Below are 251,464 nucleotides of genomic sequence, written 5' to 3'. Positions count from 1 at the left end.
CGATAGCACTTTCAGTTTCTCTCTTCTAGTTCATTTCATTAAAGATTAGAACTGTGGTGAACATGCACTCACTTCTCCACTGTTGTTAACAATCATTTAGTGCCCCCTTCATAAGTACATAAGTCACTTTTAAAAATAAAAAGTATTGATATCAACAATAATGCACCATTTTGTAGTACAGCCCTACCCTGCCTTTAACCACAAGTTAAAGTGCTTTTTTTTCTTCTTCTTTTTTTTTTTTTTTTCCTGTATGACCTTGAGAAATGAAAGAAACTGCCACCTGTTGTGATGATCAGGCATCTTGGTGTTGGTGTTTCCAGCACAAAGATAAAAGGAAATAGACAAAGAGAAATGTTCTCTGTTGTTTGTTTTTAGAGTCAGGCAGGTTCTTTGTCCCAGGAGGACATTTATTTCCTCAGCCTGCACGTGCTTGAGTACGCAAACTACGTGCAGATGCACCCCATATATACATATTTACACCTATACATGTGTGCCCCGACATATATCTACATGTGAACTTCCATGTCCATGAAAATACATATTGTTGAATTTTATATAGGTCTGCTACTGCATAAAGGACAAAGCACCCATCAAAGCTGTTTGAAAGTCCTGTGTAAGAAATAATCTGAAGAGTGGATTGAGGGGTTGATCAGCATCAATGTATTGTGTTATCATAACTTATATTTGTTAAATCCTGTTCAGGTATATCTGAAAGTTGTGGTACATTCATTTGGCAGGACAAGTTTAATGTTTAACGTCTAACTTGAGACAGGGCCCTATTTTCTGTCTGCTGTTTTGGGATCCTTCCTCAGCTAATCACCTGGTTCTGTACACCTGCCTGCCCAGCTGCAGCTGATCCCTCATTAGCACGTTATATATAGAGGAAGGCTTTCAGTGGCTTGTTTGTTGTCTGTCACTTGTGTTGTCATATCAGACCACTTATCATGTGCATAAAGGAGCTCTGGTTGTTGAAAGTGATGCTCCTCTTAAATCAGATCACTCCATAAAATGCGATTTAGCACTGGATGGAGTGCCAAGTAACCTTTTGTCGTTTTGACTAGTCCTTCAGTGCAAAAAAAACAAAAAAAACAGCCAACGCTGCTGGTGTCACTTTCAGCATATTTATCCTCTCCTGTAAAGCCAAAGAGAAAACAAACATGCAGGCAGACGCCGGCAAAAGCAGGCAGCGACTAGCTCTAGTAAAGCGACAGGCGTCAGAGCGGCGGTCCTCTCAAACTTGTTCTCATTAATGGTAGTAATTAAACCAAGGGATCCTAATTAATCTCATTGTCATGTATTGACTTGCTTTTAAATGCTACTCTGTTCATTGTTCAATATTTGGTCACCTCTCCTCTGACTCACACTCCTCCTGGTCAACAGAAATAAGAAATAATAAGAAATAAAAGCCTTAAATCTTGAAACTTCAGGGACTTAACTGACGTCACCCGGTATATGGTTGAGTGTGAGAGGCTGGGAGGGCTTGAAATAGTATAAATACAAATGAGACGGCACTTGTCGTGTTAATTTGATGACACAACAATATATCAGTGTGGGGTTTTATTTAAAAATGTTTCTAGCCAGATTTGAACGTCTTCCGTCTTCTTATCATCCCAGATGAGATGCAATTGTCGAAACATTTATTTATTTATTTACTTGTTGTAATTAAAACAGCTTCAATCAGCAAAATTATAATGAATGGTTGATGCATACGCCTAAAGCTCCCATTAACATTATTTCAAGTGTCTTATGATCCAGATTAAATCTTTTTGTGTAAATGTAATATGCCACACAATATGCCTCTTTGTTTACCTTTCTTTCTTCTTTTTTCCCCTGGTAACCCCGTGTTGCCCGTCGCAAGCTATGAACTGTGGGTAATTCCCCTCAGGCAAAGTCTGCATCGATGCTGTCTTACAGAAAGTGGGCATGAAGGGCTCAAAAAGTCGTGAGTGAGTCCGTGAGTGTGGACATTGAGATTAGGCCTAACATTCCTGATGTCGTAAGTGCCACTTGTCTCACACGTGTTCTGTATTCCAGTATTACATTCACACTCTCCACAGAGTACTGGACGTTCACCAGGATAACCAATCCGCTTGGTCTGCGTGTGGTTTTAATAAGCAAGCACCTCTATAAGCGTTGGAGAGCAAGAAGAAGAACCAGCTGGTGGTTGAAAATCAAATAGAAAGTCCCTCCGGAGACACAGTGGTCACATCTGAAGCTCTTTTCGCCTCGTCAAATTGCCTTTGTGTGTGAGTGTGTTGAATAATGGCCTTCGGATAGTCTGGGGACACAATGTTCTCTATCTTGCTAAACACATTGTTACCCTCCATGCTTGTTTTAGCATCCCATTTGAAAATGTAACTCCGACTTCTGATCAAGCCTTCTTCATCTTTTCCACAATGCAGCAGCGTAGCGTCGTCAGCAATCCAGAATGGGTGCAGGCAGCTCAGAGGCAATATGTGACGGACGTAGGGATCATTTGAAATTCTTGTTACGCAGTTCAGTTTAGCAAATGATACATTTCGGGAATATCTTTTGGCTCCATAGCTGTGACCAAATCCAGCGGCGGCATCCTTCGGAGGCTGCGTTTGAAGACCAAATGTGTAACAGTGGTCGAGACGAGGATGTCCCATTTCAAAGTTTGGGATCCAACTGATGGCTCCTTCATGGCCAAACCCATCCCAAGATCCATTGCGTGACGATTGAATTTAATTTTTAATCAACGTGGCAACTGCAAGCGGTTTCCCGAAGGGGGCGGCCGCTGAATTAGGGGGCGGCCGCTGAATTGGGAGCCAGCTTATGAATGCTCCTCCACAGGGCTTGCACCTCATTAAGGAGAGTTTGTGTGTGGCGGGACATGGGGCCTACCTTTTTATTACACTCATTCCAGTTGCCGTTTGATGTTTTATTAATGTGGGGTTTATGTTAGGGAAAGATCATAATTACCTACTTCATGAAAACGTGAATGTTGATTGAAGTCTGTCGGCACAGAACCCGGAAGTGGCCATAGAGAGAGAAAATACTAACCAATATCGTGATTTACGATGATATGCATACAATTTCATTTGTGACCTCAATTAGTTCCCATGTTTTTATTTAATGGTGGACAAAAATGTAATGATTAAATCATTTTGGCAGTGCAAAGGGCCAAGACACGTGCCGCTGTGGATAGACTGTTCAGTTAGGCTTTACTTGAGTTTGGTGATGTGTTGACAACACTTAGTAAAAGACAATTACCAAGAAAGTGTTTCCCTTTAATTACCCCTCTGGCGGCCCACCAAATTCTATGTGGGGTCGCCAACGTTTCAGTGGAAATATTTGCACTCTCAACAGGTGGGGTCTGCGCAGCGTGCCTTGAGGGACCTCTTCCTGGTGTCAGCTGGCCCTCCACAGACGCATTTCCTTGCTTGCCTCTTAATTTTGACTTTATAGTTGATCAAGTGGAAGGTTCTGGAAACCCTCATGTTTAGCAGATGTATGTAGCCTGAACTCGCATACATTGAGCAAAACTTGGGAATTATTATTTTATTAAATTGAATACTGTAGCTAAAAATGTAGTTCAGAATATTCCAATAGGGACGTAGTTCCTATGGTTATTGGGTTATGCACTAAAACAACAACAACAACAACAAAGGACAGGTGAACCGGCCCTTTTTACTGAATCTGCTACGTCAGTAAAACACATTAAACCAGTCACACATCCGCAACTGACCCAACTGCGTAACCTGTTTCCATTAGCAACTGAAGGAAAAATACTTCCAAGAAACATCCTGTGAGCCTCCGTTCTGCAGGCCTGCGGGGAGTGTCAAGCTGTGAGTCGACCCCTAAATCCTCCGGAACATTGTTCAATCTTCCTTCATCATTTCCACAGAAATGGTTGATAGAAAATAACCTGGCAAGTGCAAGGAAATGGCAGTATGGTAGTTGATGGGAACATATGTATAGCTCCATTATTTGATGCCATTCCTATGACCCACGCAAGGCGCCTTTTTTTTAGGGGTACAGAATACATATTGCTCAATTATTGACTCAAACTGATATTGGGCAATGAAATTAAAATCTCATACATAAACATTTTCATATTGTCTCCGCATTTTACAGCCAGCAGGCTCTGTCGAAGATGTGACATCATATCGGCAGGCAGGGAATACTGGAAATTGGGGGCTGGATATTTTCAATTTAGGTCTGATTACCTGGGTGAGGAGGAACGGCAGGGCAATTCACTTCTCCCAGTGATTTAAATGGCCACTCACCGCACAGTACAGATTAATATTTTATCATGGTGCGACAGTATTAAATCTGCAGAGCTTGGTGACACGGGAGAATGTACTGCCTTCAGACCACACAAACGCCGTTCTATTCGGTTCATGGGTGTTTTTCGTTTGCTATAAATTGAGAGGGGTTTGAATAGAGCCACTTGCTCTTTACATGAGAGGGAGGATGGTTTCCCTCTGGGTACTGGAATTCTAATATTTTCTGAAAGTTCATGCTGGCTTTGCTACTGCAGTGTATCGGAAGAGAAAAAGAGTGGACTATATCTGATGCATACTGCAAAGCGGAGACTGTGTAAATGTGCTCCAAAAGCACAACATTTTAATCATCCCTGCATTTTTAACAAACAGGATTTTCACAGCTGTAATATAGTGACATGTGCAAGGAAGATCAAATATAAATGACAAAAAAGATCAACATCGACAGAACAGTACAAAAAGAAATACTTCTGATTTGAGCTCACAGGTCCATTATGGTACACACACTGTATTCCCAAAGGTCAGCTCAGTTTCAATTTGAAAGTCTGTTTATTAGTTTGGGCAAGTCACTTGTATTCTCATATCTGGCGAATACCAAATTGGCCTCAGAGGGTTTTACAATTTACACAGAAAACAACAACCCTGAGTTTGGATAAGGAAAAACAAACAAACTCTTTAATGAGGGGACATATATCCAGAGTAGACAGATATAACAAGTACATTTACAATTTGGGGGTGCAGTGGTGTAGTGGGCAGCGCAGTCATCTCACAGCGAGAGGGTCCCGGGTTCGATTCCCTGTTTGTTTCTGGGTGGAATTTGCATGTTCTCCATGGTTTCCTGTCTGTCTCTACATTTCAGCCCTGTGATAGACTGGTTACCTGTCTGTCTCTACATGTCGGCCCTGTGATAGACTGGTTACCTGTCTGTCTCTACATGTCGGCCCTGCGATAGACTGGTTACCTGTCTGTCTCTACATGTCAGCCCTGTGATAGACTGGTTACCTGTCTGTCTCTATGTCAGCCCTGTGATAGACTGGTTACCTGTCTGTCTCTATGTCGGCCCTGTGATATACTGGCGACCTGTTGAAGGTGTACCCTGCCTTTGCCCAATGATAGCTAGGATCGGCTCCAGCCCTACTCAATCCTGAATAAAGGATAAGCGGTAGACGGTGGATGGATTTACAATTTGGATTAACAGAAGGAATATTCCAAACATGTATGATGAATATGGATAAGGGACATGTTCAAGTGAAGAACAGTGGGGTGGAACAGAAATGTTTTTGGCATGTTTGCTATGGTTGGCTGAAGTGAGACATCTTATTCCAGTCTGGCTACAGATATCCTCTAATCTTCTCAGCAGGTCTCTTGCCAGCTAAGACAGTCCGTCCGTCCGTCCACCCATCCATCCAACTATCCATCAATCTAGAAGTTGTAAAGTGTTAAAGATTCAATTTAACTACACCATACAAGCCATCCATCCACCTGTCAAATCCGTTGTCTTGGGTGAATTCTACAAGGAGCTATTAGCAGTTAATGAGTGGGAGTGGGGAAACGAGACCTATCTGAAACACTGCCAAATCAGGAGTATAGTCAAGGCCACTGAATAGATATATAGAGATATAATAGATATAATAGATCATCTGATAGACGCTTTGGCTGCGATGGATATTCAGCCTGTGACCCTGCAGTTAAAGACATTTAAAATGATGTTGGCACCAAAGTGAGATAAGTTGTGAAGAGGGAATTCTGTGAAGTGTGAACAAGAAAAGCATCTCATGTCCCATGTTAGATGAAACGCAGTGACTGACTAGGTGAAACCCAGGTATTGCTCACTGATAGCACAACTGATGAATGACACGCAAAATGGTGCCTGAATACCTGCAAGCAAAGGAACCCAGGCATTTGTCCCTTTTGGTTTCATTAGACATGGAATGGTGCCAGACTAGCCAGGTGGATAACGCGAACATGATGTGGTGGACACAATAGATTTATGGCAATATTTTTCACATCCTCTGTTTATCTATGATATGGGCAACCTGATTATTTATTTATTTTTTCATCTCATTGTGAAGCTTTAGTTCTCAAACCTCATATTCTGTATGAAGTTAGAAGTCTAAATCTCCCCTCTCTGGGTTTTAAATGATCCTTTCTTTGTTCCCAAAAGACATCTTGATGAAATGACTATGGATATGAATATTGAGGCTCATTTGGGCCCTTCAATTAAACCGAGTTCTACTTCAAAGCAGGGATGAAGCGGTCACAGGCCCGCCAACTATTTGATTCAAGCTAGACTCTGATATCTGTTTGAGGTGTGTTCTGACCAAAAAAGTATTAAAGCATTTTTGGTCTTTTATTTTCCAGGAGGATAACAGCAGTCGCTCTAATTTTATCTGTGTGCGACGATGCAAAACATTTATATGCATTTTGGAATAATAAAAGGAGAAATAATCCAGATAAGACCTACTCTCATATGAACTGAAACTTTCTGCATCTTCTGGCGTGTTTGTGTTTTTGTCGAGGAGCAGGAACAGCAGAAACAAAAGCCACTGAGCTTCTGAGAATTCTCCACAGGCGCTTCTGGGAAAACCTGTTTTAGCTGTGATACTTAGTCAGATGATCGACTTGCCTCCAAGCTGACAAACAGTGATGAGTGATGCCGGGCTTCTCAAGCAAAAAATAAAGCTAATAACTATTTCCCAGCCTGGTAATTATCTGCACCAGGGGGGTCATGTGTGCGTGTATCCATGAATGAGGAACGTGAATGTGAATTACATTATAATGTGGGTGCTTTTTTTATGTAAAGGACATCATGTTGTGGTGACGCGCGTTTTCTCAAACCACCTTTTTACCATTTGCTTTATACGGCTAACTCCTCATTCACTAGTCTTGACCGACTCCTGGCCAGTAGGAGTAATGCAAACGGACCTAGCAGAAAACCTCCTCGTACCTCTGGCTCACGTTATGGCTTATGGATGATGTGTTTGACTAAAGGCTAACGGTGTTAATTGCATCACACCTGAACGGGAAGTGCCATGTGTCATTTCCTGTGACTTTGTGTTGGTTATTACTATTATCAAGGATAAAACTAATTTCTAAATTGTAAAATCACATTTTGAGTCTTTCTCAATTTACACATGTGGTGATGTTCACGAGATCAACTCATTGTGAGGTTGTTTTTTAATTTATCGCGATCCGCAATATTTGTCTCATCCCTAATGTCAACCGCCCTTTACCAAAAAAGTGGTTATGATGCCTGTGAAAATCAAAGTTTATGTTGAAAAGCCACTATGCATGTAACACATGTATATTGACAGGTGCAAAAGTGATGCTAGGGATATGTAGAGCATCGTGGTTTGACCCTTGTGAGCTCTGATCAAGCAGCATTATTTGACAGACTGGAGTGAGAACATGTTGTGTATGATGACTTTGATGATTGTACATTGGTGTTTGTTTTTTTAATTTAAATGCAGTGTGTTTTACAATGCCTTTATAGCCCACTGGTGTCATTTGGGGTTCAGTATATTAAATCAATAGTACAATATATCTGTGGTTGAGACACACATGAAGCCCAGCACAGCAAATGTATAAACAGCACAAAGTATTTGACTATCAAGATAAAGAGATTAATATTTATGATCAGAAGGGGACACAACTTCCATGTTATGCATTTATCTCTACTTTTTTCATCAAATATTCATTCAAGCTATGTAGTCCCTAAATATGAATCTGTTGTTTTTATTCCCTTACTCAGTCTGAACAACCACTTTTATTTATTGTCTAAGAAAAAACAAAACAAATGTATTCACTGGCTATTAACCTCTTTAAAGCCTCCAGTTAATGCACTCTAACCGTCTCATGAATATTCTTAATGCTCCGCTTAGTTTTTTCTACCCACGGGCCACTGGTAGACTCCTGGGGAAAGAGCATCCTCAATTCAATTAAAACTGGAAGTTCGGTGACTCCTGATCAAATCAAGCTCCTGGCTGGGCTCCATGACCATGACATGAATGATAATGCCACAGAAGACAACTGCAGAGACAAACGGCTAAATGACACGCTGGAATCTGGCAGGCAGAGATGGAAATGTACGGAAGCGAGGAAGAATTAAAAGAGACACCAGTCGTATGTCTACAAGTCATTGCGCCGTGATTGCCAGATGCCTGGAGACTGCAATGATGAGGTATCAGTTTGAATAGAAGTCAATGTTGGGGAGGAAAAAAGCTTCCGCCAGTGCTTCACTGTATGTGATACTGTTGGTAAGGAGGGTGACGAAAAGAAACGCAACATTAAATGAATATAAATCAGATTACATGGTTGTATGTAATGTGTTTATAGTGATGTAGAAACGAAACAGAAAAGGGAAAAAGTAAAGGCCGAACAATGACACGGTAAAAAGCGGCTATATTTCTGGAGTTTCAGTGTAGTCCGCTTCCATGCCAAGACTTTCTGTTGATTGTTGATTCATCATGAACTAATATCTCTTATCATCACAGTGACAGATTGTTTACATTATGAACTGTCATTTCAAGAAATCAGAATGTTACAAAATAAACGATTTTCATACAGAAGAAAAAATGTGTTACAGTCAGTTATAGAAATATAGTTAGTCTACTAATAAGGCTATGAGGGTTGTATTCTTTTATTCACACAAAAACTACCCAAACCCACTATAAAGAAATTTCAAATAATTAAAAACAACAGAATGTTGCCCTCCTGAGAATCAGGTCAATTAAAAACACTATTCAGTAACATTTGCTAATACTGTTAAAAATGGTTTGACACTTTAGTCAAGGTAAACAAGCTCATCAGCATTGGAACCGTTTACGCATCAGAGGAAACAGAAATGTCTGTTCTGTTCCAAATACAACAAGCCTTAGCCTTCAACTTAAGAGAGGAGAGAGGTGTTAATTGGACTTCCTCTTACCTCCTGACCAGACGGGGGAGTAAACAACACTCTCAACTCTTCACTGAAGCTCCGTTAGAAAACAAAAAGACCAAAGCTGTTCCTCCTGTCTAAAAAGAACACACATTAAAATAAAATAAAAATAACCCTGAACAAATGAGTCAAAGTTAAATATGAAACTCTTGGCTTCACCTCAGCAGCGAGTGATCAATCTGCTCCCATCAAGTCCTCAGATCCTCACCCACGTAAGATAACTGGCCTTGACCTTGGGGTTCGACTTGAATGACATCGGTCACGTCTGTGTTTGATTTCCTGGAAGTCTGTTGATTACTCTGCATCCTCCATCTCCCGGGCTTTGAATGTGCTAGAAGGGTTGGGAGAGGAGGGAGTGGCAGCCTGGACTGGACAGAAATGTTCCTCCAGTGATTGATGGAGTTGAGCTGCTGTCGAGGCCTTGGTTGTCACATGCAAGTCTGCTGTTTGGGGTCATTCTGTTGGCTAAGGCTTTGACCAAGTCAATGTTTAAGATCATAGACTGCATTTCGGAAGTGGACATCATCACTGTGATGTCACTCATTGGTTTGTAAATTATGGTCTTGAAGCCTTGAGTTCGACATGTGAATATCGTCATTTTGTTTTTTTGCTGAATGAACATCATGCTGTGTTGAAGAAGACTTGAAGCTAGCAATAAACTCATGTCCAAAATGTTTACTGAGGTAATACATAAAGTGAGAAGCAGGGTAATTTTGTCATAGACTTCTAATACATTCAGAATTATTTTTGCAAATGGATGATTCGCCCCCTGCTGGCCATTAGAAAGAATACAAGTTGCAGGCACTTCTGTGTTCCCTTTACATTTCAGAAGCGAATGTTGCAGTCCGGTTAGGTTTGCATGCATTTTTGAGATTTTATGATAACATTGACTTTGTTATTAAGCATATAATTAACATTAGGGTCAATTGTATGTACATAAGAAGAAGCTGACTCAATCCTTTATTCCAGTCCAGTGATTCATCTATGCTTAAACAAGGTGAATTTCTGCCTTACCTCATCTTTGCAAATTTGTGCAGTCACATGTTTATGTGCCCCGAGCACCCAATGTTGAACTTGAACTAAATCATGTCTTTCATTGATTTGTATGAAGCCACACCATCTGACACCAACCTGCGGTGTTGTTGATGTGTGTGAACACAGTTATGCTGCATTTCCCCTCAACTAAACTTGCTACTCACTTAAAAGTATTTATTTTTTTAGTACCACCTAGGTCGACGTTTCAGATAAACTGAGGCGTTGCTAGAAGGTGGAGTTAAAACACTGCAGACCACTGATTGGTCAGAGAGAATCATCTCTTGCACGACATGGGGCATGCTGCACACACCTGACGTTTTTTTGTCAAGTGCCTGCAATTTTCAATTTTAGGAATATTTACTCAACCCAAATTCTTAATAATGGCGGTCAGAGGGGGTACTATATGTAGGGGGAAATGAATTGGAGAAAAAGACCTGGTATGAAAAGTGAGGTGAGTGGAGCCTAACCATGTAGTGAAAATGAGGCATGAGACTGTTGTGTGCAGACATATTAAATATCTCTGTTTTTATAGATCATACTGACAATTTCGACCAAACATTTACATAAAAAAAATAAAACCTTTCTCTCTTTGCAGGGTCAGTTAGCCAATCAACAAAGCTTGTTCATTCTTTTTCTTTTCCGGCACTGTGCTGAACCACTGCTGCATTCTCTGCCCAATCTCACAGAGGAAGTGTTTTTCTCATTACTTCTTTCGTCTTCCTCTCAGTCCAATTTTTGAGTTACATAAGGAATGCAAATTTGTATCCAAGAGACACAGTTTGGTGAAACCAAAACACTGAAAAGATTTGATGGTGGTTGAGCAATAGCCACTGTGCATTGCCGATTTGTGGAGCCTGCACACAAAGCATTGTGTCTATAGAGAGAGTAAAGTGAATCTATCTCACAGAAGTTACTGTGCATGTGTGGCCCACAATTGGGTCAATGCTATTGATCACTCTGATCTTTCCTGAATGATTTTAGTTTTCTGCTCCTCTTTTTTTGTTTGTGATTCATTACTGTGGGCATCGTTAAAAAGCCCATATAAACAAATCTAACTCTGCCCTCATTGAAATCTGAGATTGAAAGAATAAATCATTAATAAGCTCAGATCCCTGGTTTCAGCTAAAGAGGCTGAACAGACTCATCAGTAATGGATGAAAAAATGCTTCTATTTTTTTTCTGCTGCCGCTGTGAGAATCAGACCTTTTAATCACTCGACCTCCGTGTGGGATATCACGGTGTGGCCTGATGCGACTGCTAATGTCTCCGTTGAAAGCGATGTGATCTGGAATATGCACTGATACGCGGAACGGTGCTGCTGGCTCGGGAGAGCTCTCTGCACCGCGTCAATCGCAAAGCCGTAATCTTCATGCAGCCTGGGCAGTCCAAATTGACGGTCATCGGCAAACAATACATATTTGATGATCAACTTAGTGGGAGAACGAAATGCATTTAGCAGCATACTGGGACATGCTAATGATCTGTTGTTAATGATCTGTTGTGCTCGGACGCCCGGGAGAGCGAGGGGGGGTAAAAGAACCGGCTGAAGTGAGAATGTCAAAATGGTTCAAAGTGAACACAGACTCCGAACAACTTTTTCTGCACATTCACTATCTGCACACAAATGCACATTTTGACTGTGGAACAATCACACAATGAGCCATTCAACATCTGCTTACTCGTTTTAAACCTAGTTTGTGGGACTCTTATAGATTGTTGTGCTTTAAATTTTTGCCCTTACCGAAATGAGTTTCTTCAATGCTCATGACGCCTAGCGTCACCAGGAAAAGCTTGTTGAATTTCTCTGTCTACGGGAGTCTCTGATGTTGCATACAGTGTTGGGCAAGTTACTTCAAAAGCGTAATGCATTATTTATTACTTGTTACTGTCATTTCAAAGTAATTAGTTACATTACAATATTACTGTCTTTGATTTGTAAGGCATTACACTACTTTTACATTACTTTTGCATTACTTTTCGCCAAAAGAAAAGGAAATATGGATTTGATGTTCTCAATAGATCTTCTTGTGTTCAATGCAGCTCATTACCGAGCAGGAGGTGATGTGGTATGGCATAATGACTGAGCTAGGCTTAAGGCTAACACAAGTACAATATAATGTTGCAGTTATGGCTCATGGTGCAATACATTTTATAATAGAAATGCTGTAACTTTAGGTATTCATAATGAAATCAATAGAGCCAGAGCCTACTACTGTAGATTGTAAAAAATAAAGTCATGACAAGATACACAACCCTTTTTACATTTCTATCCTTTATTTACTTAACTGTAATGTTCTTCGTATCCTTGTCTCTGACGTATTGAAAATAATGAGCGTATGCCCATCTCGCGATCGCGAATGTAGAGTCCGACTGCTGCTGCCGTCATCTTCTCCTCAATGGCTAGCAGTAAGAGGAAGTAAACATTTGCGAGGATTTTTTTCTCCTCTGCAGATCTCGCGGTGATGGCGAATTTGTATCAAAACAACACACTAATTGATTTCGGGTTTAAAATGCATTGTAACGCGCGTTACTGAGATTTGTACTGAGTAAAATATTACCTTTTTTTTTTGTAATGCCTTACATTACCACGTTACAGCAAAAAGTAATGCATTACTTTTGTAACGCGTTACTCCCAACACTGGTTGCACAGTATGTCAGTCTACCTGTATCAATACTTTGACAGGTAGGAAGAGGAGAGAGACCACAACCAAGAAGCACACAAAAAAAGCAGGTGGCAACCTGCAGTTCAGAAAAGGGAAGAATACCCTGAAGTGCCTTAAACTTGCCTTCTTTCTGCTGGCCATCAGGGGGCGACTACTATGCAAAAGTCAACAAGCCTCACTTGTTTTATTATCTCAGTAAACATGAGATAATGGTCTCCTGTGTTCGTTAGACCCACATGTCGCTCCTCCGCAGTCCAAACATGATCACTTCATTGTAGCAAAAGTTCCAAGATGGCGACGGCCCAAATACAAAACTCGAGGCTTCAAAACCGTAGTCCACAAACCAATGAGTGATGTCACGGTAACTATATCCACTTCATAAATACAGTCTATCATTCTGAATGAGGAATAGTGTCCAAAAAAGAAAGCGGTCAACGAGGAAAGAGCACTCCTGGGGGTCGGGAGACAAATCATTATTATTTATGCTCACTGCCAGCAGGGGGAGACTCTAGCTTTAATTATTTACATGTTTTGAACATGCTCAAATGCAAACTTTGATTTTGCCATTGCGACCAGATTAACAAACTTCCTCAACAAGGTTACATAGCTCCGAGGTATAAACTTTTAATATTTAATGCTTTTGTGAAACCTATTCTCATGTCGTCTCTGCCACTCATTGGGCTCATGCCATATCTGGGTTTCATGACATATTAACAACCGTGTACAACCTCAGCTTGTTCTTTTGAAGCAGCATCAAGATATTTTTATGCCGTGGCCAGAGGCGTTATGCTTCCAGGTCGTCTATTCGTCTGGCGGCCGCCCGCCCAGCTGGTCCCCTCTCATGAACGTGATGTCCCAGGAATGCCTTAAGGGATTTTTCTTCAAATTTGGCACGAATGTCCACCTGAACTCAAGGATGAACTGATTAGAATGCGGTGGACCTCACCAAACACGTTTGGCCGTTACTCATTAACATAATTTGTATGATAATTTAACACAAATTGCGTGTATAGGACAAATAAAATCAAAATAATGAAGTGATGACATTTTGAACGGACTGTAAACTGCAGCCTGACAAGTTTGGCATTCAACCGCGGGGCGGTAATTCTAGTTCTAAATGAAAAGCCTAAGCCTTTGCTGTGGAGGGAGCTGGTCCCAGGGTGCACAGAGGTACTGGTGATATGCAGAACTTCAGTGAGTCCTTTATGGACTGATGCAATAGAGCTCTCTCTGAACCCTGCAGTTGAGTAATAAAGTAACCGCCAGTCACTGATCCCACAGTGGAATCTGGGATAAATCCAGACCCCGACTTGGACTCCGTGGAAACTGACAAGTGCCTCTTCTCCTTCCATTATGATTGATGTGGAACTTCATTCTCTGACCTCCACTGAACATCCCGTCACTGTGGTGGTCCGCAGGTCAGTGGCAGCAGCTTTTCTGTGTATTTTTTCTTCTATTTTTGTGTCTCCTAGCACACAAAAAAAGATGAATGTCATGCCAGTTATTTCATTTTGATTACCAGTGTTCACCTTGAGGCATTCAGCAATTGATTCATGTTAAGACAAAAGAAATGAAATACTCTTCCTATTTCCTCTCCCTCTGGGAATGAGAAAACTGTTAGTCATTCTGTCAAGGGCTTCTTGTGATTTGGAACCTTGTGGCGCATGTCGGACTGGAAGAAAAACTGTGACGCAAATAATCATTTTCATCAGTTATCAAGGTTCCCATAGTGACCTTTCTTACGATGGAATAATGCATGGAAGTGCTCTCCAGATACACAAATGTCCCTCCAGGTGTTTTGGTTTTATTTGCAACTGGAAATGTTTGATTTACTAAATGATTTATTCCATAAGATTTTGTCTTGAATATATCTAATTGATGTATAACTTCCCTGGAGGAACAGAGATGATGTATTTTTTATCTTTTCTGGCTATTTCTATTTTAGGACCAATACCATGCAACATCAATCATCATGCTGTTGGCGGATTCTACAGGAATGTAAGAATGTTAATTTAAGATGCAGAACTGACACTTGAGAGATTTGAGTGGTGTCTGTGGCAAAGATGGAAAAAATGAATGCTAATATGCAGAAGTTCTGCAATAGAGCAAATAGGAACAGAAAGCAATTCAGAAATTACTTTAGATGACAATTTACCATTTTCCATTCGGAAGAGCCTATTTTGTGTTGTGACACATTGTTATAATCCTATTGAACCTCACTAAATCTGACTGAACCGTGTCTAACAATCAATGTGTGCTAGGCCATAACAAGTCAAGGTGAATGTGTCACTTCAGAAACCACATCTTTTCGAAGGCTTCTTTCCACGACGTCAGTGGCAGAAAAATCTCTTGGCGCGTGACATGCATGGCAGTTTTTCCAAGTTTATTGTAGTTAATTTCTGAAATGTACAGAATGAAATAATGTAAATGTATAATGCTTATGCCAAACACTGTCTGGCAACTATAATAATATCTTTTTAATTATCAAATGTCAATAAGATAACCCCTGTAGTATTCTATTGCTAAATTATGATTTGTCGGACATTTCTAGAGGTTTTCAATAGAAATACAGTAAATTTTACATTCTGATTTATTTTTCAGATCTTATTTTTATTTGTATTTTTATTTATTTATTTTTTTGCTGTTTGACTACACTTTTTAAATATGGCCAATATCAGATTCTAGTGTGATTTTGAACATGGACCTGAACTTACCGTTCCTTGTGCAAAAGACAATAACAGGATGTTAAGCTGTCGTACAGACGTAATGGGGGCTTTGATTAAGATGATGCAGCCTGTAAGGAAGAATGGAATTGTATAGTAATGGCTTTTCGTGGAGCAGTGTCTGCTACCTCTTCACGGAGGTGTGTGTGGATGTGGAGTCAGAGCCAGGAGTGATGGGGTTGTGACGTGAGTTGTGACGTGAGTAGTGACGAATGTTGATCCAGAATGACATTAAAGTCTCTTGAATTCTGCCATGCCATCAAGGAAATCTGACCTGTATCTGATTATGGACCACAAAATTAAAGTAATAAGATCAGATGTGAGATGTGAGCTGTTGTTGCCACGCTGTTCATTTGTGCCTGCAGTTTATGGGACCTTTTTCATAACTAAACGGATGTGTCGATGCTTTGGAGGAAGCTCCTGGTTTTTACCAGTGTGATAATTAAAGATTTAACTGTTAGACTGTTTAAACTTGAGGGAAGAAGATACATGAAGGGTATAAATGATTCCACAATTACATCAAAGGGAACATAGCTTCCCATTCAGTTCTTATTGGCTGGTTTTAAACTCTGTTTGGGGACATGAGCTCCCTGCCTCCTGGCAAGACTCTCCTAATCTCCTCTCACCCACCTACGAGCATTTGCAGCAGCTCAAAGGAAGAACATGGGGCTGTGAGCAAGAGACAGGCGTCACAACACTTACTGGCAAAAAGGCTAAGATGTTTCCTTGTTGAGTGGAAAAAAAAACCCAAATGTGCATGTATTATATTTTTCAGTGTTTCTATATTGATAGATTTCTGCCTCACAAGATGTTTCTCTTGGATTGTATGTTGTACTGGCCATTACAGGCCACCGTAGCTCAATGGGATGGCACTGGGTGGTACGTAATGCACATTTTGCAATTATATTGACAACAACAGTCATTATTAATAACTCAGGTAGATAAATATGTGGCAAAAAAAAGATAGCATATTTTTTGAGTGAATTATAGTCTTCTACAATAGAACAGTGGACATAACAGAGACCATTTTGTTGGGATCCATGTGACAGATGGGGCCCCAAACCGCTCAGGCTCAGCCAAACGGTATCTCAAAATGGAATAAAGCAATCCAAGGATTCAGCTAACCTTGAAAATCCATCATGTCTGTGGATTTTCAATCTGAAATGTCAGGATGTCAATCAATACGGCCAAACTGACCCTCTGTGTTTCATAGAGTCATCTCAAGCTCCCCGATGTTGAGGATTTGACAAACGCTCACTGACAAATAACATGGATGTCATTTTATTCATGTGAAATACCATTCCACAGACATAGAAGAAGAACATCAGGTGGAGTCGATGAACAGATATCACGTGGTCAATAAACATTTTTGCAAGATCCAAAGACGAGTATCAAAGTACAGCACAATGGAACTAGAACATTCAGGAGACTATCAACATGTTCATACAGTTGTTGTTTTTTTCATTGGTAAAAAGAAAAATAAATATCGGTTTTGTACATTTTGCTCTGGTGATAAATAATAAACCCACAATTGGTGTACTTTGATGGATGCATAATGCCAAAGTGTTCCAAAGAATAAGGCAACAAATCAAATTATTGTCATAACTTTATTCCCCGTGAAAATGTTCCCTCTGTCATGAGATAAATAGAAAAGGAGTGAGACAGTATAACTTGTCAGTCGGTTAATATTCTATTCCATCATATTCTTATCACAAAAATAGATACATCTATGGTAAAGTAATTTCTTAAAACTATATCAGGAATTGGATGAACAATCATGGCGGTGAGTTGATGTCGTGCGCTGCAGCACATCTTAAAGTGCAAAAATGGAAACAAAGATACCTGTTAATAATGGGCTTTTTTTCTATACTTTTCTCTTTTTTCAGTTTTGTCCCCACTGGTGACACTTTTGATAAATTGCCCGGGTGCATCAGATAATCGTTACCCGCCGTGGCTCTGAGCGATGGAATCTAATTGTGTTGCCTCAGAGAGGTTCTGGCGTTTGTGTGAGATCCAATGGGGATCCTAAAAAGGGAAAGGTGAATTATGTTTTGGCCCTTAGAAAAAAAAATGTGTTGGCTTCAGGTAAGACGAAACCTCTACTGATCAGAACGAGTACGAGGGACTGTGGGACTTGTGCGGGTTTCCCGTTCTGTGGCCCGCTCCTGTCGTCACACATCCCACATGAAGCTTTGGTTGAACTTGGTTTATATGTACAATACACATTGATAATGACAGACCTAACCCCGATGCATGCAACCTACAACTACGCCCAACCGAATGAACGTGGTGCTTCACAGATACTTATGTTTTATTGCAACAGTTTACACCACTTGGCCGCCGTCAAACGTCTATAGGTACTGGGCAGCTTCTGACACACTCATCCGTCTCCGCAGCTCACTGAAGAAGAGGGTCGTCTCCTCTGAGCCAATGTCTCTGTTGTATTGCCAAAACCTCAAGTCGAAAAGTGCTATAGAAACTTTTCTGACCACAACAGTTAATAGGTCCATTGGTGCAAACGTTTTTTTTTTTTTTTTCAAGATTCATGTCTATCCAAAGCATTGTGAAATGTCTATTTTACATACATTTATTGCTCAATAGCAACGCATCCAGACGGACAAGAAGAAAAAAAAGAAGAAAAAAAAAAAGGACAAAATACATTCCTGCACATTTGCATCCACACTATCATCCAGATCAGGTTTGATGCATATTCTTTAAATGATGGAGTGACACACATCTTGACGTTGTTTGCTCTTCGGTGGCAGTGGATGGTCATCAGGTGGCCGGCAAGGCAAAAGGTCCACAGTTTAGCAATCCCCCAACCTTTTTTTTTTCTATGAGCATGTACCAAAGCAGCCCTTCTGTTTCATGCAGTCGTATGCTTTTACGTTTGTTGTGATTGCCGATTTACCCCCGCGCCACACGCAAATTGCTCACAGTTGTCATTAAGTAATTGAAAACAGCTGTTACACAGTCATAATGATTAATACATTGAGAAGAAATTTTACAAATGTGTCAAGACGACTAAATCCATGCATTTCATGCATAGATGATGGTCATCATCCCTCTGAGGCCTGCGAAGCCCCGCGGTGGATCCAGAGTGTTTTACTGCATGTCCAGCCACTTTCCCAGCCGGTTACCCACCTATCCATTCAGACCCCGGCACCTTCCTCCTGCGAGCTGCTAACCTGCTTCACCCGGCTCCATCCTGCTCACATCGAAGCCCTGTGAACTATCCACACAATGCACCTCCCTGCAAACCCCATTATTTTCCACTTACCAAGCTGTTGGTGTGCCCAAGTGGTTTTCGAACGTCGCACCGCATATAATATCTACGCTCTCCGGACCTCGCGTACACCTCCTCTCCTCAGGAATATCTTTTTGTCTCCAACGTCCCCCACACTATTTCACAGATTTCTTTCTACTCGTTTATAATCAACTGCATGGTACACTGAACGAATACAGAACTGGACAGTCACTACACTTCTCTTTTTATAGCTGCCACCATACTGAATGCAACACCGCTCAAATGCACATAGCTAATGAATACTTAATGTTGTCTTACGAAGAGTGATATGTATAGTCAGCTGTTTGTGTCTCTTTGTGTGTGTGTGAGGTCCTGTCATCGTCAGCGTCTCTGACACAAAGACAAGATTCCTGCACACTCCAGTTACTCCACAGTCAAAGGTCGGCCTTTTTTTTTCAGCTGCATGATAGTCTGTTGTTAGTTTTTGTTTTGTTTCCCCTTTTTATGTCTTCAGTCATGTATCTGTAAAGTAGCCTTTAGGTGGGGGTCAAGGCCGAAGATGCAGCTGCTCCTATTTCATGCCGCTCCGCAGCACCTGATTGGCCGCGATGAGCATGACGCTGATGATGAAAGCGATGGCGAAGGCGCATATCAGGCTCTTGCGCACACACGTTTGCTTGACTTGCTGCGTCGGGCTGGAACCTGGAGGGGCAAGGAGATTAAAAAAAAGGAGGAGTGGGAGGGAGAGAGGAAATACATCATGTGCCGGTCTACTCAATCAGGTGTTATTAAATGCTTGAAAGATAGCTCGATAGTAATTTCCGAATGAAAGAGCTCATTGCGAAACCCGAACAAATACATGAACGCAATTATAGGGGATGAACACTGCCAAGAAGATTTGTTTTCACACCTGTACGCTGCGAACTGCAACTAGATTGAAATGTTGATTGCGGTTTTGGAACAACAATCAAATGGATTGGCACCTGACTGGCATATTAAAGGATGCCCAAAGCAAAGGTGTATAACTGCGGAGTCCTCCGATGTACTGAAGGAACCAAGGCACACAAAGCTAAACTAAATGTTCAAAAATGCCCTGTGTTTGTGTTTACCTTGTATTGTCTTTGTCCAAATAGAGTAGATTTCAAACTGCTTTAAATGTGTCTTTATTTCCTCCAAATGCCAATGCCTCTCCAAGAAAAAAATGGCTTGTGATGGTCATCACACCACTAGACGCTACATCATTAGATAGAGTTTCTGAGGAGCAATGTTGCTTGCATCTTAAAGAGTTTTCATCGAACCCTTCACTTCCCCCTCCGGGTCTCTGGCCATGTAGTTTGGTTTTGTTTACTTGAGAAAGCTCTCACATTTTATAACTAGAGCAGCGCCCGTTCAGGAGTGCTTAGCTTGCAGCGTTCAGCCAGAAATCTCTTAGGGTTAGGCAACAAACCCTAATGGGTTCAGTTTAGGAACAGATTTTAGTTTGAGTTCAGATAAGCCCTGAAAGCAAACTTATCCCATGTGCGAATGCCCCCCAGAGGTTCTGCTCGCAACAGCTCATTGCTCTTTGACTCCAGGGAAGTGAAAAGGAGTTTGGTTGTAACGTTTAATACTACATTCAGAGTCCAGCAGCAGAAGTGAGTTGCGGCCATGGATGTATATACAGAGAACTGGACATAGCGCTGTGAAAGTTGCTCAGTGGCGCATGAAGCCAGGAAAGTTTGACTGCCCATAGAGCAAGCACACCAGTGTTTTCTTTTAACCTCGCTTCCCAATTACTTGATCTTGGCTTGCTCACACATGCCAGCTCAGAAATAACTCTGGATCTGGTTATTAGTGAATTTTACAACCTGTAGGACGTGAAATGGGTTATTTAAGTTTTTGTACAAACCTACAAATAAATATCTGCTGATTTACAGACATCTCTTTTCCAATGTAAGTCTATGGGGGGGGATTATTTTTGGGCCCAATTGCATAATGTGACAGACCTGGAAGTTGTAATTGCACGGTTTGGCCACAAGATAATAGGCTTCAAAGCTGAAGCCCTACTGGTTAAAATGCATCGAACATAGACGCAATGTCCCCGTTTTAATTCTAGCTAGGTTTACGCCCAACATTACACCATCAGACGCACATGAACAGCAGAAGTCTGTGAAAGAAGACGAGGTTGTTTCTTACTGTCTATATCCACCTGGCACTCCCCAGGGTTTTCTATGTGGTTCTCCTCGGTCATGATGATGTTCTCGATGTCCTTCATGGAAAGGTGATCGCAGAAGGTGTCGTAGAGGAGCCTCTTCAGCTCTTCTACCGTTAACTTCTGCATGTCACACTGGAGAGACACACAGGACTGAACATTAACTTAGACACAGGCCGGTGGACATGGCATTTACACAAATGCATTTACTACGCAGCACACACACATCACATGTGAAAAGGAAGGGGACAACAGCAGAAATGGCAGTGTATGGAAAACGTTGTATATGGTGTTAATGTAATCAGATTATGAGACAAGGTCTCCCTCCCCCAAGTTCCTATTGGAAGCTATTTGGTTTGCCTACTGGGCAATCGAGTTCAAACTCCAAATGTTGAGTCAAACCTGCAGCTTCGTCATTACATTACATTACATTTAGGGCATTTAGTAGACGCTTTTGTCCAAAGTGACTTACAATAAGTACATTTGTCAAAAGAAAGAAACTACAACATATCATTGCCGATAAAGTAAGAGCTAAAAAACAAGTGTTAGATCCTCATCTGAGTAAAGTAGTAGCTGTTCAGCAAACATACCTTTGTGGGGGGTGTTAGTAATGGATTTAGGAATAAAGCTGTGTTTCATTTGGACAAATAATAATGTATAATGCAATGTGGAAGAAGTATTTATAATTTGTTCAGTAAAAGTAGCAATACCTTACTATAACGATACTCTATTTTTAGTAACAATCCTGCAATCCTAACAGTTATTGCATGCATTGAAGGCTATTTTATAAGCCGGTCATGTTTTTTGGATGCAACTATAGCTATTAGATAAAGTCAGTGGAGGAACAAATGAAATGTGCTTTAAAGTACAAAGCAGCTGAATTAAACTATTTAAGTAGATAACCTCAAAGTTCAGTTCCAGAGTAAATGTACTTGGTTCTACTCCACCCCTGACATTATCTCAAATTAGAGTTAAACAAAATAAAGAATCAGTGAATGACTGAGACCAAAACTAATAATAAAATCCCTGCAAAAAAAAAAAAAGAAGCCATTCCAGGATCTTTGCCTGAAAAGCTCATCTACTTTCCTCATTTTGTGCTCAGCTTGAGCTGCTCACCAGTGTGACCGGAGGCTCAGCGCGATCAATCCAGCAGCTCTGATACTACTATTCTGTTATATAACGTCACGTGAGGCTGTGCAGCCTTTGCAACAGTCCATCAGGTTCCTTGACTCTCCTAGTGGGTGTCTTTGGTTTTGGTTCTTTTTTTTACCTACACCGACTGCACCAAGAATTCCCACAAATCCTCTCATTCTCAGTCAGTTCGGAGGCTCGTTTTCTGACAGCCACCCTGGCGCCGTTATCACGTAGCTACAACAAAGACAGCTTAGACACAAGCTCCATCCCATTAATTTCATCCCGCTGTCAAAGTGAGCGATTATCTTATGAGGGAGTCTGTAAATAAATTAATATCTATTTTACATAAAACTAGACTTTAATGTTCTAAGTAATAAGACTGTCGCCGCATACAAAGAGGCGGAGAAACCAACTCAAAGTCTTGATGAGGGATACGGTTCTTAAGGGAATCCGGACCTCCAAGTTTAAAATCACCCCATTAACAATTCAGTGGGTGCAATTAAATGTTGTTTTCCTTTAAAATCGCACTGTGGCAGAGGCTAAATGTTTCTGTGCTCAGATGTTTAATAAAGCTGCATGCTTATAGTCAGAAAATGTGTGACTGAATAATGAGCACCTTCCAAAAAACGGAGTCAAAGTCAGTGCCGTGGAACTTATCTGGCAACCCAGCTGCCGTCAGCTTTGGGCCCAGAAGAGTGACAAACTCCTCAAAGTCCACCTGGCCGTCACCTGCAAAAAAAAGAGGAACAGTTGGCAGTTTATATCCTCTGGTTTTTACTGCAGATAGTCCAGTTTTGTGGGCAAATAAGAGGGCAAAGCTAAATAAAAAATCCAAGCTGTGCGTTTGCCTCACCATCCATGTCCAGTCTCTGAATGATGACTTCCAGCTCCACCTCGTTTGGCATGTAGCCCAGGGAGCGCATGGCCATTCCCAGCTCCTGCTTCGAGATGAACCCGTTCCCATCGCGGTCGAACACTTTGAAGGCCTCGCGGATCTCTGCATTGAAGAGACACAAAACACAACCCGTGAGGTGAAGTCTTACGGCAGAGCAGGAAATGAAAGTGGGAAATGTTCCACGCACCAAATAAAAAACACATTTGTAATGCGGCATCGACGCTTGAGTCATAGTTATATCAGGGTTGGCAGCTCATGAGAACAAATTCCACCAGTGAAATGAGAAAAAAAAAGAGCAATGAATAAAATAAATACCCTTTGACAATGAGAGATCCGGACCAATTGTCAATATTTTAAAGGAAACTATGCTCTGCTGTCATTTAACTTTTTGCAATGATAAGAGAATTAATAAACGTATGAACTATTTTTCTCTCGGCTGCCAAGATCTACGCCGACAAGAACATGTTCTGCTGTCAAGGTGGGGAAAGTGTAACATTCTGGTGGTTCGAAGGACAAATGGATTTCAAAAAGGTTAGAAGATGATATCCAATATATTTGAAACAATTAGTGTCAACTCAAAACGACTGCTGCGTAAGAGTTGACATTAACATCAAATGTGAAAGGATTACTCATACTACCATCCACTGCTTTTTAAGATTGGTCCACTGCTCCAAATATATAATTAAATCTGTTTTGGTGGATTTGCAACTCGTTTGTTGCTAAATGCTCCATATGGTAGCGTACAATGATTTATTATTTTTTTAAGCTTTTTTGCCCTATGATTACTGATGATTATGGTACTATGATTTATTAGGGCCACTGTAGCAAAAAAAAAAAACGGAGCCAAGAGGTGGGCAATATTCTGAGAAAAAAGTGCCATAAAGTAGCAAATGTGCTACTTTTTAAAATTGCATATTTGCTACTTAATTACGGTGCTAACAACTGACATTTATGCTAGCTAACTTCCCATGAATGTACGCATTAATTTTTCTAATAAATACATCACAACATGTGACAACGCCTTGTTAAGGACCTTAGGGTGATGGCCGTTCATGGTTATAGTTGGTTGGGCTAAGATGCTAGCGGTAGCTTTCACTTGTTATCATAGCGGCAAACATCCCGTCAAGCAACTTGTTTACTTCCTCTATGACAAGTGGCCCTAATAGCGTCATACATGTCAGCTGCTGCAGCTGGAAACTGTTTTGATGAGAGCTGTAAGAATCAACCAAAGCAGGAATAGCTCCGGGGAATAGCACTGCACACTGAGCCACTAGCGGCGCCAGGATTTTGATTGTGGGTGGGCCACAAGAAAAGTGGATGGGCCAATTAAAATAAGCCCAAAAAAAAAAAAAAAAAACGGGGTATAACGTTAACGTTAAACTATAACGTTAACGTTAGCCTAACCGTTACTTGCCTTGCTGGTTTGAGGGAGTGGCTAGGGGAGGACTTGACGTGGAGAGGCCGGCTGAGCTGGATGGTAATTGATCACTAACGTTACTTAAAATGGTAGTTTTCTTCTCCTGCTCCTCGGAGCGTTTCTTGGAAAATTGAAATGAAAACAAGCTGCTTTGCTTCGCCATGCTAAGTTTCATATAAGCTAATAGCTACCGTCTGTGTCTATCTCATGGATCATGGTCTGTCTGTTCTGTCTGATTTCTCATCTCAAAGCTTGCGCGCCAAAGTCATTCATTTTATTGGATCACTTGCTGGTGACGATGCAGCCTGTGGGCGGGCTTAGTAGTCCACACGGGGTAGAAGCCGCTGATTGGCTGAGAAGCTTTCACTCAAAACTTTCCTCAGGCTGCTTATTGGATGAACAGCTAGAAGAAAATCACTCACTAATCAGTAGGCATGAGTCAAAATGGGCGGGCCCAGGCCTAAAATGGGTGGGCCCAGGCCCACCAGGCCCAATAGTAGCGCCGCGCCTGCACTGAGCATCTCTTAACAGCAACAACAGTCAGTTTGACGGCAAATAATAAGGCCAGTATACCTGAATAAACTAAGAAAACAGCATCACAAGCAGAATCTAAAACCTCAGCATAATAAAATCTAATGACGACGTACTGAGAAGCCCATCAACACAGTAATAGATGCCCAGCCCGCTAGCAGAGAGCCACAATCTCTACAAGAAATCTTTGAGCTGTTAATTCCCCCAGCCACACTGCATATTTCCGATCATCCTCTGCTTGTTTGCTCTTCTTAAGGGAATGAATCCCTTCATTTATATGCCACCACGTCCACCACAGAGTCAAATACAATTTTAGACTCGTCACATCTTCGTGTCACACGCACGATTAGCACAAACAAGAGCCGAGCACGAGAAGAATCTTAAAATGGAGATAATGCAGGAGGTAAATCTGCCGTTGATCACGTGTCAAATCTGTCAGAATCAGGAGCCTCATATTGGTTTGTGTAATAAGGTTCCAGGGAATATGGTATTTTTTCAATAGCAATAGATAAGTTTGTAAATGGAAATTAGAGCGACTTTCGAAAGAATAATGAAAACACAATGAGCCGAATGCTGTTGATTAATAATGCGCTCCGTCTCTGTTATACGACTGACTGACAACAACAAACCTTCGAGGTAGGCGAAAAATAGAAATTTGAATTTAAATAGCTTTCCCTTCCTAGTTAACATGCATTTAGCTGTTGTTAAGTCACTGAAGTGTGACGCTAAACAAACTTCAGTCTTGTGAATGGGAATCACTGCTCCGGTGATTTACCGAAGTGTCAGAATGGCAATGAATGGCCTCGGGGGCCAAAATCAGCATCGTGACAGTCTGAGACAAATCTGAGCTGTTCAGCGATGGCTGGAAACGACCCGGTGCCAGTCAATGTGTAATGTCGCCGCGGGTCCTCAGGAACTAGTTTGTTGTAATCAAGCTCACGTCCACAGAATGGAAAGCCGTGCCACGGGGACGGGGCTACTTGGCAATCATGTTTTACAATGGATTACATCTGGGCATGCCATTTATAAAACCCACCAGAGTGACATTCGCTGCTGCTATTTTTCACGTTGTTTTCCCTCCCAAAATGTCTTCGCATGAATCATTGGGAGCCTCCAGCTGTGTGTTATTTTTCCCCCTCTTCCCTGGATGTGGTCTTATTGTTTATGGAACAACAATACCTCAGCATCCACCTGAGGTCCCCGCTCCATCTGTGTACTTTAGAAAGAGGGGCTTCCCAGCACATGAAAAAGCATGCTGCTGCCACACAGGAGGCAAACACACTCTCAAATAAGGTGCCAAAACGGTTTTAGGAAATACTCCGTCTCCCTTGAAAGCTTTATATATTGATCAAGGGCCAAGGTGTGCAAAAACCCGACCGGTGAATGGTTTATATACTGTAGTACATTTGATACATACAAAGAAAACGTTTGCATTGTGTTGTAATGAGGGGGGGGGGGGGGGATTGTTTACTCTGTCACAAACCATTTAGAGAACACAAATATGCACAAAACATTATGAATGACTTAACAAGTCCAGTGAGATCTACAACCAGAAAGCTGGAATGTGTGTTTCCATTACAAATAAAGTATATGATCAAAACCACTTGAAATCAGAGTACTACTAGAACGTCCTGACAAATCTTTAAAGTAAAGACCAGACATAATCCCCCACTTCAAATCATCAAACGTGGTGGACTAATCATCCTTTCCCTTTTTGACCACATGCCATGCAGATCGCAGATAGAGCACTATCTCTCCAACAGTTTATACCTTAATTATCCTCAGAGAGACGAGTTTATTCGTCCATTTTCCATTTTCATTTTCGGGCCCATGTGTTTGACCCCACAGTGTCTCTATTGTAATTGAGAAACTGTCAGAATTTAAAACGTTTTCTGTCTCCCTGACTGTGAATAAATGCTCTGGTGAAAAAAAACAAAACCTGAATAGCTGTGATATTGGTGTAGGCCTAAATGATTCTGCCCAATCAAAGAAAGGCAGTTGGCAAAATGTCCCACCGCTTAGTCATGAACTAAACGGATCTGAATACGAGGCACACATAATCAAAACGACAGTTGGCACAATACAAATTCCTGTTCCAAAACCAAATAACAGAGAAAAAAAGAATAATAGTGCAGCCGATAGAGATCTTTGTTCTGGCCGCAACGATTAGCTGTTGGCTAATTCCCCATATTGTGTCACAGTATTACTGTTTCACATTACACCTGCTAAACAATTCTTCTCGGATATACCACGATTTAAAATGATACGGTCTAGGACGTTATTATATTCATTAATCAGATTATTATTTTCCATTGTGTATTATATAAAATAAGAGACAATAATCCAAAATGTTCCCACAGGCCATGCTGACATCATTTAATAAAAATTACATTAAAAACCAGAGGATAATCATCTATAATCACATCATACAAAATATACACAAATAGTTATATTTGAGAGACTGAAACCAAAGAAAATTTGTAATTAATGAGCATGAATGAACATTGCTGCTGTATTTATGCCTAATCAAGATGACATTATTTGAGGTGTTGATGGAGCGGCTACAATGTTAGCATATCATAGACTGAATTGATACCAAGTTTTTTCCTGGTCATGTTTTGTATACACTTGACAAAGCATAAATCCAAACTTTTTTACAAATCTGCATCGTTAAGTAACAACTTAAACGTCCTTTTGATCCATTTATAACAGCAGAATCTGTTTATTTTGGGGTTCTACCTCCGTGGTTAACAAGATTAAATCAGCTACGTGAAGGACTATGAACCCAAACACGACAGCATTTGGTTTTCCGACGTGTCTGGGACTTCCACAACAACAACAAAGTAGCCATAGTGGTGAATGTGAAGGTGACAACGATCCACACGTCTGTTGAAATCAAATGTGAACTTTCTTTGAACCAGTTTGCAGTGGCATAAACGCATACGATGTCATGAACCTGCCATTTCATTTAAATTAGACCATCACCATTGTATTTATTTTCTCCCTCATTGTTGCAGATTTTATTATTGCTTCTGTCTTTTTTTCATACAAGCTAATCTCACTCTCAGCTTCAATTCCATTTTAACTTCATTACCCCATTGGTATAGCCTTACGATTCTTTTTAAAAACAGCTGTTGTTGCATCTCCTGCTGGGTCTCTGAGACCACGGCGTCACAAGGGAAATGTGAATATTCTCGTTGAAAGCCTGTGGTATTTGCTTTGATGTAAGAGAGGTGCTTGTTGGCCTTCAAAGATGCGATGCCCCCTGTGGTGTGAACTGACAGGATGAAAAGCGCAAGTTAAGATCGTAGCGAGCCGAGCATCTGAAGCTGAACTACCGGTGTGTACTCTGATCGCACTGCATCCCCCCCCCCCCCCCCCCCCTCCCCCAATACACTGTTGTATCAACGAGGTGTACTAGATCCTCGCTGCAGCACGGAGCAGAACTGTACGCTGCACCAGAAGACGGCAGGATTGGAAACGGAGGTGATCCACGCAGACAAATAGGAAAATACTTGGATTCATGACGAGGGGGAAAGCATCAGTGGCAAAAGAGGCATGACACCCTCTTTATATGCCTCGTTTTCAATTTGTTTCTAGAAACGGTGATACATTGACATCTTGCTCATCTTGGATTTTGTATAATAAATAACAAAATCCTTAATAAATAGGTAATGAACTGTTCTCAACACTTCACATGGGAAATATCCACTTGGATTTTTCGAGGTATGCCTGGAGTAAAGAGATCCTCCCCCCTCCCCCGTCTGGTTTAATTTAGCATCAGTGAAAACTTTTGCTAATTACAGACGGTGAACTTTGAGGGGAACGGGGTATTACCGGGGCTTTTAGCCGTGAAGTGTCCGCGAATGTAATCCCAGGGCCTGCTTCTTCTTTTTTTTTTTTGGTGCGAGAAATCCTCCTCGCCTCAGTCAGACCTGCATCTGCTTAAGGCTGCTTTGGATGGGTAATTGCAGCACACCCACTCTTTATGTAAGACCTTATCAGTGTGAGAGAAACACTGCTCCGCTGCGTGTGTGTGTGAACCTTAGGCAACTATTTTTAAACACGCATAGCAACCTTAATCCATCTTTAGCTGGATATGGGCCGACTTGGGCACACAGAAGATTTGAATATTACCATAACTGGCTTCTAATAAGGCTCTGGAGTATTTGTATGGGGTATATGGCAGAGTGTAATTCGTCTGTGTCTTAAGGAAATAAAACCACCATCACTGGGTTTGGCTCCCATTGTGAAATTTGAAGCACATTAACCTCGCCAATGCAACGCTCCCACAACCACAGGGAGAAACTGGAAGAGAAAGAGGGGGGGGTAAAGTTGGAAAAGGTTGAGGTGCTTTATCCTCCAATAAGAAAAAAAATCCTGGCCAACTTTTTAAACCTCACTTGACCTTGAATGATTGAAGTCGTTGAAAGGCTGTGAAATTTGAGCCTGTCTCTGTTGCTCATTTTGGGTTTTCTTTTCCAGCAGGGGGGGAGGGGGGATTCATTGATCCGTCTCCAATTTCCCCCCTCCCTCGCTCTTATGTTTTCAAAGCTGCAAGTTCTCATCATCCCAGCCGATACCACGCTGAGACGGTGCCAATATCCACGAGGAGAAAACCCACGAGAAGCGCCTCTAACAAAGGTCAGAAGTGACCAATCAAACGCCTCGGCTCTAGCTTATCCAACGCTCCCTCATCAGTTCCACCGCGTTAATGCAACCCGCCCGCTTATGGATCTCGTCTTTCTGCCGCCGACTTTGTTATTGTCTGTTGTAGACTTTGCAGTATTGTTCATCAAAAGGGAGGAAATATTACCCAGGGGGGAAAAAAGCACGTCCACCTTCCAAACTCATCACAGTTAATTTCACAGGTAATAAAGTCTGCTGGATCCACTCCTTCCTGGCAATCGATCAATAAATGACTTCACTTTAAAGTAACTGACAGCTGTAATCACTGCACTTTAAGATATTCGCCGCTCATCTAAACCACATGTTTTCCATCAAAACCCAATTTGGTTAGGTAGGATGTCCTGCCAGATTATAGTTAGTGATCGACTGAGGATTTCTATGAGACTGTGGTTGCCGACTCCAATCTGGAGGCCAAAGAATCTAAATGAAGCGGTCACTATTGAAAAGGCACAGGAAAATACAAAATGGTGACGTTTTAGCTGATTTTCTGTTTGATAGTGTGCACCGCTTGATGAAAATTGATCCTTCCTTTGCATTTATTTTCAGTTTTTATATAAAAGGAACAGATTGACATTTGACATTTTGGGATAAGTTTTTTCTCTTTCTGAGAGGAGTTGGATGAGATGCTAACATGAGCTGCCAATTAGCTGAACCAAGCGCAACGACTCGAACAGCTAGCCTGGCTCAAACAGCGGCAGAATCTGTCAACCAGCACTTTTTAAAGCTCATTGATTAACACGCTATATCTCATTTGTTATCTCTACAAAACCCAAAGTATATTGACAAATCACCAATTTACAGGGGGGTTATTTGTTCTTAGCCAGACACTGTGACTCTCCGTAGTCTAAGCTGCTCAGACGCTTCTGTCTGGTAAAACAGTGAATTGTCAGTTTGTACATTTGCTTTTGTGCAGACTGAAACAAGATACAACATGTTAATTTGTGAGCTTCAGGGGTAGCCTACCTATAGATGGAGCCAGGTGCTACCCTGTTAATGGGCTAATATAAAGCCAAGTTTGAAAAAAAATTACACAAGAACTGGACCAAGCTTCTGAGATTCTGAGGTGGTCAAAATCACACTACGACCTTACAATCATCACATGTGGCATCAGGCTATAGATAACATTTACACTGCCAATAACTGGGTCTGTATACATCCCCGTCACTAGCATTTCCATTTCTCCCTCCATGATGACGGGGACTACTTTGCCTGGGCATGCTCCAGAGGATGGAGCGCCAGGCGGCCATGGCGATATGGTTTCGGCCGGCAAAAGGCACAGCGCCAGGAGTCGCAGCGGGCCGGTGGAGCGCTGGGTCTAACCTGTATATCAGCAGCAACAGAAAGTTGACTGATCTGGTGGGCAGTTAGGATTAGAGCCCTGGAATTGAGGTTTACGAAGGTCGGATTCAAGCTTACTGATGGTCCGTCTCCTGCGTGCTCTCCTCCCAGCGAGGTACAATCCTGCTGGGAAGACGAGCCCAGGGAAGTTTTTCTCTCGTTTCTGCAACTTTGGAAGTAATCCAACAAACAAACTATTAAAACGTACACGGACACTGTGCTTAATTGACGAGCCCTCTGTATTTGGGTATATATCTCTGCAACACAATACAACACATTTTCAGTGGTCATTTCCAGAAAACCATGCCATTAACATTACATTAATGTCATCACTCCACAATATTACCACAGAACCTTCAGAAGCGGTTTTACTGGACAGATACAACTTGCGGCTCACCAACTGTGACAACGACTCATTTCTGCTTGCACCTTTATCACCATCTATGTCTCATCCGGGGCTGGTGATATAACCAAGAGAGCCATTTTGAAATCCATTCCTGCCTGCCTTCCTGTGTGGCAGATTGCATAAAACCACCCTCCATCCCGCAGGTAGAGCGGGAACAGTTGAGGGTTGAGCAGAGTGACGGGAGACGTACAAAGTGAGATTTATTTCCCTCGGCCTGATTATATATGAGCAGGGTGCTTTAATGGGTGTCCCCAGTGCAGCATGCCTGTAATGTCACAAACCACTTCCTTTTTCAAAAATGGATGAAGTCAATTTTCCTGTCTTACGAGTGTTTCCTTCCTTCGCCAAGGTCTGTACCTTTTTTTTTTCCTTTGATGTTTTTTTATGATTATCCAGAAAGCTTCTGAAGGACTTAACAAACATTTCACGACAAATCCATCACCTTCCCTCCATGCACACGCAACATCATGTCACCATCCTGCTTCAGCGGTTCATAGAATAAAAAAGTCAAATCCTAACAATGAACTCTGAATATGTTGCAGGCGTTTAACTTGGACGTAAAATAACAATTACGGCAGTGAACGCTGTTGAAGCCGCGTGTCTTTCTTCTTTGTTCATCGTAAACAAAAGCCGTCTGAGTTATGAACTGATGTTTCTAAGACTTGTAACATTGTCAAAAGGATTTGAAATGTAATGGTGTTGGCAATGGGTAAACACTTCATTTATTAGCTTGATTCACTTTTGTGTTTCCATAGTATTTCAGAGAGAGAGAATACTTTGATGGGAAACAGTTTTTCTGTAGAAAGGTATGAAAAGCTCTTGTCACTGGAAAAGGAAACAACCAGTTTGTTTTGAGGATCCAATTAAAGGGTAAAACAAGGTGTATTTTTCACTAATAGAACACTAATTGAACTAATTCTGTCTTCTGGGGAGAGAGCCTTGCCAATAGCTGAAGCGAACAGGAGAGGGAAAATAAGTGTTTGGTTTTAGTAAACAAACACATCTGGATAGTTTGCACACTTCACATCCGCTCTCGTGAAAAATGAGCCAGCATCTACCAATCGTCTTAGCAGCATATGTTTTAAAATGGTTGCGGTTGACCTCTGGAAGCTCACCCCCACAACGCCCACTGATTCCACACCGGCGATACGCTACGTGCATAATTTTCTGTCTTGCCAAGCAGATGCTGGAGTCTTAAAATATCTTCATTTGTATTCATGTATCAAGTACTTCCAAAGGAATGGAAGTCAACCCTCCACCTCGGGGCGAAGGGATGAGTCAATGTTTTCTGCTGCAGCTACAGTAGGAGTCGAGCAGAAACATCAAGATTGCCTCACAGGGAGTTTTTGCCATTAGAAACACAGTGGTGTCAGTATTTTTTTGAGCAGCTGTCAGTCATAGCGAATTTCAGTGTCTCCGAATCTCTGCCAAGGGAATGACTAAAAAATGTTGAAAAAGAAACCCCATAGCACGTGTAAGATTATTCTATTACTGAACGTACTTAAAAAAAACAGCACAGTGCAAGTCAGAATATCTTAAAATAATATTATTAAATGCATATTTATGACTCAAGGATACACGAGGGGGGGTTCAGAGTTTCATCATCCAAACTTTTACCCAAAGTATTTGTGTGTGACTGGTTTAACATTCAATCTACTTTTATTGAGCAGGTTGCTGCATTAAACGATCTAATCAAAGATGGCCAACGCCCCCTTTGGTGGACTTTTCATTAATTTAGGCCAAATTATCCGATGTTGGTGTAAAGGGAATTTTAAAATTATTCATCAAGACTGCATTCCCCATTTATTTGAAATATAAAAAACACTGAGTCACACTCATGAGGGACACTGTTAGTACTTGACGTTCATGGTCACAGTTGCTCATAGAGTCGCTAGTTAGCTGTGGTGTTCGGTATGGATATCCGTATTTTTTACCCAAAAATACGCGGACAAGAAGTGACGACGCGAACGGGAGCGAGCAGGAAGCAGCGATATTCACTTGTACTGGAAACGTCACCACTGAAGTCAACAGTAACACTGGAGTAAACATTCATGCTAGGAGAGGTAGCTCCCTAGCTGCTGTAGCTAGTGATGTCCAAATGAAGCTTCGTGAAGCATTTTCTTTATTTTCTGAGCCCAATAGATGGCGCTCTCTGTTCAACAAAGGGTTGAAAGCAATGGAAATATATCGACCTTCAACCCTTTGTTGAACAGAGAGCGCCATCGATTGGGCTCAGAAAATAAAGAAAATGCTTCACGAAGCTTCATTTGGACATCACTAGCTGTAGCTACATCTCCCAGTATGAATGTTAACTTGAGTGTTCAGGTTGACATCAGTGCTTCTGTTTCCAGTAGAAGTGAAGCTGTATGTGCTATCTGCATAACACAACCCTTGTTGCTGGTCTTCTTGAATAAATGCTTTAGTTGAATAAATGGACACAGCACTACACTATTTTGTTTGTTTTTTAGATTTTGGGATGAACTGCCCCTTTTTAGTAAGAGGAAAATGATTTCTCCGCACTGTAGGAGTGGTCACAGAGCCATTGTTCAGCCTGAAGCAAATAAAATGTAGGTTGAAAAAGTTTGCCCCCCTGACAAAATGTAATGCCCCCCCTTAATTTTTTTTCTGCAGCCGGGTCTGGTGTACCCCCAAGTTGCGTTCACACAAAATGCGAACCAAATTTTTTTCGCAAAGCGCAATTGCATATAAAGTCAATTCAAAGACATGAATACAAGCACATATTTATGTCTATACTACGTTATTTGAAGTGTTTATGGAGCAGCTACAGCGTTAGCATAGCCTAGCTTCAATTTTTCCGCACTCCATTCAGAAAACAAGCATTTAAAAAGTAATTTGCTTATCAAACCATAACTACAGCACCGTTAGCTGCAAGCCGCCAACTCAACTGTCTGCAAAGAAATAGCTCCCAATTTCGTACAGGGCATTCACATTTTCCAATCCAAAAGCTGTTGATTGAGATATTTCAGTCTGGACCAAGCTGGTGGATGACTGGCCAACTCACTTCCTCAATTCCATTCCGAGATCAATACAGCGAACATTACAAAAACATTGAGAGGTTTAAAGGAGGTCTCAGTAATCTTCTACTTTTCAGCAACACTGTTGACACAGTGGCGATGGCCTCTCCAAACACAATTGATTGTGTGATGATAGTCTCCTATTCAGTCCCCACCATTGTTTATATCAAATAGAAAATGAACAGAAGTCCTATAAATCCAGCTGGATCCTCTATTCCAATCACTTCCTGTTTGCAACATCTGAACTTCCTGCCTCTGGGGGGGAAGTGACAACCCAATCTGTGTCTGATCTGGAGACGAGGAAAGCCCCCTCTCTTGCCGCAAGCGTGGAACAAATCGGGAGATAACTTTGCAGGCTGCGTTGATTTCGATTACCGCAGACAGTTACACCGTAGGTTTCAAGTGCTGCTTGAGAGATTTGTCCCTGCTGGGGCTCTGTGACAGCTTTGGCCTGGGAAGCACTTTCATGTTGCCCGTGACAGTGATTAAGAGATGGCTTTCATGCTCATCCAAACACACGAGAACTATGTCATTTAACATGTTTATGCATTTGCAACCGCCCTTTTTGCATACATTGGAATTTTAATTTGAGTTTTGATGGTTCCATCAGCAGTTTCTGGGTCAAATATGGTGTCCATCAAATGTGGATGTAAATGAAATCAATTTCCCTGTCGGATTTCTCTCTTTCATTTTTCATTTGCTGCAAATGTGCAATATCTATACTTCCAAAATCAACATTTAGATTGAGACAGTTACAATATTTAGCTTTTTGTTATGAATGAAAATACATTTTGGCTTCTCCTGCTTCCCTAATATATTGCAATGTTTTGAAGCATACAATTCAATTATTAGAAAACGGGCAAATTACCTTTTTGTTCAGCACAGAAAAGCGTGAAAGGATGAAAGGAAAGCCGGGACAGGTTAGCACTAAAATGATAAATAAACTGTGCTGATCACAGCCGTTATGGAAACACACAAAAGTTCTGCTGCTATCTTATCCCTCTGCTTTGTGTCTACAGGAAACGTCTGGTGTCTGTTTACATGAGCCTCAGTCTGGGACCTGTTACAAATGCTTTAAGCTCAGCCTTGGGACTATTTTGAAGCGGCTTCCAATAGGGCTTTTGTTAGGCAGTGTGGAAATAGGCTACCCACTTAATTCCACCTGCAGTGATATTGACACTGAGCTGTGTGTGTGTGTGTGTGTGTGTGTGTGTGTCTGTGTGTGTGTGTGTGTGTGTGTGTGTATGTGTGTGTGTGTGTGTGTGTGTGTGTGTGTGTGTGTGTGTGTGTGTGTGTGTGTGCGTGCATGCACGTGTACATGTGTGTTAGTGGTGGAGGAGGAGGTCTAAACTATATCAAGCTCCTGTAATATGACCAACAGGTTTTTTTCCGTCCCTCTTGTGTAGGAGGGGAAATGGAGAATATGGAGCCCAATATGGAGTGTTCAATTTATGCTTGTATTGTCGTATATTGAGCCACACACACACACACACAGGCTTAAAGAGCATCAGAAAAAAGCCTTTTGTTCCAATTATAGCTTTGACAGCCTTCTCGGCCAGAGAGCATGGTGCCATTCCACCAATCCCCGCGGTATCCAAGCCAGTAATTGAAAATCAAGTCCTTGGCTATGCGTGCCAATAGGCTTCAAGTCTCCCGGCCCTATACATGCATTCGCACACACATATTCACTAATGTGCAATTTCATTTTGTGACAAAGGGCTGTCTCCCTCGATGACTGAGCTGATGTATGTGACACTTCAGACTTCCAGGCAATTGTCATCTGTCTCTCAAGAGGGCCGAGTGGTGACGAAGATGCACATGAATACTCGGGATTCATCCTTGCATTTTATAATTTACAACCTATCGAATTTTTTAAAGTGCAATCCAGAAACCACAATAGCATGAACCCTGAGTGTTTCTTTAAAATTGGCTTTACCTCCTCTTTGTTTGGGGTTTGGGGTCTCACTGCTGTATGATTAACCGAAAGCTACAGTATGTAGTTAATAATAACCAGAATAAAGGAGAAAGTCCACAAAAGGTAGCTGGGATTGGAGACAGGTCACACAAACACAGGACTTTCACCTCAAAGACCACCATTTGTGTCCCATAAGAAACTAAGGTTAAACATTGACTTTCAATTGATACGTAACGTTGTTACACTTGTTACGTAATTCTGCATAAGAAAGTCTAAAAGGGTGGTTATCTATTTTCACATTTAAGTCACGTTATTACGTTATTATTTTAACACAAACCATGTTCTTGCATCTAACCTTAAACAAGTAGTTCTGTTGCCAAAACATTAAGCATGCGGCGAGCGTGATCCACGGCTGTTGTTTTATGTATTTATGATTTGTAGAAACGTCCAATGCCAACGGAAATATTTCACATTATATATGTTTCAACGATAATAAAGTAATTCAAAGACAAAGAAGTGTAAAGTATGTTATCCTACAAAGTGATGTGGTCTTACTCCCTGTTACAGCGCTCTCCTCTAAAACTCCATTAAAGGAAATCCTAATAGATTTATTTGGGATTTCAGAGGGTAGTGTGTCTTGAGCTCTTAAAGGAGGCCTGGCCCCTTTAGGAATCAACTGAAATGTTCAATAAGGAGGAGAATGTATCAGGCAACATGAAATTGCTTGGGAGGGAAAATGCATTATAATCCCAGCTGTTCACTTGTAGAACTGTCTCCTGTCTGTGAGCAGCTGAAAATATGATGAAGGTAAATGCAGGGTTGTTCCTAAGAGCTTTAAAAGAATATCTTTCTGAAACATTAACTCACTTTATGAAGATTCATGTAGTCTTTATCTATTCTTCAACAAATCAATCAGCCGCGTCTAATTTGTATTACTCCAATGTTGTGCTATCCAGCAGGAAATGCTGTGAAATCTCGGTTTCACTCTTGACAACAACAGCAATCCGTCTCCTGGGTGACACTGCCTTTAAAGTCGGCCTCTTTCACAGGCTGTAGGACATCCCTCACGCCAGCTCGCTGATGCTCGACAACAGCTAAAAAAAAGCCTCTGTCACTGTTGTTAACTGTGCATTACCTCGGGCTTTCCTACTCTCCCCACAAAGCCTCCCATCGCTCCTCCAGTCAAATTGCCACCATAGGTTGAGCTGTAAAGCACAAACTGCAGCGAGGTGAATTTGACTAACTCGAGTCAAATTGAAGTGCTGTCTGTTTATTGCAGCCTAAGCTGAGTGTAAATGAAAGTGGGAGGGTGAAGAGGAAACCGCGATTCCTCAATCTCAACAACCAAAAACATCCTTTGGAATGAATAAAGCAATGATTGAAATATGAGATACCCATCAGTGCTGCTGCTGTGCACAAAATACATTTCTGTCACCTAAGGTCTCAGCACACTGGAAATCTTGTTTGACAATAAAGCAATGAGTGATGAAATGCTAGAATAAGGGGCATGACATTGTGGAAGATAACTCCAGGCATTGACATTTTGACGTTTCTTTTTTTTATTTTTTTTATTTTAGTCACAGATTCAGTTTCTTGGCTGTCAAAGCAAAATAGCAGAATACGGAAGGTACAAAGGCACCCTAAACCAGACGGAGCTATCTTTGAACCCTTTCTTGTCTTTTCTGGATGTTTCTGGTGCTTTGTGAAGCAGGTGTCGTGTAAAAGCCACTGACACCATTGAAATATATTTTAAGAAAATCCATACTTGACCTCTTCCACTCAGCTTTATTAATGACAACATCAGCACTGACAATCATGTTGCAGATGTAAACCTCTTCTGTGTGGCAAAGGAGCGTGGCTGTGGAACTGTGTGCAACAATACAGGCTCGATGTCCGGATCATTTCAGATTTCTCCCTGGGAAATCCTGCATCAGCATCCACTGACACAGTTTGTCACAAGGCCCAGCTGGTCTGGAATTCTCCCACATGCATTTCAGTCAGAGCCTGATCAGAAATGCAGCACATTTTTTTAAAACAATGGATCCACACAGATTTCTCTGAATCTGTCCAGCAGCGCAGTCAAATCCCTGAGCATGCATGTGTTTCCCCCAACGATGTTTGCATTGTAAAGGGAACGAGGGTGAGTGGTGCGGTAAACAAATCGCACAGCGGGGGTACGCCAGCTTCCGTAGGGCGTCATCTGCCCCGAAAACACGGCACCAGTGCAAGAACTTACTTGCTCTGGGACTTGAGCAATGTCCCAGGGGCCCGCTGCATGATAATGTGCAGGTTCACATAACAAGTGCTCCAGGCATGAATATTGTCAGGATACCGGGGGAAAAAAAACAATGACTCAGAATTACTGTCATGTGTCAGCATGGTTGTTGAAGGATAGTGGATTTTGCTGACACGTGCCACTGCAGTGCTGTTGAATTTGTTTGTTGATCTGGAGCGATGATTTTCAGATAACTTTTCTTTTTGACCGAGAAGATGGCTGAATCATTTAGCAGTCGAGATGAATAATGGCAAACATTTCTGGACCATCTGATCAGGAGAGATTCTGCGTGGAAAGAAATCAGGCTTCCGTGAAGCAAATTTCCACCCAAGAGCTTCGGCTTCTAGTTAGAGCCAATGCATCACTGCTGTCCTCAAGAAGCAACCCTTTGTGGCAGAAAGGGTGCAGGGATGCCTTGTTAACCAAATCAGCTCCAACCGAGGACAAATGTGACCCAACCTTCTGAATGAGCTGCAAGTCAATATCTCCAATCAGTCATAGAAAAGTGAAAACGATAGCTGATCTTTGAGTAACACTGATAACAAAGTGGAAATGAATAGGCTACAGGGGTTTTTGAGAATGAACCTAAAATCACAAATCAGGCTTGTATTTGAGCTGAAACGCTGTCGTTTCACATCTCTGCTTTCCGGATCTGAGCGCTGTCCAAGGTGCTGATCGCGCGTCTGTTTGAACGAGCTCCGCCGCCGGAGCTGACCACACACACACACACACACACACACACACACACACACACACACACACACACACGCACACACACGCACACACACACACACACACACACACACACACACACACACACACACACACACACACACGAGCCCCGTTCCGAATACACACCTTTTGAACATCCTCATCCTCAGGTAACATCTCACCTTCAACTTCGTCTTCGGGCAGGTTCACCGGGGCGCTGTAGGAGAGGATGTCGGGGATGGTGCAGATCCCCCGGTACATCAGCGTGGAGGTGACCGGATGCATCGGCATGGCTGCGACCTGCGGTTGCCACCTGCGCCCTCGTCATACAGAAATGTCTACAGAACGGAGCCCAACTTCTTCCCCCCACGGTCGCCGAGGGAACGGAGAAGTGAGTCCATGGAAGGGGGGAGAGGGGTGAGGTGGGAGACGGCGAATACCGCAGCGTGTCCTCCGAAATCTTGTTTGTGGTCCGAAATTGAAGAGCAGGAATGGGGGAAAAAAGTGGGGTGTCTTACCTCATTGTTGTTTTTGTTATTTGCTTGTAACAAAATGTCGTGTTTGATACACAAAGTCACTAGATTAAAAAAAAACTACCTCAGGCCGAGACAATGCGCACATAATACATCACCATCAGCCGAAACAAGCTCCACATCTGAGCTAATTACTGCAGCTTATAAACCGATCAATCGATGCAGAGATGTGTATCAATCCACTCGTGTGTGTGTGTGTGTGTGTGTGTGTGTGGTTGTTTTTAGTCCCGGTGTTTGTCTTGCTGCAAGCGAATTCGTGCATCCACTTGTTGGATCCGCGCGCTCACTTGACGCACTCCGTCCTCGAGATCCAGCAGCCCGCCTTCATAATCCACAGAAACGACGCGCTGCACTTGAAAGCACTAATGAGGAAACAACCTTTCAAAAAAACAAAAAACGGCTCTCTCCGCGAGTCCGGATCCTCAAAGACAAATAATGTCTCGTCCCTCTTAATTGGTCATAGGGACGGGGGCGCGTCGCGATCCAGTTGTTCCATCTTCAGTTGCGGAGTGTTTTTTTTTGTGTGTGTGTGAAAGGAAGCGCTGATGTGTCTCCTCTTCTCTCGCCTGTCTCACCCCCCACGTCACTCTGTCTGTCTCTCTCATACATACGTCTGCACATATGGGTGTAGGCGATCCCTCCCTGCATAACACACACACACACACACACACACACACACACACACACACACACACACACCCTCCCCTCTGTCTTTCTTTTTGTTCAATTACTCTCCTCGTGCGCGTTCCGGGTTACTCGCCGATGCGAGACTAAAAACATACAGTTTGATTGATGATCACGGGTGGAAGGCGGATGGTCGATTTCCTCCCACTGCGCTTCATTTAGCACCCACGGGGTCGATGACCAGGCTTAAGTTTTTGCCGTGACGCAAAACTGCATCCATTTGAGTTTGACCAGGATGAGGTGACATACTGTACGTGTACGTAATGTGTGTTTTTATGTAGATTGTGAGAGAAATAAGTGTTAAAATTCTCTGCGGCTTTCTGTCTCATCATTTCCCATTGTATACGCTTTGCTGCACCACTATCTGTGCAGAGCGACTCTTTGAAATGAGCTGCTGTATTTCCACTGACATGGTTGGCTAAGCAGTTGGGGATAAGATGTAATAGGGCCACTTTGAATGGAGCCACTTGAAGTTTTTTTTTTGTTTGAGTCATGAGCCGTCTTCTTTGTAATCCCCGGATACGAACTGTATCTCTTCTTTTGGAAGGAGGCTGCATTTCTAAAATGTCTTTCACTCTCATCTCTTTCGTTCGGATTTAGGTCCAGCCTTGGCCCGTTGGGGGCCGTCAGGTGGGGGCCCACAGGTGGGGCTTTGCTTTTGGTACCACTGTTAATCTTGTTTATGGTTCTTTCTTGAATTCCACTGTTGTTATGGACAAAACAACAGTTGACCAATTAATGTCAGAACATGTCATTGGACGGGAACGTAGCAATGGAATAATTACACGTTTGTCTACGTGTATTCCATTTTTTATTCTTTCGTTTGTTTGTTGTCATTTGTAATAAATGGACCTGTTTTTATAGATCATGCTTTTCTTTCAATCAAAGAGCCTTCAGTGTATGAATGTGTGTGAATTAGTGAATGTCGACATCGTGTGCCATGCAAGGTGTCCTGCCCTCCAGCTAATTGAGATTAATAACTAACATGCACATTTGCATACCAATGGCACAGTCTTCAGGGGCAGTGTGTGGTTCATCATCTTGCCCAAGGTCACTTTGACATGTGGACTGGAGGAGCCGGGGACAGAGATGTTTTCCACCAAATTTTCCCCCATTCAAATAAATGGAAGAAAGTTCAAATTTGACACAAATGTATCCATTTTCAACTACTTTCTACTGTATGTTGGATTAAATGTTCAGAGCTAGAGCGGGGGAGCCAACGGGTACAGGAGAGCTCTATCATCTTCATCAGAACTATATTAAACTTGCTCTCTTCCTCACATATAAACTCTATACAATAATCGGTCTGACTGATGAGTCACTAAGCGGTTAGCATCACCATGGCAACTTTTGATTGATGAGTCAACAGCAGCATGGACTTCTTAAAGAAAAACTTCTTATTCAAAGATTGGCCATCAGAGCCTGAAAGTAAGAGGATAACTGTTTCCTAACCTGCTCCCATTCTCTCTCTCTCTCTGTCTCTCTCACACACACACACACACACACACACACACACACACACACACACACACACACACACAGGACTTCGTCATTCTCAGACAAAAGGGCATTTTCTTATCATATCCTATCAACCTTCTGACATAACCTCACTGTTCAGACAGTCTGATTCTCTCTCTCTCGCCTCCATATAGTATGGTGATCCTTCTTTTTCAAAATAAGAGGCCCCAACTCCCACTGTATGCTAAAGGGACCTAGTTTTTCAAAATTAAAGCCAGGGAGTATAACTCAGGACGAGGCTGTTTTTGAAACATAACATAGATTCACATTCATCACAGCCTGAAACACTAGTGGGGGCGGCTGTGGCTCAGAGGTAGAGCGAGTCGTCCTCCAATCGGATCGATGCTGAAGTATCCTTGGGCAAGATACTGGACCCCAAATTGCCCCCGATGCTGTGCCATTGGTGTGTGAATGTGTATGAATGAGTTAGATCATATTAGATCACTAGATCCTGATGTGCAGGTGGCTCCTCTGCCATCAGTGCATGAATGTGTGACTGTAAATAAGCAACAGTGTGACTGTCAATGTGGAAAGCATAACCACCAAGCACGTGCCAATAAGCCCACCACATCAAACTACTAAATTTACGTCACAAGCCAAGGTCTGATTAGCTATAATCTGAATTGCATCTGAACGGTTCATAAAACCCTTGAGGTAAATTAAAAACCGAATTTCACCTTTCCTGGGTCACTGAGTTGCAACATTCTCCACACATAAAAACATCCACTGTGCCGGCTGGCATTTTCTAATGCTCGGCGATGACAGTGTGACGGTGTCGGCAGCATCAAACAACTGCTGACACAAAAGGGCACCACCAACTTGATATCCTTAGGTGGCACCTTCTATTTCCACAAAAACAACCACCTGCAGCCCTCTCAACAGGATGTATCTTTGAAGGTCAGACCACTTTGAGAATCCAGTAGCTGTGTTCAGACTCTGACACGTCACACGGCTCTTTTGTCACTGAAAATGTGTAATGATTGCACCCTGCCAGATTAAGGGCTCTCATAGTTTGGTTGTATATACAAAAAAAAAAAAATCCAGAAATGAAGATTTTATCATGTTCTACTCGCCCCCAAGTAAATCTAAATGTCCACATTAACTCAGCAGGTGCAAGTCTTAATGAGCTGAAGTGGACGTGAAAATGTACTTTTTGTTTCCTAAAATTGCTGTAAAAAAAAAGAAAGAAATAAGACATGAAAATTACCCCAAGCAGTTCAGCAGCATAATCCAAGTGTTCCGAAGCCAAATGATTGCACTGTGGATTCAGGAGTACAATCTTTCTCTCATTAAGTCCAAGATTTCCCTCATTCACTCTGCGTCCCCCTAGCAAAGGAGTCTCACTGCCTTCATCTGCTCATACGTTTCTCTATCCAAGACAGCAATACCAGCCTAAAACTCACTGTGTATTCAAGTCTTTATAGTCGAGTAATAATCACTAATAAGGCTGCTTCTCTCTCATTTATTCTTGACTGAGAAGTGAACTGCTTGTGCTGCAGAATAAGAGGGATTTCAATGAAAGTGTGCCCTTTGTTGTACGAGCAAGACAGTAAGATCAAGATCGTCTTCGCCAACGAGAAGACCTGTCTATCCGGTCTTTTCCATTTTCTGTTATTATCTTTGGCCATTTTAACTGCATGTAGGACTGTATGATTTCATTCTTTCTTTTCCTTAAACCTCCTGGTGCCTCTTACAAACCACTGTCTTATAGACTTCAAGCTGATGCAAAGCATCATTAGCATTTACTCATGTGTCTGGCCAATATTCCCTTTCCATTTTTACTTTGTTTTGGTCTCCTCCAACTCCAGAGTGTATTGTTTGACTCTTTCGGTTGCTAAAACGCTACATGTTCATCAGCTAGTTCGGAACGATGAGGCCCGAAGGTGGTGTGTTCATGGCAACCTTCGGCATATTTTTTTTCTGGTCCACTTGAGATCAAATTGGGCTTTGACGCCTGAACTAAAATGTGACACATCTGAGCTAGTTACTTTGTCTGCTGTTTGGTGCTGGACAGGTAGTGCACAGTGGAAAGACCTGCAGTCTTTGTCTAAAAACAGCTGCAAGTGGTAACAAAGTGGATGAGAGCTGTGAGAGTGAATCAAAGCAGTAACATTGTGGGCTGTAAAACCAAAACAAAGAGCTGAAAGAGGACACAATGCCAAAGAGCTGAGGGGAACAAAATGCAGTCTTGTTGCTTTGACAATAGATAGATAAAGTCAACATTTTTAATTATTTTGCCCACCAGTCAATAAAAATCAAGACGAAATGTGTTAAAAATGATGTGTTTTGATTATTTTTAATGATGTTGTATTGTTACTCTGAATTAAGGGTATGATAAGGTTCTACCTTCATGTCCCTGTGGTCTCTGATGACGACATGGCTTGATGTTTTTTTTAAATTGTCGTTCTCAGCCAAATTGACAGTAATCTGAAGAAAAACATGAAATCCTCACCTCACAGATAAACTAAGAGAAAGGGCTTGACGAGATTGTAACAAGGACAAAGCACAGAGAAGGGACCAGGTTTGCACTCAAGCTGCCTGATTGAATTGCTACAGATTAAAGGGAGAGGGAGAAAAGACTGCAATTTCATGTCAGGCTACCTGCCAGAAGTTATTACTTCTGAGGATTTACCATATTTCAGAAACAAATAGCAACTGCCAAAAACGCCTGGATGACAAAATATAAATAAATTAACAAAGCTATATATATGGAAAATATGTGGGCATCCTTTATTTATCCTGCGTTATTTATCTGAAAAGGTGTTATAGGGTCCATAACATGAGGGCTTTTTATGTTTTGCCCTCATGAGCCGCTTGCCCCCGTGGAACAAATAAACCTTTTCAATTCGGACTACATCCTTGGCTATTGACCAGCACAGAGAAAAAAGTATTGGAGTGAATAATGGCCATACTGCGAGCCCATTGAGCTGCTCCAGGATTAGGCGCATGGAGCCAGAGAGAGCTGGAGACTGAAGTGGATGGATGGAGGGAATAGCTTTCCCTTTCTGTTTGGGAGAAACAGGGAAGAGAAATGTGGTCATTTCAGAACGCCCGAACAGGCTTATGTCATTAATGTTGGGCATTACAACTGGTTAATGTTGTTAGGTGATGCATTTATAAAACGTCTGCATGACAAGAGGATGTTTTAGAAGTCTGAAATGCTGACGAAGGTCTGCCATTACAACTGTAATTAACATCACTCAGGCTGGAATGTAATTTGCATATAACCCATGTAATCATGAACCGCGTGCAGGGCTGCCTATGAGGTCAGGTGACGTTATATAAAGAGCGACAAAGTGAGATGAGTAGGAATGAGAACGCGTTGGCTATCAAGCCGGATGCTCATGTTGTTTAGTAAGAATATAGATTACATTTAAAGAAATAGTCAACGTGCCTTTGAGAATTGTTACTAAATATGTAACCTGTAACTAAAGGATTTCGTTTCTCATGCAAATGTATTCCTGTTTTTCTGCCAGCGTTCTAGGTTGGATTGTAGCTGTGTAGAAAACATCAGTTAACGTTTTATGAATGCAGATGCAGTCACTGTCTCTGTAGCTGCAAATGCATTTCTTATTGGGATTAAACAAACCTTAGCACTTTGATGAGAGGTGAAGCTGAATATTCTTAATTGATTTGTCTATATATGGGGTCTATATAAGAGTCACTGCGATATACCTTTGAGGACTACTTAAAGGAATTATTAATTAATGTCAGCGCTAAATATGAATGGATGTATTGTTCCACACAATCAAAGAAGAAGGATGGTAGATAGGATAATACTTTCGCACAATTTGAGAAAGAGGTCCTATGTGTTACATGTAATAAATATAAATAAGTAGTGGGTAAATAATCTATCTTGGTATTGAGAATGTGTCAGTAAAAGGTGTCATAATAAACCAGACATGCGAGTCATCTTTCACGGCCATAACTTGTTTCTGTTTTTGTGAGACTCCCAGTTAGAAACCATCACAGAGAGGCAAACAGTATTAACTTGTGTAATTAAAAGGCCCAGCCAAAATTAATTTGGCCTCCTGCAGTCCCTTCACACATCCATGCAGTCCTGTTGGGAGAACTGGCCCATCCCTCTTTTCAGATTTTGCCTCTCCACCAAACATGGCTGGCTTGGTGCTGCCATTCTTAAATGGCTTTTCCGCTGGCTGCGGGAAGAGGAGTTAAAGTCCGCGAGGGAATAAGGGCTATGCCAGTGGACGCCTGCGCCGAATCCGCCTCTGAATGAAGCTGTAGGATCAACATAAGCTGCACTGCAGGTCCAAACATGTACTCCCTAGGTGTTTTGGCTTGTGTTTATAACCACGATACGCCTTCTCTTTCCTTCCTCCTTTCCTTGCTGGGCAGCCCCAAGCTGGACCCCGTTGATGATTTTCAGAGGATGTCAGTGCCTGTTTGAAGTGCTGCTTTGCTATTTGGGGAGCTTCTGCCGGGAGGAAGTGTAGGAGGAAAAAAAAGATTGGATTTGGAAGCAAAATCATTTATTTTGGGAAGAAACTAAATAGCAACCCCTGGTGGCAAACAGATGCAGACTGGGTCCTCCCTGGAGTAGCGGGCTCTTGATCTTCCAAATAAAAATCACACAAGCCTTTGTAGGAACCTGCGACTTTGAGAGTATTTGAGGTTCTGTTGACAGAGTGGGAAAAGGAGAGATTGTGATCTTTTCCGTTTGAACAGGCAGGATGGCATCATTCCAAATATTTAATGTCTGCTATTTTACCTTGATATGTATGGCAAAGAATGTATTCTCTTATTGGGCATGCAGCCTATGTGACACCTGAATTATGCCCATTGAAAAGATGAAAGTGTGAAAAACCTAAAATGCTGCATTAACAAAATGATTTAAGATCACAAACTGTTCCCTGGCACAATTATGAACCCTTTTTATCTGAGAGGAGTGACTTGTGAGTGAGGATGATAAAAGATTCAACAAAGTACGAGTACAACACAGACAGACTTGACAGTTGTTGACAGGCAGGAAGATAGGCGGATGAAATCATTAAATGTGCATCACAAAGCTCGAATAAATCCAACAAACAATGAATGAAAAGATCAAAGCAGAATGAAAGAAATAGAAAGCACATTATTTCTGTCTATAACCAACATTCAGTCCCCGTTCCAGACGTGCTGTGCCCTGTATGTAGAGAGGCAGGCGGTCAGATCAACATGTAGCATGTCAGGTCGCAAAAATGCAATTTACATTCATCTTTTCAATAACAGTCAATCTCTCCCTAACCGATGGTTTGTTCCAACGCAGGAACTTCGCCATGGACCCAGGAACCATTTCAGGGCCTCAGGAATGTTGCATTTTGGAAATATTGCGCTCTAAATACAGTTCCTAAATCGAATATATACGTTACCCATTGCTTTTTGAGTTCGGCACTTTGCATCATTTTCTTACTGCATCTGGCTCCATCTGGTCATCTTAGAAGCTAATTGCATTGGTTGCATTGTAGTGTAGTGTTAGCATACTCTGCTTTATGTTCTATTTGACTCTAAATGGACCATAATTTACGAAATGAACATCATGCTGTATTGAACAAGACTTGACACTAGATATTGTGAAAATAAACCCATGTTTACAATGTTGAGATAATAAATCAAGAGAGAAGTACTAAGTAGGGTCATTTTCTCATAGACTTCCATCCAATCGGACTTCCTTTTGCAACGAGAGAAGTCGCCCTCTCATGGCAAGTGAGAGAATGCAAGTTTAAGGCACTTCAGTTTTGGCTGCACTTTTCAGAACCGGAGGTTGCTGCCTGGGGAACACAAACTGACAAACGAAATGCATACAAATGACTCTCTCTTGATTGTTTAGCTCCTAGTTTTTGACTAGATTCTTTCCCTAACCTCAGCGTATTTGCCATGGAAACAATCTTTCCACAACCTTAACAATAACATAATTGCCATGCACAGATATTATAGAAAACTTTGGAATTTAACATGAGAAAAGTGTTCTGATTTAACATCATCCAGTTTTGCAAAATGAATCAATATTGGAATTCTTGTTCTTGGCAGTAGTGTATGGGAAATAAGACAGTATAATGTGAGCTCCACTGAATTGAGGAAGTTTTTGCAGTTTAACTAAAGTCTCCATTACTGTGAAAATGAAAAAAAAAATGCTGAAGTCTCCAGTATTTGATCAACCTTTTACTAATTATCGGTTATTGGACAACCTCAGTGGTGCAGCAGACTCTGGGGCAATGAGCCCACGCTAACGGCAGAAGTGCTATGTAAGCATTTTTGAATGCGAAGGTAATACAGTGCATATACTGTATCATGCAGGCCACTACTCATTAAAGCAAAGAGCCCCTTGTTGCTGGCCAGTGCAAGGTTATCCTATAGCCATTTTATGGAACTTAATGTTCCATTAAGAGTGCATCAATCAGATTTTCAATAGTGTGGGTTCCCATTCCACTTCACAGAGCCCACAGTGCTGAGACCACTTATATTGAACCGAGGCAGGACGACATCATCCTTTTTAAAAAAAAAGCTGACACATTCGTTCCCAGCTTCTCCCACAAATCCCCGTGATGTCAGACTGACTGTGTTACCAACAGCCAGAGGTGTCAGAAAGGCAACAGTATAATACGAGCAACACTCAGGTTTTAGAGCAGCATTTCCCATGGACGTTTCAGCCTTGAGTCCCAAGTTTGAGGGACATCTGACGAACGCAAGCAACCACGCTCACTCTCCCTCCAGAATGCTAATACAATCTCCCAAACATCAAAGTTGTGGGGAAACTAGAGTAAGGATGCCCCGTCATGTTTACCTCCTGAGCGAGCTGCCGAGTGTTTAAACACCTTTTTTTTTTTTCGAGACAGGAACCGTTTGGAAACAGTTAAAAAAAATGCCAGAGTCTTGTTTTCCCTCTCATGACCCAGAAATGAAAGACAACACTGAAGGCAGTGGAAAAAAGAGAACCCACCAGGGAATTTAGCCTTTTTGAAGAAAGTTAAGCAAACTCCTGAGTTCAGTACGAGTGAGGTGAAATGTGATTAGATAACTGTGACACTGGTGGAAATATTCTTTACACCGGTTTAAAGCTTCTGAAAGGGTTCTGCGGTATGTCATCTAATTAGCATATTCCATGGGAAGTTGTAACTTTAAATATTTACGACAAACTCAACCCGTACAGAGGAAAAATATGTGATGCTGGGATTTCTCATTTCTTTACATCCTTAGGGACACATTGTAGACTTAACCAAAGTGTTGCATGTATTAGTAAACTATTGAATCACCTTCTTGAAACTCTCCTCTGTAAGGATTTTTTTATTTTATTTTTGGGGTGGATTGTGGAAGGCAAACGTATCCCTGGTTAAAATCAATTATTCACAGTCATCTCTAGGGATGTGCAGGCCCTGGCAGTTCCCTAAGATGATTCTTAGTGTGTGTGTGCGTTTGAGAATGTGGTTGAAGCTAAACCCTTTAGCATAATGTGAGTAACATTCAGGGTGAAGAGTGTAACCGGGAAAACCCTCCCTGCCGCCACTGCCTCCTCCGTGTCTCAACCCCGCTGAGAAAAATAGGCCCCTCAGACGGGTCTGCAAGAGCAGATAGGAAAAGGTTACAGTGTCTTCTTAGTGTAGTCTACAGACTATCCCACTGCTGAGAAGTTGTGAATGTTTTATAAAGAGAACACATGCACTGTTTCTCTGCAACCTTTTGTGACTTGTGTGCCAATTGATGAATGTTCTATAAGGGAGAACATTTAAGATATATGGTCTATGTAGTATATCAGTATATGTGAGATGAAATCGCAGGTTAATATTGTATCCACTAAATAAATAGCATTTTGAGCCTTTTTAGCAACACATTTATTTCTAGTGCTGTGCTGATACTGCTGCTTTTGCTGGCAGTGATGATGCAAATCCTGAAAACATCTGTAACGTTAATCTTTTTTTTTAAATGTTAACACTTGTAAATGACCTCATTAAAAAAAATAAAGTTTACGTCAGCAGATGTATTCACACATTATACGGGGGAAATTGTCTTGTTTGTCTTGCATGTCCTCGAGGTAAATGTCAGGTTAATTAGCTTATGTGCAAATTAATTGATAGTGATATGATGAATAAATCAACATGAAAACATATCCTTTAAAAGTGGATTTTGACAGAGAACCCAATGAGCCCCCCTCCAGCTGATCATTATAAGCGAAGCAGCTTTTTTAGTTGCCACTCTTCCAGACACATAAACATTTAGCCATCATTCAAAGCTACAATATTATACAGCATGAGTCACCCAAGTGTTTGTTAGTCATGCCCTTCTCCCTATAAGTAAAATAGGCCATTTGTCACCCAATTTGTTAAGCTTTCTATCCCAGAAACAGGATCTCACTAAAGCCGGAGGAAACTACATCCTTCAAGACCCAAATGGTGAAGATTATGAATGAAGTCAATATGTAACAAAAACAAATGAATGGTGTCTGTTCCCTGCATTGCGTCTCAGTTTTATCCTGGTCAACCTGTAATAGAATCTAAAACTGAAGCAAGAGGTTGATCACAGAAGTCAATAAGGCACACACACCTTCAGGTAAGTGTTTGTTTGTTAGCTATGTTTGCTGTCTCTGCCCTCTCCACTTCACCGCACTGTACTGTGACTTTCCTCCAGAATACCAAACAAGTGATGCTCTACCTTCAGCTTCCCATGTCGGTCCGTAATGGTAGCCTAGGTTACTACGTTGCCATTTGCCCCCTTTGCCATTCCGAGGAGAAGTGGATCTAAATGCTGACCTGCCACGCATCCATCTTTAACAGGCTTTCGTAGCATGTTCGCTCTATGAGGTAGCTCCACCAGACCGTGACAAAAGGGATGGAAGTGCAGTGTAGGCATGATGGTTTTGATTTGCATGTGGATCGAACCGTCAGTTTTCACTACGCTCGTCTTGTTAAGGAACAGCAGGAAACTCTTGCCATGACTTTATGGTATCATTCATTTTTAAATGTGTGGGGTTTTTTTTCCGATTGTGACTTTCCACTCATGTCTATTTAATATGGTAGTGATATGTTAATTTAGCCATCTGAGTAATTAAAAATGTCTTCTCTGCGTATGTGTGTATTTTTTCTTGAGTATACAAATACATTTTTGTAGCCTTAGGGGATGTAAACAATGGAATAAATGTCCCTGAACATGGATAAAATCCATACATACAACCAATACATAGACATCTCTTAGATTACTCCTGAGTAATCTGCATGCATACATCATGCAAATGAGATGCATACCTCATTTAATGTCTTTTGAATCCAAAAGGGCATAAGTAATGTCCCATCCCACTTATGAGTACACTGTTTCTGCAGGATTCTTTTTTTAGCCTCCTGAATTAGCTTTGTTGAACCGAACCTGCAGTGATTGAATGGTACAAAGGTGAAATCAATCTGCTGGCAACATTTTCAATGCAGTCATCATGGTCATGTAAGAGGTGCAGTCAGAAAAAAAACTGCTTTTCCCAATCTCCTGAAAGGCCATCCTGGTGTCCTTGTTGTGAGTGGATGTGTTGCCGGTGGGCAAACTGGAGGCAGGTCCATCCAAATAAGAGATAAGATAAGTTCATCTTTAGTCCCACAGCAGGCAAAATTTGCATGTTTCCCATAGTGGACATTTTAAGCAGATTTTCAGACAAGTGGCAAAAGAAAATGCAGTTACTTTAGCGAGGTTCATCCATTGCCGAGTATGCAACAGGAGATCGTGATTTTAATCACATGCTTAATCAAATGTTCTGATTCTACTCGTGCGTTTTCTGCCCTACTTATATAGAATGTAAAATACACATCAAACAGCTGGATGCAAATACACTTAATGCCCACAGACGTGAGAGATATGATTCCTGCTCCATTTCAGGGAGCGGTGCAGACGTCCTATATGCAGATACACTGCTGACGGATGAGCTATGTGTTCCTCCCACCTCCCCAAACAACAGCATTTCTCCCAGGTAACAGCCCGAGGTCGATACTCCCCCACTGTGAAAGACTCCCTGAGACACTTTGACTATATGTTCTTAGCCAAGTAGTGACACAGATGGACCCCGTGTTATTTCCTCTTCCTCTCAATCTGTGCTGGATACTAACATGTTGTATAACCATGACACATTTGGCACCATGGAAAGCTCTGCAATCATTCTCTACATCAATGTCTTAACTTGAAAGGAGAAAAAACATTTCTGCTTAAACGTGTTCAGGAATGTTTTGCCAAATGTGTTCATGGAATTAGAACAGTTAAGGGGTGTAGGGAACAACAAAATGGTTTGAGTCATGACTTAACGCATTAAATGTAAAGAAAACGCAAAACAAAATACAAGCTGCAATTGGGTGCCTCAATACATTGGCATTTTATATTATTATTATTTAAAAACACAAATTAAGACAGAAAGCAATGGCATGAAGCAAAGCAAACCTTATTTATAAATAAAAAACTCTTAAAAAAAACACAACTCATAGGGCCCTAGTTTCGTAGACCAGGCGCAGTCAGCTCTCAGCGCACCTGCGCCACGCCGACGGGGTGTGTCCGCCTGGACTTTGCAAGTTTCGTACACCGCGCAGGCTCGCGCAGGCACACCTCCCGTCACTCCGACCCGCGCAAGTGGGAAAGAGGGAGGAGAAGAAGGCGTGAGTGGGAGACGAGGAGGAGACGAGGCGTGAACTGGGATTAAAGGTAAGTGTCCACAGGGGCGATTTTAAACGCGAGTGGACGCGCCGCTTCCCAGTATTGCACGCTTGGTGGGCTGCCACTAGAGGATGATTGACAGGCGCTCTCCTTTAAACAACAAATTTTTGCGAGCGTTCGCGAGCGTTCCCGAGGCGGCGAGTCGAGCCCGGCGCCTCTGATTAGCATAAAGTAGATTCGACTTCAACTTTAGGCAAATGAGGAGCGGCCAACTCACGCGCCGTCTCTCGACATTCGCCGCGACGCTACCAGAATGCATTGCACAGCTTTTCACATAAACAATGAATGGGACGCGGGGAAACAGCTCCTCATTTGCCTAAAGTTGAAGTTGAATCTACTTTATGCTAATCAGAGGAGCCGGGCTCGACTCGCCGCCTCGGGAACGCTCGCGAACGCTCGCAAAAATTTGTTGTTTAAAGGAGAGCGCCTGTCAATCATCCTCTAGTGGCCGCCCACCAAGCGTGCAATACTGGGAAGCGGCGCGTCCACACGCGTTTAAAATCGCCCCTGTGGACACGTACCTTTAAAGGTGCGTGTCCACAGGCAGCGTTGTTTCCCCGCGTCCCATTCATTGTTTATGTGAAAAGCCGTGCAATGCATTCTGGTCGCGGCGAATGTCGAGAGACGGCGCGCGAGTTGGCCGCTCCTCATTTGCCTGAAGTTGAAGTCGAATCTACTTTATGCTAATCAGAGGCGCCGGGCTCGACTCGCCGCCTCGGGAACGCTCGCAAAAATTTGTTGTTTAAAGGAGAGCGCCTGTCAATCATCCTCTAGTGGCAGCCCACCAAGCGTGCAATACTGGGAAGCGTCGCGTCCACTCACGTTTAAAATCGCCCCTGTGGACACGTACCTTCATGCCTTCTTCTCCTCCCACTTTCCCACTTGCGCCGGTCGGAGTGACGGGAGGTGTGCCTGCGCGAGCCTGCGCGGTGCACGAAACTTGCAAAGTCCAGGCGGACACACCCCGTTGGCGTGGCGCAGGTGCGCTGAGAGCTGACTGCGCCTGGTCTACGAAACTAGGGCCCATAGTGTTAAGATAAAACTCTGGACATGAGAAATTGATAATTCATCAGATCATCAACCAATCAGTAACAATATAGTATCAAAATAGTAAAAACCAAGATGTCACACGCCAGGAAAAAACAATAAAAAAGGGAAAACAAAATATAAAGTAATAATTAAGACCCTCAACCAGTCTACTGAAAGGTGCAGCTAAAAAAGTTTCTGTTTAATTTTAAAGGACACTCTTAGAGAATAAATTGATTGACAATGTCACGTGACAAAAATATAATCTGGAGTCTGTAGGGAACTCAGTTGACGTTTGAGCGGTTTATAATGGACACAAAAAGAGACTTCTGGAACAATTTAGATTGACATTAATAATGACTCTAACTGAAGATTTGGAAGATATGACTCATTTTGGATTAGTCAGAATTCCAAGTTAGGTTTACCATTAATGGATGTATTCAATCACAAAGGTTTAAGAAAAGGGCAGCCTTTGTCCTGCAGACTGCAGAAATATTTCATATCTAATATTTCCCCCCTGTTATTATTATGATTATCTTAAATCAGATGCATTTTTTTGTAATTTATCATCTATTCTATATTTGTTTCTTAATTTTTGTACTTTTTATTTTCTCTTAATTGATGTTATGCACTAACACACCAAAAGCAAATTCCTACGTGAAAACCTACTTGGCAATAAACTGGATTCTGATTCTACATTTAGATATATTGCATACACACACACACACACACACACACACACACACACACACACACACACACAATATATATATATGCGTGTCTTTTTGAGGGATGGATTAAGAGACTGTGGGGGGAGTTGTGGGGTCCACATGATCGCGGGTCCTTATCTGGAGCAGCTTTACTGCAGCCTTGATGGGCGCGATAACAGAGCAGGAGCAGTGCCAGCTTGAGCAAGGTCAGCAAAACACTTACTGACGGTCACATCACACAGAGACAAAAAGTCGTCTGCCAAATGCAAATTTGTTTCTACTTCCGTTTGCAGAATCTGCTATTTATTATTATAAATATTATAATTACAAATTAATTTTAATTGATCATATCGGAATCGATATGGTCACAATATATCCAAATCGTCTAACCATGTTTTCACGAAACAATCCCCCATGAAGGTGCTCTTGGTAGCTTTTCCCTGAACTTTAAAACCTTTGTTTACCGTCTCGCAGTATTTGGCATTCAATATAACTGCACATGACAGCGGGGACAACATTTGTAATTTAGTGCTGTTGTTCTCTGTGGACATCAGGGAGTCATGAACTGTGCAAGAGAACAGGTCACACAAACGATCCAGCGGGGAAAGGAGGGAGCTGCTCTTGCAGATGCATTAGCACCAGATAAGCTGGAGCCCGCGCGGAGTAAAAAAAAATACACACCGGACACATACACACTCCTGCACACACTCTCCCTTCCTCTGTCGTCTGGTTTAGCCAGATGCTATAATAACCCAGCTTTGACTGTAGCCAGCGAACCAAAAACATGACTCGGTCCGCATACCAATATGTACCGCTGTCTGTTGGACGGTGGCTATAAAATGTATAATAAATCATCCTTTATCTGCTGCTGATGAACATTAATCACTGGCTGTTTTACACCCACAACAGGTCACTTCTATTCTGATATTTAGATATTTATGTGTTCCTATAATTTCATATTTGTCAGATTGTGGTTTGTTATTTGCATTTCTGACAGCGGTGACTTTAGTTGTCAGTCAGCACTTGACAGGAAAAGGAAAGACGGGGGCTTCTGAGGCGGTCCCGAGCCCCTTGCTCTGCCCCATTCCTCTGCTTGACTGTGTAATGCTGTCAAATGGGAAAATGGACAGTCAGAGGCTAATGTATTTCTGCCTGCCGGGGAATATCAAACCGAGTGCCTTGCAGGAGGGTTGGGAGCCTTCATTAGAGTTTACAGAAGTGCTCCCTCCTTCCTCTTTCCTACACCACCATCTAAAATAGACTGGCCTCTCCATCCCCGAGAAGAGATTAGGGATTCTATTGCTGGGGGATTCAGGTACCTGATAAACCTGACTCTTTAAGATAGGCACCTCTGAAGTTTAAGAGGCGAAAAACTTCCCATTAAAGATGAGAGAGGAAGGGATTTACCTATAGACAAAGGAGGATCTGCCCCATGCATGGTATCTCTGGTGATACTTTCACCTTAATAACATTTCAATAAGGAGAGATCTGCTCGAAGTGTAACAATATTTATTGAGGTCAGCAACAGTAAAAGTCTAGCGATTAGACCCATTAGGCCCATAAAGATAGGGGAAGAGGATGTCTCAGTCTAGACACTGGTGGAGGGTTATGTGAAAGACTAACAGGGTTACGATAGATATTTAAAGACAGCATTCAAGAAGTGACAGAGTTTTGGAAAAGCTGTAACTGGTAAAGCCTTCAACTTCACATCAATCTACTTGTCTTTCATTCAGTGCTTTTCCCAAACAACAACAACAACAAAACACATATTGTGACTGAACAAAAGTTCAAGTAATGTGAATGAAGTCATGTCTGCATAGGAAAATACACACTGGGCCCCATCAATGTTGACGCAGGGCCTCCATCCTGCAGTCAAGTCAATTCTCCATCTGACAAGTCACCTGACAGCTGTGGTAATGGAAAGACGGACTGAACGGGTCATGCCTAAGTGATCTTGATTGATTTCGGTTCTAGCCTACAGTCAATGTTTCAGTTCCGGCGTCGGCCCCCGAATGAGGCAACACTGTCAATCACAGCCTGAGACAAGGCCTTCGTTAAGTCTGGCGCCGCGAATCAATATAACATCACTGACTGCTATTACGGGGTAAATGAAGCCCTTATAAGGACGTGAATGAGACAGAGCTGAACATCTTTGATGTGATGCCTTTAGTCTAGGGTGGACAGTGATGTTTGCTGGAAGAGGCAAATTCACTTTTTGATATTTGGAGGAAGCTTGAAACGCGAGAGAATGAGCCAAACTTTGGGGACCAAGCGGAAATTATTCAAGAATGAGAAGAAGAGGATATCAAACACAAAGCCAGAGCATGCATCATGTAGATAAAAGAAGCTTATGAGAGTGCCACAATCATTTTCAAAATCACAATACTGACTTGAAATCCACAACATCCACAGTGCTAGTAAAAAGAAACACACACTTATACATAAAATATGAGAAGTACAGCACATACACTATTTATATGGTTAATCATAACATATTACAACAAAGAATGGAAAATTGGGTTCTATTCAGAAATGGTTATCAAATGGTTCAGATCTTATTTGCAAGACAGGAGATTTTGTGATTCCATTGGAAGCTCAACACATCCTTGATCTGTGGTGTACCCCAGGGGTCTATTTTAGGGACTTTTTACTATTCAATCTTTACTGGTCCCTTTAGAATCACTCTGTTGCCTTGAATTTTCAGATTGTAAAAAATTTAGCTTTTTTACAAAAAGAAGAAGAAGGAAAAAACAACCACTTTACTCCGATATTTAAGTCGATACACTGGCTTCCTGCAGAAATCACAGAATCTACAGTGGGAGGAGCCTGAACGCTGTGGGGACTCGCCCTAATTGACACACTCGGGTGATGCTGTTGTCAATGAAATGTTTGAGGTGTATCCACAGATGAACTAGACTGTAGTGTAACTGTTGGCAAAGTTACAGCATTTTGACTATGAATCTGTGACACGTAACCACTTCTTAATATTATCCTCAAAATCAAGTAAACGTGTCTTCTCACATGAATCACACAGGCTTCTAAAAACCATCCCATGATCACATACGAGTAAGCAGGAAGATAAATATATTGAGGAAATGAACTGAAAGAAATTCTGCACATCTATACTTGGTTGGGTTAAAGGTAGTGTTCCTGTGAATGCAGCAGATTGGAAGCTGTTTCACTCCATAACAGATCTTCTAACACATGGACTAACGCCGGACAATCACTATTTTGGGATGCTGTTTTTAATCACATGGATTTGCTTAAAAATGACACGTCAAAACGATGTTTTACAGTATGTGAACATGCCGGTAATTTACTCTATATCGCCTTTAGTCATAATGACACTTGCTGACGTATCCCAGACTGTCCCACTGTGCTTCTCTGGAAGGTAAAGGTCACTCCTGTGTCCAGTGGTGAGTCATAGATGGGTTTTTATTTACTTACTGTTTCCTATCATGTAATGTAGAGATCTTTCCAGAGCTGTTCCGACTGTTCCGGAATGCAATTTACATATCATCAAGTATTCCTCTCTATCTTTCAGTATAACTGACAGAAAGCAGGTCCTAATGTAACTATGATGAATATTAGATACCTTTTATTTAGAGGACACAAATTCAGAAAAGAAACAAAAAGACAGGAGATGTGAGAAATTATAATGTGTATATAAATATATATGGTTGGCATTCAGCTTAAAGAGATGTGAGAATGGCACACGAGAGCAGTGCCAGGTGAGTTTTTGAGTGATGTGTTGCCTAATTGCATTCTCCTATTAAATGCAGTATAGGATCTCTCACTAGTACACCACATACTCGCTGAATGCCTTGGAATCTGTGAGTGGCTGAACCAGTAAGTGGGCCAGGCAGAGGTGGAAGAGTTGTGTGTTCATGTTAGAAGTGTGCGACCAGTCGAGTGAACCTGTGAACGGACTGTGTTCTGGCTTGGGGATGTCGCGGCGGCAGAGAGACTTATTCCAACCAATGCTCTCTGAAGCAGGAGGGAGTACGCCCTGGGAGATTACAATTTCTTATCATAACACACAAGCAAAAACTGAAGGAATAAATCAGTAAAACTATGAACAAAAGGTCAAATGTAAATAAGCCTCTTTCAACGTGATCTCTAAAGTAACTCCATTGGCACGTCTTTGTTTTATTGAGATTGTTGCTGCTTCTGAAGGAGCCGGAGCCATGAGACGGATTTTTATATACAGTAAAACTAGCACTAAAACAAAAAAAACGTCATAGTCGGGGTCCCGAGCTTGTGAAGGCCACTAGCTGCATGGCTCTGACAATACAGGTCTTTATACTGCATGTGTTGCTGGAGATTTGACCTTCCGACTTTTGAGTAACGAAGCCATCAAGCTAACATTTATCAATGATGCTGAAAGTCATTCAAGTGATACGCATTGTTATTATAAAAATCAAAGGAGACCAGCTTTCGAAATGCTCTGTCTTTACTCATAATAGTGTCTGATCAGGTTGCAACATTCTCACCGAACACTTCCAGCAGCAATCTCGGATGCAACCCTTCATTACTTTAACACAACCCTACTCCCTTCCCAGGAGCACTCACCAGCTGGATCACGTCCACTTCCAGTCAGGCTATAACGAGAACGACGCCGCTTCCAAACTCATTATGATTGGACAGCTGTTCCGTTGGGGACTTTCCAAAATCAACAATCACTTCCGGGACGGCCGCTGACAGCCGCTGCCACAGCGTCAAAGACACACGTCTCCACACATCTCAATTTGGCGGGCCGCTGCGGTATCCGACCACGGGAACTGGACGGAGAGAATTGGCACTTAATGTTCGGCAGGTGTCGCGGTGGGGGAAAAGTCTGTGTAGAAATTTGAAACGGATGCGCTTCTCAATTTGTGGCGCTGGAAAACTTGAGCACAGTTGGTTCCGTTGGCCCCCGAGGGCCCACCTGCACTGATGTGAACGCACATGACCGCCTACCTGCCACACGCCGCATGTTGTGTTCTGTTAGCAGCCTCATGTTTATTCTATCCCGCTGCTATGGCATGTCATGAATCAACTACAATTCCTTGACAAGCAAATCTCATTAGGTGTATATTTGTGTGTGTGTGTGTGTGTGTGTGTGTGTGTGTGTGTGTGTGTGTAGTCTGGTGCACTGGAGAGGGATGAGAAATAGAGCACAGGAAGTTTCTTTCTGGCAGATGTTCTCCGTCTCAGTTGTCCGAGCCAACCACGATGCAGCCTGATGGGCAACGACCAGGTGGCGTGACCAATCCCCGGTGGATGCACATGTGTGTGTCCACAGATGTCCGGCTCTAGTTTGTGTTGATTTACAGGCCAGTCAACACGGAGGGAGAGGATGGGATGTCATGGCAGACACTCCGGGTTTGGGGTTGTGATGTCTGTGTGCGTTAACGAGCTTGTTGCTCGATACATTCTATATATTTCCACACAGAGCACGATGCAGCCAAATTAGAGACTGTTTAACCCATAAGAAGCCACACCCATTTTTCTTTCATTAATTTGACGTTATTATTAAGTGTACATTTGTTTAAATGAGCTTTAAATTCAACAACAGACAATATATCAAATCAAAATAACTGAATCGGCTAAATTAATTTTAATTATAATCACACTTTACCTGGCAAGTGGATTTAATTATATTAACAGCAGCCCTGTCCCAAAATCCCAACGCACAACAGAGAGAGAGAGAGAGAGAGAGAGAGAGAGAGAGAGAGAGAGAGAGAGGAGAGAAGAGGGGAAAAAAACTTTCTTTATTATATATTCAGAAAGTAATATGTAGAAAAGTAATTGTGTAGACTTCATCAACCCTGAAATAAGCTTTTTTCCTCAAGACTCTAAATAAAACATTTTTAAAACTTAATGAATGCAAACTTCTCTTGCATTGCAATTAGAAATGAGCTAAAGGCACATTGTGAGCAAGAGAGGCAGTCACACACCAAAAACACAAAGGAGTTTGGTGTTTTTATATTTGTTTTTTAAATTAAGCATTTTTGGATGCCGGAGTTCTTCTGAATGGATAAATAACATTTTGAGACAAATCTCTCCAATTGGAACTTGAATGTGAGTCTGAGAAATCTGTCTTTTCGTCTCAAATACCTCAACAGGTGTCCCTCTCTTTCCTCCACTCGACAGCCCGTCACTAATTGTGGCTTCCCTTTTCGATGTCAACAACATAATGTGTCATTATGCAAATGTCGTCTTGCCCTGCAAGGAGTCAGGCTTGTGGCTTCCAGCAGGAAGAAATGCCAGCAAATTCATCAACATGCAGCAGTCGCGTTCAACTTCAGAGGGAGGGAAGTGATGCTCTCCTCACCACTGTCACTATTCTGCCTTATTTACAGGAATTGAAATCCCTCTCCGGCTCTAGTTTTAATGAGGGCATGGTAGGGCAGTTTTGCATTGGCATAACATTTTTTTTTTAAACAACTTATTTGTCAGTGTGTTAATTGATTGCTCAGGGCTCCACACCAAACTGCAGTTTGTTAAGTTCCCTGGAGGATCCAGATGTTGTGAATGATTAGGGCTCAGCTTAAACTTATGAGGTCCAGGGACATGTTTTTTTCCCCCCAATTTATGACAGCTATATGCTTGATTTTTCCATTTGCGAATAGAAATTGCTTTAAAACTTGTAAATCATTTGAGGAAAACATGATGGTTTTCCACGTAGAGCCTCCATCTTATTTCATATCCAATTATCCTCCAACATTCTCAAACTACAAACACAGCAAATGTTTACTTTTCATGCCATCTAAACAGTAAAATAAATATGAATGATATAAATTTGGCGCAAAACCGCATTACTAATCTTGAAACCTGTTTCTGTTACACTATGCTGGAGCGGAGTTAACAGAATGAACGTTTAGCTGAAAAATCTGCTCCATTTGAATGCATGCCATGGTAATCTGGGCCGCTCTAATTGCAAATCAATGATCCTCAATGATGCCAATAAATGTGGTCTTCAATACGTTGAATTAAATAGAAGGCCAACAGAAGAACATTGATTAATTTATATAAGATCTCTTTAAGGAATAGCATAGTGATAGTATAGATGTAGTAGTTGTTGCTGTACAACACCCCATGATGACGTTAGTGTGGACTGAGACGGCAGTATTTCTCCATAATAGAACTTTTGCTCCATTAATTTACTGGTCCAGTGACTTTTGAGAAAACATTGGGGACTGGAGATCAATTAAAGTGATATAATTAGAGTAAATCAATCACGTTTAAGTGCAGGAGCCTGTTTTTTGCAAGACAATAGCTGGAGAAGGACAACTACAATGGCTCTCTGTTGTATACATGTGTATCCAGGCTGAAGGTAACTCTTCAGAACATCCTTCTTCACACTCGCACAGCTGGAAGTGACCCAGAACAGCTGGAAGTGACCCAGAACAGCTTTAGTCTTATGAACAGTTTGGGGGGTTAAACATAAAAAAAACCCCGCTCAACCCTTTTTCTCTGACTTTTGCTCGTCGCAACCTAACGGCCCTGAAGTCTGTCCTTCTACATCATATCATTATATCATTATTTGATGCTTCTTTTATGAATTACCTGCTTCAAATTGGCAGGCTGACAAGTGATCCCGGCCACGCAGGAACCCTGAGTGACAACACCGAACAGGATCCTCATAATTAATGTGATGGAAATCTCCCTTTGTCAACAGATACGTCTCTGAAGTGCTTCTTGGCAACAACGCAACACTAAACCAAACATGTTCATGCAGCAAAATAATAATAAAAAATTTACATTTAGTACCACCCTTTGGGCTCCTGCGAGGATTCAGCCTCAGAAGCCATTTGAGTTGAATCTCATGTTGTGGATGCTTGAGACAAACTACCGCAAACGTGCACGCTTGTGTGTGGCCACATCGCCCCACCGGAGGGAACGGACTATCCTAGTGTGTGTGTGTGTGTGTGTGTGTGTGCTTTATGTCTGTAGATTTGAATGGAAAATCCCCATATCTGACAGGAGAGTCCATTATGATTCTGCACAACACTGCGGTTAAGGTTTCACTCGAGGGTGGAGGGGGTACTCTCTTGCTTTATACACACTCTCTCACACACGCGCACAAACACACACACACACACACACACACACACACACACACACACACTCACTCACACAACTCACCAAGGTGCTGCACTGCTGCACCTCTACCTTCTCTCTCTCTCTTTCCTTGCATTATACTCGTTTCCAGGCTGTTGTCAGTTGAGCTGCAATGATACTGCGGCACAGTCCACTAAGAAAATGTCTTCACCTGGGGCATATTACCCCCCCCCCCCCCCCCCCCCCTTAACAAAAAAAAAAAAACATCTGGCAGAACAGCATTGAGGATAAGAAAGCAGATGGGCTGACAATACAGTGTAACAGACTGCTAAAAAGGAAAGAATAGATTAAAACGTGGGACATTTATCTTTTTGTCCCATTCTGTTGCAGATTCAAGAGGACTATAGTATAAAAGTGTCTGCCAGTGCATTTCTGAAGCTTTCGGTATCTCCATTTCGGCCATTACCAGTTTTATGAACAGCATCTCGTGTTTATAAGGCCCTCTACAAACGATAAGATATGTGTCTGAATCCCTTTGTGTGACTCACTGCTTTATAATGGAGAGAGTAAAGATGATCCTCCAGGACATTTGACTTCTCCTCTTCTCTCTGTCTCCGTCCATCTGTGTGTTTGTTTCATTCTGCTATATAAGTGGATGATGAGCTTCCTGCCTGTTTGTGTAGCCGACATGGCGGAGCGGACATCCAGCAGTTTGGCGATTGGATTGTCTTTACTGTCATTTCATTGTGTTGGTCTACTCTGTACACAGAGCTTCTACTGCATGTTTATCCATGCTGGAACCTGGAACCCTCCTCACTTGTTTGTTTTTTTGTTTTGTTTTTTTCCTTATCCGAGGAACTGGGGGTCAAAAAGGACGGAGTGTCTCGTGTGCTGTACCGATTGTGAATTTGTGATTTATGATATTGGCCTATATAAAGAAAATAACTTGACATCTGACCGTGGGTGTTGCAAGCTGTATGCATTTAGCAGCATTTAGTCGATCAGTTTCAGTTTGCCGGTGACCTTTAAATGTGAACAAGGTAACCACTACCATTGGAGGCCCATAGTAGATAGAACATGATAAAGTGCCCTCTGGAGTACCCTTCATGGAGAGAAAACATGATAAAGTGCCTGCTAGGATGCCCTTCCAGTGAAGGAAACACGATGAAGTACCCTCTTGTATCTCCTACAGTAGATAAAACATGAGAAATGTCCTCTTGGGTACTTTTCCAGTGAGAAACCAGATGCAGTGCACTAATGGGTGCCCTAAAATGGTGAAATTGTCATGCAGTGTCTTATAGGCTGGCCTACATGCTAGAAAACGTGCTGCATGCTGGGGCCCCACTGTATGCAGCCGGTGCCCCTCAGACAACACGAGTTGGCCACTGGCTGGCAATGTAACCATGGCAACATTCTGCAAACCACCGGACGCGTCGACTGTAAACGTTTCTGAACTGAATTCTGTTTTTTTAAATAAATGTACTAAATTTCAAATCACCCTGGTGTCATGCTTACAGGACCATTATTATACCTTTATTGTAGAAAATTGTGCTTGAATATTAATTTAACAATGTAATAAGAATAAACTCCTGTGAGTGGGTTACATTTGGAAGGAGTAAAGATTGGCTTCTTGGATGAGATGCATTTACACTTTAAAAAAAAACAAAATCAGAGAGCTATCTGATCCACTGGAGACACATGAAGTGTAAAGTGTAGATGGGTTCATAGAGGACAGTGGAGTGCTGGTGGACTGGTACACTCCAGTAGGTGATAGGGGTATGAGGGACCGGTTTGAAGGCTCCCTGGTGAGATAAACCCAAGCTACACCTCTGTGTTCAGTGCTACATCACACTACTAATGATGTGTGAAGAGACTATTGAGTTCCAGACGAGCACAAATGAGCAGAGCTGATTAAAGAATCCCATTAAAACCATCACAGCGGAATTAACTGCATATTTAACATTATTTTTTTATTTAATTTATATAGTCAACAAGAAATATTTTATGTGGATTTAAGTGTTTGACCCAGCATGGGGGTGTCTTAATATATGAGTACTGTCACTGAGCATTCAAGACTCTTATTACTGCGTATTATTCTGTTTTTATCAATAACCGTCAATCATGCACACGACGCTCCAAATGAACAAAATCTGCATTTCACAGAGAAAAACACACACAGCACTGGGCCAATGCAGCATTCAACACTCATTTATTTCTATCTGATGCAGGTTTGATCAAATCCAAATACCATAGAAGGCAATCAATGCAATACTATCAATCATTTTGATGCTTTGGCGAGTTGAGAGTTATTTCAAATGTATCACCTGATCATAAGTGTAATCCCCTCTTCTCTTCCCTCTGCTTGTAAATCTCGCCTCCCTCACACATCTCGCATCAGGCTTGTGTGAGGAGCAAATTCACTATCAGAGGATATTACGTCCCAGGGTAACAGCGCCTCATCATTCTGAGGGACACAGTCCTTTGATATGCATTTTCCAAGTGAGGCCTTATCCCCTTGTTGCTTGAAGTTTCATGCAGGGAAATATTTATGGCATTTAAAAAGCAGATAGAGCACACCAGGGTGCCCATAATTGGCACTAGTGGGTAATCGTTTAAGATAATTTTGTCACTGTATGCCGAGGCGCTGTTGTTGGGCCAAGGAGTCCACAGGGGTATAAATAAATGGAGTTTGGATTAATAAACAGGAAGGAACCGTCAGCAAAATAGTAATTATTGGTTTCTGTGGCCAACTAGATGACAAAACAGGTTGATTATCATTGCCAAGCCTTGTTTATTTCCTCACCTCATAGCTGAAAGGACAGCAACTATTGGACCCACATTTGTCAGGGGGCCAGAAACATGACCTCAACTGAATGCTAATGCCTCAAGAGGATCATGTTTCAACGCTCCGCTGACCTCAAATGACCAAAACATTCATGAGTGTTGCTTCGAGTGTTGTCCACTTCAGCTTCCCTTTGCTACATGTAAAACAATGAGATACCCAGTACTGATCAATCTGTCACTAGTGCACTGAGCAGGTAATCAGAAGGCTTTCAGATAGATTCCTTTCAAGGAAACCTGTTGTATACTGGGTGACCTTCATTATAAAACCAATTACTCATACAATTAATCATCCGTGTGTGTGTGTGTGTGTGTGTGTGTGTGTGTGTGTGTGTGTGTGTGTGCGTGTGCACCTTTAGAGAATTATTGACACTTTCAATACGGGAGTCCTTCACCAAATAGCAGCAGTTGTGAGTTATTTAGATGGATGCATTACATTATTGAAGTAAAAGTGCCGTGGTTTCACACGCGACACAAAAGCGGTTTCCTGGGTGAAAGTCCTGTGTTTGTCCACCCGACCTCTTTCCTTTGTGGACTTCCATGAGCTTTGATGAGAAACCACAGACTGTTTAAAATATGAATGCTGATGATGTCGCCATTAGGCCTTTGAAGGAGAAGCAGCAGAACAGAAGGTTAGCAGCTAGCAACCTGGTACGACATGCACCTGTCACTCAAAGCGCCCAGGCCATTAATTATGGAGTATAAGTCTTAATATAATTAAAATGTGTGGATTTGTATCATAATTCACCCCCGTACGTTTTTCATGAACTGCATTTTTAGCTATGGAGACGAGAAATTTTTTTTTTAGGATGTAAACATGTTAATTCTTGCATTTTTACATGGGTGTCTATGGAGATTCCCTCGCTTTGGAGCCTGCCCCAAGTGGGCATTTAAGGAACTGCAGTTTTTAGCACTTTTACGTCAGCTTCTTTCTCAGCACCGGAGGTTTCAGAATATTTGTTATACAAAAACAATCAAACAAATGTAATCAAGGAGAAAATAGTTCTCTCTAGTAGACCAGGCTGCCTGTTAGCAGTCAATGAAAAGCTGCAGCAGCCTCATCTGTCTCCGGATATCTACACTTCAACGTCTTCTGCTTCCTGCAAACATCATCGTGAGGTGCAAACATTTTTTTGCTTTGCCTCCGAGCTCTATCATTCTCCCCTCGCAGCCTCCCACCTCTCGCTTATTTTACAAAAATAGTTCAGCGAAATATGTTTCTGAAAACATTTTAGGCGAGAAATAAGCTATGCAGTTGCTGAATCTGTCTTTATTTTAGATCAACAACGCTCAGTTTGAAAGATTTTCGAGAGCTTGCAGGCGGCGCCGCCGTCTCTCAAAACTCGCCGCACCGGCATTGCGCGGCTTCTTACATAGACAATGAATGGGAACATTCCCTCCGCTATGAACTCAGGCAGGCCGTTTAGTTTCCCGGGGTGTCCAGGACTTCCACAACATGTACAAAGCAGTAATAGTGTTTATAACGGCCATGAATGATGAAACATTATCGGTGTAAATGCAGCGGGTGCCGGTCGGATTTCTCTCTCACCCCGACTGCAGAACGCCCCCGATCCCAAACTGCTCGGCGATCGCTCGCCACAAGCCCCCCCCCCCCCCCCCCCCATCCGGTCATCCGGTCCGCATGGCTCCTATAGGCTAAAGTTTGGCTCAAGTGAAAAATCGTAGACTCATCTTTAATTGTCTTTCTCATTTCTTCTTTCCTTTCATTCTTCTATACAAATGTCTAAATGTGGCAGGATGAATGGCACACGTGACGGAACTATTAACTTAACGTTATTATTACTAAAAAAAACTGCAATAAAGCTTCTCACATTGTGGATGGTAACATGAAACACTGAGCTTGTTTTTCAGTGTTTTGCCAGTTTTCAGTAGACGAATTAGCTATTCTGAATTTCTCGTATTAGCAAATTAAGTTTTTAAAATCAGACAAACATTTCCACATTCAGTCAAACATTGTGACCTTTTGAAATACCAAAGACGTCAGATCTTTTAATACAGTATGATCAAAATAAATATGAAGAAGACTGATATTCTGCAGATCACAGCAGCATTCAAATGAGCGATAGTGTTGCATGAAAACTGCGGAAATAAACCTTCATTCTGATTTTGTTGAATTAATTAGCTTTGCCTCGTAAACACAGGCTAACAGCTGGAGCGTCACATTGACGCGACTACATCTTAATCCCCGTTGGATTTCCTCACCATTTCCGTTTCTGACATGTGGCATTTCACGTGCACCAGTTGCTTGTTTTTGGGGGAGGGAAGTGTAGCAGGACGCTCGAAGGACACTTTGGGCCCGGAGTCCTTTCCAGACAAAGTCTTTGAAGTGAGGGATCTTCGTTAGCGAGAGGCTGCACGTTCGTTGGGAGCTGCAGAAAGAGGCGGGTTTTCACAGAACTTATGTAAGCCTCCCAGATGGCACTGACTGCATTAGATGGACGACGGAGAGAGATGATGCTGGAAACAGAGAGGACAAGGGGCGTTATGAGTAGAGACTGTTGACTTTATTGTCACAGTGAAGGGAGCATCTATCACTGGATCGTAAATTGTTCTCATATTGGGATGCCTTTCTAAATCTCCTTGCAGGGTCGACTCGAGGACAACCGCCTTATCGTGCCAAATGCACACATATACCTCCAATCCCTTTTTAAAAAAAGCTAACATTTTCTGTTAAAACACAGTTCACCCAACTGTAAAAGCCAGACAGCGTGGATTTCTTGTAACGCCCCTTCGGCTTTTTTCTATTCCACCACACATTTTCATTTATATCACCTTGTTTATTTTTCCCCCACCCGTTCTGATGGTGATGGAAGCCGGCAGGAGAGCCAATTGTCGAGGGTGGCAATGAAATTACCCTGCAGAACAAGCCATTCGCTCCCAAGCGGACGCTGCCTCGGTATTGATATCCCCCAGATGAAACCGCTTCCCAATTAAACCCATTCATGTTTAAAAAAGAAAATGATATTATATATATATTAATATTACACAATGTGAGCTAATGCCATCCCTTTTGACAGCCCCACACGGGCCAGAGGGAGGCAAAGGCAATTTCACTTTTTCTGCTCTTCTTTTTTCTGTTTAGTTTTTTTTACTGAAAGACTTGGTAAAATAATTGGCTTTTCCTGGCAAACAACAAGCAAACGAGAAGCGGTTTCCAGGTGACAGAAACAAAGGAAGCCTTAAAAAACTGTGATACGTATTAATGATGCAATTAAACTAGCAACAATTGTAAACATATTGCCTTTTTCATGAATGCATTTTAGAATATACCTCATGTTTGCAATAATTTTTCTATTAAATGAGAGCGTGGCAACCTTTTACTTCACTTCAATTACATGCATTGTATGGAAAATTGTCACTTTAAGTGTCTGCAAATGTGTTCTGAGACCAGATCTTATGGCTTTATGTAAACGATGTCAATGTCTATAATATGTCTATTGTTACAGATGGTAAACAAATTTAATTCAGCAGTTACAATGTGACTTGCACCAATGTGTATTTCCAAACACAATATAAAATCTATATAATAAATAATGATTAGTATTAGTATTTTTTTCTCTAGAACCAGAACTCTAAAAGCCTTGCAGTTCTTAAACACCTGGCTATATCGAAAGGCTGTCAAATACATTAACATTAGGCACAAAACTAAAGTATTTATATTATTTATTTCACCAATCTGTGGTCTCCTCTGTGTTGAACAGGCCTCAGGTGGCATACGTTGAAGAAGAATATTTCTAAAAAATAAAAAAAACTGTCATCAAAATTAGCCTGCAGCACATCTGCTTGAAACATTTTGACACCAAAGATCCCACCACGGATGCACAACAGATCTGCTGCAGAAAAAGTGAGAAAAAAACCCCCAAACTTTAACAAAAGTGATTGCGCTGACTGTATGTGAGCGGACAGCTCTGCACCCTGGGGTGCATGTGTCCACTGTGGGTGACAGAGGTCTCCAACAGGGTGACTAGACACATGACAGCAGACGGGGGCCACGAGGAAAACAGAAACCCGGACAGTAGCCTGTGGCATCGAACACAACAAGTGGACTTCTGAGCACCTGCTCCGGTGCTCGCTGGCCATGAAATTGAATAGATCAGTGGTGACGCAGCGTATCATCACACATCGCCACATCGCCGTGAAGTTGTTAAAACATGTCGTCTGCAGCGCCTCCGTGATCCAAATGCACAAATAAAGGGCCGAAATACTTGTCCCACGGTGCTAATTAGCCACAAATCTGAGACTTTGTTTGAGTTCTTGATGAATACAAAATGACTCAGCATTTATTTGACCAGGTGCTGAGGCGTCTGGCTTTCAGAACTAATTTTCTGGCCTCTGCACTGTTCTGGGATCAGATAGGCTACTCCCCTTCTGCTGGCGGTTCAGCGTAGTTCCTGTCTCCTCCACCTGCTCACCCTGTCAACCACTCAGGGATGGAGGTCGGCAGCACCAGTCAGCAGCATCAGGTGTCGGAGCACAACTCAATACGAAGGCTAACAAGCTTCATTCTTAAGCCAACAATGAGATGAAGCAGACTTTTTTTTTTTTTTTTTTTTTGCAGAATTCTGTGATGTTTCCACTTCATTAGATCTTTCTCAGTAAACATGGATCGTCCCTGCATCTACAATAGATCTTCTGTAATGGAGCCATATGAGTAAAACATTCTTTTTATGGAAATGTTCTTGATGTCTTGTGCGTAATTGTTTAATTTATCCCCAAATCTTGTCTCACATCTTGGTGACTCCACACAATGGTCAGTTCAAAAGCAATAGGACATTCTAAATCCCCATGACTGAAATCACTTCAACAAAATATGACTCTTTACAATCATTAATATGTATTAACAGCATTTGGCCTTTGTGCTCCAAACAATCCGCTGCTTACACTTTAATCCATGTGAAAAGCATCAGCTAAGAATGAAAAGCTTGTACCAAACTTTGAAAATATTTAAAATTAGACCTCACTGTGAAAGATGTAAATTCAGTCCAACTTTTACTTCATGCTCCATTTCGCCATTCAAAAATCAGTAGCTTAGCTAATTTCTTTGGTCTTTTATGTCTATCCAATATTTAATAGCCAGAGGACCTCCAACCTCCTTATTAATAAAACAACTGTGCTGCTCCAGCACCGAGGAACTGAAATGACACTCCACTCTCTCTTTAGCTTCTTTGATATATATATATATATATATATATATATATATATATATATATATATATATATATATATATATATGAGCCAGGGGGTAAATTCATTTCTGAGTAATTTTCTGGATTCTATATTAACACTGGTTTTGTGGCATTTAGTGGAACTTTCACCTCATTATTGCATGGGCATGATAACATTAAAATAGCATATTGTGAGCAAATCTCTCTTGCTCTTCATTGAATTATGAGGAGGTTAGGGATCTAGAACCTCAGCCAATATGAGTTTTAAGCCTTTTCCTGCCAGACATGTTCAATGTGTACCTCATATTTATTTGAACACTATGTCCTAATCTAGCTATACTTCAGGAGCTATGCAACAGGGAGAAAAAATGTGAATACGCTCAGAACATAGAAGTGATGAATGGATCAAACTTTCAATCTGGAGACCAGTGTTCGAGTCCCAAAAGAAATGCGAAAAGCCTAAAATGCTTTATTATGACATGCACAATGTCCTTTAAATGTTGTTATTTTCAGCTTCCTGTGAGATCAGATTGAAACTGCCTCTGTGTGAGAACGCATGTATAAACCTGTGCAACAATGTTGACCGGTTAATTCTGGATACAGTTTTATATAGAAACCACACAGACTGAACAGCAAGGCGTCCTCTCCACTGAGTCAGTGGCGGCAGCAAATAGACGTGTTGGGGATGTAGCAGGAGCAGATTTGGTTATCAACAGTTAATTATTAATGTCAATATGATTATCAGTATTAATAATTATATTTAATATATCATCATGATATAATCATGAATAAACGGGTCACCACCCTGGGATCAGGGAAAAGATAACCTAAAACTGTATTCAGTCTCAATATAAAGGTTTTATACTCACATGCCAATCATCGTGATCATTGACATAGAAGCATAAAAACAATCTAACAATTAAAAAGGCGTGAAATTCGAGCACTAGCCTTCACAACCTGCTGTTATCCAGTGACATATACACAACAAGCACAAGAGACCGCTAGTTATAATATAATAAGATTTTATTAAAATCAGTAATAATGATCACAATCAATAACACTGTAATTAACAAAGCCTTATTACCTAACTATCTAACACACAAAACTAAGCTAAACAGAAGGAGAGACACACGTGGAGTGTGTGTGTGTGTGTGTGTGTGTGTGTGTGTGTGTGTGCGTGTGTGTGTGTGCGTGTGTGTGTGTGCGTGTGTGTAGAGAGAGAGAGCGAGAGAGAGAGAGATGGCCGGGTGCGGCCACCAGATGGAGCTATTCCTCACAGCGTTCAGGGGCGGAGCCACTGACGTCCGATAGGATCGAGAGAGAGAGAGAGAGAGAGAGAGAGAGAGAGAGTGGGTGGGCCCCGGTGTCAGCGGGGGATGTGATGAGTCGGCTTAGCCCAGACGAGAGCGGAGCGGGTTTCCTCTCATTGATCAAACTCGAATAAAGAAAACAGTTTGTGTTTCTTTCTTCCAGCAGTATAATCGCGGCTTGGCGATTTAGTCAGCTTACTTCAGACAGTAAGCTGACTTTTGGTCTGAAGGTTGAGGTGTGGGACGCAACCTTCGGAGCAACATAAGGGCCGAACAGTCCTTGTATTCCTTGAAACACGTGGGAGGCCAAACGGTCTGTATATTCCATGGAAAAGAGGTTAAACAGTTAATTCAGGTTAAAGTCCATAACTTTGATGGAGGCATTGTCTGGGCAGAGATTGAGGCAAAGTCTGGGCAGAGATTTCTACGGTCTGGGCAGAGATTTCTAACCATCTAACCTACACTCAACAAAAATATAAACGCAACACTTTTGTTTTTGCTCCCATTTTTCATGAGATGGACTTAAAGATCTAAAATTCATTCCAGATACACAATATTACCATTTCTCTCAAACATTGTTCACAAATCTGTCTAAATGTGTGATAGTGAGCACTTCTGCTTTGCTGAGATAATCCATGCCCCCTCACAGGTGTGCCACATCAAGATGCTGATCTGACATCATGATTAGTGCACAGGTGTACCTTATACTGCCCACAATAAAAGGCCACTCTGAAATGTGCAGTTTTGTCTCACAGCAAAATGCCACAGATGCCACAAGCATTGAGGGAGCGTGCAATTGGCATGCTGACAGCAGGAATGTCAACCAGATCTGTTGCTCGTGCATTGAATGTTCATTTCTCCACCATAAGCCGTCTCCAAAGGCGTTTCAGAGAATATGGCAGTACATCCAACCGGCCTCACAACCGCAGACCACGTGTAACCACACCAGCCCAGGACCTCCACATCCAGCAGGTTCACCTCCAAGATCGTCTGAGACCAGCCACTCAGACAGCTGCTGAAACAATTGGTTTGCATAACCAAACAATTTCTGCACAAACTGTCAGAAACCGTCTCAGGGAAGCTCAACTGCATGCTCGTCGTCCTCATCGGGGTCTTGACCTGACTCCAGCTCGTCGCCGTAACAGACTTGAGTGGGTAAATGCTCACATTCGATGGCGTCTGGCACGTTGGAGAGGTGTTCTCTTCACGGATGAATCTCGGTTTACATTGTTCAGGGCAGATGGCAGACAGCGTGTGTGGCGTCGTGTGGGTGAGCGCTTTGCTGATGTCAATGTTGTGGATCGAGTGGCCCATGGTGGTGGTGGGGTTATGGTATGGGCAGGCATCTGTTATGGACGAAGAACACAGGTGCATTTTATTGATGGCATTTTGAATGCACAGAGATACCGTGATGAGATCCTGAGGCCCATTGTTGTGCCATACATCCATGAACATCACCTCATGTTTCAGCAAGATAATGCACGGCCCCATGTTGCAAGGATCTGTACACAATTCTTGGAAGCTGAAAATGTCCCAGTTCTTGCATGGCCAGCATACTCACCGGACATGTCACCCATTGAGCATGTTTGGGATGTGCTTGACCGGCGTATACGACAGCGTGTACCAGTTCCCACTAATATCCAGCAACTTCGCACAGCCATTGAAGAGGAGTGGACCAACATTCCACAGGCCACAATTGACAATCTGATAAACTCTATGCGAAGAAGATGTGTTGCACTGCATGAGGCAAATGGTGGTCACACCAGATACTGACTGGTTCTGAGTCCCCAGACCCCCAATAAAGCAAAAAAAAAATGCACATTTCAGGGTGGCCTTTTATTGTGGACAGTCTAAGGCACACCTGTGCACTAATCATGATGTCAGATCAGCATCTTGATGTGGCACACCTGTGAGGTGGGATGGATTATCTCAGCAAAGCAGAAGTGCTCACTATCACACATTTAGACAGATTTGTGAACAATGTTTGAGAGAAATGGTAATATTGTGTATCTGGAATGAATTTTAGATCTTTAAGTCCATCTCATGAAAAATGGGAGCAAAAACAAAAGTGTTGCGTTTATATTTTTGTTGAGTGTATATCAAACATCTGCTAAGACACAATTTTACACATCAACATTGTCATCACATTCAGGTAGTTTCAAACAGGACACACCCCAACTATGAAAACGGAACGAAGGAGGAAAAGGAAAGCGAGGAAGAGGAGAAGGGGTTAGTGGTCGTTTGGTTTACTCCTGGAGAAGATTTAAGTTAGCCATATTTACTATGTTGTGGCTCAGGGCTGTAACGCTCCATGTAGCCAGGAACAGAGGAAATGTCAGAGGCGGTCATTATCTGAGTTGTCATGTTTGTACACTGCTGGTTCACATGACTGGGACAGAATTTCGGAGTAGGGCTTCCTACTACTTCTGTGTGAATGCCCATCTCGACGCAGTTGGTGGACATGTCGGTGATGCTCAGTGTCCCCACGGCGTCTCTTGCCAGGCCTCTGGGGGGAGTTTGTCAGATCCCAGGGGCGTGCTGGCCGTTCACCCCCTTTCGCACTGTTATGAGGGCTATGCTTTAAAGCGGCGGATGTTTTGGAGTTATTCTCGGGGCGTGCTGGCAGCTCACCCCCTTTTGCACTGTTATGAGGGCTATGCTTTAAGGCGGCAGGTGTTTCGGACGCAGATGTGTCGAAGTTAGCGGGCTTCCTTTTAAGTTTGCGCGTTAAGTGGGTTTCCCAAGCCATCTGTGCGTAATTGCAAATCTCTTGCATGGAGAGTTGGTGTGTACTGCAGTGCATGGCGACATCGCCCCGCACGCTTTCGTGCAGGTTTTGCAAGAAGAGAGACTGGAAGGCAGGAAGGCTGGAAGGCTCTGAAGCGCCTATAGTACTCCTTGGGTGATTCCTGCTCCTCGTGTACAACGGCGAGGGCACCGATCGTAGCGGAGGCGGGATCCCAGTACCGGCTATACTCCTTCCGGAGTGCTGCGCAAAGTTTGGGGTATCGGTCCTGGGTTCTGGGTGCGAGTGTTTCTATGAAACTGCGGACATGTCTGGTTGTGGTCTTCCAGACCAGTCTGAGCTTCTCTCGTGAGGAGGCATGGGGGAGGCCAATCAGGTGTCTGTCTAACTCTCTCAAATATTCGTCAATATTATGGTTCAAGTTGTCGGGATCAAAATGTTGAATATCTTTAGCTATGCTCTCAAGCTCTTCAAAGCGGAAGCGCTGTGGCGTCCTTCCTGGTGAAGGCGAGACTAAGCTAGGTTGAGGAGGCATGTCGCAAATTACAGGTTTGTTCCAAAGATAGGAAGATTTTGGAGGAGAACTTGTGTAAGTTCCGCTGCTGGTTTCTTTGCTATCTGTGTCGGAGCAATGGGAAGCTGCGTAGCCGTTACCGCTGTCTCTCGGTGGAGCTTGTCTTAAGGACTTTGCGTCCGCTGGTAACTGTTCCCATCTTCTGCATGGCGGCGGAGTCGTATTTTCACTACAAAAAGAGTGGGAGTCGGAGAAGCCTGAATCACACTGACTGGACGAGTCTGCTGAGGGAGGACATTCTGGTTTAGACTTCGACCACCTGTTCTTGTAGGACAAAAACTGGGACTCTGTGGTGTGCAGGACATCTAAATAACGCATGGCTCTCATGTCTGCTACTTGAGCGTCATGGAGGCGACAAGCACTTTGCTCCTCTAGTGCTACCACTTTTTTCCTCTAGGGCAGATTTACTCTGAACCAAGAGACAGGTTTGTTTGTAGAAAGTCAGTAGCAAGCATTTCAACAGCATGGACCCTTGGATGATGTTACTTCATCAGATCTGCTGTTCAGTAACACGTTGATCTCCTCTTGGCACTCACTGAGATTTAGTTTCTGCAAAAACTCAGAGTAGCCTGTCTGAAGGCTCTGTGCCACAGATGAGATGAACTGTTTGCAGGGGGTCTCCATTGTGTCTGGAGAGAAAGGAGCGGGGTTATGCAAATCACTTGATAAGGTGACTGGCGGTTCTCTTTTAGAGAGGTCAGCTTCACCCTCTAATGATTCTATACAGCAACTCAGACTTACTGTAGGCTGCTTACTTAATTCTTTGCCGAAGGCACGCTAACTGAAATGCACAGCAGGAACAGTTAGGGACTTAATTTGAAATTTTGACTCGAGCTAGAACCCGTGGTGGAACAGCAAGGTACAATTTCAACGTTCACAGAGTTGTGCACTCTGTGGCTCTATTCTCTGCTCTACTTCTAGTAAAGGGAGAATCCGGTGGCTTCACTTGTTTGGTGTTAATCGCAAAAAGAGAATGTATTTGTTGTTATGCTGATGTGGGTGTACAGGTGAGCTGCGTCGACCTGTGACTTACAATGGAAATGTTAGTACTCTTTTACAGCCTGTGGACTGTCAATGAGGTGTCTCTAGCACCTCTGGTGAGTAATAGCAGTGTTATAACGCGTCTTAGTATCCCTAACCCTGCGTAGTTTGTTAGTATTGTTTTTAAACAATTAATGGCTTATCACAACATGCATACACAACCCTCAACTGTATGGCGGCATATGTGTGCGTGTGTGTGTTAGCAGGACACAAACAAAGAGAGGGGGAGAATACGCGCGCAATATTCAGGGGGAGTGTTACTATCACACGGGCGCTCGTGAATGAACTGGCGTTTATTCAGCGAGACCGGTCTTTTAACTGATAGTAGACGCTTATATGCTCGCGAATATGGCTGAGGTTAGTCAAAAACACCGTTACAGAAATCAACCCAGCGGCGTGGGTACACAATCAGCATTCAAACACGACACGGAAAGCAACGGACTCGGCGGTCCGTGATCAAAACTTAAAACACGTTAACAAGAATTACAAGCATATCCTACACTATCAAACTTCTGTCTCTGCCCAGACTGATAGCCTCTTACTGGTGTCGTTGCGCAAGCTGCGAGTCTGTCCTGGCGATGACGGCGTTCCGTAACGCGGCGGCGGTAGTTCGTGGGCCCCGGCGTCAGCGGGGGACGTGATGAGTCGGCTTAGCCCAGACGAGAGCGGAGCGGGTTTCCTCTCGTTGATCAAACTCGAATAAAGAAAACAGTTTGTGTTTCTTTCTTCCGCGGGCGGCAGTATAATCGCGGCTTGGCGATTTAGTCAGCTTACTTCAGACAGCGTCTGGTAGCTGGAAGGCAGGAACCGGCTTGGTTCCTCTTGTTGCAGCGGTGTGCTACGGGAGTCGTGTCCACCTCCTGTTGGTGGAGGGGTTGTCTCCCTCGGCAACGTGGTGGTGCGATGGAAGCGCGTTGGAAGCAGGAAGAGAAGAGGGCGTTCTTAAGGCGGCTTCGGTTTATAAAGCTCACGGCTGCTGCCGGGGACCCCCTGGGGGTACCTGCGGTTGTCAGCCAATAGGGCACCAGTTGTGTGACGTTGCACTTCGCACCCAGGTGCGAGGTGAAACTAAAATGGCGGTGTAGTTTTTAATCCCCTTTGTCCCTTTGTTCTGACCGCATGTGTAGGCTTTTGTAGGCCGCATTGTGTAGTCCTAATCGTGAGGTCCCAACAGACGTCTATGCAAATCAGTGACGTCTGTGAGAAGCGAGTAGGTGACAAGCCAGAAAACGTTACACGAATGCCAACAAATAGGTCACCAAGCCACAACCGGCAACAAGCAGGAGAGGAGGGCTGCTGTGTTTCAGACAAAGAAAAATTCAGCACGCAATGACTGAAAGTAGAGTAATGGCTACGAAGACATTCTCATTATGCTGCTCTCGTCTAGACACTTCACAGTAAGGGGAGTTCATGTTTTTTCTTGCCTATGTCTCTGAATGAGGCAGAGAGAGATAGAGAGACGGATAAATCACAGAAAGACAGAGATGACAAGAGTGAGAAAGAAGAAACAAGATTGCATATAGGTTTTTTTTCTGCAAGAGGGGGGGATTATGCATAAAACTGAAGCGTCGCCTTTCGCTGCCAGCCTAAATATAGGCACCAGGCGAGAGCACTTCCAGACCTGAGAGTGTTTGGAGTTCTGCGTCTTTGGCTGTTAAGAAACGGAGAGAGAGGGACAGCGAGAGCGTGGAAGCCTCTGCCAAGCTTGTGTGTGAATCCCTTACGCTCCGCCAGGGATATTGGGACGTCTGCCACGAGGATGTTAGAAGAACAGCAGCTCGGAGAGGAGGCACATGAATGAACAATGCAGCTGACATCGCTCCACAAGCAAGACAGCCTTCTGTGCTGCATTCTGCCTCAGTATCTGCCTGTTACATAACACTGTATGACATCCAAAATCCCTATAGTACAAATAAACAAAGCTGGCATACTTGGATTCAGTAGCACCCCCCTCCATTTACTTGAAGGATATGGTTTGTCTTATTGTCTGTTAAAAATCAACACTTATGTAAGTCTGGTTCTCAGTGCTTCCCGACGTCCCTACCCAGTCTGTCCAAGCTCAGTCCCTCTGAATCATAGACTGTATGGAACAAGTGGACGTTGTCATCGTGATGTCACCCGTTGGTTTGTGCACACCGTTTTGAAGCCTCGAGTTCGGCATTTTAGCTTTGTTTTTGTTCTCCACAAACCCCTGAGGGCTTCACTCTGTTCAGTAGCTAGGTGCTTACTGTCTGAATGTCATTAGTGCTCAACATGTATGGAGGTATAATAGCGGTCAAACGTTCAGAGAGCAAAATAAAACATTTGTGGCACTGCTCAGTCTGCAAGAGCTACAAAGGATTCATAAGAGCACTGACTTTATTCACAATGTTTCAATCATGTGTGAGTGCTGAGCACACAAACAACACAAGGATAGTGGTACATTGGACACCAGTGGGGGATGAAAAGAAAAAAAAAACAGGAAATTATGGGTTTTTGGATCGACACCCATTTCTTGAAGCCTGCCTTCAAAGTCTTGGCGTCATTAGTGCAGTCTTGTCTCAAAAGATGTATTAAGTATAGACACATCAAGTATATCAAGAGAGAGTTGTGTGCATTGCATCATCACTCCCCAGACGCTTCTATGTTGCTGCTGTGTAGAAAACATAAATATAGCAGCCAATTATAGGAGCACCGCTGGGCCGCTGCTTCTCCACCTCTGCAGTGTTTGGCGATCCATCGATTGGCCCGTCGGTTTTAACCCGGGCTTGTGCAGTCCATACGCAGCTTAGTGAAAAATAAATGGCTAAAGTGCAAGTTTATAGATAAAGAGTTAGCAGGGGCACCTGAGTTTTCATAACGTCTGCAGCTGCCTTATCGTCTAGTGGTTTTGTGACTTAATGACCTCGTCTCCCTTTGTGCTGGAAATAATGTGCAGACAAGGGATGCTCAAGCTGTTTTCCCCCACGTCTCTCTGACGGGGGGATGAAAAAAAATTGCAGGGTGAGCCGAGGTGCTTTGAACAACCGAGTACACAGAGAGGCGGCAGAAGAAAATCTTATTCAAATCTCTTCTCCCTGAGCACCTCTGATGCAAGATCTACAACACCGCAGCAGACAGGTAGGTAGCTGCAGAAGTGGGTCAGTTAAACAGGTCAAGATGGATGAACGAATGGGGCAGGTATTCTTCTTATGTTCTAATTAATACCTCCAAGACTCTGCTGGAGCTATTTTCTCCCCGCTTTGTTAGTATGTGGGTTTAAAACCAGACGGACACTATCAAGCAAGCTGCCAGCAGTCCAGGGGTCACTGGCATCGCTTAGTCTGATCGATGGAGAAGACGCAGTCTGATGAGGAGATTATTGTTATTATTAATGACGATGATATTAATTTTTTCTGGGTGCCCTTCAGAGAACTCAAGGACATAACGAGCATGGGTACAACAAGCAGCGACCTATCAATCAAGTCAAACGAAACAGTGATATACAATAACAAATGCATCCAACTAGATTTAAAAGATGAATGTGGAGGAGAGAGACTCATTTGGAAATAACAAGAGAGAAATGTCAAGGTAAAGGTGCACTGGAGAGTCCCTCGGTGCATGCGCATGCATGACTTTTTGCAATCAATGAAAAATAAAAATCCTACACGATCTCGTCTCATCAGTCTTAAATATTCATAAAAATGTCCCTCATTAATATTTCATAGCTGACCTTTCTTCATGGCGGTCAATGCCATAGTCTCATTATTAGTCTTTCTGTATGGGATGTATTGAGTTCATACATTGCTCTTTGGCAAACACACTTTTCCTACATATCGCATGTAGGGTTGATCATGAGGACCACTGACCCCAGAGCAACCCAGCGCCTACAGACAGAGGGAGCCGGAGTCAGAGCAGATAAAGAGGAAAATACGTCACGCTGGTGAGCAGAGGAAGAACGGATATTGCTGATTGATCCATATCATGATGAGACATGTAGTCATATTGTCATTCATAATGAACTGAGACAATTAAAATGGAACTCGTCGGTATCTCACGGCCATTACAAAATGTATTCATAGCTCCTCATCAAGCATCGCAAAACAGGCGGGCAGACGTACTTCCTTGACTTTAACAAGCTGTTATTTTGAAAAATTATGATTTGGGGGGGTTTTTTCAGCCTAAAATACTGAACTCATTTCCATCCTTGTTAACAGCGGGAAAAATAATGAACCCAATCATGGTGATTTTTCACAGGTATTTCACTCAGACATCTGCATCCCAGAATGAAAGAAGATGTTAATTTGGCTAGAAGGGCCCGAGAAGGATTCGGTGTGTCAGAGTGTGGGTGCAGCTACCTGATGCTTCCAAGGTCTCAAAACCTGTACATCCCCCACCACCACCACCACACTGAGTCCCCGGGGACGGGGAAAAATGTAATCACGCTAAACATATGTGTAAGGTGCTATGGAATAAATACCAGTATGAAAGGAAGCAGAAAGGAGTAACATCATGAGGATTCATAGTGAATATCTGCTGAATAAAACCCTCCCACGGGAGCATGCAGGGCTGCTGAAGCCTCACCTCCACACGGCGAGGTGAGTGGGGGATTTCACCACTTTGAGGAAGCGTTTCTTAACGAGTCAGTGGATCCTCCTGGCAGGACAGCTCTGCACAACATGTTCAATGCCTCTTCCTCACATTTGTGTGGTGTACATGTGTACATTCAGAGTCTCTCTCTTCATAAGCCAAAACTTTAACACGCTTACATGACTTCCAGAAATCCACTTTGATTGAAATTCTCACGTAGGCGAAAAGGCATCCAGAAAAAGTTCCCTCCCACATCATGCTGTTGAGCTGCAGAGTATTCCATGAATGAAAGAGTCAAAATACCCACATGCCACTCAGATGATACTAATTTGTTTGCTTGCAGTATAAGCAAATATTTTCTTCACTGTGGTGGAGAGAGTCTACTTACTTTGAGAGTTAATTGACACACCGGTGCAAAAAACAGAGACAAATAAGTCTTTTTCGGATGCTCTGAGCTGTATGAGCATGACTTGGCAGCAAATTCAGCCAAGAAAGCTGGAGAACTGATATCTCCATTTGGTATTTTTAGTTACGCATGCCTTTTTGGCTGTACACAACATCAACTATTGTGGAAGGGTTTTGATCAGAGTTCCAGGCATTCGGTTTTCTCTAGATATTCAGAGACGACTCGTGAAACTGGAGTTTACGAGGTCATGGGAGCGCGTGGAGATGAAGGCGGACTACAATTTTATTTCTACACCTTTAGTGAGTGGTAGTTGGACAGTAAGCATGGTTTTGGTGGGAAAGGTGAGAAAATATTTTTGTTAAATTTAGTTTTGTGAAAGATGACTCAAGGTTTGGCCTGAAAAGTTGGTTCAGACTGTGCATATGTGACTCAGATCTTCTTTTTTTTTCATAGCAGTGTGAACAGCACAAACGGATCTTTTGAATTGTTACTTGGGTTACTTTAATATGTGGTCTTAAATCAGATACAAGTCAGACTTTGTGCAATGTGACCTCAAGCTGAATGGTCATATCGGACTTTGACGATTTAGTTGAAAGAAGCCCTGCGACATACTGACATTTTGGATGAAATCTGTTTGAGGGAAGCTATTCAAACCCCAACTATAATTAAAAATGTGCCTCTCTCTTCTCGTTCATCATCGGCACAAAACATCTGATGTCTTATTTAAATGAATAATGGTGGATAGGGGGGATACCACCTGCAGTCTCCGGTGTCAAAGTTGCACACATTGTTCACCAATCAACACCATCTCCTTTCGCTAAAGAGGACAGTCATCATTCAGACAGCCAAAGGAGATTGTTGACAAGAGAAGCCATTTCAAGTGTTTGACAAATGACCAGTGATGTTGTTTTTCTGGTGCACATTCTTGGTATTAAGGTATTTTGAGCCATCGACGACAGAGAAAGGTCAGGTTTATGAGGCGACATTAAAAGTGGCTGATGCTCATACCTTGATTTATAAGTATTGTGAGCAGATGTCTTGGTTTGTTTCTGCATTCAGATGTAGAAGCTGTTTTTTCCACAAATTGGAAGTGTTCTGGTTTCCGTTTGTGGTCTGAGTTGAATTGAGCAATCGTGTTTGAGGAGTCTCTGGTTTGAAATGCAAACTCGAGAGTCTTGCATCTGAAGTTGCAAATCGGACTTCAAATAATGAGCTCTGGCTCTTTCCCACTCATTATTACCCAACCCAAAATTAAATCCTAAACGATGCGCCAGGCATCTGAATTTGTCACTCAGCATGTCACTGTCAAGGCGGTTGCTAATAGGCTAATACCTGCCTGCTTGCTAACGGCTCGCTGTCATGTTAAAGAGGAGGATGTCTCTTGTAAAGAGCTCCAGGAGGCATCCTCCTTCCTTCGTACACCTGGCAGTGGAAAAGCTGGTTTCTGAAGGATTACATCCCTGCACGAACATGCAAGTGTACTTAAGGGTCCCGATTTGGGGGTTTGAAAATATGTTGGGCTTATTTGTCAGGCCAGTGTGGTTCTTGACACAGATTCAAAGATTGAACATCAAAGGGACGTTGCAGTCAGACTTCATCCACATCAAAGTAGTTCAACAAGTGGAGATGGCACCCTGGGAAAGAACAGGGCAACCTTTGTGGAGCAAACTCCCTCTGGGAAAAAGCAGTCTGGTCGTCCTGCAGGGAGCGGCTCGGTGGGTCGTTCCACAGGAAAAACAAGTCAGTGGGAGAATCCTAGAATCTGCTGAAGGGAGATTTGTGGGAAAGGGCAAGCCGGATTAAAATTTGTGATGTGCTGGCTGTGATACACATCTTAGGTTACGTCTATTTAAACCCCATCCAAATCACCCGGCGGAATGTCAGTCGACAGGTGAAATCTCTTCCTGTCCTTTATGTCCGGTTCTACAGCTCGATAAGCAAGTTACATGAATAATCCACTCGCAGGAATTGAGAGCAAATGGTTAGAAATGAATTTGTCATCTGATGTGAATATATTGTTGCATTTGTCCAGTGTGAAAAAGAGAAAAGGGACTTGTGAGCTTGCATATTTTGGTATTGCGTGGGAAGATTAGCACATGGGAGTAGATTTGAGGAAGCGGTTGATAAGACCGCGGGAAATAGCAAAACGCCACCAGAGCTGGTGCAGATAAAACTCACAATGGATGGCCGAGTCTGTGGGACTCACAATGATGTGGGAAAACAACACATGAGGAATGTGAAAATAAACACGAGGTGGTGAAGAGTTGGAGCACCGGGGTTGGAAAAGTTTTTGGTGTGATAAGAAAGTTGGTTGCTAAGAAAATGTATCGGCAGAAAAGTAATGCAAAGTTTCTATTTCAATTCATAATTTAAAGAGAGATTGACAGTTAACATTCAGTGGCTCACTTCCAAGCCATTTGGATTTGAAGGCCTAGACCCATTAAGGTTTGACTAGGCCATAGTACCAAGTCATTAAACTGCTAGTGCATCATTCTTCAGGGGCTTGTGCTTCCTATCAGGTGTGCTTGTTCTATATTCAAGCCCCTGGCAGGTGCTGTGCAGCTCCCTGTTAACTCCCCTCACCCTCAAGCAAGCTGAGAACCTTTCCCAATCTGCTGAAAGACGAGCGTGCACCAGTGTTTGTGTGTGTGTGTGTGTGCAGGTGTGACGTCAACCATGTTCCCCTGAGAACAGGTAAATGACAAAAGATGGGATTCTTCCCATCTCATCCTCCGTTTCAGAAGACAGTGTTGAGGCAGCAGTGATGGAGAGTCTGTGTGACTGTTGGTTGGCCTGATGCCCCCATCGAGCCTCCACCCTTGTCTGAGCCACGGGGCCCAAGGGACAGCCGGCTCCTCTTTTGTCACGACTTTGACAAGCTGAGGGTGGCCTTTCTCCGACAGCCCAGAGGTGACAGAGCTGTGGAAAAGCCCTCTGACCTGAGCACCATTCACTCTGTCAGAGAGCTGTCAGTCTCAGGGACCAAACGCCACGGGGGAGGGACTCACATTAAAGGGTTAACACACCTCATACGCACTCGTAAGCGCACACACAGTCACTCAAGCAAACAGGGAATGTGATCTGACACTAGATGGAGGGTGCTTATGTCATTTGAATCATTTCAAAGGTGTAATTGGATGTCTGTTTGGGTTGGATGGGAGAGCTCGTAGTGATGGTACTTTGAAAGCTGACATTCCTCAACGTCTAGCTAACACACGGTATTGATGGGGAAAAAACTCAAATATACCAAACTCAGTCCTGATATTCATTTATTTTAAATGCAAAATATACATTTCATGTACAATGTTTCTTTGAAAATGAATAGTAATAAAAAAGGTACTGTAACTTCACCCAGTTTCATTTTAAATACTGCTTACTATCCTCGTCAGATGCAGTCCAGAAGAAAAATATTTATATTTTCCTTCACATAATAATTCAAAATAAATTGTATTCAGAGGGAAAGGGCACATTCATTCAAAAATAGATGGAATTTCACGTTTCGAGGAAAGTGGTTTTCTTCACGAAAGAAAAAGAAATGAAATAGATGATAAATGTGACATGAGCTAACATCTTCAGCCACATTGGATTCTAAGAACAACCTACAAATGACCGTCTCTTCACTTTGGAGAGCAGAGCATAGTGCACTCACCGCCTAATCAAGTTTTCAACTGCTGAGGCAGTCGGAGGTATGTCACGTGACTTCTGTGTGTATACAAGATGTGAATGCAGGTCCGAAGGCCTCCTGACAACATTTTGTGTACAATTACCATAAACATGGAAACAAATTATGACATTAAAAAAAAAAACACTGCTAACACAATCAAGAGTAATTACTTGCTATAAATCACAGAAGTGGATTTTTGTTCAGAACATCATTAATAAACAACACAGCCCATCAACTCCCACTATGGGCAATAAATGGCTGTTTCATTGTAATACGGCGAAGAAATGCCCCGTTTTTTGTGGCTTGGCCGTCACATTTTCCATTTAAACATTCCACTGAAACAGGAAAACTAAGGCAGCATGAAGTTATTAAGTAAAGAAAGAATATTAGCAGGAGACATATCTTGTTATCATTAGGAATCAAATGGGAAGTCTAGATTGCCTATGACCACTTAATCATATCGCATCATATCAGCCATATAATCAATTAATTCTCTTAACTTTATCCCTTAGTGGTTTATTTCTATTTGAATTTCAAAACAGGTGGTTGAATAATGTAGGTCATCCCATTTGGTCATCATGGAATAACCAAGAAACCTTTTGCTTCTTTATGCATCTACCATCATCTAGCTTTGTTCTTAAACAAACATATATGTCAAAGAACAATGGTATATGTTCTTTGACATATAATTGTGTGTGAGTGTTTATATATATATATATATATATATATATATATATATATATATATAGTGTAAATACACATGCACACAATTACAGAGGATGTGCTGTATTTCACACACACTCTTACTGTAAACACACACTCAAATCTTTAAGAATTCCCAGATTTAGTGCAGGAGCTTTATGCATGTATCCTTGTTTGTACGTACATACGGGGCCCTTGAGGTATGTAATACGTCGCAAGTTCAACATACTCAGGGTATCGTTTGATTATCTGTCCTGACGAACCCCAACAACTAAACGATAAATAATAACCGCTAAACAGTCCTACGACGGTGGTTGCCAAGTTGGTAACCCAGGGTTTCTCAATCTGCCTGTGAGCTTGTTCCCATAAAGGGGGTGCAGTTTCCAGCATATGACCAACCGCAAACATGGACTTGTCTATAGTCAGCAGAGGCATATTTAAAAAAGGTAAGAGCAAACTATAATGTTGTAGAATATGAATTCAAATCCAAAGAGGTTGAATGCATAATTCAGGCAAAAAGCAACGTTGCTGCCACCAAATTCACGAAGCACAGCTAGCAACACATCATCATGTGTGAATGTGTAATAGCTTTCTGCTGATTTTTGTCTGGATTCTGATCCTCACATCGAGCATTGATTGGTCAGAAGGGGGTGCTTTTATATGAGTTGATCTCTTATCTCGCACATAACCTGCTCCAGAGCACGTGTGCAGTATAAGTTAGTTACCATGGCGATCTATCCAACCACCGTCGTAGGACTGTAAACCCAGAATTAAACCCGAAGTGACCTTGCTGACCCCAAATCCTGCTTCGTAGTACATGACTCTGGAGATCAAGGCAGTGGTCATTGTTAGTGTTTCATAGTGGTTTACCAGGAAGTGGAGCATACGTTCTTGTAGTGTGGCCGATCATATGAACCGACCAGGAATGTAGAATCGTGAGGCTCTTGGCAGCTGTGCATCCTTGCCACCTTTTACACGTACGTCCTTTAAAGTTCTTCAAAGAAGGCCACCCTGGTCTTGGTGCTCTGTAATGTGAGCTGTGGAAGAGACAGGAACAACAGACCAGATAAGGATTTTTTAAAATCTGTGCTGGAAGTAAACATGTATAGAACATGCTGAACACTGCAGTATAACGAGCAAGCAAGCAAAAATAGGTAGCTAAATGGGAATCCTCACTGGAGACTAATGCCACTGAAATCATCACCTGGCCCTTTTCCCTTTAACATGACCCACCAGATGGTTTGTCACACAGAACCATCTGAGCAGCCGTCATAACTGTCTCACACTATCAAAAAAAAAAACAAGACTTGGCTGGTGAATGGATGAACCATCTGTCAATCAAACCCCTGCAGCGGAGAAGGCGGAAAATCTTTTCCATCGAGAAAAGCCTTCACTGTTCTTTGTGGGAAGGCTCGCATTGCAAGAATCAAGCAGCTGGTAACTGAGGTAACTTTCCCTCAGGCTTCCTGCCAGATCCGATCCAGCTATTTATTTTCCACCTCCAATGAACACCAATGTCAACTTAAAGAGGCTCTAGAAACCGCAACACATTCCAGCAAAACAGCTGATTTGACTTGTTTCCCTTGGCTAATCAAAAGAATAAGTGATGATAAGGAGAGAATAATTGAAGAGTACACCTTTGTGTGTTTATCGAAAAACATACCCCCAAGGTTATTCGGTTTTTAATGAGTTTCCGATGGTTTGTGAATATGTGCGGCGACATTGACATAGTTTACACTGAAACAAAACAAAATCCGGCACGAACAGTGTTTGAGTTTTTAGCAAAAATAAATCTGTAGGTTTTTCCAGCTGTCTGCTACTGCAGAGCATATCAAACAGACGAGATGGGTAGATCAATGCGAGCCAGAGGAAGTACTGTTAATTGTTTTTCTCTCCAGGTTTAAATGAGCTGGTGATGGATTAATTCAGGCCGCTGACTGTGCTTTAACCCCTTCAGCACAGCGAAGCACTAACTGACTGAGCAAACTTTTTACCCTCTTCAACATCTGTAAGGCAAAGGGAATTAAAGCAGCTGCTAAAGTCAATATTAGACCAGGGACGATAGAGGATAATTTGGGAAATCCAGGTTATTACCGGGGAATATGTAGATGGTGAGATTTGAGCAAATTCAAACAGAAAATGTGTGGGAAAGGGGTGGATTTGCAGCTTAATGTTGACAGATCACCTTCCATTGTCCCTGCTGACAGGCAGCCTTGACTGTACTTTTCAGTGTGTTTAACTCTGCAGCATTGTACTCCACACTGCCCACAGTCTCCGTGCTGGAAAGAGCAAGGATTCTTTATTAAATGTTGCAGGTATTAATATTGTGAATGGCACAACAGTGAGCTATTTCCAGGGATGAATGGCCCGACAGCAGGGAAGAGATCCTTCTGTATGTAGATGTGAGGAGAGCACAATGAGAGCAACCTAAATGCCTGACCTCCTTTGTGGGCCACTTCACACAGTCTGGATGGACCCGCCACGCTTCCTCTCTGGGAAACTTCACACAGAATCGCTGCAGCTCTTGTGATTCAGGTGTTGAGAATGAGCTCTACAGGCAGGCCTGGTGCTAACAGAGCAGAACCTGTGGCCTGGTAGAAGTGGCTAAGGGGCCGTTCATTAATCATCCGGGGGGAGAGGGGGGTCTGGATGGAGAAAAGAGCTTCGTTGCACATTCTCTATGCTCTTATTTTCCCACCGTTTTCCCTTCATGCTGTCCGTCTCTGGTTGCCAACTTCACAGTACATTCTCAGCACTGCGTGACTCAGCCTCCCTCAAACTCCTCGTCCTTTGAACATTTTCGGTCAACCTCAGCCTCCCCTGAACTTCATCGCCTCTTTTGGAAAAGATGAATCTGGACTCCTCTTCCCTTCTTCCTGCAACGCCCCCCCCCCTCCCTCACAAGCAAGACAAATGCAACCCACCTCTGATTCAATTAAACTAACTCCTTAAACTTGGCTGCTTCTCCACCTGCATGCCCGAGTCATCTACATATGACTTATCACCAAGCAAAAATCACTTAGCGCTAAGTATGTTTGACAGTGGGAGACTAGTGGCCTTTTTTTGTTACACCACGTGCTGAGACCATAGCTTACATTTTCATTTGATACTTTTATTGAAATTTCAGAGATACTGGCGTGGGAGGATAAAGGAGAATGCGTCTAATCTGCCAGTTCATCAGAGGACAGTGGTAATATAATATACTTTTTTAATAGCAATTCTATTGCCTCTCTACAATTGATATATTATTGTACCTCAAGCTGAAGGAGACTTGGCACTTCTTTGTGTCATTTCATATCACCAACCAACATGGCTATGAAACACTGTAGGGAGTTGAAAATAAGTGCCCAGTTTTCCCTCCCGCTTGGGCTGTAAGATCTTTTTAAACACATATTTAAGGCCAGTAATAACTGTGCACTTTAAGAGTTTGTGGTAGAAGATGAATGATTGCTCCCCCCCCCCCCCCAGCCAGCCAGCTCCATCAGAGAAGAAACTGCAGGCAGATAAATGACACTGATAAATGGAGATTGTTGCTATTAGGCGATGCTGTGAGAATCAATACCCCGCCTGCAAATAATATGATGGTTAGACATGGGTGTTGTGTGAGATATGATATGATATGAGATGTTGGATATAAGACTGTGTAAGATCAGTAATAAGGCCACCTGTACGCTTCACCACTTCATGTAAATGCACCTCACATGCATTGGCGATTGATCGGGTTGGGTATTTATCCCTTAAACCAGCTAGAAATCAATACGTCAAGGACAGAAGAATGAATTATCTGCCAGCATGTTGAAACTACGGGTTCTGGACCCCTGGTGAGCGTCTCTGAAAATACAGCGTACATTTTCAAGAGATGTTCTTCTTAAGAAATGTATTGGCCTTGGTGTTAATCAGCATATTTTAGATCTAGAGGTCAAAATGTTATAACCTTCCTGCCTTATGGTTACCCTAAACTGTAGACCTAAGTTTAAATAATAAACGTTTCATCAAGCAAACCCCAAAAATCATCACACAATCAAAATACCCCCAATCTATATATCCCGTATGCTTATGTTGTTTCTTATGCTTGGAGAGCCTAAGTCAAATTCCACCCTGGTGGACAATAAATATATACTCTATTCTCGTCAAATACAAGAATTAAGCAACTAACTTTACTCTCAGAGCAACAACCCCTTCTTATTTGAATTGTTTGGAGTTTGCGGTGCCACATAAAGGAGACTGCAAATGCAATGTATAGATTTCAGGTAGTGTTGAACACGGGGGGTCCCGACAACGTCTTTGAATGTGGGAATGCTGTGGGTGGCTTGAAGTAGGTCTGTGTTCACAGAATGTAACAAGCTGACAGGAGAGGAGCGGGTCGTGCGATAGAAGCGAGGAGTGCAGAGAGAGTTGCTTGTAAAGATCGGTTTCTGACAGCTGTGTCTTTTTCCAAATTTCAGCAGAATCTGGGTCAGATCTGTGTTCGGGTATGTTATATTGGGTACATTCTATGCTGGTATATACAAGGTGCCAAATTAACCTAAAACACAAGTGTGATGAGGGTATTTTGAAGTATGAGGAGTATTTTGTGTTGTTGCGATGTTTGTTATGTGTCCAGCATGGACGCAGCCGAGCCGATAGCTACCTTTTTGAAGTTGCTGTGCTTGCTGGTCCCCTGCTCGGTGTTCTGGTTGTGAATGATGTCCAGCGTGGTTTCCCTTTCTTTCATCTTCAGACTTTCAATCTCTGTCTTCAGCTCATTCAGCTGCTCCTGCAGGTGCTTGCTCTTCTCCATGTACTCGACCCTAAACATGATCGAACGGCAGGTTGGGAGACAGTTCAGTAGATTCTATTGCCACCTCTATTTCTCCATTAGACCCCACTTTAATAGCTGGCATGTTTATAGCCATTATGTGGCAACATTAGGCATCCTTGTTTTACTTTTACAGCAGCACAGATGTTGAGATATTATTTATAATCCAGGCTCATACTGTATAATAGTCCAACCCAATCAATCATGGATTTCCAAAAATAATATATATATAAAAAGTCTAAATTAACTTATTCAAAGGTCTTCTTCAAGTGTATCAATAAACACCCTCTTTGATTTAACATTTTCTACATCTCTAACAAATACATAATGTTATTTCCTTTCAACGTTTGGGAAACTAAAAACTGAAACTAAATTATGTAAAATGTATAAAATGCCGTTGTAATAGCAGAGAACTTAAAAGAGCTGTGTATAATTAACTATAATAGCAGGCGATGATAGGTGCAATCTTATAAAATAATGGAGAGAAATGGAAATTGAAATGGACGCTTTTCAACGTGTCACGATTTATTTATTTTTCTACAAATCTTTCTTATGAACAGTTAACAACAACAACCCTGTATCTGCAGTCGCTCTGCGCTTACCTTTGTCTTAAAAACCTAATTACCTAATTACAGTACATGCCAACCAAGACCCAGATAATTTATTCAACTCAGCCAGGGTCACGCTTGTCCTGTCTGCATTCACTGACACTGGCTTCAGTGACAACTACTGCTGAGGGTCTATTGCTGACATCTGCTAAATCAAAATGTGCATATTAAAAAGTGTTTTTGCTCCTCCAATACGATCCCAAATTAAGATAGATTTTTCTCAAGCACATTTTCAGTAAATTTTTAATTTCTCTCAAATAGATATTCATGAGATAACCAATCCCTTCTGCTGATTAACAATCAAATAAAATGTCATCGATGCCTAAATTATCAGGCAGCATCAGTGGAGTGAGGCCAACAACTCACTTCTCCTTCTCGATCTCCATGGAGAGGCGTTTCATGTCGGTATCTTTGAAGTCAAAGCTGAGGTTCTCCCTGCTGAAGCTCAGGTCAGGTGGCATGCTGTCAGATGGCGGTCCAGGAGACTAGGAGGGGAGATGGAAAGAGGGATTAGAGGAAAGTAGACAAATTAAAAGGGAAAGAAAATTAAAAAGAGAAAAGGATAGAGGAAAAGACAGAGAGTAAAATAAATACACTAAGGAGGGGATGGAATAAGGTCGAGGGTATATGTTGTATATACTGTATATGGGAGAGGAAGAATGCATGATAAAGAAAAGAGAACAGTTAAAAGGGAAAAAAAGATTGGTGGTCACAGAACAGGACATATACACTCTTAGATCCTGACCAAATGTCTGAAATCCATTGGCCACATGTCACCTCAGGAGTCAGCAGGATAGGAGGTGAACCTAATACACAATATAAATGTAAATCCACTGGTGGGCATGTGAATCCAAACCACAGTGTGGATACATTGGACGCGTGTACGGTGTGGACGAGCAGAGAAGGCCAATTGAACATATCCGGCGGAAATAGGAACATCAAATTTGTATTTGTGCGAGTGTGTGTGTGTGCAGATTTTTCGTTCATGAGCTGATGAACTGTACAATGGAGTTCCAGCGGAAGCCTGCCTTTTTTTTACGCATGTGAATTGTGTTTACGTGTTTGGGCTCTTCTTTCATAATAGTATGTAGTTGTCTATCTGCGGTCAGCATCTCAATATGCATCAGTGTGCACATGTGTGTAAGCAGCTGAATGTGCAGCGTGTGGGCTGGTAGCATGTTGGAAGCGTAGGCTGTCTTTGTGCTGCCTGCTCTTACGCAAGTATTTCCTGTTTTGTTTGTGTGCATCTGTGTAAGTTATTAGCAGTCAAGCTACAACTACATGGTCATTTCCATACCAGAAAAAGTCTGCAGCTGATACACAGTATTTTCTGTGGGGTGTTTCTGCATGAACATTATTTGTGTATCCATGTCTTGCATTATATATGCATTATGGGACATATGTTTTATACAAGGCTGAAACTTTCAGTTTACATTATTGATTAATTCATTCACTCTCAATAAACCCCAATATCATTTCCTTTACCTATAAAATAATTACCCATCATAATTCAACATTTCTTAATGTTGGTCATGATAAGTAGAGGTTTTGTATCCAGAAACCGTGGATGAAAAATTCCCTTTTCCGTAATGTAAATTACATTTAAAGTCATGTTTATTATTATGTAGAGCTGCAAAGATGAATCAGTGTGTTGATTGAAAGAAAATGAATAGGCAGTTATGTTTCCCTTTTAACGTTTTATGGTCTTGGTTGTAAAACGTGAGAATTTGCTGCTCTTGTTCGTCTTGCATTACAGTGATTTGCATATTTTAGGGTTTTGGGCTGAACGATGGACAAAATTAGATATTTAAAGACATCACTTTGTGCTCTTGGATATGGCTCACCATTTTATATTATCTTATGTTTTGCAGACCAAATTATTAATTGATGATAATTGCAGCCCTTTAAATATGCACTCTCCCTAATTAATCACCAGTGGGTTTCCCATTGATTTATTTCTTGCCATATGGATTAAAAGTCATTATGTATTGCATGTATGTAGTGTTTTGATGTGAGTACAAACACCTGTGTGTTATTAAGGATGTGAGTGTATGCTGTACTGTCGGTCTCTTACTGCACAGACGGCCTTGCTGGTAATCTCCAGCAGCTTGTGCTTTGCCCTGCGCTCCGACTCCCTGGCTTCCTGCAGGTCCTGTTTCAGCTGCTCGGCCTCCTTGGCCCTGAGGGACAAACAGACAGACAGACGCAGTTAATACATTAATGCACCTCTCGATCTATCAAAGGAGAGAGACTTATCTAAATTGAATCCAAAATTATCTTTCATAATCGCTACGTGCGTAGTCGACGAGCCAGGAATGTCACTTTGTTATTACCCAAGTGATCAATGTATCGCCCGGGACGGCAATCATTTCTGACTCCATTACTCCGCCATCGTGTTTGCACCCAGAGATGTAAGAACGTTCTATGCAGGTGATTACATTTCTTTTGATTGTGTTCCTGAACACTCAGCAGTTCCCCGTTGATGTGGGAGAGCTATGTGCCTCGAGGGTTTGAGTGGACACAGTCATTTACGTGTTGAGTGCCACGGGTTTAAATTTCTCTGGTGCAGAAAGTGCTCATCCAGAAATTGCAGTTTCTGGCAAGTGGTTAATGGTGCCCATTTGAAATGATTGCCTAATAAATTGTGAAGTAGAGGCTGTGAAGTGATATTCTTAGTATCTATGTATGATGTGTTATTATGAAAATTTTACAACAATGGTTTTGCATCTATCAGGCTTTACAGAATGCTGATCAATCGATGATCACACATCAAGTCATCTCCTTATCCGTCGGACCTCCAAAGAAAAAAAGAGTCAAAGGTAGAAACGTACTGGATTTGAACCACTCTAGGATGTGACAGTAAAAGCCAAAAAAGCTTTTTAAGGCACAAATAAAACACGGATCAAAAAGCCCTTTTCAGCACCTCGCAGCTTCAAAGTGTAGTAAAAGAGACTTTTTGATAGGGAGTCCAACCATCGATCGATACTACTGCTAACAATTAACTAGCCCAAATTAACTGCTGCAGCCTAGAGGAGGAGAGCTGCTGAACAAAAGCTTTCTCCCTTTTGCTTGTGTGTGCAGCGGCGTGGCTGTAACCGCATGATTACCTGCTGCAGTGGAGAACAAAGCCTTTTAAAATGAAATGATTTTAAACAAGTTAGAAGTTCTTTGATCGAGCAATTAAAATGCAGCTGCGTTCCCCAGCTTTGGGCCCGCAGCTTATCGGCTGACTTCTTTGCTGCTGACTAAAGTGAAATGCCACAGCATGTTTGTGCACCTTGACATTAAACATTATAGTAACTCAAGAACATTTGGGAGGCTTGTTGAGGAACTGTGTTTGATGGCCCTGTAAGACCCAGTATTCACATTCTGAATGAAGAGGAAACAACTCTTAAAGTAAGTGAGATGGGGATGGGGAAAAGTTACTGAAGGATCTAAAAGATGATGCGTGCGGCAGATACAAAGAGATTTGTGTATGAGAGAGACGCGTAGCTTCCTAGAATCAGAGTCATTTTCACTGCAGCACAGGTGGCTGTGCACTCGGCCACTTCCTCCTCCTGTCCTCACCTCCTCTCCGATTCCTCGACCATTTTCAGGGCCAGCATCTCTGCCTCCAGCATCTTCTGCTCCATGAGCCGCCGCTCCTCCTGGCCACGGATGGCAGTCACTTTGATGCGTTGCATCTCTGTCTCGGCCTCGGCAGCCTTCTGAGCCAGCAGCTTGGCCTCCTCCTCCGCGATCTGGGCCTTTTCAGCCAGCAGGTCGGCCGTCTGCTCCGAACGCAGCTGCAGAGGAGGAGGGGGAGGAGGAGGAGGAAGGGCAAACACAAGAAGGGGGAAAGGAAAAGTTGAAAATGAGCGATTGGGAAATGGAGCAAAGAAAGAGAAATGGAGTTGTCCGGAATGAGAGGGTTGTAGAGGGAAGGGTGTGAAGTATAGAAGGAGTGAAGCAGATTGATGGAATGGAAAGAAGCAGCAGTGAGAAGCCATTAAGAGGAACAATGAAAAAATGACATTCAAAACAGGAAACACAGGGAGGAAGTGAAGTGAGGATGGTGGAAGCTCAGTTTGACATTGTATTTTGTTTTGAAAGCAGGCGTGTACATGACACGGCCAACAAAATGTTGCATTTTGGATGAAGGCATCGCTTGAATCCTACCAGCGCGTCGTTGGCCATGTGAGCCTCGTCCTGCAGCTGAATCAACCTCCTTTTCAGCTCGTCCCTGGCTCTCTCTGCCTCCTCCCGCAGCTGTTTCTCCCGCCGCAGACGCTGCCTCTCTACCTGGACAACACAGGCGAGGGTGGACAAAGAGGATATGAGCATGTGGTGGGGAATACGGAATAAGACACAGAACAAAATGATGGAATATGAATGAAAATACAATGCACAAGAGCAACTTGGCTCCAACAGAAAATCACAAAGCAGGTAGACACTAGAGTTGGGCAGTATCCAAATTTTGATACCGTCAAACCTCCTCCCTATTTTACCCCGGTATACGGCATTACCGTGACTAATTAAAAATGATGACGTAAGGCTCAGACGACGTCACCAAACTCATTAGAGTTTAGCTTCTCTGCCGGAGCCCGTGCCCGGAGCCCGGGCCCGACCCGGCCCGTAGGTCGGGCCGAAATTTCCCACCACTACCCTCGGGCTGGGTCGGGTCGGGCCTTTAAACAAGCGTTTGTGTTCGTTCGTTCTTTTTTTTTTTTTTTTATATCATTGGATTTAGGCCTAGCCTTCTCCCCTAATCTGAGGAGAAGGCTAGGCATAAACATTAAATATTATTGGTTATATGTTTACAGAGTAGGTCTACGTAAGAAATGTGTACAAAGTCACACAAAGTAAAAAAAAAAAAAAACGCTATAGTGCGCACGCATCATTCATAACGGTTCCGCTCTGTGCAGCTAAATCAAAGAATAAAGGAGTTACGCTAAAGTGCAACATGGAACTTGGAGACATAAAGGATCAATTAAAAACAGGACGATTAACGTTGAGCAAGTCATCAGGAAAGTCCGAGGTACGGGATCATTTCAAGTGACTAGTGGGAGGAGGCGATAACATACGTGTCGGCTTTGTCCAGTCATATCCTAATCGCGGCACTAACGTAGCCTATAAAATGATTTGTATATTTTTGTGACAGAGTAGCGGTGCAGCCACACCCCCACTTCCCACGGATATGCACATACAACAGCCTCATGCATGAAAAATAATTGTCGGGTGGAAATCGGGCTCGGGCTCTTAATAACAGTTAATGTGTCGGGTCGGTCCGGGTTCGGACAGAACGTGCACAGGCTCGGGTCGGGCTTGATTTTCTGGGCCCGAACTAAGCTCTACTTCTCATTAGGTCGGAACCGAAATACTGCCAAACTGCAGAAGTCGTGTTCTTCTTTGAGACCGGGTCACTCGCCATCTTTTCTCTCTCTCTCTCTCTCTCTCTCTCTCTCCTATATAAGTGCATTGCATTTTTTTAATGACGGTATTGAAACTGATACCGTTGCTATTTTTAAGACCCGTGGTATACCGTATTACCGTATTACCGCCCAAGCCTAGAAGACACATCAACAGCATCATACAAAAGAGGGAGAAAGAAAAGCACACATTCTTATAAATAAATTAAGTTTGAAAATAAACTTTTAGTATCAACAAAGGAGTGTCCTTGAATGTGTCCTTCCCTTGTATGACTTGTGAATTCCAGTCAACACATCAAAGTTGTATACAGTTTAAGTGTGAAATAACATGAGTGGCTGGACATTATGTGTCAAGTGAGTTCCTATCCACCTGTTTGAGTGTGCCTTTTCAATTTGAGCAGAAAGAATAGAAACGCCAGAAATTCAGGTTCAATTTGCGGTACATTAGGATAGAAACCTGGCTGCTGACAGCTTCAGCCCCATCTCCTCTTCATTGTTTCTCCATTATCAATGTACCTGTTTCCTGGCCCTCTCCTCTCTGGCTTGAGACTTCATCTGCTGTACCTCCAGCGAATCCAGCCGCCGCCGGCGAATAAACAGGTCATGGTTCCCTATACACAACTGGAGGATCTGCCCGAGAGAAACAAACCTTAGAATGGGTGCGACTATATAACACGTCAAAATGCTTGATGAATCCCAAAGCTCCTAATTCACCGGCCTCTTCTAGTATTTTGCCTCACCTTCACTCCCAGGAATGATAAGCTTCTACCATCTCAGCTCAACTCACCAACTTGTTGACTCTTAGCCTTGAAGAGTTGAACTTGAAAACATTGGTTTTCTTATCCAGAGGTTTGATGGTGAACTAAACATTGTGGAGACAAGAACGCCACATTTTATTTTTATCAAACCACAAAAAAAAAAACACACACACATCTGTCAGGTAAGGCTGGTCAAAATCTTTGAACTCAATAGCAGTGGATTAAATAAAGTTACACTAAAGAATCACCTACAGATAGCTCTATGTTCAACGTTCAGCCATCTTCATTACATGCCACCAATCTTTATCACAAAGAACAGCAGTGGAGTCTCCCACCTCCTTGTCGCTGTAGGAGATGTTGCGGATCTCGTTCCAAGGGAAGGAGCACTTGGGCGTCAGTCTGTTGTCCGGCTCGTAGATGTGCAGACCCAGGGCGTCCACTCCCAGAAGAAGATCTGTTCCCTTCTTATTCTAAACCACACACAGCACAGTAATTAGGGAGCAGCTGTGAGCAGAAATGTATCCGTGCTTGCATTCGACGGAGGTGTCGTCGCAGTGGCTCTGCTTGCCAAAACCACGTTAGACTTGAGCTAAACAACGGGGCGTATGTGCAGCCTGGGCTTTGTTTATTTGAGAAGCAACGCTCAAGTGGATTACTCGAGCTTCTGCTTGACTTGTTGATGGTATTTCAAAAATGTCGACTAGCAGTTGATTTACCCCAAAACTGCTCATTTGTTTAAAAATGCTCTCGATTCAAACAGTGCATCAAACTAAGGGAGGATTTAGGCGAGCAGAGCCAGGCTGCTATTCCCCCACGTCATTGTCAAAATGCCACAGTGAAATTGACACGCTCCTAATCTTCCATATTGGCTTCCTTGGTAAAGACACAGCAAAGCAGCATTGGCTCACCCTGATTAAAAAGTAATTGATGCCATACATGTCCAGGTCCTGAGCTATTTTTAAATACTCCATCTCAGCTTCCTCCCTGATTCAAAGACAGAGAGAGAGAGAGAGAGAGAGAGAGAGAGAGAGAGAGAGAGAGAGAGAGAGAGAGAGAGAGAGAGAGAAGGAGGTTGAGAGGGATCCAAGGGAATGGAGAAGAGAGGGAGGGAAGGGTGGGAGGAGAGGAGAGGAGGTGCAGAAGTGGAGAAAAGGGAGATCAGACCTTCTTTCCTCTGCTTTTGTGTGCAGCATCTGTCATGTTGTGTGATCTATAAAAGCTCTGCCACATATGGGTGAAAACATAAGCACAGTACTGACACAGAACACAACTATAATTCACAAACAGGCTTTAAGGGTCATGTTTGATGGGAAAGAAGACTTATTCTGAAGCCTCGAATGCATCGCACTCTTTTCTTCCTCTCTTTCTGCAGCCTGGTTGGCAGATATGTTGTGATTTCAGGGTCAACTCCGTAAAAAAAACAGCATTAGAATACTTTGACGGTTGAGGAAAAATCAGGGCATGCTTCCTGCTAAACTTTTAATAACTTGCTGTTTGATATGGGTGGTGGGAAATTGATGATTTAAGCTTCATCAAAGTTTAAACAGGCGAGATAGAATTATGTCAAGTAAACAGATTTTAACTAGGTTGAGAGTACATTCTGACTTCGGAACGGGGGAATTATAATGCCAATGCTTGATTAATGCTGTGGAAGTGTGAAGCATGAGAGTTGTGCTCGATGAAATAGAACGTAGAGAGACACATTACTTTGAAGCTGTGCTGACATCAGTTTCCAAAAATCTATTTCTTATCAGGTCTGAAACGAATAGGATCCAAAATTGAGATCAAATAAACATTTTATTTTATAGTAAGACATTTGGCCTGATAATTGCACTAGATTAAACGTTAAGAAATAAAATGATAGTGATTCATATTGATTTGCACTTTTACTGTTTTTATTCCATTTTAATGTCTTTGCACTTAATGTATTTCTCTGCCTCTGTAAAGCACTTTGAATTGTGTATGGATGGTGTGATACAAATAAACTTGCCTTGAGGGGAACATTAGGGTGTGGACCGAATTTCATGTCAGTCCATGCAATAGTTGTTGAGACATTTCACTCTGAATCACCAGTGTGAACCTTGCGGTGGTGTGGGAGAACCTCAAGGGATCACCAAAGTCTCGAGGATATATTTTCCAGCAACCATGAATGCAGCTAAATGTCATGTCAAGCCATTGAAAAGTTGCTGAGATAGTGGTGGACACACCGACATTTGTCAGAGAAAGGAAATGTGTTTGTGGTTGGGACTGTTACAATACTGTTACAATATTAGTGTATAAGACTTCACTCCTGTGTCCCTATTACACTGCATCACTTCCTCAAATATTAAAAAGTTGTGTGAGGTGTGAGGACCACTGACTTCCCCCCGTCTGCTGGGGTTGAGAGGGTTATTGATCTCCACCACTGAGTCAATTATCACTTTTCCAAGTTCTGCGGTTCAGTTTGCTGACTTTACACTCACTTTACAGCCCCAGACTCCCCACCCACAATATTTTAAGACACTCCACATCCCTCACACTTCCTCCCTGACATATTTTAACTTAGTCTGGGGTGGAGCAAAGTGCAACAACAGAAGCAACCTCATCCTTGTCTCATTTCAGACTCATGAAAGCAATGACAGCAACGAGTCCTTTTCAAACGTGATACATTTGCTCCTCAATTGTGTGAATCATGTGTCTCTTGTGAAAAAACATGTCATTACACTGAATAGATAGGCTGTGGTAAGGGTGCCATTTGGCACATTTTCTTGGTCAACAAAAGATGTTAAAACAAACTTCCCGACAGAGAAGAAAAATTGTCTTTTTAACATCTCGCTGCCAAAATGGACTTTGGTTTTGCATAAAGCGTTTTTTCTGTGGAACCAAGTTTCCAGCTCGTTCTTTGTGAACCTTCCAATTGAAATGTTCTAATACTGTGAGACGTGGCGTCGGTGCAGCTCCGTTACCTCGTCCTGCCCCTGTGCTCTGCATAGCACGCCGTGATTCGCTCCTCCCACATTTCTGCAGTCATCTGGTACAAATTAATCACCTGACAGGAGGAGAGACAAACACACATGTGCACGAATGCATGCAGTGCGTACAGGGATCATCATGCAGGAATGGGCCTAGATAATAAGACAAACACGTAAACATCCTCACTTAGTAGTGCCAATAATGCCAACCCAGCTGTCACTCACCCTCTTTGGAAGCAATTCCTCCTCAGCCAAGAAGCCAGGTTTGTGAACATTGGGGTCGTAGTCTCCGTACTACGAAATAGAGGAAAAGTGCCAAAAGGATTAAAATCACTTCAGAATAATGGCCGCTATCCACCTTCCCTCCAATAACCTGCCAGACTATGACTCCCCTGGGAGCTGCTCATGAGATGAAACCACATCGCCTGTAAGGAGAGGGTCTCCTGGAGAATGAATGGAGGCCGGTCTGCCGTCAGGTCATTAATGTGCAACGTGCAAACAGTGACCCAGTTGTTGGGAGACGGTGTAAATGATGCTATTAGAGATATCTCTGAGAGAGAGCTGAGACTGATATCACCACGAAGCCGGAGCGATATAAATCATGCGTGTTTGAGCAGAGATATGGATGGATTAGGCATGACTGAGTAGAGGTGGGGAATTTCCTTTGGGCTCCTGCAAAACTGCTGGAGGGATATGAATTATACATGTAGCTACCTTTTTAAAAAGTGGGCTATGACTGTAGATTTATGTAAGCAGGCTAGCTGAAATATTTACTAAGATATGTGCATCGCTCTGTGTTTTTCAATTATTGCTATCAAATTAATTTGTATCTTTCCCTGGCAATGTGGTTATTGTTATTTGGTTGTTAAATTAGTTGATGAAATTACAGGAGGTCATTGAGTCGCACAATCTTTATATATTCCTATTATATTTTCCCACAGCACTGCTAGAGCACCGGAGTATTAAAGAGACAAATACGGCAAATGCATTGATTATTATGTGGGGGGGGGGGGGGAAATAAATATATATATATATATATATATATATATATATATATATATATATATATATATATATATCATATATTTATATTTTATTTATTATTATTTATATATATATAACTTTGTCAAAGAGTTTTCACATTTTGTGGGCTGCAAATGCCCCCAATCCTTCTGTGCTCATGCTCTATGTATGAGATTTACACGACATCCTTGGTAAGAAAATCACATTTTTTGAGCTAAATCTTTTTGGGTAAAAGCACTCTCGAAAAGTGCTGAAGGCGATACACTACAGACAGAAAGACGGTTCTCTCATGCACTGCTTAATTCTGATATGTTGAGCTTTTTTGCATCCATAACATTTATTATTTCATACCAGTGGCAAGAAAACATCCAAAATGCACATTTTGATGTTTATTTTACTACACTTCATCTATTTACGTCTGTAGATTTCACCTAAATTCATGAAATGTTAGCATTAGATAATGCTTCATTCATTTCTATATTTAAACATTTATTTCAGAAAACTTGTAATACAAGGAGTAAGTAATAAACTGGGGAAGTTTCATTCTGATAATTTTTTTTTCACCTGTCTTGCAAAATGGATGGAATTTTAAATGTTTTTCTCATACTCCGACTATAGCGGCACTCTCTATTATGAGCCATAAATCTCCACTTCAGTAGCACTTACATACACAAATGTTCATACATCAATAATAGCGTGATTTATATTACATTGTATTCCTAAAAAAATAGCAAAAATAGTTTTCTTTGTGGCTGTCAGAATTGTCTGTTTCACGTAAAAAAGATACCCAAAGATTTCCTCCGTAAAACATTTAACTCTAATATGCCAACAAAATGCATCAACAAATTCGAACCTGGCTTCACATAATGTTCAGATTGCCATACAGAAATGTATGAAAATTGACACATTCAATAAAACAATAACTCATTTTAATATTTAAACATCCAATTTCAGAAAACTCGACACAAACAAACAATCGTCTTCATCTAAGTATTTCACAGTAGCTGCAGGTTCTCCTTAAACTGGAGTGAAGGGACCAAAGTCAGCAAAGTGACTGAACTTTGGTCTGTTTTTGACTTGACAGGCTGACAGCAAAACAATGCTTCCCTCTTCTCTTGGATTCCTACCTCAATAAAAATGGCCTTTTGGTTTTTGGTTGTGCCTTGGTTGAAATAAGGTGGTCTAGAAATACTCCTTCTCTTTGTGATTCCGAAGAAAACTGCCACTGCTCAAAATGTCACTGTAATTGCACTCAAAATGTCATTGCTTTGTCACTCAGCGACTCAACGTAGCAGAGAAATATACACATAAAAGAATAAAGTCTCTTGTTGTTACATGACATTGTGTTCGGAATAAAAAAACACCATTAAATGCTTAAACACTGACAAGAGACATGGCTTGTATTTTTCAATGGTGCACTTTTGCCAGTTTGCATACATTTGTTTTGAATTGTACCACTTGTGTTGTAAAATCTGGTCAACTCCCTCTATATGTTGTTTATTGTGTTTATAGCATTGCAGTGTTTCTTTGTTTTGAGGTTTAATTGGATTTTATTTTTCTGCGCTTCTGTCTGAACACAGTTCTTTACAGACCTGAATTTAATAAGCTCAACAAGCAGACTGAAAATCCTGGAATAGCAGAGCAATGCTAACAGAGCAGAGGATCCGAGGGCTATTTAATTAGATCCTCTCCCTTAAAGTTCCCTTCTCTGCAGCCTCTGCTCCCTCAGTTCCTCACCTGTTTGTTTGCAGCGACATAACTGATGATATTATAGACTTATTACGCATTACAGGGCGACGTTTCGACAGTGACAGCGCTCCTCGGATGCTTTTCTTATTCCATGCCTCTCTTCTAATTATTTCAGTCACTCCCAAACTAACAGCAAGGATCGATTCTCAAAGGACAGCCATGTGACAACAATTATCACCGGCAGCACAGCCGTGAACGCAGACTAATGGATGAGTTCTGTTCGAGACAGAATTTCTCCCAGAGTCATTTTAAAGAAAATCTACAATCCAAAAGTGAGAAATACAGACTCTCTAATCACTATTATTACATATTATTGTTGTGTTCTTGCCAGCATTTGGTGAGGCTACTTTAATAAATGGCTATCAAAGAAAACTAAAGCTAAAACTTTGCAAACATTTTTTTAGTGAAAATCAAATAATCATAAATAATAATCCCTGCCTAAATAAAGGAGAAATACATTTATTTTCAATTCTCCAGCATGATAGCGAGCTGGACAGCTTTTTCAAGTCATCCGTGACAATATGAATTATCCTGATAATGGAAATTCACCATTAACTTATCACATATCACATTCAGCAATAAAATCCTATATGGTCCCATCCCTAGTGAGCATAATAACGTCGGTATTGAGCTGAAAACATCGGTATGCCTGAAAGTATATACATGTATATACTTTCTGTATGTACTCACAGTATGCATGCATGATCCAAATTCAAAGTGGAGGTGAATATCAACAGATAACATGTCACTGTCGCTCCAGCGAGCTGTAAAAGTTGGCGAGATCATTTGATGTTATTGTCCCTCATGGTAATGCTGGTGGTTGTGGTGGGCATCAATCGTATGTCTATTGTGTCAGATGAGTGAAGCAGGATTTACATAATCTCAAGGCAAAGCCGACAAACTCCCCGGGTATTAAATTACATATTGTCGTCCAGACTGAAAATGAAGTGCAATTCTGTTAAGCTCGTTGCTGTTTACACAGATTGGAAATACATCTCAAATATATCACACACATGTCACACACTGTGAGGTGGAGGGAGGAAAGGAGACATTGGGACACAAAGTAAACATGTTTCAGCCTGGAAGCTGCCTCTTTCAATTCTCCCAATAACAATTAGTTGAGCTAGAAGCTTTGTGGAAGCCACCTGTAAAACACACCCAGTGTTATTCATTATATCTGCTCGTCATGTCATCCTCTGTCTCGGCTGGACAGCCAACTCCACGCCCTCAGCGGCGTCGTGGCTGAAGAAGCCGCCCGCTCCCCATTCAACCTCCATGCCAGAGTGCAGACAGCGCATGCATTTCTTTACAGCGCGCCTCTTTCTTGAAATTCCCTGTCACTCCTTGAAGCACTGCAGCTACTCAGAATATAAAGCAGGAGGCATCTGAAACCTCCGCAGACCCGCCGAGGCAGAGCCTCCAAACAACCACGGAAAAGTTACTCTTAAATCTGATGATTTACAACTTTTATACATTATTACAAAGGGGTTTGTCAGTGGGTTTCTCTCAGCCCCTTAGAATGTTATTTATTTGCTGTATTAGAGAGGGTTCATAAAAAGTCTGCTAAACATTGGAAAGTTGCATTCATCAAGCACTGCCGTTAAAAAACACCTGTGTTTCCAGCAGGACAATGACTGTAAAGCATTGTAAGCTGTGATTAAGGTAAAAGGTGGCAATGAGCACATTTCAGAAATATACATTGAACATTTTGTCAAATGCCGCACATAATGGGCATTTAACTGATACATCATTTTAGTAAATTAGGTAATGTCGCAGTTGTACGTGACATATCTATAATCATTTACAAACTGTAGACCTACCACATAACGTAATTACTATTATTACTATTTTCTCACTCGCTTTCTCTGGTGGACAGAGATCTTATCCCCCTTACATACAGTTAGAGCATTTGTGTACACACACACACACACACACACACACACACACACACACACACACACACACACACACACACACACACACACACACACACATTCCTCCACTCTTCCTAACTTCTATTATCCCCTCTATGCATGCACTCTGTGTAACCCATACAAGGCAACGCTAGTCAGCTTTTATGACTTCTTACTGTATTTGCTATGAATTATACACCACTTTTTTACTCCAACGGGAAACACACGAGTTCTGTGTGTGAATGTGCGTACCTGAACAGAGATATTATTCATATATATATTTGAAAAACTTCTTTTAAACATTATTGCTGTCTTGGAGGGAGCATTTACTCTCTCCTTATTGCTGTCTTCAGGATTGTGATTAAAGATGAGCGATGGTAACAATGCGGATCCGACTGTGTGATATACTCGACTTCATGGCTACAACGTCGGTGCAAAAACAACTCATGATGAGAGAAAGAGACCGGGGGAAGTCTGCCAAAAACCTTTCAGCAGCTGCGCTTCGAAACAAGAACCTGTCTCCCTTTTTCACAATGCCAATTTACTCACATTGGCTCTAATCAAAGTGGACCACTGATTAAATGAAAACAGATTGTGGCCACATATCTTGTGCTGTTTCCAGATCGAGGGTGCTGACAGCGGAGGGCGCAGGTCTCAAGCTCATTTGCAGATTTTTCTTCTTCCTCTTCGTCTCTTTTAACCTGTTAAAGCCTGTTAAATTGGCATGGAGAAGGCAAGTCTCTGAGGGCTTTCGGCCAGACCTTTGAGGTAGAGCTCCGGTCTCACTAGACCCTGTCTGCCTGTCAGAAAGCTGCACCTCACTCTCCCTGTCTTTTTCTGGGGGAGATAGGGGATCCTTCAACCAAAACGGCTGAGATTCGCTGGAGGTTTATTAAGGGAGCTCTTTCCTGAGGAGTCATTTCCATAGACGTCAAAACAGGTAACTTATTGTACGACACTCAGCTAATATATCAAGATTTTTCTAAGGCACGCTTTCATACAGGATAATTCCATTTATATTGCACAAGAAGTACGCTTGATGCATTGCTTTATAATGAACAGCAATAGAGCGATCAGACTTTTTAAAGACACTTGGGCTTTGGGTGTCGGCCGATACCGAGACAGATGCCTGAAATATCTACAAGCTCAACCCTCAACTGTCTTATTTGAAAGCAAAGGAGCAGTGGGTCTAGCCCCAAGCATTGTCCAGTGTGTTGTCATGGCAATTACATGGGATTGTGTTGCTTCAACTAATTTGAGATTGTCTTCTACCTGCAGAGCTGCTGGGTGGCTCCAACAAGTAGGTGCTGTTGTTTGCTCTGCATTTTAGAACAGTAGCTTCGGGTTACTTTCAGAGCACCTGGTCTCCTGTTTTTTACATTACATGCCTCCAAGAATGAAAAAAAAAATCAATACCAAAACTAGTGAAGGAATTCAGGTGTCATGTGTGCTCCTCTGGTCCTTATCAGGACTCAGACAGCAGGGTTCTGTATCAGTTATGGGTGAGTTATGTCGGAGAAGATTACAAAAGGCAAGCCTGCTGGTGATGAAACAGTCTCTCTGCATGGTTCTAAGAGAGAAAGAGCTGCACTATAGTAATATAATAGGTTTCAGATGAATACACAAATAGAATGCATGAAAGCATTGTCCACGAAATGAATCCATGTGAAGCACCGCAAGTTTTTTTAGTCATCTACAGCCACAAAGACATCCCTCCCAGAGAAGTAAGGAGGATAAACGAGGTGAGCACAGTCCCTCACAGATATATTTGTAGTGTAGTGGCTTCTGTGCTCGGATGGGCCTGAAAACTTGACCGTTGCACTCTTTAGAGCAGTTACAGAAAGCCCTGTGTTGAATTAAATTATTCACAGCTGTTTGCACATCCTCAGACCAAAAACTACTGATGCTTAAGAAGGGGAAGGTAATGTCATGGGAGAAGTTTTAAGTATAAATAAATAAACAATTAAACTATACAGATGAATGAATAATCTTGCTCCGAGAATAAAACCTTCAGTTTCAAAATAAGAGCACTAACCTTGGCGTGGACGGCGTAGGAGGCCAGCAGCACAGAGGCCTCTGGTGGACAGTGGATCTCCTCCTCAAGGATCTTCTTCTTCACCTGAGGGGGTTACCAAATATAATCAGCTATGCACTTTGGTTCATTATTAAAATGGCAATGAAGACATATATAAAGTAAGGCGGGAGAAAACTATCATGTAAATCTGTTCTTTCTCTTCAATTTAAATATTGACACTTGTATTCACAGGGTTTCCACAGCAGAACCGAGAACAGCCTGTTCAAAATACTCTGGTCCAGAAACCATTTCAACGTTCACAAGATCCTGAACATAACCTACATAATCTATCATTTTCAATGAAGGAAACTGTTCTCCAGGTGTTCCAGGACACATGGGAACATTGGTTCTATGTGTGAATACACTCCAGTCAGTTAGAGTGGTGAGTTCAAGGTGTAGGTCTCCGGTGTGGATCGTATTGAGTTAACTGCCCTGGATCTCAGTAATTCAGGAATCAGGGTCGACACTCTACTCCAGAAATCCATTTTCCAGGGCTTTTCTAGGATATTTTCAGTGATGGTATGACAACTAATATGTTGCTCTCGGAGGAAGTCTGAGTTAAAAGAAGTGCAGTCTATGGCCACGTGAGATGTTACGTCTAACATGCATGTGATGAATCTTGGGGGTTTACACAACACAACAGCCTTTTTAAAATCTCATCCACAAACTACCGTTTGAACGTTAATATTATCTTGATTGGCAATGATGGCAACTTTATCTGTTCTAGGGAACCTGACAATGCAAGATTTTCCAGCACATTTTTATCTAATTTCCCATGTTTTTTCTGACTGGAAGATTGGTCAACTGTTCCAGGATTTCCAGGACACTATGAAACCCTGACAAATTCTTTAAATGGATGGTAATCTCCATTAACAAGCTCCCTCCGGATTAAAGTGCAACATCTCGCCAGGCATCACTGCCCGAGCTCCGTCGCAATGTTAAACTAATTGAATCACAAAAACTTGCAAAGCTACATACAGCGCAGAAAGCCGGGTTGTAAGGTTAGACGGTGTGAACATGCCTCAGCCTTAGTGAGCGATTTAGTGCTTTAAACCTCATCGTTTACAAAGCCCGTCATGCTGTCTTCTCTTGTTTTGAACTAACAAAGGTGCGCCGCCGGAGGTGACAGCACCTAATCGCGGCAAGCACCAAGAGGCTGCGGCTCCGATCTGGTTTACAAATGAGACAACGCTGTCTGCGGAGACGGCAGGCCGAGGGGTCGAAGACGTGCAAGTGTCTGTTTGTGCGAATGTGTGAGGGCGGTGTGTGTTTGTATCCGGGTCGGTGATCATTTCTGATAAGCACTTATCCGGCTGTCATGCCTGTGACACTATCTGAACAGAGGCCTGCTCCCGACATTATGGGAATTAATGAGAGCAAAGTAATAAGGAGACAGGCAGCGTGAGGCCCTATGCATTTGTATTTCTCTCCCCTTGAAGCTGTTTAGTGCTTTAACTGTTGGGTAATTTGTTGGCGGTACCCTTTTTTGTGGTTTTTTTGCAAGGTTTCCCTCTGAAATAGATACATTGCTTCCAATATCTTTCATTGGATTAGGGCAGAGTGACTTTTTATATGCTTTAAGTAGATAAATGCCTCCATCCAAATCTTGAGGAACACAAATGCGCTGCTGTCTCAAGCCATATAACTCAACCACCACAATGGGCTATGACTGCTATGGGACGGATGAGCATCCCATGGAGAATATGTCATTAACTAGGCCAATAACTGAGCCCTTAAAGCCTAATTGGTAATTGATAAATGTGGCTGGTGGCACTGGACGATGGAAGCACAGTTACAAATCTCATCTCTGGCGAGGAGAATGGGTGAGGTCGGCTCTGCAGGAATTCCCCGGGGAGTATTAAGGGGAGAAAGGGCTACGGTAATATGTTGTGCAACGATTCCACATGGCTGCACACAATCAGTCCCGGACAATAGGAAAAGTGTATTACCGAATGCTCTGCTCGACAACTTGTCAAAAAACTCGGTGGACACGTGTCCCCTGTTGGCACCAGATCAGAATACTAAGGAAGATATCAGCCAAAGGCCCGGTACATTAGTGAAATGGATCATCCTCAATTTCCAGAGCATTTGGAAAGCTTTTAGTTGTTAAGAATCTCCCTCACCTATATTTTAAAGCATTAATTTCAATTCATAGCGCCTCAGAGAGATGACACCCATTTTTAAGGTATTTCTTCTTCCTTTAAAGTCTCGAACACAGCACCCCTCTGAAAAGATTATGATCAAGAAATAAGAGGCTTTGAAAAGAAGACCTGTCCGGCCACTAGCTAGCCACGAGGCAGGAATCCTCAGCTTCTTCTTAGCGGCATGTTGGATTTCACGTTAACCCGTAAGCCTGCAGCAATTTCAATTTAGACAGCAGAGATAGAAGGGAATGTGTCAGAACTTCTCAGAAGGCCTTCATGGCATGATAGACATGAATTTATATAGTGTGTCCAGAGCCAAGAGGACACTATGCAGTTAAAACGCAATGCGTGTACAACCAGACAGCAGGTTTACAACTTTACATATATGTATGGTTACCTGTAGGAAGAAGAGGTGCTGTGTGATATCTTGCACCAGCTCCTCCTCAGCATTTTCAGGGTAAAACTTGGCCAGGAAGTGAAGGGTAATTGGTTCTTCCTTTGGCACTTCCTGATCCAGAACCTACGACAGTGAAACCAAAGAAATCAACATTCAATTTACATTGTCATGCTCGCTGCATCTTTATCAACATTGTTTACATGCCTCAGGCTGTAATAAGAAAAACAGTATGAAGTGATAATAATCTCATACCTTCTTTTCCATTTTGAGCCAAGCAACTGTGTCCTTGATGTCATATCGGAGCCCAAAATACCACGTCTCTCTCAGTCCCAGAGTTCGGCACACAAAGTCAAACAGGTCTTTTCCTTTCCACTTGACCTGAAACATGACATGTTTTAGTCTTAGAGGATTTTCTCAGAAGAGAAAAACAACAGAATCTGAATTACCAGAATGTGTTCATCCTGCAGCATACTGAAAAAGTAACACATTGAAAATTCAGTTCGAGAGAGCTAAACATTGACAGTAAAAATCACATCATTTTCTGGTTGCCCCTAATGTGTATGAATAAGCAAGAGAACAGAAGCACTCATTTCTTTTTAAGGTTCAATTCTGACAGCTATTCATTCGATGCTGCGTCTACCGCATTTCCACAATAACCTCAGTCTCTGGTTCAAAGCCATAGGAGCCAGACATGTTCCTCCTCATCCAGCTCAGAGCTCTGAGGCAGGAATATCAGGCGCTCATATGCAATTAAGATAGCTTTCATCTCAAGCCTCTGAGCTAACTCGGGCTGCAAGCTTCTGTCTAGTGTATTCAAGGTTAGCATGACAAAAATGAGTTTTAAAAACTACAAGAAGTTAAGGAAATCAGCTCCACCATGCTGCAGGAACAGGCAACTAGAGCAAATCAAAAAACCCTACGGCTGCATAAACATTTTCCCTGTATGACCAATACCCGTTAAATGCTATTTACAAAACGCATAATGGACACAATTGCCATGCCAGCACAGAAAATAGAAACCTGCAACTAACATTATACTGCTGTGTGTAATTACCAGCTGCAAACGTTGGTGGGTTCCTCCCCTTTAAATACAGAGGTGGTGTCTGCAAGTATTTTTTGATGCCTTTCATTACTGTTATATCATCAGACAAATCATATGCTAAACCAAAAAAAAAAGACTGCAAGAAGGCAAAAACGACACACTAAAACCAGCATAAATCAGGGTGGTGCTTTTTTTTTTTTTTTTTTCCTTCACAGGATGATTCACACGGCATTGCAGCAAGTTCTTCACTGCATTGAGCTTCGCTATTGACTAAAATGTCCATGATTCCACTGCTGCATAAGACAGAGATACATTATAACAGATATGGTCTTCTGTTGAATAAACCCACTTTACCAGCTGCGTTTGTTCAGTTACCTGCTGCCATCTAGTGTCGAACATTGAAAATTGATATATATATCAGCAAATGTTGCCTAGACAAATTTCAGTCCTCGTTACAGATTACGGTGAAGCATACAATGTGGCTGTCGCATTACATGCAGGACACCTGGCAACCCTGGTGTTGTTGTGAACCAATGAAATGATGCTCCGGTCCTGAAGCACATACACACCTCGCAGCTGAACTCCATGTCCGACTCCGGCGTGCAGATCTTGACGTTGAAGTTCCTGGGTTGCTTTCTCATTAGCGAGTTAAAGCCCATCTTCGCCGCCAATGCAGTTGCCATGGTGAACAGCTATAAACTCTCAACTCAACAAAGTCGCTGGTACCTAGATAGGTTGTGCACTGACTGTCAAGGCGTCGTGTGTGTCATATTCTGGGGCGTAAACAGCAGATGAGTCTGCCTGGTTATCAACAGGTAAACTCAGCTGTGCATGCGGCTGTCCAGTTTAACTATAAGTTAGCCCGTTCGGCTATCAATGGCAAGGAAGCAAGTTACATTAAGTTTACGTGAAGCCTTTACGGACATTTTCTTGATTAATGAATATGTCATAGATATTAAGTGTTTTCTTTCTTTGGCTACAAAACAAAACTTTTACATTAGAATGAGCTGATGGACACAGTGCACTACCCTGTGCTTGCTGCTAACGTTAGCTGGGTTAAATAGAAACTACGTTAGCTAACTTACATTAACTTTAGACATCCATTATACGCCCTTATCTTGTGTTAAAGTTGAATGGCTCTATACTTTGAAATCTGTGAACGTTTTCATCTTCACCCGAGTATTTACCCGTCCAACATATCTCCTCCGGACAGTTAAAAAACACTTCTGCTGCGCCGTATAAACTAAGCTGAAAACTACGCACTAGCCTCTTGCTGCTAACCATTCGATCACATCAAACGAGCAATGCTGCATTCAAGTGTCGTCCAGAATGTTGTAATAACATTGTAGCGAACATTAACGACGTTTAAATATTGACAAACGAGAGCAGAATAGAGATCATTACCTTAAAAAAATATAAGACTAAATAAAAAATAAAATATAAGTTATTTACCTACATTTTCTCTCGTTCACTCTCTGATTCCAACCCCAGCCCCAATAGGACCCTTTATACTACTGTAAACAAAATGTAAACAAAATCAAGTTCTGGGTGAGAATTACGCTAATGCTGAAATGATTAGTGAATTACACAATCAGCCAATCAACAGAAACTCTGAAACTTAAAATATTTTTATTATTTCATGCATGACTGTAATAAAAATCCCAAACATCCCCTAGTTCCACATTCTCAAATGTGAGGATTTGCTGATTAGCCTTGAATACCCTTGAATAGTGTTGGGCAGATGAAACAGGCAAACTGATTATGTCACCTTCGGTCTTTAGGAAATAATGATAGATGTGTTTAAGCATTGTCTGTCATCTAAGAGGCTGAATTATTTGTGGAGAATGGTATTGACATGTTTTTCAATAATGAAAATTATAGACAGTAACAACCCTAATTATCTTTATTGTTTGCATATATTATGTTAAGTTTTCTGTTCTTCGTAAAACCCCATATCCATTACACTCTCTTCTGCAGAAGACATATCTAACTGTCACTGAGAGATGGCATCATATTAAATGAAGTTGAGTTCCTTAAAATTAGGGTTTCGTTTGACTGCTGAACAACATACTTGTTCCCTGGAAATTTCACTTTATTCTGCGTTTTAAAAAATCCGAGGAACCGTTAAGGTAGCATAGCTTCCCCTACTGACAGAACAACCAATCATACTGCACTAGACGTGTTTTGCCCCGCCCCTAGCCAGGCCCCCTGCGCCATAAGTGGGCGGTGCCTGAGCAATGAGGTAATCGGGGTAAACAGTAAAGATGGCGACGTCTGTAGTCGGAGAGGGGCAACAAAGTCTAAATGGGATTATTTCTGACACACAAACTAAAAAACTAACCGACCTGCCGAGCGAATTGCTCGAACACATCCTGTGCTTCCCTGTCCTCAAACATGTCGACATTTGTAACGTGTCCTGCTGCTGCAAGCGGCTACACGACGTTTGCCACGGAAGGGGGAAGGTCTGGGGACACCAGTACAAACTCAGGTGCTATGATTTTTTCAGTGGTATTTCTTCTGAGTTTTGGTTTATGGTGGCTTTTCACCGAAACGAGTGTGCCTGCCCTTTATTACGTGTCATGTTTCGAGCCCTAAATTGCCCCTTGTCTACTTCAAGATGCGTCCTATATTGTGAACTCACAGCCTGCTGTCAGCCATTGACAATCTGCTGATGCACCAAATGCATCACGCCAGGCCAGTCGCAAGCTTCTCCTCTGCAGACAACTATGAATGTAGAAAAGCTTAGCGTGTATTACTCTTTCACTCGTTACACGTTATGCTCCATTTTAACCCAGAAGAGCCAACATGAGTTAGCGTGACCTTGGATGTTACATATAGCCTGCGTCCTACAGGAGACTGCAGCTCATGTCCAAAAGCTAAGCTCTCCTCCTGAATGAATTGGCTCTTACTTTCTTGATTTCTTCCCTTTTACTCATAACAGTCTGCTGCAGGTTGATAAATGACGTTTCATTTACTGCCCATCACATTCTGAGCATGAATTAACAGTGTCCCTGCCTTCATCAACAGATGGCCAAGACTGCAGACGTTTTACCGTCAGAACGAGTGCTGTGACTGGCTCAAAGAGTATAAAACACGCCACAGAGTCGGTATACAAATACGAAGGACCGTGGAATCAATCTCAAAGAGATTCTTCACAGAAGTCGTAAGTAATACATTTGTAATGAAGGATACATTTGTCGTTGTCACTATGTAACATTAGATACGGTTTGATATATTACATTGATATCACAGATTTGTCCATGTGAATTCACTGGTGTGTGTGTGTGTGTGTGTGCAAGGAAACATGAGTTCTCCATGTTCCAAACTAACCCAGAGATCTGTAACTCAGCCTTGCGTTGGCCAGGTGCTGGGAGACAGCTTTGCAGAGATCGAGTCACTTGGGATGCCAGAGCACTTCTGTGAAGACGAGCTCCTCTTCATACTCAACTCTGATAAGAGGTGAGAGCACACTCACTAGCAGCATTTCCTTACCATCTGTGAATTATGTTTGTATCTATATATAATGTTGAAATGAATGAAAAACAAACCTTGCCACACAGTGAATTTTGCACGGGTTCACATTCATGTTGGATCTTGTTAATTCGGATTATGAGAGCTTCTGTTGTGTTGCACACTCCCGCCCTTGGACCATTAACATGTCTCTCTTGCGTTCTCTGCCCATCATTAGGAAAAGCTTGACATTGAAGTACTATGCAAAGAAAATCCTTTACTTCCTGAGACAACAGAACATCCTGAGGAGTTTGAAGACCTTCCTGGAGCAGCCTGCAGAGCAGCAGTCGTCTTTAGAGGGTGAGCCATGAATATGCGTTTAACTTGAGATGCACACTGATCTGTTTAATTTAGATGTCTGCGAACAAACCGCATGCATGTTTTTAGTGTTTTTAAATAAAACTGCAGATGTTAGCGTTTGGCCATTTAATTTGTGTGTTTTTATTTTCAAAATGAATGAAAGCAGCATTACATGACGCCTTCCCTGTCGTGGCCCTGTCTGCCTTTTAGGCGCCGTACTCGTGGATCAGTATTGTAACCCACTGGCTGATGTAACACTGAACAGCATATCGGCCCAGCTGGATGAGATCGCAGAAAAAGTGAAGAAGATGCTGAGAATCAAGAACCCCTCTCACCCCAGCCTGCGTATCGCTCAAGGTGAGCTTTGAAAACTAGCAACACTCCCCCAAAAAAAATCAATCCCAGTATGTTTGGCAAAATGTGTCATGTTTTCCCCTTTCAGGCAAAGTTATATTCTTGTGTGTGATGTAGGTGACGGCTCCTTCGTAGAGGACTTTGAACTCCAGCGGCAGGTGGTGTGCGCCCTTAACTCCGTCCTGTATGAGCAGCTTCAATACAAAGGCAACGAGTTTGACTACTACAACCCTCTCAACTCTTACATCCACCAGGTAGATCTCCTATAACATAATGTGCATTTTTAAGGCACAAGCTTTTCAATCATTTAAGCATTTCTATTTTTAGAACTGAGTAGGCATTCTTGTTTCTCTTTTAGGTGCTACTACGCCGTACAGGCATTCCCATAAGCCTCTCTGTTCTCTACATGACATTAGCCCGCAAGCTCGGGGTTCAGGTGGAACCGGTCAACTTTCCAAATCACTTCCTGCTCCGCTGGTGCCAAAAACAAAGAGGGTACGGTTTGGAATTAATTGCTGAGAAATGAGTCTTGTTTGCTTGCAGATTTTAGCTTTAGTCAATTCATTTTTTTTTTCACTTTGCCCCTGCAGGAGTGAGGACATATATGACTATGTCTACATTGATGCCTTTGGTAAAGGCAAACAGCTGACAGCCAAGGAGTGCGAGTACCTCATTGGCCACCAGGTGACGGCAGATTACTACAGTGCCATCAGCACGGGCGAGGTGCTGCTGAGGATGGTGGGAAACCTGCTGAACATCGGTAAAAGGGGGTAAGAGAAGCTGGCTGTCACGAATGAATCTCTTCTGCTGAAGAGAAGGATTGGTGGAGGACTGATGAGTAGTCAAGGCAGGGAATGCTGTCGAATGCTACTATTAAAGTAAGAGAGCGCTTTACTGTGTGTGTTTTTCAGGGAGGGCAATGAGAAATCCTACCAGCTGCTGAGAGACTCTCTGGACCTCTACCTCACGATAAACCCAGATAATGTGCAGTATCTGCTGCTGCAGGCGCGCCTCTACTTCCACCTGGGCATCTGGCCAGAAAAGGTCAGGACACAACCTGAGCTGTCTTACAACTCTCTAATAGTATTCAATTGAGTAGAATATTAACTGTCCTTCAGTACAAAGCACTTACCATCCATCCATTAGTATTTCACCTCTCCACATGGTCCGTTGGTGTTTGTCCCAGGTGCTAGACATCCTGCAGCACATTCAGGCGTTGGATCCCTCCCAGCACGGGGCCGTGGGTTACTTGGTGCAGCACACGCTGGAGCACATCCAGCACACGAAACATCCCGCTACACCCGAGGTGAAGAAGCGCTCCGCTCCGGAACACCTGGAGGTCCAGTATTCAGTCGGCCTCATCATGAAACACAAGAGGTGGGTCACGTGACCATGCAGTACGGCGGTCCTCCTCCTCCTCCTCTTCATCAACACATCTCTTTGCAATCTTCTCATAGAGTGTCTGTTCTGTTGCGTCTTCTTCCTCCAGGTCAGGATATAACTGTGTGATCTACGGCTGGGACCCAAAGTGCACCATGAGTCAGGAGTGGATCACCACCATGAGGGTCCACCAGCTGTCCAGTGGGGCCAACCAGCCTTTCTACAACGTCCTCGTACAGGACGGAACATGTCGCTATGCAGCGCAAGGTATGGGTCATTTACACCTGCATGGTGATGGGAGACATCCTCATGGTTAACAAATGTGTACAGGTTATGTGATGACATACCGTATGACGTGAAAGGAGAAAAAAACATAAATATAGTATACTTTTAACTGTTTTGAACTGTGTAGTATAAAGGAACAACAACTGCACTGGTTGTGTAACCTTTCATTGAACACTGACAATAAGTGAACCTTGAACCTTCAGACACAGAGAAAAAAATAATCATGATTTACTAAAGTCATAAACTTCCCAATTATGTCTATTTGCTCTTCCAACAACATTAGTGTTTATGTGAAGTTCAAAACCTATGTGTTTATCCAGAAGTATTGATTATTAATGCATTAGTCAGTAAGAATGAATGAAAGTCTGCAAGCTGGTTGAAGGCGAACACTTTGGTGATGCTCCTTCCTGCCTGATAGGCCGACTCTTTGCCGCTCCCTGCTCACTTAGCTAATCAGTCTGCTGATGCTGCTGCGACACAGCTTCCTTTGTTTGAACGCGTGCTCTTTGACCTCTCCGCCATCTCAACATTCACCCGCAGCCTTTAACCCTGAAGGGAATTAGTGTTGATGAGAAATTACATTTCATACTTGATGAACTAAACATTTTGATATGCGTTTTGACTGTTTCCCCATGTCTTTTATTTATATTACTGTCTTTCTATGAATGTCTTCTTTCTTCATCTTGTTACATTTTTGAATAGAATTAAGTTTACCTTTTCTTTTATCACAATGTCACACTCGCCTATTGTTGTTCCTCAGAGAATCTGGAGCCCCACTCGGCCCCCCTGGAGATCGGTCACCCAGAGGTGGGACGTTACTTCTCCGAGTTTGCCAACACCCACTATTTTGCCAACGAGGAACTGCAGACACGATACCCAGAGGACATGGTTGAAACGTCGGGCACGGTGCAGGAGCTTTACCACAGACTGGCACCTGGCTCTGGGGACCAGGCTCCTGCCACAGACCAAAACAACCACCAAGTCATGCCCATGTAGCGAAGTAGCCGTGTCCAGCCCAGGCTGACGGACTACTGGTCACCCATTCTCAATTCATAATCCACTTAGCTGTGGCTTTGTTGCCCATACACGAGACCAGGACACGTGTAATCGGGCAGACAGGATTTTTTCTGAAACTGATGATTTGGTGCAAGAAGAAATGATATACAAATGTCATTTTGTAACACAGTCTGGTTCGCGTGCGCGTCCGGAAAGATTTCTTTGAGCTTTTCCATGTCTGGAAAAGTGTTGAAAAAGACCAAAAACATTGTAACTGTTTGGACACACATCTAAACACTACAGCGCAGTTGATGTGGAAAAAACATGGAAAACCCAGAATAATGCACGAGTAAGCACCTTGAAGAAAAATGAATGTGGACTTGGAAGTACACAGTTAAGTGGAGTATATCAGGATGGGTATCCAGGTACTGTAATATTCCCTTTACCTAAAACCCAGGAATGCTCAGAACTCCCCAACCCGACCACATCTCCATCTCCAGCACCAGTCAAACAAGCCCCAGCATATAGTCTACCCCCCCTCAGTCACAGTGCCACACAAATGGATACTTTGTATTTTGACTTACATACTTTTAATTCCCCATCTTTTAGCGCATCATGCACTTACGAAAGTTTTGACTTTCACATTTCTAGATGATCATGTTTTTCTTTTCTTTTTCTGTGAAGTGAAACATGTAGGATGTCATGGCTCACCATTGTCGTTGTTAAGCTGTTAATGGACAAAACAAAAAGAAGAACCAATAACTACACCGCCGACTTCAAACAGAAGTGACTGAGCTGTGAGGACACTGCAAAAAAACAATAAAGCATTCAAGTTTTTCTTCTAGCTTTTCTGTTATTTATGGGAGGAAGCAAACATAATTAAACAATGTTTAAACGTTTTCAAAATGTTTCATTTGATGAACAGAATCAATTATAAATAAATAAATGTAAAAAAAAATTATAGCAATATAATTTATTACGCTCCCTCTTTTATAATAATAATGGTACACATTATGTGAAATGGAAAAAAATATCTCCGTGTAAGGAGAGTTTGGTTCGAGCACTTTGAGCGCGGCTGCGTGGATTTAGGACCTGGAGGATGCCAGATGTGTCTGCAGCAGCAGCAGCTACGCTGATCTGCAGATTGCACACAGAGCCGCGACAGCGCAGGAAAGTTGAGCCAGTCGAACCAGATTATGTGACCTGCCGCACCGGTGGAACAGCAGCAGCAGCAGTAGCGATGGGAGCTTCGCAGACGCGCGCCGTGCACCAGAACCAGGACCTGGTGGATAAAACGGGATGTGAGTAGGAGAAAGAACAAAACAAATCCACTTTATAACGAGACATCTGTAAGTGCTGATTCCGTTGTTGGCGTTAAATCGTTCGGTTCGGAGGTGCAAAGGTCTGGTGGCGGTGTGTCACACTGGGAACGTCAAGGAAATAAATATGATACAGATGACTGAACAAATAAAAAGCTGAACTTTGTATCGGGCCAAAGTTTTTTTTTGTTTGACGAGGAGCCGTTCATTCATATTTAGAAAGTGAAAATATGCAGCTCAGATCAGTCAACAACAAAAAAAAATGTAATGATATAAAACGTCACTCGTTGATCAAACAAATGCACTGATTTAGCTGCCTGACCATGTGACTTCCCTGTCGACAGCCAGCAGTTTGTTCTCACCAACTTTATCCTATAATATGACATCCGTTTTAGTCAACTTCACAAACAATCTATGAGTTTGTTTGTATCTGCAATCGATGTGTTTTTCATGGGAATCTCTGGGTTGGTCCAACTTCTAAACACACTTCTGACACACTCCCCATGTGTTGTTATATCCGCCCATGTGTTGATGCAAAAGTGCAATAATGAAATGAAACTATAAAGCAGACAGAGAAAGCAGAAGTGTGTTCATGTGTTTGATGATGTGGATGTGGAGGCTTTGCATGCAGTGGCATGCACAGTTGGATCCCAGACTGAGCCCAACTTTATTTATGCTGTGAGGGTGAGACTTTGACCTGCTTCATTGCCTTCGTTTCCTCAAAGGGCAGCTTTGACCCCGTTTCTCTCTGGGCTCAGTGTGGGGAGTTTATGGACTTAACTACGATGACATGTTTCATTGTGCCCGCGTGCCTATTGTTGTTGGGTTTTTTTTTGGTCTGTTATGCATGGCATTAATCCTGCACCGTCCACTCCCACCAACAAACTTGTTTCTGCATGAGTCTCTGGTCTGTCGCCACACACTCAGCAGCTACAGATGCTACTGAAAACACCACTTAGCCTCTGGGAAAGAGGAAAACATAAGTGTTTACTGAAACAATTGAGAACGTCGAAGCCAAAACCAGATTAGAGTGTGTTTTTAGTGTGTGGTTATAGTCCACACAGTGAGTTAATGATTCAAGGAAGCCTTTGAAATGGCATAAAAAAAGACAATCCCAGTGGGACAGGTGTTTGCTTAGCCATTAAACTGATAGTAGAGCTGAAGATGATCAGGTTTAAAAAAAAAAAAAAACGAGTCGCGTCTTTCTTCATAATCCAGTTTATTACAACTAAAAGAAAATCAAGAAAAGGAGTGATTGTGTGACTAAGACTAATCTTCTGTTTCTTAATGAAGGAGTGTACAGGGTCTGCTGATGAGTGTGGAGTATTTCTGTGGGTGTTTTATTGACATATTTGCTTCTTTTCAGTTTCCTTGGAACAGATTAAAAACCTTAAAAAAAGATTCCAGCAGCTGAGTGAAAATGAAGAGACGATAAGGTAAATCACCATTTAAAAAAAAAAAAATCCATGTGCTGCTAAAATGAAACCATTTCACATTTACAGTCCCCACTAAAGGTGAAACTCAACCTGCGTTTTGGCTAAAGAGATGAATTATGGGAGTTTCTGCCACAAACAGGCAACATGTGGTGACACAGGCAGGCTGAGCTAAAGCAAACGCAGGCAGACACATTATGCAAATACAATATGTCGATGCACTTACTGTACAAACATACAGTCATTAATGGGTAAACACACACACAACATGGCCTACAGGCAGTGTGAGATCACTAATTCCTTCCCTTTAAAAAGAGCAAACAGGGAACCATTGTTGTATTTATTTACCTTCAGAAAGAGTTACTGTTCATGTTACTTCCCACAGCTTACATTCAGTGTTATTTCAGCATGCTGCTCGTGTATTATCTGTTTTATGACAATGCACATTCCCTTGTCGCACTGCAGTAGAGAATGCTTGGAAGGCATACCAGCTCTCGCCAACAATCCAATCAAAAAGCAAATTATTGAAGCATTCTTCGACAAAAGGTGAGTGCAAAGTGAGATTACGCCACACTCTGTCTGTCCACTCTTTGGCTGATGCATTCCAACTGAGGGCCAACTATTGGCACCATCAAGATATTAGTTTGCATATATTCCAAAAACACCCCTATAAACCTATATAATCTGTGAAAAGTATCTATGGTAGACAAGAGAGGTTTCTTCCTGTGCACAGCTAATAAATTATCTATTATAAATGATCTTTGTTATGCGTTTTATGTGTGCACTTTTGATTCACAGACTACGGTTTCAGTCTTCCTTCAAGGTGATGCAGTATGTTAAAACCAAATATGCCATCCATACTTAACTAAAGGATACAACATTTAGGGAGAGACAGTTGTTGACATTTCATAACCATGACTTCCTCATGCTTGGAAAGCCGAGCTTACGGGGACATTTTGACATCAGAAGCATTCTTTTTCTGTTTGTAGTCCAAGTGGAATTCACCGATCAGGCTAGAGCTAGTGTTTTGTGATTGGACAAAACGCGATACGGAGTGTCCAATAAACAAGCCACCTGTGAGTCCATGTGACTTTTGTTTACCAAGACAAATGCAATAATGCATAGGAAAATCAGAATACTTGCAATCCGCATAGAACTGGTCTATTTATAACTTGGCAACTTGGGAATTGTGTTTTGTAGAGCTGAGGTCTTCAACGTTTTCAGGCCAAGGACCCCCAAGGCTTATAGTGACTCGGTTACTTTGTAATAACACATGCATACAATGCTAAGCCATTAAAATAATAATTGTTGATATTCATATTTTATATTTTTATTATTCTATTTTGGTATTTCTACATCACAATTTTTATGCATTATGTTAAACAAACAGGAAGATTTATATTTGGTTAATATAGGTTGTATTCATGTTAAGGTGTATTTTTGGACACATATTTTTGGGATCAAATCATTTCAGTGACCCCCTGCAGTAACTCTGCGGACCCCCCAGGGGTCCGAGACCCTCTGTTGAAGATCTCTGGGGTAGACGTTCAAAAAGCCATCATGTAAACTTTGATTTCTTCCATCTGTGACCCAGGAACCAGCATCCCGATGAGGTGGGCTCCTGCGAGGAGATTGGCTTTGAGCAGTTCCTCCTGGTCATGTCGCACTTCCGCCCTCCAACCTTGAAGACGACGGCAGAGGAGAAGGAAGCTATGAGAAAAGACAAGCTTCGCTGTAAGACACTGCAATTAATTTTAATAAGAGTATTGGATGCAACCAGATAAACCTGTTGGTCAAGATTCTCAGCTGTTGCCTCAAGCTTGAGTCTTCCTTTTGCGTGTGCCTCAAGTACAATATACCAGGAAAACTCAGTGTAGATAACGAATCGGTGATGTGAGTATCTTATTTCTGTCACCACCGATATGCCACGGAGAGCGAGGTGATGCATAGCTGCATGTGTGAGCACCGGATCCCTCACTGCATGGCAGCTATTACATTGGGGAGGTTAGTAGGTGTCCATGGCTTGACTGGGAACAGGTCCAGAACAGCAGTTTCAAAGCCCCACCTGTCACAAGTAGAATGGGATCATTCGAAGCCACCGAGTCAGGACCCAAAATTAGCCTGAGATATCATTATTCCATTAGATTGTAATCCGCTCATGTTTATCTCTTCCAGGAGGTCTTTCAGGATTGAGTAGTTGGTTTTTGGTGTATCTTCATCTTACTTTCTCAGAATTACGTCAGTAAAAAATGAGCTTCAAAGATTTAAGGATGGCAATAACCAGGTAGCAACCTGCAGTTCTGAAAAATGAAGCCAAAGCTGAAGTGCCATTATTTCAGAGCAAATGTACTGATACTGAACAGAGCTATTGCCTCTAATGTTCTAACTAAGATATGATTTGGGTATGTTCTCAGCAGATTCATGTCCGATAAACTGCTTTAGATGCTATTCAAACAAGTTGGAATCAATTTGTTTCAAGTTGTTTGTGTTTGTGCAGCTGGGACGACTTAAAGAGTTGGGTTTTTGCCACTGTGGTGGTTTTGATGAGGCCTGAATACGACCTGCTTCGTTATTTTGCTCTCTTATCTCGGCAACATTTCCTCTAATCAAAACTTCCTCTGGTCTCTAGTAAGACATTTACATTTAGGTCATTTAGCAGACGCTTTTGTCCAAAGCGACTTACAATAAGTACATTTGTCAAAAGAAGGAAACAAGGAAACCACAACGTATCATTGCTGATAAAGTAAGAGCTAAAAATAGAACAAGTGTTAGGTCCTCATCTGAGTAAACTAGTACTTCAAGAGCAACAGTGCTACGATCAGAGTGCTATAGGTAAGGGTGTTTTTTTTGGGGGGGGGGGGGGGCGGGGGGGGGTGTTAGTGGGTCATGCTTGTCGAGGTGAAGTCTGAACAGGTGAGTCTTGAGCCTTTTTCGGAAAATGGCAAATGACTCTGCTGTCCTGACATTAGTCGGGAGTTCGTTCCACCACTGAGGACCAGAACAGAGAAGAGTCTGGACTTTGCTGAGCGACATTTGTTTGATTTCAGCGATGGCGGTACCAGCCGGCCAGCTGAAGTAGAGGAGCGAAGTGCTCGCTTCGGGGCATGAGGTTTGACCAGTGTTTGAAGGTAGATGGGTGCCGTTCCATTGATGGCCCTGAAGGCCAGTGCCATCGTCTTGAATTGGATGCGTGCTGCAACAGGGAGCCAGTGGAGGTCACGGAGGAGGGGGGTCACGTGGGAGAATTTGGGTAGATTGAAGATAAGGCGTGCTGCAGCGTTCTGGATACGCTGCAATGGTTTAATCGCAGAGGCCGGGAGTCCGGCCAGGAGAGAGTTGCAGTAGTCAAGGCGGGAGATGACCAGTGCTTGGACCAAGAGTTGTGTTGCATCCTTTGTGAGGAAGGCCAGATCCTGCGGATTCCCTGTCTCCTGTGATTTGATGACAGACAGTTCCTTAGAAATCAGACTAACCTCTAAATTCTTCCATCCCATCCCAGTCCTGTTCAACATGCATGACACAGACAATGATGGCACCATCACTCTGGAGGAGTACAGGAAGGTATGTTACCCTCATGGTTTTGTGGCTTTTTACATATCACAATGTTGTCTCTGAAAAATCAGATTTTTTTTTTTTTTTTTAAATATGGGACATACCCTAATTTATTAATTTGGTCATAAAATGTTCCATTGTTCATTCCTCTGGATTGCAATGTTGCAATAGTAAAGTGTGTCCCATCCCTTACTTTCAATTTAGACTCAAAATGTAAGCATACATTTGAAATGAAAGCAAATATATGTGAAAGTTAATTTTGACAAGGGAAAAACTAAAGCCTTTTTGAATTAACCAAATTGATTTGACTCATATTTGATGAACATATTTTTTTAATTCATTAGCCAGAAGTTTATTCCACTAAAACTGAATTGGACCATATTCTGAACAAAAGAAGAATTCCTTAATATTCAATTTAGTTGTATTTGTATTGCACAATATTGCAAGTAGCAAATTTGCGTTGGAGGCAAAACATTGAAGAAACCTTAGGGAGAGCAACTGAGGATCACCCAGGATGGACAGAAGTGCATGATGTCATGTGTACTAAATAAACAACATAATAACACTGAGTGGACATGTACTTTATGTACAGTACCTTTTAAAGGCTGTGTACACCTATGAATTTACAGGTTTTCTGACTGATTATATTGCTCAGTTTAAAGTAGCTATTCTGAAAATGACATGTCATCACAAAACTCCATGGATTTTCAATATGATGAGGTTCAGGTTGTCGCACACTAACAGGTACAGTGAACCTCAGTTACACAAGAGAATCCAGCAGTTTGCACACACCTAGATCTGAGCAGAGGTATAATCAGCCAACTCAACTCAACTCAACTCAGCTTTATTTATAAAGCACTTTAAAAACAACCAAGTTTGGCCAAAGTGCTGTACAAACACATAAAACAGAAGAGTATAAAACAACAGGAGTGAAGTCGCCTGTGTGGGTGGATCGCTTCGGTGCAGCGGCTTTAAATGTTCTGGTTGTACTCACAGTTGGCAAGCAATACAAATACTATAATACGCGGACATGAATAGTGCGGCTATGGACATATCACCAGAGGCACATTAATAAGGCACGTGATTCGCTCTCATGGTGTTTTACCATCCAATTTTAGTTTATTTTTCAATGTACTATAATGTCACTTTTTTCAAAATACTATACTCTGACTTTTATCAACATTTTTTATGTCTTTTTTCGACATACTATGCTGTGACTTTTTTGACATACTATAGTATGATTTTTGTAATCCATTTTTCCATCATACTATACTATTACTTTTTTATGTTTTTTTCTGACATACTATACTATGACCTTTTTATGGCTTTTTTCAACATGCTTTTTCCAATCCCAAGTCACAAAAATGTCAGTTGATAAAATCCATACATTTTTGCGAAATGATTAAAAAGTCATAAAAATCCCTCGCATCGTATGTTAAGGGTTGTTAGTGTTATGGATTTTATCGACTGACTTTTTTAGTGAATTTTTAACATGCTAAAGTATGACTTTTCCCCCCCGAAAAATGTCACCATGGCGTTTTATGACCGTTTTGGACTTACTACGCTCAGACTTTGCTTAATATATTATACAGGGGATTTTTATGACTTTTTAATACATTTTTTGCAACAACTTATGGGTTTTATCGACTTTTATGAATTTTCAACATGCTTTAGTATGACTTTTTTCACAAAAGATTTCACCATGGCTTTTTATGACCATTTTGGACTCAACAGACTCGTATCGTATGTTGAGCACTTTTTTATGATTTACATGCTGCGACAAGTCATAATATAGAGTGATTAATAAAAGTAATTTTATAGTATTTCGAAAGAAGTCAGAATAATAATCATATTATAGTATGTCCCAAAAAAGCCATACAAAAGTCATGGTCTAGTTTGTAGATAATAGTCATAGAAGTGATGGAAAAAGTCATAGTATAATTTAACTGATGGTGTCTTGGATTGTATGTGTGTTGTGCTTTGATGAAAAGGGCCAGACCAGGATACATTTGGAGTCAATCTTTGTTCATTCTCTCTCTCCATTTAGTACAACAGCAAATAGCATTCAATACATTTATACAAAGAAAACATAGCTTTACATTAAAAGGAATATAAAAGCAGACAACACAAAAAGTTTAAAGTAGCAGTAGCTGGAACCCAGACACAACATAATATTGTGTAAAAAAGTAAAACAGCAAAATGGTGGGGACATTTCATTTATAGGTGGGCGGACCAACAATAGTGAAAGTAAAGGTACAGAAACTGTGTCTCATTCCACATGACTTTTGAAACAAAGCAGGTCAATTTATAACTATTAATACAGATGTGGTATAATTGTAATACTGTATATTATAAATGTACTTTTGTCATTCATTGTTTAAGTCCTAAAAAGTCAGTGTATGTCAAAAAAGTAACAAATAAAAGTCTTAGGACTTTTACTTTTTACTGTGTACAAAAAAGTCATACTATAGCGTGTCAAAAATTCACAAAATAGTCAGTCGATAAAATCCATACACTTTTGCAAAAATATTATTAAAAAGTCATAAAAATCGAATGTGAAGCAAAATCTGAGTGTAGTGAGTCCAAAACAGTTCTAAAAGCCATAGTCATATTTTTCGAAGAAAAAAGAAAAGTGAAAAATCGACAAAAATTCATAAAATGTTGTAAAAATGATTTAAAAGTCATAACATTTGCTTGAATCGCTTGTCAATCAAAGTCTGAGTGTAGTGAGTCCAAAACAGTCATAAAAAGCCATGGTGAATTTGGGGGAAAAAAATTCACAAAATTCTGTCAATAAAATCCATAATTTGTGAAAAAAGTGATTAAAATCATAGTATAGCATGTCAAAAAAGTGTTAAAAAATCAGTTTACTATGTTTAAAAAAACATGTGAAACATGTGATTTTGTTTTTGGAGAAACTGACAAACTATGTTTAAATTAAACATGTATGTCAGAAAAATATCATAATATAGTATGTCATAAAAAAGTCATACGTTGTCATAGAAAAGTAATGTTGACATGTCTTTCAGCAACATCATGAACAAGTCACACTACAGCGTGACATAAAAACCTCATGTAATACTCTTACCGTCAGCCTCTGAAGGTGCCTCCCTTCCAGACTAACAGCGTTGTTTCCATCCAAGGTAGTAGAAGAGCTTCTGTCAAAGAGTGGAGACATGGGACTGGAGGCTGCCAGGGCGATAGCAGATGCTGCCATGTTGGAAGTGGCCAGCACAAATGTGCCCCACATGGTAAGTGAACTCACACAAACTAAACCGTTAACAATAAATGATCACAAAGCAAAGCAAGACATTCCCTTTCCTTTCACCATGTCAGGCTCCAGATGATTTCTACGAGGGGATTACGTTTGAGCATTTTGAACAGGTTTGCACTTTTCAATATGATGATAACATTTTTGAAAATAAAAAAGTTACTGCTTTACGACAGCGTTTTGTCATCTGCCCACAGATTTTAAAAGGGCTTGAAATGGAGTCGAGGATGCACATTCGCTTTTTGGATGTGGACACCTCAACAATGGCTTGTGGGAAATCAACCTATTGAAGCTGTTCTTCTAGTCAAGAAATTTTTATGCTGCTGCTGTTTTTAGCAGAGCCCTGCCAGTCCTTAAATGGAATGAAACCAGCTACTTGATGTGCACTAATATAATGTTGGATGGAAGGAAATAATAATAGACCTATACTGTGCTGTAAGTAAATTTTTATACAAATTAATAAGACTGACAAGATGGCGGAAGTATTCAGAATCAAAGGACGTTTACGCCTGGAGTTGACTTTCAGGCTAAAGAATTCAGTTTTAAATCATTGTGATTATGAAGTCTCTATTCCAAAGAGATCCCATCTTTTCTCACACTGCTTTAAATTGTATCAGGTGTCAAGCTAACACTCTACCTCCCTGCATGTACCTGCTGTTCAACAAATCTTGATGCAATCAGCATGTCATTTTGTACCATATTAAAAAGATTACGTGCTGAGTGGCTGCTCTGGCATTCATGGGTCATCTGTTCTGGCTAACATCCAAAGAGAAGGACTGCAGACACATACCATTCCTCTGCAGATCCAGAACGGTCCCAGGATTCATTCATCTATTCCTCGGAGATGCTGTGTAACCAACCACTGCTGTTCTTCCGTGAAAATCCACTATTTTTGACCGCTACCGCCCTTAGATTATATAACAGACTTTGTACTGAATTGTATTAATGACCTAAATAAATAACCATTATGATAATACAAATGTCTAGATATGATTTTGTTTTTGGAGAAACTAATAACAAATGTGCTATGAAGAATCTTGTTTAGGAATTGGGGTAGAATGTTTTTTTTATTGCTGTAATGTCAATTAATAATCCATTAATTTTACAGCAATGGTTTACAAGACTGTGATCCCGTGCAACATCTGGGCAGCTTCCGCGTACTCAATAACGAATACCAACGGTTACAGATCATAAACATTAAAATGTTACATTTCCAAGAATATTGATTTGACAAGGATGCTAAAAGAAACTAAATAAATAAAAGGTTTTGAAAATCAAACTAATCAAGGGTGAAAGTGTCTACTGTCTGTTCAGTCACTCACTGAGCCCAGCGTTAGTTTGCAGAACTGAGCGTCAGCGGGACGGATGGGAGCCGGAAAGTTTGTCGTAAGGCACCGCCAGGCCGATGTTGTAGTTGTAACCGGACGACTCCACGTAGTCGGACCTGCAGATGGGCAGGATGTGATCCTGGGACAACGCATCCTCGGAGAAGTCGTAATGGCAGATGACTCCCCTGTGTCTGAAGCACAAACATCTCTATTAGTAACAGCAGGACATTACTTATTTCCCTTTTTGGAAAGTGGTTCTAACCTGATGCTTGAGGACGTTAAAGCAGACGCCCAAACATGTCCGATGAAGAGCAAAACTGTAGCTTTATGGGTGGGATTAATTAAAAGCATGACTTAACTCAGTGTCTTCCATGAGTCCCTTTTAACAATGACATGCTGCTTTGTAGGCAGAAATAAAATCTTGAGGTGCAGGAAGTTGTCTGAGAGATGTGGCCTCAATTTTATTTTGAGAAAGTGCCATGTTTACCTGCCACCTTAAACTAATGTACTATTGTTATGACACTTACTTTGACAATAGCAATAATATATTGCCATTTAAAGGCATAGTTCAACATTTTGGAAAGTAAACTCCTTATCTTCCCGAGAATAAGGTGAGAAGATCCATACTCTACTTTTATCATGTGGTATCAATGTTTCTCTCTGTAGGTAAGAAAATACGTGCATTACCGAAAACATCAAACTGTTCCTTTAAAGCATGTTAAAATGTTGAATTTGTTTCTAAAAACATGTACAGAGAAGCAATCACTTCACAGAGTATTTGTCTCTGTGGGAAATGGGAGGTTGAGGTGGAGAAGAGATCCAGGTTTGAGAAGTAGAATAAGAGGAAGAGTGTGGGAGGAAGATCAGTGACCTGCGGTGAGCCGTGAGGTCATCGTCCGTGATGCAGGCCCCCCTGGGCGACTTGTCGTCGGGGATGTTGGCTGTGACCAGGGTGCTGGTGTTGAAGCGTACATGCCTGACAGGATGCCTGCAGCCGAGACAGCAAACAAATCATTCACTATAAAAGACGCACACATTTTTTTTTGCACAAATGGCTCTTGAAACACATGCATAGATGTCTGGAACTATATCTAAAAATAATTGTGATATTATTCCAGACGTGACACAAAATGTTTTCTAATCAGCAAAAAGCTACACACATTCTCATTTTCCCTTAATGTGGACCACATGGTTTGTGGTACTAAATCATTTCAAAATAAAAGCCACATACATGTGATGCAAACTATGAAGAATTTGCCAGCGCTGCGATGAATCAGACTATTGTCTTATTTGTGGCACTAACAATAATTAGGAGAACAATAAGCCATATGAATGAGAAGAAATGAAAGCATGTACAGCCACTGGGCTAATTGGATTTTGTAAATGGCTTAATCAAGCCTCAAAAAGCACAACTGTAACGCCGAGAAACAAACAGGAGCTCAGTCACAAACAGATCTTTGAAGAGCGTTTAACTGCACATTTGGCTCACAGGGAAGGCGATCCCACCTGTTGTGCATCTCCCACAGCTTCGCTCCCATCCTCATCTCCCACACACACACCAGGCCTTCGCCGCCGCCGCTAACGATCTTCCAGTCGTCCGCCTGCACCGAGGTGACACCCAGGTGGTGGGCGTACAGCGACGCCACGGAGGCACCGGCCCGCAGGTCGAACACCCTCACCCTGAAACACCACAGACGGTTACAATTCATTGAGAAATTCATTGCTTGTTTTTGCCGTGAGATTGCAAATCATTTGAGGAGCACGACGCGTTATTGGTTTATGGGCCGAGACTGCGATGATGCAACCGTTTTAGAGCTGCACATCCTATTCAGGAATCTCTCTCACTCTGTAAGCCATTTGAAGTTAGTCCAATGAAAGAATAGAAAGTGAAGTGAGAACAATAGGATCAGTCATTTCCAGTGATATTTGGGATTCTTACTTCCTGCTTGCAGAGGCGCACGACTCCAAGACCGCACAAGAGAGAGAGAGCACGGTTTGTCAAAGGCTGCATTCATTTACAGACAAAAGGACACTATTCTCACTTTTGAACGAACTTTTCAACATTCAGTCAAGAGACCGAAGACAAATACAAACTGCAGCAGATGTGCCAATGCAAGCTTTAGATGCAGCCTCATTTAAATTAACCCAAATATCACGTTATATCTTCGCCTGCTGTCGTCACCAGGATATATTTGACCACTTTCACTGGCGGTGGGGCCAGTAAAAGCAATACTCTTTTAATAATATAGGGATATAGTGTGGATAGAAATCACAGAGACATGAAGCTGGTTCATTAGATGAGGCATGAAAAACCACATCGTGGTACCAGAGTACAATATCAAGTAGACATAAAGAACCCAAACATGAATAAACAATGAGTAAACAAACCAAAAGAACCCAAACATGAATAAAGGGTGTCAAATACAATAAACAGGTCTACAAGCAAGAATGTACGCAGGGTGGTAAGAGAATCTAAGTCTCACATCTCTCCACAAAGTAGAGACAAATGAAGAACTGATTCGAGGATGTTGCTGATCACTTTAAAAACAGCAGTTTAAAATGTTGACATCGAGTTCCTCTTTAAAATCATTGTTTTATGCAGTTTTGCCGACTTTGTAATTGTTTTACTTTACCCGACCCTTAGCTTTGTTTTTTTGTTTGTTAAATATTTGAATTATTATCTTTTAATGTAATTTTCTTAATCTTTTCTTTTATTATTTCTTTTGTATTTAATGTATTTACCCATGTATTTATTTTCCACCCCTTTCTACAAAGCACGTCACAAATTCTGCTTTGAGAAAGTGTCCTATGCACTTCTGATATAATAATCTAATGAATAACTAATATTAACAAATTAATAATAGTAGAAGAAAAATTGTATTATTATTAAAGCAAAAGTATAATTATTCAAATGTATTATATAAAAAAAGGCAATAACAGCAGGGATTTCTGCGTGCTGGGCTTCATGAGCAGCTCAGCCCAGGGGACCTTCAGCTCCATCTGTTGTCATCGTGGCTTTATTGCAGCTGAAAGCATCCAGGACATGACTCCATCCAGGCTCAACCTTCTTCCAAGACTTCATTACCATAATCAAATTCCCTCTGGGGACTCAAACACATTTCATTTCCGCTCACACAAATGTTTTCAAGAATCACAGTTAAATGGCTAAATGGGCCTTCTTGTTGTCTGCAGTTTGTTTCTGCCTGTTTAGTGGCATTACGTGATGGAGGCACACATTTAAACAATGAGGACGGAGCATTACTGGCAGACCGCAGGGAACCATCAATCTAGTGTCCGTCTTCAGTGAGCTGTCAGTGGCCAGACTCCACTTCATTAATCAGGAGGAGCTCAGTGTTGGAAAGGCTCGGATAACTCCAGTTTAGTTTCCTGCAGCTGCGCCCGGCATTATCATTATATGCTGAGGATTATGGTTTGATGCATATCTGTGATTTGGTGATCAAAACTTGACTTGTTTGGAATTCCATACAAATGGATGCTTTTAACATTCTAACACAGTTGGGCTGTTGCAGAGCAAGCGGAGTTTATTGCCAAACTTCCAGGTTTTTCTGCTCGGCAGACGTTGCGGTTACAACCTGTGGGTTGAACACCTGTAGCTTTCTCTATTCCAAGGTCGAGGAGGTCCTGTCACGTGTCCCGAATAGACCAAATTCCACAACAGGTGAAAAATGTACATGGAAAAATATTCATTTCGTTTTTTTTTCCTGCAAGAATGTGTCAAGGGCCACTTAAGGTGATGTAGAGGACTGTGTATTCTACCTTCTCCCATCAAATAAAAAGCCAGTCAATACAACTACACTACAGACATGCTAGCTCATTGTACTGAAGCCTGTGTTACTCTGAGCAAAAGGCTAACATGGTCACAAAGAACCGCTGAGGCTGGATCTCATTTGTTTTTGCAGGGTTATTTGGTAATAAACTGAACTACTGATCAAATAATAAAAAAAACTCATCCTGGGGACCATGAATCTCTGCACATGATTTCTGGTGATCCATCCTGTAGTTAAGGAGACAGCGTGAGCTACATGGGGAAGCTACTCAAAGTCATCAAGGTTTTTCTTCTAGAAAACACGACTGTCTGTACAAAATTTTGTAGATTTGTCATTTTTTTGCTGCATAGATTAAATGTCAGGTGATCACCAAAGTCAGTAGGACTCATCCTCTGAGGACCACGAAAGTCCGTACAAAATTACAATCTCCATCTCATGGTTTTCGAGAGATTTCATTCTACTGTGGCCAAGGTTGTGATCGCTGGAACGTGTTACTAGTGTGACTAAAACTCAGTTTGAAGACATTTGTATTTTGTTATCTTAGATTTCAAGTGGTCTCGAGGCACGACCAAACAACTGCAGGCCTGCATAGTGGTAACTGACCAATAGCCACAGGTATGACCCTCACTAATACTTCCTTTTCCCTTACTGTATCCAATTTTGCTCTTGGCCCACATCTTCTGTCTGCACAGATGTGGCCTTCTTCCAAACAGCCCCTATCAGGACCGCTCATTTGCTCCCTGGATCCCGCAAAAAAACAGGAGGGACAAAACTCATTTGGACAGAGAGAAAGGATGCATTAGGCTCTGGCCTTAAGCCATCCTGTCAGACGGCCAAGATCGCCCACTGTCTCCCCCATTTGTCTTTGATTGTGCGCTGCATCAGCTGGGGCCAAAGTGGAAGAGCCAAATCTCTGAACGAAACTACACATCCGTCAGAAGGCGAAGACCAAAAGTAGAGCAGAAAGGAATTGGATAAACACGAACAATGCTCTGGCTAGGAAGAAAAAAATGAAATTCAAAACAGTGCTGAACATTTGGCACTTGACGTTTAACGGGAAATGTTTCCGTACGGTTGCTAGGAGTCATAACTATTAAGAGAGCGGGGGAAAAAACAAAACCTTAACAATATGGTGTGGTCTGTCTTGCGCTTTAAGCCAACCACTCAACAGCCAGATGGATTTGGTGCTGAATAGGAACAGCAGGGGCAGGTCTGGACCAAGACACGCCAGGGATTTTTCTCCTCCTGCCAGCTCGTGCACCACAGCACCCGCTAACAAGTGCAGAATAGATGAATGGCTCTTTTATGAGCCTTTTCCCTCATCTGGAGAGCCAGGTTAGCGCTGAGGCAAGCGTGTGCGCATGCATGGGTGCGTGCGTCGGCGCCGGATGGGATCAAGAATGGCCAGATGGTTTTTTTTGTCTGTAGTATCTCAGGTAACGGAGGAGACAGACAGACATCTCTATTCAACACAAAGGACAAAACGTCTCACATCCACGCACGCCGATGCCACCGTTCTCTATTTTACTCAGCTTTGTGTTTCATGGCATCAGAGAGACTGAGTAGTCCTCCATCAGGTGCCACTGTGGGAAGGCTATTATACAGACACACCTTTCAGCTTAGGATCTTGGCTCAGCTTCAACCATTTGTCATGTTTAAATGAACCCCAGTCAGTGAGTGTTGGGAGTTTCTTTCCCGCCGTCTCCCGTTTGTCTGAAGGTGTGTGTTTTTGTCTCTCTCTTGTGATGTCCTACCTCCTGTCTTTGTTTCCACACAGCAGCAGGTGAGGAGGGCTGTCTCTCAGGTTGACGCAGGTGAAATCTCCCAGCGAGTCGCCCACACAAGCCACAGATCTGGCCGTCTCAAGACTGTAGACGTGGATCTGAAAAGCAGGAACGCACATGAGCATCAAACCGTTTGAGATGATACCACGTTATATGAGAAGTTAACCTGCTTCCTATTTCCTCAAATCCTTCTTTTAAAATATCTTTCCTAACAACTCGCCAAATAAGTGTGTAATTTGCTTTCTACATGTGGTGTAGAATATTATCAATGATAAATGAAATAAATCAATCTAATATCGAACAAAGTCTGACCTTCTGTTGGTGAGCTTAAAATCTGCTCCGACTCTCGTTTCCTCTCCCTCCTGCTAATTCTCTGCACAATTTAAAACGACACACTGAGATGGAACTGCCAATATCGGGTATCATGTATCATCCAAAAGCCGAACACAGCTAAGAGAAGTGAAGCTTTGCCAACTCATTAAAAGCAAAGCGTCGTAAATCCGGGTGAAAAAATAAAGGAACATAAATCATCCTATGGGCATTCTTTAATTATGGACAGGGATGCACACCATTGCCGAAGGCTGAATGGCTGCAACAAACTTTCTTCATACGAACTACAATGATGTCATCTGGAGCTGGCCTAATTGGTCAATTAGTGGCTGATGTTTTCTCATCCAAATGAGACAGAACAAACAGGATAACCGCCAGGCAAAATTATCTTTGAATAATTAAAATGATTAAGAAATTAAACTAAGGAGGGAGGGAGAGAGAGAGAGACAGAAGGTAGACAGGAAGAAAGTGAGACGGTGACAAAGAAAAAGAAGTTTAGCGGGAGGTAAATACATTTAAAAAAAATGTAAAACAGGCATGATGTAAGCCTTGAGGAGGTGCCAGCAGTTTTTGTGTGTCCCTCATTTGGGCCAAGCAGCGCTGTAATTGCGCACCACCCCGGGGCAAAGCCCAAATCACACCGGACTTTGAAATGACAGCTTGATAGGATTTGGACAGCGGAGGAGAGAGAGAGGGGAGGGGGGGGTTAGCTGAGAAAGAGGGAAGGGGGCGCAGGAATCAGGTCCAGCCTGCTGTTCTCAATGAATCATTAGAGTTTTCGGTAAAGATCGCTTTTATTAAATATATGCCCAACCCGCTCACTAAAATGAAGAAATGTCCCTGAGGGAGGCAAAGGAGCTGCTTTGTGATTATGAAGAGGGCTGTTTATAGACTGCAGCGGCACACTTTGAGGACGGATAATCATGGCCGTGAGGATAGAGGAAGCTGGTAGGTTAATGCACTTGCTGGAGCACCGCTGAGGCTTGCTGACAAAGGAATCTCTAATGGCGGCTTGTATAGAGATGTTAATGCAATCACTCTCTTTGCTTTTACAAAGATGAAGAAATTTGGCAATTATTGCTGCACTTTGGAGAAAACCTTTCATGTTCACGTTGCCGTCGCCTGGATTGTTGAATACATGTGTCCAAAGAGCAGGCTTTGGTTTTGGCTTCCAATTAATCTTGTCATCTCTGGAATATCACACATTAGGAATGGAAGCCATGAAGGGCCAATTGTTTCCAACAGGACTCGCCGCTCGCTGAGTTCACTCTGCTCCATCGAGCAGACAGAGAGACTAACAAAGTGAAATCCTCGGCCAAGGTAAAGGGTCTGAATAAAATCCGGCCTGCCGGCTTTTCCGTGGCCCATGATGCCCCATTCCTGTCACGCGCTAAACACCCACATCTGAAACAAATATGGATTCAGAGCTGCATTCGGCTGAGACGCCATGTGGACAAACAGAGATTAGCACATTGGACCAGATGCATGATAATGGCAGCTTTGTGGTTTGGCATTTCCAAGTTATCCCACAGCAGATTGGGAAACTTGCTTGAAGTATACAACAGTTGCTTTGTTTTGTGTACTTCCACAGAGAAGTCTGTGTACAGCTGTATTTGATTACTCTCTGGACAAACAAGATGCTAGTGGGCAAGGCACAAGAAAACTAAAAGCCAAATCACAGAGTAGTTTGGTGGTGCTTCTTGACTCTTTGTGGTTAGAAGCTGTTGGTTGAAGCTGAAACTAATTAGACAAAGGCTAAAGGAACAAATGAAGGGAGTAGACATGAGGGAAGTGTATTTCACTTTTCGCTCAAACGTTTTTGCAGCAATTTTTGGGTTGACAACATATGTTATACAGATTTGGTGTCAAATTTAACCACAATTTTACCAATCAAACAAAAAATAAAATGATTAAAAATCCCTCCAAGATACTACATTAAGACACCACAACATTGAGAACAATCATAGACATTTTTTTTTAGCAAATACTAACAGTGAACCCACAGCACTTTCAGCTTTCAGGTCAAAATGATGAAATTCCAATGTTGTGATTTTTTCTTTTTCTGTCTGCAATCCAGAAGGCCTCAGAGGGTAATATAAGGAGGAGAATACTGCATCCTGGCTAAGGGTAGGAGTGTATGCATGCGATTAGTTATTTCAGTGAAAGTAGTTTCAGTGAAGTGATATTCATCCGGCTCAGTTCACCACCATATTAACCCGATGGCCTCAGGTGCACAGCGTAGTGGTCCGTTCCCTCACATCCATACAGAAAAGTGCAGATCTCAGCCAGGTGTGTCTGCGACGGCCGTTGCCATAACGTGTGACTGAATGAATACAACCCTGGGCTGTAAATCTCATCCAACGTGCTTTCTCCAAACTCAAAATCTGAACCGAAGTCGTTGTGGAATACATTTGCCAAAAAAAAACAAATTAAACTCACCAAACTGTGTGTCTGCTTAGCGGCGGCTAAGCTACTGTGTGTAATGTGGATTGGCTGACTGAAAGGAAACGAAGCCCACAAGCTGTTACACTCACATCACAGACTCACTATAACCATCAGAAAAGATGTTTTACTACCAACCCGTCAGCTTGTCCCTTTATTCAACCAGTATACTCAACCCACCCTCAGCAATACAGCGCTGCACTGAAGCGGGTGTGCTGCTATTGCATTGTTCACCTGAAACCTGCTTGTAACTGCAGCAGTAACTTCGCATAGCATTCTTGTAGGATGTAATAGCCTCATCTCAACATGAGATAGATATTCCATACTCACATACTATTCACTTCTTCTGAGTGTGAGGAGTTACATTTCTGTGAAAGCTGTGCTGCTTGGGTTCGTACTTCCATACTCCTATAAACCCCACCTACATACGTGCCCTTCAGTCTGCCTTCTCATGCATCCAGCCCTCTGAACTCGAGGCAGTGAGAGGATGACAGAGAGTGCTCCGTGATAGACCCACTGCAGTGGACGGATAGTTTGCCAGCGACGATGCCAGGCTGTGTTGACAGCCACGAGCTTGGTGGGTGGGTGGCTGGGTGCCCCCCGGTCCACTGGCAAGAAGGTGGCGAGTAGTAATGAGGATCTGGAGACTGGCTCCGGAAGACAGACAGACAGACAGACAGACAGACAGACAGACAGACAGACAGACAGACAGACAGACACAGACACAGACACACACACACACACACACACAAAGATGGGGAGGGCTAGAAGACAAAGCAAGCTAAATTAACTTGCGTCAATAAAAAAAAAGCAGCTTTTGTACTTTGTGTTGACAGCTGCCTGAACAAAGTTAACAAAAACACAGCGATGGAAGTTGAGGTTGATCGAAAGTCACGATGCTGCAAATGAAAATGTTTCACTCACAAAGGTGTGAGATGGCTTCCGTGGATGCCATATTGACAGATTTTAATGAAGCATATGTTTTCGGAAAGGAAAGGCTGCATCACTAACGGCGGCAGCCAATTCATGCTTTCTCTCCTTCGCAGTACGAAATTACTGCTGGAAGCGTGACAAGAGTGACAGACAGGTTAATTACATTTGTGAAATATTTTAATTAGTAAGAGAGGTATGCTAATCATGAACTGGCATAGTTGAGCTGTGAGTTTGGGCGAAGATCACTATGGAAACAAGGAAGTTTAAAGAGTTTGTCCTTGTGCTTTTGGTCCTGTGAATACAATGGAGTGAATCTAAAATGCGAGCATGCTGGGAAAGGAGCTGCTGCTTTTTATCCTCAAATTTGTTTTTCAGGGCTACATCAGCAGCTTGAGTTTAAAAACGGCTACAAAACAGGTAGGAAAAGAAAATGAAGGAAATCAGGGATCTTCCCCACACTGAAAAACTGAAAAACATCAACAATCATTTGATTATTCTTCATTAATAAAACCTAAACGTTAATAATTACTGTGGCAACTATTTATTATTGATTTAACTGCTGATTATTGTTTAAAATCAATCATATCGTCTGTAAAATGTCTTTCTCAAAAGATATTACATTTTAAATGGTCAAAAACATCTTATATTGGAGTAACTACAATCAGATAATGATTAGCATTTTCCCTTTATAATAATCAAACATCTAAATACAGTTTTTTTATCATTCTGATCGATTAATTCTTTTATAATTTCAGCTCTGAATGAAATTAATTCAATACAGTCCAATCAAACAGTTTCAGTAAATACTGAAAACCATCTTGACTACGAGTTCATCAGTTACACTGATTAATGGACATCAACAATCTTTGCCTCTACTTCAGGCAATGTGGCTTTGTTTCCTGATAAGGTGAGGCTGTTATGTCCCTTACTGCTACTCTCCCCTCGGTCCACTATGTGGTGCTTTCGAGCTGCCGCTGAATCGGTGTATCTTTTCTAACAGGGGTGATGTCAGCGGAGACGCGTTGCCAAAAACCCGTCAATAACAAACAGATTGCTCGGGTGGCGCTTGCTGTTTCTAAAAGCTTCCGTTTGGCCAGTCGGTCGCTGCGGCGAATAACGGCCGCTTTATTAATGACATCATTATCTCTGGATGCAGCAGCTTTTCTTCATCCTTCGTTTTAAGACAAAACAATATGTGGATGAAGCTTTAAAGCGCAATGACATCGCTGCCTGCTGATCCCAACAGAGTCTTTGTCTCATGGCTCTTTGTGCTTTCTAAGTAAAGGCTTAAGAGTCAATTATGTGCCCGAGGTGCTTAGTAACACAATATTATTAGAAGAAAACAGGTGCAGCTCGGGGAGCCAAAGTTTACCAAAGTACCCTTTAAGGCTGTAGTAATTAGGAGCACGGCCCAATGAGGACTTGTTGCTATTTAAGCCAGCTAGTTCTGCTATTAACAAATCCCCAACAGGTACATGGCATTCATTTCTAAGGGGACCAGCCGGGTCTAAGGGGACACGAGTAATAGTGATCATGCTGTCAAGAGAGAGAACCATCTTTGTTTACACTGCACCTCAAATTCACACCAGCTAAACCAGTCTTAATGTAAGGAACCCAGAACTGTGCTCTGTATTTAAAAAGGAAGGAGGCAGACAAGATTTAGCCAAAAGATTAATCCGATGATTTTACCATTTTCTTTTTTTCCATCATTCAGATGTTAAGAGCACACAGACCTTTCCAACTCTTCTGGCAACCTTTCATATCAATTAGTATTAAGACTATAATAACATCTAAAATCCAGCTGCACACCTCCGAGGCTTCGCCATCTATTTTGTCGAGAGTCAAGGTTTTGTTGAGGTTTATTTGTCTTCCTGAGACATTTCAATTCCAGAAAGCACAAAAGAGGCATTGATGCAGCTCCATCAGTCCCATTAACATACAAACACTAGATCGCTCCACACGCTGGTCACAATGGACGAGATAATCATCATCGTCACAATATCAGCCTGAACTGTTCCTGCTTCACTTCACATATTGGTGAAATTGTTATTTGTGAAGCTTCTGCCAGGGCTGCACGCTCGGCGCCAAACACACTGAGAGTTCAAAATGTGTATTTGCAGGCGCTCCTTGCTCAAAACAGGGTGGTGGATGCAGATACTACAGTACAGTCTGTTCAGAGTTTAGCAACTTGGAGGAGCAAATGCAGCAACACGGGGAGCAGATGGGGTCATTCATCTAGACTAATGACTTGCCTTGTTTTCTGTATGTCAAGTATACTTGGGCTACATGAAAGGGACTTCAAATCCAATTTATTAGTAGCAGTTGAATTTTTAGGAATGATGCTGGGATGTGAAATACTTCATGATGTCTATAATCAATTTGGATCCTTCTTTTATACGACTAAGAGGGCAACATATCAACAAGTCCGCTTAAAATGTTCCATCTATTAATGACTAGAAAAACTACTTCATATTCAACAGAAACGGTGTGGAGACACTGCGCCCACCTTGTTTCCTCCATCGTGCATGGCCCAGCCCGTGCGCTTCACTCCGAGTGCAACATGGGAGTCGGAGGCATCCAGGCAGGTGACGGGATGATCGTAGACCGAGTGCAGGTTCCTTGGCTTCTCCTCCCGCGGGTCCAACAGGTACATGGTCTCTCCCACCGCCAGAGCCGCCAGCGGCCACTGCTGCCCTCTGCCTGGCACCACAACCAGCCGCTCCACCTGCCACGCAGACAAGATGGAGAAAGTACAGCGTCTCACTCTTTTATGTGTTTGTGGTGAGCCTGGTTAAAACGAGCACCAATAGTGGATCTTCACTGATGTTGAGGGATGAAAACATGAGAACATAAAGGGGATGAAAGGTTGACAAATACCAAAGTCACCCTTTGTAACGCTTCTAGCATTATTTATTTATTATAGGAAAATACACACAACACATCAGTTGCAGCATTTCATACATGAGGATTAATAGCGCCGGTCTTACAGTCTTGGGGAGCTGAGCCCGGCAGAGGGTCCTCCAGTAGCCGCGATCGTCGGCGTGGTCCAGTCGAACGTCACGCCCGGCAGCAGAACCCAGGACGGGACTGTCGGGGCTCAGGGCCAGGGCCTGGATCCTCTCTGGGCTCTGGTAGTGGTGGATGGGCTCCCCACCTGTCTCTGTGCTCCACAGGTCCACACAGCCTACAGCCAAGACAGCGACAGGCAGTCCCTTAGTACTTTAATAACCGCACTGAGACGAGTAACTCAAATGGATTCATTCAAACTTTCAGACGATGTAACAAATACATTTCTGCCTGTTCTAGTTTACCACAGGATCACAGTGCATAAACAAGCATACACACTCACCATCTTCATAAGCAGCAGCAGCCACCGCGCTGTTGACCTGGACGTGACTGACATAAGGTCTGGGGTTGGAGAGGGCCGACAGGCTGTTACCCTTCAGGAAGGAGGCTGCCGAGTCCCAGTGCAGCGTGTCCCACAGCCTCACGTCACCAGACGTGTACCTGACACACAAACAGGCACACCACATTTACATCTTGGACACTTTTGTCCAAAGCGCTATAGAACTTTTTTTCACATCACGCCGAACATGCACAATTCAAATATTTCGCTCTGCACAAAAAGGCTGATGAATGTGACGGCAGAATTATTGCCCATTTTTCCATCGTGGGCTGACAAGTTAGTCTCCTCGAGGATACCTGACGTCACCCTCTCACCTCTGAATCATTTCCCCTCTCACGCCTTCCTCCTTTGCTCACTCTGACTCGTTGTTGTTTTGTTTTCTTAAAGCTTTGTTACACGATCTTTCCAGGACTACAGGGGTGTTGTTTGAGCGGAACAAGGCTGAACATTTCAACCCTTATTACTGGCGGTTTATTGGGATGATCTACAGCAGGAAGTGAAGCCAATGCACTCAGCAAAAACCTTTTTGTTTGTCGTTTAAAACAATGAATCCCTTTAAGAACTGATCCATTTTAGAAATCGTTGTCAAATCATTTTCTGTCAATCCACAACCTGATAAATCAACACTGTTTAGAGCGGAAACTATAAAAAAAAAACACTTGATGATCAAGAATTTACTCATTTGAGTGATATTTCAAGTAAACAACCAACATTTTCTTGTTCCAGTTTCTCTAGTTTGTTGCTTTCAATCAAGACATTTAAAGGCTCTGGTAATCTGGTCGGGGCGTTTGCTATTTTACAGACAGAACAATGAATCAATGAATGGAGATAAATTGATAATACATTAATTTACTAAATAAAACTGCAATTCTTCCACCGGCTTCCCACCTTTCCTCTTCAAGAAACTAAAAGCTTTGCTCCATATCCATTTGTACAAAGAGGAACCCAACAGGCTTCTTATCCATCCAACCAGGCTGACGGTACGCAGCGTAGAGGTCAACAGAGGTCGCCAATCTCCCCAGTGATTGTTAAGTTTGCATTAATTATACAAACGTCCCATAACCTGATTTATGAATGTTAACAATCAGCACCAGTAAAGTCAAGTTCGAGTTCATCCTGCTTTTCCCCATTCTGATGCTCTGATATCAGTCACCCCCGCCCCAAAATCACCCCCTCGCCCTCAATAGGCTTCTGTTCAAGTCCAAGTCAATGAGTTCTCACTGTGGGAGACGACAAACAGCCAGCGTTACCACCTCCACAGATACCATCATGTCTGAGTGTGTGTGACACAGCGAGAGTGGCAGAGGGAGTACATGTGTGTGTGTGTGTGTGTGTGTGTGTGTGTGTGTGTGTGTGTGTGTGTGTGTGTGTGTGTGTGTGTGTGTGTGTGTGACTCTGGCATGGCGGGGTTTGGCAGGAAGCAAACAATAGGAATACACACTTCCACTTAATTGGTGCATCACCTCGACGCCGACTAGCGACAGGATGCTGATGCTGAATCTCATCCAAGTCATTCGTCAAAACTTTCATGTGGAGGAAACTTTGTGCGGAGAACGACTGCCGTAATCTTCCCGCACGCCTCATCGGACGTGGCCTTCGTGTCGCCGCGTGACTCCAAGGGTTGCCTGGTTAATGAGACGACGTCTCCTGCTGCCTTTTTAAGTGCCAGATCTCATTCCAGCGCGTTCCTAACGAGATTTTGTGGATGTGAGTGAATCGTTCTGGATTACTCTTAACCGATATTGATTTGTTTCTAGTTAAACAAATTCAAGTACTTCCACTTTGATGAATTGCCCTTTAAGTACCAATAATGGGGAAAGTATTGATGTTGGGAATTTGTTAATAGGCAAGGCAAGGGTACAAATAAAAGGAAAGATTTATGACTGTTCACATTTTACAAAGTGCTTTATTCCATGTCTAGACTGTTTCGGTGTCCTACACCTGTTAACCTGACGAGATACAAACACACCGTCTCCTCCGATGAGACACAGGAGCAGTGAGGGGAATCTAATCACATCACTCCCTGGAGACGTTGCTCAGCTCCTTGTGGGCAGCCCGATCCTGCTCGAGTGGGCCGGCGCAATCCATCACTGTCTCAGCCCGTTTGTTTCAGGCAGGTTTGGTTTACACGTTTCTTGGGTCATTAGTAAGAAAATAATATGTTTCGACATTCATTCACGAGCAGAAAACTCAACCGCAATATCAACAAAATCTGGTCAAAGGAGCAACACTGTGGACCGTCACATGTCTCAACTGCTGCCTGGCTGCTTCCCAGCAGGCTTTGTGCTTTTTCGTCTCGCAGGTTTCCATGGATCGGGGTTACACCTGGACGTTGCTGCACCTGCTGCCACGGCCTCGCACGACACCCCTGTTATTCTCATTATTACCTGTCATAGTTCTATTATTACTGCGATTATCATTCTAGTATATCCGTTGCTGCAATTATAAGCAGTAGTAGTCATATTACTACTATTATTTCTGCTAATATTATTATCATTCTATTATATACACCAATACTAGTATTACTGCTTTTAATTATTTTTTCTATTATTATAATTAATATAGCTGTTTTTCAATAATATCATGTTTTAGCCACTAGGAATTTAAATTCCCAAACTACTTAATTTAAAAGTTTGGTTTTCATTCAATCAAAGCCTGAGGTCTAAATGTGACATCATTTCAAACATAAATCAGAAGATTTTATACCGACAATTATGCGGCATGGCAAAGAAAAACCGGGCAGATGAATTCAGAGTATATGTGCAGTCATATTTACAGCTGATGTCAGGAGCATGCTGGGAGGTCATGAAACTCACCCAGCCAAGACAAAGTTGTTACAGGAGCTGACGTCACACAGCACCTTCCCCAGCTCGAACTGCAGCTGGCTGATGGATCCCACTCGATTCTGGACAGAAAATATTACTTGCTGAGAAACTGTTTCATCTTTAACACAAACACATCATGGTACTGCAAGCCAGCCTACTCCTGAAAATACAACGAAACTGCATTGCCCTATTTGTATTCATGTAATTCTTTTAGATTAAATGGATGTACAAGCAGAACACTTAACAATCCAACTAAACTATAGAGAAAATTAAACTCATTATTATGATTTTCCTTCCAATTTAAAAAGTAAACTCTCCCCTCATAGACGTCAAAATCCCAAATTGAGAGATGTTTATCACATTTTATTATATTGAAAATAGAAATTACAGTTAAACCTAAGACGTAGCCATGGTCTACTGCTGATGCACAATACATTGTGCAGCAGTTTCAACAGACAAACTCCAGCGGCGGAGCTGAATTTGGGTTCACCGCGGTGGAACAACTCGAGCTCACCTTCCAGTTGGCGCGCACCGTTTTGGCCGAGTTCCTGCAGTCTCGCAGCGTGCTCTTCCAGCAGGGGGAGTCAGACACGCTGGCATCCTGATGATGGCCCTCCCCCGTGCACATCTTGAACCACAGAACGCCGTCCTCTGCAAGGACTCTCCATGCCCTGCTCACCTGGGAGGAGATTGGAGAGTGTAACCGTGGGGTGAGTCAGCATACATTACCAGCTTGCATCACTTCACTTGTTTGTGCTTAACGAGGCCGGCCGGCTGCCAAGCGGACCGCAGCACATGCTGCAGGTTGGCCACACGAAATGTAATTGTGCAAATGTATGAAGATTTATTAATCTACACCAATCAAAGTCACATAAGCTATAGATGCTGCCCGTGGCAATTGTGCATGTTCGGGGAAGTGCAAGGTAAGTGTGTTTTTAGGAATTTCACAAGCAAGTATTCTGTTGTGCACAATCAGCAAGCTGCACTCACTTTACAGGAAAGGATGCCAAAGGGCCAAGAAAAAAATTATTCTGTGCATGTTTTGGCTTTTTCAGGAATTTAATTTAGCATTTCACCAGCTGACGAAGATTTAACGAGCGGAAAATTAACTTGAGCATGGTGTAATGGTGTGAACCATTAATAATACTAATATTAATTATATACAAGATTTATTTTCCATTAAAACCTTTCAGAATTGCCAAGATAATTATTTTGTTAATTCAGAAAAAAGAGCAAATACATGTATATGTTTTCCTCAATAGAGAAAATTAACCTACTATTTATTTCCCCTTTTGCTTTGTTTTTCTTTATGGTTTTTATCAAATCACGAGTCCTTTAGTCTTTAGCACCTTGACTATGACCTAATGTGACTGAATTGGGCCTCATCAGTTGTAACATGTTTATATTGACAATGCAAGGCCCAATCACAGCGTTAGCAGTCAAAGGTCAAATTCGGTTGTTCTTGTGAAAATGTGACTGATGGAGAGATTGTAGTCGAAGCTTTACAGTGATATATCCTTCATGGCATTCTGTGGAGGCTAACTGGACTATTGCATGTCATTACACACACAATAAGGCGAGCATGTTGCTTGATGCTGTTGGTCTGGTGTAAGGCTCCTTTTATATTGCACCCACTTGTTTCGTTTTTCACCACAGCAGCTTACCTGTGCACAGCGGCCCAGCTCGGTACGGTCCAGGTATTGGAATATCTTCAAGGCTAACTCGTACGGCAACTCAATGTCAAAGAAGGGTATGTCATTGACCTCATTCTGCGAAGGAAACAATTAGATTCTGGTCAACCACCATCCGCATCACCACAACCACCATCATCATCATCATCATCATCATCATAATACCAGATCCTGAATGAGTTGATCCAGCAGCTCCTTGTCTTTCTTGACCTTCCTCTTAGGCTGTTGTTGGTGCTGCTGAAGGGAGGTTCTGCACTCGCTGGTTGTGTTTTGATACTGCCTCTTTCTCCTCCTTCTCTCCTCCTGAATCCTGTCCCGCAGAGGACTGGTCCTCCCGTCCAGCAAACTACGTGCAATGGACACATATTTAGGCTGGTCCTCATCTTCTGGTTTAGAAGGACTACGGGCCTCGGGGAGATCTTCGTCGTCGAAATAAATATTCTTCAAGTTACTCTGCCCCGACTGACCAGGAAGATCCAAGGAAGCGGAAGCAGGGGACTGCTCCTCTTTATTACACGTTATTTCTTCTTTCCAACGCTCCCTGAACGCAGCAAGTTCGTCATCTGCCATGTTTCTCAATCATCGTATACAAAAAATATAACTTGCCATAGTTTTAAAGCGGCGTCAATATGAATGTGTTAGTTGTGGAGGCCTCGCACGTCCCCGACAAGACTGTGGGCGCCGAAACAAAACAACCACATGTCCTTGTCTGTAAACAGTCCGGAGAGGAACAAGGCGCTGCTTATATGAGTTCCGCTAGTTTTTAATTCCACAGTGTTATTCTAACCGCGGCAATTCTCAGCGGTGATATATGTTTTTGTGGCCACAACTGACAATTGTTCTGCACATAAATGCAAGCATGTCATTTCCCATGCCAGAGGGGTGGCCATATTAGAAAATAATACAAAATGTTGACAGTGAAAAGACACCAGAAGGGGACACAGTGTCCCAGAACGGCACACAACAAAAGACTCCTCAGATCAAAGCAGACAGGAGAGATTCAAGAGTTAACCATGGCATCTCTCTTTTGGGAAAAGATGATGTAAACCCCACACCATGTGACACTGTAATGAATAATACAGTGGAGGGAGAGGGAGAGATAGAGAGAAGGAGGGGGCGAAAACACAGTTAAGGGTTGATGAGAGAAGAGAAGGAGGATCATATGTCCTCAAGACTTTAAGAGAGACGACTGGTTTGTTCTGATAGAGAAAGATGTGCTGGCTGCCGATAGACCAGCCATTGCTCCTGTCGGGCGACTCCACCTGCAGTGTCCGCCGACCCTCGCCGTGCTCGGTGGCTCAGCTGCTCGCCTCGCGCCTGCGGAGGATCGGAGACCAGCTGGAGAAGAGCCGGACGGCCGGGGAGTCGGACGGCGGCTCCAGCTGCGGGGGCGGCGGGACGCTGATGCTTGTGACCGGGCGAGGCCACTGGAAGAGCTTCCTGTGCGCCGCGACGCACTTGACCGTGCTCGTGCTGGTGGTCGCGAGGCGACACCTGTAGGGCGCGAGGCGGCAACACCAGCAACAGGTGCGTTAAACAGGGTCATGTCACCTGCGAAACTGAGACCGACCGAATCTCGCGTTGCCTTGTTGCTGTTGTTGCAACTAAGCTATATCGTGTAACTATAGTTTAAAGCAGCCACGAAAACGAGGGAAAATGACGTAGACGTTGAAATAAATGTTATATTTAATGTAAAACTTTAACGTGGAAACAGACACGCAAAAAGTGTAAATGATACTAATCTGTGAGCCACGTCCGCTTCTTCTGTAGGTTGAGACAACTTCTTCAAGTTGGTTCTTCACATTGGTGTATACAATGATAAAAAGTATAGTGTAGGCTGATTATGTTTTAATGTTATAATTATCAAGCATTCGGTACTTGTTCAATAGATTTAATCTCATCAAAAGAAATACATTTTCACTTTTAATTCAAATGTAACGCCGGTTGGTGTATTTATGCACATAAAGCTGGTAAAAAGCTTTGCATGTAGCTGATTAAATCATTTAATGAATTACCCGCTTTAAATTGGCGTTAATTGTTAATCACGTGTTGTCTTTACTGCGCTGTATATCTTAAAGTATCCGAAATGTGTTTCGAGCTGCTTTTTGTTAGTTATTTTTAAATGCGGTTTTGTGCTAATTAAGTGAACACATTATGTCTTATGTCACAGATGGTGCCTTCAGGACCGTGAACGAGGAAGGGGCTCGTATCATTTGCACTAAAACCAAAGGATGCAGGAGAGTCGGAGGATGGAAGGTGCGCGGCGAGACGCAGGCCGACGCAGGAGGGAGAGGAGGATTTAAATGCGCGCTTCGGGGTCGGAACTTTGACTCGGACTGAACTCCGTGTGTCATGAAGACTTCCTGAAGTGGAAGCTGTTACACAAGACGCTGACACACTGAACCCCAGCAGCCCTGCAGCCAGTTGCGCGTCCTGCCCCCCCTTCGCGTCTCTCAGTTACAAAACGGTGATGTAATGCTCCCCTGGTAGACCGGAGGGGAAAAGCTTACGAGCGGCACTCATTTGAATCTCCATCAAGTTGGACCGATCAGACCTTTAAATGCATGTAATGCTACAGTTAGTGCCGCGATGCTGGGAAAACGCGCTGAAATAGAGCTTCTTAACGCACGGTCCTTTTTTCCACATAAGCTGTAAGTGCAAACATGTAAATACTGAGAGGAGGAATGTTTTTCTAGATGTTTTCTACCGTGTTTAGGTGACGTCGACGCATCCTCCTGTGCTATAGCATTACGTGGCTGTTTGTCATAAACAAGATGCAGGACCTAGGAAGAGATGCTGTTCATGCTGTCTGTGATTTCTGGAAATAAGCTTTTCTCTGGTATATCAAGTGTGATGTGAGCAGAATTACTGAAACTGTCTTTTATAAAAACGTGTTATTTATACCAATTAAATATTTCATATGGATTTTTAGTAGTTAAAAGTAATAAAAAAATCTTCCTGAAATAAATTCTCTGCAGGTGTCATTAAGAAACACGCTTGGCAAATTGAGCTAAAGTGCTTTAATTCAAAACATCCACACTGCAATGCATTCTGCATTAAAGTCATTGTGTTATTCATATTAACAATATTCATATGGAATAACAATGAAATGAAGATTGCAATGTGGAAGGTGTTTAGACATGAGCTCCCGCTCAATGAAAATGTATGCAAAGTCAAGTCCTACTGATTTTAATGACTGCACCACACCTGATACAAATCTACAAAATGTTGTGATGATGTTGCCTTGCTGGCTCACACCACCTTTAACGATCATTGTTCAATTACTTTTTACCTACAGAACTACTGCTTTTCTACTTACGATCATTCCGACGCGTCGTCAATTTCAAAATATATATTGCAATACTTGCAAGGAAATACCAAATTAAAATTGTTAATTACAAATTGTAGAATAAAAAAAAATATATATGGCCAGTACACAGATACAAAATCATAAAGTACACACAAATAGAGTGTGAATGCTGTGACTATTTACATTAACACCACCATAAAACAACATTCTTTTATCGTGTATTTAGTGGAAAAAAAAGAATCAATAAAATGTTGTTCACATTAAACAGCATTGGCCGAGACAAAGTGTACGCAAAAATGTGACTGATGCCGTAATATTAGTCCAGCATTATGTTTCTATTAAGTAATACCATGTTGATCATTTGGTTTGTGCATGATGCCTTTAACACCAGCGTCAAAAGAGCGTGTTCACACTGAACGTGATGGGATCAGCAACCTTCTTCTTTTTAAAAAGCCTCTAAAATCACTGTGTGTTACTGCAACAACGCTTACCCTGATTTAAAGAAATGACGGAACAGCGAAAGATGATACACCATTTGTCCAAATCGCAACACGGCACAATCACATCTTTCTGGGTGCACATGACGCCCGTTGTTGGAGCTCAGTAGATCTGGAAGTGGGCCGAGGTGGTGCCGTCCTTCCAGCATCGCAGGGTCTCAACGACAGTGGAGCGGCACAGCGGACAGGTTCTCTCCCGGTCGAACCACAAACACAGGCACTCCTCGCAGAACACGTGCTGCAGAGGAACAACGAAGGGCACATGTCACCACAGAGAAGTGGAACATACCTCTAAAATAATATCTATTTATAGCCTTCACTGTTGTTATTTACAGATTATTAATTGTCACAGGAGATTAAAGAGCCACCCTTTATGAGCACTGATACTGACCTTAGACCTCCCTTAAAGGGTCACCTAGAACCACCAGTGGTAGTGTGCAAAATAAAACACTAATAAACTGTTGTTTAAATGGTTGTTTTCTTTCCCATTTTGCCCTAAAGAGGAACTTAACACCAGCTTTACTGTATATAAGATGTGGACGTAGTCATCGTGATGTGGACGTAGTCATCGTGATGTCTACGTCCACGTCTTATATACAGTAAAGCTGGTGTTAAGTTCCTCTTTAGGGCAAAATGGGAAAGAAAACGTGGACGTAGTCATCGTGATGTCACCCATTGGTTGGACAACAGATTTGAAGCCTTGAGTTTGGCAATTTCGGCTGTTGTCATCTTGGATTTTTTGCAACCAGTGAAGGAAGTGACCATATTTGGGCTGTGGAGGAGCGATGGGTGGATCTGATGAACACAAGCGGCAACCTTACTGGATCTGGATCCATCTGGCTTCTGGTGTGAAGCTGTTAATAATGTTAGCTTATATAATTCTAGGTGAACTTTACAGTTAAGAGTTAAAGTCATTTTAATAGCTAATTGCATTGGTAGTGTGGTAGTGATGGTAGCAACGTTGTGGTAGCAACCTGTCAGTCACAAGGCAGCCCCGCCCCAAAGCATATCATATCATCTATTTGACTCTAAATGGACCTTATTTTACTAAACAGTCATCATGCTGTATTGAAGAAGACCATAAAGTCCTGTTTACAATGTTGACTGAGATAATAAATGAAGTGAGAAGTAGGCTCATTTTCTCATAGACTTCCATGCCCCCTCATGGCCGGCAAAGAGAATGCAAGGTTAAGGAACTTAAAGTGTAGGTCCGGAGTGAAATGCACCCTAGGTAATTTCCACCAAGACCTCCAGCCAAACACCCCCTCGGAAGCATTTCTAGCGATGGTCAGCAGTGGTCAAGATAGGGCGATCAGCCGTACGGCTTCGTAATAGCGCTATGGTACTTACAGTATATGTCGTAAATTTCCCCACTAATAATGCATGGAATGTTACCAAACTTCTGCAGTAGTACACATAGGGTCTGTACTCACAAAACGAGGCATTTTAAAGTTTGTAAGTACATCAGGAGTTTATTTAAAAAGAACACTTGCCTGATAGCTTCTACTGCTAAAGCTACGCTGTTTGCGTAGACCGTGTTTACACAGCTTCTTCTTCGTTGGTGTTTAATGGCAGTCGGCGTATACCCGGCTGTTTCCGTGACGCGAGTTTCATGCGAGAGTATAAAAAGGTTTCGCTTAATTATTTTTCATAAATGCTTATATTATCAGGTCGACAAGTGTTGACATGATAATACAAGCATTTATAAAAAATCGGCGAAACTTTTTCATACGCTGGTTTTGACCAACTTCCAGTGGATTCTCACCCTTCTGCTACAATATTTTGTAGCAGGAAAAAGCCAATTGCAGGTTATATGCCTGCCTGCTCAGCTGCTCACCAGGACCACAGAGGTTTAGTCCACATTTTCTAACCCTATCTTCAGAATAATGCTTTCATTTTTTTCTGAAAAATATCACAAATGATCTTACTAATAAAGTAAATAAACTAAAACGCATTGGTGATGCTGGTTGTGGTCAAAGGTCAGCATGCTCAAGTTTACCTGACAGAGAAGAGCTATGGGGTCCCTGAAATCAGCTTGACAAATAGCACAGACATCGCCGGCCTCGCTGCACTGCTGACTGCCGGCCCTCATTCCATAATTCTGGATGAGATAACAAACAGTGGAATTAAAGAGGATTAAACTTCACGCTTTTACACACATTCTGAAAGTCAAGCATATCTGTGTGTGTGTGTGTCATCATCTCTGAGAGTGTGTGACACAGCGACAGCGAGAGTGGCAGAGGGAGTGTGTGTGTGTGTGTACGTGTGTGTACGTGTGTGTCATCATGTCTGAGTGTGTGTGACACAGCGACAGCGAGAGTGGCAGAGTGTGTGTATGTGTGTGTGAGTGTGTGTGTGTGTGTGTATGTGTGTGTGTGTGTGTGTGTGTGTGTGTGTGTATGTGTATGTGTGTGTGTGTGTGTGTGTGTGTGTGTTTGTGTGTGTTTGTGTGTGTGTGCGTGTGTGTGTATGTGTGTGTGTATGTGTGTGTGTGTGTGTGTGTGTGTGTGTGTGTGTGTGTGAAGACAGTGAAATCCGTTTGAATCTGACCTGGGAGCTGCAGAACATGACCAAGGCCTTGCGTATGGCAGACACACGTCCACAGATGTCAAAGGACTGCAGAACAAGAAAAACATAGCAAAATTATTATAATAACGACAATTACAGATACCCACAAGCCTTACCATTGTAGCTGGTTTGACATTATTTTATTCTTTACTAAACTTTGGCAGGTTAGTATTAGACACTTGAGACCTCAGGATGAAATCATAAGGGATCACCATGGTGACTACAATTAATCCTGAGGGGAACATGAAGTCATCAAATCCATCTTATAGTTGTTAAGACTTTCTACTGAAAGCCACATATGTCAACCTCATGGTGGTGCTTTATGAAAAGTCAAGGGATCATCGAATCAGTGTGGATTCAACCTCTGGGGACCATGACATCTGTATAACATTTTGCGGTAGCCAACCCAATATCTGCTAAGATATTCTAGTCTGGATCAGAGTGCTGGATCACTCCAAGCGACCGACAGTCTAACTGACTGATAAGTTCACCGCCAGAGCCACTAACATTGCTTCAGCAAAGGTCTGTAACCACCGATGTCTGCCATGCTTACAGCGTATGAACCAGCAGCGTATGAACCAGCAGGGAAGTCCAGAGTCCAAGAGATGGAAGCTCATCACTTCTTATTTTCAGCTTGCATTTTGAACAGCACTAACCTTTACAGTATGAAAAGTACAAATAAAAAAGGATTGATGGATAAACAGCAGCAAGTTAGCACTTTCTCCCAAGAAACGCTCCAATCTCACTTATTTTATCTAAAATAAAGCATCGCAGAGTGGTGAAAGCTCTGTGCTGACTTTTTCTAAACGTTACTTCCTTCCTTAAGTTCCCGTGTGAAAAAAAAACAGCATGACACTGATGAACATCATGCATGTCAGCATACTCTGATGTTGACGCACCGCTAACATGGCCTGATCTTGGAAAACACCTGCTGCAGCTCAGCTCCCCGGAAACTGTTCATCCACTTCAGCTGATCGAGCCCCTCATCGTCTACATCCACTGAATCACCGGTGTTTTAAAAGAATTGCCAACACACACTACAAACACATGACGGTGACAACTCAGCTTCCCACGTGATATCATGACTGACTGAGCTGACGCATTGCTCAAAAAGTCTTATTCTCCAGAAATGTTATTAAGTCCCTCTACGCAATGCTAGTTATTTACTGTGACCTCTAGCTGTGGGTTAGAGTTCTCAACGGGTCGGCCCAGCCCGACAAACCCGACGGGACCCGAAGTTTCGGGCCGGGTCCGGGCCGAAAAAATACGCAAATGAGCCGGGTCGGGTCGGGCCTCGGGCTTCCTTTTTTTATAAAACACATTTCATTAAAAAATAAAAAATAAAAAAAAATAAAAATTGTAGGTTGTAAATTATATATTGTTTGCTGTGAATCATCGCTGTTCACGTTTGGTCAATCTGGCTGCCTGCTTCATGGGGCAGAGTAAGTTTCATTTGAATTCACGTCTGCTGTCTGTCTGATCGTGATAACAAGTGTATGAGGAAAACAATGCAGGCGCGCGGGGGGTCGGGTTCGGGTCGGGTTCGGGCCGACAATTCATGCTGGTGTGTCGGGCTGCGTCGGGTTCGGGTTTAAAAACCCGCGGGCCGGGTCGGGTCGGGCTGTAATTTTCAGGCCCGTTGAGAACTCTACTGTGGGTGTGTTCTGTCTCTTTCACTCCTTTCAATGACAACTATCACTTCCCATTAAATGCCCTACAACCTACTCCGTTTAACAGCCAGACCCACATTTCTCTCCAATCCAGGGGAAGAATAACAATGAAGAGGATTCTTCATGATTTTAAACTATGATTTGGTTATTAAATATCATCTAGCCTTCCTCTTGTGTCAGACATTTCCTCTCAGGCCAATACTTGACATCTAAAATATTAATCTTAGCTAAGTGTCTTTTGCACCTTGCAGAGGCTGTAGATGATGATGAGCGTGGCTCCCAGGAAGTAGCTGTTGGACGGGTCCTCTCCCATGATGTACTTGTACCACAGCTGGATAGGCACCAGGGCCCGAAACAGCTGGCTCAGCTCCTCGATCAGCAGGTAGAACTTTCCCTGGACAGACACACACAATAAGAAACTACAAAAGTCAAAATGCCGAATTCAAGGCTTCCACAGACCAATGGATGACACGACAGTTGCTTCTTATATACAGTCTATAGTACATAGAGATAGCAGTGATCATGGATGTGGCCACTTCGTATTTTTCTTTTCAAACAGTCAGTGCTTTCAAAGACAAAACAACAAAAACAAAAGGACTTTTTCAGTCTTAAAGTTTTTAAACTAAATGAAAAAATCCTAAATTAAGAGGATACTGTGTGTATTCGTTCTTTGATCCGCTCACTAACTGTCCAAAAAGCAGAAAGAGCAGAGCGGCTTCGGGGCACTCTTCTATCTAGTCAAGAGCAGCGCGGTATTAAAAGCTTAAAACAGCATGCCTCCAGCCCAAACATGGCTGCTGTCCAGAGCTCCACAGTTTCACAGCAGTACAGGCAATTTCCCCGTACTGCAAGGGAAACTGGCAGCAGCTCTCTCCACCTGCTACCCAGTGCCCACATTAAACCCAGCCCTACGGGGGGCTCGCTAGCTGTCTTTAAAGGACCCCTTCCCTAAATAATCACAGAGACGAAATTAACTGACTGCTACAAAGTGCATTGAGTAAATAGGGGAACGCTTAAAAAACAGACGCGGGCGAAATGAAGGCAAACTTGATTCCCCGGTGGCCCCTGTGGCCTCCCAGCTTGCGTAATGACTTCCTGGATGTTCGCTGACAAAGATTGATGACTGTGGGTAAAGTGCCACAAGCAGCCAGGTTGGTCGGGGAGGAAGGCCTCTGCTCGCGGCTAATTCATCTTCTGCATTGTCCCCTCAGCCTCGTATCCCACAGTGCCCATCACGCCCACGCAAAAAACTGTCAAATCTAAAGTTTGGACACAAGCCAAGGAGTTTGAGTAAGCTCCACTGCAGGCCTTGTCTGAGTGTTTTCCTGCTAATTTGGTCTCATTACTTTGTCTGATCTCTTTATCCACTCCACAACTGCACGCAGAAACAGACACATGCAACACTGTTGATATTACATTGTTATCCGTTTACAGTAGAGGGAAGTTGGTGGGATTTATCGTTTTACACATTCACTGGTTCCGTTTGTTTTTTCTGTATTTGTTTTTTATTGATATATTAGGAGTTAGTCAAGCAAATTTAAGATGTCACATTGGACTCGTGTGAAGGTCATTTTTCACATTTTTAAGACAACGTATGAACAATAAATTCAACAAAAAAAATGCTTTCAAACGAAGTAATATAATACATTGGTTATGGTTAATAATAATTACATACCTACTTGTGACCAGTGGTGTACTGAAAGGTATAGCCACCTCTTTAGCAGCCATTGGAATATTGAGGAGAGGCTACCCACTTCCTCCACTGTAACCTGCCCATCTACGTAGTACACCTACCTCAACAACGACCACTACACCACAGCTTGTGAGTCATGCTCCGGTCAAACAGCTTCAATGTTAAATCTTGCTCAAGGCTAACAGGACACACACGTAGAGCAGCACCAACAGAAAAACAAACCACAGACCGATGTTGCGACAACTAATTCAGAAACTAGTGCCAACAAAAATACCCAAGCAGTAGGGACGAGGGACAGCTCATATAGCTGTCCCTCGTCACCAAACTCCTGCATGCAAGCCTGCTATCACAGCGACTGTGATTATGTGTGATCATTAGTGCATTGCAGTTGGATGCACTAATGAAGTAGAGAGGCTGATTATGTGACTTCAAGCTCAGAATAAACAGGCCTCTCAGAGACAGTGGTGATACCCTAAAACTCAACATGTGCCATCAAAATGTGTGTGTGTGTGTGTGTGTGTGTGTGTGTGTGTGTGTGTGTGTGTGTGTGTGTGTGTGTGTGTGCAGGTAATAGTCCAGCTCCAAGGAGGGATGACCTCACCCGTGCAACCCCCTTGAGGGCAAATGAGCTCAGTTGCTGCCGTGGTTCTGATAGGCCTGTTGGTCTGTTTATCAGTGGAAAATGTAATCCTAATACTTTGTGGATTATGAGCTGCACCTTTATGGAAATCAGTGTCTATCTGTGTGCGTGTGTGTGTGTGTGTGTGTGTGTGTGTGTGTGTGTGTGTGTGTGTGTGTGTGTGTGCGCACAGTCATATTCTGTAGCCTCAGGCAAGACTAACCACGCACACAGACACCCACGTTGCACAAGCTCACCTAAGGAGTCCCATTTAAAAACCTTATGAATACAAAACAGTTTCACACTGTGACCCTTTAGCACTTTCTTCGCTCAGCGGAGTATTTCATCATCACGGAGGAGAGTTTCAGTTCTTTTTTCTTTTTTTTTAATTATCTACCAAGTTTCACAACTTTGTCAGTGAACTTCCTGTGACTCACTTATTGTATATACCATGTTATAGCGAAGCATGAAGGTGGCAGGTTATCATAAACTTTAAAGGATGCCTTTTAAGTGCGTCATACAAGATTTTTACAATAGCGTACGGCTTTTACTGTGAAGTAGCTTCAAGGAGTAGAAGAGGTACAGTCACATGAAATAACCTAATTTAGTTTAGTTAGGTTATTAATCAATTACCAAAAAGACTAATTCATCAAGAACTTCACTACACATAATCAAGGACAAGTAAAATATTATTAAAAGTGCATGTTGAGATCACATGCACAGTTAAATATTCAAGTTATAATGTGGATACACTGTAAACGGTGTGTCCCATGAAGAAGATGTCAAATTAATTCATAAATGTCACATTTTCTGTAGATGTACTGAAGATCAGAGGAATTAATGTGGATGTCTTACCCTGGATTTGAAGGCCAGGAGAATCTTGGGTAAAAAGAGGACAAAACATTTCAGGCCGATGGTGAAGTACTTGAGGACAAAGTCAGTGATGCCGACAGCCCAGATCAGATCAAAGAAGTCAAAGCTGTTGAGGTTGGGCTTGGTGAATAGCAGGCTGGAAGAAAAAGAAAACAACATTGAGAAATGTTATATGGAGGGCTGGTAGCTTCAATCAGGATGGAAGAATGACAAGCAACAGAAAGACTAATGTTTAACATAATGTAACAAAAAAAATAAAATAAAAAACAAACAAAAAACGATGCTCTGGAAACAGAATAAACACAAAATACTCACAGGACAAGACCAGACAAGAACAGGAACACTCCCTAAAGGAAATGAAATAAAATGGCTTTCACAACACAAAATGAATGGAAAAACCTTCATGTATGAAATAAAGCAGAACACAAAATGGCAACAACAACAAAACAAAAAAAACACACACAGCTACTGTAAAAAAAAAAAAAAAAAAAAAACCTGCTTGTACACTACCTGTTTGACAGCTCCTCGTGACTAAATGTGTAGTAAATATACACGATATTCCCTGCAAGGAACATGATGATCCACAGAGCAACAAACACAGAACGTTCCGCCTGCAAACACAGAGCCATTTTAGCAACATCACTACACATTTACTTACATCTAAATCTGTTCAACATTGCCAACAATGTCACACGTTTCTGTTAGTTTGTGTATTATTCGTCGGTCTGCGGTCGATTTGTGTGTACATGCACTCAGCTCTTTGCTATCGATGCTTTAATACTTTTACTCACACAGAACATGATTTTCTGGTGCATTTCTTTCGCTGATTGATTGCTTTTAACCATTTTAAACTATTTAAATAACCAAAAGGGATATGCTGGTGATGCTGTATTATTTTCTTATATTCAACAAATTCCATGAAAAGACTAAAAACTAATGATGAATTAATCCTACTATGTGTGTATCTGTATATCCAAAGTCTGATACATCTTATGTGCCATAGAGAAATTAAAAACTAAAATAATTTATTACACATGTTTTTTTTTCTTCAAATTGATATATTGTTGCTTCATGAACTTGGGTACTGTAGTTTATTTTGAGTTAATCGAACATACACCATCCCGCTGCTGTGAATACTCAGCACACATTGGTTCATCTGCGGCTGGAAATGCAACGTTTGAGTAACATTTGATAAACTCTTCAGTGCCCGGCTGTTTGAAGATAACTGCCCTTTACTAAAAATGAAACTATACTTACGACCCATCTTTAGTCAGAAAGAAACACATTGTTATCAGGTTAAGAGATACAGACAGATAAGGGGAATTGTAAAGCGCTGAGATGGACCAACATACTCTTGGTTGTTCATTTTGTGGGATTTAGTTACAATAAAGAAATATTTAAATCTAGCATCCTTACCCTTAAATATTGGCATGTGTGAAAACCTGCCTGTCTTTGAACCAACACTAACTGTGATTCAGGGGCAGCATGGTTTAAGCTAACATTGGAAAATAGAGGGTTTGCTATTATCTTTCAAAACATGTATCAGCATAGCTGGTAAATAGATTTTTTTTTACCCGTAATGACACTTGGTGCCTAAATGTGGAATTGGCATAGGCGAACGTGCTGGCCATGCCCACACAGACAGCAATACCTGCAAGAGAGAGGTGCAAAATCATCACATAACCACACCATTCTGCTGAGGTGTTGTTGTAAGACGTGTACCGGTAGAAAGTGTTAGCAGCACAATTATTCCACAAGTTGAAGTACCTAGTTTATGCTGGAAGCAGACTTTAGCCAGCAGGATGAGGATGAAGGGGAAGCCTCTCTGCAACCACGTGACTACTGCCTTCAGCTCAGACAGGGCCGGGGCCGGGGTGGACGGGTCTTCCTGGGCCTCCTCCCTGGAGCTGTTCCTCTCCGAGCTGGCTGCCGTGGTGGCCTGCTGGAGCAGGGAGGAGGTCCTGTGCTGCAGGGGCTGGTGGTGGAAGTGGTGGTGGTGGTGATGGTGGTGCGGGGGTGGCCGAGGGAGAAAAGGTCCACCCTCCGTGCGGTGGGGGCCTCCTTCTTCTCTGGACGATGCAGTCATCTGGATAAAAACGTCAGGGGGGGAGCCCAGGACTAAGCCGGCTGCCTGGAATTGGGCAGATGAGACGGAGCCGGAGGGGACGCCGACCAGACCGGAGAAAATCTGCTGGGGTGAAGAAGGCGAGTCGGGCTTCATGCAGTCGAACACACCACCCTCATCCAGGCTGCTCTCTGATCCCAGAGTTTGGCTTCGGCTCCTGAGTGGAAAAAAGTGGGGATGCATAAAGAAATATCATTAGCCTGAAAGGAAGCCATGCTTTATTTTTCACATCCTACGTAGATGTCTTTTAATATGTTATATTTTTTGTGATCCGTCATGTGAAGAGATCAGCAAACGTGACTAATTATCCGCTCTTCTCATAAGAGTGTGGAACGTTCTCCCAGTGAGCCCCGGGAGTATTAGAATGGTATTGATAAGGCCTGCCTCCAGTTCATCCCAAAGGTGTCGGGTGGGGTTGAGGTCATGGGTCAGGGCTCTGTGCAGACCAGGCAAGTTCTTCCACACCAACTGGGAAAACTATTTATTAATTGCTCTGTGTTCAACGTTAATACAGGAAAGGGCCTTCTCTAAACCCACTTGTGACCTCAGCACTCGTATGTTACTCCTCATCTTTAAAAAGGTATTGATGTGAGTGCATAGGTGTCTATCTGCCCAGATCTGGATCACACATGATCCAATGTTTCCACAGACGATTGACACTCTAATCTGTCTATCTCGCTCTAAGCTGGGGCTGCGGCTTGCACAGTCTGTAGAAATATTGCAATCCAATATTGGTTTTGCCCCTGGAAACATTTGATTAATGCAGGGAGGTGGTAGACATCTATGGGATCGCAAAAGACAATGTCATACCCAACCTGCTGCAGTGGAACAGGTCCAACAATAAGGTTTTGACTATTCTCCATAGGTTTGCGTTGGGGGCCGTTTGTGACCAGAGTGCTGCGGTTACAAATGAGACTTGGCTTTCCCCAAAATGTTGCCACAAAATTGGAAGTGCACCGTTGTTACAATATCTCAGCAAGCTGTATAATTATGATTTTTGTTACCTGAAACAAAGAGGCCTTGCCCCAGGCTGTATGCATGTGGATGGGGTGGGGGTCACATACATTTGGCTACATAGTGAAGATAACACACAAACAAAGGGCTTGCTCAGAGAGCTAGTCGCCCCACCTTTCAGTGGGCATGCCATCCGTGTTGCTGCTGTGTCTCCTCTGCATGGCATACCGCTCATCACCACATGGTCCAGCCCTACGAATGCAAATCAACATCAGCACTGTCTGACAGACAAGAGAGGCCGGCTAACACCTTACATCTTCAGCTATTCCTCTCTGTGTGTTTCATTCGGTAGACAGTAGGCTGAATAACACTGAAGACGACTTTACCTGAATTAGTTCAGTGAGCTGCCCCTCAGCATTTGGCATACTTGGTGTCAGGTTAGCTACGTTGTTGATGCTGCTGCTGCTGCTGCTGCAAAAGATGCCTCCGACGGTCCAGCTCGGGAAAACTTCCTGTATGGCGTCATCGACGTCGCCCACCTACCAATCAGCGTCCTCCTCCCGACCACACCACATCCGTGTTGGGAATTTGTTTTGCTGATGGTGGATGTCACATATCGCTGGATAAACATCACTGTTGCTGCTGGTTACACCTAATTTTGGACATTGCAGAGCCGTGTTCTTCAGAGGAGACGAAGCCACGCCCCAGCTGCGTCCTAGTTTATATTTTAATCATGTTTTATTTAAAACAGAATGCTAACGCTAACGACAGCTAGCTAGCAGGCTAACAAAGCAGGCTTTTTTCATGATGAAACACCATTAACCAGCTTACGTGCCCACCAGTTAACTGCTGCGAGCTGTCAGAGCATATTCACATTTGCAGTTATTGTCGGTGATTGTCAGTGTCTCAGACCTGCAGCATGGGTTAGCTAATGTGGCCGTCTTCACTAAAGTGTAAACGTCTCCACTTTGTGGTACTCGCCTAACGTTATTTATCACACTTTGTCGTCGGTTAAAGCTAGCTAACGTCCCGTTTACAGAGCCAGTTTGACTTGGCAGCTTCCGTCTCGCGTTGGTGCACACAGCCTGTTCCTGACGAATACGTCAGTCAGGGAATTGATAGCCCCGGAGGTTTGATGTTTTGGACCGTCACGGGCATATCCCCGAGGAGAAAGCCATGCTATGATGGTGCTACGGCGGTTACTGAGAAAGCGCTGGGTGCTGGGAGTAGTCTTCGGACTGTCTCTCATCTACTTTCTCACCAGCACGCTCAAACAGGTAGAGAAACTCACACTACACTAAAACATTGTTTCCGGCTGCACCAGGGCTGGGCTGTCTTGATAAGATCCTGTGATGTATAGTGTGTCTAAATGCCATTGACTTTCATTAAATCACCTGACAGATCAAGGTGCTTCTGCACATGGATGCAAAACTCCCATAAACCCCAACATTGCCCTAAAGCAGTCCTGCTTGTTAACTTCCAATGTTGCCCTCAATACCTTAATACGTGAGATGCTTTCAAATATATGGTACAGCAAAAATCAATCCATCTATCTCCTGAGTCATTGCCATCGTAATTCCTTACAGCCCAAACTGACATTATTTAAGTTGCTTGTTTTGTCCGAGCAATAGTCTAGAAACTAAACGTTTGCTGTTACAGATAGCTGCAAAACAGCAGAGAGTTGGGAAGATGGAACAGTGAATTTCTGCTTAGTTGCTTATATTGCCAATATATTTTTTTTCTCCATTGGCATACCAGCCCTACTGGATTTCTCACTTTATATCTCATGAACTGAGTTTTTCTTTGATGGCGTTTCATGACCTTCCGCTGTGTGAATTTTTACAGGAGGAGCGAACGATACGGGACCGCACACTTTTAGAGGTTAGAGACTCAGACCACCGCATCCCCTGGAAAGTCCGTTTCAACCTGGGCAACAGCAGCCGACAGATCACTCAGTGCAGAAACTCCATCCAGGGCAAGACGCTGCTCACAGACGAACTTGGTGAGTAATGTAAACCATTACTCACCAACATACAGTGATGAAGACATGAAAGCTCAGTGAGGCTGCTTTGTTGACTATAATCAATGCGTGTTCTTCTCGGTGTTAATGTTTTACAGGTTACGTCTGCGAGAGAAAAGACTTGCTGGTAAACGGCTGCTGTAACGTCAATGCTCCCAGCTCCAGACAGTACATCTGTAAAAGCTGCCTGGCCAACGGCTGCTGTAGCATCTATGAGTATTGCGTGTCTTGCTGCCTCCAGCCTGATAAGGTAATCTGTCCCATCAAGGGTGTCTTATTACTGTCATCGAAAATGGCTGCTCATACATCACATACTGCATCTTGCCAGACTGCTGCATGCATACATTTTAAATCAGTGGATGTTTCTTAAATGCAAGGATTCAGATCCTATATCTCAGTTGGATATCGATGTAGCATTTCCAATCATGGTAATGACCACAAGGGGAATACAAACAAGTTCAACAGATTGAAATCTGTACTTGATATTTTTACACATGCTCATTCTGTTATCTGTGAATTCTTCTTCAGCAACCTCTCCTTGAGCGCTTCCTGAATCGTGCAGCCGAAGGTTTCCAGAATCTCTTTACTGCTGTGGAGGACCATTTTGAGCTGTGCCTGGCCAAGTGCAGGACCTCTTCACAAGTATGTTTATGAGATAAACAAAAATGAAAATGTTCAACTCCGACGTAACACAATCCTATCCTTCTAAATACAGAATTAGTCTAAGGCGTATGTTTTCAATTGTTGTAGTCATATTAAAACTAAGCATGAGGTGAGAATGACCGCCCCACAGATTTGCTACAAAGCCGATAATGAGTCAAAATTTCACCCATAATACAAAAAATATAACGGATGAATATGTGTGTTTTTGGACTATAAAAGCTAGAATGAAGATATGCACGTCTCATTGTTTCACTGTGACTCATTGCCATTGTCTCCATTTCTGAAAGAAAAACTGGCAAATCTGGTCTGTTCTGTTTATTTAACTCTTAATTATTACATTTGTTTTTATCATACATGGATTCTCCAGAGAGAGACAATCCCTATTAATTCTGCGCTGACTTTGACCTTTGCTCTCCCCAATAATAATACAAATACCTTACCTTGTCAGTTGCTTTTAATAAGAACATCAGACTTTCTTTGTAAATGTCATGAATTGGTTCAACACTTAATGTGGATATTGTTTTTCCCCTCCCATGCAGAGTGTTCAACATGAGAACACCTACCGAAACCCTCAAGCTAAGTACTGCTACGGAGAGAGTCCTCCAGAGCTCCTTCCTGTATGAGCATTTGAATTTCTTCTTGGCGTTGGGAAGCACAGGAACAGCAGTGGGCAAATGAAACACCTGTTCGACATATATATGCTCTTGGAGGAGAGACTCTCTGCAAACAAACTGCTGTCTTGGACAATTTTGCATGAAAGAGATGCGACATCCAAGACCAACCTCAAAATGGACAAATGCTGTTTGTGATTTGATTATTTACACTTCATAAGTGCATAGAACGCTTCGTACATTCATCCATGATGATCATCAGGTCTACATAGCAGGCAGCTCATCCATCAGGACTCGCTACAAACCGGTTCATCTCACCTAATAGGCTTCATTTTTGAAAGAACGTAACATCCGTTTCATGTTTTGTTTTGTTGAATCTTAAAAACAGCAAAGAATGTGTCATTACTCCTGTGCGTAGTGCATGCATATGAAACTGCGATTTAATAAAAGTGACTGTGAAATGAAATGGCATTTTGCTTTTTATAAAGGGTGACATTCAGAATTGAGAATTAATTGATGTGTCCGGGGTTTAAAGAACAGTTTGATGCTGCAGCCAGAAGAAAGTCATGTATTTAAAAGCTTGTTGAAGAAAACATCCCTGGTTTCAGCGAGATACAATACAAAGCAGCAGCGTGATCATAGTGTTGAGTCGTGTTTCAGCTATAGCCATCATTAGCGGTTAAATTACCCTTTATATTTAAGTGCCTGTTTTATCTAATATGCTTGAAAAAAAGGACAGTACTGTACAGTGGAGCAGTTGTATTTTATTTGTCCAAAATAAGTAAAACATTAATGGAACAAATAAACAGTCAAAGCTGTGTTTTGGTGGAAAAAAAAATAAAGAACTTCAGAATCTCCACCACATTGGTAGGAAAGTATGTACAAATAATAAAAGCAACCACATTGTCCAAAATATGTCCAATTTCAGGAACTTTAATGATTTTCATTATTGTGCAGCTCATTTGAAAGTAATTCCCAAACCATTGTAACGTCTAATTGAATATTAATTGATCACTTAATTTGAGGAGGACGGGGGCCCACATTAATCTTTGTTACAGTGCTGTTGTTCGATCGCATTGCTTTAATGGGAGTTTGACAGACTTCTCTGCCTCACCGTCCTCCGTCCATCTGTCCACACACTTCTGCACAGTGATTGGAGTCCAAACTGGTGGCTCTCCATAGGTGATTCTTATCAGCTTCTCTTTCTACCTCAGGCACCGTAGCCCACCCACTAGGGAGACATGGCCAGAGCATAACAATTAATCATTGTGAAGGCTGAAAAAACAAACTGTCTTAATTAGGAAATGTATGAGAAACCCTTTTAATTTGCCTCTTTGGCAAGTTGATTAATTACACTCGCATGGGAACGATGTCTGTTGCTGAGCTTATATGAACCAAGCCATTTCTGTATTTAGCTTTAAGGGGGAATAGTGTGACATTTGGGGAAACACTAAAATGTATCTTGCTGAGTTTGATGCGAAGATTGATACCACTATACTGTATATTGATCTTCTCATCCAACTCTCGAAAGTAAATATACATATGTCATACAATTTCTATAAACAGTAGGACATTTGCTAAAATTGTGATTTAATCAACCTAATCTGTGGGGAATGGGTGGGATCTAGCGGCGAGGTTGCAGATTGCAACCAACTAACTGTGTGCCAAGTGTGTAGGCAGTGGCTAAAGTGGGAGAAAAAACGAAAACGCGAATGGCTCTCTCCAGAAAGAGATTCCTTCAAATGCAGATTCTGAGGATTCAAGAAGTGATGGATCCTTCACGGCCTAAAATATCCCGAGATTCATTGCGTGCCGCGATGTAATCAACATGGTGTTTACGAGGTGATCAGCAGCACTGAAGCATATCCTCCATCATAATACAAAATAAAAGAGAATATTATGTGAATGACCTCTTCTATGCTCTTTCTTGTCAACCGCAACTGGTTGCTAGGCAATGGGAGCTGCAGGTGGGGTCGGGAATAGCTGGTGATGTGAGGAAATCCTTTATAGACCAGACCATCTGGGTTGGGACTTTGTGGCCTTCGAAAGACGCAGCAGATAGACGGAAAGCATGCGGCCGCTGAATCGGGACATAACTCGTACATAGATATAAACAGTTAAGTCTGCCTGTTTAAAAACAAATTGCCATTGAAAATTGCATAATATTATTACATAATGTAATACAAATGTTCCCAAATACATTAAAAATAAGCATACAAAATTCTTCACCGTTACAGAAAAGCTTCCAGGAACCATAACCAACTGATTACAAGATGGATCTACTCCCCTTAAGGTACTTCTGAAGGTTTGCCTCGGAAGTTTTATGCTTTATGTTATTTTTCCCTTTGACCTTTGACATTTGGACGCTAAAATTCTGCTCCAGCCAGTCCAGATAGCCCCTGGCTGTCTTCAACAAAGTGTGACTCCACTGCTTCCCTTCTGACTCTGATGCATTCCTGGGAATACTGGGCGGGGTCGGCTTTGGGGTGCATTCCCCTCCGAGATTATCCTTTGCGCACTGTTCAAGCATTTTGACCTTGGAGATGGCTCTATTGAGCGTCTCGTGAAGCGAAGCATCTGTGGGATTGAGATTGTTCCTTTGGTCCTCCAGGATTTCCTTCAAGCCTTGAGCCATGAAGAGGAGGCAGCACTGAACTTCTGAGCCGTTGAGTGGAGAGTTGTGGTGGTCCCGGAGCTCCGGGAAGCCCGGGGACCAAGTGCCAACGTGCCCATTGGCTTTGTCCTGGAAGAGAAGCCCAACACTAAATTCAGTTGGAGGATTTCGCGCATAATGAAATCTCACAAATGTTCCTCTAAACTTTTGAACTCTTTGTTGAACAAGACGTCTCCATGGATCTACACACCCACAACACAGAAGTGAAAACCACATGGGATAATAATGTAACACCAGGATGCTTATGGACAAAATATGCAGAAAAAATAAAATCAGACTCCCACAAATGAGCTCACCCAACTATATTATAAATAGTCAAGGAAGTACATGTACTCATGAAGTACAATGTACTGTATGAAGCACAATGGGTTTTTTTTTAACATTAAAATGTTCATATCGTTGGAACTTATGTTGAAGAGATGCATTTCTACATTAAATGTAAATATGATACTGCATCTCTATAACATCTCAAGTCCAAAACAATTTGCTTCATCGCCACCAACCGCAACATTAAAATGCTGCTTCATTGCACTGCATTAGCTTAAGTATTTAATAATATAATAACTGTATATGTATTTTGACACTGAATGAGTATTCTAAATACTTTTTTCAATTCTTGTACTTTTGATATATAATACATTTTAACGCCAACATTTTGTACTGTAATGTACATTACTATTTGTTATTTTTTTATATTTAAATAATAAGACGCATAATGTCACTCATACTCATACCAACAATAAGACTCATTAATATATAACACAACCAACACCAGCTCAAAGCCTGTGTACTACATATGATAGCTGTTCATAATTGAGAGAATATATCACTTCCAAACACACTATAAATTGGGAAGCAATCCACATCCACATCATATCTTCGGGAAACAGAACAAGAATAGAAACAAAAAGGAATGTGTTCAACACTAGTACACTTTTTTGTTAAATTACTGTCTGAAATCAAAAAGCTTGGTAATGATAAAAACAGTTCTCTTCATTAGACTCGTTATCCATGGAGGCAACAGAAAATCAGATGAAAGCCCAGTAAAATAATGTCTGTCTGAAAAATAAAGTTATATGTTAGTTATGATACTATTTTTCAATTAGGAAGACTAGAGGATTAATGCAACCTGCTTGTTACATGTAAACAGTCAAGAATCAATGCAAGCTGCTTTGTTTGGAGCTGCCTGTAACCAGTTTAAGCTTAACCAGCAATAATCCAACTGCGATGACAACTACGAATCGTTTAGGTCCTAAAGTGATCTCTGAAAGATTCCTAATTCCAGGGTGATGAAGACCGAATGACTCACAGGAGGAAATTACTTACAAAACCCTTCAAGCTCTCTAGCAGCAGACTTTTGGTGAGGGCTGTCAGCTCTTTCAGACGGCATGAAGGAGCGGCGACATGTTTCTTTGGGACGTGTCCTGCATCCAAGCCTCGCATCAGAATCAGCATCCAGGTACACGCCACTGTCACAAAACCTGCAAGTGCAAAGACATTTAAAATCCACGTCATGAATTTAGAACAAACTTTAATGAATTAATGAATAAAGTTGCGTGGCACCTGCTCTGCATTTCATTCTGACTCAAGTTTTCCTATGACAGAGACTGATGCATGTAGTAATGCAATCACAATCACACACCATCTTTTTTTTATAGAAGCAAACCTGTCAGAGGAGGTGGCTTTGAAGATGAACGTCAGTGATCTCGATCTCAGCCGTATCCTAAAAAAAAAAAAAAAAAGAAGAAACAGCCACCCAACCAAGATAAGGTTCCTGGAAGTGCTACTTGTCACTTCCACTTGAGGGAAATGCCACAAATAACTGATGAAGATGATCTGGGTTTGACACAGAGGTCACACAGTTTACTTATTTGTTGAAAACTTGTGTTTTTGCATCTGGAATAAATTTCCACTGCAAAAAAACATTTTGCAAAATAATGAAAATTAAGTGAATATACTAAAGAACTTTGGTTTGGGAAATTTTGTTTTTATTTTTATTTTTTTAATCCACCTTTCATATCCACACCACAGATAAGCCACCGTCATCGTTGCATCATTTCAGGTTGCACTTGCACAACATTCTTTAATAAACCTGAGCTGCTATCACATATTTTTGTGATGATTGATTCATTTCTTCTCTGATCGCCCTCGCGTAGTACTTCCTGTGCGCAGATGTGACGCAAACCACGCTCGACAACATCCTTTCATGTCAACCTGGTTAAGTCCTGTTCAACCCTCCAACTGTAGGTGCTTTTCGATGTAAAATCCAGAATAAACTGGAACCAGAGACTGCGTATACAAAAATATATATTGTATTTTTCCTGCATAGACTCACAGCGAACAGCAAGACCATGGACTATGGAATGGACTGAGTACCTTACAAATGAAAACAAATCAAGAAAATAAAGCAAACGAAAAATAGCCAAGGTGGGGTAAACTGCAGACCGAGGGGGGTTAGTATAGATGTAATGCCTTATAAGGTACGTTGTCACCACTACACACGAACCAAATCCAACTGGTTCTAAAACTACTCCAATCTACCTATTCCCAGCATACTAATGGGACTTAACCACACCATTTTTACTCCCCCCCTCCCCCCCCCCTGACATGGCCGAAAACCCCACAAAGAAAAGAACGGATGGCCCCGTAATTAAAACAGCTAAGAAGTAGACTAAGAATCTAATAGAATGGGAAAAACAGTGGTTTACTTGTTGCAGGTGACTGGAATAGAAAATAAAAAAGTTATATTATTTTATAAAAGTATGAAAGAACCCACTTAAAAACACTGTTCTATGTAGCCTACATGGATTCTTGACTGATATTATGATGCAATCACTCCAAGTAATTTCAATCCCTCACTGAACGTGCAGAATCTAAAAACACAAATGCCTGTAATAATTCATTTTAGTTTTATTTAATTGGACATTTTAATAATTAAAATCATGCTTTTAGACATATTTAAAGAAAGGAGCACACCACAACAAGCACACAAAGGGTGACCTCAGCTGCTCTCACTCAGGTGAATCAGTGGAAATGAAGAAGGACCTAGGTGAGCTTTCCGCCCCCTTTTATAGACTCTGGCTCTGCCTGGGTCCTAGTGCCCGACTCCTCCATACCTCCCTTCCACATGTATTTACTAACTCCTTGCATTACTGGTTTGATTTGTGTTGATATTACAGGACTGTTGATAAGTGTTGTTGTTCTTATGAAAACGTTTACCTCTTTTTACGCAAAAGAAATGAAAAGCAAACTGATACAGAAACTGAATTGCTTTATTAAGTTTAGTCAGAGTATCGTGGATGAATCATCAGCAGTAGTCACATTACAAATAACAAGAGAAAATATTATTTCAAAAAATATTAAAATACTCTCAGTGAGTGACCCTTTGACTTCTAAGCCTCAGCTTACACTCCCCCTAGGGAAGCATATGATGAGCTAAATGGTATCACGGCAACAAAGCATACTAAATAATCAACAAAGCATTCGCCCAAGATTTCTTAGTAACTCCTGACATGACAAATGACCTATGTACACACACACACACACACACACACACACACACACAAATGATGTGTAATGGATAAATAATAGATGATCACTTGTATTACAATAAATTATATAACGCCCACAAAGAAGCAGCCTTTCAAACGCTACATTATATAAATAAGGTGTATAAATAAGAGATTATTGCAGAAAAAAGTAATCTGAGGCAGACAAAGGTTGATAGCACGAACACGTTTTGTTCAGCAAGATAATCACAAATTGACACTGATTTTGAGATAAGGGAGAAAAAAGCTGCCTCATTTCCAGGTTTTAGGACTCATCCAACAGCACTCTTTAACATCATCATTGTCTTCATCAACACTTGTAAGAAAAATAAATACACATTCAAGGAACACATCAATGAACTTAAATTAAGCTACGTCACAGTCTGCTGGCCATGGATTTAATTCATATTCACTTCTGTTTAAAATATTAACCTATGACATAGAACATGTATATACCAGAATATACCAGAGAAAACGAAGGTACCAGGTGACGTCTTCAGGGCCTTTTCTTTAAAGGCGTTGAGTCTCCTTTTTGGCACAGTGTTTTTGCCTCCTCAAGTACCTGCAGCACTTGTGCAAGCCAGTCCTTCAGGTCGACTATGACGTTCCATCCATATACTTTTTTTGCATAGTGATGATCGTGGGACAACTGTGGTGGGGCTGGCGTTGACGGCAAAGAATCAGTTTCTTCCAGAATAGTCTTTAGTTTAGCTGAAAGGTTGAAGAGATTTCCCTTGATTTGTGTCAGATTGTCCGCAATAGGTTTTGTGTTGCCCCAAATGTCCTTGTTATATTCAGCTACCTTCGAAATGTGGAAATAAAAAAGCACATCCTTGATGTAGATGTCCTGCAGCTTCTCAGAAATGTTGTTACCAGATATTGTGGCGTTAAGAACTTCCTCTCGACGTGAATCCTCCACAGATGTATGAAATTCTTTCTGTAAAAGAACATGAATGAAAATGAATTGAGAATGAAGTGTGGAGCAAAGGTGATCATTGTAAAATGCAATTCATTTCTATTCAGACAATAGCAAAATAGCATTTCAATATGTGAACTACAGTATGTTAGTAAAATGTTATTTTATTTATTTTTAAGTTATGAGTACTTTCAGGAGCAAGTGGAGGTAAACTGACATCCAAGTTTTGTTTAAATTAAATTAAAATAACTTCATCTTACAAAGTTATCTCAGACAAAAATAAATGAATGCATGCAAAATATTTTCAATTAAACCCACAACAATATTGGTACAAAGTTATCAGTTAAAGTTCTGTGAGGGAAATTCCTATTTAATCATGTATTTCTGTGGGCAAATGGCTGTCTGTCCTCAAAGCTTATTGCAGGACCATTTGCCACCAGGGGCATCGCCAGACAAGCCCATTGATGCAGGATAAAACAATGACCCTTTTATTAAACACAACATCTGGGGACACCTGGAACGGGGGCTGCAGGATGTCAGACCTATATGTAAATTCAACTGCATTATAAGTGCCGACAGAAACAGTGACTCTTCAGTCATTCCCGTGTCACACTAGGGAGTGTCTCATGCTGCACATTAAAAGATCTTCAGATTCAGATATTTTGTCTACTGCTATTTCATTGCCAAAACTCTCACCTGCACTAGACTAAACTGATATTTCAGTTGCAACGACAGTTCCAAAGAAACTTTGATTTTGCGTTAATTTTGGCGGTCCCTGTGGATAAATGCGGTAGTGTCTCTGAGCACAAAGTCCCTTTAGAAAACGGCTTGCTCAAAGTGCTTCCTTGACAGCGGATCAGTTTTCAATACAACAGGGACTTTGCAATAAGAGGGAGCAGCCACTGGCAGCTGTTAAATGCAGTTGCACATGTCAGAGCTGCACACCTCCAAGGTAACTGACACTTTTTACCGCCCGTGCTGTTGCTCTTCTTTCAAACACTGGGTTTGTTTCACTGCACTGTAAACAGATACTGCAGTTGCTATTCTGTTGTAGTTCTGAAAAGGAGCTGCTCAGGGAGTACTTGCTGCTGTGTAAAACTGCACTTGCTGTTCACCAATCGCTGAAGTGCCTTAAACTTGCATCCTGTCTACTGGCCATCAGGGGGCGACTTCTCCGGTTGCAAACAGAAGTCTGAGTATATGTACATGTAAGTCTATCTAAACGACCCGACTGCAGAGCCAGTAAGGGTTCCGCTCTGCTGCTTGTGTTCATCAGATCTACCTCCTTTTGCTCCTCCACAGTCCAAATATGGTCACTTCCTTCACTGGTTGAAAAAATTACAAGATGACAACAGCCAACAAAAACTTGTCGCTTCAAAGCGGGCGTCAACAAACCAGGGGCTGACGTCACGATGACTACCTCAACGTCTTTGATACAGTCGACAGTGTATGCGTCAAACAGCGAAGGCGTTAAAAAGGCCATCAGGTCACATTTAGTCTCTCAGATATTATGAACAAACCTCACACTGACAGCTGCGCAAGATGATGCAGAGATAAAATGTGAGTTTAGATCAAGTGGTTTTGAACCTGTGGATGAGATGTTTCGCTTGGTGGAGAAAAAGCCCCTTATAGTCAAAGTTGTGCATGGTAACAGATAGGACTATATCATACAGAGGATTAAAATGACAGAATCACAAGGTGGTACTTACATATGCTTCCAGTAGCTCTTTTGCTTCATGTTTCAACACGTTTGCAAGACTGTAAGTGCTGCATATGTCGGAGCAGGTGTCAGTAGGAGCAGGAAACACTAGCCTCCACTGGACTTCCAGAAGCATCAAGAGAAGTACTGAGGAAAGATCATTTGTTTACAGGTGACTCAAATGCAACACAACATATAAGGTAGAAAGAACTGCAAAATAATGATCAAGTATAACGTATATCAGGACTTGTGTAAAGACAACAGAGGTGTCAAAAGTACAGACATTATATACTCAAGTAGAAGTACAGAAACTTTTCCTTTCTTTACTTGAAAAGGTACAGGCTCCAAAACGTAGGCTACTCAAAGTATAAAGTTAAACATTTCTACTGACATTCTTTTTTGCTTACTGAATATCACCATATTAATAAGTTGTAAAAATGGATAATTCCCCTCGAATGGATTAAAACTAAAGTATCATGCCTGCTTTGAAAATGTGAGGAATAGAAAGTACTGTTATTTCTATTTAAACTTCCCATCTCTGATAGGCAATGCATATTTAATATCTTTTTAAATAAAAATACATACCCATTTTTGATCATCACATGCTTATCATGACACACAAATTGTCCTCATACTAGTGAAATATAGCTCAAAATGAGTTTTCTTGAAAGGCCTGAACAGTACATTTTATTTAGAGAAGAGAATTTTCAATCCTTACTTTGGCAGATTCTTTTTTTAATTATTATTCTTTTATTTTTTTTACACTTAACAAGCAGAAATAGCTTCATCGTTGGGAAAGAAAGCAGACATTAGTTCCTGTTAAGGGTCACACACGCCAATAATGTTGGAAAACCGGGACTCATAAAGAGAGCTTAAGGCATCGATCGGATGTAAGCTCACCTCAACAGCAGAGAACGACATAACTTGAAGAATTTAACAAGATTTTGCAAATATTTATTTATTTAATAATGCCTCCCATCAGAGTATTGCTTGATTACTTCTGTTTCAATTTAATAGAGATACCTATATTTCCTGCAACAAGGCTACTTTTTAGAGAGTTATTCAAATGTGTAATACAGAAACCTGCACATTCAAACATGACTAAAACAAATAAATACAAAGGTTTTTGTATTCTTTAGACATTCAACCTAAGCTAAAACTAAACTGCAGTATTGGAAACATAAGATAACAATGTTTAAATTTAGTAGTTTGAAAGATATTTACCATAGTGCCTTGGAAGCTCATTGAGTTTATAACCCATAGTGATTTTCTTGCGATGCTCAGCAGTTCTTGATTTTTTTTTTTAAAATGAGGCGCAACTTTGAAAAACATCTTTCACTGGTATCATGGCCTTTATATACACCAGTGCGTGATCAACTACACACACCCACACTGACACATGTACAACCTCAAACACAACAATAAAATTCCATGGTGACGTTTTTAAACATCACTCATATTGTGACAAAGGGTGCTGCTTGACTTTTTTCCCCCCCACAGCTTCACAGTGTCAAAAAACTCACACCACTTACAAAGTTAAAATATCGACACATGACATAATACACCATTTCACTGTCTACATCGTCATCTTTGTCTGTTATTCTCAGAAGCCTGATAGATAGAGATGAGCTAAATCCCTAAAATAAAGTAATTCAACAGCAACATGAGTGTCAGAATTACACCAACAGGATGGGAAAGAATCAATCATATTAGTTTGTTGAAAAAAAATACAATTATGCAGACATTTATGGGTCATTTAATAAGTTAGACTTAAAATGTTGTCTTACAACTCCTTTCAAGATCTTGAAATGCCTTAACATTACATCTTTTTCAGAAAGAAGAGAATTTTCACTTTGGCAGATTTTTTTTTTTGTATTCAATGTTTGTTTTTTTTTAAACTTAGTTTTGAATTGTGCCTAGATTTGGGAAAGGAAGCAGACATTAGTTCTTGTTAGGGGCCACAAGCTAATGATGTTGGAAACCTGTGACTCACGCCAATCGGATGTAAGTGATGGACAAGTTTAAATTTCACATGGTGATGTGGCGAGTATGAAACCAGTCCCCTTAAGAATCTGCAAACTCTGAAAAGCTCTGCGAGCATGTCATGTGCCTTGTTCCTGGAAAGTCATTATTCGTAGTATATTGCAACCACCCCACGTGTTCTATTCCTGTTAAAATCATAAATGATCCATCAGCCTTACTTCATATGGTTGAGGCAAGTGTGATGAATGATTTGAGGTGTCAAGAGGAAGTCAATATCTATTGGAAAATGCAGCTGTAAAAATAAGCCTACATTTGTGCCCAAGAATTTAACAGACACATGGCAAAAAGTCAACAAAGTGCACTGATTTTCAATACTCTTTATTCAATGAAGCAGCACAAAATGTACAAATGTTTACAGAATGCTTTTACTTCAAATTGTACAAAAGTTGTACCAAAGAAAAAAATGTACGTGATGTTAGCGAAATTAAAAGTTGTGCAAATAACAAAAAAAAGACGTAGTGCTATTGATCTTGGGTAATACTAAGGTTAAGAAATGCTGACCTCTTACAAAAAGCACTGACCAAACCTGCTGTCCTGTTTGACAGCATTTGTAGTTGTAATAGAGAACTACCTGCACATTCTTCTTAATCCAAATGAGTGAGGCCTTTTGTCGAAAAGTAGAAACTTAGTTTTCCGTTGCATGAAAATTGTATTGTTAAGATCAATGTTCTCATAACTGCCTTGCATTTTCAAGCTTACCGCTTTCAGTGTCACAGAAATTAAAATTTTAATTTTTGCGAATGGCCTTTAATTTGAAATAAAAAGGTTGTTTAGACTGATGGCATTGTGATATAATCATTACTGGAAGACTCATTTCTGTGTGTGTGTGTGTGTGTGTGTGTGTGTGTGTGTGTGTGTGTGTGTGTGTGTGTGTGTGCGTCTAGCGCTCCTGACATGAGTATGCGTTGTTGCCAACTGCCACAAAATGATATAATGAACAATTCAACTTGCCACGAGATCTCAAGAGAAAGAGTCTCGTCATGTATCTCAATTTGTGCTTTTTTGTGTGAATTTGAACACGTGAGTGTGTGTGTGTGTGTGTGTTTGTGTGTGTGAGCGTGTGTGTGTGTGTATGTGCCTCAGAGTGATTGTGCATTTCGATGTGCATGTGCGAGCTTGTGGGCCCCCTGGGAATCAGTGCACCCTGCCTTGAATAGGTAAGACAGGAGGCCTCACAGACTAACTGTATATGCACACCATAGAGAAGCGCTTCTGGTGTTCATGGCAAGTTTGTCGAAATTAATACTGCTGGCGATGCAGTGCTAGTCTAGGCACAGGGTTAGCCTCTTTTCCTGCCGGCCTGCCACCCTTGGCCACTAGAGCTGGAGTGAGGTGGCGGCACATTGAGCCAGGATCATCCAGCTCAGACGAGACTTCAGAAATCAACTAGCGGCCGGTTCTTTCCTCTGATGCTGGAGCATGTCTGTCACACTCACTATGTCTTCCTCCGGGACCTAGAAAAGAATTAAAGAAAGTGAAAGCAGCGTGACAACATATCATCACTTTAGAAAGTTGTTATGGTGAACGTGTAAACAAGCAGCTGCCTATTTACACATCCAGCAGACAAGGAACACCGTGAGCATTCAATAGGACTCATAATTAAATTGAATATTCACTCTCCTTTTAGCTCTGTCTTGGTCTCCACCAACCAAAATCTGATGATTTTAGCATCACTATGCTCACCAGCTAGTTGCTAAATTTGTCTGGATGTTGCTAAAAACAGCTGCGTGCTGGGTCTAAGTTAATAAGAGCTGTGAAAGTGGACCAAAACAGTTCAGAAAAAACCCAATGAACTGAAGGTAGCTAACGCCCAGCATGGGTGTGATCAGGAACAACACATACATGTAGAGTTCGGTGTAATCTGCAAAACAGTGAATATTCAAGTAAGTAATGAGCCCCGAATTGAGCATTGTGGGTCTCCACATGCAACGAAGACAAGATATAAAACAAGACGAGAAGAAAATGCAAAATAACACAATCGGATGTTACAGATTTGCTATCCCATTTTCCCAGGGCCCCAGAAGAGGGTTTACCTTTTGTGATCTCAATCATGGGTTCCTTTCCATTTTTAGTTTTCCTGTCAGAGGTGTGCACTTTTTTCTTGCCTAATGTGTGAAACACTGAGACTTTGCTATGAGTAAAGGTTAGAGAAATAGTCTTACGATGTCGATTGCCAAAATGCTTTAAAAAGGTACTCGACATCGATGGAATGATAACTCCCACACACAGCGGTTTCCATGAAATTCAATGGCATTCAGTGGAATTTCCCGTATTAAAGACTGACTGAGTGACAAAGTGACTGTGATCGTTTCAGTGACTAATTCAACTGAGACAGTGAACTCCCATCATCCCATGTGCACACTTTCTCTCACATGTTCTACTGATGTGGCTTTGGTCTGCTCATGTTAGCAAATGTGCCCCTTTTATTTCCACCACTCAATTAAGAGCTCTCTAAATGAACACGCCCTTTTCATTGGATCTCGTTACAATTGTGGATAAAGAAAATAAATGATCCAAAAGCCAATTTAGAGTAACATCTTATTGGCCGCAAAACAGGCTGTTATTACTATCATGGTGATGGTAATAGAGTATATAGAGTAGTGGATTCTAAAGTATACTTTTAAATGTGAAATCTGTATTTCAAAGTTTTTGTTTGACTTTTTTTTCCTATTCGGATTCCAGGCACAATCATAACACAAACTTTAATTTTACTACACATTTTTCTCTAAAGTTTACAACAGCGTATTAGGACTAGTGTAGGAAAAAAAAAAAAAAAAAAAACGGAACCAAGAGAGGGGTGCAATATTCTGTGGCAAATTTACGAATTATAAAGTGGCGCATTTACGAGTTTATAAAGTGGCAAATTTATGAGATTATAAATTAGCAAATTTACGAGGAACTGCAATGTTGCTATGACAACAAGTGGAAAACTATCCGATCAATTAACGCCCATAAGATGACAATTTGGTCCAATATAACCAACAATAACCATCAACAGCCATCACCCTAAGTACCTAATTGAGGCTATATCACAAGTTGTGATATATTAATTATAAAAATAAATCGGTAGAATCTTGGGAAGTAAATGCCGGTTGATAGCATCGTAAATATATTACTTTCTAAACTTGTTAATTTTCAACTTTTTTCTCGTAAATTTGCCACTTTATAAACTCTTACATTTGCCACTTTATAATCTCATGAATACTGCCCCCCCCCCCCCCCTAAGCTTCGTTATTTTTTTTATACGGTGGCACTAATGCGCTGTTGTAAAAGTTTCTGATGGCACTGAATAGATTATAGATCTAAGCTAAACATTATTTTGCCAGACTGCATTTATTAACATGTAGTGTAAAAGAGGAAGCCACCGTGATGTCACAGATTACATAATTATTCAATGGAATTTGTTTTTATTACATCGGTGTGTGGTTAACACTGATCCCACGCAGCTTTACAAGTGCCACGTAAGAATTAAATTCCATAACAATGATTAAGAGCAATGATCTTCTATGACGAAGACACAATTTGGTTAAGTGAAAAAATGAAAGTGCATTCTGATGGTAGCATTGACTAAATGTCCTGTTGTTCGCCCTTCTCTTAGTTCACTTTTGGTCAGTATGTCAGGTCTTAGCCGCCCAGGTTACTGCTTGACATGCTTTTATCTACAAAGCTATTCTTGCCTTCTCATGTTCTCTTTTCAATTTGAATTATGGAAATTATTATATGAAACATTACAATCAGGTTCACAGGACTTTTTGTGTTTTGTTCCCAACAAGAACTGCGTGGAAGAATCCACAGACTGATCTTGATTTCCGATCATTTGAAGAGATCTTCTCCAGTCAAATTCGACAACATAAATGCGTAGAAATAAGAGAGTCTATTAGAGTTAGAGTTCTATTAAGGCGGGTCCACACCGCACCGACTGCCCGACTCGCGTCGTTAAATGAAGTCGGGCTACTTAATATGGCCGACTCGAATGGCGGATTACACATTTGAATCGGCTGAAATGAACGCCGACGTGGGCCGATTCGAGCGACCACACCAAGGAGACTCATGTCACGTACGCCGACTCTCTCAAAGACGCCGATTTTCGGTCCGGTGTGAGACCGCCTTTAGAGTCTATCACACTGAGGATGTGGGAGGGAAAAAAGGTACTTGACTGATGACTTGGTGGCAGATATTCTGTGAAACATTTCTCGATAATAGAGTCAGATAGACTTTTCTTGGTAATTTTCAAGATAATAACGGTGGCAGGAGATCAGCACTCAAGATCAGGAAACCACCATGCGACTGTTAGGCAATGCTCTTGTATATTATTATAACATCAAGGAGAATACTTCATTGAATCACCTTGATTATTGCCTTCTTCACTATACATCCCACACATAGATTATAATGGCCAGTTAATTATGTCCACATAATGTCCACAGATAAATGCATCTTTGAAGGCGTAATGTGTAGGATTAAGTGGGATTTATTGGCATGAATAAAATAGAATAGAATTCTGTTTGTTTGGTCATTTCAGTCTCCAAATACGCATGTTTTTAGGTGAAGAGTCAAAATGGGTTTTAAAGACTTGCTTGGGTCAGTGAAAAACAGCCTCAAGCTGATTGGGTATGATATTGATATGACATTTAGTTTTGACTTGGACTTTACTTACATTTATGTCTGCATCTCCCAAATTAAGAAACAAGAACCAAACCTTGAAATATCTGATCTAAGAGTTATCATTTTTCAAGTTGCAAACATGTCAAAACTTGGCGGTGGAGATGGCCTCATTAACTACATGAGGATGTTAGACTCACCAGAGCGTGGTCGAAGCTGAAGGTGCTTATGTAATATGCAGAGATGTCGCCGTCAGCCAGAGGCTGAGATATCTGGGCAACTATACCACATTCATCTAAAAAGATAAAAAAACAGAGTGGAGGGGAAATACACTGTTAGTATCACGATCATGATATATCATTTTAACCACACAATGTCATAAACTGTCAAATAGATTTCCAGTTGTTGCCATTTTGTCTGTTCTGTATTAATTTACTTCAAGTAAAGAAATGTAAAAGAAAAAGAAAAGAACCGACACTACCGGTGGTCCCGTTCACATATTTGAGCAAAAACTAGCCAATCCCTGCATAATTTATACCTCAGCTGTCAGCAGAATAAATTGTTTATTTCAAAATATGTAAATTACACAAAGTAAAAAAATAAATAAAATACTTTCAACATGTATTTCAAATCCACATTACGGTGAAAAAACAATGGAAACAATCACATCTCAGAAAAACGTACACTCAAAAAACAATATTTAAGGATGTGTTATTTTAGATCCAGACACACTGAGTCATTTATATATAATTTCACAGAGCATTAGTCACATGTTACAGTGAATCAGACAGCTTGTCAGCCCATTTTAATCTATTGAAAGAACACAGTTTAATTTACATCACAGCTAATAAAGTCGTTGGTCCTGTGAACTTAGTATGTGGTGATGGCATGTAGATGACGGTAGTTTTTATAGGCACCAAAATGATCCCCAATCAGGTCGGACTCTACCATATGACCGATATGTTAACTGTATACAGAGGCCTTACCAAAGCCCAGCGGTTGTCCCCCTATGCGAACCATCCTCCACAGCTCCCCGGAGGAGCTGGTGAAGAGAAGATCAGCAGGAAACCTAGAGCACAAAGATCCAGATTTACACCAAGCAAACAAGTGCTAACATCCACCAGAACCTTCCAGACAGGGGAACAGCCTCTCATTTAATCATCCACAACACTTTAAATTGTTAAACATAGCACATTAGAGGGCTGCTGTGGTTCCAATGCAGTCTGACATCAGGACTGGGTTTAGCTGTGAGGCTGTTCAGGCCATTCAATTCAAACTCCTGGATGCTTGACATCTGTTTGCACTGCGCCGCTGTTTGGGCCATACCAGCATTTTAATGTGTATTGTTATGGTGTCAAGGTGGACTTGGTCAGCGTGAGGTTTTAAGAATCCGTACCGTCTCTGAGCCTCAGTGTCCATCACCAGCGAGATGTAGCCATCGATGAGGGAGAAGGAGAAGAACTTGATACAGTCCAAGTCCTGGCTGTCAGATGCCTGCGCCTCCTCTTTAGGACTACGGGAGATCAGAAAAACTGTGAGACATTAGAGGAGGGAAAGGTAGCCAGCAGCAGTAATTAAATCATTGTGATTTAATTATTAGAATAATAAGATAATACATGAAAAAAATACTTTTGATTCTAAAAGAAGAAAAGGAAGAAAAGTCCTGTATGGAAATAAACCCTCGGGATGACGAGCTACCTTTACAATATCTGTGTGGGACAAATAAACGGATGGGAAATAAACACCCATCTGCCATGTTCAGATTAAAAAGCCAGTGAGCTGATGTCTAGTTTACATCATGTGCTGCCACCTTGTGTTTTCACTGAGGTACTGCAAGCAGGCAGTGTGAGTGAGCGTCTCACCTGTTGGAATAAAAGAGGACGTCAATGAGCGTGGTGGCGATGGAGGGCAGCGTGTCCGGGTCCAGAGACATGACACAGAACTGGTTCTGGGGGATCAGCACTGGGTGAACTGTGGGCTGGATGGCTGGGGGAGGAAGGGCAGAGTCAGTTTGGAGGAGCAGCTGAAACAGAAATAATAACGTTTAACAGAACTTAACATAACCGAAGACCGTGGAATAGCTCAATACTTTTGCACCACATGTATTGCCTGCATCCCAGGAAGATAGTTTCAACACACAGGTTGAAATTTGATGAAACGACAGTTGTTGTTGCTGCAGCTCCCCTGCTTGCCATGTCCATGCTATTTGCATAAATAATCTCAATATCTAACCTAAAAATGAAAAGTGATGTGGCCGCTTGACGGCATTTTGGAGTTGGTCCCGGGGGTGGAAAGGTCTGCAGCAAACACCAGATCAAATTCAAGATTTATTAATGAATGTAACTTTAGACTTTAATATTCCTCTATCCTACATGTGTGCATTGATTGGTTCGATGATAGAAGATCAATATTGTTAATACATAGATTATTTCTGTCCATCCTAATTTCTTGTTCACTCCATCAGCGTTAGAAAGACCGAATCGAGACAGTTGGTCTTGGATTTGAGGGTAAAACCTTTCCAAACTTTAACTTGACACATCTGACTAAACAAAACACAAACATGTTTGGTCATGTTGGCATAAAACCGACACCTCACAGATACCAATCTATGAAAGATTGTGGAAGGGTGGACATATTTCTCAGCAGGTCCTCATCTCTTTGTACAGCGTGTTCTGCACTTTGTGATGTAAAACCAACTTCCTGTTGAGGACACCGTATGTTTGCATGGTTTATTTATATGATGACATACAAACATGGCTTTGTGAAGCACAGCAGGTTCCTCTTGCTATAAATACATATTTAATTCCACTCTTAATAACACAAGGTTCGATTATTGTCAGAGAAAGATGGGTTTAATGTGAAATAACACATTTTTTGGAGTCTGTGTCTATAATATTCCATTTGGTTTATTATCTCCATTTGGGACAGCAACTTGTTTCCAAGTGGTTTAATAAACAGCTTTTTATTTCTAGTGTAATGAAAATGATTCCACTGGTGTCTTAAGAAGGCAGCTGCAGGTGAGTATTTAGTACTGTATATGAATCATGTATATGCAGCATATTTATCAGCAAGTTTCCCAAGGTTTAGTTATTTAGAATATTCTTCTCAAGAACTGTTTTCACCCTTTTTAGAGGTTCTCCTGCAATTCTGGAGAAACGGCAATGACGCATGTTTCACTCACATCTGCTCTGAGACCAGTGACATTGTTTTTAAAAATCACTTCCTATGCGATGACTCGTCGTCCCCACAGAATGTATAACGTCGTCATCTTGCATTTGTGCAATCAGGCGACGTAAGTAACTATATTTGGACTTCGGAGGAGCGACGGGTGGATCTGACGAACACGAGCGGCGCCCAGAGTACCTTTCTGCATCTGGATCCATCTGGATTGTGGTGTGAAGCTGTTCACAAAAGTGTTGTTTCCATAATTCATGCTCAACTTTACAGCCAAGTGTGAAAGTCATCTTAGTAGCTAATTGGTAGCGACGCTGTGAGGCTGTGGAAGCGACCTGTCAATCACAAGGTAGCCACGCCCTAAAGGTAGCCACGCCCCTAAAGCACACCCTGCTTTATGGTCTTATTTTACTCCACATTAGCTTCACTCTTCAGGACCATGGATTGCTGCCTGGCCTTTACATCTGCAGAAGATGCAGGTGAATTCATTTCTATAAAAAGGGACAGGGTCCGCTACCTTCTTTGCCATTCTTCTGGAGGCTGCTGGAAACATCCTGACAATGCAGAGGCACAGACTCTCCTCCCACCTCCTTGTAGATGTTGAACTCCTCCTCCAGAGTGCTGATGACGACAGCCAGGTCCTTCTCTCTCACCTACACAGCAGAGACGTGGACCATAAACATCACGTAGACTACAGCGAGGTCAGCATATGTCATGTTGTTTCAGGCAACACTGACTCATTTTAAAAGGGAATACTTACTGACTCAACCAGCACGTCAGCCATTAATATACTTGCTGACACAAACTGCTGTCCCTGTTATCTACTTTCAGCCAAACTGCAGACACTGTGGCGTCTTTTGTCCAGCAGAGCACAGGAGGCGAAAGGCTTCACTCAGAGATTAGCGGTCTGGGGGTTTTTATACATTTAGAGGTTTTGCAAAAACTGCTCCAGACGTCTCTAAATTATACAACAGTGAACAGCTTACTGTGCCTCTTTTTATTTCAACAAGATATGAGCGAAGAGGAAGTGGTTTAAAGAGAAGGTAAAAAAGACAGAAGGAGACAGGACTCGCCAGGATAAAGTCGGTCTGGTACGTGGAGAGCATGAAGACGGAGACGTGCTGCTGGGCCAGAGGGGCGATGACCGACTTGGCGATCTTGGTGACGCCGACAGCCTGTGAGCTGCTGGAGGCGTTGCCGTTGGAGACCACGTTGAGCGGCAGCCAGATGGAACTCTCTACCTTGAGATGCTCGGAGGGCTGGAGCTCTGAGTGGGTCAGGGAGAGGAAAAGATGCTCAGTGAGTCAGTGGGCACAGTATCCAGGACTTTATGTCCACTGATTTGATCAAAAGAATCTACGTTTTTTATTGAAGAAGACTTAAAATGTCATTTTAGACGTTACAATTAAAGGGGCACTCTATCTTTTACACAGGGCACAGAGGTCACTGCTACTCAACCTGTGCTAATAGCTGAATTATATCTTTTGTCAATCCGGAGGGAGCTTTTCTGAAGACTCAGAAACCCATTTTTGTGTTTGGTTTTAAGCTGTCACATTATATCAATATATAAAGTGGGAGGCACAGAGTTTGAAAGATACAGGCGTTTAACAGGCAGGGGAGGTGTGTGAATTCTGCCACCGGGCTGCTTTGTAGGAAATGTAGGATGCAGTGTTTTTGGAACTTGACCCAAAGGAAGGATGAAAAAAATAGTCGGGATATCGCAGCAACAAACACAATCAAACACTGCAGTTGTGGTCTCAGATAAATATATGACTACTCAAAACCCAAACAAGACATCAGGGCTCTAATGATGCCAAACTATACAGTTACATCTATGTTAAAATAACAACAAACACAAGGGTGTGACAGACATACAACCAACCTTTCTATAGCAATAACAATAAGGATTTGTTCACCTCGAGGTAAAAGGAGGTGTTTAACGTCTGCCCCTCATCACTTCATGTCACCAGCCATGTATCTTTATGTTTTTTAAGGTGTAAACTACGAGGCAGCTTCAAGTAACAACTTCCGCTTGATCGCGACTCAATTAAACGTACACACACTTCCTCTCCCCCTTCCTGTCTCTTCCTTCACCACGGAGACCTTAAATGTCCCCGGCTATTTATACCGCAGAGTGACAAGCGAAAACGTACGAGCGTGCGACTCGATACCATCGCATTAAATCACTCGGACCTGTGGCTCCTAGTGGGTGGCGGGGACGGGTCAAAGTTCAAATGGGGTGTTCCTCAGACGTAGCCGTAGCAACCCGAGTCAGCCACATTTGTAAAAGGCAGGATATTTCACTCTACGTCCTGAAACAAGTCTGGAGCGGAAGCTGGCAGCTACCTGGGAAACAGGTGTCTACCCAGGAAGTCAACTAGAAGCCGAAAGAGAGATATTTGGGTGATGACTAAGGGAAATGTGCGCCAAACCTATTAGGTGTGTCACTTACATAACTTCAGAATGCAACGTAGGAGAGAAAACTTCATTTAAAGGAGGTACAAAAATGTAGGTTATGGTAGCATTCAGCTAAAGAAAAAAATATTTCCAACTCCTTTTTCTATTTCCATGCTCTCCTTCAAAGAGCCACTGTTCTGGTTGGCATAATTTGTCACACACAACCCCTTGTGGCTTCGCTGCACTAGCTTTCACCTCTTAAAATAGGCACTCAGTCAGAAAGAGAGCAAAGGAGACAGAGAGAGAAACGGAGCACCCTGAGGCGAGGTATGCCTTTAACATCTGTAAAAATGACCAAAAAATGGCTGGATTGAGGAGTGGATGGGACTCTAACATGTACACAGCAAGTTAAATGATGGATTCATAGAGGGTGAGCGAACAAATAATTCAATAATAATAATCTCCATTATCTTTTTGTTTGGACGAACAATTGTTTGGGCCATAAAAGCTATTTAAAAAATGAAGGTCTTAAAAAGAAATAATTGCTTAAATTCTATGAACGAACCTCAGAAAACACGAAAATGAAATCAAAATTGTATAAAAAAGGGAAAAAAGTTAGTAACTGCTGACATTTGAGAAACTCAATAAATGGCTCATTAATTAACAAAGACTATTGGCACGAGTCAAACTGACTGACCCACCAAAGTCCATCTCTGGCACACCCAAAACGCTGTGGCGTCTCCGTCAACTGACTTTTGCTGCCAAGGAATTTATAGTTCAGGGAAGGAGGCAAACTGTTTGGCTGCTGCACTTGACCGCTGTAAGACGAAGGCAGCGAATCGCTGCAACAGCTAAACTAAACATACACACTAGAAATGGGACGATATGGAAATTTCACGCCACGACTTGACAAAAATAATTGCTATCTGAGGTATTATCCTGAGAATGATGAAGATATGCTTAAAACTATCAAATTACACTAAAACATACTGGTATCACTTTACATTTAGCTAAGAAACAAATATTGTTATTGCATCACAGAAAAACATTCTTTTTTTATGTATCCACTTTAGGGAAAAACAAAACAATGAATCATAAGGTCTCCCTGCATTAATAAATGAAAAATAAATAAAACATGTTTTTCCAAGCTTTTTCAAGTCTCCTATAATGATATTCAGGATTGTCCCTATAATGGAAATTCACCAGTTAACTTATTGTGAGTATTTTCTAAAATCCTATATCATCCCATCCCTACACAGCACTCTCAGGTCCACCCACCTTCTCTGTCTGACATGCTTTATACCAAGGGGATGAGAAAGGCCACTTTTTTGTACAGTACAGAAGGGCCTCCTCTGCCTGCTGAAAGATGTGTGCACCGGGGCGATTTACCTTTAAATCCTTCCTCGTCAACGACGACGGTGTAGTTCTCTGGCGTCTCAGTCAGACTGAAAAACTTACACCTGAAACAGGAGAGCAGGTCCAGATGGGGATGCGGGTTGGGGATGAGAAAACATGAAAGGCAGGAGACAAGGAGAGGAGAAAGAGAAGAACTGGGTTATTCATCTGCAACCAACAACAGGACATTCAGACATGTTTCCGGGAATCGAGTAAATGGGTTCTCCGAAATACACACTGGTTTCACGACTGGCTGTCACTCAGTGAGCCCAAGCCGAGCTCAGCATTATGCCAGCATCTCTCCATTGTCTTCAGCAAATGGTGGGTAACAAACCAAACTGGGGCACTTCTTGAGTTGCCAACGGCTGCGTTCAAGGAAAAGAACCGGGCGACGTCTTTCTAAACTGTGATGATATGCAAGAATTCACACATTTCTATTTATACATCTGCTATGACAATCCGGATTTGGGATCTCAGAACCTTGAAATTCATTGACTTCGATGTTCTACACTTTGTCTCTCCAGCTTGGTATTTGCATCTTCATCAGGCTTGGAGCCAAAACCCATTTGCTTTCAAAGGCTGTTGGCCAGTGTTCAGTTCTATTGAATGTTGTCTTTGTGAAGGAAAGAAAAAAGAAACTAAATAGCCTTGTGGGATTTGGTACGGGTTGAGGAAAGAACTGGGCAGTGAAACACATTTTCTTGGTTTAAATCATCTGTTAAGGCCATTCTACTTTAAAATTAGATTCCTCCTGTTCCTCCGTCCAAAGAAATACCTTTGGTTAGTGTAACAGCAAGGAGATAGTCTTGCATTATTAGTAGAGTTGTTGGCAGAGAGAACTGACTAATGTTTAACCCAGGAGCGGGTTCGCTCTGTAGACTGGACATTAATGGCAACTTTGATGAGGCAAGAGCTTTCAATACACTCAACCCAAACTCCCGAAGGCTTCAAGGGCTTTTTCCTCCCAATGTCCAGACGCCTTACTAAGTTAGGGGGGTGAGTTATTTCTGGCATTCAGAGGTATAAATCTAGCTTATTTCTGTCACAGACAATGTTATGTTACTGGAGCTCTGGAGTATAAAATGACAAAAGAGCACCTGCATTAGAAAATACTGTTTTTTTGGTAAAACATACAGGCTTGTGCAGATTCCTGTTTCATTAATGAGTTATAATGAGAATGCCATATCATTCACAGCGATTCGATTCAAGGACGATTTGTTTTTGTTTTTTTGGAACGATTCAATTCTGTAAACCACGATTCGATTCAGTAACTTTTATTTTATTTTTTATTTTATTTCTATATCCATGAAATAAACATGCAATAAGGCGAGTGAGACTATCTGTATTCTTCTTAAAGGTGAAAAAATAAACAGACCACAGAATTACTTTTTTAACATTATTTATTCTATAAAAATGTAGTCCTGCATACTATTTTATGCTGAATACAAAAATGTAATGCTCAGTTATTTTGAACATTTTTCAATAGGCTACATGCTGGCATTGGCGAGAGTGTCTTAAACGTATTAAACATTAACCATAATTAAGAATCATGATTCATCCGATTAAACTCATTTATATTGATTATTGGTGAAGTCTAACGATTCATTCTATTTATTTGTTGTAGCAGATCGATTTAGTTGAATCGATAGGACTGACAATCGACTCATCGATTAATCGAATGAATCCTTACACCTCTAGTATCATCCCAAAGCTCGTCCCACTTTGCAAACCCGTAGGAGTGAAATAGTTCGAAGCCTCGAGTATACATTCCATTTTGGCCGAGGAACTTCAACGTGGATGACCTCCCTTTGTTTTCTTTGAGTCCCTAAAAAGGAAGTGCTACATATTCCTGTTTTCCTTAAACTTCTCACAGGAGATGCACCTCTTCCTCTTCTTATCAGTCAGCTGATGCTATTACAGTAGAAGGCTGAGCGAGACTGCAATACTCCTGACTCAGCAAAAGCTAATCCCTGCCATGAGACGGGACAATCACCCCACAGAGAGACAAAGGGAGACAGAGAGAGAGAGAACACTGTAACACTGACTACCAGCTGTGCTAGCAAGCTCAGCCAGCCCATTGTGTTATAATACCCCCCCCCCCCCCCTCATTTCCTGTTGACCCTTCACCTTCCTTCACTCGCAGTTTCCTGCAGGTAGTGTGTGCCAAGCATCCATCCTGCCAGACTGATCAAGTGTGGTGCTTCTTCAGAGAAAACGGTGAAGGCTGTTGCATTACGTTGGCGCGGCAGCCAAACATTGGCAATGTGTTTGTTGTGTCAAGAAACCTGAGGGAAACCCATCTGTGAGGCAAGCGATATTTGGTTTCCTGTTTGTGAAGTGCAGATAAGACAGATGAGGAGCGAAGATCACAGAAAAAAAATACGTTATTTTTCCAATTTTCTTCATCACTCTCACAGATTGGTATGAGTGCAGCCCTGGACGAGGGTTGGGCGGCGTACCGATGATGTTGTTTTAAGAAAAACAATGATATACCAAATTATCATCTAAAGAAAGCTCGAGCCAGAAATCAATAAATTACATTTATATAACCAATAGCATAAAAGAGTGATAGTATTTTGTCACTTTTTGTGGACACGCTCCAAAAAATGGCCTGAAGCTAAATTCAATTTAACAGGCGTTGTATGATTGAATATGTTCTGTTATCATCAACACATTAGGACCATTATCGTTGCCAAGCAATATCATGTTGAACGATAATCTCATCATAGCACCCAGGCCTACCCGGGACCTCTTATGAAAGGCAGAGAAAACTTGATATCTCGTTGTAAAAATGCAATAAGCATTTCCTCTCTATTTCATTCCTAAACAGTTTAAGCCCCTTACTGGGTCCCTATATTGTTGAAATATAGGGACATCTGCACCATTTTCAGAGTTGGAAGACAATGAAAGTGAAGAATGAAAAAGGAGAGCTAGTTCAAGTTTCAACCCTTGCTCCTCTCTTACCTGCAAAGACCTGGCCAATCACGGCATGAGGTGGGTGAGAATGGCGCAACGCCAGTTTCGGAAGGTTACACAAATTGTCCAAAGTCAGAAGGTGTGCCTGTTTTTGGGGATTTCATTTTCCCAAAAATGTGAAACACACAAGACAAACAAAAATCCTCCAAAAGAGTCTAATCACTGAGAAAAATACAGACTGCCCCAACCTGCATCACAGTGATTCGCTGATCGATTGGTCGAAGAAAGAAAAGAAAGTCAACAACTATTTTTATTCATCACTTAGAATCGTTTCAAGGAGTTTCAGCTTCTGAGGAGAATGAGTAATCGACCAATCAAAACATGTTTGTACAGCACTGACAGCGACACACAGCATGCCTGCTCACTGGGGGTGGTAGTTTCGAAAAACAAGTTCCTTCTATTGAAGCATGAAGGAACATCAAGAGGAGACGGAAAATAACCCAAAGGGACAAGGAAGCAACAGGTTGTGAGGGAGCGGCCGGGCGGGGAGGATGAAAACCAAGCTCGGAAGAGTCCGGACTTTGATCCAGCTGCAACAAAGCAATAGGAGGTAGCGCGGCTGAGGGAGTAGGAGGGTCGGTGGCGTTTCTGCAACTGATGCTCCAGCTGAGGAAACATGATAAGAGCGGAGAGCAAACCGACGTCGGTGCGAGGCGCGAGCCTCGAAGCCACCTCGGACCCATCGTCAGTGGACGCACAAACTATCTTTGCAGCTTCCTACAAACTGTTCTGTGGCGTTCTCACGGCCCACTCTCTTTTCAGAACAATGGAGGAGGCTTTTTCTTGAAATCCCTGCATGTTTTTAGAGCGGGCTGGGATGGAGGGGGGGCAGCATTGTGTAGATGAGGAGAGCGAGAGCCCCAACCTTGACAGATCACCGAAGCAGACAAGTGGAAAACTCCCGACCGGGTTTCTGGCTCAGCTGAGGCATTGTTCCAACCCATGTGCTGTTAGTGAGCTGTCGAAGAGAGGAAAGGAGGCCTCTGTGGAGCCTGCAGGGCTGCATCCACTACAGAGACACCAATATAATGGGCTGATATGGGCTTTGATTACCACTGCACCCATAAAGACCAAACAACAAACGAAGGACAACATAAAACTACAAACAGCTTGCAGGCTTCATGGTTTCCCCCTCTTAACAGGAGTGTCCATTCAGTGTTTAATAAAAGCGTATAATTCATCAGACTTTTTTTAAAGAATGCATGAAGATGGACAACAGATACCCACTCATACTTTCGCCTATGACCACTACATGTCTAGCCTCATTCGTAGGCTGGACCTAATGGCAAACCCAAGACCTGACCTAAATCACATGTCCTCACTTTTGAGGGCTTTTGACTTTTATCCTGTAACACCATTGATGACTCAGTAACTGATGGAGCTCATAATGGGCACGCTGTGCCTCATCAACTACTTATTTTGAGTCAATGCAGTCTCAAAGGCCACTTTCATCCTCTGCACCACGGGTGTGCCTCAGTTGTGTCAGATGATGTCGAAAGAAGAATCCACCTTCTTAAGATTTGGGGGTAGAGCTTCCTATAAGTGATTGCCTCCTTAAAAGTCTGCTCAGGGCCGCTTTCAAATCACTGCGAGGCATTCTCGGGGAGTTGTGCTCTAATGAATAGCGGGGGCCTGAGAGAGGGAGAAGGCTAAAACCAACAGAGGCAATCAAGCATGTTTTTGCTCCATTGTTTTGAGTTGCTATGAATTGAAACACCACCACACCTCTGCCTATAGCTGCTATAGAAATAAAAATAACAGGAAAAACCAGCCCAAACACAGCATGATGACATAACTCCAAAGCAAACACAACAACACACTGAATAAAAGACGTGCCTGCGAATGTGCAGGATGCATGCCTTTTCTGGTTCATTCTGGTCCCCGTTATTTTCCCCCACAGACACTGAAAGCATCACAGAGAATGTTCAAATGAAGACAGGGCTCGCACTCAAATTAAATAAAACACCGACAATAAGGTTGGCACTGTTCCTGATAACTTTGAATTACTCACAAGGAGCCTGAGCTCACAATTACTGCCTTAATTATAGTACATCATTGTATTATTCACTGCAACTTAATAAAGTCTGGTGTGGACGTGTCAAAACCTAATGTATCGCCCAATACTGAGACCAATGAGTGCTGATGGATGAAGCCTAGAACGGACGTGACGCGTTTGATATAAATCTCATTTCTCTGTCAGTAGACGAGGCGTCCCCCTAGTCCCCTTGTCCAGTAAACTGATAAGATCTGTTATGTTGCCGATACTCGGATGCTTACAATAAGCGAAGCTTCGATAACAGTGTTATCTAGACTTCAGACCTCTCAGACCACAAATGCGATTGGAGGAGGAAAATGCATACTACTTCTCTCTGACTTGACGCGAGAGTGGCAGCTGAGAGTCTGTCCTATATCATGGGCAGCTCAAAGACAGATGTTGATCTCCTCTCTTTAGCCATGCATATGTGGGGCAACCAGAGCAATAAACAATTACATAACAAAGGGAGGATATCCAGGGATTAACTGAAAACGGGTACTAATGCCAACGTGAGAGCTGGACAATTTGCAAACTGGATGTTGGTGTTGGGGCGAAGGAGGTCAAAGGTCGAGTTTGTGCTGGAGAAACAAAGTGCACCTAAAACAACACAGCGGAGGGGCTTTGCATGCTTTTGATGATGGTTGATCAGTGCTGCTGTTCTGTAGAAGCAGAGTGCATTGCAAAGCAAAATACATGTTACAAGACTACAAAATAAATTTTACAGGACTACAAAATACATGCACGTTCACATGCAGAACTGATGCCTAAACTGATTCAGGTGTTGTGCAAATATGATCTAGATTAGAAGGATGAATGCAATCAGATCCATCACAATACATTCGAGTTTGTGTGCAGTTTCCAAAAAATGACATGTCTGTCTGTCATGAACAATTGTAAATCCAAACCGCTACATGCATTGCACTAGATCATTCATAGAGGCAGAGCAGGGCATGCACAGGCAAACAACCCAGCAATGGCTCGGCCACCCTGTGAATGAACAGGCGCTGTGGGTTAGCTCACATCCGTGCTGGATTACCGGGGTGATTCACACCGGTGCGACGCAAGCATCTGACCCTTCTCTATGAAGCTTCTTACCGTGTCCGGTTGCGGAGGAATATCAGTTTGATCAGGGGGTGTGTGAAATTCACCAGCCCATTCTTGGCTATGCTGATGACCCGGAGCCTGTGGTCCAGTATGTGCAAGTCCATGTTGTTGCGGGTTGCGAGGAGTGCCGTCTCCTCAAGTGTGCATGCGGCTGAGAACACGAGCTCCTAGCAGAGAGATAGACGTTTACACGCAGGCCCGGATGAGGAGCATTCGCGACGAACACACGCACCGCCACCACCCGCTGGGCTCGTCTCACACAAGGCGAAAAACATCCGACGCAATCCGACTCCAGCCCCGCTGAACTACTGTATATTCAAATACAGGAACAGCCCCAGAAGTGACACGCCCCCTCTTCTTAAAGCGACAGGCACGCGTGTCATATCAACACGCTTTGTGCGGATTAAATAAACAAGATAATTTATGTAGCGTTTACTTGTGTTGTATTTGGACAGAGCCAGGTTAGCTCTTACCCGTTTTGCTAAACTAAGCCAAACAGCTGCTGACTGTAGCTTCAAAAGGGACAGCAATGGGAATTATTACCACAAGAACCATTTGAAACATTTATACACGTGAAAAAGTTAGTCAACTTTTATGTAAAATACTGACCCACCTCTTATCAGAAGCTACACCTTTGCTCCCATTGAGCTTTTTCCACATCTCACTCTACATGTAATTGAGCTAAATGATCAGGTATTGTAATGAGAGGTCTGACAGGTTTTATTTGATCAGATGCGTTTCACTGTTGTACAGCTGTCAAGCTTAGTGCGATCTTATTCAGTGTGATTCATATCCCTGTTATATCCATAAAAGTCCAACCATAAAAAGGCTGGGTGGAGACAATTCCTTCACAGTGAAAAACAAACACACGGGTCATTACCAAAGTTCATGATAAAAACAAAAAGCAAGAAACTAATTTTCACTAACATTCATTTTTAAGTAATGCAATGCATATATTTTGGTATTTCATTGTTCAAGTTTGTCTTTTTTTTCCTTCATCAAAACATTTGACATTAGCTTCTGAAAATGTTGGCAAAAATAGATGCACACAAATCGATGCAAGGCCACTTTTCAAGGTTGGCTGCTTGCTGCACAAATACATAATCAGAAAATGGTTTTGTTTACATACTTAAATGTAATACGGATCATCAACAGATTAAAAAAAATCTACATGTTGCTCTGGCAGTAGGTGAATGAGTTTTAGTCAGAGAGATGCCCTCAGTTTCAGTCTTCTTCTTCTTATTGTAAAGGGGAAGACATGGTTGGAATCATTATTCTGGACTCCATACTTCGGATCAAAGGCACTGAGGAGGACAGACCGAGAGAAACAAGTTAAGGAGTTTAACATTAACTCAAAGAGCACGGAATTAAATGTTATTTCTATTTCAGACGGATGCACAAATACATTTTTAAACTTCTCAATTTGCAACTTTACATCATGATTAGATTCAAAGTGAAGCAGGATATCTACATTATTTCACACATGGTAAAGTAGACATTAATAAATCGATGAGTTCATAAGAATGCCGTCATGTCAAGTCAAGTCTATTTATATAGCACATTTCATACGACAGGCGTAGATTTAATGTGCATCATGTTCACTGTTGGCAGTGTTTACAATCCCAAATAATACCTTTACGTTATTGAAACGTCTAACTATAAATGTGTCATATTGCTCCCAATGAAATTGCAGCAGCTGTCAATGATCCCTCTTGCAAAGTATATTAATAATGTGTATGTAACGTATGTATGTGCGTTTTGTTTGCATGGCTCCTACCTGTATAATAGACATTGGCATCCCATCCCTCCTTCAGCCAGGCAGAATTCCTGGTCTCCTCCCGAGACTCGAGGCTGCCATAAGCTGTTAACACAGGTAACCAAACCATATATGATTATAGCATATCATTTATGCTATTCTAGTATAAGACATTGAGCTTTAATATTCTGAAGAAATCAATTTCAGGTAAAAATTTGGTTTTAGCTGCACAAATAATTTTCAGAGGCAGAAATAATCTGTTTGGGTTAAAGTTGCAGTAGCTGGAGCCAAAGAAACATACAAATGTTCCCCTTTTTCAGTTTGATGAGCCACACAGGTGCCAGAATAGCTAAGCTAGTTGTACAAATCCACTTTAAATGGGACATATTAGGAAATACAACTTCCTCATAACAATGGGCCTTGAACATTAAACCCTCATGCTCATAAAAGCATGTTGGCTTGAATTGCGACTGGATGGACATCCTGGTATTTCTGGCATACTGCATTTGACTATGTATTGGGACACACAAAATATTTTTCTGGCACATGAATAGGATGGTAGTCTGGTTATTAGAACACACAATAAACAAATGTTACCTACTCACCCCACAAATGATGAACAACGTACAGGTCGCCGATCTGTGAGAAGAAGCCACCCACTGCTTCGTTGTTTTCCTGTCTGTAATTGATAGCCCTCGCCCTAATGCAAGACATGTCATTTTCAGGGGAATAATCAGCTGAACACCTGAAAGAACACTTTATGCTTATGATGGAAAAGGTTCAGATAACTGTTAATGTTAAGCAAATTAAGCCTTACCAGTGGTTTCCCCATTCAATCATAGTTCCTGGCTGAAACATGTGAGGAGGTAAAATATCAGCACAGTTTAAAACCAAAACATGTCACTTCACACAGGACAGTTATTACACACACACACACACACACACACACACACACACACACACACACACACACACACACACACACACACACACACACACACACACACACACACACACACACACACACACACACACACACACACACACACACACACACACACACACACACACACACACACACACACACACACACACACACACACACACACACACACACACACACACACACACACACACACACACACACACACACACACACACACACACACACACACACACACACACACACACACACACGCTATGATATGATATGAACAGCACATTCATAGCTCATTTATTTTACACAGACCAACCAACTCTATACGACATACGAGCCTACAGGATGGAAGAACTTCAGTGATGAATGCACACAATTATCATAGCTTTAGCTGATCCAAGAGCTTATTAATGATAATTGCATCTGTATATCATATGTGTAGTCTTAATATGTAAAAAGGCAATACATTTGGATTGTATTTAGTAACAGTACATTCTACACAACTGAGTCAACAGACTTATTGACTATGTAAAGTCTCTTCGAGGTAAAAAAAAAAAGAAAGAATCCATGGCGTAATATTCACATACATGTAATACAATTTGAATATGTGTCATATATGTGGATACCTTGAGTTGATAGGTTCGCATTTCATAGATGTTGGGTCCAGGTCTGGGCAAGGGTTCATTCCAGAAGCTGAACTCCAGGAGGAGCTGATTTCGCCTCGAAACCAACATTTTCGCCCTCTCTTTCCGAAACTCTAAATACTCCTGAAAGAAGATAAAATTGCTTTTATCATAAGAACATGCAAATATATACCACTATACAGTACCTTTTTTACTGCTCAAAGTTGCACTTTAAAAAAAAAAAAAATCCTATTCTGTGCAACAAAGAAAAAGATAAAGGCACAATTGAACCTTGTTATTGTTCAACTTCATCAGGCATTCAGTCAAGGCTGGGTAGCCTCCTCTGTATCGCCATAGATGCACTGCAAGAAAAAGACCAGCAGATGTCACTGTAGTACTGCGTAAGGACTCACGCCACCCACACAACCAACAGACACATTACCTCCATCCCCATGGGATCACTTCGTGTTGTAACTGAATGTTTTAATGTATATTCTACACCGCAAGTGATGATATGTAGAAGGAGCGGTGTTAGCAGTGAGTCATCTGGTAGCATTTTCATTTTTAAAATGTTTTTCTATGTTACTATTTACAGCCCAACAGCAGCTTCTTAAATTAAAGGGTGTCGTACATAAGGCCTTGAGACGTAAACAGTGACTGTGATCGACACCAGGTGACACTTGAGATCATCTTTTAATTATGTTTTCTGCTTATGGCCGCTTACCAGCTTGGTCCTGTTCTCCGTACCAGGTATTCCAGCTTCCAACCACCTCACATGGGTAATCCTGGTCCTGATGGAGCCGGTTGTGCACCTCAGCCCTAAGGGCAACATAAAAAAAGACAAATTATTCACACACCGATTGTGGAACAGCTGGTGCAGTTATATTACATCCTGTCACTTCACCACAATGACCAACTAGAGGGCACTCAGAGAGCATAAAGTGCACAATTATCTATCTTGCTATTACACCCAAAGACATGAATTCAATGTTACGCTAAATTTCTTACTATGATTCTCCACTATGGAATAATGTCAATTTTGCTAGATTGGGAAGCTCGAAGTTGTATCATTAACAACATCTAATAAGCTGCTGCTTGACTCAAAGCATAGTTTACCTAATTCGTCTACCAGATTGTATGAAAAAATGTTTTAATGGACTATTGACGGAACAAAACAAGAAACGTATTGAAAACGTGAGTCAACTGGTGGAGTTGGAGCAGGATATGTTGTAAAGCAGTGCACACACTCACTCTAGACTGTTGTATGCTTCCAGGCACTCTGGTTTGACGTTGTGAACTGAAAAAAATAAAGAAAAGAGAGAAGAGAACCAAAAATATGAACAACCATCAAATTCTTCAACAAAGTAATTTCACACTACGAATCAGCAAAGGCTTCTATATACAAAACTGATTCGCTTTCAATAGGTTATGGGCTACGGCTGATAAGAGAGTTCAAATTGAAATCACTACATGGTGCGATGTACGCCACAAAAGATCAAAGCCCTGGGAAGAATGAAAGCTTTCTCTACAAGAGACACACACAGAAGAAAACCATGAAGAAAGTGTTAGACGTTACCTTCAAACCTTTACAGCGATACCTCACACTATTACAGAATAACTTGTTGCTGCCTGTATGTTCCACATGTACACTAATGACTTGTTACTGTGTCGTTATGTGCTCATCTCTCATCGTCTGCAGAAACTAATGGATGAGGGACTGTTTATACTCAAAACATGCATTTCATTATAACATGATGTAAATGTATCACATTTCACTTTTTTGATGCTTAAAGAAGATAGACGGTCACTTGAAAGTAAGTAATAGATTATATGCCTACATTGAATTTTATACAGGTTGCTGGTCTCTCTCTTTGACAGCAGGTTGGAGTGGGCATCTTTCCTGGCATCGACTTTGTGCACAAATAAGGAACGGAACCAGCCTTTGTCACCGCTCTCTGAAAACCTCCTACACAGAAACACAAATGAAAGAAAGTTTCACAAAAGCTCAAAGCAACAACATAAAACGAAGAAGTTGTCGATATTAAAAAAGAAAAAAAAACTTAAAAGGAATGTGGAGATATGCGTGACATATGGGCTAACAGATAGTCATGCTAATATCCTTTGAAATTACAAAACATGCATACTGTATGAGTGAGTGGGCTGAATGCCATAGCTCGTCTTCAGTATAAAACTTATTTTCACCCACTCTTGAGTGGATAAATATCGTTCACTTTTAGAATTATTGTTACAATCTAAGAGGCTCTCATCAGTATTTGAACATGAATAACAGTCTGTCAAAGTCGGAGAGCAGAAAACCAAGACTTAAGTCAGTCATGTATGCAGACTATAATGTAACTGTTCCAAACAAAGAGAACCGGAAAGATCTATGATGGTCAACAAATCCAACCATAAAACATTACTTGGTGTTTAAAGTTACACATTATATACAGAGCTGAAGACAGTTCAACACTCAGCTGAACATTAAATCCAAAGGACTTTCTAATGACTTTCACAGCTCCTTCGAAACTCTATTTTGAAACCATTTAAGCTTCTTCAGTGTCAACATTAACCTCAATTTCAGGATTTTTCACAGGGCGGAGTGTGGAATAATAGTTATGTGCCCATTGATGGACTGGGGAGCTAACTGGTGCGTATGTTTGCTTATTTGTAGGACTTTGAAAGTGGTCTGTTAATTCACAAACACTTTCCAGGGCTTTATTAATTATTCTCAAATCAACAAACTTTCAAGGTCAGAGAGATTTCCCTTTTAGTAGCCATAAAGCCCGATGGCTGTAATTGGAAACTATAATTAGAAATGAATTCCCCATGGCTCCCTGTGAAAAACAACAAAAAGGTGGGCCTAGCATTCAAGCCAGAAACGCGTTTTTGAACGCAGCCTGCCAGGGGAAAGGCCCACAATGTGGATGCACGGATAAGCTGGGAACAAGTGGAGGCACACCGGAGGACAGAGTTCAGAGGTCCAGCACATGACTGAAGCTGGTTTGGGAAACCGCCAGGTCGTTTGGTTAATAATGAGCCTGATGTCTGAGCTTAATGTAACACACTCACACAACTCGCCTTATATCAATGAGCCAATGTCGTGTGTGACGCCAACTTAAAAAAACATCTAACGTTTGGTTTAATGTCACGTTAGCAGCAAACAAACTATGTGTCAGGTTGGGAGTTCAATTTAAATAAGCCACGTTTAAAAAAAATAGTTACTCGTTAAGTCACTCGACGAAGCTTCCAGGTAACGAGACATTTTAATAATATTGCGCAGCTAGCAGCATAGCGTGTCTTTAAAAGCCGTTTACCTGGTCGCTCGGTGCAGACTCGAGTACCTGAACAGCATCTGTCCTTTCGACCACACAGCGGACGTCGTCGCCATGTTGCTTTGTAAAGTTAAAAAAAAAAAAAATCTTTCGACACGACAACGCGCCGGTCTGGTTAATGTTTACCGGCCTGTCCGTGATGTTTGACGGGTTCGTCCTGCCAAGTGGTCCGCCGGCCCGCCGGAGATTTAAAGACGTGCGTGACTCTGTGACGCAGTACGCAGGGATCAATGCGCGCAATCGATCAGACGTGATTAGTTGAGTGTGGCTTTCAGTGATAATGAGCAACAATGTTGCTGAAAGACTTGATTACATCACCAAAACAGCAGTCATGATTCAATTGTAGCCTTTATGTGATTAGTTGTATTATTCTCATATCGTGCATATCCGATACGTTTCTTAATGTTTTGGATATCTGTGTAATTGTTATTGTATTAGTATTAGTTCTACATGTTATAACCAAACAACAATAATAACAACAACAAAGTAAGAGCTAAACTACCTGCATTCAGCATAGAGTTTAGTATGCTATACCCATATTAACATTATGATAGTCTCATTATATGGGATAGCTTCTCTCAGAGACTCATTATTACTAAATCACACAGAATGTATTATCTGAATTGTTGTAACTATCATTTTTCAGTTGGCCCATCTGCTGATATTTTTTATTATGATGCTATTTTATTTTTAATGAACAAGTAATGATAAAACATGCAGAAAATCCTTCTCCTTAGCCATGTAGTTGCATAAAATATAAAACTAAAGTATCAGCATTACACTGAAATATATATATATATATATATAATTTGTATACAAATAATGAATATGCTCTGCATTGTTTTTAAATCATATAAAAATAAAATATTTTTGGGGTGTATGTGGGAGGGACACATGTCTCCAAATGACAGCTACTGTATCTAACTTGTCCTGCTGCACACATGTCTCTTATCTAACAGTGGATCATTCTTTCAAAGCTGGTTTCTCTCTATTAGACTCGTCATGCAGTACTTAAATCCTTTTTGTGCAACCCACTTTCACTTCTTTTCATACACAATGCGGCGCTCTCTGATCCTCTCCATCATTCTACCCACTGACATTATATAACATCAAGTCAGATCATACCTAAAAAGAACCATACTGAATACCTGTATTGTATGCCTGAATTCAATGACTTTAACAACACTATATTCCAAGCACAGACACATGCAGGACTATTTGTATTAGAAAATGAAAAAAATAAATAAAGAAATAATAATCCTTATTTCAAATGTATTGGGTATTTAACACATTTTATTTGCTATCAACACATTTAATTCAGATGAATACGTTCTCATTGCTCTCTCTTTAAAAGTGATATCCTTTCATGCATCAATCCTTTGGTTCATCTGTCGATAAAAAAGGTCCACGGGGAAGACGCATTTGATCTTTTTTGGCATAAAAGTAGAGCAATTACAGTAACACTTTTCAAGCTTTTGCCTTTCTGAATGCGCCAATTCTGCCCCCATGATTTACTGTAAGTGCAGGGAATATTTCTTTCACGGCCGTATGCAAATCTTCAAAATCCTGGTTCACTGCGATGTCCTAGAGAGAGTGATGCAGGAAAGCGAATGAATACATTTGAAAAGCACAGAAAGTCTCATAAAGGGTGGACCATATTTGAGTTACCGAAAAGTCCATCGTCTCCATGGCTGAAGCTGGGTTTTCCTGTACAGACTTGAGGATCCCATAGCACCCAGCACTCTGGATGGGGTTCCTCCCCATCTGGTCGAAGACAAACATTAGAAATGTAAGAATATGACAAGGGGTCTTTACTGAAGTTAAAACGATGAAATAAGTTGTTAAGCCGTATTCAAATTGATTCTCTCTCCTTACTTAACCTCAAAAGCCATTTTTAAAGGAATAGTTCAGCATTTTGGGAGACATACTTATTGGCTTTCTAGCAGGGAGTTAATAGTTAAAGCTACAGCCAGCAGAAGCTTAGTTTATCACAACGACAGGGAAAAGGGGAATAAAGTTGGCCTCACTTTGCCCAGCTGAAACACAATCCACCCAACAGCACATCTGAAGCTCACAAATAACACATTGCATTTCCTTCATTTAGTGCAAAAAAGACAATTCACCATTTTAGAGGGATTATATACCGGCCCATTATGGGGCTTAACTTCTTGGAGTCTTCACCGGTTGCCTGGCAACTGATAAGAACCAAGAAATAGTCCGACACATTAACGTTTTACAGTTCTATTTTTACGGATTAAAAAAATGTAATATAACCTACTAGTGAACTTTAGAAGTGGACTTTCTAGCTGTAACAGAACCAACAGTTTGCCCTCAAAGGGGGCCCGCAGGGCCGAGGTAGTTTTTTGTAAGCCGGCCTCAGAAGTTAGCATCACACTGGTAGCTTCATATTCAGAGACATTAGAATGGAACTGATCTTCTCTTTGTTGTGGAAAAATGAATCTGCCCAATAAAGATCAACAACCAGGATCAGCTTTTTCTCCGAGGTTTATTCGACAAAGTATTTTCGTCTGCAGAGGAAAATAATGTTCACCCCTGCCTTCTGATGCAAAGGTTCAGAGTCAGCAGGAACGACCCTGAGTCTAACAGCAATCTCCCTTTTAAGGAGGAGGAATCATACCGTAGACAAAAGACGGTTCATGTCCTATCTTACAAACACAAGATGTACAGACAAAGACAAGATGTACAGAACACAGATATCATTGTTCTCTGAAATGATCTTATGTCCTGGGGCACTCATGCTCGTATCACCTACACACAGGCATTCATTTTAGTCATAGCATAACAGTTGAGAAGAGGAGATGCGGATCAACGTCTGGCCTGACAAAGATTCGGATTATAAATTACAAACATCCAAAATTCCCATAACATCTTCTAACCTCATGGCAAGTCAGCATGTTTCAGAAAGCAACAAAGCATGTTCCCAGAATGTCAAGCTGTCCAGCTAGCCATTCTCCTAAAATGTCAAACGTTTACTATCCACATCAAATAAAATGAAGACAGAAGACTAGATGCAGGAGAAAAAGCAACAAAAAAGTGACAACAATTTTAATGCAAATTGGAACGTGTTTTTAAACTTTGACACTTTTCAATAACTAATGATATTTTTAAATGTTGAACTGCCTAAATACGGCAGTGTATCGTTCAGTATGTTCTCAGATTATTACATTTTAACGCCCCCAAACTCTATTTTCAATTCAGGCATACACATGTAATCAATATTAAATGCTCAGGCTGCTCGGTTTCAATTTAAGTGTTCACCCTTCTATCACTGACTTGTTTCAGGCTGATACGAGTCCCAGAGAACCAGTAGGGCACTGACATCGAAACAAAGTAGTGATCCATTTATTCATCCCATTTTATCCACTGATGCCCCCCATTGTTTTGGAAGCTAGAACCAATCTTTCAACAGCTTACGTTCAGGGATTTGATTGTCTTGTTTACTTTGAGGCCCATGGCCAGGCGCATAGCTCCTTCAGGGGGTATTCGGTTGTTACTGAAACAAATGGAGAGAGCAAAAGAAAAGTGTGTTGGGGTGTGAGGGAAGCAATCATAAAGTGTTATTAATGTTTGTTTGGTTTTTTGTTTGTTTGTTTTTTTTTTAAATAGCGTCATTCATCCATGTAGCACAAATGGAAATTTATGTGGTAAGCTTTGTTTTGCTTGAGAAGTTAAAAAGAGGCTGAAGCAACTGAATTACTTGAACTTTGTTGATGGAAGACGTCACACTTTCAGATTTGTTTGTAAAACTGTGAATCTGGTACAGAAACTTGACCACTTGAGTCTCATAAAGGATAGTTTGTGTTTGGTAGAACATAATATTTGTCATTTGTCATCATTTGTGATTCATGATCTAAACTGAACTTACAACCTTTACCCCTTTGAACTGGGTACAAAACAATCTGATTACCAGATAAGGTAACAAAGGACTGTACCTCACATTCAGCTCCTCCAAAATGGTGTTCTCTTTCAGAGCGTGGCCTAAAGCAATGGCTCCTTCTTTACCGAAGCCATTAAACGACAGATCCACTGCTCGGAGGAAAACGTTACCCTAAAAGAACAAAAAAGAATGAGTTTTTGGGAAAGATTTTGCATAACTTGAACAAGTTATGCAAAGTGATTAACTGTGAACCAAAGGAAGACTTTGATTTACAGAGCAGCAGGAAGGATCCTGATGTAATCAGCCTCTCAGCACCTGAATCAATTACAACTCAGCTGTCTTTACACCATCTCTGCTGCTGTGAGATTCATAATGAATACCTGACCAGCAGGGGGCTGTTTCATAAGCACGTTAGCCAGCCGATTATATACAGTAGAAGTAGTCTTCCTCAGCTACAAATTATCAGCCAACATAACTGAATCAGATTGTTACACTTAATATACAACTTGATGTTTTTTTGTCACCAGAATAGAGCTGCTGAGTCACACCCCTCCCAGTGTGCCGCATGGGATATTATTTCTTAGAAATGATACACGTTAGTCAACGGCGAGAGATAAATAACTACTTGATCCCGTTTTAATTGTACCATGCATTTCACATATGATGTTTGTCCATTAGATGTCCCACATTTTGAATATGAAAAATCATTGCAACCCAATCCACGTAGGCTTTATCTATAAATCGTAAGAAGGGTGATTTTGTGTGCAAATGAGCGTACCGTTTGACTAAAACCATGGACTGGACAGTCTCTTTGGCTAACCGTTTATAACCATACACACTGCTGTGGACCTGTACGAGAATTAATGATAAGTCTTATGTAACGACATCGAGCCGATTGCCTGCATTAATTGCTGCTTGTTCTTTTTGTTTAAAAAAAATAAATAAATTCAACCCTGAGCTGAAAACGCACCTGATACCATTCAGGTTTTTTCTCATTGCGGTTTCTTTTTGCTGGATATCTGATCTGAACATAAAATAGCAGCAGTATACTAGCCTTTCATGTTAGATTAAAGGTATAAGTAGGTTGCCTATGACAATACGGACATTCTGGCTCCCTCGTCTGGTTAAATGGGGTACTGCAGATATAAATGTTAAAAAAACACTAAGGAAGAATTGTGTGACCCAGTCATGGGAAATGACTGCTTTAGCCTACTAACTTTAAATCCTGCTTCTGGAAAACTTAGGTGGCTTTTCCAACAATTTCACCATAACCAATTGACAATTTGCTTTAGAGTTTGGAGGAGAGAGCCTTTTTAACAAAACCAAAATCACAAGAGCAAAGTTGTGAGGAATTGATTTAACTGTTTGTTTATCTGTAAACTCAAAATGTTAGCAATATACTGTATGTCTATGACTAGCGCACTATGTTAGGTTTCTTCCAAAGGCACTACTGTATACTTTAATGTGGTTACATTAGAAAAATACCTGTTCAGAGGTGGAGCAACTCAAATCTAATAGTTGTTAGCAGCCAAAAAGAATCAACAGTCAATAACATATTTAATAAATGATAAGATTGAGGGGTCAACCTGCCACAGCTGTCACTGTAAACGGCATTATGTACCATGCAAATAACTATATTCTAGAATATATCTTGTTCGCTGGTGCATGTACGGTTATTTTAATGCACTTTTGTCTTATTATTTGATGTCAAACTGTCCTGGTCCGACCTGTATCACCTGTAAATCCTCTTTTGTCTTCCACAAGTTCAAAAATAGTGTGCAAACATTAATCTCCCGGTCTATTACCCCGATGCCACTGGCCAACATCACAGCTCCTCTCCCTCGAATGCAGTTCCAGGCCAGATTTAATAATCTCAATCCTGTGTTCTCTGACAGCGATTCTCCCAGGTTTTTGCCTTGAGAAAATAAGAAAAAGAATAATGAAAAAATTAATTCATTCAATCCATTATTTCATTTTAAAGCAAAGAAAATATTGAATATCCTCAGCAAATGAAAACAACTTGTTCAAAACTAATATGAATCATTATTATCAGTCAGTTTGTAAGAAAGTGGTAAGAAAGTATAATAAAAGGTGTAATGAAATATAATATGTATCACTCTCTGTCACAATCTTCCAGTAGATTCCATTGAGATGGTGTGAAGAGAAAGATGTCTATCATCATCTCACCCACAGTTTCACAAGGATAAGAATGTACACAGCACTCAGTGGGTCATAATCACAGAGGGAGACGTGTGATCGAGAGAGCAATAAAACCATAGCATGAATGTCAGAGCTCTCTCTCTCTCTCTCTCTCTCTCTCTCTCTCTCTCTCTCTCTCTCTCTCTCTACTGTATGGATGAGTGCACTCAACCAACCACCACGATGTCCTCTGATATTTCAGGAGGGAAGAAAATAAAATTTAAATATGTGGGGATGAATCATAGCCGCACACATGGCACAATGAGACACAATGGCGTCCCCCTTTCCACAGACAATTATTTTCAACTACCACATCGATGCTCGTTGCATCCTGGTCTGCCATTCTTCCACGAGGAGCCTGTCGCAAAGCTCATCCACATGATTATTGAAAGAGGTTTTAATGATGGCAAAATGTTCTTGACCTTTGAATGCCACAATCTGCCGCTTCCTGCTGTCCTGTGAATGCTACGAGATAAGGCGAATGGTTACCGGTGGTTACCAGTAATCGCATATATTACATTATACTGCACCCATCATAAGTGGTCAGTTTATAGGGCTTTGATGTATATTCACTTATTGAACTACTTGTAGTATTCAAGTGGTATTTCATTCACGTGCAATCAAAAGAACATCTGAGTTTTGGTTTTAAATTATGTCAGTCGGGATAATTAAAAGATGCTAAAGCTAAAGGTGCTCATCTGAAATGTGCTAGGTTTTTCATCTTTTATGAATTTTGGGCAAGTGAAACAAATAATTTAGATCTGAGATGAATTGTAGAATTCTGATGTAAAAAAATTGTTTTTTTTAAATCATGAAAATGACTTCATTTAGAGTCTGACTAATAGTATATGGCCAGACATAAACATTCCCAGTAATCCAACACATCTGTCCACATATTGTTGTGCTTTGAGGGACATCAATGGAAATCTTTTGGACGTGCTTCTAAATTTGTCACAAGAATCTGAAGTTTAAAGGTGCTAAATTTGAAATTCAGAGGATTAATATATATATAAATATTATTATTATAGTAGTGGTAGCGACCTGTCAATCTAAACGTAGCCACACCCTAAAGCATACCCTGCTTTATGGCCTATTTATAACTAAATAAATGAACTAAACATAACATAACAAAAACAATATCTAAATTTACATCATGCTGTATTGAAGAAGACTCGAAAGTAAATATGGTAACCATAAAAAGCTGAAGTAAATAAAGGCTTTTTTTTTAGACTTCTTCTTGCAACCACAAGAGTTGCCCCCTAATGGCTAGTAGAGAGAATGCAAGTTTAAGGCACTTGAGCCTTGGCTTCACATTTCAGAACCAGAGTTTGCCGCCTGGAATTAACCATAACTCCTCTCATTCCTCTTGTCTTTGATGTCCCGTTGTCCTTTTGTCCAGTTGATGCCACAAATCAATTATGGGTCCTGAAGTCCAGTTATCTGTTGCTGCTAATACCCAGTGTAAATCATTAATGTCAACCTCATAAAGATAGGAGCCATGGGTACTATTTCATTCTTTAAAAGGTAAGGCCTCACAGAAAATATGTGACCTTCATTATGCATAACTAATCGCTGTGCTACCTGCACGCTCTCCCAGAGTGTTGTGGCTGAGGTCGAGGTGCTGGAGCTTGGAGTTGGTGATCAGTGCGTGTCCGAGGTCTTCGGCAGACCGGTCTGTGAACTGGTTTCCTGACAGATTGAGGCTCACCAGGTTGCTGTTCTCCCTAAGCATACCGGCAATGGCTCTGGCCCCATAATCCCCGAGATTGTTGTCAGCGAGGTCCACCTCTGGGATTGACACACAATGTGCACAGGTTATGTAAAGCAAAACGAGGATTGTTTAATATAAAGTCACCATGAAGAGCCTGCATGACTCACAGTAGTCATTCTCCATAGAACCAGCCAAGTGTTCACAAACATTAAACATGTATTCCAGATATACATGACATATAATTGGGGTAAGAGTGGGCGTGGGGGGTGGGCACTTTTGCGAGACAAAGGTGAGACAGAGTGAGAGCGAAAGGCAGAGAAAATGTGCGCATGCTTGAGTTCCCTGCAAAACCACCTGTAATGTAACAATTTTCCTTTAACATCTCGGCTATAGCAGCTCCGCCCCTTCCTTCCATCCAATTATCTCGCAGGTTCAGTCTCAGTATTGAAGTGTTGGTTACCAGGGGAACTGCCAGCGCTTTGGTGCCCTGCGAACACACAACCGAAGTGAATTTCTTCCGTTTGTTCCACTGCAGTATATTTTCTTATCTGTATTCCAGTTAAAAAAGAGTAGATGTGCGGATGCAGGTGGGCAGAGAGTGCGAGAGAGAGAGAGAGAGAGAGAGAGAGAGAGAGAGAGAGAGAGAGAGAGAGAGACAGAATATTTGTGTGAGACAAATGAAGCAGAAGCGAGCTGTGTGGAGGCGTGGGTCAGAAATGAAGCTTGCAGAACATGAATATTAGAGTTTCTAGCACGGCTAATGAGAAAGTTGGCTGCATGAAGCCTTATGTTAATTTGATCTTGAAAAAAAAAAGAAGCAGAGCCCCATCAGAGAATATATGTAGTGTGTTTAACACAGGGATGTGAGAAGCCCATCAATCTGTTAGACGTTAAACAAAAAGCTTTGGTAGCTGCACTTGGTGACTTTACTTCCAGTCTGATTGACAGGTGAACACTTTAAAATTCAATATATCTGAATGATGTTACCGAATCTGAAACCTGGGAACCTGGCATTGTTTTGTACACATGCACTTAGTGAGATCCATTAGTTAAATCCAACATGTCGCAATGGTTTTCCTGTTTGGTTCAAACCTGCCAAAAGCTACTTTGCTGATGCGTTTGTACATCTGTATACATGCAAGTGTATATTTTGGGTCTAATGAGAGCTAAAACATGCAGACACACAATATTGACGTTGCGTCTAATGCTCAACAGGTCCAAATAATAAAGCTACTTCTGCGTGGGTTACAAGGTGACCATTTGTGGTCATTTCATATAAAAAATAATTGTATAATAATATAATAATAATATCTCAATAATTGAGATCTGCATTATGAGCTTCAAAATCAATGCCAGCAGCTTTCCCTCTCTTCAAAGGTGTGAAGGACTCTCCAGGCTACGTGTACCGGTAAGATGTACATAATGGACTCCACTTATGCAATTTTATATGTAAAGTGTTCTGCAAAGATATGTAGGTGCATGATCTATTTCCAAGAAGACTGAAAACTCCTTGAAGCTCAGCTGCATTGGCTTTAACACAGCGCTGCCCAGACTTTGTCAGGATCAGTGCAGTCCCCCTAGGGGGGATGTGACTTTGAATTAATGAGTCATTCACTGAACGTAGGTCTGGCCTGATCTGAAATAGTTTAAGAGGGACAAAGAAGTTCAAATATTTGAGGACAAATTCCAACACAGCAGGTTCTATTCGAACACCTTCCCCAGGAGGAAGTGAAGCGGAAATAAGTTGTGAGTGCATGCTGGCATATAATTACACAGCCAACAGTTACATCGTGACATTGTCCTACATTGGTTTCCAGCAATTCAAACAATTATTTTTTGTGGGGAGCACAATTGACACACAGGACTTTCAACCAGGAGACGGCTCTGTCCGTGTAAAACCAAAAGTCAACACGACTCATTCAAATATTCCTCCATAACTTAAAAAAACTGACAAACTATACTTCTCTTAAGCCAAACCATGATGTTTTTACTAAACATACTAAGTCGTTTTGTACGGAGCCCCCCTGGTGACATTGGATTAAAAAAAATAATAACGCGTGGCCACGCATTACTATCTCGTGGCCACGAGTTAATTATTGCAGTCATTTCCATGCAGAGACTGTTGATTGTTAACATGGACAGTTAATTTCATTTTATTTTAATATAGGAATGAATTAATGACATGCGGTTAGGCATGGAGTAATTCTTAGCAAGAGACACTTAATTCGGCTGCTCAAAATGCATGGACTTAAACGCAAGGAATATGCTGATGCCGGGGAAGGGATGCTAGTAATTGGGACTAATCAAGTTTACATATACAGTGGGTCGCAGAGGCGTGTGAACTATACTGTACCTGGCGAATTACTAGCCTAACTAGCCTTACTCGGAGAGTAGCCGGCATGTCCGGCTTCACTTAGACGGAAGCTCCTCCAGCCTGTCATAGCATTATTATTGACATTACAGTTGCCATGACAATAATAACAAAGCTACTCTTGAATACAAAAGCAGACGATAATCGCCTTTATTTATGAATAAGCATCACTGACAGGCAGCTCCATATGGATAACCATTCCGCTACTGAAGGTGAATTATCTCATGGCCACGCGTTATTTATTTTTTTTATCCAATGTCACCAGGGGGGCTCCGTAGTTTTGGATTCCAAATTATAGATTAAAATAATAAAAAAAATGTGTTTGAGTGCAATATATACATACATATTTATATATAAATAAATAAAAAAGACCCTCCCCTTCATTTCCATCCAATCCTAACTTGTGATGAGCGTACCTGAGGCCCCAGACCACGATGCATCATGGACAGCTCGTTATTTTGCATGTGCCGCAGGAAGTAAGAGACAGGCGCCACCTGTAACGCTTCACACGCCTCCATGTAGCACGTCTGCCCCGTCGGGTCATATGCCTCCTCCGTATCTGCAACATGAATAAAGACACGAGCTGTCCGAATTGTTCGTATCAATACCTCTTTGTAAGAGGCGAGACGTGGCCCTTTCCCCTAGAGAAGGACCTTTCTGAGTGTCACATTGAAAACTCCCCCGTGGCCGACTTCGCCCCTGTCAGGGGAGCTCATTCAGATGGTTTTCACTTCTGGTGAAAAGGAAACCTGACACAAAGACATGGATGAAATCATTAAGATGCAGAACAGGGCTTCACATGTGTGGGCAGGCGCACGTAGGAGTTACTGTTTTGTTAGGCTTCTTTTTTCTTTTTTCTTCTTCCCGAGATCATTTAGAGATTGAGGAGATGGAAAGGCAGAAGGGAGAAGATTAACAGATGGGGCGACAGGAGGGCTTCGCTTTATGTTGTGATCAAGCTCAAATTAAGACTCGCTATCAAAACAATTTGGTCAAGCACTGCTGGAGCCTGGTGGGAAATATGACTTGAGAGACGATAACAGCATTAAACGGCTCATTTCAAACACCATTTACCATACAACGCAATAACGTTCCCGTCCTATTAATCTCCCCCTCTTTACCTCCCAGCTCCAAATCTGTGTCGTAGTCCTCATCACAGATCACGCACTCTTTTCCTCCCAGCTCCTCCTCTTCACCCTCCCTTTCACCTCCGTCTAGCACATTTCCATGAGGACGTGAGCGTTGGTCCGTTGGCCCACGCATGTCCACGTCTGTCCGGCTCACTCTTTGCTGAAGGATGAGAAAGTAAGACATCTTGACTCCTCAAAGGCGAGTGAGGAGATCGGCTTGATTAACTACCAGGAGAATTAAACCGATCTCGACACATCAATGTGTCTCTTTGAGCATGTATCCCACTGACCTCCCAGTCTTGGTAACAACTTACTTTCCCTGCTCCTTTCTCCCCACCTCCCTTCAACCGGCTTTCTCCATTCTTCAATCCCTTTATTTCTAAGCCTGTGATGGTAGTGGTAGTGCACAGTCTGAGAGACTTTTTGTGGGGACACAAACAAGGTTTTGCATTTGAAAATGTGCTGATACAGTAGAGTGTGCAGCCTTGTGATAAGACTACATAAAAGAGTAATTGAGAAGGACTTTCAGGGTGAAACTCTCGAGTCCCTTCTGTTGAATAAATCCATGCACGTCCACAGGTCAAAAGAGCCATCTATGAAAATAAAACAGCAGCTCTTTAGCCTCAGACGTGTCTGGAGATGATGATATGGTTAAGAACTCCATTTCTGTTCTCTTAATGTCCTTATTGCAGGACAATAACACGCTCTGGACTCTCTCTCCCTTTTCTATGTCTTAATCAATCCTAGACTTCATGAGAATCTGCCTGAACAGTCCTACGGTCTCAAACTGCCTACCTGCTTGTTCACACTTCCCTTGCTCGAGCATTTGCAGGACTTGGCCGGCTGGTCAGCTTCCTACCTCTCCCAGCTGCAGCGTCTCACTTTCTGCTTCTGCGTCATCGTCTTCCAGTACAGAAGGCAGCACCGTCTCCTTGGCCAACTTCTTCCCATGGACCATGACTTTCGATGCTGAGTGATGGCGATATTGATACTCAGGGAAATATATTTTGCTCCCTCTAAAAAATGTTGCTTGTTTTTGTGTTCAAATATAAGTGCTGTGAGGTGAATTCCATTCAATGCAGTTGACCAGCAGGAAGTGCAGCGTGCGTTCACGCAACCGATCTTGGTCGAGAGGAGGGTCAAACCCTTTGGGCTACTTAGAAAGGCCGCCGCTTCTCTTGTGTCCTTGTGTGTAGTTTGGCCCGGCGTGTTGTGTTGACACGTTTCCATGGCGCCCAAGAGTGCCAACTAACAGAGGAGCAGCACTCGCAGAGGCAGGAAGAGGAGGGGAAGCAAATGGCTTGTTTGCTGCAACTCTGTGTCAACACCAAAATCTGACCTTCAAACTTTAAACGCTGGAGCCTTAAACAAGTAAACCTCTCCAGTCAGTCCGGTATAAACAAGAACAACAAACCAAGCAAATGTGTTGACATGTTCTGTAAATGTTTCTCTTTATTTGTAAGTAAATGCAAAGTCCTTGCAGTTGATGCATTAAAATGGAATATCCTCAATCAATTACAACAAATGTCATTATAGCAGAGGCTGATTGGATCAGAGTTGTTCATAGCAGCAGCGATATGCAAACACAGAAACAGAAACCCCCTCGGGAATGTTTATTTACCGACCAAAGCCCTGTGAGACAGGCCGGACGACCCCACAATACAGTCTCACTGACTGACAGAGCTTTTTAAAAATGTGAAGAGGAGAGAGAGAGAAGATCGCCATGCGTTTATTTGATGCCGCTGCCATTTTATCCTCATACCTAAAGGATACGAGAGACACCGTTGAATAGGCCTTTTTTTGTTCTTTTTAAAATCAAGCAGAATCATAGTGCTCATTTACATAATCAAAATACATTCTTAGAAAAGATCGTAGTGGTACTCTTTCTATTTTATACTTTGTCTTTGAATATATATCTATAGAAGCTATATATAGAAGCTATATCTCGTATCAATTGCTTTCTTCACAACACAGACATTTTCCTCGACAGCTCGCATTCCAATTAAAGTCTGTTTAAACAAATAGGCGACATTCATCCAGAATGAACAACGGTGGGGACATTGAGAATCACCCATTTTCTCCCCGCAGTAAAAAGAAGTTGTTGCAGAAAAAAAAAAAAAAAAAAATGAAACATTCTCGGCAGCTGTGAGGGAAAATCACATTGAAATCCATTAATCATGCGAACAGTTCTCTTTTAATTCTAATCAAAGACAAAGAAAGGGAACAAACAAGACTCAGAAGCTGACAAGGAAAGCCACAGGTTACTGCAGAGTGGGCGATCAATAAACAATGTGGCCCCTGCTAGGATATATTCAAATTACAACCCTGGCTCATTGGAAAGCAGCAATTGACTCCAGCGGCAGTGTGTGACCGCCTCTTGTCCCTGAATGAAAAACTTCACTGGAACGTATTACGACAGAGCTGAGATCAAAACTAAACAGCATGTGTGCAGTTTCCTGTTCCCCAAAACACCATCTGTAAGACTACATTTTCAGGCTTGCGTGACTCAACAAGAGCAACAAATTGCATGCTTATTTTAAAGTCTGACAAGTTTGACAAGGTAACAGGCGACACGCGCCGGACATAAATCATGTTAAATCATACACCTGAGCACATGCATTGTCTTACACCCACTCGTAAAAAGATGTGTTATGACCATTTCTATGGCGCACACACACGCACACACACACAAATATGCACGCACATGCATGCTGATGCTACTGAGCAGGTGTCAGGTCACAGTGAAAGGGTGGCGTGTGAGCTGTAGGGTTGCACACAATCAAGCGGAGAGACAAAAAATGTGCTGTATGTAGGCAGAGGCAGATAATAAATGTAAGGCAAGAGGCAGAGGAGTTATGACGGCGATAAGCGCTCATTTCATGCTCGACGGCCGTCAGATATGATACGGGCAGCGCTGAGTGCTAAAAAATATATTTTTTGCTTCCCTCAATGTTTTGTTTCAAACACTACTCTGGTTTGTCTGCACCGTTAATTACGTCACTGCTGTCGCACAATTAAAACCTGCCAGACCATCCGTAATAAATACAATATTTTTGGGGGAAAAAATACACATTTTAAGCTAATTTGTTGCAATTTAAGTTCCCCTGGTAACAGTGATGCTGCGTATATGGCTAGGGCTTTTATTTTGAATGAATGAAAGGAGACCAATACCTGAAACAGCACCCCCCCCCCACCACCACCACCACCGACGTGACTCAAACTACTGATTAAACACTATCCCTTCACCAACACTATGTTTAGAGACATCGTTTTTCTTTTATTATAGTCAACACATCAATACTAAAATTTGACAACCCTAAAGAAGTTTAAAAGTGTTAAGTGTGAGAGGGTTTTAAATTTAGAGTTTGTACTGACCAAGTTCTGCACATCTCTACGTAGCCCCCCCCCCCCCCCCCTCTTCACGATGATTATATGATTTTACTTTAATTATAGTCAACACATCAATTCTTCAATATTTTCAAATCTGAGCGCACTAAAACAAATTTAAAGATATTTCATCGGTCATTAATTCAACGTAGTTTAAATATGTACGACTGACTCGGGTACAGACGTCTTCCTTAATGGCTGCCCTGCACATTCCTACGCAGCTGCTGTGGGTGGCCAAGCACCAGCTGGGGCACAACATTATGATGTCAGGGAGATAATGGACAGGCCATTATCAAAAGACGGCTGGCAAAGAGGCTGATGCATTTTGATGGATTGCCGGCGAGGAGCTAGATAATGTCTTACTTGAGGCTGTGTCAGAATCGCTGTTTTCATAATTGGGCGACCCGCAACACGCTCAATGTGTCTTTCAGTTGTTCTATCTGCATGCCTGTACATCTTTCAAATAGCTCTCTTTTTTAAAAACAACAACAAAAAAACACACAAAAAAATCCCCAGCCCAAATAGCTTTGATGAGTCCGGATTCTTTTCTGAAACGCCAAGTCGACTCAACTCTTCAGAAACGAATGTGCCGTTTTCCTCAAATATAAAACCTCAATAAAAGTCTTTTCACTGTAACAATAACACAGAGTATATTATATTTCTTGAGTATATTCTTGTCTTGGTCATGCATTCACAATGAGGCAGGTCATTACAATAGGTGCACACATTATGAATCGAAATGATCAATTTATAACTTTTGGAAGTATCATCAACGAGAGAACAGAACATTTCCAACTTGCTACAGACAAAATCGCAGAGCCCAAAAGAAATATTAAAGTGGTATAAAAAAAGAAGAAGAAAGAAACACTTTTTTTTTACAGTACAAAAATTGGCACAGTATTTTTTTAACCAGCGTAGCTGTGTCCTTCAGACTGGTTGTTGTCAGAAAGCCCCCCGACTCACAGACCTATGAGCAGAAAACCCTGAGAGGGAAGACAGAAGGACAGACAGAGAGACAGACAGAGGGAGCAACAGAGACATGGAAATAGAGATGTTACAGTCATTACTCATCCAGCGAACAGGGGCTTTGATGGCCAAATGTGAAATTCAAGTGACAATCCACACAGGAGCCATCGTCTGTGATGCATTATGTTGGTGCTTAATGAGCCATAGTGGATATGTAGGGCCCTTGTTTTGCTCTCATGGCAAGGGTACATGAAGTGTTTAATCTTCAATGTGCACGATTGGTGACGGAAACAAAAACAGAAATGGAACAGACCCACTCGCTTTCACTCTAATCCTGTTAGTTTAAAGGCCCTTCTCCGTGGGTTTCTATGGTTACCCACTCTGTTATCATCTGAAATGAGGGGTGATAACTCATCGGCGTCACCAAAAAACTACAGGTTGCAGATCGGAGTTGGGCAACCGTTTCTCAGAGATAAAGCTGCTTGTAATCTCACTGATTGAGATGGATCTCAGTGGGATGCGCCAAAACACTTTTCTTCTAAAATATGAGCGAACCATCTGGCACATTTGAGTGGCAGGGAAAGGAAAAAAAGAAAAAAGAAAAAAAAGAAAAAACTAAACATGAATAAAAAAGGAAAGGCATCATAGATCTTAAGCATCCCACACAGCTCGGCGGTGTTGCAGACGAGTCAAGTGAGTGATCCTGGTTTCATGTTGTGTTGCGTGTACACTCTAGAGATTACCATGCTTCATAAAATCCACTCAAAGACAAAGACTGACAATGAACCGATGAAGCAGGGAATACATTATATGTGAATGAAGGAAGGACTAAATGAATGTGGGTTGTTCTCTGGTTTCGTTTGGTGAATGAGATGCTATTTTTAAAAAAGGAGGCTCATTTTTCGGTTCACATTTGTATTTTGGGTTTCTACTATAATACGTTTACATGCTTTAATGTAAAAAAAAGTGGTTTAGGTTTGGTGTGAAGCTGTTAACAAAGTTAGCTTCATAATTCAAGGTGAGCTTTACAGTGTTAAAGTCATCTTAGTAGCTAAGAGATGGCAGCCACGGCCCATAGCTGCTTTATAGTCTATTTGACTCTAATTGGACCATCATTTATTAAATGAACATCATGCTGTACTGAAGAAGAATTGAAACTCAGACCACAAACTCATGTTTACGGTCTTTACTGAGGTAATAAATCAAGTGAGACGTAGGTTCATTTTTCACGTTATTATACACTAATGAAAACGTAGCTATGCATATTAAATTCCATGTCTGCCAACACAAAGTAAATCACACTGTGCCTTTAAAGTTCCACTGAAATGAAAATTAGAGCGCCTGTAGTACGGTGACGTATTACCCAGTGAAACAGAATATTTGAGCAGCGTACAGTTAGGATGGGGATATATATCAAATTCAGTCATTAGATTGGACTGCTACGGAGTAGGCGGGCTTAGAATGACAATATTGCATACATTGTTAAAAAGGTACACAATAAGACCGAGGATGTGATTTTAAAGGGATTAAAATGCATCTTTGGTTTCTGAAAAGGACTGTGGGCATTTCTCCATGGATTGAGCTTCATCATCAAAAAAAGACAAAAAAAGGGGAAACATACTTTCTACTGTATGATCCCATTCAGTAGAAAGTCAGACAACCAATGAAACTGATCACTTGACCAACCAATCGTGGCAATGTATCCCAAGAAGTACAAGAAGAATATGAACAGAAATTAATGCTGATATTTATGAGGATCGTCCTTTTTGTGGTGACCCTCTGGCCTTTCTTTTAACCCCATCACCCAAAACATCCATATTTAGGCATGGCACGTCAAATCTCCTGGGCAGGTTATGATAACATTTCACTGCTAAAATGTTAACACTGCCTCCAGGATATATACTGCTAAGAATATTGCACATCCTAATAGAAAACGGGTGATGCTGAAAATTAAAAAATGCAAACCACTTACTCATCGGAGTCCTTTTTGCTTTCCTCAATGTAGGCTATGGACTCAGAGCGAAGCCGGTTGGTGACCTCATAGGTGCGCAGGGTGACCCCAAAGATGTCCTCATGGTAGCGGTTCTCATCCTGAAAGTAAACAGAGGATATTGTTTATCAGTGGATGATGGGTCTATTTTAAAAGAAACTGAAAAAAATAAGAGACAAAAACAGCCAGAATGGCCTTCTTCTCTCAGAGCATGCGATTAAAATACATAATTATTTTGGTGTGTGTGTGTCTCTGTGTGTGTTTTAGATTTCTTTAGACTTTACATTATGATTAAGCATTTGTGGATGAACAGTAAACTGACTGTGCTTACATGCCTGCAGCCGTTGCGTTTGACAGATTCACTGAAGCGTGCTGGAAAACAACTCCATTTGTATTCAACACAGGTAAGTGTATTAATAGTGGGCTTGGTGACACGTGTCATTCTTCTTTTTATAGCCTTTTTACCCTCCAGTTCACAAATGAGAAGAACCCAGTGGGGGAGTCTTTTAACCTTCATTTTCACAGGAAACACTAACTCAACACGCCTTCTGTCTTTCAGCTACATGCATTCATGTGAAGAAGTTGCCCCGTAGAACCTTGCCTGCTCAACTGGGTGTTGATCGCATTGCTCAAGGGCACCTCTATGGTGGAGGGCGCTTCATATTGGCTATTTTCATGTCTACATCGAGGATTCAAACTTTTGATACGTTTTTTTTTTAAATGGTGAACAACATGGGTCCTCTCTCTTCCTCTTTCTTACCCGCAGCTTGCTGATGAAGAAGCCAGCATCCTCCAGCGTCATGTTGGCCTGCTGCTTGAAGATTTGCTGCACAGTCTTGAGCACATCCCCTGCCATTGTCACATCCCCACACACGTAGATGTGTCCTCCCTCCTCCCTCAGGCACTGGTACACCGTCTCCGACAGCTGCTCGCGCAGTACATCCTGTACATATTTCTGACAGAGCGGCAGAGGAGGAATGATGAGTGTGCATGGAGAAGTCAAGTGTGAGGAAACATAGGAAAGGAAACAATGTGGAAAAAGCCACAGACTGAAAGGGAACAAAGTAAAAATGAAGAAGAATTGTCAAACTGCAATGTGAAAGATTGAATGATGTTTCTACACTCAGTATCTTCATTTTGTTCTTCTTAAGCTCAGACATTGAACATCTTTGCTATAACAAACAGAACAGTAAAAAAAACAAGAATTATTCTGAAAAGAAAAGGAAGAAGGGACAAAAACAGGACTTAGAGGACAACAAAAAACAACCAAGCTAACAACTGTACCTGAACAACAAATGTAGAAAATCATTAAATGGAAACACATGATTTCAAATGGAGTGGGCTTACTCTTGAATATAACCACAGCAGCTTTTATTCAGCCCTTTCTGTAGTTTGTGCTTTTATTCCAAACCCACTCAGACGTTCAATAAAAGATGTGACAAAGTGACTCACTCACAGCGACAGTTTAGTGCTCGTACCTTTGGTTTGTCGGGTTCTCTGGAATAGGCTGTGTAGAGCTCCTTGAAGACTTCCTTGTTCTTGGCCTGGATGGTCTCCTCCTTGTAGATGTGGTCCATCTCAGACTGCCGACAACCGAACACCAGGATCATGGGGCACGGCTCAATTCCTAAAAAGGTGACAGGAAGAGTTACCTCGCTGCTCTGAATGGATAAGGAAATGTATCAGCTTGTCCTGGTTATTCTTATGATCAGACATTAAGTTGAATACTGCCCAATCAACTGCAACTACTCTATTTAAGGTAGAAATAAATCCACTCTAAGCAATGACATTAAAAAAAGAAAAAAACCAACCATCATGTTCAAGGTCATATAGTCTCTGTTGCCAGAAGCTTCTGAATGGAGCGATACCTGTTCCTGGACCCACCAGGATACAAGGTGCCTGCTTGTCTTTGGGAAGTCGGAATGATGGAGCACTAAAGCAATGCAAGAGACAAAATAAATACATGATGAAAGAATGTAAGTGACAAAAAAGCTTGAGAAATGTTACATTTTGGGGGAAATGCCTAGCTCATTTGGTTTCTTGCCACAAGTTAGATGAGAAGATTTATAATCCATTTGTGTCTAAATAAAAAGCTGGCTTAGTACAAAGACTGGAAACAGCTACGCTGACATAAAACTCCTACCAGAAGCTCACTAATCAACACATTATGCTTTGTTAATTTAGTGTAAAAATGACAAATCACTGTTTTATGGGGGTTATGTGGGAATATTTCTTAGTACGCAACCAGTGGAATCTCCAGGAAGTTAGTATAGTCTGACCCATAACCACCACCACCCTCTTTTGACGCATACTTCCACGGTGAATAGAGAATAAAAAAAATAAGTGCAAGTCCCCTTGATGAAATTAAGTAAATCCGGGGGCAAGTTTGACAACAGCAAAATTACATGCGAGGAGAACAAAGTTTTCTTCAAGAATTCGAGGTAACACAGGGTGTGTAATTGATATACAAATGGCCGTTCCTTTCAGCTTTTTAATTAGTTAGCTTTGGTATTTGTTACCTTTGGACAGTTCCTAGTCTTTGTGCTAAGCTATGCTTGCTAGCTGCTGGTTCTAGCTTCATATTTAGCATGCAGACATGCAAGCGCTTGATATTTGGCAAGAAAGGCTGATTAGCTTATTTCCCCAAGATGTCAAACTTTTCCTGCCACAATACTGTTTCGTGACATTCAATGCAATTCCGGCGTAAAAAAAATGCTGCGATATTTACCCTCGGACAAAACACGGCACCATCTCCCCCTTCTCTATCCTGTTGAGCCATGATGAACACACTCCGTGGTGGATAGGTCCCTCTCCATCTGAAAGGGATGAGTATTACCAAGCAGGCACTTTACCTTTTTCTCTTCACCTCCCACTCTCTTTACACAAACTAACAAGAGTGGCCCTAACACGTTTTCCATTCCAAAGCTAGCGGCCGTTTCTCTCCCTCTCTCCAAAGGGAAATTACAAGAAGTTAACCTTTGCCTTTAAAACAGAGCAATGTTTGCACAAAAACACATTGGACATGAGTGAACATAACAGTATCTGGTAATACTTGACGAAAGTATGATGAAAGTATAGATACTAATTGCAAAGGTGGATAATATCCTTGTGATATACCAGGCACTAATACCTCAATAGAAATGTGAATAGCTAATGCATGTTATATACCGCCAGACAGACAGTAGGCCTATCTACCTGCAGTCTGTCAGTCAGCAGAAACCCTGGAGGTGTTTCTAGATCTACGTTCCCTGTAATTATAGTCGTGAACCGGTTGCCCAATAAGCAGACTGGTTTTCCAAGATAAGAGGAATCTTTTCACCTTCGAGTCTTTGCAACTGCACAGTGCCTTAAATGGCATTAACTGAACTATATATTATATATATATATATATATAAATAAAAAGGAGATGCACCCTTTGATACGTTTGGAGTAACAACTTTCCGCTACATTGAAACCACATGAAATCACAGAGTTTATTTTCCTTGAAATGTCAAGAAGGTGTCCTTACAAAATGCCAGAAAATTTAAATTGCCACCTTGCACTTGTATGCCTCTGCCAACCAGTCATGTTGCACTTCACATCGTCTGCCCAAAATCACTTCACCAATTTATTCTATGAAATATTTGTGTGAAGATGTGAATTCTTGAGTTATGGACAAACACGTGTTTTCTGAAATTTAACCACTTCATCCTTGAGTCCAGGAGGGCCTCTGTGTCAATATTTCAAAAATAATCTCTGAAGGCTATTCCTTGACAAGCATAATGGGAGCATGAAAGTGTATCCCCTCTGTCAGAAAATACCAAAGCACCTGCATCTAAAAAATCCTTGGAGAGACATTAACTAATGTTTACAGAGGCCCAAATGGCCAGTAGGACCTCACCTCTGGCCCGGTAGGAGACAACAGCGACGGTGAGGTGGATCTCTCCGGGGTGCAGGTCTGGAGAGGAGCTGATGGAGTAGTAGCGAGGCTGCAGCGGGGGCAGCTGGGTGAGCAGCAGAGTGGAGGGCATCTGGATGGAGGGGAACTCCTCCAGCACCTCCACCAGCGTCGGATTATTGTACCACTTCCACTCCTCGTACTCCTGCAAGCCCTGGAATGTCACAGAGAAAGACGAGGTGGGATTAAAAAAAAGGTACAGGTGGATTTTTATCCGATTTCATTTCTGCCTCGGTGTGATCTGCCAACGTGTGTGACTGCAGAGCAGGAGGCAGCAACAAGCAGAGCCATTCTTCCATTCACTGCCCAACTGTTTGTGTGTGTCATCACTGACATTTGGATGAGAGCTCTGCCACCATGCTAAAAAAAACTCAACTTTGATACGTTCCCAACTTTTGCTTTGTCCTCAAGCTGCTAATAAGCGACAGTGCCCATGAAGAAGCCCGGTGTGGTTTGCATGCTGGGCCTGAAGCACTGTTTGAAGAGCTGTACGCTCAATTAGCTCAATTTTAAGTACTTTTGGGCTTGTTTTTTCCCCCTTTGCAGCCTTGATACACAGATGGGGCTGTGGGGATTTTCAGGGACTGATATGGTAGGAACGGATATCGTTCATGAATTTTCATTCATGATTCCTTCTTTTTGTGAAATGAACACAATAATAAAACAAACACGACAGCGTGATTGTTCTCTACTGCTTGTTATGAGGGGAAAATAGATAAAGTCTGAGAAACCCCGCTTAAGTATTGAAAGGAGCGTGAAATTCAGGCCGTATAAAAATAAATATGATCTGCATTGCTGATTCTACATTTCTTTTTCTGAATCCAGAAGCCTTCCATCTTCCCCCCTTGCTTTGGTGACAATGATTTGATGTATGAGCGCATGAGTCACTGCTTGGCCTCAGCCAGCCTTTTCCGCACATTGACAAAAATGGAGAGTGAATTTGTGGGAGGCACTGTAAGGGAGGAATGGCTCTGGCTCTTTAGTTTGGCGCCAGCTCACTCCTGCTGTACATATTTCCCTCATTGCAAAGTGCATCAAATTGTTTTTCAGACACAGATAACTCGCTCATATTTAAATGGCAAACACGATGAATGTGTTGGTATTTGTTGCGCCTAAACACATGTTTTATAGAACTAGAGCGTGTACTAATAGAAAGTGAAAAAAAATACATCTGCATACATTTGGCTCCAAATTGCAAAAAAAGACGATGTATTTTTGGATATAGCCTCTGCACATACATCGCAAATCCCTGACGTGTCTAGTCACAAACCAAAGTAAGCGCTCAGCGCAGCACAAGCAGCAGCTCAATAATTCTAAAGGTCAGTGTAAGCTGTAACACTTTGAATTTACCTTACTGAGGACTTCTAGTTTCTTTTTCTGTTTGTCGTTGGTTGCCAGAGCAGCGAACTGCTGCAGCAGCACGGGGCTCGGTGGGGTGGTGATGTCCAGGAAGTACTGGAAGGCTTGGTAGATGGTGCAGGGAGGGATACGAGTCTCATTTGTCCAGTTACTGATTACACCTGCAAGAAAAGAAGACGGTTAAAAGAGCGGATTAAATGTGAAACATGAAAAGGGAATACTCATGGAAATAAATACACAGATAACTATCCCACATCTCCTATGCAGCATTTTAGCTTCTTTCAGCTTTTTGTTTTGTTTTTCCAGCCTTCAAACTTGTATCAACCCCATTCAACCCCATTCCCAGCTGCAACAGGCAGCAGTTGTAATCACACATCAGTATATACAGTCAATCAATTGCAGTAAAACAGTTTTAGATGCATCGTATGATGAATTATAATCATAATATTACAGTGTATTATAAAACCATTTTTTAAAAAAGGTGCTCAAATTGAAATTCGGAGCATTCATTTAGCAGCAAACAACACTTCTCTATGTACTGGCTCAGCTGTTGCCACGTTGATTGCTCAGTCAATTATAAATTTGCTCTGTATTTGGAATTCAGCCCCCTTTAGTCCATCTTTTAGTAAGACAGGTGAACGCATTTTACAGAGGAAGGCAGGAAGTGTAATATGCCATCCCGGAAATTGATTTTATGAGTCATGGTAGAGCTTGATTAACCTCACATACTGTGTATATGAAACACCTTGCTTCACAGACACAGTGAAAATCACACTTAAAGTCGCTCCACTGAAATGTTTGTCTTGGTGTTGTCTGTTGAGGCAAGCGAGACTTTTTATTCACGCCTTCATTTTGACATCCCAGTTGCAAACGTACCACATTCATAAAGCAGCAGGGCTAATAGCATCACTCACCTAGGGCAGTGTTCCTCTCCTCCAGGAACTCCACTTTCACAATTTGATTGACAGGTGGCGCATCCTCCAGTTTATCTATGAGAGCCGTTACCAGGTCCTCGTGGTTGCCAGCGAAGATGCCTAGATGGTCGCCGGGCTGGTAGCTCAGCTTGTCGTGGTTGTTTGTGTGAAGCCGCACGAATATGGTGGAGCGACTGTAAAAGTGATCAGATTCAGGGGAACAAGGCAAAGGACATTTTCAATCTGGTCCCACACCACAGTTAACCGAATGAGGGAGTTGGACACCACAAGAATCCATTAGATCAGGTTAACATTTCACAAGTGTACCAAAAAAGACAAATATGTTATATATTATATATTATTCTGTTTCACGTATCATCACTTACTTGGATTTGGGAGATTGCAAGTTTTGAGATTCGAGCATCTTTGCTCCAAAAACCTTCTTCTTGTGAATACTGTGCAAAGCTGTTGGCAAGAGAGAAACATAACAATATAAATAGAAGTTGCTTGTTAGACTGTGTTTCTCTACTCAAATGTAGACAACACAATAAACATAATGTATATCAATGAAGGTAGGCTAAATAACAGAAACACTCTGTATAATGCAACACAGTTGCATCTGCCAACATGGCCAAATCTCAGCTCCAGGTGATATAATGGATGAGTCACTGCTCTTGATCAATCACCTTGATGATAACACCCCTCTGCAGAGATAATATCACTTTGACTTGCGCTTCTTATAAGCACTTATTTTCTCCTTTTAGATCAAGACGCCATCAACGGTCCATTACTCGGCTCCTGCAGGATTTTTGTTTACCTTCTGTGAGGGCCGGGGCCTCGGCCGTGTACGTCAAGCGGAACTTGCTCTTCTTCCAGCTGCGGTCATTGCTGATCAAGGAGTCGTTGGCCTTCTCGATGTTCACGTCGTCGCCAACACAGAACACGTCACAGGCAGCCTTGACATGAAACAACACAGAACACGACCATTATTCACAGTTCCATTCACACAGGAAGAGCAAAGGAGAAGTAGATCCTGCCTCTACTTTTTCTCAAGGACATAGCAAACACCTTCAAAATGTTACATTTGACTGTTCTTGTTGTTGTGGTTGCACGGACATTGGACAACATCCGATATACGTAAAAAAAAAATGTAAAAAAAGCCTTGCCAAGTAACCAATGTGCGAATCATGAATCAAAAGTTCTCCGCTTGATATTCAGAGCACTGGTTGACTCAGGCAGGGGACAAGGGGGCGACCACCCTCCTTGGTGTCCCATGTTCAAAAGAAACGCAGCAAAAGTGCCCTCTCGGGGGCCATTCCAGTGGTGAAAACATGATGAAGTGCCCTCTTGGATGTCCCTACGGCAGAGAAATGTCTGCCACTGATTCACAGCATTAATATAGGAGAAAATGACTACCGGTATGTACAATAATAAAATATAGTGGAATAATGTCGACCAGAGCAGAGATGAAGGCTCAGCCGTTGCAATGTTGAGAGCCGTGTGGAGGCCATTGATTTGTTTTTAATTCAATGTTATTTATATTATTCAAATCTGCCTCAGGCGGCTTCAAAAACTGCACAAGATGTGACATCCTCTATCCTTGCACCCTCGCATCCGATAACTTAGAACTCCCCACAATACCCCTTTATTTTGGAAAAAATGCAAGAAACCTGAGTGAACACCTGAGGATCTCTCTCCCAGGATCGACAGATAATACAAAATAAAAAATTCATCAAAATTACAACATAGTCAACCCATAGGACAGAAATGATACATACATGGATACAGTGATAGCAGAAATGACAATAAAATAGAAGTGAATAGCCCCTAAAGTCAAAAACGGGGTGCGTGGTGTGCCCATTCGAAGAGCACTGCACCACTTTTGATCCACAAAATGAACTACGCCAAGATCAAAGGGCCTTAGCCCAAGAAACAGACCTTAAAAACCTTCTTGGCCCAGGTTCTGAATGACTCCTCCTGGCCACAAAGCTCATCTCCTTCTCCCATGCGTAGGATGCGCTCCCCCCCCAGCTCTTCAAACAGCGTGTCCACAGCGTGGGCAAAGGCGCAGAAGTGTGGGTAGGCCCTGGAGCCAAGGCCAAACACTGAGAACCTAAAAGACGCACACACATGACAGTGTTAGAGGCTGGAGCAAAAAGACATTTTCAAAGCACCACCACTGATTACATGTGAGAATCTGGCATCACCAATGATTACATGTTAGAATCTGGCATCACCACTGATTACATGTTAGAATCTGGCATCACCAATGATTACATGTTAGAATCTGGCACCACCACTGATTACATGTGAGAATCTGGCGTAACCACTGATTGCGTGTGAGAATCTGGCGTAACCACTGATTACGTGTGAGATCTGGCGTAACCACTGATTGCATGTGAGAATCTGGCATCACCACTGATTGCATGTGAGAATCTGGTGCCACCACTGAGTCCATGTGAGAATCTGGCGCCACCACTGAGTCCATGTGAGAATCTGGCGCCACCACTGAGTCCATGTGAGAATCTGGCACCACCACTGAGTCCATGTGAGAATCTGGCGTAACCACTGAGTCCATGTGAGAATCTGGCGTAACCACTGATTGCATGTGAGAATCTGGCGCCACCACTGATTGCATGTGAGAATCTGGCGCCACCACTGAGTCCATGTGAGAATCTGGCGCCACCACTGAGTCCATGTGAGACTCTGGTAGCACCACTGAGTGCTACCACTCAGTTCGATCACTCACTTCAGGTTTTTGTTTGACAGTGTTTGTGGTTCCATCTTCTTTGACAGGTCAGCTGCAATAATGCTGGAATAAGAGTGGTCATCCCTAAAAGTTTTAACAAGTTCAATTTATATTCTGGATGAGGATTAGTCTTTATTCATCAAATAAAACATGGAGAGAGCCTGTTGTCTAAGTGAGCCTTGATTTTATGATTTTGGTTAAAAGGTTTTACTGTATATGTGTTGGTTACCTGAGCCTAATTTAAAAGTGAAGGCTTTTTTATACATTAAAGGGTACATATAACCATTTTCTCTGCAGCATTTTAAAGACAATAATGACTATACTATCAACATGAGGCTGGTTCTAGATTACAGATTCTTCTTGACATGACCAGATTTTTATCTTGATGTCCAGGGATCCCTTCACTTGCAAAACACAAAAGGATAGCATTCATTAGACAGCATCTTATTTTATGCCTCTTTGGTTTTATTTATGTTTGGTTTACCTGACATTGGCGAGTGGCCCGGTGCTCTCAAAGTTAATCCTGGCTTCTGGCTCGTCGCTGGAGGACTTGCGAGTGTCGGAGTACGAGGACACGCTGTTGAAACGGATCTTGTAGCTCCTGGACAGGATGCGAAAGCAGAGGCACGCGTGTAACTCAAGGAAAGAGATGGGAACCGATATGCGAGAATAGAAAGGCGGCCGGTATTTGGGTCCAAACTCACTTTCTATCCTCTGTGTTGGATGTTGGGTGGCGCATCTCCATTAAGTCGGCTCCAAATTTCTACAGTAGCCAAAGAAGGGAAGTTATTCATCTGCCCCTGTGCTTAATTAACTGGAATCATTGATACATAACATACATACCTCTCCGTTTTCAGGTGGGTCACCGTTGCCGAACGTGCTGGTCACCATTAACACCAGCGTCTCGTGCTCCAGGTCGACCACGTCATAATCATCCATTGACATGACCTGCAGATATCCCCCCCAAAAAAGAAAATAAAAGATAGAAAGAGCATCCCAGCTTCCAGTTCCATGGTCTTCATCTCGCTCTCGTCTCCTGGACCCACACTCCACGCGACCGATGACCTGAGAGTGTGAATCCAGGCTGAACACACCGCCGTTGGCAGGAGGAGGAGGTTGTAATGACCACTCTGTCCTCGCCTCTAACGAGATGATAATATGCTGCTGCCGCACCACGAGCATCCATGAGGAATACCGCTCGCGTTCGTGTTTACGTACGAAGACATACAAACAAAGAGGCATGAAGAGGAAACGGACTTCAGCCCCACGACGACGGAGACGTGCCTCGGGGGGGCCCTCGCATCTGCCCCGCGATCCATCTACAGACACCCACTCTCGGTGACACACACATCCACGCGCTCGCATGCATGAATGTCTCCTTGTGTGATTGATCACACTAGGGAAATGGGGAGGGGGATATGACCTGGAGGGAGAGCACACAGTGTATGATTGAGAGCAGCATATTTAGCCTTTTTTTTCTCTCTCTCTGTTTTTCTAAACAGATTTGCACAGCCGGAGGGGGGGGGCTTCAGGATCTTATCTTAAACTGCTGCACTGCTCAACGCTTCGGTGGTTAAATCTCACCTCCAACCCGCGGCACTTTGCTGCATGAGAGAAGAAGAACAAAAGACACCCTTTCTTTCTTCTACCCTCTCATCGCCTGTACTCAGCTGGCATCTGCTTGGCTTTGTCAGCTTTGTCAGGGGGGTGGGGGGTATAGGAATGGTGTCTTTGAATTCCCCCATATTCAATTAGATATCTTCACAGAGACACGTCAGCTGGTATCCAACTTTGGGATAAGATGATGCAAGGTGGGAGCAAGCGTACCTTTGCGTCAAAAGCGTGCTGGAAGATTTCACAGAGGGTTTTGGCGTAATCTTGCGACTTGCCCGTCTCTGTGGCAAACAGTATGGTGGCTTTCACCCTCTTGGCCATGGCCTGGCCCATGAGCTTGGCGGAAAACTTCACAGCTCTGTGAAGGCGAAGAGAGAGACAGTGAGAATGAGATGTGAAACACACAAGGACAAGGAATTCAATCAACCACAGACCAATGATTTGATCCTCTGCCGTGTCCATAAGTCTGATAGAAGATTTGTTATTCAGAGTTCCTGCACATTCTCGCATTTAAAAAGGCATATTTTTCAAGTCTTAGTAGATTTTCCAGGGCATCTGAAATACTGAATACAACTCGTTAGAGGTTTACATGTATGTTAGATTCTGACTATGCGTTTATACAAACAAAGAATGCCAAAAGATTGTAGGTAGGTACTGTAGCTCATAAAACCATCTAACACCAAAATAAGTTCAATGTGCAGCATTTTATTCAAGTTGCAATGCTAAAACAGAGCATTGCAACTTCCGTGTTTGTCATGTACATTTAAAGAACTGTATAACTTGGCCACCTGCGCCAGATGACATGAAAAACACTTGATTGTAAGATCAATTTAATTTTAGCTATTCTGAATAATAGTGCAGATACACAAATATTTTTTAGACTCACTTTTCCTTTTTTCCTTTTTATCCAGACATGGAAATTACTCAAATTAAATTCCATTTCAATACTTTTCCATACTTCGTAGGAAACCCACAGGCTAGTGTGGTTCACTTCAGCAGGTGGCAGATATAATGTCAAGGTAGGCGATGGATGATTGTTTCCATAGTCAAATACCAGAGGCAATTATATTAACGGCAGAGCATGCACGAACGCATGTATACACTGACAAAGCTTTGATTACTCCCTGAGGGGTTGATTGAATTAATTTCACTGCTAACTGGCTTCCTTTCTTGTATGTCATCTAACTTTTGTCTACAGAAAGTGATTACTTTGATCATCGTACACACATCCTACAGTATGTTTGGCATTTAAGGTTGTGATTTAACCATGACTCTGTAAATGCAGGGAGAAGAAAAGCTAATCACAACATCAAGCATTGTTTCCTTCGAATATGTCTATGTGACTGCGCTCACTTGGCAAGCTTCTTGAATCCGATGGCTCTTTTCTTTGTGGGCGTCCCGTTGACTCCTTTCCACACATGGGTATTCCAGGGATCAGTCTTTTGCATATGGGAAAAGAAATAATACATGTAGAGGTTGTTTAACTTTGAAATCTATTCCAAGATACGAAGACATCATCGGTGGAGAATTTGAACAATTGCTTTACACCCTTTGCTCTAAAGTGCCTGCTCTACTTGTACTAGCGGGAAATGAGTCCCAACTTTAATTTACCTTAATGACTTGCTCAATAAAGCTCGGCAGCCAACCAGCTTGTAAACAGAAATGCATGTCTATAATTATGGTGGGTACCTCCCAAAAACACACCATTGTGTGGATAACTAATATAGCTGATGATTTATTTCTACCTCGCTCTCACCTGGTATTCAAAGGAAGGGGTGAGGCGGTAGTTGAGCATTTCCTGGTGAAAAACCGGTGTGATGCTTCCCGACATGGGAGGCACAATCCACACCCAGTCTCCGGGACAGCCACCTCGCACCCGGTACTCGTTCTCCATGTGCTTCATGAAGGACTCTGTGGCTGAGTGATGGTCTACTATGGTCACTTTGCATGCCTAGACAGAGGGTACAGACAATTAACTTATTAATGTATGCATTATTATTATTATGTTCTCTGATGCTTCGGTAAACACAATAGTTAACATTAAAGTTGCAAAATGCAGTTTTCCTGATTAAAGATGGGGTAATTTCACAGTTAGTTATATTAAAGTGAATATTTTATGGCTGCTTGCATTGGACACACAGCATGAGTGACTCGCATACATAGCCACCTACACCAATGTCCGAGACAGACCTTCTCTTACAAACCAGGGGATATTAATCTTAACGTTTTGAAAAAAGTGAATGCATGTGTCCTTGTTTTTTTGTTTGTTTGTTTGTTTGTTTTTTGTTTTTTTAATACAATTGCATTTGATTGACAGACAACCATCTCACATTTGGTTGTGAAATTTAAAAAAGATAGATAGATAGATAGATAGATAGATAGATAGATAGATAGATAGATAGATAGATAGATAGATAGATAGATAGATAGATAGATAGATAGATAGAGGCGACATAAATGGCATAAACGATATTCCTCAACATTCCTCAAGTCTTCCTTTGAAATAATGACACAGGAAGATGTACCTACCTGGAAGCTGTGGAGGACAGCAATGTTGATCTCGACCAGTGCCTGGTCTTTCCAAAGGGAAGACGTCTTCCTGGTGTCTAAAGCCATCTTGTTAGCGACCTCCTACATGATAAAGAAAGAACATGTGTGATGTTCAGGTATGTGCCGTGTGTCCGATAGGTGGTTGCTCATAGTAGTGGATCATTTTTGATAAGAAAAATCACTTTCTAGACGTTTCTTCAACATCTGTAATAGTGAATCAAAAGTTAGTTTTTTTTTTTTTTATTGTGCTTCATTTATTGACTTAAGTTAAGGGCCTGAAATAAGTTTTCTTCTTATTCACCAAATTATTTGTGCAAATCTAACCCTCTTAATCACTACTGGCAAGTACAATTTACCTGGGGTGCTCATGACAATTGGGCCATTTTGTTCTTTGGCCTTATCTGAGATAGTAAGCTGGGAAAGCCCTCTCTTCTACTTTTTTACTTGGATGCATGCAAATGAAGTAGACAGTCTGATTGCCCTGATTATACACATTATTTCATCCATTTTAACTGCTACACAATAGCTCAATTCCATTTGCCTCTCCAAATACATATAAATCTAAAATATATAACATTGATTAATATAGAATAAAAAACGCACACTTTAGCATAATATTAAAATGAACAATGTGTAATTTAGGTTAAGAGTGTTTGTTACAAAGCACAAGGAGGCTTTAAGTGCTGGTAATCACCCTTTTTTCCTCAGCGTGCACAATTAGAAGAAGAATGGCATTCTGATTGGATCATTGGTATGATCCTGTCTGCATAAGGCATCGACCTCCAAAGCAGCATGACTTTATCTTGGCCCAACACACTACCTCCAGAATATTGTAGCGAGAGCTGTCGCAGAAGTCCCTCACGCCAATCTCGGTGCCCATGTACCAGCCACTGAAGGGGCAGCCAGAGAACTCCAGACCACCAATCTCCAGCAGCATGTTGGAGACCGCCGGGAGGCCATACCACTTCAGGTCCAGGTCCTTGAACCACTCGTACCTGGGCAGAGAAAACATGGGAATGACGTGTAGGAGGCACATTTGTGATTTTGGTTCTACATAAATGAAATTGAACTGAAAAACCAACATTAACATAAACTACTTTTGACTTGCTTTTCAGTGCTGCACAGAGCAGACAGGATCTCACTCTACCTCCCACCACTCACTCCTTGGGGTTTATAACATATCAGTGTATTATTTGCAGAAATGGGTCTAATCTCATGTAATGATGAGAGGCCGCGGCTGCTGCCAAGCTGCTGCCAGAGCTGAGGTTCACTTGATGCAGGGTATGGAGCAAGAGATGGCAATTTGAGGGGAGTCTGGCAGGGAGATCAGTGTGTCAAGGGGTTCTGATCATCTTTCTGTTGCCTACATATGAAAAATTGTGGAGCTGTAATACACAATTTTCCCTTTGATTACGGATTTTAGATACTGCAGCTTGAAGCTACAGATCTCAAGGGCATTATGGCTTTTGTACAGTATCAACCAATGTCATAAAAGTTTTCAAGTAAACATAAGAGAATAAAAATAAAACAGGAAGTAGCTTGAAATCTCACTAACAAGTCCCATGGTTACCACAAAGGCATAGCAACAGATATATCAGGGCTAGCTGTGTTTTCTGGGGATTCAGCACAGTTAGAATGTGACAATAACCCAATCAGACTCATTGGCTTAAAAGTACCCCACTGTTTAGGAAGTGTTGTTAAGAGATGTGTGAGTGGATGTTTTTTTTTGCCTCCTTCATCCTGCCTCCTCAATTCTGTATATTTAATGCTTAAGCGGGAAGGCCGACTCACTTTGGGTGTGTGATCGGCACCTCCAGGATGAGGTCTTCTGGAATCTCAAACAGCTCAGGGTCATTTCCATTGGATTGCAGCAGGAGGGGCAGGACATCAAAACGACCCTTTGGAGCTTTCCATCCCAGCTTCACGCAGATCTGGTGAGGAAAAGCAGCATCCAAGCTCAGAGCAAATAGGGTAGGGTAATGCAGCTGTACCGCAATATTACTTCCATTTTGTCTGATGAAAGGAAGTAAGCTGCAGTTTATCTTGGCTAAGTCAGAAACTATTTGTAGATACTGGGTTTAGGCATTCTGTGAGGAGAGCTAGTTGTAATATTTAGTCTTGTCTAGATACCTTGTGTAAATTCTTGTGAAGCTGGTCATACTGAGTGGGCAATTACTTAGTTTTGGCCATCTCAGCTGTAGTCAATAGACTTGATTGGAGGGAGGGGCTAAACCTGCATGAGGTAAACCAAGCAGTGCTTGTCACTACAGAGGCCGTCCATACGAAGCAAAACAAACTTTTTTTCTTCGTTTTGCCTTGGCGTAGTTTCAAGAAAATCTGCATCCAGACGAACCCACTGAAAACGACTCAGCGCGCTGTAGTACATATTCCAGGCCCTTATACGCCGCTGTTTCTGCTACAAAAACGCAGAAGAATAGGGGGGCTTGACCGGATGTTTGCCATTGCTATGGCAACACGTGAGAGTTACGGCTAATCTCCGCCCGACCACCCGATCAATAAACACCCATAAAATTACAATTTGGCCCATATAAATAAAACCAACAATAAGCATCAACAGCCGTCACCCTAAGGACCTTGACGAGGCGTTATCAATCGTTGGGATGGATTAATTAGACAAATAAATGCCTACATTCATGGGAAGTTAGCTAGCGGTTGTTTGTTAGCATCGTAATAAAGTAGCATATCTGCAACTTTTTTCCCGGAATATTGCCCCCCTCTCTCGGCTCCATTTTTTTTTTTTCATACAGTGGCCCTGATACGCCGTTGTACAGACAAACAGAATATCTGCTACGAGCACAACAACGCCATTGTTGTTGTTGTTACGAGACGTCGTGGGGGAAGAAGTCAGGCTCGAGGGTCGAGGGGCGGGCCGATGACGTCATCACGAAAACGAACAAGAAACGGAGGAGTGTTGTTTTTTTCTTTTCCACCCTGAGAGCTGGTTTCAAAAAAGTGCGTTTTCCGGCCGCGAAAATGCCGGATCCGTATGGATGGCAGGGCGAAACGCACAAGACTTCTGCGTTCACGCACTAAAAACGTTTTCGTGTGGACCCACCATTCTCCACTGGTACGGAACTTGAAGTACTAGGAGGGCAATGGAACTGCCAGTCTGCAGTCAAGAAAGCGGACACCATTTCAGCGTAGGCCTATGCCTCCCTGCAGACTCTCCACTTCCTGGCCCTTACGGAGACCTGGATCACCCCAGAAAACACTGCCACTCTAGCTGCCCTCTAAACTGCCTACTCGTTTTCGCATTCCCCAAGACGAACAGTTCGAGGAGGAGGAGGAACTGGACTCCTTATCTCAGCCAGGTGGTCCTACATGCTCCTTCCCCTGGACCACCTACCCCGATCTGCACTTGAATTCTACACCGTCTCTGTCACCCTTCCTTTCAAGCTCAACATCATAGTGATCTATCGCCCACCCGGACCTTTTCGTGACTTTTAGATGAGATAAGCTGCTCCCCTGATGATTCTCCACATTTGACCTCACACACTCCCCTTCTCCACCCACCCACCGGGCTGGGAACCAACTTGACCTTGTCTTTACAAGGTCCTGTGGCACCTCGGGACTCTCCATTACCCCGCTCACCGTGTCCGACCACCACTTTGTGACTTTCTCTCTCCCCATGAAGTCCACCACATCCCTCCCCTCTACGCCTCGAACTGTCACCAGCCGCCGCAACCTGAAATCCCTCTCTCCCTCTGCTCTCTCCTCATCTGTTCTTTCCTCACTACCATCCACAGAACAATTCTCCCTAATGCCTACTGAGGAAGCCTCCTCCATCCTGATGTCCTCACTCTCCTCTTCTTTGGACACTCTCTGTCCCACCATCTCACGACCAGCGCGATCATCTCCCTCCCCTCCCTGGCTGTCTGAATCTCTGCAAATCAACAGATTGGTGTTGCAAGAGGTAGAGAGAAAATGGAAGAAATTGGGCCAGGACGAGGCCCTTGCTCACTACCACCACCTCCTCTCTGACTTCACTGCAACTGCATCGGCAGCTAAATCTGCCTTCTACCTCAAGGATCAACTCTTCCACCTCCAACCCCAGGAAACACCTCTCCAGGGTTGAGGAGGGAGGAGACTCCCTCCTCACCCCTCCTACCCCCTCCCTCACTGCTGATGACTTTGCAACTTACTTTACCAAGAAAGTAAAAGACATCAGCTCCTCAATCACTCCTATACCCTCCCAGAAACCATCTCCCCCAACTCTCAATGCTGATGGCCTTACCAGCTTTAGCCCCCTCACCTCTGAAGAAGTTCACACACTTGTTACATCTAACCATGCCACCACCTGCTCCCTTGACTTGATTCCCTCCTCTCTTCTCCAAGACATCTCACACGACATCTTGTCATTCCTCACCACCCTGATCAACTCCTCCCTCACCTCAGGTGTCATTCCAGCGGCTTTCAAGACGGCTACAGTGAAGCCCCTCCTAAAAAAAAACACCCTAGACGCTGCTGACATCCGAAACTACAGGCCTGTATCTCTTTCCTTATTCCTTTCTAAATCCCTGGAACGTGCCGCCTACAACCAATTATCATCCCATCTCTCACAGAACAACCTCCTTGACCCTAATCAATCAGGCTTCAGGACTGCTCACTCCACTGAGATGGCCCTCCTCACAGTGACCCTGTCCCTGCACAACGCCAGTGCCTCATCCCACTCCTCCATTCTCATTCTCTTCAACCTTTCTAATACATTTCACACAGTCAACCAAATCCTCCTCTCCACCCTGGCTGAACTTGGCATCACCGACTCTGCTCTAACCTGGTTCACATCCAGTGTTGGGCAAGTTACTTCAAAAGCGTAATGCATTATTTATTACTTGTTACTGTCATTTCAAAGTAATTAGTTACATTACAATATTACTGTCTTTGAATTGTAAGGCATTACACTACTTTTACATTACTTTTGCATTACTTTTCGCCAAAATAAAAGGAAATATGGATTTCTTGTTCTCAATAGATCTTCTTGTGTTCAATGCAGCTCATTACACAGCAGGATGTGATGTTTTTCGCTTCAAAATAAAAGAACGAAATACGGAAAATGACTCGTTAACTGATATTAGATATTGTGTTCATGAATGGGATTCGGGGATGAAATAACAGGGCCATTTTTCATTCCAGATTTGCCGTTCGTCTTTTTTAATGACCTTGAAGGCGCTGTATGCTGCGAAATTACCTGAAAGCCTACCTGAGACATTTAGGGGAGCTCTAAAACACTGTTCATAAGCGCTCTGACGCTCGTGTTTTGAAATAAACCTACTGTTTTAAACTTGCACCAAAAGCGTTATGACGCGGACATAAAAGCGGTTCAAAACCGACGGGGAGAATCGGAGCCTCCTCGCCGCCGCCCCTCAGCTGTTGATCCTCGGTGTGCCGGGTCGGCTGCGCTCTGACCCGCTCCGTGAGTCGGTGTCCAGCTCATGGAGCCTGCTAACAACAGCGCTTAATTAACATAGTGTAGAGTCACACGGACCAGCTTTCACACTTTTCCAAAAGTGGAGCGTATGCCCATCTCGCGATCGCGAATGTAGAGTCAATTGATTTCGGGTTTAAAATGCATTGTAACGCGCGTTACTGAGATTTGTAACGAGTAAAATATTACCAGTTTTTTTTTTGTAATGCCTAACATTACCGCGTTACAGCAAAACGTAATGCATTACAGTAATGCATTACTTTTGTAACGCGTTACTCCCAAAACTGTTCACATCATACCTGACAAATCGCACCTTTCAGGTCACATGGAATGGGTCTATGTCCAAACCCTGTTCTCTGAAAACGAGTGTCCCTCAAGGCTCAGTACTAGGACTGCTTCTGTTTTCACTATACACCAGATAACTAGGCTCTGTAATCACATCACATGGATTCTCCTACCATTGTTACGCAGATGACACCCAGCTGTTCCTCTCTTTTCCCCCAGCCTGTCTGGCTGACATCTCTGTCTGGACAACTGCACATCACCTCAAGCTTAACCTGCATAAAACCGAACTCCTCTTCTTCCCAGGGAAAGACTGCCCTCGCATGGACCTGTCGGTCACTGTTGAGGACATCACAGTATTGCCTTCGTCAACTGCAAGGAACCTGGGTGTAATCCTCGATGACCAACTATCCTGCACCCCAACATCACTGCTGTGGACCAAGGTATCTGCTAAACGCCCTAAATGTAAATGTTAAAAATACAGCTCTTCTTGTGTACCTCAGTGAATTCAACATTTGCAGGGTCTCCGTGGATGTTATCGTCAGGCTGTCTGTAGCCAGCGTAACGAATCAGCTGACAGTTCCAAACTCGAAAGTCATGTTTTCCATCTGTCCTCTGAGGAAATATGGTGATGGCTGACCTATGAAAAACAAACAGGAAAACATAACAAAAAAGCATGTCAATAATTGATGAACAAAGTTTGCCTGTGTGCACTACACTCAGTAATAATCTCATAATCTCCTGAACTGTGCCATGGCAATATCTTAGATTGACACATGTTGATATGTGTGCATGTTGCATATGAGACGCTTTAGGCAAATCATTGCTCTTCATGCATTGATCAATGAGATTGTGGGATATTTTGCTTTCGTTTCAAACAAAAAATAACAACCTAAAAAATAATTTGTAAATTTAAAAATATAATTTCAGAAAACCTAATTCTTAGTTAAAAATGTTTACCCTATTCTACATTGTCTAGGTTGTTTTCTCAAACATATTTTTTGTCATACTTTCTCCAGATGGCCATCTATATCCTGAAGTTTGTTCATATATAAATATATATTGTGAAATTTAGAATTTTAATGGCTTTTGACAGTATTTTCTGAAGATATACTGGGAGAAGTTGAAAATCATTCAAGTTATGGTGACTGTTGAGCCATATCAGTAGGAGCCTGGAATTCACAGAAGCGGAGGTGTAACTTTCAACCAATCATTTACCTTATTTAAGTACCTTAATGTAAGTAATCAAGTGTGGAGGTTTCATGGTGAAAACTATATATATGCTGTGTTATATTGCTGTGCAACAAAGCATTAGAACCAGTATATGAATGTCTCAAAACATTTATCAACAAGATTGCAAACAGATGGGTGGTCATTGTACTCATAATCCACACAATGACATTTTCAATCATGCAGTGTCAAAGGTCTCATAGAAGGGCCAGAGCTTCGACCTTCAGTCAGTTCTCCATCACAGTGGCGTTTTAATGCCAGGATCGGGTAAAAAAAAAAAAAAAAAAAAAGAGAAAGTGTTAATACTGCTAAGCTGGTTGTAAGTCACTGAGGAGTGAGAGCAGCTGCTGTGAATCTGGGCCAGTTGTTCTAGCAGTCTACATCTGCAGGAAACAGCCTGTCTGTGTAAATGTAGGCGACATATACAGCAGTTGGGGCAAGCAATGTCCAAAAGAAGTAGAAAATATTATTATAATATTGTGTTTTCCTGACACAGGGGAAGCATCACACTGTTACATGTGAATCAAATGATGATACATGCAGTGTGTGATAACTTGAAATGAGAGAATGAAGAGCAAAACATTTAAATTATTAAATCACAAGTTCTAAATTGTTTACATGCTTTATATAAAATAATAATCTGCCATCAATGTAAGGATCTTAGCAAAGAGTTCACACATTGTGATGTATTAATTAGAAAAATAAATGTGACATTCATGGGATATTAGCTAGCATAATGCCGGTTGTTTGCATCGTAATAAAGTAGCAAATTTGGTACTTTATAAAGTAGCAAATTTGCAACCTTTTTTGTTAATCTCTTTTTTTCCCTACAGTGGCCCTAATACGCCGTTGTATAATAGTTCGTAAAGTTGGCATCTTGTAAAAAAAAAAAAAAAAAAAAAACTTTTGACTGGTTGGAGAATTGATTTAATTAACAGCAGACTTGATGGCTCATTTAAAAAAGGATGACTAAATAAGTGATGGAGCCACTTGTTACAATGTATAAATCCTTTTTTAAATGGCCTTAAAAGAAAGTGGTTGTGTGATATTATATGGTTCAGCAACTAACAATATTTATTATCCTATAGTTCTTTTATTTACACATCAAACAAGTATTTACTGCAGTGTAGTACTGCAGATATACCCTCATGAAATCCACCTCACTCATGTGTGTGCATCATTTCAGGATCCTTCCCTACAGTGCCTTTCTATTGGTGGACAGACAGTCATCTCAGTTTCTGTCATGTCGACAGGTGATTTTGGATAAGCAAATTGATTCCCAAAAGTATTGCAACATGTTGCAATAGCGGTGTGTGTTTATTTACGTGCCTGTGTTTATTTCTGTCGCAGCGAGCCAGACTGAGAGAGAGGATGTCCCGCTGGCTCTTGTATACATGTGTATCCGAGCTGTCCTTCAGAAGGCCGGGCTAAGTGTAGTAATGAGTCAGAAGCTATCCATCATCCAAGAAGTAAATACGAGGTGTCACATGTGAATAAGAATTGGCAGAACGGGAGCGAGCGCTGTTCAGGTCTGAAAAATGTCTTCTTGTTAGTGAGGTCCGCCGGCTCGCCATCGGGGCAATGATAGATGGTTAGACACCCACAGATAGACAGGCTGCAGATAGTGTCTGATACAGCATTAAGAGAGCGGCGCGCCCGCTAACAGATGGGACAGTGGGTCGAGTCGGGGCAGTCGGAGATGGACAGGGGTGATGGGATACATGCAGCGACAGATGGCGGAGGAGCACAGGCGGAGTTGAACAACAGGAAACGTCAGAAGGACACAACAGAAATAGTTGAGCAGTGTGCTCGTTTGTTTGTTTCATACCTCAAGTTGCCTTTGTTGGTGGCGTACTTGATGTGGTTGCAGATGTAGTTGTACATTCCATGAGCCGTTGTGCAGTCTCTAGCATCAAAAACCTGGAAAGCAAAACGTGAGAGTTAAACCTCGGATCATGCACGGTGAAGTGTTTTGAACACGCCAGTCAAATGAATGCATCGTGTATTTTTATCTGTGGCAGTTAGAGGTGTAACGATTCATTCGATTAATCGATTAATCGATTGTCAGTCCTATAGATTCTACTAAATCGATCTGCTACAATAAATAAATAGAATGAATCGTTTTGGCTTCACCAATAATCAATATAAATGCATTTAATCGGATGAATCGTGATTCTTACTTATGATTAATGTTTTAATACGTTTAAGACACTCTCTCCCCTGCCAGCATGTAGTCTATTAAATAATGTTCAAAATAACTGAGCAATGTTTAATTACATTTTTGTATTCAACATAAAATATTATGCAGGACTTTTTTTCTAGAATAAATATGTTATTTTTCACCTTTCAGAAGAATACAGATAGTCTCACTTGCATTATTGCATGTTTATTTCATGGATATAGAATTTTGGTTACTGAATCGAATCGTGGTTTATAGAATCGAATCGAATCATAACAAAAACAAAAAAAAACGTCCTTGAATCGAATCGCCAACTACTGTATCGTTAATCAAATCGAAGTGAAGCCAAAGATTCACACCCCTAGTGGCAGTGAAGCGAAACAAACGACGTCTCTGAGCATCTTAGATGTTACGCACATGTGCAAAACGCAGAATTCATCTTTCCATATTACGTGTCAGATTATCAAAAAACAGCACGTTGAAAGTGGGAAGCATCAACATCAAAATGCTATGACAGTAAATTTACTGTATGGCACCTGTAGTTTGGACCACTGGATCCTCCCGACACATCTGGCAGCATTTCTCCAAGCGTGCTTGGCCCCATAAATCAGTTCAGTGTCTTTCAGCTGGTATGTTCCCGAAGCATCGATCTCCTTGGTCACCTCCTCTAGCCTGTCTGCATGGGACTTTGAGCCATACCTGTATGCAGGACAGATTAGCTTAGCTTAGCTAACGATGAACAGTACACAATAGCACACTCAGTATATCAAATTATCACAAACAATTAAACCACAAAATAAATATTACATGTCTAAAAAGGAGAAGGAAGATATTTCCACTGCAATATCCCAAAATGTGTCTACTCTTGGTGGTTATTCCACTTTTATTTGAATACAAATCATTTTGCTGCCTCCACAGCTTTTGGAGTTCCCATGAACAAATGTCATCACAGTCATATCATCCATGAAAATATCTTTAATAAAGTGAAACAAGCTTTGTTGACACATTGGCGGGAGCTGCCCTCTTCCACAAGTGTGCTGAGTACTCACAATTAATAATAAATCGATCCTGAAAATAGAAATGTAACAAGAAAATACAAACATACATGAATTCAAAATGAAAATAGTTGATTCCCATTTGCAGCAGAAATAATCTACACTTTTTTCACAGCAGGTTTCAACATCACAGTTACGCCTGTGTTCATTGTTATGAACACTAAGGAAGCATTTACTACAGACAGATGTTGGCAATATGGAAATGCCATGTCATGATAATCCTGGTCTAAATAATTGTGATTCATGATATTATCCCGATAATCATCAAAATATGCTTTTAACTCTTTAAATGGCACTAAATATACTTGTATCACTTTACATGTTTTTAGTGAATATCCTTTTTTAAGTTAAAAACAATCAAATCATTTTAATAATATGATCATAAATCATTAGGTTAATGTAAAGTTAGTTTCTCTCTCTTTGACATGTTGTCCTTTGGCTCCACCACTGAGGTCTAACTGTCCCCTCTGCAGATGTTACAGTTGTTACAGGCCTTACCTTTTCATGGAGGTGTAGTACTGGTCTATGAAGTCCCTGGCCAGTGGAAGAAGCTCCTCTTTGGTCCGGACCTCGTCGGGTTTGCGGGTGTGCTGGTTGGGCGTCATCACAGAGCCGAGGCACACATTATCAGTGCAGATTGGGATCTGAAAAGACGAACATCGTGACAGATCAAGGACGCTTTATCGGGGATGAATTTCCAGTGTTTCTTCACAAATGCGACTGAAGAGCCAGGTGATGATGGCATATGGTGCGGCTCTCTGGTAATGTATCTGCAAATATCCACAACATTTACTTTCCGGCGAAGAATAACACTAACTCCTTGAGGCAGTCTCTGCATCCATCACTGTGTTGTGATTGAATGCAAAATGACAGAGGGATTCTTATTGAACAAAAGGCAGAGCTATCACATTACTTTCCTTCTCTATTCCCTTTTGGATTAACCGGCGACGTCTTGCTTCTGCTTGACGTGAAACAGACCTCGGGAAATGACTCGGCTTGAATTAAACGTTATACACACAGAATCATTCAAATGAAAACCAAAAGCAAGACAAATATTTTTTTCAACTGAAAAACAGAAGTACTCGCACTTATCCCTAATTCATTTTTAATGTATTTTTATACGAGGGATCAATAACAGTTTTACAATTATATGGCTCGGACACACATGACTGGCACGCATGTTTATAAATGGGTAACTCAGTGAGTCACGGCTGGGTATCCTATTAAGCAGAGACAGGAAGGCAGTTCTGAGCGAGCAGCGATGACAGAAAACAAGCAAACAGACAGATGCAGAGAGAAAATTGCTCATAGCTGAGAGCAACCTTGTGTGGTCAGTTTAATATGATTAGAGTTGAAGTCGGCTGTCACTTCGGTTTGCCTAAATGTCTTCACCGGCTCAGATAGATCGAATGAGCGAGCAAAAGTGGGGGACAGGAACGATAGCGCAGGCGTGTAGTCGGAGAGCAAATTTGACACTGACCCCAGCGCTGCTAAAATTGGCTCGTTACGCTGAACCAAACACTTGCACTGTCCAAACACTCAAGACATGGACCGGCCGTCCGTCCAAAATAAACTTCCTTCCGTGTCCCCTCCTACAAATAAAAATAAAATCACAGCCAGTCAAAACTAAGAAAAAAAGGTGCAAATTGAGTAAGAATATGTTTAAGTGTTTGTGATAACATTTTAAAGAAAAGGGGAAGCTAAAAAAAGATCGTTGACAACAAGCGAGAGCAACAAAGCGGCGACAGAACAACATGAACAGTGAGAGGTGACGGAGTGAAAGCGGGGAAATGGATGAGTAGGGAGTGTTAAAAATAAAATAAAGGAATCACTCATGCTCCAGCACGTCCGCTCATCATACCGCTCTGGGCATTCATGCCAGCCAGCTGTCCTTTTGGAGAAAGACGGATCATCCTCGAATACAGCAGCGTCTGTGATATATATAATAAATCTGAAGACGCTATTACAGGCCATTCATTGGGATGCACCGCCTGTGTCCGATAAGTCACAGTCAAGTAATTAGGCTGCGGTTTACGAGGGGCGGCTGTGTTTTAGGGGGTGAATGCTTCGACGGCAGGGTTCACCTTGTGCTTGGTAGACCGGCTTACTAACTAGAGGGAGACATTTTGGCTGCGTGATGAAATTGATAGATGAATGAAGATGAAGAATGAAGTGGAAGTGTTTTCATTTATTTGTTGTCTTGTTAATGTTCATGTCAGATTAAAAAAACCATTTCATTTTGGAGGGCATGGGCCACTTTGTCGTTTAATCTGGAAGATTCGGGGTCTTTAAACGTCCGGGGCGTGATGGATAAATTAAACTAAAATGCTAAATACTTGCATGTGAATATTATGTGCGTAGGGCTTTTATTGTGAAAGACAACAGAAAGAATGGATCTGGCTATGTCAAGGTCAAAACAAGTAATACAATCTGCCATCTTGCTTCAGAATATGGAGCCTCCATGTTTCATAAAAATATACTCAACTCCACACATCTTGATTGGCTGATGCCTTTAGTCACGGTGCGAACGCAAAAAAAAAAAATCAACCTAAATCCGATAAAACAATGCTGCTTTTTTGCTGAGTGATGACAAAAACATTTGAAAAAAATATAAATATTGATGTGGAAATGAATTGCAAAAACCGCCTTTTGTGCAGGTTGACATTTTGGGTTTGATCGAAATTTAATTTTTAAGTTTGTTTCCTGTCTCCAGCTAGCAATCGACGTCAATGTCTGGAGCACAAAGTGTTTATTGTGGTAACCATGACGATGAACAGCTCCTACATCTAGTACGTTCATGCCCTCGATTGCAAATCTCCCCCAGCGCCAAAGACTTTATCATTACACATCATCCGTTCATAATAAACAATTTATATTTTCTTCATTTTATTGTCCTTCCTGATTGAAATAACTTTAATGATCTGCTTTTTTTCCTTCCTTGCAGGATTTATGGTTTCTTAGCAAGATTATAACACACCAACTCAACAACATTTCAGGCAAGAGCTCTAATGTATGAAGAGTTAGTGAGGAGCAGAGACCACGCTGTGCTATTATTCTTCAATCTACTTGACTTGCAAATGATGTGTTGATTAGTCTGCAGGCAAAACGCTTTCTCAGTCAACCAGTATATCATTGGTGCCTTTAAGATTCAATTAAACCCAGCGATATCACATCCAGTGGCAGCTCCTGAAAAAAATCTCAGGGGGGGCAATTTTTGTGATAATGATTAAGGTGACCCATTCAAGGTACATCAGGGCTCTAGACCAACATTTTACGTTGGTCTTACTGAAACAAAATTCACTGCGCCTTATGGCACCGGAATAATACACCTATTATACCTTTTCTTCACAGTTCCCATATACACTGGACATTTAATAAACAGGAATAAAGATTATTTATATTTTTAAATACATATTTTTAACACAAACAATCACAATAACCACAATTGTTTAAAAATAAACTTAAAAAGTTGGATGATCAAATTTCTACAACACTGATAATGACCTTTATTTGTGATAGAATTGGCGAGAAAAAATTATCATCCAGCAGTGAGGGAGATTTTGTGACTGTCTCACTTAAAAAAAGCTGCACAACACATCGTGGTGATTGGTGGTCTTCTTTCTGATGTGGGGTCCCAGTAGTGCTGCAAACTGAACCTCCGACCTCCTGAATCCACCTGGACCCCATTGGGATCGTTGAAAATAAACTTAGTCATCCAGCAGTTAGCAGGATAGTTGCGCAGCTTCATTCTTTTTCTGCTTTCAATAATGAGACGATCACAAAATCCACCTTACTGCTGGATGACTGATCCCAATCGGGTCCAGGTGGACTTCAGGACCAGTTTGCAGCACTACTGGGGCCGCAAATCTCTGTGATCCACCTGACCCTGGATGGCTGCAGTACGTCCCCCGATCGCTCACCACAATCTGTCCTTCATCACCGCATCTTTATAGCATTCAGACTGTTTGTCATACGGCGCCTAGCTTTGAGTGACCACATTTGTTGATATTTTGGATGTTTGTGGGCTCTACGGTGGCCCTGAGTGGTAAAAAAAAACCTCTAAACTCTTTTTGACAGCTGTGAAAAATGCAGAAAAGTGAACCTGTTTCGGAGGCGCTGTGCATGCGTGATTGAAGTTAACGTGAAAGCATATCTGTGACTTTACACAAGGGGTTTCTGCCTGTCATACAGTTGTCTTGTTTGTATATGAACATACGTTGGCCTATGATTAGATCTATAATGTCAGTCTTGTATCATATTTACCCTTTTGTGATTTCCATCAAATGTCTCATATTCTTAGGACCTAATATCCTTTCCACATGAGTTGGATACATCATTTTAATTTAAAGCACAGCCTCAAAAGTTATCATCGAATTGATGAACTGGAGCTGAAAACGTGATTATTGGTAAACATTGGATTTGTTGCTTTTCTTTGTTTGGTAAACTCAATATCTTTGGAGTTTGGGACTATTGCTCGAAATGAAAACAAGCAATTTAAAGATTTGACATTGGGTTTTAAGAAGTGCTTGATTATGAGAAATTGCGATATTTCTGTCCCCCACTTTAATTTTTCTGACATTTCACAGAAATGTCAAAATAATCAGAAGATGAATCTTTAATGAAAATAATTATTAGTTGCCCGAGCATCAAGACACACAACTAGTGGGTGGGAGGCTCAACAGAATAAAGTTATATTTGCATGGCTGTTGTGTTGCATTACATCACAATTGCATCACACAGGTGTTTCTATTTTTGTGGTCATTTGCTGCAGTAGTCAAGACATGAAGAAACAAGAGCGCCTTACAGACTTCATATTACTCCAAGCTATTAAAATGACTTGAATCAGAAAACCTAAATTATTTCTCATCCCTGCAGGGATGGTCGCCTCAGCGACAGTCGTGAATGCTGCAGCAGAGGGTTTTATCCAATCATTAATTGAGCTGAATTCCATACGCCTTACCTTGCTGGAGCTGTGGTGGAGTGTATCGCTGTAGACGGTGCCAGTCTCCCAGTTCTTGATCTTGATGAAGCGGGGGCATTTGGAGGGGCTCCCGTTCTGCAGAGACTTAGTGGGTGAGGTCCTGCCCTGGGCCAGAGGCTGCAAAGAGCACAACGTCAATCAAACACTTCCGAGTCTTTACTTCATGCCTTTGTACCGAGCCTGGCTACACAGTGCTGAAAAAGAAATGGCCTTTCATTGTGGGGATGTGGACTTGAGTACCACAAAGGGATATTGATTGGCCATTTTAAGATGGGAATAACATGATCTGGAGAAACTTAAATGGGACTTTTACAACCACTGTGAGGCATTCTCAGTTATTTCTACACAGGGAAATACAGTTTGCCATTGTGCTCGTTTCTTTCCAGCATACAGACAAAGAAACTCTTACATTGTCTACCCTCTCAATCTCCTTTATTTTTTTTTTGCAGGATAAAGGCAATCAACATTTAACAGCATGTTGATGGCAAGGCTCACTGGGTATTCCAATACTGTAACTATGGACTTGTGAATGCCTGCAATTTAACCCCAACTTTAAGCGATCCTAAAGGCACAGAGATCAGAGTAATCAATGCCACACCTCGGAAGCTCTTTCATCCTCCACCACAACCGTTGTTGATCGCACAGCGGCGCATCTCTGAACAACAGCGCCACAATCATCACGATCGCCACGGAGACGAATTCCAACAGAGCCACGCCAGTTGAGGGTCATTGTCATTGTGCGTCTTCTCAAACAGCAGAGAGGATATGAGGTGGATTGAATTGAATTTGATTTTTGCACACACCAAGGGTAAAGAGCTTAGTTCCTGTGTGTTCATGCTCCAACAGCAGTAACGCCTGTGTGGCTCACACATGGCACATTATCACTGAGGTTGTGGACAGGAAGAAAGATCATTGTACCGGAAAGAGCTCTCAGTCGAACAGGCAAAGAAAATCAGATGCAGAGAAGTAAATGTTATTTACAGAAAAAGGCAGAGCAGCTGTGCATTAGAATATGAATGTATAGCTTGTTGCTCACTCACCAGAAGCTATAGCCCTGGCATTTACATATAAAACAGAAACGTTTCTATTTGTGCCACGTGGCCGTTCAATGAAAAACTTGTAAATGTCAGTTTCTTTATTTATACATGTTGACTGGTTTTAAATGTCAGAGTCACTGTGTAAGGACAAACATCTGTTTGGCCCCCAGAAACAATTGACTTAAGAGCCAGGTCAGTTATTGAATGATAATTGTCCAATTGACCTTTAGCGAAACCCCTCCCCTGAACAGAAATTGCCCAATCATAGCGTAGCCAATGCAGCTAAGCACAGCAGGGCTGTCAAGTGTCCAAAACCACTCCCTTATTCACTCAGTCACTACCAATACACAATCAATGTTTAACTCAATAATCAGCAGTGAATTGGCATTTTGGACTTTCACTAGTCACCATCCCTTTACGTAATTACTGCCTGCTGTAGAATTGCCCAATGCTAATTGTACCTTCAGCCAAAATCTCACGCTGAACTAAGTTAAAAACTTGAGAGCCCTGGAGTGTAGGCCTACATGGACACTTGCATTATATTGTGGGATTTCTGATGGCAATTTAGTGCTGCAACCAGAGAAGTTAGCATCGCACTGGCTCCTTCCGTAAAAATCCTTAACACTAACCCTTCAGAAGAATTGTTAGCATGTGTTGCTAACTAGCATACGTACAGTAGTAGCCTAACCGAGCACTAGTTCCAAAGCCAAGTAGCACATTGTTACTGTCAACATTAGCTTGGACATGGGATGTAAAAATGACTTGCAACGAGAACATCTAGTATTTACACAAAGCAAATTGGTCCTGGATGCCGACATTAAGGCAGCACCTCAATCCCGCTCTTTATTGGATTTTGCAAAGTTTGCAAAGTGGATGCAACAGAAGAGAGCATCAATGACCAAATAGGCTTCTTGGTGGTAAATGCATTTGCTTAGTAAACAAGTTATAATTTTAAAACTGATTTTAAATGGAGATAATGAGCACAAGACAGGCAGTAGAAAAATCAGAAAGTGAGGCTGATAATGGAAATGGATGCTATTCGTTATATATGTATATGGTTTAGTCACATAGATTTATTACAGTTTATTCAGTGGCAATAAAGCCATTGTGTGTAAAAATTCTGCTTTGGATGAATCATAGAAAGGTGTGCTCACGAACTGTAGGAATTTGACAGAACATTCTGCCACCTTTGCTTTGTAACATACTTATTAAAATGGACATAGACAGGAGTGCAAACTCAAGCTGAAAGCACATCGTCACCAAACCATGGAGGACATCCACATGTCGGCTAAAACCCAAGTATTGAATAGTCGAAAAATTTGTCTCCAATTTTCTGAAACCATTTAGTGTCTGACATGAGTTTATCGAATTAAACACTTAGCGATGAGCCATCATAGTTAGAATCAGTGTCTCGCAAAACGCCTGCAGGGGAACTTCTTGCTGCATGAGTCAGTACACATGCATATACTGGACCGACACACACACACACACACACACACACACACACACACACACACACACAGAGATTACACTTTCCAAACACACTTTTCCAAAAGCACACGTTCCTCAGTCTGAGCACACACTACCAGGAAAGAGATATGGCTTCTTATCACGTCATTCACACCACCGTCAAGAATGCATCGCACACGCCCCTCTCACGCATAAATTCTCACAAGCAAGCACATTAACACGCTCTTCTCTGCAGGTCTGATGGGCAGGATCACATCTACAGGGGCCACATTTGATGGAGAGAGATGGATCAGCAGCTGCACGTATTCATTAGGCCTCCTGGAATCATCCGGTCCCATTGATGGGGGCTCGAGCAACGACACAAGTGGGTGGATAACGTGGACCATGTGCAGATTACGACACTAACCCTGTCGCAGCCACACGACCTGTGATCAAACCATAAGCTGGATTTAAAGCTGCACCAGCTTCCCCCCCGGAAGGATCTAATGCCTAGGTGATGGGATCTTAAGCAAAGCCTTTACTACTATGTGCAAAGATGCAACGCAAATGTGCGTGCTCAGTTTCTGAAAGCATGGAAAGTGCCAATAATTTGGATTATTGTACAAGGCTAAAAGAAAAACAGAGGAAAAGGCAGCCATGGATGCACATTACACAGCACTCATCAGGCTTATGACCACTTGAAATGTATGTGCACACAGTTATCGATCTGAAAGAGTAGAGTAGCACAGACATATGCTTACACATCGATCTCTTCTACTCAAAATAATTTTTAAAAGGTTGAACATTTGTCTCATTTTACCTTGTCAGTGTCAGCGTTGTAGAGCTCCACCGGCATGTTTTCCAGCATTCTGTTGTTCTCCGACGCCAGCTGGGGAGACGTGCCATTTCCCACGCCAAGGTCCCTAGAGATCAAGCACAACTTGCTGTCAGGTGTGTGTGCGCTCACGTCTCGTGCAAAATAGCCCTTTCATTTCATGTTAAAGACAGACCGTATATAAGAAGGGGGCCATCTTTATAAATAAATAAACCATGGACTTGTACACTCTCCAAAATGCTATTAAATCAGGAATTCCTGCACAATTTCTAAAGGGTCTGCACACCCACACAGGTCCTTTCTCTATTCAGGCCTTCGTGGGTGTGTAGACAGCTCTTGGCTGGCATCTAGGCTCTCCTATCGTTCCTGTTTGCACCTGTTGCCGTGCTGCAGTGGGACAAGTCGCAGCTCTGTTGTGGTTGTAAGCCACAAAAAGTCAAAAGACATTTTTTTTTAATCCTTGAAAGTGACAAGGACTTGAGTTAATCAATCACAAAAAGGTGTTTACCACACAAACAGGTCCCACTCTACTCACTACTGGCAAAGATAAAAAAGGACAGGATCTGAACAGTGAGATATGTCACTCTGAGCTGTAATGAAAAGGAAGGGAAAGGGGGAGGAGAGATCCCTTTGCTGCTGAATGCATAAACACAGCAAATTCACTGGCGTGTGATTTCAAGTTTGCGTCCTTCCAATCAAAGACGCCCACACACACACACATCCCCATCTACATTCAACCCCCCCTCCCCCCTCCCTGACGAACAAATCTATCTCATGAGCCTGCATCCATCCACATTGTAAATCCTCACAGGCATCCCTTCTCCCTTTCACACCCCGTCACACTGCATCTCTTTATTGCCGCAATTTGCGTGAGCATATTTATCCCCACAACTCTAAGGTGGAGTTCAGACACAGAGAGAAGCTGCGTGCGTCATTTGATATTAGCTTTGACAGAGTGCATAATCGGCCTTGTGCTGAATTGTGACAACAAGCTATCAGTTATTATGTAGCATTTGATTCCTGGCAAGTAGTCGACAATCAAGAAATTAGAGAGGCTTCAGAAATGTGCCCAGAAAAAAAAGACAGAATTTTTCTTTTCAGAATAATTCTCATGAGCTTTTAGTTAGAATTCTTCAGAAAGCCCTCTTCCACATAAACGGAGGATACAAATATATTAGCTCCCTCATGGTGCCGACAAAATGCCTACATATTTTTTGAATTGTATATGCTCAAATCCCATAAAGAAATGCCCTTTCACCTTTCATGCTTTCCAAAGCAGACGTCTTCCTGAAATTCATGAATATCCCAAAGTGCATTCATGAAAGACTAGGTCAATAATTACGTATTGATGCGGAGACTCTGGCCTCAATTTGATTTCAATTGGTCGTGGGAGCACAATAACAGAAAATGGAGACGTCAATATCAATACAGTACACTGTGCAGACCGTTTAGAGTCAGGGATGGAATATTGGCTCAGACAGTGCCGCCTTACAAAAAGTTGTGCCGGGGTAAACACTAAAACTAAAAGTGATCTAAGCGCGACATTTGTCAGTCCTCATTACATATTAAAAAAAGGAGACATTGAATATACATTTGTTTGTCTAAGAGGTCTTTTGCAAGCTGATTATCAATGAGTTAGTGTGTGTTGTGTTGCAGTGTGATAAATGGGATTTTCTATGTCACAGTAATATTGGAAGTGGCATCAATACTAATGAAGTATAATACAAACGTATTTATAAGGGAACTGTAGCATCAAACTAATTGACATTCTGATACGTGCAACTTTTTATAAAAAAAACCCCATCTCAGGTCGAAAAATAAATACATGAATCTGATCCAAGAGAGAAAGAAAAACACACCCTTGGCAAATGTTTGTTTAAAAATATTTCTATGAACATGCATACTGAATTCCTATATAGCAACTGAAATAGTGATCATGTCACATTACTAGGCACGTATCACTTAACTGACAATCTGTAATGGAGCCCAGCTAGTTCAGCTAGTTTGGGGTTTGCAGGGCAAACCTGCACTCCCCAAACCAGCTGAACCAGAGTGAGGAGACTTTCAGTCTGAGGACCAGGTGTACGTTTTACTGTTGGCCAATGAAAACCTTTTTAGGAAAATCCTCAACCTAAATCTTGATTCTAATCCCAGCTAGGCTCTAACTCCAACCTGCACTCTGGAGGGATTAAGAAAGTAGTATCACATGACATATTACCAGGCCACTTGGATCTCGGCATCTCTTCTCCCAGCATTCCTCTGGCCGTCTCCATTGATCTCCTTTTTGCTGTTTTTGATGAGGCGCAGCACTGGTTCAATCTCCCTTAGCAGCTCGTTGTTCTCCTCCAGCCCGTTGCACAGGGGAGCTCCACGACTCCCGTCCCTCATCAGCAAGGGGTCCTGGGCCTGCACGCCTCCCTTCTGCAGGATGGACTGGTTGATGGTCGGAGAGGACAGGTTCTCAATGGCCCGAAGCTGTGGCTCCTTGTTGACCTGCTGCTGCTGCCCAGGACTGAACGGGCTGAGAGGGGAGCAGTGCTCGTAGGACTTTGAGGGGGGGAAGGCGGGACGCGTGACCCTCACTGTGCGTTGGCGGCCATCTCCGGACAGGGTGGTCTCCAGGTGGGTGGTGAAGCCCTCGGGCCCACGGAGGATGAGCACGGCGTGGCTCTCGGGTGACACGTTCTTCAGCGTCTCCAGGGCCCGTTCATAAGACAGGTCCACCAGGGGCTTGTTGTTGACAGCCAGGACGATGTCGCCCACCTGCACCAGGCCACACTCCTCCGCTGCGCCGCCACGGATGAGGTCAGACACGATGACAGGCGGCTTGGACACCCTCTGCTTCACCAGAAAGCCCAGGCCACCAACCTTCCTCTTGAAAAGACGCACCGAGATGATGTTGGGCTGCAGCTGGCACACTGTCGGCTCAGACTCCTGCATGGCGCCTGTGTGTGATTGTGTTTGTGAATGTGTGTGTGTGTGTGTGTGTGTGTGTGTGTGCGCGCGTTTGTGTGTGTGTGTGTGTATACGTGCGTCCCCAGGAATATTTCTGTAAAGCAACAGAAGGAGGAGGGGGAATAGAAGTTCTATTAGTTTTAGAGGAAATTACCTTCACCACATTATTTTTTTACAGCGTGTAGATTCAACATACGTCAAAGAGGGTATATGAGTCATTCAAGCAGAGTGTAAGATGACACCGATCATTACGTGTGTGGAAGAAAACTCTTCAGGTCCAATTCTGTAGCTGGTTCAAATGAGGTTTAATCACTGACATCACCCTGGACATGAAAAAAAATCTACGATCCTGCTGATCCAACCTGTTTGTAACTGAAATGTGGCAACAGCAAATTAAACTTAACAATGTTAATTGGAAACCCAAGAACAATAAGTACATTTCATTGCAACTCTTGAACAGTTGACTCTGCCTGCTGATCTCATCGAGGCTGCAGGTGTCTTTGCATAATTACAACTTAATTACAACTAACCAAAGTTCCCCAAAACTTTGGAGCGCAAAATAGAGAAGGTATGCGACCAAAACCGACCCCTCCCGTGTGTAGCGGGGCCGGGGGGGGGGGGGGCTTCGTACTTGGGTAGTCACCTGTGCAAAATATAAATGAGTTGTGGCAGCAAAAACGAAGCAGAGTGATGCCGTTTCCCAGACCCTATATCAGAATCCTTCCTTTTGTAGGAAGGGCTAGAGTACACAGGGGCTTCAATGAAGAGGCCACAACAGCCAGTGTGGGTCATACATGCCAGTTATTTTATAACACTAAAACTCTAAGAACACAGAAGAGACAAGAGGACCGACAATCATACTACGGCTGGGACACCATCCACTCACTGCTAGGATACTGGTGAATGGAGGACCTCGAATGTTAAAACTCTATTTTCAATTCCAATTCTATATTAAACAATAAAAAAACATAAAATCAACAAAGCTAAAATATATACAATACTAAACTAAAATAAACGGCAGTCAGTGCTTTGCCTAAAAA

General features: G+C 41.9%; 12 protein-coding genes and 1 long non-coding RNA gene across 19 annotated transcripts; 3 read left to right on the top strand and 10 right to left on the bottom strand.

Annotated features, from left to right (window-relative positions):
* Nucleotides 1-16,881: 16,881 nt before the first annotated feature.
* Nucleotides 16,882-39,980, bottom strand: cabp7a (calcium binding protein 7a). Its single transcript, XM_084024340.1, has 5 exons — nt 39,571-39,980; nt 23,030-23,173; nt 22,793-22,905; nt 21,027-21,177; nt 16,882-19,553 (listed from the first exon to the last, which is right to left on the bottom strand). The coding sequence occupies exons 1-5, from the start codon at nt 39,677-39,679 to the stop codon at nt 19,423-19,425; spliced, it is 648 nt and encodes a 215-aa protein (XP_083880466.1). The 5' UTR covers nt 39,680-39,980; the 3' UTR covers nt 16,882-19,422.
* A 44,504-nt stretch (nt 39,981-84,484) lies between these two features.
* nf2a (NF2, moesin-ezrin-radixin like (MERLIN) tumor suppressor a) lies at nt 84,485-111,738 on the bottom strand. Its single transcript, XM_084025919.1, has 16 exons — nt 111,029-111,738; nt 109,670-109,795; nt 109,418-109,540; nt 106,838-106,921; nt 100,343-100,411; nt 100,112-100,194; nt 98,075-98,150; nt 97,502-97,636; nt 97,196-97,270; nt 96,925-97,038; nt 95,159-95,281; nt 94,568-94,785; nt 93,075-93,180; nt 91,367-91,485; nt 90,225-90,384; nt 84,485-86,631 (listed from the first exon to the last, which is right to left on the bottom strand). Exons 1-16 carry the CDS (start codon nt 111,140-111,142, stop codon nt 86,581-86,583), a joined length of 1,776 nt encoding a protein of 591 aa, XP_083882045.1. The 5' UTR covers nt 111,143-111,738; the 3' UTR covers nt 84,485-86,580.
* Nucleotides 111,739-112,697: 959 nt separating this feature from the next.
* fbxo21 (F-box protein 21) lies at nt 112,698-118,128 on the top strand. Of its 3 annotated transcripts, none has more exons than XM_084025361.1 (12): nt 112,698-112,947; nt 113,487-113,622; nt 113,824-113,918; nt 114,148-114,269; nt 114,480-114,626; nt 114,741-114,877; nt 114,982-115,118; nt 115,214-115,393; nt 115,535-115,667; nt 115,810-116,000; nt 116,113-116,270; nt 117,049-118,128. In XM_084025361.1, exons 1-12 carry the CDS (start codon nt 112,724-112,726, stop codon nt 117,282-117,284), a joined length of 1,896 nt encoding a protein of 631 aa, XP_083881487.1. In that variant the 5' UTR covers nt 112,698-112,723; the 3' UTR covers nt 117,285-118,128. The 3 variants fall into 3 exon arrangements, with proteins under 3 accessions (XP_083881487.1, XP_083881486.1, XP_083881485.1); XM_084025360.1 differs by having other exon boundaries at nt 113,809-113,918; XM_084025359.1 differs by having other exon boundaries at nt 113,794-113,918.
* Nucleotides 118,129-118,426: 298 nt separating this feature from the next.
* tesca (tescalcin a) lies at nt 118,427-127,708 on the top strand. The gene is made up of 8 exons (XM_084024484.1): nt 118,427-118,585; nt 119,970-120,039; nt 120,502-120,582; nt 121,631-121,770; nt 123,536-123,597; nt 126,732-126,839; nt 126,925-126,972; nt 127,057-127,708. The coding sequence occupies exons 1-8, from the start codon at nt 118,525-118,527 to the stop codon at nt 127,147-127,149; spliced, it is 663 nt and encodes a 220-aa protein (XP_083880610.1). The 5' UTR covers nt 118,427-118,524; the 3' UTR covers nt 127,150-127,708.
* Nucleotides 127,709-127,805: 97 nt separating this feature from the next.
* Nucleotides 127,806-146,104, bottom strand: fbxw8 (F-box and WD repeat domain containing 8). The gene is made up of 11 exons (XM_084024481.1): nt 145,552-146,104; nt 145,360-145,464; nt 144,210-144,374; nt 143,687-143,775; nt 140,814-140,971; nt 140,452-140,648; nt 139,971-140,189; nt 133,730-133,857; nt 129,694-129,867; nt 129,059-129,175; nt 127,806-128,378 (listed from the first exon to the last, which is right to left on the bottom strand). Exons 1-11 carry the CDS (start codon nt 145,954-145,956, stop codon nt 128,213-128,215), a joined length of 1,923 nt encoding a protein of 640 aa, XP_083880607.1. The 5' UTR covers nt 145,957-146,104; the 3' UTR covers nt 127,806-128,212.
* Nucleotides 146,105-148,485: 2,381 nt separating this feature from the next.
* rnft2 (ring finger protein, transmembrane 2) lies at nt 148,486-160,117 on the bottom strand. The gene is made up of 10 exons (XM_084024482.1): nt 160,082-160,117; nt 159,870-159,947; nt 158,384-158,898; nt 158,191-158,267; nt 157,127-157,227; nt 156,599-156,752; nt 153,676-153,825; nt 151,744-151,809; nt 151,193-151,294; nt 148,486-149,431 (listed from the first exon to the last, which is right to left on the bottom strand). Exons 2-10 carry the CDS (start codon nt 159,914-159,916, stop codon nt 149,297-149,299), a joined length of 1,347 nt encoding a protein of 448 aa, XP_083880608.1. The 5' UTR covers nt 159,917-159,947; nt 160,082-160,117; the 3' UTR covers nt 148,486-149,296.
* Nucleotides 160,118-160,578: 461 nt separating this feature from the next.
* On the top strand, nt 160,579-163,455 carry spring1 (SREBF pathway regulator in golgi 1). The gene is made up of 5 exons (XM_084024486.1): nt 160,579-160,972; nt 161,541-161,697; nt 161,814-161,965; nt 162,244-162,357; nt 162,918-163,455. The coding sequence occupies exons 1-5, from the start codon at nt 160,877-160,879 to the stop codon at nt 162,999-163,001; spliced, it is 603 nt and encodes a 200-aa protein (XP_083880612.1). The 5' UTR covers nt 160,579-160,876; the 3' UTR covers nt 163,002-163,455.
* Nucleotides 163,456-163,733: 278 nt separating this feature from the next.
* LOC311022895 (uncharacterized protein) lies at nt 163,734-167,280 on the bottom strand. The gene is made up of 3 exons (XM_084024485.1): nt 167,227-167,280; nt 166,990-167,144; nt 163,734-165,732 (listed from the first exon to the last, which is right to left on the bottom strand). The coding sequence occupies exons 1-3, from the start codon at nt 167,240-167,242 to the stop codon at nt 165,256-165,258; spliced, it is 648 nt and encodes a 215-aa protein (XP_083880611.1). The 5' UTR covers nt 167,243-167,280; the 3' UTR covers nt 163,734-165,255.
* Nucleotides 167,281-168,959: 1,679 nt separating this feature from the next.
* Nucleotides 168,960-173,132, bottom strand: LOC311022743. Its single transcript, XR_014598139.1, has 3 exons — nt 173,051-173,132; nt 171,837-171,973; nt 168,960-170,148 (listed from the first exon to the last, which is right to left on the bottom strand). It is a non-coding gene; the product is annotated as an uncharacterized lncRNA (long non-coding RNA).
* Nucleotides 173,133-174,171: 1,039 nt separating this feature from the next.
* Nucleotides 174,172-191,839, bottom strand: castor1 (cytosolic arginine sensor for mTORC1 subunit 1). The gene is made up of 9 exons (XM_084024483.1): nt 191,544-191,839; nt 185,432-185,502; nt 182,719-182,912; nt 182,163-182,298; nt 180,334-180,457; nt 179,868-179,984; nt 179,458-179,540; nt 178,672-178,766; nt 174,172-175,323 (listed from the first exon to the last, which is right to left on the bottom strand). Exons 1-9 carry the CDS (start codon nt 191,654-191,656, stop codon nt 175,252-175,254), a joined length of 1,005 nt encoding a protein of 334 aa, XP_083880609.1. The 5' UTR covers nt 191,657-191,839; the 3' UTR covers nt 174,172-175,251.
* A 308-nt stretch (nt 191,840-192,147) lies between these two features.
* nipsnap1 (nipsnap homolog 1 (C. elegans)) lies at nt 192,148-198,314 on the bottom strand. The gene is made up of 10 exons (XM_084024554.1): nt 198,183-198,314; nt 196,707-196,834; nt 196,120-196,165; nt 195,593-195,687; nt 195,160-195,230; nt 194,872-195,012; nt 194,126-194,157; nt 193,914-194,008; nt 193,330-193,413; nt 192,148-192,856 (listed from the first exon to the last, which is right to left on the bottom strand). The coding sequence occupies exons 1-10, from the start codon at nt 198,254-198,256 to the stop codon at nt 192,792-192,794; spliced, it is 831 nt and encodes a 276-aa protein (XP_083880680.1). The 5' UTR covers nt 198,257-198,314; the 3' UTR covers nt 192,148-192,791.
* Nucleotides 198,315-199,484: 1,170 nt separating this feature from the next.
* lrrc74b (leucine rich repeat containing 74B) lies at nt 199,485-210,620 on the bottom strand. Of its 4 annotated transcripts, none has more exons than XM_084024565.1 (10): nt 210,369-210,620; nt 209,501-209,669; nt 208,796-208,938; nt 206,363-206,495; nt 205,879-206,085; nt 203,904-204,013; nt 202,154-202,269; nt 201,636-201,714; nt 199,869-199,964; nt 199,485-199,784 (listed from the first exon to the last, which is right to left on the bottom strand). In XM_084024565.1, the coding sequence occupies exons 1-10, from the start codon at nt 210,465-210,467 to the stop codon at nt 199,668-199,670; spliced, it is 1,269 nt and encodes a 422-aa protein (XP_083880691.1). In that variant the 5' UTR covers nt 210,468-210,620; the 3' UTR covers nt 199,485-199,667. The 4 variants fall into 4 exon arrangements, with proteins under 4 accessions (XP_083880691.1, XP_083880692.1, XP_083880694.1 ...); XM_084024566.1 differs by lacking the exon at nt 210,369-210,620 and adding an exon at nt 210,305-210,361; XM_084024567.1 differs by lacking the exon at nt 201,636-201,714 and having other exon boundaries at nt 199,639-199,784.
* Nucleotides 210,621-213,387: 2,767 nt separating this feature from the next.
* Nucleotides 213,388-250,409, bottom strand: nos1 (nitric oxide synthase 1 (neuronal); the record flags this gene model as incomplete). Of its 2 annotated transcripts, XM_084024818.1 has the most annotated exons (29): nt 213,388-213,879; nt 215,835-215,953; nt 216,613-216,807; nt 217,331-217,479; nt 217,664-217,785; nt 218,581-218,668; nt 219,733-219,943; nt 221,140-221,309; nt 222,063-222,256; nt 222,449-222,527; nt 222,880-223,018; nt 224,001-224,175; nt 224,812-224,874; nt 225,296-225,412; nt 225,516-225,574; nt 225,655-225,759; nt 226,639-226,783; nt 227,779-227,864; nt 228,182-228,376; nt 228,955-229,056; nt 229,796-229,970; nt 230,767-230,906; nt 235,202-235,343; nt 237,762-237,853; nt 238,649-238,811; nt 239,666-239,811; nt 244,128-244,265; nt 247,455-247,557; nt 249,688-250,409. In XM_084024818.1, the coding sequence occupies 29 exons, from the start codon at nt 250,407-250,409 to the stop codon at nt 213,864-213,866; spliced, it is 4,350 nt and encodes a 1,449-aa protein (XP_083880944.1). The 2 variants fall into 2 exon arrangements, with proteins under 2 accessions (XP_083880944.1, XP_083880945.1); XM_084024819.1 differs by lacking the exons at nt 213,388-213,879; nt 224,812-224,874 and having other exon boundaries at nt 215,831-215,953.
* Nucleotides 250,410-251,464: the final 1,055 nt, after the last annotated feature.

This window comes from Eutrigla gurnardus (genome assembly GCF_963514095.1).
Source record: "Eutrigla gurnardus genome assembly, chromosome: 13".
Classification (NCBI taxonomy): domain Eukaryota; kingdom Metazoa; phylum Chordata; class Actinopteri; order Perciformes; family Triglidae; genus Eutrigla; species Eutrigla gurnardus.
Note: the sequence above shows the minus strand (reverse complement) of the source record. Positions and strands in the feature narration are given on the sequence as shown.

Bases quoted from the DNA above. Each gene is read 5' to 3' on its own strand.
- cabp7a (XM_084024340.1), bottom strand. From the start codon at position 39,679: ATGCCGATGCATCCGGTCACCTCCACGCTGATGTACCGGGGGATCTGC. The intron at 22,906-23,029 runs GTGAGGCAAACG...TTTTTTTTGCAG, and splicing joins TCAGAGACTGGACATGGATG to GTGACGGCCAGGTGGACTTT. The intron at 21,178-22,792 runs GTGCTCATTATT...GTGTCTCTCCAG, and splicing joins TTGACTCCGTTTTTTGGAAG to TGTGACATGCAGAAGTTAAC.
- nf2a (XM_084025919.1), bottom strand. From the start codon at position 111,142: ATGGCAACTGCATTGGCGGCGAAGATGGGCTTTAACTCGCTAATGAGA. The intron at 97,039-97,195 runs GTGAGTTGAGCT...TCTCTCGGGCAG, and splicing joins GGCTAAGAGTCAACAAGTTG to ATCCTCCAGTTGTGTATAGG. The intron at 86,632-90,224 runs GTAGCTATCGGC...TCTCTTCCACAG, and splicing joins AGCACAGCAACTTCAAAAAG to CTCACATTACAGAGCACCAA.
- fbxo21 (XM_084025359.1), top strand. From the start codon at position 112,724: ATGGCGACGTCTGTAGTCGGAGAGGGGCAACAAAGTCTAAATGGGATT. The intron at 115,119-115,213 runs GTACGGTTTGGA...TTGCCCCTGCAG, and splicing joins TGGTGCCAAAAACAAAGAGG to GAGTGAGGACATATATGACT. The intron at 116,001-116,112 runs GTGGGTCACGTG...TTCTTCCTCCAG, and splicing joins CTCATCATGAAACACAAGAG to GTCAGGATATAACTGTGTGA.
- tesca (XM_084024484.1), top strand. From the start codon at position 118,525: ATGGGAGCTTCGCAGACGCGCGCCGTGCACCAGAACCAGGACCTGGTG. The intron at 121,771-123,535 runs GTAAGACACTGC...ATCCCATCCCAG, and splicing joins GAGAAAAGACAAGCTTCGCT to TCCTGTTCAACATGCATGAC. The intron at 126,840-126,924 runs GTAAGTGAACTC...TCACCATGTCAG, and splicing joins GCACAAATGTGCCCCACATG to GCTCCAGATGATTTCTACGA.
- fbxw8 (XM_084024481.1), bottom strand. From the start codon at position 145,956: ATGGCAGATGACGAACTTGCTGCGTTCAGGGAGCGTTGGAAAGAAGAA. The intron at 140,972-143,686 runs GTGAGTTTCATG...TTTGTGTGTCAG, and splicing joins AACAACTTTGTCTTGGCTGG to GTACACGTCTGGTGACGTGA. The intron at 129,176-129,693 runs GTGGGATCGCCT...TCTCGGCTGCAG, and splicing joins CTGTGGGAGATGCACAACAG to GCATCCTGTCAGGCATGTAC.
- rnft2 (XM_084024482.1), bottom strand. From the start codon at position 159,916: ATGCAGAGGAGACACAGCAGCAACACGGATGGCATGCCCACTGAAAG. The intron at 158,268-158,383 runs GTACTTCAACTT...TCTCTCTTGCAG, and splicing joins CTGCTTCCAGCATAAACTAG to GTATTGCTGTCTGTGTGGGC. The intron at 153,826-156,598 runs GTAAGACATCCA...GTGTCTGTCCAG, and splicing joins TCCTGGCCTTCAAATCCAGG to GGAAAGTTCTACCTGCTGAT.
- spring1 (XM_084024486.1), top strand. From the start codon at position 160,877: ATGATGGTGCTACGGCGGTTACTGAGAAAGCGCTGGGTGCTGGGAGTA. The intron at 160,973-161,540 runs GTAGAGAAACTC...GAATTTTTACAG, and splicing joins TCACCAGCACGCTCAAACAG to GAGGAGCGAACGATACGGGA. The intron at 162,358-162,917 runs GTATGTTTATGA...CCTCCCATGCAG, and splicing joins AGTGCAGGACCTCTTCACAA to AGTGTTCAACATGAGAACAC.
- LOC311022895 (XM_084024485.1), bottom strand. The intron at 165,733-166,989 runs GTAAGTAATTTC...CTTCTCTTCCAG, and splicing joins TAGAGAGCTTGAAGGGTTTT to GACAAAGCCAATGGGCACGT.
- castor1 (XM_084024483.1), bottom strand. From the start codon at position 191,656: ATGGACTTGCACATACTGGACCACAGGCTCCGGGTCATCAGCATAGCC. The intron at 182,299-182,718 runs GCGAGTCCTGTC...TCTGCTGTGTAG, and splicing joins ACCAGACCGACTTTATCCTG to GTGAGAGAGAAGGACCTGGC. The intron at 178,767-179,457 runs GTAAGGCCTCTG...TTATCTTTTTAG, and splicing joins GGGACAACCGCTGGGCTTTG to ATGAATGTGGTATAGTTGCC.
- nipsnap1 (XM_084024554.1), bottom strand. From the start codon at position 198,256: ATGGCGACGACGTCCGCTGTGTGGTCGAAAGGACAGATGCTGTTCAGG. The intron at 194,009-194,125 runs GTAAGGCTTAAT...GTCTTGCATTAG, and splicing joins ATTGAATGGGGAAACCACTG to GGCGAGGGCTATCAATTACA. The intron at 192,857-193,329 runs GTAGGAGCCATG...TGTCCTCCTCAG, and splicing joins TGCCAATGTCTATTATACAG to TGCCTTTGATCCGAAGTATG.
- lrrc74b (XM_084024565.1), bottom strand. From the start codon at position 210,467: ATGGTCCATGGGAAGAAGTTGGCCAAGGAGACGGTGCTGCCTTCTGTA. The intron at 208,939-209,500 runs GTAAAGAGGGGG...TTCATGTTGCAG, and splicing joins CACAGATTTGGAGCTGGGAG to ATACGGAGGAGGCATATGAC. The intron at 206,496-208,795 runs GTACGCTCATCA...GTGTGTTCGCAG, and splicing joins ATCGTGGTCTGGGGCCTCAG to GGCACCAAAGCGCTGGCAGT.